Source organism: Brachycentrus maculatus, unplaced genomic scaffold (genome assembly GCF_059751285.1).
Source record: "Brachycentrus maculatus isolate JH-2025_06_01 unplaced genomic scaffold, ASM5975128v1 h1tg000370l, whole genome shotgun sequence".
In the NCBI taxonomy this organism is placed as follows: Eukaryota; Metazoa; Arthropoda; class Insecta; order Trichoptera; family Brachycentridae; genus Brachycentrus; species Brachycentrus maculatus.
The window spans coordinates 1,288,113-1,576,470 of NW_028281119.1; the positions used below are offsets into that span (position 1 = coordinate 1,288,113).

The 288,358-nt window shown below is 31.6% G+C and overlaps 4 protein-coding genes across 9 annotated transcripts; 1 reads left to right on the forward strand and 3 right to left on the reverse strand.

Annotated features, from left to right (window-relative positions):
• Positions 1-2,465: 2,465 nt before the first annotated feature.
• Positions 2,466-174,629, reverse strand: Prosap (SH3 and multiple ankyrin repeat domains prosap). Of its 6 annotated transcripts, none has more exons than XM_088270091.1 (20): positions 174,163-174,629; positions 145,095-145,150; positions 69,767-69,862; positions 47,196-47,393; positions 23,585-23,710; positions 19,417-19,597; positions 18,492-18,811; positions 17,725-17,986; positions 15,172-15,393; positions 14,289-14,465; positions 13,906-14,137; positions 13,162-13,366; positions 12,040-12,358; positions 10,063-10,303; positions 9,257-9,389; positions 8,427-8,607; positions 7,315-7,556; positions 6,240-6,398; positions 5,086-5,261; positions 2,466-4,761 (listed from the first exon to the last, which is right to left on the reverse strand). In XM_088270091.1, the coding sequence occupies exons 4-20, from the start codon at positions 47,358-47,360 to the stop codon at positions 3,801-3,803; spliced, it is 4,302 nt and encodes a 1,433-aa protein (XP_088126217.1). In that variant the 5' UTR covers positions 47,361-47,393; positions 69,767-69,862; positions 145,095-145,150; positions 174,163-174,629; the 3' UTR covers positions 2,466-3,800. The 6 variants fall into 6 exon arrangements, with proteins under 6 accessions (XP_088126217.1, XP_088126219.1, XP_088126215.1 ...); XM_088270093.1 differs by having other exon boundaries at positions 14,289-14,429; positions 174,163-174,593; XM_088270089.1 differs by having other exon boundaries at positions 14,289-14,486; positions 174,163-174,593.
• Positions 174,630-186,267: 11,638 nt separating this feature from the next.
• Positions 186,268-201,870, reverse strand: LOC148303379 (transmembrane protease serine 9-like). Its single transcript, XM_088269985.1, has 12 exons — positions 201,865-201,870; positions 199,588-199,624; positions 198,457-198,607; positions 196,732-196,889; positions 196,458-196,556; positions 195,888-196,033; positions 195,645-195,795; positions 189,688-189,838; positions 188,581-188,738; positions 188,388-188,495; positions 187,456-187,595; positions 186,268-186,441 (listed from the first exon to the last, which is right to left on the reverse strand). Exons 1-12 carry the CDS (start codon positions 201,868-201,870, stop codon positions 186,268-186,270), a joined length of 1,479 nt encoding a protein of 492 aa, XP_088126111.1.
• Positions 201,871-203,678: 1,808 nt separating this feature from the next.
• Positions 203,679-208,578, reverse strand: LOC148303380 (epithelial serine protease-like). The gene is made up of 7 exons (XM_088269997.1): positions 208,510-208,578; positions 207,892-207,922; positions 206,254-206,404; positions 205,635-205,792; positions 205,402-205,500; positions 204,356-204,507; positions 203,679-203,903 (listed from the first exon to the last, which is right to left on the reverse strand). Exons 1-7 carry the CDS (start codon positions 208,561-208,563, stop codon positions 203,730-203,732), a joined length of 819 nt encoding a protein of 272 aa, XP_088126123.1. The 5' UTR covers positions 208,564-208,578; the 3' UTR covers positions 203,679-203,729.
• Positions 208,579-221,121: 12,543 nt separating this feature from the next.
• LOC148303381 (uncharacterized) lies at positions 221,122-224,248 on the forward strand. Its single transcript, XM_088269986.1, has 2 exons — positions 221,122-222,735; positions 224,121-224,248. Exons 1-2 carry the CDS (start codon positions 221,211-221,213, stop codon positions 224,246-224,248), a joined length of 1,653 nt encoding a protein of 550 aa, XP_088126112.1. The 5' UTR covers positions 221,122-221,210.
• The last annotated feature ends 64,110 nt before the right edge of the window (positions 224,249-288,358 follow it).

The window sequence follows — 288,358 nt, forward strand, 5'->3', positions numbered from 1 at the left end:
GAATATTACTACTACCATCACGCCATTACCACAGGGGCAGGCAGAGAGGATGGAATGCCACACTCTTCTGTCCTGACTTACACTCCTCGCTTCCTTCAGATCCATACATCTAGTCATACATGCCTTTCGAATACGCAGACTATGACACTACTAGATTTTAGGTTCTGATTGATCTGATCTTGCCATGTCTTTTTCGGGCATCCTTGTTCTGTTTTCCCACTCACATATATTTTCTTAGTTATTATCCATTCCGTCCATCACCTTAAATAACTCTTCTTAACCTTTTCATAATTGAAACTAAATTCCCTTGTTCAGCCTTCATTCCTTTCTTATATCTTCATTTTTAATTCTGTCATACAACGATTTTCCACACATTCGTCTGAGGGGGCGTATTTCAACAGTGTTCACTCTGTTTTCATTCTTCCTTTACCAGTTCCATGTTTCGCTTCCATACATCAGTGTCCGTACCAGCACTCCGTTGTGAACCGCCAGTTTGGCTTCCATGGACATATTTTTATTTGCAATCACTCTGTTCAAAGCACCATTTGTTCTATTCTCTGCATTCACTCTTCTCTCAATCTTTATCCACTTTTCCATCCCTTGTGAACATGCTTCTTAGATATAGAAATTCTTGCACCTGTTCTATCTTTTAGTTATATCTTTCTCTCTTTCAAATACCATGACCTTTGATTTACTTTCATTCATTGCCAAATCATTTTTCATACATACATAATTTATTTTTAACATTATTAGTTGCAAGTCCTCCTCGCTGCTCGCTAGCAGTACGGTATCATCCGCATCAGCAAGCAACTAACAGACATATTTGTCATTTTCGTTCCGATTCTCACATTTTCAATCTCTTTCATACTATATACTGATAAACCTTCCCCTTGCCAAAAAAATCCGTACATTCCGGTGCTGTGTAGTCAATACACATGTAAAAATGAACAATTTAAAATCCGAAAAAAAATATTCATAGATAATTGCCAAAATTTATTATATTTGAATCAAAGTGACTCACGCTCACAAACGAGCTAGACAACCACCTCAGTTGGCTGCTTGAAAGCTACTACTGACGCAAGTCTCAACTCGGTTCATTACTAGAAACACAACCAAGAACTGAGATAGCATATCTCGCGTTCCGATATAATTATTACAATTTCTTTCATTCAATGCGTAAATGTACTATGGAGGAAAACCTAGAATCTGAACTTATTATTTATTACATTTATCAAGATATTAATGTTACACATCACCAGAAAGGAAGGGTTAAACAACCATGGTGACATTCAGTGTTGCCATATATACAGATTTATCTGTATTGATACAGATTTTAGGCTGCCGTTACAGATGACAGATTTTACTCTTAGGTAATACTTTCAGTTTTATACAGATTTTAGAATTGGACATAGTATATGATAAAACAGAAGAACGAAAATATGTATAGATTCGAGCATGATTAACATTTGATAATAAGTACTGAAACGTTGGAAGGATTATTACTATCAAAACAACTATGATGATTCATATTTTATTTATTGTTTCGTCATTAACTTTGTGGTAAGACATGTTACAATGATTAAAGAAAACACTTCGTTTTTTACCACTTGAGTTTTATTATAGACTACATGTTTCAGAAGTTAAACTTCCATCATTCAGGTCTGTATAATAACATACATATTATTATACAGACCTGAATGATGGAAGTTCTGAAACATGTAGTCTATAATAAAACTCAAGTGGTAAAAAACGAAGTGTTTTCTTTAATCATTATGATGATTCATGCTGCAAACTGAAAATAGAAAAGGATTTGATTTCTAAAATTAATAAAAATGTTTTAAAAATAAATTTTATATTTTGGGTTATTGATTCTATACAGATTTCTAGACTATTTGATTCAGATTTTTTGGTTTGGCATATGGCAACACTGGTGACATTACACCCTTTGATATTGCAAACCACAATGTAAAGCTCCCATTAACTCATACACTAGCTGTGCTGCCCTCGTAGAGGGAAATAACTGCTTGCATAAATTTAATGTTTACTCTGTATTCTTTCAGCACACTCCATAGTTTCATCCTATCAACCTTATCATACGCTTTTTGCAGATCCACAAGAGCACAGAACAGTTTCTGATTTTTAGCCAAAAACTTTTCCGTCAGCATTCGTAGTGCAAAAATTTGATCTGTGCTACCTCATCCACTCATAAAAGCACCTTGTACATCCCAAATCCGCTCTTTTGTCATCATTCTAACTCTTTCAATTATAATCTTACTATAGAGTTTACCGGCAGAACTTAACAGGCTTATTACTCTATAATTCCCACACTTACATTTGTGTTTATAAAAAATCATATTTTTAAATGTAAAATAAATTGTGGAAGACTTCAAATCACTCTCCCGTAAAGTAGGGATCCCACTTTACTTGTCGGATGTGTAAATAAAAGGTTAAAAAATAAATAGGAGTTTTTTTTAAATAGTGTATTTATTTTTACATAATATAAATAGCCTTGCAGTATACATACTTTAATAAATCAAACATATCTATTTGGCAGGAATATTTTTTGTCACTTAAATGTTTTATGGCATTTGTTAATTACAAATTATTAACTAACGAGAAATAAATGTTTAATATCTGAACTTAAAAAATATGGCTGAAACAATTACATATTTCAAAGGGAACAAATATTATTTGACAAATTATCAAATCTACATTTTATAAAATGTTATATATTCACAAAATCTTATATTTTAGTGACTCAAAACACTTACATTATAAATAATTTAACTAAACCAAGTCATTTAGGATTTGAAGGTTGTGCTATAGTCCCGAACATATTCAAAACTGCATTTGTATAATGGTCTACTTAAACATTCTTAGATATTGACCATTACATTCAAATAAAATAAAAATAAACAATAACAGATTAAGTGCTGTTTTTCGTTTTGTTTTTTATTTATTTTTAAAATAAAGATAGGGTAATATTTACAAAAATGTCGTTACTTCTATACAAAGTACAAAATATTTTTTAATCTAGTGTCATTTATAATATTTGTGGCCATTATTATTTTTTTTGTGTGAGTTTAAAGACAATTTTGTGTCCAATTTATTCAAATTTATAAAAAAGACACATGTAAATACGGCTGCAGAGATTATCCAATACTTAGCTTCAATGGGTTCTCAATCTTAACCTTGAGGTTACAAAATATTATATTTATACATATAACCAAAATTGCTTAAATGCCTACTAGGGTGAAAAAGGTTCAAATACCACAAAATACAAAGAAATTATTTGAATTTATTTTTTACTTACGTATGAATACGTATACAGATGTAATGTCATTAAATACACCTTTTCATTGAAAAACTATATCCTGAAAAGGGTTCATACAAGAAAAAGAGTTATTATTTGTCATTTTATATCTATATCATTCGAGAAAAGTATGTTTTCTTATCCCGGAATTTAGGCTAGACTTAATTTTTTAGTGAAGGAGAAATTTAATAAGGAATATTATTTATTAGTTTATTTACAAAAGAGATAAAAGTCTTATATCCTAAAGTCTAGATTGATGTAACCTTCACACTGCATCAATACAATATTGGATACAAAATGTTAATACAGTATTCTCAAAATCATTCATATTTAAATTATCTATAATAAAAGCGGTATCTTTGGTATATTCCCATCTTCTTGCTGGTGAATGAAAAAAATAATGTTACTAAATTTACGATATACTAAATAACGCGCAAATCGTTGGGGTTGGTAAATGTCCACGCAGAAATATAATGCGGGAATACATTCACTGGCTGTGTAGTCGGCTGCCTTGCTTAGGAAGGGCTCCCACGATGCGCACTCGGTCGCTGAACTGCGGCGGAGGGGCGAGCGGAGGCACCTCCTCCGCCGCGCCCAAGGGGGCCACCAGCACGGGCTCGCCGCCTTCCTCCGGCGGTGGGGGCAGCTGCGCTAGGGACACGGCGTTGCGCGTGAGCGCTCCCTTGCCCCCCTCCGCATCTTTCCTGCCCATGGGCGCCTTCGAGACGTTCACCCCCAGCCTCTCGGCCGCAGACTGCCCCACCTTGGTGTCTCTCTTGAGCATGTAACTGGCCGCTTGCTTCCTGGTGAGGGAATTGTGTCGCTGCAGAGTACCCGCGGGAGGGAGTGGGTTTGGAGTGAGCACTTTGATGGTTCCGCAAGGAGTACTGACTGTCGAGTAATTACCGGCGATATAGCCTCCACTTTTCATCGGGTAGTTTGGAGGTGAGGTTGTTATATTTTCAGAAGAACTATTAAGATGAGCAGGTTCTGTAGTAATAACATTATTAGAAGATTTGATTGTGACATTGCTGCTGAAGGAAACCTTTTCTTTAGTGTTCTTTTGTACCGGTTCACACTGTTTTGGTTCCTTTAAGCTTCTCTCTCTAAATACAAATTTGTCAGAATTTACTTTCATGCTGTGATCGTTATTTACATACTTTTTGCTTTCCGATGGCAATTTGACCATTTTTATTTTTTCTTGCTCCTCTTGAGGTCCAGTCGGCAATTCCTGGTCAGAACTGACTCCCGAAGAAGAGTTGTCGCCATCCTCGTTGTTTCCTTCAGGATCCCCATTTCCCGGGTGTCTCTCTTCTACACTTCCACTATCCTTCTTTAGTAAAAAGTCATCTGGATACGACTTGGAGCTCTTGAGTTTAGTTCTAATTTTTTGAATTTCGTCTACTGAAAATGAATGATGCATAGATCCAGATCCCGAACTGCTCCCACTGGAAAATCAATGAAACGAGTCAAAAAATATATATAATTGCACATTAGAAAATAAATTATGTATTGTATAAAAGAGTATGTATGTTCACCAAGAAGCAGATTTTGAATTATGGAAACATTTTTTGATATACACACATTTACAGTTTAAATATATACGCAATAATTTGTCCTCACAGAGATTTCCTATGCAGAGGAAATCTCTTATATCTCTTTTGTAAACATTTTTCGAAATAAAAACAGATGTTTTTTTAAAAAAAACCTCTTTTACAAATATTTTTTTCAAATATAATTTCATATTGTATAGTAAGCTATGAAAAACAAACCTCGCATTACTATTGGCGCTAGTTTCAGCAACAATATGGATCGCGTTGATATTAGTGACAGCTTCTTCATTCATATCAATATCTTTTGCTAAACGATGGGCGTCACGTTCATCTTCAGATTCACTCATACTGTAGTCAGGCTCCGGTATCGGCGGCGGTCCAGAACTAGTTGAATTCTAAAAATAGGAATATAAACATGATTTCTTATAACAGTTAAATGTATTTTTTTTAATATGCCTAACTTAGATGCATCTATGATTCTATTAAAATTTGAATCAACAATGAGTGGGTGGGTATTAGCAATATTTTGAGATTGCTAAATTTATATACACAAGTAGTTGATTTAAACCTTAGGGCATTGGTCGGCAAAGTGTGGCTCCGGAGCCGCATATGGCTCTTTGACCTTTTAAGTGCGGCTCCAGCACAAATACGCGTGGGAAGACTCTTCGACTCTATGTATTCATGCGGAAGCATGAACCTTATTAAAACAAAACTGAGAAATAATTTTATCAAAGAGAACCTGGAAACGTGCTTTAGCACGTTATTTTTAAATAACAACATACAAACCTGACCTGATTAAACTTTCAAAGGAGATGCAAGGACATTATTAGCAATAAGTAGTGTTCTTATGGATGACTTACTTTCAAAAGATTTTTTATCAATGAATAAAATCCCTATTGTTTGTGGAATCAACTTTTATTAAGTATTCCCCTAATTTAATAAAGGTTTAATATTATAATTAAGGTGTACTAGAATTGCAAACAGATTTGGCTATGAAGAAATATTAATCCTTGTAATGAGCATATTTGGCTCTTTGGCTGATACGTTTGCCGACCACTGCCCTAAGGGATTGACAGCAAGATGTTACAGTATATGTTGTAAGCTCAATAAATGATCAGACTTTCCTATTCCATTTCAAAAAACTTGTTAATCTATTTTGAGACATCTATAATATATCCTTGGTGTCACATTTTAAATTGAATTGCAGTAGGTAGCTGACCCTTTGTGTTGATGGTTTCTGTCATACAAATACTATCATAAATGGTCGGGGTATCCCACACTATGTTTTCTGGCGGTGGAGTATGCACTAAAGTTATAAAAATAATAATACTAACAGAGAATGAAATATAAAAATAAAAAAAATAAAAAATTACCTGGCGAGTAACAAACATCTTGTTGCTGATAGAAGAATTACTACGATGTGGTTTAAAAGGCTGAGCGTATTGGTTAGAAGGATCGTCCGCTGCCACCATCGGATTATTTGGCTGGAAAGTAGAGCCACTTCCTGCGCGTAAACTCTGGGATTTACGCACCTAAAAATAACATGAAAGTAAGATAATAATATTACTAATAAAAAATATTTTAGCTACTTAGTGCTAAGAAGGAGGGTGCTAAGTTGAAGGACATTACCGTTATATGAGTGATGATGCAAGGTTAATATGATAATGGAAAATGAATGGCAAGTTGGACAAGAATAATAGCAACAATTGTTATATAACTTAATACCACACATTTTTACTCATGTTTGTGCAAGTTGTACAAAGATAATATATTTTTTTAAATATCCTAATGTATTTTTAAAAAATGGTGCTGTACCTATCATACCTCATAAGTTTCTGTGAGATTTGTTAAGTGGGGACTGACTGGAGTCATTTCATCGTAACGTCACACGTTACGATGCGAGCATTCGTAGTCAGCACAGCGAGCCAAGCTCGTTCCGAGTACTACATCTGATGTTCGGATGCTCGCCGCAAATGTTACATTACGACGAAATGCTCCGGTCAGTCCACGCCTTTTAAGCATAAAGTCGCAAAGGATTACCCTTTTTTTCAAGTGTGACCTTCGTATAAAAAAAAAAATATTCGGCCCCCACTACATAGATATAATGCATCATTATATATATGTAGTGGAGGCAGACACTTCAAAGATATAATGATGCATTTCTTTACTTCCTATATTATTTGAAGTGTGTTTAAGAATGTCGATATAAATCAAAGTATCATACGTCAAAAGAAATCCTCGAGACAGCAGCCTTCACAAAAAAAAACTTTAATGTTTTTTTTTAAATCGTACGATAATGTGTTTTTTCGTAACATACAATGATTTATCTATCTTTCCTATTGCAATTATTTTTCTGCATAAAATATTGTGAAATTAAAATAATCGGCTTAGTCGAGGATAACTACATACGCATAAATTTTATAATTTTAATTTATAAATAAAACGTACCTGTGTTTTACTAGGTAGCGTTCTACTCCTGAATGCGACGGAGTTGACATCCTGCGGAGAGGCGTAGAGCTTGGCGCTGTCGGCGGGGCGAAAGGAGGACATGACGGGCTCGGGTTGGGAGGGCGCGGGCTCCCCGGGGCACCCGCCCCCTGCGCCCGCCTCGCCCACCTCCACCGCAACCAGCTGGCCCGTGGGGGGAGGGGGAGGCGGGTGGGAGGGGGGAGGCAGGCAGCTACGAGACGCTGTAATAAATACATTCAGTGAAGTGAGACAACTTCAAGGTTTCTTGACATTTCTCTTACGATGCTAAAAACTACCGCGTGCAACAGTGATATGTATTTTGTACACCATAGGAGGTTAGAGGTCAAAATAAAATATGGGACAAAAGCGAAATAAAGGAATGGGTAAATGATCAAGAATTAATTCTATGAAAATTGTAAAATAGTTTTTATTTTCATTTTTTTTGTGTGTGTATATTAGGTTAAAATACACAAAAATAATAAAAAAAACATATGTAAAAAGAACTCCACTTACAAGACACACAAGGTGGCTTGGTGGGTCTCTGCAATTTTTTTTATTTTAAATATGTTTATAATTGCTCTTTTAAATAAATGTATACAATTTATGTAAATAAAACTAAAAATAAAAAAAATTTAATGAGATTTTAAAACCGGAAAAATGTGAATATTCATAAATAGAAATAAGTTCATAAGTTGAAATTCAAATGTAACAATTTTGTAATTTTAGCTCCGGTAAGTATCTGAAAACAAGAAAAAAAATACATCGCAAATAGCCACAAAGCAAGACACGCACGGACACACTAGGAAACGTTAGTGTATTGGTCCCCGATTTTTTCAGAAATTATTTATTTCCGTCGCTGGAAATTAATAACTTTATATTATATGTACAATACTTTTATGTAATATGAAATTATATTACGGAAGAATACATAAATTCTGATCCCGTATCTATTTAATTTTGTATTGATATTTAAATTTTTAATATCGAGTTGCAGTAAATACATATCACCGGGAGGGAAAGGTTAATCCTTTCTTATTCTGGCTGGGCGGACAGCTAAATTATTTCATAATAAAGTTGTATGTAAAAGTTACCATGAGTTTGCGAATAGATGAGAGCATTCACATCTTCTTGCGAGCGGCTTCCTTTGTGTGGCGGGGCAAGAGGAACTGTGGGAGGTCGGCAGGCAAACAGGTCCGGTGTACTGTGGAAATCCCTTCTCAACTCTCCCATTCCCGGTACACGCGGTCCTGTGAATCTTACACGACTCCAACTCTGCAAATTCAAATTATCATATTTAAAGTTTACTAATGATTTACCAATAATAATGATAATAACTGTTTAACTTTACTTGGCTATCAAAAGTAAATGATGATAAATGATAAATGTAAAGGAGATATTATATACCACATGTATATATGAATATAACATCTTTCATAATTATATAAAGAGGTGTCTTTGCCTGTAATCTCTTAGTATGTAATAATTATCCCAGGATATGGTATTCAATGTTAAGGTGGAGACTGACTGGAGCATTTCGTCGTAACATAATGTCGTAACATTGCTCGCGGCGAGCATCAGCGAGCATCCGGAACTATGGATGGAGCGCTCGGCTCGCTGTATTGACTGCCTGAATGCTCGCATCGTAACATGTTACATTATGACGAAATGCTCCGGTCAGTCTTCACCCTTACAATAGTGACATTGTCAAAAATACTTGACTGGTTAGTAATATGAGAATAAAGTCATATCTACAAATAAGGAAAATGACCAAGGTCACGAGCTTGGAAAGTTAATGTGGCAGTACAAACGTTAATTGTAACTCATTTTTCATTTTTTATCATCAGGGGAAAAAGTAAGAAAAAGCAATGTATAAATAATCTTTCACAAATTTTGTGCCAATCTTTGGACGATTATAACTTACTTTTCCTTTGGATCTTTTCATTTCAGCTACACTAGCGTATACCCTGGCTGAAGGTATTTTGGTAGGAGAATGTTGAGGAGAGGTAAGACCATCTTGGAATGCTGACGTTGTCATCATGGTGTTGTTGCCATATCTTTAATTAAAAAGGAAATCATTAAAGCAAAATAGTATCATATATACACATATATATATATATATATATATATATATATATATATATATATATATATATATATATATATATATATATATATACATATCGAAGTCGTACAGGAGAAAGTGACCAACTAACAAAACGTAAAATGTTCAGAAGGGCCATTTGACCGATTTAACACTTTTGTTAACACTGCAGTTAGTCATTTTTAACAAGTCAATATATAATACTTTCAAGTTTAAAATCACTTTGGTATTTTTTCCAGATCAACATTAAGTTAGTAAGATGTCAAATAGTTAATAATCATGTTTAAGTAAAAAATGCACTTGGTCATTTTCTCCTGTATGAGGACGATATATATACTATTTTGATATGTTTTCGAGAACCAATATTGGTTCTCGAAAACACTGATAATTTTCAATGAAAATTGCATTAAAAGAAAAGTATTTAGTATCAATTCAGATGCCTTTCATTTTGTAGAACTTCGAAATATGTCAATAAAAAATTAATATACAATAACTAAATCAATACAGCTGTATTTAGACAGTCGCTCATTCGAAATAAAATAAACAATAAATCTGTAATTGATCTACCGATGCTTTTGCATTCACGAATGAACTGATTTGGTGGAATATAAAAAATATATTCTCACCCTTGTGAATTATGCCTCTGCTGTCTCTGGAACATTTCTTCTAGTTCAGTGGTAGTTATGCGGGAAGACTGAGGTCGTGCGCGGATGGAGGCAGTTCGAGGGGCACACGGAGTTCCTCCTCCACTACCCCCTCCATTACTACCTTCTCGCATGTTGGCGAGCTGCTGCTGAATGGATTCTGCGGATGACGACTTTGCCGTACCCAGCTGATCCGAACAGTCATCTTTTTCGCCACCATTTTCTAGAAAGCGCAAAACAAAATTCATATCCCAGTTTAACTTAAGTTTCATCATTTATCCACATGCTTTAAATGGAAAAAAAATGTAGATACATAATGTTAGTAATAATACTGAATTTTTTGTCTGGACAGGGATGATATGTAACATATCGACGTACCCAACGTAAAGTGCTCTAACTACATTTTTCTCTTTGAGATATTTGGTGTATGTTATCAACTGACTTATCTACAAATATAAATAACCAAAAAAATATATATTAAATAAATTTACGCCTAGTTTTCAGGCGTATAAGACGCTATCTACATCGAATTTTCGAAATGAACTGAACTCCTAAAATGCTAACTACTTAATTTTGACAAAGCATAAAGTTTTAAAACGATTGAATATATTATTTTATTGTGTTTTTGAACGTATAATACTAGTTTAAAATTTCAGATAACACCGTTAATTAATAAAGAAAATACATTGAAAAACTCTTCTAAGCTCTTTCCTGTAAAGTAACAGATTTGCAGATAGAGTACTCTACGTAGGGGCCGTCGATATAATATGTAATATTTAAATGATTCCGCAGAAACAGTATGAAAATGAAAAATGTATATAAATGGTGTACAAAGGCGTCGATTCTAATTGTGTATATAAATTTTACTTTACTTTTATAAGTAACAAATAAATACCCTTTACAGGGTTACATTAACTTGACAACATAGGTCAAGTCAGCTGGTTTCAAAAGCTATTAGAAATAAACGTCCAAAGTTAAAGTTAACGAAAGTATATACAGCAGGAACTCTTTAATCCAAACGCCCACTCATCCCTCCCACGCTTCTTAAAAACGGAAATGACGATGAAATAATAAGGCAAGTAACAAAAGAATGTGACAGCGAAAGTGAAGAAATGTTTGACGCTGAAGGAGTAGCAAATATTCCCAATTCTAGCGAGGTGTCTGCCTTAAATACATGCCTACATAGAATGAGCTGACCAAGTGGACATTCCTGTGCCAGAGAAGATGCTTTTATGTAAATAGCGAGACAAAGATTTTTACTCGTCATTAAATGAATCTTTACCAACTTTAATATTTCATTTCATAGAAAAGTTCAGTTTTTAATAAATGCATTTCAAATTTCACAATACATATTTGTTTTATTTGATAAAAAATACCCTACAGATTTTATAAAATAAAATTTGGTTTTAACCACTTTTTTACTGGTACATTTTTCTCCAACTGGTTTCGACAAGAACCTTGTCATCATCACAAGGTTCTTATCGAAACCTGTTGGAGAAAAAATGTACCGATAAAAAAGTTGTTAAAAACAAAGTTGTAACATTTTTTAAAGTTTATAAAATGTGCCACAATGTATCTGCGAAAAACATTCAAGAAACCCTACAGATTCTTTGTACTGTATTCCGAACGCTCCACTAGTCCGAACAGAGGGTAAATTTTTGGTGTTTGGATTATAGAGGTCCAGCTGTAGTTAGTGAGTTTGTAAAACCACCCCTAGAATGTATAACGGCAAGAACTACAGAACGTGAGACTGTAGAAGATTTTTTTTTAAATTTTTTTTTGTAATGGGGTCAAGGGATCTTGCATCCCTATGTCACTGCGACCATATTAAGTCTATTGTGACCTCCCTCTGTATCATTGCTCACTCTCAAGACCTACACGAGTCATGTAGCTCACAACCTGTCTTGGTGGTAAGAGCTTCACCTTCTCGGAGTACTACACCACTAGAAGAGTACTTACCCAATCCTGCGACCATAGACTTGGCTCTGGCCTTGCCGACGCTGAGTGTGGTGCGCGGATCCCGGCGTGGCGGCGCGGGCGCGGGGGAGCGCCCCCCTCCCTTGCGGGGCAGCGTGGCGTACTGGCGCGCCGCCTGCACCTGCGGCTGGGACAGCTGCACCACGCTGCGGCTGCTGGGCACGCCGCCCCCCGGCCCGGCACCGCCGCCCCCGTTCCACTGCGAGACCGAAATCACCGTCATGGACACCAGGGACCCTGACCCGCGGATCAGATCCACCACGTGCTCGTGCGAAGCGGAGGAGACATCTTCGCCGTTTATCTGGTAATTAATCATTTTTATTTTATAATTTATATTTGAGCAATAAGTTTGTGATTTTCCATTTCATAATTAAAATATAATTTCTTTTTAAAACCACTATAAATATTTAATTATAACTTAATGTCTACCGGTTTCGAAGCTAACCGCAACTTTATCAAGACTTATTAAAATATTTTTAATTTTGATTGAAATATCAACTAAAATCAGTAAGAAATCATAACTTTATATCCCAGGAAATTTTTGTTTTACTTTTTTTCTTGTTACTTTTTGAGTTATTTTTTCAAGTTTTTTTTTCAATTTATCACTTTTCTGATCTAGACACTCGTTAAATTATGTGCATAGTAGTTATATGTACCAAATTTATTGATAAAACAGTAATAGTTATAATTTTACGGGACAGTTTATTTTTATAACTCAGTTGAATTTGAACGCCTTTGATGCTTCAAAAGTATAAGTCACACGCGATCGTTATGAATTTTCGGACTGATTTATACCACAAAAATCAATGTGATTAGTGTGTGCTACCTTTTTCTGCATTTTAAGATTATTTCTATGTTTGTTCTCGTTTTATCAAGTGCAAAATATTAGCGCCTCATTGTTTGACAAACCGTGTCACCTTTCCTTTCGGCGATACATTCTATTAGTATATTTGTTTACATATTTTGAAAAAAAAACTGATATACGGATGGGTCAAGAGATGTTGATTCACATAGATACACATGTTAGAAATTACTTCATATTTAAAACATTATCTTCATCATATCGTAGTTGGGTGACTCTAAAAACATTAAGAGGAAAGTTACCGCCACTAGAAAATCTCCTTTCTTCAATCCCGCCATATCTGCAACTCCTCCTTGGTCCACATCGTCCAGGTACTGAAGAGCGGGACACCTCTCTGAAGGGGTGATCTCCATAAGCGGGGAAGAAGCTTTTGCACCACGCAGTACAAAACCGAACCCTCTGCTCGCTCTATGCAATACTACCGTTCTATATTCCATGTTATTAACACTGCAAATATCAAATTTATCAATGAATTTTTTTGCATTTTTGTAATTAAACATAAGTTGTCTTATTATTTCATGTAATTCTCTCAAAATTTTACGATTTTATAACAAATCCTATAAAATGTACAATATCATTATCAAATTCAGTATTCCAAAGTTAATCTAAATTTACGATTTTAGATGATATTGGAACTATGAGCTTTAGACAAATTGAAAACATTATTAAGTTTGAGTGAATGAGTTATTAATATTTGAGATCTGTCTTTTATCCAATTTTGCAAATCATTGGGTGAAATTCATGTTCATGGGCTTAGTATGATTTTTAATCTCATTTAAGCTGGCCAGACAGGTTAAGATGTATGTAAAATGAAAGGCTGTTGCAAGTAATAATTCTAAACATACTTTCAAGAATACGATTAACACTTTCGATAGAGAAAAGAAAAAAATCTGTGTTAGCAAAAAAGCATTCTTGTTTTCTCCAGTGGATTCCGAGCCCTAAACCAAATTAAATTAAACAAATTAATGAAAGATGTGTGGACTTACGTCTTCTTCAGTCTTGGTGCAGTGGCGCTATAAGTCTTGTTGTGGTCTCTACGTCCCGCCATGCGAGATATCGCTATTGTATTGGAATTGATGGCAGCTATCGGCATGTTGGATGGAGCTTGTCGAAGCCTAACCTCTTGAACACAGTGCGGAGGGAATATTCCACATTGGGAGTTCCTACCCGCTCCTCGAACCATCCCTTCTAAATGGCCACAGTCTGTTGTACCCGTAACTAAAATAAAAAACAAATGGGTCAATTCTGGTATCCCAAAACTCATTTAATATAAACAAAACTTCTTAGAAACTTGGAATAAAAAGTATCGATTGGGAATTGGACTTTTGCATTATATATAGCTATTTATAAAGAAGTGTGTGATACGTACCTTCTATAATATCACCTTGACTAATCCTGAGGTGCCCCGGCAGGCCTGAATCGTAGTTTTCCAAACAAACCACAGTAGCTCCGGGTAAGGCCAGCGAACTGGTAGTTGTGTCGGAGTTGGCAGTTCCCACACCACTAGAATCTGATATAATATCACTAGCATCACCGAGACTTTTGTCTGAAATTGAAAAACCCACAACTGCAATGTTATTAGAGGATGGGCAATCTTTAGGGAAGAGATTGAATATAAACCTACTAAATAGGATATATATATATATATATATATATATATATATATATATATATATATATATATATATATATATATATAAATTAGTATTTTTTTTAAATGTAAATAATTGAAACAGGGTTCTCTTTTTTCATTCATTGAAAGATTCGATAAAACATCTAATCTAATGACTATAAGCGCTAAATTGAATTTTAAAATATGACTATTTTTTTAGGATTAAAGGGAACACTACATAAACCTCTTCTGCCTATTAAAGAGAAGCTATCTAGGTTGGAAAGTAAAAATATTTTTTAAAAAAGCTGGAAAAGTAACAGCCAAAAAGATAAAGATTCATTAACGTAGCAGTCAATAACAATAGATATAAATATAAAATATCTAATAAAATGCACATAAACAGCATGCAGATTCAATTATGAATAAAAATGAGCGAAGACACATGGTGATGGTTGCGATTCATATTGTCCTCAAATATTGCGATTTAGCCAGTGTAATCTAAATAAAAATATATTGTACAAGACTTCTCCGGAAACAAGATTATACATATTAAAAATTACACAAATAACAACGACACAAAAAGGAAATCAAGAATATTAAAACTTGGTATGAACATGATAGATTATATTAGGTTAGGTACCTGTGACGATGCTGGCGTTGTCTTCGTGGTGACTAGCGTCGGACAGGCTAGAGCTGGCAGAGCTGAAGGGCCGGTCGGAGGGGCACGGGGAGGAGGAGGCGGCTCGCAGCATGTGCAGGGAGCCCCCGGAGGCGAGGGAGGAGCGGTCTCCCGGTAGCCCCCAGCCCCAGCTCGCCCCGGACCGCCGCTTTGGGTTGTACCGCGGTGGGCCTCGGAATGGCACTGCAAGGCGACGCCAAATGTGACTTTTGTCATGCACTGAATACTGCAATCATGTATATCTTCCCGATCCCTACCTACCAACTCTATTACTTAAAGGACGTCGCGTGGCATTAACTGGTGACCGGAAATCATACGAAGAGTTGGCTCGCTTCATCAGTTTATACAATAATAGATCCCAATCCAAAACAACAAATATCAGAGACTAATAAAGATATTTTTAGAAAAATTATAAATACCGTTATGCCTCACCTGAGCATTTGACATTTTGGATTTACTATTGCATACCTCTTATATAATAAACAACAACTTTAAGGAATTTTACACTTTTAACCCTTTCCGGTCCCCCAAAATTAAAAAAAAAAAATCTAGGTAGACAGTTACATTCCAATTGGAAAAAAAATATTTTGTCCTCTGCTCCACATACTGTTGTAATAGATACGAGTGACAAAAATGTAAGCTTGGAATTTAATTAAATAATACTAATGATGAAAAAAATGTCGAATAACATTCGACATGAGACCCAAGAGCAAAAAAATTATGTCGAATGAGATTCGACATTGGACCAGTAAGGGTTAAAGGAATTAATTTTATTTGACTAGTGACCGGATTTCATCATGACCGACATCATCAGTCTGAGATGATGTGAATAATGACGAAAGTAACTGGTCAAATAAAATAAAAATGGAAAAAGCTATACAGTCGTTATTTTATAAAATAAAACGCAGTTCCACCAAGAAATGTCAGTACAAAACTTAAAAAGAGCGAACCTCTTACTTACAGATAACAAGCATGTTTGCTATTTAGTAGTTAATTTTGTAATTCATATTGCCAATAAAATCTCGTGACATACTATAGCGAAGATTTGTCAAAACTTTAGAACAATTTTTAAAGATTGCTGCCATGCAATGTTACCGTAGAGACATAAATTTTGTTAAGTAAAGTAAATCAGATCCTTTTCAAATGTTTTGAAGAGTTCATTAAAGAAATTTTGATTAAGTACATTTCTTTAATTAGTATTCCATATTGAATTTAAGATTGCAGTTGGATATTTATTTTTACAAATCAGTATGTTCTAATATTGAAAAAAAAACATTTGTTTTGAACATACATATAATAAAAAAACTAATATATTTTTACAGTCAAGATAACAAATAGTCTTTTTATTAAATTGATATAATTAAATTTAATTCATTAGTCCATTTATAGTTTATGTCTGATTGGGGAATATTTTACACACTTAATAGAATAAGTTTCAATTATTGAATAAAAATAATTGGCAGTAATATTATTAAAATATAATTAAATAGGCAAGACGAGAATAAAAGCGGGATAACCTGTAAAAAATGGTATAAATATTATCTAAATATATTATGTAGTAAATTAATAAAATAATATGCATTATATAATAATAAATTTTTAATAATAATCTCATAGTAGACTCTAAAAATCAGAGTTCGGTTTTAATATTTAAAATATATTTATTTTTAATTTATGTTTTACTTGGTAAATCCCATTATTTAAAAAAAATCTTTTGTGACATGCGTTTCGATGCATTCCATTTAATTTTTAAACATAAACAAATACAGTGTTTGAAAATGATGCGGAATGCATCAAAACACGTATCATAATGGATTTCAAGAAATAGTGGTATTTACAAGTTAAACTTAAATTAAAGAAGGAATAAATAAATATTACCACAAAGTGACTGCCGAATCAAATAATGAAATAATATATGTATCTTTTAAGCTAGGCGAAATATTTGTAGTACCACAAGAAAGCCATTAATATAATGTTAATAAAAACCTGCAACATATAAATATTTTAAACATACATAGATATATATAAAATAATACAATATCATTTTCCTATATTCAAAAATAAATAAACTATTTATGTCGACCTAAAGGGTGTGTTTCCATGTTTTTTTTTTAAATTACTGAGTAGAATAAATCCTCGAGTAAAATATATTTTAAAACGTAGATATATTATAATACAACCATCACCATTATTCAGAATGATAACATTGGAAGCGATTTCATAGAAAAAAAAACACAAACTAAGCGAAGATGAATAAGAAATAATGGATGATCATAAATGCCATGCATAAACATAGTAAATAACTTCACAACACATTGGAGCACTTCTAAAACGATAAATTCAATCTTACGAACATCACTTAAATATAAGATATTTTATAAGAAATTTCATGTTCAAAACACTGGATAAAAAAAAACAATGTTATCTTCATGCATAATTTTACTAACATTATTTAGCATGCCCTAATAGCGGGAACATTCCAAATTAAGAAAGTATAAGGTAATTTGCACTCACCAACGTCATCAGGTTTGTAATTTTTGATAACTTCCGCTAATTCCATGTTACCGGCGATGACGGCCACTTGGTAAGCGGTTTGGTTGGCGAAGTTCAGGGCTTCGCGGTCGCAGCCTCTGAAGAGAAGTTGTCTGGCGCAAGAGTCCTGCCCGTTAACAGCGCACACGTGCAGAGGAGTGTTGCCCGATGCATTTCGGCCATTCATATCGGCTCCGTAAAACAGCAAATGATCTAAATGCTGAATTAAACCGTTCCGGCAGGCCTAGACAAAAATATGGCATTCACTTATAATGTAATAAAACTAATTAGATTTCTATCCATATAAGTAAAAATTCAAGCAGAATTAGATTTTAACAGTCCATAACATAATTTTGATTGAATTCGAAATTAGACTGGACTTGAAACAAAATAATGTAGAAAAATATTAAAGAATGGTTTTTATCTGATTGATATTAATATTTTTATTTTTTGAACACCTATCCTTTAATATTTTTTTAAATAATAACAAACATATAGTAATTTTTTTTTTAAATAAATAAAAAATTCCAAGTTTGTATGTATGCGAAATTCACCAATTCTGTGAATTTTTTCTGAGAGTACAGATTTAATATTCATAATTAAATAAGATAAACATCTCGGAAAGGTTTGATGTATGCAACCTATTCTAAGATTATTATAACCTGCACTACTGTATTTTGAAATTAATTAAATAAATTACCTTGGATACAGTTTTGTTTGGATAAACTAAGTTTAGAGGGCTCAATTACCTGATGTACTTCCTGCCACCCTTGTAAATCCTGGGCACCTAAGGTAGCGTGGTCGTGAAGAAGGCTCTCACATAAGAGGGGATCAGTCTTATTGGTTACTGACAGATAAAGGGGTGTAAGGCCTTTTCCATCCTTATAATTAGGGGATGCACCGAGCTCTAGGAGGGTCTTGACGGAGTCCAACGAGTTCTTCTCTACAGCCCGGTGCATGGCGGTACTTCCGTCTTTAGTTCGATAGTCGATTAAGGCTCCCCCATTCACTAGAGATATGAGAATCTTAGCGGGCTTCTTTTGTGCAGCTGCCATTGTGAGTGGGGTTTCTACAAACAGAACACAGAAACGTAAATGATAACACGCTCATTGTTAATCCTGGATTCCATCCGTCAGACACTCCCATCCGTCAGACTGGAAATTTGTATAAATATGCGCTATTATTATGGATCCCTATGTTCAATTACGTACAAAATATACTGAGTAAATGTTTCACCTCCATAGTGTAGTGGTCAGCGCATTTGGCTACCGTGTTAGGGATCCCTAGGAGATTTTTCACTGTAATATTTATTTAATATTACCCTGGACCGGTACTTGAGGCACAAGGATGATCACCTATCCTTCAAGTATATATATAACAATCAAGATAACATTGCTTATATACGATGCAGAGCCCTTTGCACCACTGGGTGCGGATATGGATTAAATATATTTTTTTGTGTATTTTATGATGACAAAGTGATTGTTCTGCGCTTCGGATTCGTGGATCTAGGAGTAGAATATGTTTGATAGGATAAAAATGAAATAAGTGAAGGAGCTCAAGGTGAAGGACATTATTGCTATAAAGGTAAGGAAATAGGGAAGGAAGGAAAAGGAGAATAACACTCATACAAGCTACTGCTAATATGACTGGTTTTTTATAAGATGAGTATACCTCCAGTATCCTGGCAATGGAAGTTGGGGTCCAGCCCCTTGGAGCACATCTTGGTAATCTTCTCCACTTGCCCATGGTTGACATAATCAATGAACCGTCTGAGGTTAGTTTTGGTATGCACCGCCTTCAGTTGCTTCTCATCTAACTTCAACATTTTGTACACTCTTCGTTTGTATTTTAACTGTAACAATAAACTTTCATTAGACAGGTGACTATTTGTTTATTTACTAAAGGAAATTGCTTCATTAAAATTTAATATGATTAGTTGTAGAGTAATTTGTATACTAAAAACATATTTTAAAAAAAATGCCTAGATTGTTTTTGGATCTGATGTTTAAAAATGTTTTAAGATATTGTGCACTATGGAACATAATATAAACTTAAAATATTATTTCCCTTATCTTTTAGAAAGAGAAATTATGGATTTAACCGCTAGAGTAAGAGACAAAAGGATACATTTTTCACTTACGCATTAAATGGTATTAAAAAATATATTCTCTTACAAGCTCTATAAAATGTAATACAATTGTTTCCTTTGATTTGTGTAATTATAAAATACAAAATTTTCAGGTAAAAAATTTTAAAAATATTAGATACCAATTCTTAGAGTCGGGTTGTGGTCCCGTGGTTAGTGTTGCGGACTCTTAAGTCAGAGTTTCTCGGTTCTAACTCTACCACAATTTGGTACCTATTTATAATAATGAGCCGTTTAGGCTCACAGAAATATAGGGTCCGCCATCTAAAGTTTTTTTTTTCAACTAGTGCTTATTTCGTGAATGGTAACACTTAGCTCATGTCTGATTTGACAGATAATTAGTTTTATCCTTCCGCTGAGCGAATATGGTTGTGTATACGCTTGAACAACGCTGGGAAATATTGCGACATTACTTTGAAAATCATGGTAATGTTGCAGAATGTGTGCGAAAATTGCGTACGGTTTTTGGAAGAAGAGAAGCACCGTCAGCTCCGTATGTTCGTTATCTTGTGAAAAAAGTGAAAGAAACTGGCATCCTCATCGATAAACCAAAGCGTGAAAAGCCAAAAACAGTGCGTACACCCGAGAATATCGATGTTGTGGCAGAAAGTGTGCGTGAAGCGCCATCAACATCAATTCACCGTCGTTCTCAACAATTGAACATTTCGGAGACATCATTGAGACGAATTTTGCATAAAGACCTTGGTATGACGCCATACAAAGTCCAATTGGTTCAGGAGTTGAAGCCAACTGACCATCCAATGCGTTTTCGCTTCGCTGAGTGGGCCTGCGATCGACTTACAGAAGATGCCGATTTTGCCAAAAAAATCATCTTTTCGGATGAAGCTCATTTTGATCTTGGCGGGTATGTAAACAAGCAAAATTGTCGTATTTGGGGCACAGAAAACCCGCACGCATACATTGAAAAGCCGGTACACCCAAAACGAGTCACTGTTTGGTGCGGATTTTGGTCCAGAGGCATAATTGGGCCATTTTTCTTTGAAAATGAGCAAGGAGTGGCCGTTACAGTCAATGGCGATCGTTATCGGGCCATGTTGAACGGATTTTTGTTCACAAAAATTGAAGAGGAGGATATTGGCAACATTTGGTTTCAACAGGACGGCGCTACGTGCCACACAGCCGAAGCTACACTCGATGTTTTGCGCCCTGTTTTCAAAAAAAAAAAGTTATTTGGCGGACCCTTTAGTATGAAATTGAAATATATGTGTAAATAATAAAAACACAAATATTTCTCTTAAAAAATAAATAAAAATACATACTTATATAGATCTACATACAGTATCTACTCAATGAATTAGGGCCACCCATTATTTTTTAGAATACTCTGAAATCTTTTGGATTATTATATTTATTTTACATAAATACTTTAAGTTTTCTATTGACATCTAATATCATGTATATTACCTTCAATAATATGTAAAATATACCTGGATTATTTAAGCCTTTACAAAATTTCAAACCCTTTTTCTGAGAAAGGTCCCTAATTAGCACAGGTAGACAGATAGTTGAATGTTCGAAAAATAGTCCTATCTCATTTATTAGTGAAGTTTCTTGAGTTCTGGTTGTTGTTTTGTTCAGAGAGGTTATATAATTATCGTGTCTTGTGAAAAAAACTTAATTTTTAATTTTAGTTCATAAAGTATAATTTTTTTTTGTAAACACAAGTGTTTTTTTTGAAAAGGACAAAATGGGAAAAAGTAAAGACATTTCTGAGGAAAAAAAGTCTAGTGTTATAATGCTACTAAAATTAGAAATACTATCTAATAGAGAAATTTCAAAAAAAGTAAACGTTTCTCGTCAAACAGTGGACAGAATATCAAAATCCATAAAAAATCAGTCACCCGCCACCAGCAATCGGCGAAAGAACTGTTGTAGGATTAGAAAAACAACACCGAGGACTGATCGAAAAATCGTTCAAAGTGCCTTAGAAAACCGTAGTGCATCAGCAAAAACATTAAAAATCAAATTGGAAGAAGAGGGTATAAATATATCGGTATCAACACTGAGGCGACGTCTTTACGAAGTAAATCTGAAATGCAGGCGCCCTGTAAAAGTACCAAAATTGACACCACGAATGAAAGCGGATCGATTAAAATGGTCCAGGCTACATCGAAATTACTCGGTAGATGATTGGAAAAAGGTATTTATTTAAATTGAATTTTCAACATATCATTTTAGTAAATAAACTTATATATTTGAATTAAACTTAAATTTTCATTATTTTTCAGGTCATCTTTAGTGATGAGTGCCGGTTAGAAGCCGTGACAGAGAGCCGTCGATTTGTCAGGAGAACACCAATGGAACGTTACAATGAGGCCTGTGTGGTAAAAGTTATCAAACACCCCCCTGCAACAATGATATGGTCATGTATTATTAACAATTTACCTGGGCCGTTGTTTTTCGTGGAAGGAACAATGAACCAAAATTCCTATAAGCAGGTCCTCGAACGAATTTTATTGCCCTTCTACCATACACTCGACCCAACAGAAGGTCCATACACCTTCATGCAGGATGGGGCACCTTGCCACCGGGCTAAATCAATAATAAAATTTTTGTCTAACAAAAATCTGCCTTTGCTCCCCTGGCCTGGAAATTCTCCGGACCTTAATCCTATAGAAAACGTATGGAGCATGTTATAAAATAAGGTATACTCATTTCCAAATCCGACAGTAGACTGTCTAAAAAAAATATTCAAAAAATTTGGTCAGAAGACGAAGAAACAAAAAACATGATAAAACAGTGCATTTTAAGTATGCCAAAAAGAATTGAGGCAGTTATTTCTGCCAAAGGTGGAAATACTAAATACTAACTATATAGTTAACTAAATATAGTTAACTAAATATAAATTATAATTATAAATATTTATATGAAAATATATGCATAATTTAAGCGTAATAAAGTGTTCATGTGTAAATAAAATTCAATGTTGTTTTATTCAAGGTTTTCTCTGAGTTATTCCTGTTTGAATTGAGAAATTGCGCGAAATTCTGCGTGGCCCTAATTCATTGAGTAGATACTGTATATAGCTGTTGTTACACTACCAACTAACAGGTATGGTAATTGTCAGTAGAAGTTGATATTTACCAATAAGCACACATACTGTTCATGCCGAAAATTCTATATCTTTTATAACAATTTGTTTATTAAAATTGTAGGCATAAATGTATTCGAGAAGAACAAAGAGACGCAGTTCATTAAGTTTTACGTTTCTACTATAAATGGAAATAGGGGGTTATGAAATTTAGAAAAATAGGTAAAGTGGATAATAATATTATTTTTTAACATCTCATCAAAGATGAAGAAGAATATGGAAGTCTGGGCATTTACGGGGCTGACGACCGTCATCGGCTGGTTTAAGTGATCACTTTACACACGTGTAACATGCACCAATTCTACCCATTATTGACAACGACACTACTCAAATTCTTGGAAGTTCTATATATATGAACCAATTTAGAAACCTTGTTCTTGAATCACTAGAACTTCACTAGAGACATCTATTGGTGGGATGTAAAGAAGCTTTTTATTAAGCAGAAACTCTTATATTAGTATGTGAGGTCCGAATCCTGGATTATAATCACACACATGAGAAACGCCAGAAAATACCATTTTCATTTGTATTTGAACACACTCAAAATGTTGGATAATAATATATTGTACGATTGTGTATACCTCTAAGTAGCCCACAGATCCATTCAAGGGATAATCTCCCAGTCTTCTCTCTTCATCCAGAAATTTCCCCGCTTTCCCATTGGCTGGTGGGCAGAACAATCCGTAGTTGAAACTTTCCTTCAGCTCCTATAAATTCAGAAATATTTTTACAAAAACACAGTTAATGTGTGCATTCACATTGAAATATTGCAAAATGCGTACTAATTCTAAGTTTAAAATAAGTTGCATACATAAATATACAAAAATTAAAGGACTTGAATACTGCTTTGAATATATTTTTTTAATAATTGGTTTGTGGTACAGTTTATTTATTTTTATGTCATATGCCAGCTTAGCAATAGTTCGAAAGGGATAAGGGAGATAAAAAATAATTTGATATTTAATGGTTTGTGTATAAAATATTTTAAAAATGTCTTACTATCCATAGTTGAAAAATAAAGAAAATGTTTTAAGGGGTTAGTTGTAATATGCTTTATGAAACGTTTATTAAAAAATAACATATGGTATCGTAAAAAGCAATAAATAAATACATTTTAATAAAATAAAATTATACAAAATGTAAATATATATTTATCTACACAAATTCACCAGTTAAAAGGATCCTGATTATGTGAAAAAATATGTATTGTCCACAATATTTTCACAATACTTTGAGTATGTCCAAATATTGGTTCACAAATCTGTGTTTATCCATTTAGGAATTATTTTTATTGACATCTCAACATAGATGAAGAAGAATATGGAAGTCTGAGTGATTTATAACCACACTACATTATTCATCAACGTTGAAATCTCAATGTTGATAGGTTCATAAAAAGGGTGAAAATGCTTAGCAATATATTATGATGGTAATTATTCGCTTTCCCAGGCATTAATGAATTTTATGCAATACATTAGACGTGTGATCGAATGTTTTTAATTTATTTTTCAAACATATTCATAATAAGTACGTAAGTGCTACATGCATAAAATACTATTATATGATTGTGTGTGGGAGTGCCTTTAGCAATAATAACAACATACGGAAATGGCAAAATCTGCAGGCAATTAAAATTATCGACATTATAAAAACGACAAGTCACGTCTTTCTAGCTCAACAGTAGTAATATTATACTTTGAAGAATATTTATAATATTTAGTTCAACAGTAGTAATACTATGAATAATAGTTATATAATCTAGTTCAACAGGAGTAAAACTATAGAAAGTTACTATGTAGTTACTATGTACTTCCGTTGAACTAGAGTTCATATTCTACACAGTATTACTCCTGTTGAACTAGAGTTAATATTCTATGTAGTATTACTCCTGTTGAACTACAGTTCATATTCTATGTAGTATTACTCCTGTTGAACTAGAGTCCAACAGGAGTGATACTACATAGAATAGTACAAATAAAGTACAAATAAAATACAAATAAAGCCATTTTATAGATAAGATTTATAAGCTCATTAATTGATTCCACAGTCACTTTGTGGTAAATCTATCCCTTTTAATTTAAGTTTTACTTAGTAAATACCACTATTTATTAAAATCTATTGCGACACGTGTTTCATTTTCAAACAAATGGTGCGGAATGCATCCAAGCACGTGTCACAACAGATTTTAAGAAATAATGGTATTTACCAAGTAAAACTTAAATTTAAAAAAAGATATAAGCTAATCAAATACTCCGGGACATTATGAAGTAAATATTAATGATTTTATTTTACTATCTTATTTTTATATTCTACTAAAAATATATTGTCAACAAATTGCACAAAAATGACATTATATTATAATATTTTAAAAAAGCTAAATAATACTCATTCATAATATATATGTTTACTGAATTTGATAAATTCGACAAGTGAATAATTAAAGATGCCCAGAGTTCGTAAAAATATGCCGAAAAAAAAAAAATACCAACGTGAGATTCAATGCAATATAGTGAATTGGAAATATATAATAATAAAATAATAAAACCCTTATCCGCACCCCAATGGTGCATAGGGCACTGCGTCATATAAACGCAGTGTTATCTTGATCGTTTACACATGAAGGAAAGGTGATCAGCCCTCCGCTTCAGGTACCAGTCCAGGGTAATATTGAATAAATATGACACTGAAAAAAATCACTTATATTTATTTAACCCCCCTTGGGAATCGAACTCGGGACCTCCAGAACGGTAGCCGAGCGTGCTGACCATTACACTACGGAGGCGGACAAAATATATAAAAAAATATATAAAAATATTTTAATTTTTTTTTTATATTTTCAGTAGTATCAAGTAAGTATTTGATTAATATTTTTCATCGGAAAATTATATTATTTATTTGATAACAATATGGACGATAAAACAAGCAAATTATTAAAAAAATATTAATAATAATAATAATAATAAAACCCTTATCCGCACCCCAATGGTGCATAGGGCACTGCGTCATATAAACGCAGTGTTATGTTGATCGTTTACACATGAAGGAAAGGTGATCAGCCCTGCGCTTCAGGTAACAGTCCTGGGTAATATTGAATAAATATTACAGTGAAAAAATCACTTAAAAAAATATTAGTTCAGATAATTTGCTTATATCACACAATTATAATTTTCAGGTTATAACATAGCTGTAATGCGATGCAATGACGCGTGTGATCAGTGAGCAGTATAATATTATGCAAAAACATTGTGTAAACCTACCGATTGTTATTATATAAATTTATTCGGGTCGTATCACCGATTAGTCCGATTTAATTCACGATAAATAAAATAATATAATTGATGAGGTAAAACAAGTACCCATGTACTAGAGATACAAATACAGTGAAACCTCTATCGTTTACAAAGGGACCTATTGAAATAAACTATGAATGCGGGATTAAGAAGTCAAAACACAACGAGATACGATCGAGTGAAGATACCATCCTCCCAATCTGCATAACCAATGCATTGGTAGGTTAACATTCTAAGAAGAATACAAGTTTTGTACATCGCTCACTCCTTTCAAGAACGTCATAAATCAAAAATCGTCAATTTTGAGCTGTGCATGTTTTCGGGATCCCCAGAAAATGTACTATATCCCAGCAAAAGCGGCATATTTTTAACTTCATGTTTACCCGCTGCAGGGCAGAAACTGTTGTTTTTGCATTTTGAAGAAAAGGTATTGTTTAATTATTTTTTTAAGTAAACTAGTTATTTTTCAAATGGAGAAAAAACCTCCAGGTTTAACCTAAAAAGATCTGTTGTACAGTAAAAAGTTCAATAAGTTGCTTGATATTTATTTTTGATAATTTGTATTATATTTTTAAACTTTAAAAACGTTATCCTGAAAAATCAAGTTTTTTGATTTATGACGTTCTTGAAAGGAGTGAGCGACATGTAAATACATAAATAAGTGTACACATGTTTACATAAATAAATGTATTCATTAAAAAATACAAAGCTTATCAGACTCAAAAAAATATTTAAGTTTATTGCATTGTAAATAATCTGCGATCGATATTTTTTTACTGTATTTCCGTAATTCAACAGTATATTTTCGGCTTTATAATATGTTTTTCGGCATCAGTTACTGAATGTGTGAAGGAAAAACTTTTCAATCTTTCAAAGAGTACTTCTGAAAATGAAGGTACAGGCAGCGGCTCCTCTTCATCAATATCGACATCTTCTGCTGTATCCGTCAACCTTGCGCCACACAAGCTTTCGATAGTTTCTATCCCACATGTTGAGATATTGTGGGCGAATGTAACAAAATTGAGAATATTGAGAAGAATTTAAAAAACAGACAAAATATGTTAAATAATAAATATAACAATAAAACCCTTATCCGCACCCCAATGGTGCGTAGGGCACTGCATCATATAAACGCAGTGTTATCTTGATCGTTTACACATGAAGGAAAGGTGATCAGCCCTCCGCTTCAAGTACCAGTCCAGGGTAATATTGAATAAATATTACAGTGAAAAAATCACTCATATTCATTCTTACCCCCCCTGGGAATCGAACCCGGGTCTTCCAGAACGGTAGCCGAGCGTGCTGGCCATTAGACTACGGAGGCGGACAAAATATATTAAATATGCAGCGTAATTCAACCGATGAATGCGGTAAAATGCAATAGAGAAAGATCGACGCGATCTATTTTTGCATAACCCTCCCTCATTGATTCCTCTCCTTTCCTTTTCCTACCTGCAATTTTTTTTACACCATACCCTTTTTTAAATCTTTGAATGTTTTTTAATAGTTATTATAAGATAAATGTGGAATTGTTTGATTGGCTTTATTTTTATTAATGTAACTATTTTTGGTATTGTAATGTAATGTTTATTATTGTTAATGTAACTATTGTTTATTATATACATTTTTTATATGTAAAGCTGTACAATTCCCGAAAAAATAAAATAAATAAATAAATAAAATAAAATAAAATGAATTCGGGTAAAAGAAATTAACGACTTATCCGGGAAAACTATTATTCGAGGAGCGATAGATAGAGATACAATTATTTTCAAATAAGGGATAACCAGAATAACACGGTCTCTACTCTCTGAGGATTAGCGTGATGAAATTGTTGATTAAAGAGTAAGCTCGGTGGATAAGGCACAAAATAATTTACGAAGGTAAAACGTCGTAGATCCTGTAAGCAATTTCACGAGTACGGAAGTACATAATATAGGTCAAAAGGGCCCAAGGTAATAACCGAACGACTCTTCTGCCGTTTGTAATAAACGTAAATAGAACAGTAAATTTGAATACATATAGTTGATAATGTAATAAACTGAAACACGCGTAATAGAGATGATGCGCCGTCAACTAGTCGGCCATTTACTAAGCCGGCTTTGTTTTGAAAGCCAATGAATTTATTAGTTTTCGTAGTAAATAAGTCATCATTTTGCTAGTTCCTGATACAAAATGATTTCTTTTCTTTACATAAATATTTATGCAAAGAAAATATGACTTTTTTACATCATTATCTATCGTTAATCGGAAAAAAATAAATCTTTTTTGGCGGTGGACAATTAAAAAAGGGTATATATTTATAAATATAAAATTAAGATATTGGTAAAACCATATCGCTATGATATATTTCGCCCGCATCCATAGGTGCAATAGTAAGCATATTTGGCTACCATGCTGGAGGTCCTAGGTTCAATTCCCAGGAGGGTCAATATACAATAAATAAATGTAAGTATTTTACATTCAAATGTTTATTTGATATTACCCTTTTACCCATTACTGTACCCGAAGCACAGGACTGATCACCTTGCCTTCATATAAAAAATAATCCGATCAACATTACATCAATTCGATGAAGTGCCCGATGCACCATAGGGCGCGGATAAGAATCAATAGAATATGAAACATAATCTATTTAAAAAAAAATTAAATAAGCTTTTTATGAAGTTATTTTATGTCAAAATCTAGTATATAAGAGCACTTTCTCATTTTAAAACATTCACGATTCTAAAGTAAGCTTTTCACGAGTTTCTATTGACAGAGCTTTCTGAATCCGAAGTATTAAATAACGTTGAGAGTAAAGATCAAGCAGTAATCTGGAGATGTTCCACCGCAAGTTCGATTTCATGTTACCTAAGGTTTCCTTTTTATTTATTAAGTCTACTTTCATGTTCCCGTAATATTCATATTCGACTTTGGATTTTGCACATATTTGTGTGGATGTACGTATAGTTTAATGAAAAATTTACTGAAAATTACTATTTTCTGTGATATAATAAATTGGTAATAATTATTATCACGAGAATAATTTCAAATATATTTTTGACAGCTCAACATAGATGAAGAATATGGAAGTCTGGGCATTTACGGGGCTTACAACTCTCACAGACTGGTTTCTGTGATCACTTTACACACGTGTAATATTCACCAATTCTACCACACTACTCAAATTATTGGAACTTATAATTATATTTATCAATTTCGAAACCAACTGTTTGAATCAACTAAAATTTCACTGGAGACATCTATGATGAGATGAGATAAGCCTTTTATTAAGCAGAAACTCTTTAATTTGTATGTGAGTTCCGAATCCTGTATTATATTCACACACTTGATAAACGCTAGAAAATACCTTTTTCATTTTAATGTTTAGCTAATGATTTGACCAGTTAATTTATTTACAACATTTTGAGTGTGTCCAAATACTTGTCCACAAATTTGGATTTTCTCAAACTATAGGAGTTATTTTTCATATTATTTTTTGAATAAGAGAATGTTACAGTGCGTAAAGTGATAATTTAAACTATTGTAGTCTATGACGGTCGTAAGCCCCGTAAATGTCCAGACTTCCATATTCTTCTTCATCTTTGTTGAGATGTCAAATTTAAAAAAATATTTATAATTTCATTTAATATGCTAAAATGTTTGCACATAAAAAAAGAAATGCCATTACAAATAATTATACGGAAATCTGTGTTATACATTATAATATTGTGACGATATGCAAATCTTGTTATGATTTTCATCTCATATCGGTCGTGCCATATAAAGGGTAATGATGTCACGCTAATTTCTCGTTGCATTTTCTAGCGAAAACTTTTTATACTTTGTGAATAGCAATCTTGTGAGAATATTTATAATGCAGTATGCAAACACGTGGAACTTCTGTGTTATTATCATCACATGCCTGGCTGGTAAAACAATGCTAGCATTTCTTCACGTTTTACGATAATATAGCGCATAATTTCGCCACTCGTCCACCTCTTTATTCGCACAACTTTTAGTTTTCTGCATCGGTACAACTTTTTGGAATGATACTCGACTCGTATTGTTCCACAAAATTACAAACATTAAAGAATGAAAAATATGCGAAATCATTATAAAAAAACTATAGCGTGAATATAATTTTTTCACCGTAGTATTCAAAATAATGCAAGTTTAGTAAACTTTAGTTCTATACTAATATAATTTATACGATTTATTTCATTTAAATGATAAATAATAATAGCACATATTCTTCTTCTTCCTTAAACCCTCATCCGCACCCAATGGTGCATAGGGCACTGCATCATATAAACGCAGTGTTATTTTGATCGTTAACACATGATATGTTATAAATATTTAAAAAAAAATGCAATTGATGTATTTTTTAAAAGGAAAATTTGATTCTACAGTCGCACAAATGGCCATTCGAACAACCTTCTAAAGTCCGTGGTGAACGAATAGCGAAGGCTCACCGTATTTATGCCTGGTACCTGTCATTCGGTCCAATGTGCATCTCGAGACATGACTGAATGTAGCATTCTGTAATAATGATTGTACGTATTGTAACGTTAACCTTGATATTACTAGCTTGTGACAATTCATTATTGCGCCTTAAAACGTGAGCTTTGCAAATTATGGAACGTGAAAACATAATGAAGGCGTTAATTACAAGAAGCTCAGAGCACTGATTATCCAGTCAAAGATTATTTATCTTATCTGCGTCTTGCTTAACTAAAGAGTAAATTGTACGTGCATAAAATAAATATAAACACATCTGCTTAAGGTGGGATATTCGATAGTCCGCATCAATTTTTTTCAACCCCAGGTAAGGTTTCTTTAAGAGGATATTCGCAAACACAGAATTCATTTCATCGGAGACCACCGGAGAGGTCACATGACTGTTCACGCCCGATCTTTTAAAATAATGTATATTGGATTTTTTATTATTAAATATATATGGATAAAATATTTTTACACATATTTTTTTAACTACTTACCTTTCAATAACTCTTTTCTTTTCAAAACCATATAATTATTTTAAAGAAAAACTTAATTTTTCAATGCAAGAACGATGTTTTAAGAAAATAATTATTTACTTAAAATATTACCTAGATTTAAAGAAAATTAAATTACGACTTAACAAATACCGGGCCTTAAACCCAGGTATTTAACATAATGATTTTATTTCATAAAACATAGTTTTTGTGTTGAAAAAACAAGTTTTTCTTAGAAATAAATATGTGATTTTGAAAAGAAGAGTTAATTAAAGGTAACCAATTGAAAAATATATAAAAATATATTTTCAGTATATGTATATTCTAAAAAATCAAACATCAATCAATATTCTAAAAATAAATTGTGCGCAGACAACACGTCTGGCTTCTCGCGCAGCCGGTCGCGTTCTGAATTTGTACGTTTGAGATCTCACACTTAAGAATGTGTGACACTTCCTAAAAGTTTCCCTTCGTAGGGGAATATCTTTATATATTTGAGGTTATTGACGTTTATAAGTAGGAATTTATAAACTAAAATATTATTTGTTATATTGATCAAAAACATGTTTTTATGTTATTATTTCTACCTAAATCTATAAATATATATTTATTTGAATCCCTAGTAGCGCCGAGAATGGATCGCTAGGTATAAAATAAAATCAAATGAAATGTGGGAAGGTACACGTAGAGATTTTTAATTAATCGCGAACTATTTGGAATATTTTTATTTCATGAAATTCCTTCGGCTATTCGATCAAAATTTTCATATTGAATTTCATTTTTTACGTTATGACGGCAAACAAGACGGTCCAAATTAAAACCTCGTAAACGTCATTTTCATTTTGTTTTTGTTTTTTATTTATTTATATTTCAATTTAGTAGGTTTCTTTCATAATACTAGCATTGATAAATATTTATTCAAATTTAAAACTAATTATTTAAAAAACCGAAATCAAACGTAGGTCACAACAATGATTGTTTAACCAAGAAAATAATTGTGATTGATTAGACTTTCAATTTTTAATAATTGCAGTTATATATCAGCAATAAGAATACGCGTTTTTCACTTTTTCTGAATTATATATTTCACGAAATTTACTTACTAGGTTTTGAAATTGGAGAATCCCAGAATCATCCCCAATTTAAAGTCAATCAAGCCGGATGGTGTGATGAAAAATTCGCACAGAGGACTAAATTCACTTTAAAATATTTAATATTTCGTTTGATATTACCTTTTCACATGAAACAAAAATTTGATTCAGAAAATCACATTTAAGTAGTTTACTTACGTAATAATTCCTAATTGATAGATATCTATAACATATACCTACCCATAATTCAAACACGTTTAAAAAAAAAAAAAAATATATATATATATATATATATAATATATATATATATATATATATATATATATATATATATATATATATATATATATATATATATATATATATATATATATATATATATATATATATATATATATATATATATATATATATATATATATATATATATATATATATATATAACTTGTTTTTGGTACTATCTTTGACTGTAACCGGTTTTTAGAAACACCTTGTCTTCTTCAGGGGTGGATGTTTACCATGTACGTAAGACAAGGTGTTTGTCGAAAGCTGTTGGAATAATAGTAACAAAAATGAAAGTGGTCAAATGCATACATTGTGTTTTATTTTTTTAATAAAATTTAAAGAATGTATTACAATCAGCAAAACACAAAAACAAACGTGTATTGTTTCATTTACGTATTACTTATATGCATTATTGATTTCTAAATATAGACGGGTATAAACATATGCAAAAATATATTTAAATTATTTACTTATTCTGGTTATAATCTTATCATATTAATTGTAATCAAAAGATAACGACGGTTTTCCCCTTTATTTATTGCAGTCAACGCCGTAATATGCAATAATAAAAATAAATTTGGGTTATTTATGTAGCGCCATTTACGTAAAATACTTCCTCGAGGGCGCTAAATATAGTATAGTATATAATGTGATACGTTTTCAAATATTTAGTAAAATATTATGATTTATTACATACCCATATAGGGGAGAACCACCATGAAGAGAACATTTTTTATCAAATTGCTGTAAATACAAAATTAATACACTGTTTCAAAAACAAAGTATGAAGATTTGTAGAGTATTCATTTCTTCTATAATTCCTAAAGTGAATTAATAATTCTCCTGTTAGATTCTAGGTGCGGGGTGTCGCTAGGTTTATTACTATCCTTGCAAATGAAACTGTTCTCTTCATAGGCCGTTCTCTTCATGGTGGTTCTCCCCTAAATATGCAAACGATAAAGTGAGCTTATACCTAAAAAAAAAACATGATATTTTCATTAGGAAGCGCAACTTTTATTTTAAGTTTTATAAAAAAAAAAAATATTTTTAACAACCAAAATTATTTGATACAATTGAACTTATGAAAAAGTGTCGAAACGATAGCTCTATTTGATGCGTTTCATTTAAAAATAGCATTGATTATACTCATTATTCGTCGTATTCTGAAATCTTGTTTAAAATTTAAGCTAGTAAGTCTAATGTTGCATGCTTTTTTATCAATTTATTTTAAAACTATTCAAAATTTTTTTCTTTGTCATGTCATCTAAGGGAGAGAATGCAGTATTTTTGTTTATAAAAGCACACATATGTACATATATGTGTACGAAGGGGATATAAACTGAGAGCCAAATAACTCATTGAGAGAAAATTGAACCCACGATAGGATATCCTGCTTCCAGTCGGTGCTGGTAATGGATTATAATAAAATAATTATGTGAATGATAAAACTGTTTAGGTCTGTGATAAATGTGTGTGTGGAATCTCTGAGGGTGATACATTCAGTACGCAAAGTGACGATGTTATCTATTTATTATAATTTAGTAAAAACAAAAAAGAAGAAAACGAGCTACTTTATCTACCTGTGTATTTTCGACTAATCAGAAATAAATATGCCTACAAAAGCTTTACACCTTAATTTTATTTTCCGAGTTACGATATAAGTACCGACGTGTAATATAAGAGTCTGAAGTTAGTTTAAGGTTGCCATTAAAAAAAAAGCTTTTTTTAACATTAAAAAAAAATAAAATCAAAGAATAAGATGGCATAAGGTTAAGCGTAAATATTTTAGATGATCCGTTGTATTGATCTATGCATTTTAAAATTAAGATCGCAGTGTACAGTAAAATTATTTTGCAACTGATCATATTTACTAGAGTTGTACTTCATCAAAATGAGAGTTGAAATAAATCTTAACGTAAGATTTATAATAAAAAATACGAATGAATAAGTTACAAACCATTCATTTGGAGATGCAATTAAACCAGATACTAATTTTCCAAAGCAGTATCTGCTAATTTACAATCAATATTTATCGCCATGATATAGTATATTCGGTATTATTGCTAAAAGATAATGAAAAAAGAAATTGTGACAATTGAATAGTCGAGATAACGTTTCGAAGACATCGAAAAGAATTAGTTATTGGAAAAAAGATATGAAATCTAGTATTAACTCCATCATTCATTATAACATTGATATGCTTGTAAGCGCCTTCACGTATTAATATATGTACACAAATGCGCATTGTAATAAATATCGATAATCCACAGTAATTGATATAACAATCTCTAATAACACATTCATATATATTCAATTTTATATCACGTATTGAAAATACTTTTTATTATATGGTTTTCGTTTTTTATACAGATAAATATATGATAAGTTACACGTGTTATAGTTAATAAATAAATCAATATAACGATTGAAATGGTTTATTTTTCATTGTGTCATAAACTGGTTTAAGTGATCACTTAACACACGTGTAACATTCACCAATTCTACCCATGATTGACAACCACACTACTCAAATTCTTGGAACTTCTATATACATGGTTCAATTTTGAAACATAGTTGAATCACTAGAATTTCACTAGAGACATATATTGGTGAGATGAAAGAAGCTTTTTATTGAACAGAAACTCTTTCATTTGTATGTAGGGTCCGAATTCAGGATTATAATCACATACACGAGAAACGCTAGAAATTTTCATTTTTATTATTTAAGCTTGTAATTTGACTAATAAATTTATTTACAACATTTTGAGTGTGTCCAAATACTTCTTAAAAAATCTGGATTATCTCCAATTACGGGAGTTTTTTTAATAAATAACTCCTATAATTGGAGATAATCCAGATATGTGAATAAGTATTTGGACACACTAAAAATGTTGTAAATAAAGTTTCCCAATCAACTCTAACTACCGATGCGAGAGGTCGCACGCGCATCAGGAATTTGTTTCCTTAAAAGGACGACGACTTTTATAATTTGATAGGAAATGCATATTTTAATGTACCTACAGTTATTCGAATGTCTCCAGTAATTTTCCCATACGGGGCTATTATGTTAAACACGTTCCTTGATTTTGGGAACTGCCATTCTTCGTACCAACTGGCCATTGATGGTGTCGGAGATATTGTGAAACGAGACAAGTTTCTCAATAACCATTACAAGCGGCTAGCTGTGAAAATATAACATACCTACTGGCGAGTATGAGGAGAACTTTACTCGTACTTGAAAAATTAAATTAAATACTACCTAATGGTATTTGTAAAAATGTGGAGATTCCGAAAGATGGCATTTTATAGAGTTATTTATTAATTTTTTTGACATCTCAAAATAGATGAAGATTACTATGGAAGTCTGGGCGTTTACAGGGCTTACGACCGCTGGTTTAAGTGATCACTTTTGTGATTTTGTTGTTCACAAAACAACCCCCACACGAACTTCATATAATTCCACATCCTCGTTAAACCCCGTCTTCAGCAGAACCAATTAATTTTCACGTAAAATTTATCAAAAAAAAAATTATGAGGCGAATGTAGTTGGAAAAAGAAGCAGAGGACGACCGAGGAAAACTTGGCGCAATCAGGTATGTCAAATACTTGAAAGCGGCCGGGTCAGGAGTCGTAATAATCGTCGGGTATGTATGAGGAGATGCATGAATGTAGAAGAGGCAAAGAATGTTTGCAAAGACAGAGTGGTGTGGCGTTCGATTCTCTCTGCCTAACCCTTCGGGGAAGCGGCGTGATGGTTAGTTAGTTTTTTTTTAAGTTTATCAGCAAAAGGGAAATGATCACACTTAGATGAAGAAGAATATGGAAGTCACACTGTAACATTTACCATTCTACCCATGATTGACAACCAAACTACTCAATTTTCAGAACCCCTAAACGTATTGATCAAACTCGTGACACAGTTCACGTGAGTTCACCACCGACATCTATGTTGGAAAAGGGAAAGCTTTTATTAAGAAAATATTTATTATCAAACAATACAAATATGATATCCTATTTTGACGATGTATGCGACCCCGAATGTCCTAGTCCAGTGGTAAGCAAACCGCGGCTCGCGAGCCGATGCGGTTCTCTGGCCCCTTGAGTGCGCCTTAGCCACAAATGTGCGCGAGCCACATCATGTTTTTTGGAAGATATGATGGTTTCTTAACGTTTTAAATTTCAAAGTTTTATTTTGTACCACTATTAATTTTTTTTATTATGACACGTGTTTCGATGCATTCCGCGTCATTTTCAAACAATACGGAATGCGTAGAAATATGTGTCACAATAGATTTTAAGAAATAGTGGTTTTTACAAAGTAAAACTTTTATTACAAATGGATAGATATTAGCACAAAGTGACTGCCGAATCAATTATTATGATTTTTTAACACTTGGAATAGTATGTATTCTGAATGGGCCATTATCAAAAATTGTAATAAAGTTGTGGTAGAGTGGGCTCGAACCTAGAAACTCTGATTAAAAGTCTGCAACACTAACTACGGGACAACAACCCGACATATTTTGCATACTAAATTTGACAAGGCTTACTTTAAGTTTGATATAAGACCACCGAGGAGAACGTATGGTGTTCATTTCCATACAACGTTTCTGTAGGAACATCTAGACACCTTTCCTTATGGATCGGTACACAAGATAGGTTATGCATTCAAATGTTCAATTAATTATTCAAGCTGGCAAAGGCTCTTTTATTGGAATGTTAATTTAGCGCCGAGCAATGGCCGACCTGCGTAGGAGATGAATGCGTAGATAAGATATGCTCACAGATTATCTGTACGCGGCGTGTATACTTCAGTGAATCTTAAAATTCAATAATAAAAAAACGGTAATTTATACATGGAAGACATCCAAGCCTTTTTGAGTTAAATAAAAAAAAATACTTTAACCTTTTTATCGCGTTTGAACTCGCTTAAAATCACATCTAGTACCTACCTTTAACCCATTGCAAATGTCGATTGTGAATCGTAGCAGTAAAAATATATAAATACAGTTTTGTCCAATATTTATGCAGGTACTTATGTGCATTAAAAAAATCGACAAACTGCTAAAAGTTGGTAAAAGTATCCAAATTTCAGTCAAATAAAAAAATAGCGTTGAAATATACCATGTGAATATTTAGCTATTAGTATAAATATATATCTGGATAAATTCAATTAATTCAATTAAATTCAATTAAAAAAAAACAATTAAATTTGTTATTTTTCATCGTGCATTACTTCAGAGATTTTTTATGCATTATGGCTAAGCATCATATAATACGACTTTTTATCAAGTCATGATACCATCATGACTTGATAAAAAGTTGTTTAATTTAAAATAATTAACACAGAAATAAACATTAAAAAAGGTTCAGTATTTTTAAGCAATCACATTCATTGCTAATTTAAAAATTGTCGGAATATTTTTTACTAAAAATGTTAACATGGCCGTAGAATTTATTTTTTACTATGGTGTGTTCCCAGAGCTTAATTCACTGTACAACTCGAATGTTTGAAATGCTTTTTCATATATTTCAGATAATCTTTATTGATTAAATCATTATTAATATTTTTTTCTCGTCATTTATTATTAATTGCTGCAAGTTTGGTAGTTACATTACCCCAATCTAAATGTGGTCCGTAGGGTAGTGAGTAATGGATCGACAAAGGGGATAATTTGCCTGCATAATCACGCATGGTTGTGATGTAAGTAGGTACTTCACGGACGGACATTATGTATGTATTGTACGATAATGTCTCCATAAGAATATTATTCCCAAAGGTAAATAAAAGGGAGAAATTTTATGTGCCGGAAATTCCACAAAGGTGAGCGAATACAATATCCTAAATATTATTCATGAAGATTATGAAAGCTTCGTGTGTTTGGTATGTGTATTAGATAATATTGTATTAAGGAAATGTGTTTTTAGAACTATGTAATCTAGGAAATACACTAAATTGCTCATTCATAATCCAATTCATTTATTAAATTGAACGATTGTATACTTCAATTACAGATTTGCGAAAGCATATTTATTTTATGGAAAACATTTAATTTATTTATAGATTTAGCGTTGAATTTTTAGAACTCCATTTTGATTTACATATAATGTCAAAATCAAACACTGATTTAAAGAGTCTACTAAATTGTATTTTATTGTTAAAAATACATAAAAATAAAATTTGTGAAAATTGTTTCGCCTTGTAATGGGACATTAGTTTGAAAATGCCATAACAAGGTGAAAAAATTATCACAAACTTTATTTCGATGTATTTTTAACAATAAAATACAATTTAATAGACTCAGTTCAATAGACACAATTTAAAATCAGTGTTTGATTTTAACATTTAATATATAAATATTTAATTGTTTATTTCATCAGGTAGGTAAATTGTTTGAAAAGCAAACGCCTCTCTGGCGTCTCAATTAGCACGGCTGTATCCATTCGACGTTACAGTAGGCGATATTACGCAAGTAACAACATTATACAGAGTTTGCGGTTCGAACCCCGCGGACATTGTCCTCCTTGAAAGTGACAAAATTAACAAGCATATTAAGTCTCAGAGGTGAGCCTCAACTGCGGAGAATTACAAACAGGAAGTTTTCAGTCATTCTACTCCTCTCATTTCCCTCTGAGCACAACTGCAATAAACTATGGAGCGAGCTAGGGGCTGAGCGATACTATGAACAGGCCTGCGGGTAGAAAATCCTCAGTGCACGGATGCTTGGCTCCGTCTTGGTTTCGTCTTTGAGAGGAATTATTGATGAGGTGCCGCGGTTTGAACGGAGCCTGCGCTTCGGGAACAACTTTCATGGAGGTGTGAATAATTGAAGAGATAGGACATTGTTCCGCTTGAAGCAAAGGAAAGCAATAAAGATGGATTGTTGGACGCGAGCCGAGGATGGAGTATGATTTGTGGAGGCAGTGTTTTACTTGTGTATTTATAGCGGCAATATCCAACTGTGTATTCAAACTATAATATACACACTTATATTGTTTCTTCTTAAAGCAATTCCTCCAAGGAATATCAAAGTTATTTTTTTTAAATAACCTTTAACATACTTAAATCACGATCAAAACATAATCAAATACACATTGCTTCTTCTTTATTAAAATATTGTAGTCAAAAATACCCTTATTAACATATTATTAACATATAAAAAATAGAAAAAAGATAAATTAAATAAAAAATGTCCAGTAAAAATACAATGTATGTTTACAGGTTGACATAATAAATAAATAATATGTATAATAAATAATAATAACAATAGATTTATATTATCCACTGACACTTCGTGATGGAATTGCATATTTAATTTATTATTAGATTAAAACCAATATTTTTAGCTTTTTTAGCGTGCTTTCAATACAAAAAAACCTTTATAAAAAATATTTTTAATATCATACAATACTTAAATTCACTCAAATTAAATTAATTTCTCATAAAATTATATCAAATCATGGTTATCAACTCTTGCCTTCTTTTATATATAACATAACAATTTGTATAGCCTCTCACCAGTCTGATGATGTCGGTAACGACGAAACCCGGTCGCTGGTCAAATAAAAAAGTGGAAAAGCTAAAAATATTGGTTTTAATCTAATAATAAATTAATAATAACAATATTTGAATTTAGCTTAAAAAATAAGAGATTACACGTTGATTTCGTCACAGCTAAATATTTTTCACCAATAATAATGATACGAGGGTAGGCAGAGAGGATAGAACGCCACACTCTTCTGTCCTGACATACACTCCTCGCTTCCTTCATATCCATACTATCTATCTAGCCGTACATGCCCTCTGATTACGCAGACTATTGACTCCACCAGATTTTAGGTTCTGATTGATCTGATCGTGCCAAGTAGACCTGCTATCTGGGAATTGGACGAATTTACCATGCAGCTCCTCTTGAACCACAACTTCTATAATAACTAAGAGACGACAGATATTATAAAGTATTTTTTACGAGTATTAATCAAGCAATTCCCATGACTTCACTTTATGGATAAATGAAAATAACAAACAAAAAAATACGACAGATTTTCAAAGCTTCTGAGTTGAAATAAATAAAGTTTCACAATCAACAAGCTTTCTAATAGATTTATATTATCCACTGACACTTCGTGATGGAATTGCATTTTTAATATATTATTAGATTAAAACCAATATTTTTAGCTTTTCCACTTTATTTTTATTTGACCAGCGACCGGGTTTCGTCGTTACCGACATCATCAGACTGGTCTGATGATGTCGGTAACCAGTCTGATGATGTCGGTAACGACGAAACCCGGTCGCTGGTCAAATAAAAATAAAGTGGAAAAGCTAAAAATATTGGTCTTAATCTAATAATATATTAACAAGCTTTCTGATATTTTATTTTTTAAACCGTTTTACAAGTGCACATATGAAATAACATGGCGTGTTTTAAATTAATCTACGTTAATGCATAATAAATGGCTGACGCATTCAAGGATATGGGGGTACACGGGCACAAAGCTAGCAACCGAGAATCAATATTACTGGTAAACACAAGAATGCGCCCTTTTAAAGCGGCAGCGTCAATAACTAGGGGTGCATTGTTTTATTGATCTAATCCGGAAACATTTCCGACTAACGAATATAATTGTGGCTGCCCCAACGCAAAACAAAGTATCTGACAATGAGAAGAAAACTCATTTTTTAATCTTTATTTTATTTCTGGGTTATGGTTAGGGCGGATAATTAAAAAAATATCAATATAAAAAAAACATATTTGGCATATTCTATAAAAAAAATGATAAAAAAGAGTTGTTTCCAGGGTAAAAAAATATTTGGAAACGTTTTTCCTAGTGCTATAATATATATTATTATTATTCATTATTGATAACAGATTATAAAATTCTTTAATTAAACGCTATTTCAATAAAATACTATATAATGCGATTAGAGAAGAATAATAATAATAAAACCTTTATCCGCACCCCAATGGTGCATAGGGCACTGTGTCATATAAACGCAGTGTTATCTTGATCGTTTACACATGAAGGAAGGGTGATCAGCCCTCCGCTTCAGGTACCAGTCCATGGTAATATTGAATAAATATTACAGTGAAAAAATCACTTATATTTATTTTACCCCCCTTGGTAATCGAACCCGGGACCTCCAGAACGGTAGCCGAGCGTGCTGACCATTACACTATGGAGGCGGACAAACGTTATTTCAATAAAATACTATATAATGCGATTAGAGAATGTGATTCTAAATAAAATGTTTTATATAATTATGGTATGTTTCCTTCGTAAATGATGCATTTTTAAATTAAAATGCATTACATTGTTTTGAAGCGAAAAAATATAAACCGTCAGAAATATAACATAATATTTCTTTCTCAACTTAATTTTCTATTATGTGAGATGATTGGCTGAGCTATGGGGCGGCAAATTATTTGCAGCCCTTACTTAGTTTCAGTTTAAAATCAAGTAAATATTGATATTGTTTCGACAATATGTAAAGCGACTAATCTTTTTTTTTTTTAAATTAGTCGCTGTAAAAAAGTGATTTTTAAAAAGAGTTTAACACGTTGATTGCCGACCTGAAAAGCTGGATTTCAGGAGACTACTATATTACTTTGTAAAGTGTGTCTTTATTTTAATATTATTTAAGTAGGTTTAACATGGTAACGCGTGATCGGCCATCGGCTGACGGGCCGGATCACGCGTATACGCGTGACCGGCAATCAACGTGTTAAGTATGTACGTACTAATACAAGTATATGAATGCATGTATATACAAACATTTCAGTTATCCTTGTTGGCAAACTGTAAAGTAAGGATTGAGGCACGCACTATTCCTAATCTCCACTTATCCACCACATTCCCAACTTACGTGTATACGGACAGTAATTTGGTATACGGGAAGCGGACAGCTTCTGAATGCAACACATTACTATATATTTAACATAATTGCATTATCTGATGTGGATAAACGCCGCAAACCGAGACAAGAAAACAGGAAGTGAAGTGCATAATTTGCCCAAAAGTATAACACGAAAATGATATTACCAACCCATAAATAATATGCTTACTCGTATACGAGCTAGATATAGAATAACCACAGGCCATGCAAGAATGTATTCAATATTATATTACACTTATTGTTGTATATCTTACGCAACATCAAAACGAATTCGAACGTAACAATGGTCACATTGAAAGTCCACATTCACATCTGTAAATTTTTAATACTCGCAATAAATTATTTTTTCAATCGAGAGTTCGTGTTTTTAATTATAACAAAATATGACTTTAATGATATGGTTATATTGGTGAAATAGTGTTTTATTTTTATTGCAAACATAAGAGAAATTTACAGATGTAATCAAAACAATTCGATCAATGTGAGTATGTACAATGATTATTCCAGTGATTTTAATGATTTATTTACTAATAGTTTCTTTTAAACAATAAAGCAATAATTTTAAAACAGTTGTCACAAAAATAAAAGGGAATAGACCCAAACATTAGATTTCTTGCGATGGATTTTAACCTAATGTCACGTTGCATAACATATGGGGGTGAAATACGCCATATAAGAATACACCAAAAAGAAAATTCTCGTATAAGTATTATGTAAATATTTGAGGCAAAAAATAGGATTAGAAATATAGATTGATATAAAATGCATAATTATTTCATAGACACCAAATTCCAGCTGGCGACTGAGTTTGTTGTATCGATGGGAGTCTAAAGGTTTCAGGATTACAATACTATATGTAGAAATGCAAGGTAATGGTTAGGGGTTGCAGGCTGCCATGCGATGCGATGCTTAGTGTGAATTTATACTAAAAACTGACTTGCTGGTAGTGCTGAGTTACATTTATTATTTTAAGTGGCATTTATTTAGCAGAATTCTATATATTTATTATTTATAAAGAAAAACAAAACTCTGAAATTATTTTTATTTCAGTAAAAAGCATTTAACATTATTGTGGGGGCACGTTTTAAACTAGAAAAAATGTTTTTAAATAACCTTACAAGACATCCGTTTTTGGAAAATCATAAAAACCTTTTAGTATTTTTTCTTCGAATACAACAGATTTCCCAATTTTATACTTCAAATCGTGTACATATATGTTTTTGAGAAGGCAAAAAATATTTTTAATTTAACATATTAGTTTTGATAATATTACGGGTATATGTTCAGATCATAGATAAAAAAAATACAAATTCGTTATCTACAATTCGTAGATAATTTAAAAATTATTTCTGAACTTTTATTTCTTACGGCTTTGGTATTTTGTAACCGGTTGTCGATCCGTATAATCAAGAACTTAATATCAATGTTTTTAATTTCATTTAAAAATTGGTATTTGTTTATTTTTCTGAATAAAACTAAGTTATATTTATCCACAATACGCAGTCACGCGTTTGTAACAAATACCCCACCATCAGCTCCGAATAAAAGGTAAAACGTCTTTGTAAAACGCGCCCGCGATACATTCAGCACTTAGCGGCGTGTCAGCTTTCAGAATGAGTTCCCACTTTCGTTATACATCGGACCTACCCGGTACCAAGTAGCCACCTACGCAGGGGGTGGCATGGGGTGGTTAGTAACAGGTGTTAAGGTGACCGTAGAGGTCGCAGTGTCGTCATGGGCACCGTACGGCGGCAGCGAAAAGCGGCGAATAGGCAACAAAAAAGCTTACATATAAAATAATAATAAGCAAAAAATACACAATATGTAAAATATAAAAAAAAACAGTGCGTAGAAATTGTGGAAACCGTCAAATGTATACTATTTTGCAGAAATAAAACAAATCATGTGGTGAATTTTGCATTATTACAAAGAAAAGGTGATTTCGACAGAGTTTTCTTATCAAATATTTTTAACCACAGTTTTTACTCACTAATTCACGAGGTAGTAAGCATTTTATGATATAAAAATGTTATAAAAATATTGGTAAGTAAATAGTTAGATATGAAATACAAATAATAATTTTACTAATATATTATGTATGGCTATATAATGCAGTGAATGTACATAGCATGGCGTCGAATTAATGTTGTGTTGTCTTGGTCTTTAATTATGTATATATAAATATATATTACTTTTTTTTTTAAACAAAGACTTAAACCCAGAATTTTTATGAGAAATAATGTTTTATAATAACAGATTATACTCCTAATTATGAGAACTCGATATTAATAAAACTCACTATTTTCTCTCATTCTCTCAATTTATACAAAAAAAACTTTTCCCCAGGAAATCATCACTTATGTTTCTCTTAGAATACTAGTACATATGCGGTGTTTTCTCTAGGGTGATGTGACAATGTACGGCAATCAATTTTGTCCAAGCTCTCTTAAAATGCGAACTGGATGGAAAGAATACTGGTCCAGAAAGTTAGCACGAAAAGAGAGAATTTTGAAGAAATAGCAATTAGAAGTGAGTAGATTATATAAACTGGGCTTGTAGACGGATATATTATAAAACTGTGTGGGTTAAAAGTTGAGCTTTGTAGTATTTACGTGCTATCGAAGTTTGAGAAAAGTTTTCCTCGCGCAAACAATTTCGGTAAGGGTTCCATTTCAAATTTGGTTCGAGTTCTCGAAATTTACTTTTATGTAAGTTTCGATTTGAGTCCCACAAGATAAGGTTTTTTTGTTGGTGTTCACAAGTCAAGGTATTATTATATTATACAATGAATAAGTTCAGTGTTACATAAAATTTCAAATTTATTAATAATTTAACAATAACCATTTTTATACATGTTACTTTTACACACATAAAAAATATAATTAAAATGTAACTTTGTTTTAAAATCATTATAAATATTTTATTATAATTTAATTATAATGTCTACCGGTTTCGAAGCTAACCGCTTCTTTATCAAGACTGATTAATACTAATAAAAAAAACTAAAAAAATATTCAACCAAGAAAACGCCGCGTTGATCAATCGCTAGAAGTTCGAACAATGACATAGTAACGTGCTGGTGATGAACGTTTTACTTTACGTTTTAAATTACTTAGTAAAACACGTTATAGAATTGCCATTAATTTAGTGTGTTCAAGTTAAATAAAATGTTAAAAAAGCCTTCAATAACTACACCTTTAAAATACAACGAATATAAATTAATTATTTGAAAAACTTTAATTATACTACAATACGAAAAAGACAATTAATTCGAAACGAGATGTTTATCTATTGCTAACATTTTCTGAAATTACGAATTACCTGCAAAGATTGAATGAAAGTTTTGAACGAATGTTTTAAAATAAATACGACTTCCTATTTTATGTTTTTCATTATTTGAACTCAGTTTTATTCTTCCTGATAATTTTTTCCAAGAAATGCGTTATATTCATTGAAGGAATCAGATAAATTACATAGATTATTCAGAAATAATAAAAATTAAAAAGTTAAATCGAAGGACACCTTAATTAACAGCGTGTACCTCTTTTTTAAAAATTGATTTGATATTATATCAACATATTTATGGATCTTTTATGCGTATTTTTAAGATAAGATCACATTATAATCTTAAGTTTTCAGAGACGCTTGGCGGCGTTAACTTTATATTTTATTGAAACTTTTATGAATACGGTTGGTTATTTTATGACTTGTAATGATAGCCGATGAACATTTCTATTATATAAAACTCAGTTAATTATTAACATATTCATAAAATTGACATTCAGGTAAGCTAAACATATTTTTTTATACAAAATATTATAGAGCTTATTTCATTTTATACTATACTATTTTTACTATCTTATACTTTTGACTATTTTATAATAATATAATAATATAATAAAACAGTATCATGCATATATACACACAAATGTATTTGGTAATCATAAAATATTCTCGTTTTTAGCTATAAATAAAATTATTTAATGAATTTCCAAACATAACTTCTTTTAACCTTGAAGATTATGTTATTTGCCTTGGGTGAACGGTATTCCATATATCATTAATCAAATAAAACAATAAACATTGAGTGTAAGTCCCTCTCCAAGCCACAATAGCTCAGTCTCTTTTTTGGAGAGGCACAATGAAATTAAAGTTATAAGTTTGCCAAATCACTCACTCCTTTGAAGAACGTCATAAATCAAAAATCGTCAATTTTCAGTGTGCATGTTTTCGGAATGCCCAGAAAATGTACTATATACCAGCAAAAGAGGCATATTTTTAACTTAATATTTACCCGCTACAGGGCAAAAAGTGTTGTTTTTGCATTTTGAAAAAAAGGTATTGTTTTATAATTTTTTTAAATTTACTAAATATTTTTCAAATGGAGAAAAAACCTTCAGGTTTTACCTAAAAAGATCTGTTGCACAGTAAAAAGTTCAAAAAGTGGCTTGATATTTATTTTGATACGTTGTATTATATTTTTAAACTTTAAAAACGTTCTCCTGAAAAATCAAGTTTTTCGATTTATGACGTTCTTGAAAGGAGTGAGCGATATGCATAAAATGTATGGAAATTGTATTAAAAATGTAACTTTAAAAATAATAAAAAAATTCGATGATTTCGGGAGACAGTAGTTGTCAAGTTGTTACCTTGGGCAAGGCAGCCAGGCACTGCTGCTTGACGTCCCACACGAGCAGGTCGCGCGGGAAGTGCAGGTTCTTGTGCAGGTTGAGCTCGGGCACGTGCACGCGCAGCGCCAGCCACCCTTCGGGCGGGCCCCCGCCGCCCCCGCCCCCGCCCCCGCCGCCCTCCATCGCGCTCGGAGAGCGATCACGAGCACCTCACATCTGGAAACATAATGAAAATCAATTTACAGCCCGAGTGTATTTATCTTGTTTGCTTTGAATAATAAAATAAATTTTGTTTTACAGCCCGGTAGGAAATCTCATTTCTAAAATCTGGCCCAGCTACTGAAAATGTTGGCCACCCATGATGAAAAGGAACAAATAAATTAAATAATATGAAGAAATAAGATTCATCAAATTAAATAATTTTTTTTACAAAAAAGTTTGAAAGGCTACATAAGCGTTTATTATGAAATTCAGTCTCGAAATCTCGAGCCGAAAATATTATTCATTCAGTTTGCAGTGAGCAAATTCATTAAGGAATTTTTTCTTTGCCGTTTTATTGGACTGGGGAAGCAATTTACAATTTGAATATTTTTAAAGATAAAAAATACATTTTTTCTCACAAAAATTTGAACAAAAAATATTACATTGAACGGTGTGAAGTTTTATAATCCAGCGCGGATTGATTAAATTTATTATACAATACTAAATTCAAATATTTGTAAACCGAGATATTTTAATCCCGGATTTAAGACTCAAAACACGATTCTTTGTTTCCTACCGGATTTATTGTTTTCGGAATACAATTTGACTTATAACACGATTCTTTGTTTCCTACCGGATTTATTGTTTTCGCAATACAATTTGACTTAAAACACGATTCTTTGTTTCCTACCGGATTTATTGTTTTCGGAATACAATTTGAGGATCTAAATTAATAAAAATGTAAATGTTCGTTTGTTCGAAATCTTAAATCTATTATCTTATTTGTTTCCTACCGGATTTATTGTTTTCGGAATACAATTTGAGAATCTAAATTAATAAAAATGTGAATGTTCGTTTGTTCGAAATCTTAAATCTATTATCTTATTTGTTTCCTACCGGATTTATTGTTTTCGGAATACAATTTGAGAATCTAAATTGATAAAAATGTAAATGTTCGTTTGTTCGAAATCTTAAATCTATTATCTTATTTGTTTCCTACCGGATTTATTGTTTTCGGAATACAATTTGAGAATCTAAATTAATAAAAATGTAAATGTTCGTTTGTTCGAAATCTTAAATCTATTATCTTATTTGTTTCCTACCGGATTTATTGTTTTCGGAATACAATTTGAGAATCTAAATTAATAAAAATGTAAATGTTCGTTTGTTCGAAATCTTAAATCTCCAAAAGTTATTCACCGATCGCTTTAAAATTTCGACACAAAGTTGCATAAAAAACGCGCGTATTTTATATGGTTTATCAGTAACAGGTAAACACACATTTATTTTAAAACAGTTTTAACGGCAATGGCAGCGCCAACTGTTGAACCTTACATCAAAATACGCAATATGTACCAAAAATTGTTCATCGCGGATAGCGTGCTTCTTAACAGCTGCTAAATTTAAACATATTAGAAATGTGTGCTTTCTCTTTTCTTTCTTTTCCACTCAACCAGACTGAGCCACAGCGATGTATGGCCGGGTACAGATAGTGAAAAATAAATACCGATTTCCACTATGCGATTCTAATTCTATAATCCATATTATTTACACCTATTAGATATTCAATTTCAATCACTGTTCTAATGGTCGCTTTGTTATATGTTATATTGGCATGCGTGATGATTTTGCTTCCACTTAAGGGTTTTCGGTCTCATAAAGTGTAGAAGTTATGTAATTTTCAATATGTTACCCTCGACTGGGGTTTGAAGCGATAGATACAGGTACAGAGAGCAAAATAATATCACGACCTTAATGTTTAAAAAAAATGTATTATCGCTTTTAGATTATCAATAGATGATAACAGCAAAATAGACAAATTGAAGATGAAACTGTTTTTACAAGAACGTATGTCACACTTATTAAGAATATTTTTGAAATTTGGAACATAAGGCAACAGAAAATGAATAATTTGTTTTTTGATTTTTCAATTTACCATAGATACCTTAGAATTTAAGATGTCAAACATTTTAATTCTAATTTCGAAAAAAAAAACACTTTAAATTAAAACGCATGGTACCTACTTAACAGATCTGTCAAATTTAGTCCATAGAAAAATTAATCCACATACATATCACTCACTCCTTTCAAGAATGTCATAAATCAAAAAACTTGATTTTTCAGGAGAACGTTTTTAAATTTAAAAAATATAATACAATGTATTAAAAATAAATATCAAACCACTTATTGAACTTTTATTGTGCAACAGATCTTTATAGGTAAAACCTGAAGGTTTTTTATCCATTTGAAAAATATTTAGTATATTTAAAAAAAATATTAAACAATACCTTTTCTTCAAAATGCAAAAACAACACTTTCTGCGCTGTAGCGGGTAAATATTAAGTTAAAAATATGCCTCTTTTGCTGGGATATAGTACATTTCCTGGGCATTCCGAAAACATGCACAACTGAAAATTGACGATTTTTTATTTATGACGTTCTTGAAAGGAGTGAGCTATATGTAGCATAGTTCGCAATATCGTATGGATGAATTTTCATTATTTCTCTTTGATTTTTTATTTCTCTTTATGCTATACTATTTAATCACAATACAATATTCCAATATAACTCTGTACGAATTTATTTTATTATTTTAGCCCAACACTAAAGAAATTTATAAACTCCCATGAGACCATAGATAATCCCAAGGAGCTCCAATAAGAATTTTTCTTTATTCCTTAAGCACGTACTGAATTACCCGAACTAAGTTAGAAAGTGACGGGCGAGATGTGGAAGGAATAATAAAACTTTTGTACAAAATGAAAGAAAAATTACCTCGCACAATTTTATGGACTAATTGTATTAAGCATTACGAGAGACTGGAGTTTCAACATACGATAGTTTTATTCTATTATAATATTTTATTTTAGACATTTAACTCAAATAATATGCTGTTCGGATTGAAGCATATTATGTATGTATTGTACACATGTAAAAATAAAGAAATAACGTATTACAGGGGCTTTTTTTTAATAAATAAGAAGATAAAATGACTATGAAGACATTTAAAAACGTTATTTGGAGAAAGGTTTCACAATTTATTTGAAGGTTTTGAACATTTTCATTTTAAATGTTCAGTTTTTTTGTTGTTGAAAATCTATTAAAAAATAAAACTACGTTAAATGTTAGCTGGGTTTAAAAAACATTAAGTTGCGGACTATTGATTACTGGGCCTTAAGAAATAGGATTTAAGTAAAAACACTTTAATTCTTACCGAATTATTAAAAAATAATAATGAAAGCTTTCTTAAAATTACACTCACACTCACAAGCACAAAAGAAAAACAATTTCTTATTGGAGATAATCCAGATTTGTGAACAAGTATTAGGATAAATTCAAAATTTTGTAAATAAATAAACAGGTCAAATCGTAAGCCAAAATAAATTGAAAATTACGTTTTCAAGGGTTTCCCACATATGTGAATATAATGTAGGATTCAGACCTTACAAACAAATGGAAAGAGTCTGCGCTTAATAAAAGCTTTCCTCATCCCGCCATAGATGGCTATTGTGAACTGGCGCATACTGTGTTACGAGTTTGATCAATATATCCAGAAGTTTTAAGAATTTGTGCAGTGTGGTTGTCAATAACGGGTAGAATTGGTAAAAGTTACACGTGTATCAAGTGATCACTTAACCAAGCCTAAGACAGCCGTAAGCCGTGTAAATGCCCAGACTTTCATATTCTCCTTCATCTATGTTGAGCTGTCAAAAAATAATTTGAAATCATTCTCATGATAATAATTATTACCAATTTATTATATCACTTTAGTAAGTAATTTCTTTAATGTTTTCTGCAGATACTTTGTGGTACATTTTATAAACTGTATAAAATAAAACAGCTTTGATTTTAACCACTTTTTTCTTGTTACTATTTTTCTCTAACCGGTTTCGACAAGAACCATGTCTGCATCAGGATTAAGTACAACCCTGACGATGACAAGGTTCTTGTCGAAACCGGTTGGAGAAAAAATGTTTCAATAAAAAAGTGGTTAAAAAGGATTTGTTTTGTTTTATAAATGTTTAAGTAATTGTTTTTGTGAAGCTTAAAAATATTATGCACTTTGGGATTAGCAGATTTAAAAGTTAAATCTCGTTTCTTGTCCCTCCTGTTTATCTACATTTGTAAGGATGGAATACATATTTCACTGGAAAAGCTTCTACTTGAGTTATCCCACTAACGAGAAACTGAGGATTTTGTTATTCACAAAACAACCCCCCTCACGAACTTCATATAATTCCACATCCTCGTTAAACCCCGTCTTCAGCAGAACCCATTCATTTTCAAGTAAAGTTTATCAGCAAAAGGGAAATGATCAAAAACGAATCGAGTTATTTGATACTTCTTGATGTTTTGATATCTCAACTTAGATAAAGAAGAATATGTAAGTCACACGTGTGTTATTCACCATTTTATCCATGATTGACAACCAAACTAGAAAAATTTTTGGAACTCCTATATATATTTATTTAAACTTTATAAAATTAAACAACTTAGTTTTAACCACTTTTTATTAGTACACTTTTTCTAACCGGTTTCGACAAGAACCTTGTCATCCATCATCAGGGTTTATGTACTAAAATTTAAAAACATTGAAATACTCATAATTAATTTATGTATTAATTTTAAATCAAACACAGATTTTTTGAGTCTACTAAGTTGTATTTTATTAACAAAAACACATAAAAAATTATATTGTGACAATTGTTTCGCCTTGTTAGGGCATTATCAAACGAATGACATTCATTGCATGAAGGCAAAGTGATCGGTCCAAAGGTTTTTGCATCAGTCTAAGAAGATATGAAATAAATTTGAGAATGAAAATTATCCATTTTTATTGTGACCCCCCTAGAAATCAAACCCGGTACCTCCAGCACGGTAGTTAAACACGCTTACCACTACACTACGGAGCCGGATACGTATAAATTAGGTACGCTAAAACGTTAAGGTAAACATGATTATGTCCATTTCTTATATAATATGTAAAAAAAATATCCTTGAACAACCTTGTTTAATTAGTAAAGCAGAGAAATTCTTAGGAAAGAAGATAAGAGAGTTTGAGTGACAAAAATGTTGTAATAAGATATTTGATTTGTCATATCTTATTTAGATATACGTCAAGAAAGGATTCGGAGACTAAATACAAACATAATTGTACAATGGTTTTCTGCCTTACACCCTTTTAAATGTGATTTCCTGAAAATTCAGGCACCAGTTTAAAAAAAAAAGCGTTGAAGTAGACCGTAACAAGTATTCCCAGAGGGTTGGTTTCAGCCTCCTAAAGTACTCAAGATTACTGGAGAATAAGGATTTTTCAGGTTTTAAGAATAAAAATGAAACAGGGATTTTTTTTCAAGAGGTAAAAAATGAGCAGAAGAAATGGATTTTACAGATAGAAAGACATGCAGCGATGTGTTTTATTTTAAAATATTAAACAAAATATTTTTTATTTATTGTTCCGGCATTCACTTTGTGGTAAGACGTGATGAAATAGCAAATGAAAACACTTGTTTTTTATATTATTTTTGACATCTCATCAAAGATGAAGAAGAATATGGAAGTCTGGGCATTAACCGGGCTGACGACCGTCATAGGCTGGTTTCAGTGATCACTTTACACACGCGTAACATTCACCAATTCCACCCATTATTGACAACTCAAGTGGTAAAAAGCATGTGTTTTCATTTAAAATAATTATTTGAAAATTTCAATATATAGATATTGAAATTTAAAAAAAAAGTTTTTATCGTTATCCTTATATATCTGTTGCGTATCATTCAACAATGTAGCTGTTTAACCAAAATGTACTTCAAAATGTACAAATGACATATCAGTTTCAAAAACCCAACTCTAGTATGTACTTACAAACCCGCAAATTTCAATATTTTAAAACATGGGTTGTTACAGCTGCCTCATTCATTCGTTCGTTGGTGGTTTACAAACAAGCTCTGTCAAAAGAATAAATTATGCAATACAATTTTAAATACATATCTCAGTTTTACCCGCCGCAGGGTTATTGTCTCCTGGTAAACCATTATATAGGGTCCGCCATCTAAAGTTTTTTTTTTCAACTAGTGCTTATTTCGTGAATGGTAACACTTAGCTCATGTCTGATTTGACAGATAATTAGTTTTATCCTTCCGCTGAGCGAATATGGTTGTGTATACGCTTGAACAACGCTGGGAAATATTGCGACATTACTTTGAAAATCATGGTAATGTTGCAGAATGTGTGCGAAAATTGCGTACGGTTTTTGGAAGAAGAGAAGCACCGTCAGCTCCGTATGTTCGTTATCTTGTGAAAAAAGTGAAAGAAACTGGCATCCTCATCGATAAACCAAAGCGTGAAAAGCCAAAAACAGTGCGTACACCCGAGAATATCGATGTTGTGGCAGAAAGTGTGCGTGAAGCGCCATCAACATCAATTCACCGTCGTTCTCAACAATTGAACATTTCGGAGACATCATTGAGACGAATTTTGCATAAAGACCTTGGTATGACGCCATACAAAGTCCAATTGGTTCAGGAGTTGAAGCCAACTGACCATCCAATGCGTTTTCGCTTCGCTGAGTGGGCCTGCGATCGACTTACAGAAGATGCCGATTTTGCCAAAAAAATCATCTTTTCGGATGAAGCTCATTTTGATCTTGGCGGGTATGTAAACAAGCAAAATTGTCGTATTTGGGGCACAGAAAACCCGCACGCATACATTGAAAAGCCGGTACACCCAAAACGAGTCACTGTTTGGTGCGGATTTTGGTCCAGAGGCATAATTGGGCCATTTTTCTTTGAAAATGAGCAAGGAGTGGCCGTTACAGTCAATGGCGATCGTTATCGGGCCATGTTGAACGGATTTTTGTTCACAAAAATTGAAGAGGAGGATATTGGCAACATTTGGTTTCAACAGGACGGCGCTACGTGCCACACAGCCGAAGCTACACTCGATGTTTTGCGCCCTGTTTTAAAAAAAAAAAAGTTATTTGGCGGACCCTTTATTAAAGGCGAGTGTTTTCTGATGTCAAATAAACCATCCATCCACTCACTTAACAAAAACAAATATTTGAAACGAGTGACGGAAAAGGATGTTATTCGCATATTTCAACGTCGCAGGATTCTTGGTTCATACGATGGTCAAATAAAGATGAACGTTCTCTGAAACACTAAGGTTTTGAGCAAATGTTTGTTTTGTATTGCGTCACCGAACCGAAACAAACCAAGCCTTCAATTTTTAAAAAGGAAGCGAATTATTTAAAGAGTAACCCGTGATAATTGTATTTCTTATTTATTTTCGCCTCTACAACACTGAAATAATTTAGTTGCGTCTTGTTAAGGTTGGCAGTTAGGTTGGCTATTAAACGCGAGGTTTATTGATAAAGCTATAAATATTAAAGGTACACAATACCTTTCTTCTCAGCGTGACGCCACAAGAAACTGAAATGTCTTAGAGTAATAATACAGTAGAATCTCGCCACTCGGCCGCCTCTCTATCCGTCCAACGTTTTCAAATAAAATTAAACTCGTAATATATATACGTAAATACGTTAATCTGGTATTCGGTCAAATCGCAAATTCCAACCCGCAACTTTTTGTAGAAAATTTTGCATTCTAACGTCGAACACTCGAGTAATCGACATGCGCATAGACTTTCGCTTCATCTTCTAACTCTTATCCCCACCCAATGGTGCATAGAGCACTGCATCGTATGGACGCTGTGTTATCTTGATCGTTACTTACATGAAGGCGTTAGTTAAACACGCTAACCATTACACCACGGAGAAGGACAATTATAGACTAGTTCAGTAAAAAAAATGGATTAAGAGTGCTTTAAAAAACTGGACCAAAATCCGTAATCCGGTCTAACATCATTACAGAAAATTCGGTATTCATTCAGTATGCAGTTTGTCTAAATATGAACTAAGTACGAATACCGAGGTTCATCCGTGTTATATGTTTTATAATTCTAGCAATAGAATAGCAGCGATGCCTAGTGTACCGTGCTAGGAGTCCAAGGACTAATTGGCCTGGAGATTTTGCGTTGAAATTGTCTGAAAGGAAGCCGTCCAATAAATAATCTCGCGGAATATACGAGGATGTTTTCTTATTTAAGATTTTGCGGCAAAGGAAGAAGTCGTTTATCAAAAGAAGTGACATTGCAGACGACAGTCCTGACAGTGGAGTACTTAACGACGTCCCCGCAGTTAAAGGATCTCTGATTTTATATTATCTGCTACAAACGCCGCGAGACAGTTCTACCATATAAATTTCCTAGCGCCGCGAAAACACGATTTCTTCCATACATGTTTGATGTCGCCATGTTGAATTTTAATCCGTCAGCGATAATCGATAAACGTAATCGAACTTAAGTGACGTCTTTTCCTTATAATTTCTGAGAAACATTACTTAAGTAACGTATTGACATTCCAAAGAGTGCAATGCTAATGGGTAATTTCGACACAATCATCAAATAAAGTCGGATTTACAGAACACGCAAAAAGTTTTTTTATACCACGTGATTAGGCGTCATAAGTATTAAACTTGTCTTCTATGAAATGTATTTTTTTAAATGGATGTAACTAATACTGAACTGTTCAAACACCAAAAAATATAAATTGGTTTTTATTTTGCAGAATTTCATAAAGTATTTTTATTTTGAAAAATATAATCAAAGATTTTAAAAAGTTAAAAGTAATTTTTCAATTGCTTTATAATAATATTGTCACACTATAAATTAGATGTTTTATTCTGGTTACGATATGCTTCTCCAAAAGAAGATAAGCTCTTGTGATTGGAGAGAGACTTACACTGAATATTAATTTATTGTACCTTAGTAAGGATATAATACGATATATTTTTTTTAAATCTTTCAATTCCTTATGTATAATGAGCTTTAATATATTCTTGATATAGTTAATTTAGTACCTAATAAATTTAAGCTGTTTCGCCCTATACAGCGCATTATCTCTACTAATAAAAAATCAGTAAAATCAGAAATTACCGTTTGATTGCAAATAATATTCAAAATAAACATGATAATAAAACATAAAATAATTCATTAAAAAAAATTACCCACTCCGAAAACCAAAATTACAACATTATGTTAGGAAATAAAAATAATAGTCATCGTGATGCATATCGGTTAATATATTTACCGAGTTCATTGGATTAAAAATATACAGAGAAAAATCAAACAAGTCTTTCAATGTAAAGTAACGTCATTTGCTGATACGACATCATACATTGGAAGTTTCGATTTGAACGGAAAAATATATTTAGATGATATTTCAAAAAAATTAGCCCGAATTTTCCCGAATAGAAAATTTACGATGCCGAACCATTTTTATACAGAAGTGGGTATATTTGTTAACTTATTTGCTATTTATTTCGGCAACAAAAACATACGCGACTTTTTTTGTTAACATTGCCTATACTAAGACCCAAGACGATAGAACTGTCCAAAAATAACAGAACCAATTTATAAACAGGCGGAATTTATGACTATATCCACAAATTTTCCCAGAGCCATCTGCGTTTTTTCGATCTTAGAAGCGTGTTGAGACTTCTGTGGTGGCGGTCGATCGAGCACGGGAAACTGACGTTATTCATAATAAGAAAAGTAGGGGTGCGTCGCAATGCGGAGTGGAAACCAAGGTCGTATTACAAATAACACTATTATTTATTTATTACACCGATTAGTTCATTCCAACGCTACACAAAGCGGTTCAATACATATAAAAAAAATTATAACAATAATGTTACAACACAGTACAAATCGTCTTGTGCTTAGCATAAAAAAGCACAGAAAATTTAAATGTGAAAACTTCGAAATTTAATTATACTTTAGCCGCCCAGTATTCGTTAAATCGCAACTTGATTTTCTCTAAACCTAGGTAACATTTTACATAGTTGAATTATTTTTATAAAACACCGTTTTTGTATTGCAAGAATAAGTTTTTCTACGAAATAAATATATGATTTTGAAAAGAAAAGAGTTATGGAAAGGTAAAGAGTTAAAAAAAGAGATATATTTTCTAAAAAACAAAAACAAAAAATCCAATACACATGCTTAAAAAAAGCCCTAAGCTCAGCCGATCGCATTCTGAGTTGAACGATTGAGATCTAGGGCTTAATGCTATAATATTTTGAACCTCTATCTATGAAATTTTTCTACCATTATTCATATTGTAGCTAAATAAAATATATTTAACTGCAATATGAAGCTGCATATTTTATTTTTCTTCTTAAACCTCTATCCACACCCAAATGGTGCATAGAGCACCGCATTGGATGGACTCAAAGTTAATTTGATCGTAAATCACACGAAGGCATTAAAATAGAAAGGTAAATATTGTTTCAACCTTGGTTATTGTTTTGATAGTATGTAGTAGTGTGATCATCCATTCCCTATTTTTTTTTTCAGCAATATAAGAGAAAAAATATTCGATACGAATAAAAAAATTGCGAATAAAATGCGATAGCTATGAACGTGGTGTTTGCTGTACATAGTTTTCCATGGAATGATAATTTTTGTTCGATGAATATTATACGTGTTTTAACAATTTAATAAATATACCGGTATGTTACAGATATTTCACTGCATAATAACTGCTGGCAGTGAAAATTAAAGCACTGTTTTTATTATTGTCAAAGGTGTCACGTTATGACCTTAGAGAGTCACGAAGTGTTTACAGTGCAGTACATTATGTGAGAAATCGTAGGTACGGTAATGCACCCCATTACCGTTTATTGGTTTTAGTTTTATATTATTCTTCAGCATAAATCCGAGTTTATGATGAATTGAAAAAAAAATCAAGTTTATCCCAGAGATTCTCCGAATACTTGTTCTGCAAGCTAATGAAAAAATATTTTAAGAAGCGGAGAAGAATATTTATGAAAAGAAAAGTATTCTCTTTCGCCAGAACAAACAGAAAAGTTATAATCTATCTAATCTAATATAACCATTAATAAAAAAGGTGGGTAAAATATATTTATATAAAAAAAACTGTTTAGTTTCCCTTTATTTTGATTATTCATAATTTCGATTGATTAAGCTATTTTCTGCTATCCCTGTTAACACGACTAATCGGCAATAAAAATCCGAGTACCGACTGCTCGCAAAATTGACCGATTATTCGATTTAGCTTATTCTTATTTAGACTATTCTTGACGCATCTCTCTAACTTACATAAAACGTATTGTTTTTTGTAATAAATACCTTTTTATTTAAATACTACTAAAAAGTAAAAATATATTTAAAAAAGGTTTAATTGTGGCGAATTCGTGTGCCTTTCGGTCGACCGACATGACAGTTCGCAAAAAAATTATATAATTACATATGTATTCGATATGGCAGGCGCTCATTTTGAAATATTTGATTATTTCAAATTGAGTGCATTATCTTTGTCACTATTTTACCTTTAGGTTAATTTAAGTTTCTGGTATATATTAAAATGATTTTACATAAGTTATATAGCGCTATTTTCGTAAAATTCTACTTCAAGGGCGCTCAGTGTTACAACCAATCTACAAAGTATCAAGTTATTAGTTTCGAGTTACTCGATTCATGTTACCTAGAAAAATGAATGCACATAGCCAATTGGATTAAAACTTGAAACCATTTGTTCGCTCAAAAGACGTCGGTAATACGATCTGTTACCTTACCCGGTTGTGTTATTTCGCTGTGGGCACGCACATTACCGCCAATATTGCACAGGACAATTATTTTCATTGCGGCACAGATGCTGTCGCCGCAGTCAATGTCACGGGCAAGAGTCGTGATCTGCGGATATCACTTACAAGCACAGTCGAGGGAACAATTAAACTCTGCTCCACTAAGTGTGAACGGCTGTAACAGTACAGTAGTGGGAATTACAGTTCTCATATATTGTGAATCCGAACACGAGTGCTTGTAGGAATAAAGCATATTGTCGTATTGATCATTTTTTTGAGGAAGAGTGAATAGCGCTGTGTTGATAGTTCAAGTAGTTTCGGCTTACTTACAAGTATAAAGCAAATAATACAGGTTTATTTTTATACAACTCAAATAAAACCCAGTCGCTATTTAACATAAAAATTCAATTATCTTGGTGTAGGCATTGTGGCCTGTTTTTAAGAGGGATTAGCCTCCTGCGATGTTGATTCCCAGTTGTCAATCCATCTCTTTGATGGTCTGCCCGGGAGTCATCTACCTTGGGGTTGGCCGTGCAATGCAATGTGGGGGAGTCTGTATGGTTCCATTCTTCTTATATGCGTATTTCATTGTCTTCTTCGTTGCCTTCCCCACCTAATGACATCTACGATCTCGCATATTTCTCTTATCCTGTAGACTCTTGCCAGATATGCTCCTTAGAGTCTTCATTTGTGACACTCTTAGCGCGTTTTTTTGTTACTGCGGTGTCCGCTCTGCATTCGATCCCATATACAGTATCATGTTGAGTCGCACACAAGTTTTATTAATATATTTTAATTTTGCCACGGTTTTTCCACATAGAATTTTTCAGGTATTCTGAGATGAGTACACCTTTTGTAATTAATTAATTAAATTTTGGAGAAGATGAACAAAAATACTATCACATTTATTTTTTAAAGCAACACGGTCGAAGTCTTAAAAATTGGTATTTAACTAATAACAAATTTGGTGCCTACATTTAACTAGCACGATTTCAAATATACTTGGCGACTAGCCCTCACATCTGCCTGACTGCTGTAAAACTATCATCAGAGTATTGGCGGTTTACTGTGATTTTGTAAAAAAATGAACTTTGCAACGAATAGAGAGAATATTAACCGGTTCCTCGCCCCCTGTATCCTACCCTTATATACTTAAAAATCATTATTTTTTCCTAATAAGTGACGTCCCGCAGGACTCATTAAAATCACTTTTAATTCCTTAAATTTTACGAAATTATTATAAATAATTTGTGACAGTACTTACCTAATTGAGATAACTGTTCTAACATATTGTCTATGGTCTGCCTGCTCAAAATATTCTATTATATCTTCCTATTTTATTTTTTATCAATATTATATATTTTGTTCGCCTCCGTAGTGTAATGGTCAGCATGCTCGCCTACCGTTCTGGAGGTCCCGGGTTCGATTCCCAGGGGATTCAATAAATATAAGTGATTTTTTCATTCTAATATTTATTCAATATTACACTGGACTGGTACCTGAAGTGGAAGGCTGATCACCTTTTCTTCATGTGTAATCGATCGAGATAACACTGCGTTTATATGAAGCAGTGCCCTATGCACCATTGGGGTGAGGTAAGGGATTTATTATTATTATTATATGGAAACAATGGTACTAATCTCGTGGTCATTTTTTGTCGTCAGGTTAAAAATTAATCCTTAAGATTGTTAAAACAATTGGTGAATATTTATACAAACAATTATTTTGTTATAAGGGATGAACATTACATATCATTTATCATTAAAAAGATTTTAATTGGTTTTATATTTATTTCATTCGTATTTAATATTAATGTTTTGCATTTTTATTAAATACCGACAGGGTTGATTACATAATGCATATTAGATTTCTAACTGCTGAGGTAGGTTAGTGATTTCAAGTGCTACATAAAATCTGATAATATTTACACGAATAAGCTTTTAATATAACTTGTAAATTCAACTTATAAAATAATAAATAAAAAAACTACTTAACACGAGTGTTTCTGTCATCAATATTATGATATACTTTATAATGTATAAGATCAATTAATCAACACATTTGATAAAATACACGTGTTATGTCTTTGATATTTTAAATAAAAAATGTGCTTATCAAAACAATAAAATATTAGAATACCGCTAATCTAAAAGCTGTGTATTTGTTTAATCAAAAACAAAAGGAATTATCGATGTTTTATTGGAGATAATAAATTGTAGATTAGGAAATTAAAAATGAGATATTTTCATTTGATCATACTTAATATAAAATGTAAATCCCCGCTGATGATAACAGTATGGTAGTAAGAAATAATATTGCTAATTACCAGCATGTTTAATTTTATCATTAATTGATTCGGCAGTCACTTTGTGGTAAAACCTATCCAGTTTTAATTAAAATTTTACTTAGTAAATACCGCTATTTCTTAAAATCAAATAAATTTAATAAAATCAAATAATTTTTATCAAATAATAAAAAATGGTGTTCTGTATTTATCTTTGCATTTTACGGCTTAATGAGAAGGTACGTAGTACGCAGGTACCTTATTTTGTAGGGTAGATAGGTAGGTACTGACACCAGTATTATTATTTATACACTTATGTTGCTAATTTTTATTGCAACATTTGGGACCCAAATTTTCATTAAAACCTATCAAAGCAATCTCTGAAAAAGACAAGGTATTTGTCGTAACCGGTTGGAAATTTAGTAAAAAAATGGTTAAAAACAAATTTAGCGTTTTATTTATTCTTTTAAAATTTACTGTACGTTTTTATTTTACAATCTGTTAGTTATTTTACTTAAAAAGTTTATAATTATAAAATAATAGACTTTAAAAGTTTAAAAGACATTTATATTGCAGTTTACTTGTTGTTTTATTTGGATTAAAACATCTTAATTTATTTTTTATACACAAATTTATAAGGGTCAAATTATAACGAGTAATACAAATTTCATTCCGCTAGCAAAAAATAAGATAAACAAAGTAGGTACTGATAACTGATTTACAAAAATATAAAATTATAGGAAATAGATTATAATGATTAGAAAAATATCATCATACGATAAATTTAATTTTCACTATGACTCACTTGAACACAATAAAATAATTTATTAAATCAATTAAACATTGATTTAAAAAGGGTTTTTTAACAAACAAGGTGTATCTTTGCAATTATAATCAAATCTCAATAATGTTAATACACGCACGACGATTAAAAATAATTATTATATGTACAAATAAATATATATAATAATAAATATTTCATCGATTGATTTATTTGAGTGTTAAATTAAGTCATATTTAAAAATAATAAAAAAAACTTTATCCCTCATTGACCTCATCCTAATTTGAAGAGGCCATCGCTAACTTGTCAGTCTATACGTGTAAGTGAAAAGGAACAGTGCGTTCGCATTTGTACATAATATTTCAACAAAGGATTTAAATCCAATATCTATGTTCATTATTTTAACATAAAGATAAATTATGTTTATCAATATGAAATTATAATAGGTAGGTACATACAAACAGTAGTGATAAAAAGGTAAGCAAACTTACACATTATTTGATCCATGTGCGTATAAGTAATGTTTTAAAAAATACAATTGTATTTCAAACCAACATAACGAAAAATATCGATTCTGATAAATTACAATGGCACAACACTAATTCCACATCAACAATTAAATAATTTTAAAAACCACTTCACACGTTTGAAAATATTCCGTCGCTATGAATATTCAAATTCGGAATTAAAAATATTACGCGGCTTTTGACAGCACGTTCGGAATTCCACGCGGCCAGCGCTAAATGACAAATTGACGATGTGCGGGGGGAAGTGGGAGTGGGTGAATCCGCGCAGGTGCGATCGGGCGGGAACCGCTTCCAACACTGAAGGGCCTGTGCTCGCACCAAACTACAATCATAGATAAGCGGCGTCCGTAGTCGACGCAAATTAGATAAACAAAACGTAACATTTAATCAACGTGTGATTCCAACACTGGGTTGACTTACCGTCACTCTTATAACGATTATAACATTTTTATTATACGCCTATATACTGAATAATTTACTTAAAGGGCTTCATAGATCACTAGATAACGCATTATCACGCGCGACAGTTGAAGCCCATTTGATGGAGTTGTAAACATCAAGTGTTTATCACTTGAACAGTGGCTTTGTTTATAATACAAATAATGAAACGGTGATAAAAATAAGTACAAGCTTAACGTACAAAGCATAGGTACATATCTGGATAATTATAATGAGATGATACAAAGCTTAAAAGTATGTGTGTAATAATTGCATGATGATAAGTACATATTTATCAACATTTGTGCAAGATGATAATGCTTGATTAAAATGTCGGATAAAACGAAATTAATAAAATGTACATAACAAAAATATTTAAATGTTCGTGTGCTAGGAAGATGAGAAATAAGTAATGGCCACAAATGAATATGATTAAATTAGTATACACTATATTTAAAAATATACATTTACTACTGTGTACTATGTTTAATGATTATTTGTTACACATTGGTTATTTTAACTAACATAAAATATTACATATTTCTATTTCATAGAAGTGACTTTTATTTGATAGATCTTTGAAGAGTCTAATGTTTTATATCAATTTTTATATTTGATTTTAATGTTTTATATTTTAAAAATGGAAAATTAAATATTGTAGGGTATTGCAACCTCGATTTTTTCCCCGTAAACGTATCCTACCTATCTACGACAACTGTCGTGGTGTAGTTAGGTAGACGCACGATTGTATTACGTCGTGGGTTCGAATCCCGCCAATTTCAACATAAATTGAAGATAGATTTATTTACACTTAGCCTGGGTGTTTATGGTGTATTTTTCACATCGACCTTTCCTAACTTTACTATCCTACCCACAGACAAGCTTCTAAAAGCTTTGAAGGGTTATTCCTCCAAATAAATTGTAAAACCTGACCAGTATATCGCTCACTCCTTTCAAGAACGTCATAAATCAAACTGATAAATCACTTGATTTTTCAGAAGAACGTTTTTAAAGTTAAAAAATATAATACAATTTATTAAAAATAAATATCAAGCCATTTATTAAACTTTATACTGTGCAACAGATCTTTTTAGGTAAAACCTGAAGGTTTTTTCTCCATTTAATTTTTTTAGTAAGTATATTTAAAAAAATAGTTAAACAATACCTTTTCTTCAAAATGCAAAAACAACACTTTCTGCCGTGTACCGGGTAAATATTAAGTTAAAAATATGCCTCTTTTGCTGAGATATAGTACATTTTCAGGGCATTCCGAAAACATAAGAACTGAAAATTGTCGATTTTTGATTTACGACGTTCTTGAAAGGAGTGCGCTATATGTTAAAACCACATTAATTCAGAAAATACGCGTTTTAATGAAAACCAAAGGTATGTAATTCTCGTGATACAAAAAAATCCACGCGTGACCGGAAGTTTTTATCCATAAAAAATTACCCAGATGCCTACATCTACTTTCACGTATTTTTGTTGTTGTCGAAAATAATGTGCTTGGCCTTTTCGTGATTAGTCGAAACTAATGCGAAAAGCACCGCACTATGCCACGACTTTTTTTCCGATCTTTCACTATTAGCTTATCACCCATTACACTACCTACCGCAGAGTAACGAAAATGTACGTGAATATAATTGAATAAATGCCGAATTTTGTACCATATGGCATTAATACAAAAATCAAACATAAAGGTGATAATTTACTAACATATATCGTTCGAACCAAAATTTTACAAACGTTTTCCTGTGGCCTCTAAAAAATCATTTTAAATCCAGTTGGTGAATTATAACGTCAAAATGTTATTTGGAAAAACTTTATTATATGGTCAACATGTTATAAGGAAAACATGGTGTATGGAAAAACCTCATTGTATGCATTCAAATTCAGGACATTTTTTTTCTTCTTATTTTTATATTATTTATTGATTCGGCATTAACTTTGTGGAATGAAAGCTTGATTATTTAAAAAAAAAGTTCAGTTTTTTCCATTAGACACGGCTAGTTTAAAAAACTACAGATGTTTTCATCTACGGGTGAATAGTAAAACTAACGGGCAAAAAAATTATTCAGGCAATTATAACTATTCACCTGTAGAAGAAAATATCCGTAGTTTTCGAAACTAGTCGTGTGTAATGAAATAAAACTTATTCAGTGATATTACACAACTGTTTAATTTTTTTAAGCGATAAGTATTCTTTCTGTTCATAAAGTTATTTGTATTCTTTATATCTGCTATTGACATGCGTCATGCATTTATTAATCATTACGTTATTGTTGAAATATTAATGTATCCATTACATTAGGAATTCAAATACGAGTATATTTAACTAAAATATCAAGCTTATCCTCCCTTCGCTTCCCTCAAACCATTTATTATGAACCCAGATTCGGGACTCGGTACTCATATTTAAAAAAATCCTGGCTTATAAGCAACAAAGTTGGAGTTTAAATAACTAAAAATTAATGGTTTTCTATTAAGTTACCATTATATTTCTAGTAACATTAGTACGAAAGGTGTGACTACCAGATATTAAGTGTTGCTTCAGGGTATAATCAAGGAGTAATGATTTCAATACAGTTATGATATACTAATTTCGATTAAATAGATACATTAGTTCTTGTGCACTCTGCAACACCCATCTGACGTAAGGAAGGAGGCGAATACATAACAGGTATGATGTAAACGAGAAATTACAAATTATAGTCGAGGTAAAAACAATGACAGACGAGACCTTGTGGAGCAATCATTTTGCATGATGTGGCAATTAATGATAACCGTGTTTATAATTATGTCAAATTACTCATTAACTGGAGTAGAATCAACGGCACTATTATATTTTACATTTTGTATTTATGCTAAGCCTCTTACTAACTTCACAATTTTTTTGGGTACCGTAGAACGAGGCTACTTGAACTTTGATGTATTACTTGAATCCAGTACAAAAAAATAAATAAATCTGTATTTGGTCTACAATAATGAACGTATCGATATGATTCATTGTTTCCCTGACAAGTGACACTTATTGTCACGATACTTCGATGGATACCACGATCTAAACATTTTTTTTTGTACTGGGCTTAAGTAACACATCAAAGTTCAAGTAACCCCGTTCTACGGTGCCAATTTGAAAGCTATAGTCCCGCAGAAACATGGAGAAAATTTCGATTTGTTTTTGTATGTGAACTAAACTAAATAGAATAATTATCAATTTCATGAACTTATTATAGTTGAAAGTATTACTGTAAACTTGGGTTTTAAATAAAGCGATTAAAAAAATCTTTCTATTTTTTTTATCATATTAACCAAACGAAACACACGTTTTACCACTTTTTTTCTTGTTTTTTTTTTTTAATTTTATTATACCCTCCTTTAAGTCTTGTATATTTAATACAATTATTCTGTTTTTACTGTGCTACTTTGAGGGTGTACGAAGTATACCTCTTTATTAGTATTTTGTATAACAATTTATTTGTATTTTTACTATATTATTGTCACGATCAAGTATGCCAAATACTTGAAAGTGGTCAGGTTAGGAGTCGAAACAATTGTCGGGTATGTATCAGGAGATGCATGAACGTGGAAGAGGCGAAGAATGTTTGCAAGGACAGAGTGGTGTGGCGTTCTATTCTCTCTGCCTACCCCTGCGGGGAAGCGGCGTGATAGTGAGTTAGTTTAATGTCATATTTGCTACTTAATGTACTGTATATTTTCTATATACGTATTATTATTCTATGCATATTGCATCAACCTTAATTTTTAACCTATATTTTTCCTACATATTTTTTGTTATTTATTATGTTTGTATAAACCTTACATAATACTATCTTTAATTTTTAAAACATAATATTTTTTCGAAATTTTCTATTTAATTTCACAGGTAAAATATGTATTTAAAGATAGTAAAAAATCAAATTAAATTTAATAAAAAATATTTGCCAATATAATATAATGAACAACCACTGCGAAAATTACAACAAATAAATTCAATATAAATTTTAAAAGTACGGGGCAATTAGACTTGTTCATACTAATAAAGGAATAAAAAGCGTGTAAAAAAACTGCAAGTAGAAAATGAACGATATCACAGTAAAACATTAACCACTAGAAGTCCGAGTAGATGACCAATATTGACCAGAAGGGCCAGCCTATGTATACCTGCGATTATGTATTAATTACATTACCAATATGAAAAGGTTAGATTTTAGCGCGAGATAATAATATATTCTAATGGCCATACAAGACATTAAAGTGTTTAAAAAATCCACGCCTCTGTGTGATCTTTAAATTAAAATAATATTACCACAGTAACCATTAACTCTGAGCAGATGATGGCGATGTCGACACAACGCAACATGAAAGATGATTATCTGGTAAAGAAGTATTAATTATTGCGTGACGGAATGATATAATGTCGGACATAGGAATTAACAGAAGGGAACACAAATAGAACTAAGATTATATGTTTAGAAATTATTATTATAGTAGCAGTAAGCAGTTTTTAGGTGACCCGGTGTATTGTCGAGTGTTACTAGGAACATACGATAAGGGAGATAAAAACACCAGTTCAGAATTCGAAGAGTTGTACAGAGATTCGGTAGGAAGCGAAAAGGTGAAGGTAGGTAACGAATGAAATCTTTTTTTAAACTTTATTTATTAAATGTTAAAATCAAACACTGATTTTAAGAGTCTACTAAATTGTATTTTATTGTTTATAACAGGTAAACATAAAATTTGTGATAACTGTTTCACCGTGTTATGGCATTTTCAAACTAATGTCTTTTTAACAATAAAATACAATTTAGTAGACTAAAAATCAATGTTTGATTTTAACATTTAACATATAAATTAAAATGGATTTAAACAAATAAAACGCCAAATATATAAATAAATGAATCCAATCTTGATGAGCTTGACTAGGTGTAATGACCGACGGGAAAGTTTTGAATAGAATTTTAAATGAAAGCTTGTAAAAGTAATAACAGTTTTACACACATGTTCAAACCCTTATCCGCACCCCAATGGTGCATAAGGCACTGCATCACATAAACGCAGTGTTATATTGATCGTTAACACATGAAGTATTGGTGATCAGCCCTCCGCCTCAGGTACTAGTCGAGGATAATATTGAATAAATATTAGAGTGAAAAAATCACTTATATTTTTTACACACATTACAAGTCATATTCCAATGCCACATATACCCGTATATATTAATACGAGATTTCTTAATTATTAATAAATAACACAATGTCCACCTATTCCTAGACCTAATTTCTGACGTAGGTACTGAAAAGTAAAATTGAGTACCTACATATTTTCATCGTAAAGAGAACATAATGATTCGTGAGATATTTCGCCAACAGTTATATTGTATATCCGATACTTTTTTCTTGGGTTTGTGTATCATATCGTGGGTATACTGGCAAAAAACGTTAACTCTAAAATCCCTATTTTTTATACTCTCAGTTATTTAAAGATTATAGCCTGAATAAAATACCCGCATTGAAACCTACAGTTGAATTTACTTTTAAAACCACATACATATATATTTTCAAACTACTTAGTGTAATTTGCCAGTTTTGCATTTTTGGACTAGTGTTTGAAGTAGAATCTACTTGGTCCAAAAATGCAAAAATAGTCCCTTACTGTGTTTTAAGTTTGGACAGCTGTACACCTACAATATATAAAATGGAATGTTGTTTTAAGAATATCAAAACGTGAAGTCGCATGATAAACGGTACGTTTCCATATAAAAAGGGATTTGCTTTTAGCAAACGGGGTTATGTTAAGTTATAAGTGGTGTAAAGTTATAAAAGGGTTCTTGATAACAAAATGTGGGGCCTGTCCTTTAAATGACCGAGTTCGTGAGATCAATTCTTGGATGGAACTTCTGATGCGGTTTCAGGTCAAAGAGCCTGAGACGAGGTGTTGCTAAACGAAGAGAGTGCCGTGACCTTTTCGCAATAACACCATACATACTAAATATCTTATAAATAAATAAATTACATATGTGGTCAATGCTATATATCTTGTTTTCATATATAAATCATAAAATGTTAGAATAAAATCGGTGATTTAAAAAATCTGACTAACTCTAGATTACTAAACTATCCTACGAATGGCGTTGTTACTTAACATTCCTAAAAAATACGACAGAGAAATAAAACGAGAACAAATAAGATAATCAAAAACATTTATTATTTTGGCATCAAAAGTAACATTCTTTGAGTTTAAGAGGTTACGTAATAATGAAAAAAAAAGGGAAATACATTAGGAAAGTACAGTGAAGCTGGGGGCGCGGGAACGACGCGAACATTGTTTTTTCCTGGAATCGTCATTTTGCCGACGTATTTTTTATGATAGTTTAGTATTCCAGGGTTAAACAAGAAAAATACCATTTAATTGGTACGAAAAAAAAGTCAAACAAATATCTTCAAAGTGTATAATTTAAGATGGCGAATAACGCAAGGGGTAAGTTAGAGTTACGATATTCTGGATTTGGATTATTAATGATTCTCTCCTAAGAGGAATAAAGTAAAAGTAAGTAGAAAAAAGTAGAATTATATCAGCCAACCGATTAAATCTGAAATAGCGGTATTTACTTAGTAAAACTTAGATTAAAAATGGAAAGATTTTGCCACATAGTGACTGCCGAATTAATTTATGAAACTATTATATCTTACCTATGACATTTTTGTATTTAGGGCAGCTCCCAAGTTGCGAGCCCAGAGGGCTCCCTGATGGTTTAATGGAGTTCAACTGAAAGCCGGTCCAACTGCCTGCAACAAAAAATAAATAATAAAATTATTACAAATCACATATTTTTTTAAATCAATAGTGACACGTATTTCGATGCATCCACATAATTTTCAAACACCTAAGTGTGTGAGGCTATGTCTAAAGTTTAGAATTGTGTCCCTAGGATGCTGAAGGATGAAGAGGGGTAGGAGTTGTTATTTTTATTTTTTTTAAATTATTTTTTTGTCTAAGAAGTAACATAAAACGTGATTTTTTCGTCCAAAACTAGTTTTTAGATCTTTTTACGACACGACGCCTGACTTTATTTTTAGTTGCTCCAGATAGCTTCTACTTGGTCTTCCTTCTGCTCTTTTCCCATTGTTGTATGTAGTTCCTCTATTATTGTTTTAGTGAAGTCGTAATGCAGCAGGATGTGCTATCATATTACCTATTTTGTTTTGTATTATTTGAAATGTTCTTTATCTTCTCTTTTTATAACCTCTTTGTTTATGACTCTTTCCTCAATCATTCTCTATCCTTAGTCACCACTTGGGTTTCGTTATCGTATAATGTAAACTTTTATCGCTATTCGACAAATCCGTTTACTTAGATTTTAATGGCATAACCCGCAAAGCCTCTATTTTTAAAGCCTCTTCTGGAAGGTAAATTTGAAAAACACATCACACATACTCAGACCGAATGAAAATAAAATATCATTAATTGATTCGGCAGTCACTTTGTAGTAAAATCTATCCATGTTTAGTTTGAGTTTTACTTGGTAAATACCACTATTTTTAAAAATCTATTGTGATACGTGTTTCGATGCATTGGGCGTCATTTTTAAATACCGTATACGATGTTTGAAAATGCTAATGAAAATGATTTTAAGAAATAGCGGTATTTACCAAGTTAAACATGAATTTAAAAAAAATGTTTGTAACCAGCAGGTGGGATGTTATTGTTTTTGATGTTATTACTGTTTATTCCCTATCGATCGATATATGGTTATAATTGCATACATTTTGTTTTTTTTTTTAGATACATTTTTTGATTATTGTGTCAAGGTGGAGTAAATAAAGAATTTTGACGTTATTGCCTCATACACTTCCTTCCTGCTGAACAAATATAAAACACATTTTTGTATTGCATATTATTATTAAATTATGTATTAAGTGTATCGACGCATACTTCGAATGTTTATTTCAAGTGCAATTAGCATAATCAATATTTATTATTTTCGGGGTCAAATACTTCAAAATATATAATGCTTTTATTTATTCCGCAAAAAATGTTTTTTAAATAGGAAACCAACTGTCAAAATCGCTTAGCTTTTTGATTTTCTTTTTCATAATACAACCTTGTATTTTTTGGGGCTAAAGTGATTCCGCAAGATCAAATACAATATGTTTTGAAGAATTAATTACTACTTAATAATCATTGATTAATTGATATCATAGGATACTTATGGAAGTAACTTACAAACCAACCAATACGCCGATTCCCCATATGGGTAGGCCGAGAGAACGCCACACCACTTTTTTGCAAACATTCTTCGCCTGTTCAACATTCATACATCTCCTCATATTGTATATACCCGTCGATTATTTCGACTCTTATCACCTGTCCACTTTCTTGTACATGAAGTACTTGATCCTGTCAAGTTTTCATCGATATTCCTCTGCTTATATTTCCAACATCAATTGGTGTTAATATCTATCCATTTTTAATTTATGTTCTATTGTAAATGCCACTATTTCTTAAAATTCATTGTGACACGTGTTTCGATGCATTCCGCATCATTTTCAAGCACTGTTTAAGGTGTTTGTAATCATTCATATTGGCATATCTACGTGGGGATATACCGTGGGTATAATGGCAAAAAATGTTAACTCTAAAATCCCTGTTTGAATAATCCCTGCTATTTAAAGCTTTTAGCCCGAATAAAATACCCGATATTAAACTTAAAGTTCAAATTATTTTTAAAACCACATAAATATGACATTACAAACTACTTAGTGGATTTCGCCAGCTTATAAAACGTTGAAAACTTTATTAAGTCAAAATTTCATATTTTCGTGTTATCGTTTTTTTGTTAGTACACCCATGATATATTCGTAACTAGTAGTGTATGCGCGCTTGTGCAAGTTAGGTTTTATCACACAATAAAGTGACGATTGCAGTAATTGTGTCGTGTCACGAAGCTCGGTTCTCAGTTGGTGGAATCCACCCACACACATGGAAGTGGAAGCAGCCATTAAGTCCCGCCAATTTATCCCATGGCCCTACCGGAAGCTCCGCCGTGATGGGGGTCCTAAATTGAAATGACTTTTTTCATTAACTGCCCCCGTTACCCAATACCGACTCCGATGGAGCGACGTGAACAGCTCCATTCAAACCATTGGTGAACTGGTGAACTGGTGCATCGACCCAGGGCAGGGGTCGGCAACTTCATGGACCAAAAGAGCCAAACGGGTTGGAAATTTTTGGGGAGCCAATTTGTAACAAGCAAAAATTAAATTGATCGTAAATTGAAAAATAATTCGATGTCATATGGGTTTGAAAATATTATTTTTACACCCCTTGGGACCGATCGCACGGGAATCTGGCATCACTGAACCCAATTTTTACACTATGAAAACGAAAATGGTTATGGTCCGCTATGAATAAGCATACTAGTATATACATTTTTATCAAATTAATATAATCATGTGTGTTTATTAACTTTCCGAGTATGAGAATGGTTGTCTATTGTATAAATAGGTATGATTGCTATCAATCGAGCCTTTTATTGGCATATTGAACATGAAAATGGTTTTGAAACTAGTGTGGTCTTTCAAAAGTTGTTTTCTTTGCAATGTTTACATTTAACAAGAGAAAAGTTTTATGAGGAGTCATACTTATGTGCTTAAACGACACCATCCCTCCTCCCCAACCGATCTGAAAATGAATATGCAAAGAATGATTTTAAAAAATCACAAAAGTCATTTTGAATTTGACAAAGAAAGAGCCACACAAATTGCTTAAAGAGCATCTCGCGGGCCACACGTTGCCGACACCTGACATAGGGTAGAGATCAGATCTAAAAGATAATATTGTAATAAAACCGTCCAGAATGCGAGCATTATTTATATTTATGGGATTGAACCCATTTATCAATTCCACAATGTCTCGCGATAATTAACCACGATCGCAGGAAAATAGTACTAATTATTCCGGCTAACGGTTCATACAATAGCTATTGGAATTACTTTTTTATACTTATTAATAATGGCAATAACAGTTGAATCGAAGTACTAATATCCATTGTAATTTTTCTCAAACTGTGAAAAAACACACCTGTATTCATGTTGATTTTGAAGGGAATTGAACTCGAAACGTTGTGAATGCTAGCTACACATGTTTATCACAAGTAACCTAATTATATGGGCCAAGTTTACCTAAGAAGTTACAAAAATAATATAATAGGACATAAATAAATACCAAATAATAACGCTATTTTTATCATTTCAATTAAATATATAAATAAAACACTTATATAGTATGTTTCGAGAATCACAGATGTTGTCATCAACACTTGGTGAGAAAATACAAACTTTAAGCTTGTTTTTTCACGTGTTGATGAGAACATCTATGTATAGTTCTCGAAACTAGTCATTTTTATATAAGTAAGCCCAAAAAAATGTCTGCTACAAGTGTTTGATTTTTATATTCAAATTACATCATGTTATTCCACAAATTATATGTGAAATCAATATATAGTATATTTTAATTCAATTGATAAAATTTCAGTCCAATTGCATATTTTCGGTAATAATATTTAAAGAGATTTTTTTGTTTGTTTGTGAAATTACGAGAACGGTAACTATTTTGAACTCTTAGGAAAATTGAAAAATTACAATACATAATTATTATTCTTATTTGATGGTTTAGATCCCTTAAGATTGTTCTACCTAATAATTATACATAGGCAGGGGCGTGCCTTACATATAAGCAGAAAAGCAGTGCCTATCTTAACTTACCCGCGTGACGTATAAAAACGCAACCAATACCTACCCTGCCTTACTAAGTAGTACCAACTTACCTTACTACCTACATCGACTGGCTACCCTAGTAAGTAGTACCTAGCTTACCTTACTACCTAGCAATGAGCAAATGCTGAGAAGTGCCTGATTGGCCCACACTAGATTATCGATCCTGTTCCCAACACAGATTCAAATAAAAACATATTTGTTTAGCTAGAAGAAACAAAAATCCACTAAATGATCTATAAACCTCGTACATAATAAGCAAGGTAAATAATAATTCAATTCAGCAATTCTCATCTAAAACAAAAACCTTACTGCCTATCTCTACTGCCTACCCTATTACCCTATTCTCTGTGCACGTCGTGTACATAGATACCTACTTTCGTAGAACTAAATTGGAATAAAACACTTGTTTTTATACCACTTGAGTTTTATTAAAGACTACTAGTTTCAGAAGCTAAACTTCCATCATTCAGGTCTGAATAAAAACTGTAGTAGTAAAAACCTAGTAGTCTTTAATAAAACTCAAGTGGTATAAAAACAAGTGTATTATTTAATCATTGTAACATGTCTTACCACAAAGTTAATGCCGAAACAACTAATAAAATAAATTGGAATCTTATTATTGTAGAACATTGAATGTCTGTGATACACAAAAAGTGTAATTAACTACGTAGAGAGTATCAGAAGCCCAAGCGCCATGGCAATAATCTCCTCAGTACGATTTCCTTCGGAGGAGCAGTAATCAGGCGTTTCCGTCGATTGGCGGGCATTTTCATTAGGAATAACTGTTCTCTATACATTGTACAACGTGCACGCTACCAAATAATGGCTACCGACCTGACCTATAATTACACGCCTCACTCTTAGCTGACCATCATTGGATTCATTCTTTTCCAGATAATCCAATCTGAAGTCGTGGTCGACCTTTGTTGTACCGTTTCAAAGTCGTTAACAATGAGAGGCAGCTGGTACACGGTGTAAGCAAAACCCTTTATTTGTTATCAAGTTCAATACTAATACAACAGAAAATCTTACCGATTATATCTGGTAGGACAAAGATTTGATAATCAAAATGTATTTTTTCAAACGTGGTTGTAAGATAAGCTGGTATTACTTAGTAAGGCAGGGTAGGTACAGGTTGCGTTTTTATATGTCACGCGGGTAAGTCAAGATGATAGGCACTGATTTTCTGCCTACATGAAAGGCACGCCCCTGCCTATGTATTATAATTGGGTGGAACAATCTTAAGGGACCTAAAACCATCAAATAAGAATAATAATTATGTATTGTGATTTTTAAATTTTCCTAAGAGTTCAAAATAGTTACCGTTCTCGTAATGTCACAAATTGAATGCCAAAATAGAATACAGTAAATAAAATAAAATACTACAATATTGATTATGAAATAGGTACCATAAGTGCTACTAGAACGACATTCTATTTTTTATTTTATTTGGCAGTCACCCAGTGAAAGGATGTTTCTGCAACCATGTATCATTATTATATAATTTCACAATTAATCATAATGAGGTTCACGTACGCGAATCAGCATCCTTAACAGTTTTGACTCTCAAACCTGTTTAATATCCCTTAATAACAATTACAATTTTATTATATCTGTTAAATCATATATGTGAGTTAAGAAAGGGAAACAGAACTCATAATGATAAAAATCCATACTTATATTAAAACGTTAAACTATAAATCATTCAGATTAAAGAATTAAGCCGGTATTACTTGAAGCGCCCTTGAGGTAGTATTTTACGAAAATGGCGCTATTTAAGTTATCCAAATTTATTATTATCATTATTAAATACAAATGTACGTGAACAATACTTAGAATTAATATGAATTTTCTGACAATGTTTTTCCTAAATATTGTTTGTGACAATGATGGTGTTCAACTTTTCGGAAACTAATTTGAAGTCAATTTACGCAACTTAATGATGCTATTGTTGTTATAATTTTGTATCGCAATTATTTTTTTTGTTAGTGTAGATATATGGTATTTACCTACATTTTAAATATCTCAAGAGAGACTAAGCATATGTCAGCACACTCGGTTACCAGGGGGATCAATAAACATAAGTGATTTTTTCACTCTAATATTTATTCAATATTACCCTGGACTGGTATCTGAAGCGGAGGGCTGATCACCTTTCCTTCGTGTGTTAACGATCACGATAACACTGCGTTTATATGATGCAGTGCCCTATGCACCATTGGGGTGCGGATAAGGGTTAAAGAGAGAGAAGTATGAAAAAAACCACTCAACTTGTGTGCATTCATTTTCAATTGTTTTTTTTTCTTAAAATTTTAGAATTAAGATTAAATATTGGTAATATGCTTTGTGATATAAATACATTTTTTGAACATTTAAGCCCAGAAGGTAAAATTGCTTGATTTAAGCAAGATAAAGCAACCAACTTTGAGTATGCTACCAATTTCCTTGCCTCTAACTTGGATCCCTAAAAACGCAAATTCTTCGCATACCCACTTACTCAACGCATTAATTACTGAACTAGAACATCAGCGAAAACTTTGGGTGCTAATTTATTATGAAAGTTTTCGGCGTAGACAAGTTTAGAAGCTTTATCAAAATAATGAAGGGGAGAAGTCGAGGTAATAAGCGGAGGTACTTCAAGGCTCCGAACTTACAATTAGTATTATGTAACAAACGGCAAGAAATTATGCGGAAGGTTAGTCAATTTTCCTTTAGTTTGTTTTTCTTTAATACGACGTATTTAAGTTCATTACACATTTCATATTGAATATATAGTATTAAACACATTTCTTCTTCTTCTTCACAAAACTTTATCCGAACCTGATGGTGCATAGGGCACTGCATCGTAGTTTTGTCTTGATCATTAAATGCATGAAGGCACGGTGATTAGCTCTGCGCTTTTTGTACCAGTCCAGAGTGATATTGAATAAACATTAGAGTGAAAATCACCCATATTTATTTTGACCCCCCGAACCTGGGACCTCCAGCACGGTTAGCCAAATGCGCTGATCACTGCACTAGTAAGTGGGCAAAGTATTTAGGATAAACACAATACATGCCCAAAAAGGTAAACGAAATTTTTTTATAGTATATATATTTTTTTAATTATTTTTTTTTAATCAAAGATACATTGTATGGCAAAAATAATCAACATAGTTACAATCGACATAGTAATCAACATAGTTACATATTTTATCATAATAATCAACATAGTTACATATTTTTACTATTATTATTATTTTTTTACGTGCTACCTCACTAAGAGAGCAGATTGCTCGTGTTTAGAGAGGGAGTTCGCTTACAGGGTTTGTACATATAAATAAGAAATAATAAATGGTAATCAAACGGGAGTTTGCCTTATATGTTTTTGTAAATCATTTTTGAAAGATTTTAGATTGATTATATTTTTATTCTTGCAGGTAGTTTATTAAAATGTTTTATTCCTATAAAAGAATAGTGGTTTTGAGCTGCACTAGTATTATATTTTGGGGTCTTTAAGTTATTTTGTGATCTTGTATTTCTAAAATTATGTGTCAATAATGTTTCCCTTTCTTTAAATATTCGTAAAATTGATGCTCTTTTAAAAATCGATTCTATTGTAGGTGCACTAAATTATTGGAAAATCAAATTTGATAGATAGATCCTAGGCTTTTTTAAGATAATTTTTACAATACATTTTTGTATTATTAATAGAGGATTTATAGTAGTTTTATAGGATCTTTCTTTAAACCCCGGTTTCCCCAAGTGCATTTTAATAGCATTTATTAATTCGTATTTGAGTTTATTTATACATTTAAGTATGTTTTGACTATCAAGCTATTATAAAGTTGTTACGTTAAAAGGGTACAAAATAGGCCTCGCTAACTTGACGATTTTTTAAAAGACCATCATATTTCGTGGAAAATTGTCGGATCGTGTGATCTTTGTAAACACAAACAATTAATTAAAAATAAGACGAGCAATTTAAGCATTGTAACAAACTAACGAAGGGACCCGGCAATTAAAAAGTTAAACAATTATTATTCTCAATGTTCTCATTGTTTCTCCGCTCGAGTTTGCTTCACGATGAAATGAGGTGATTTAAAATGAAGAGTCAGCTACAAAGATGTTTCTTCCATCTCAATGCTAATTAACATCGTGATGAGGCTATTTTCTTCCAGGGTATTGTAGAGTAAATATTAAACATTAATATACAAAACCAATTTTAAAAGAAAGAAAATGAGATTTTTTTAAGCTTTTTCGTTTTATTTTTTTCTGTTCACGATCCTCGCCATGTTTTATATATCGTAGCATTAATTATTCTTATCTTCAAAGCTTATGCATATAATAATATACAAGCATTATTTATTTATTATTATTAGGTTTATGTAGTGAAGTTATCCCCACTCTGAAAAAGCAATAAAAAAGAAAAAAGATATTCCATTTGCCATCTTTTTTTTCTTTCAAAATAATTTTTGTATAAATGTCAGACCGTCTCAATTTCATTTTAACGACCTGATGGTGAAATGATTATTCCGAAACCGATAGTCACGAATTAGTATTTTTCCAAGTGGTATTACACAAAGGGAACGATGAATGATAAGAAAAGTTTTATATCACCATACCACTAAGTTAACTATGATTTTAATTTTATTATTATTATTATTATATTATATAATATTTATTTTTAATTTTTATTATTTATTATTCCCTTAACCGCACCCCAATGGTGCATAGGGCACTGCATCATTTTATATAAACGCAGTGTTATCTTGATCGTTACACGTGAAGGAAAGGTGGTCAACCCCCCGCTTCAGGTACCAGTCCAGGGTAATATTGAATAAATATTAGAGTGAAAAAATCACTTGTATTTATTTGACCCCCCCTGGGAATCGAACCCGGGACCTCCAGTACGATAGCCGAGCGTGCTGACCATACACTACGAAGGCGGTCAATTTTACCGCATTTAACGGTGGCAGACAAATATACAAATAAATAAATAAAAAGTATCTAAAAATGTACGTTTTGATAGCCTTCGAGTTTCCGCTTGACCAGATATGTATATGAATACTTAAAGAAAAATTTTTAAACGGACCAATTTAGAATTGATATCTAATTGGCATAATTCATAGCCGGTCCATTCAGCGGCCAGAATCATGACGGAAATCAATAACTCGCGGTGACTCGTAACAGTTATTGGCGTGGATCAACCATAATTACACCAGTCAATGGTTAATCTCCCGCCACTATTTTTCCGACAGCCGTCTCGTTCCCTCTCGCCGCCTTGTAAATCGGAGAGAAGAAGAAGAAAAAATGGATCGGATCGAGCGGGTACTTATCAAACCGAGTTTGTTGCCAGCGTTACCACACAATTAAAACCCCGGGGAACCCAATTGGCGGGTAATTTAAACCAGTGTTCCGCAAAGTGTGTGCCGCGACACACTGGTGTACCGTGGTGATTAGTTGGTGTGTCGCGGAAAAAAGTCTACTTTTGTATAGATATTCAATTTCAATTCGAACCCTTATCCGTACCCCAATGGTGCATAGGGCACTGCATTATACATACCCAGTGTTATCTTGATCGTTAACACACGAAGGAAAGGTGATCAGCCCTCCGCTTTAGGTACCAGTCCAGGGTAATATTGAATAAATATGAGAGTGAAAATATCACTTATATTTATTTGACCCCCCCTGGGAATCGAACCCGGGACCTCCAGAACGATAGCCGAGTGTGCTGACCATTACACTACGGAGGCGGACAAAATAAATCAGATAACACACCTAAAAATAGCTGAAATTTATGCAAACGGGGTGCTTTGTTGCACGAAGAGCTTGGGAATTGAAATTTTTGACTCTGACTACTATTAAATAAAAAAAGAGAACGCCTGAAGACGATTAATAGAGGTGAGAGCAGCCTTATCAACAATTGCTGCGAATTTTTATCACCTGTGCTCAGTTAAGTAGGCTCACAATTCGCATTAAGGTGAGACTGACCGGAGCATTTCGTCGCAACGTAATACGTTACGATGCGAGCATTCAGACAGTCAGTACACCGAGCCGAACGCACCATCCATAGTTTCGGATGCTCGGCGATGCTCGCCGCGGGCAATGTTACGTCGTTATGTTACGACGAAGCTCCGGTCAGTCTCCACTTTCGAACATCATATCGTAGTCGTACAGGAGAAAGTGACCAACTACCAAAACGTAAAATGTTCAGGAGGGCCATTTAAGTCACTATTGCTTGGCAAGAAAATAAACACCAATGCAGTTAGTCATTTTTAACTAGTCAATATATTATACTTCCAAGTTTAAAATCCTTTGGGATTTTTAAAGGCCAATATTAAGCTAGTAAGATATCAAATAGTCAATGATCACGTTTCTGTAAAACAATGCACTTGGTCACTTTCTCCTGTATGACGACGATATGTTTTCAGATTGTATTAATTTTAAAAATAAATCAATTTAAAAAAAACTAATTTTTTTCTTTGGTGTAGGTACCTCAAAAATTTCTTTATTTGTCAGGTGTACCTTGAACAGAAAAAGTTTGCGGAACACTGATTTAAACCATGAACGAGAATTTCAAAACATTCCATAAACGGAGGAGTATAATAAGACAAAGCTATAAAACTGAACTGGACATGAATGAGACAAAAGTACGGATAATCGTATCTCATATCGGTAGGTACTTGCATTGCTTTGCTTGCAACTCGCCGCGGCGTAATATCGCCCGGAGTAAATATTATGTAAAGACACACGGGTAATCCGACAACCTGAAATATGTGAATTATACATCATAATATAATGGCCTTACCAACTTGGCAGAAATGCTATAAGCCGTTTGAAGCATTTCCACGACACCCGGGGGATATTTACCTAAAACCCGAAGTTTACCGAGTCCAGAAGATCTTAGTTGCGGTGGATGGCTATGAAATCCGAGTTTCATGAAAATCTATCTATCTCGTTTTCAACATGAAAAGCGAGCGATTTTTCACTATCGCAGACAAGATGTACAAGATTACGAAAAAATTAAAATGATTCCAAAATTCGCAATTTTTTTACATGTTTGGTATTCAGCGACAACATGTCACACCATATATCGTATATCGGTAGTGTAATGGCAAAGGGGTATATCAATCAAATTTTTCATTTTCTAAGTTTGTTCTACAAAATGTCCAAAACAGTGTATTCCATAATCTGACAAAAGGATATAGCTGTAGTTGCAATACTAATTTAGTTTTATGAAGATATGTACATATAAAAATACATAAAACAAATGAGTTATTTGATTTCATAAGTTTGTTTTTGCTCTCCTGTAAAATTTGGTCTGAGACAGATATACCCCTTTGCCTTTACACTACCGATATATGGACTTCTCTTCAAAATTAATATTACCCGTAGAATAAATAATTAAATTCTTACTTTTTTTAACAAAAATGTTATTATATAACCCACTCGCTGATGTTTTTGTTTACACAAAATGTCAAGTAAGTATGAGAATAGTGTTGTGGTAGTGACGTGTAGTATTGTCTGCATGCTGTTGTAGTGATTGTCCTGACGAAGAGACGGGTACGTCTCGAAACCGATAGACAAAAATCTCGATGAGATATGTACTAACATTATTAAAGTTTTTGTAAAAAAAATGTAAAAATAACTAAATATAAAAAACATTAATGAAATTATTAAATTGATTGATCAATCTGCAAAGCAATCTCAACTTAAAATATATAAATTAAAATGTATAAAAGTCAATTCGATGTCTATAAAAGAATAATGTTTAGTACTATCATTACCAGTCTACCTGATGTCCTTGTAGTTTATATATTATTTTATAATTCTTTGTAATATTTTCTTACACCCTGTATGCAAAGTAGTGCAAATCGAAACGGTATTCCTATTATTATTTTAACAGGTAACGCATTAGTTAAATATAAAGGCTTCCAGTACGCCTATCATCATTTTTAAATTACAGCTTTTTATTCATTTTTTATTAATGAAGACGTTAACATTTTGATATTAGCATTGACGATGACCATCTGTTCAGTGCATAAAATTATTCAATTAAAAAGTATTTATTAATTATGATACAAGAAAAGTTAACGAATTGGTAGTTAGAAGAAAGACCGGGTAAGTTAGGTAGACGCTCGACTGCGAAACTGGAGTCTCTGGTTAGAATCTCGCCAGTTGCAAAAGGAATCAAATAAATGTATTATTATTATCAAATTGTTCACAGTGCTAGCCTATATTTTTACATACTTACCTTCCCAATCTCTTATTTCATGGGACACCTTCAGATAACTTAATAGTTAGTGAAATTTTCAGTACAAATATATATTTGTATCGTTTTACTGAGTTTTCCATCATTAATCCAACATCAACAATCATTCTCAGGTTGTGGTCCCGTGGTTAGTGTCGCGGACTCTTGAGTCAAAGTTTCTCGGCTCGAACCCACTCTACCATAATTTGATACCATTTTCTAATAATGAGCTGCTTAGGCTCACAGAAATAGTATGAAAGTGAAGAATTTTTGTAAATTATAAAAACAAATATTTCTCTTTTAAAAAATTGATAAAAAACACCAATAATCTTAACGAATAATCGAAAATCAAGTGGACGGTTATCACAAAATCCACAGTAAATTATAATAAATGGTATTCCCAAACGAAAAATTCGCAAGGGGCACTTTTTCTTCATTGCACATTTTATTAGCGCGGATTATTCATAATGAGTTACATATTTGTATAATACCAGAACGCTTTTATTCATGTACTCGTACGTATTCCTTTATGTTGGTGTGCAAATATTTGTATGTACGTTTCTTATGGACAATTTTTCGTGTGTACCTTTTGTATGAACGCTTTTTCACCTAACCGAAATTTTATTGTATTTACGTACATTTGATAAATCAAGAAAAAAAAATTGTAGATAAAAAAATCTCTTGCCTTGTATGAAAATTATTTTCCATTTTTATTATGACCATGTTTAGTACTACAATATAATATTACAAAAAGGAAAACAGTATGAAAAACATACTTAATTAAATCATGTCATAAAAGTATGTACCTGATTAAAATATTTCTTATTACCGTAATAGTCTTTGGGGATAACGTAGATATAGTATACATGATTATCTAAAACATTTATATAATCCGTGTCCATGAATTATAGAATTTAATGGGATTAACTAAGATTACAACAACAAACATGTTGATAACAAAAGGATATTTTTTATCAAACAATAGTGACGATTTTTTGGACTTAGAACCATAAAGAGGCGTTGAGATCGAAGTACGGTAGTGGAAAGGGTCGCTTGATACATTTAAGGACACTTTGAACGAATGTTTGACCACCTTTTTTTGGAAACCAGGGAATCGAGTCCCTAAAAATGACGTCGAATTAGATAGGTTGACAAGATTCGGAAGTTTGTCGAAGATCAAGAAGATTGAAGATGAAAATAGGAAGGTCAGTATCAAATAGTGGACCAATATGAGAAATTATAACATATTATTAAAATTGACGTTTGTCTTAATCTTTGTTTATCAGAAGTATTCTAGACGTAGATTTTTGTTGTTGATGTAGCTTTGTATTTTGTGTTTTTCATACATTTGATTTTCATCTGAATAATCGGCGATGTGTATATATGTGGCGATATGTATGACGCCTTTGTCCGCCTCCGTAGTGTAATGGTCAGCACGCCCGGCTACCGTTCTGGAGGTCCCGGGTTCGATTCCCAGGGGGTGTCAAATAAATATAAGTGATTTTTTCACTCTAATATTTAATCAATATTACCCTAGACTGGTACCTGAAGCGGAGGGCTGATCACCTTTCCTTCGCGTTAACGATCAAGATAACACTGTGTTTATATAATGCAGTGCCCTATGCACCATTGAGGTGCGGATAAGGGTTTGAATTAAATGTATAACGAGTTGCATGAATGTAGAAGAACCGAATAATGTTTGCAAAGACCGATTATTATCTTTAATCAATTATCAGATCTTTTATCTCTGCCTACCCCTGCAAACAAGCGGTGTGGTGGTTAGTTAGTTTGGTTTTCTTGTTACACGAGTGGACAAGTGACGAGTTTGACATCAGCAGGCATAGGTAAATGTATAAAGAGATGCATGTACACGGAAGAGGCAAAGGATGTATGCAAATACAGGAGTATGGCGTTGTATCCTCTCTGCTCACCTTTGTAAGGAGCGGCGTGATGATTAGTTAGTTGATTTCGTGTATTTTTTTGCTGTTTTGTATATGGAAAGAATCGTATAAGGAAATTAAATATTTTTGCTTTGAAATTCTATTAAAAATATTGTTTTATTATTATATTTTTTATTTCTTAAAGTTAGCTTATATTACATTTAATACAAACTAATATAAACACTTAATAACATCATAACATATTTACATCTTCTCACAATAAACATTATTTTTAAATTCTTTCAGACTCCTTTCATTCTTCAAATATTCAGGCTCTTATACATAAAATTTTGAGATTATTTAAAAAATTGTCTTATTGCATCTATTAATATCGCTCACTCCTTTCAAGAACGTCATAAATCTAAAATCGTAAATTTTCAGTTGTGCATGTTTTCGGAATGCCCAGAAAATGTACTATATCCCAGCAAAAGAGGCATATTTTTAACTTAATATTAACCCGCTACAGGGCAGAAAGAGTTGTTTTTTGCATTTTGAAGAAAAGGTATTTTTAATCATTTTTTTAAATATACTAAATATTTTTCAAATAGAGAAAAAACCTTCAGGTTTTACATAAAAAGATCTGTTGCGTAGTAAAAAGTTGAAAAAGTGGCTTGATATTTATTTCTAATACATTGTATTATATTTTTAAACTTTAAAAACGATTTCCTGAAAAATCAAGTTTTTTGATTTATGACGTTCTTGAAAGGAGTGAGTGATATGTTAATCACAAAAATATTAACAACACCAACGTGTTAAAATAATAATATAATGCTTAAAAATAATTATTCGCAAATTGGTAGAAACCTCAAATTGAAATTCAAAAAGATTTCATTTGAAATTTAATGGTTTGCGAAAAATTTTTAAAAATCAATGCATAAAAATAATTGATTGTATATTGCAGTTAGTTGAAGGGTAGCGTCTTGTGATTGTCTAAGACAAAAGTTGTTCCCGAGTTCATCTCCCGATGGCGCCAACTAATTGCTTGGGAGCGGCGTGCGCCTGCGCACAGACACGCGACTAGAATACTAACTACGTAACTAGGAAGTGGTATTCCGAAGGATTTTGTGCTATTTGATTTATAACCGAATACAAATTACTCGTGAACACCAATATCTGAAGCAACGAGATAATTTATATGGAAATAAAAACATAATCATATGTGCATGTACAATTTATACTTACCTACATAACATGTAGTCATAAATCAAAAAACTTGATTTTTCAGGAGAACGTTTTTAAAGTTTAAAAATATAATACAATGTATTAAAAATATATATCAAGCTACTTATTGAACTTTTTACTGTGCAACAGATCTTTTCAGGTAAAACCTGAAGGTTTTTTCTTCATTTAAAAAATATTTAGTATATTTAAAAAAATAATTAAACAATACCTTTTCTTCAAAATGCAAAAACAACACTTTCTGCCCTGTAGCGGGTAAATATTAAGTTAAAAATATGCATGCCTCTTTTGCTGAGATATAGTACATTTTCTGGGCATTCCAGAAAACATGCACAACTGAAAATTGACGATTTTTGATTTATGACGTTCTTGAAAGGAGTGAGCGATGTGTGTAATGTACACGAACGTACAGTGTGTGACCAAATACCTTCAATAATAAATCTGGATTACCTCCAATAGGGAGTTATTTTTTTACATCTCAACATAGATGAAGAAGAATATGGAAGTCCGTCATAGGCTGTAAAGTGAGAAGTGGGTCGTAAGCCCCGTAAATGCCCAGACTTCAGTATTCTTCTCCATCTATATTGAGATGTCAAAAATAATGTAAAACTCACAATTATTTCCAATTTATCCTGTTCGGCTGGGTTAAGTGATCACTTTACACACGTGTAATATTCACCAATTCTACCCACGATTGATACACTACTACACTACTTGAATTCTTGAGTTTTGATATGTGTTTTACACTCAATAAGTTTATCATATTTAGTTTTAGAATAAAATTATATTTAATTTTGAAATTATAATGTTTTTGCTCTCTTCTGTGGCTTTTTTATTGTGAATATTTTTTGTAACTCAGGTTACAGGTGATCTTTTTTAATTTGAAATGGAAATTTTACTCTTATAGCTAGAAATTATAATTATATGATTATTTCCTTGGTTTTTTCGTTAAAACCTCGGAACAACAATTTTAGGATTATTTCCATAGTTTTTTCGTCACATTGAATGTTTTAAAAAATACTTTTAAAACAATCAATACGTATTTAATAGTCGTGCAAAGAAAAAAATCCTTTGTGGTTCTAGCAAAATGCAAAGCCTCAGATTTTTTTTATTCAAACCCTTATCCCCACCAGAAGGTGCATAGGGCACTGCATCATATAAACGCAGTGTTATCTTTATCATTATTAACTCATGAAGGAAAGGAGGTCAGGTATCAGTAAAGTGACCATTCGTCCCGTTTTCAACGGGACCGTCCCGTTTTTAGATAGCCTGTCTCGTTGTCCCCAAGTAAAGTTTCGGGACGTCGAAATGTCCCGTTTTCAAAAAAGAGCAACACGCGGTAACAATAAAAAAAAATGGAAAAAATCGACGATAATTTGTAAAATAGCCGTTTCATATAAGTTTGCTGAATAAATCCTAACTTGATTTCGGTGTTTATCTGCTGGTGAGTCATGTGCAAAGCTAACTAATTTATATAAAGACCGCCGGCTCTTTATATAAACAATAAAACATTATTTATTCTCTTATTTTCTTTATCAACATTCCTTTTTTTTTATTAATACAAAAAAAAATTATGAAAAAATACGTGTTTTCTTGAATATAAATGCTATTACGTAAAAAATGGCACATGTCCCGTTTTGAGGACAATAATAAATGGTCAGTTTAGGTATCAGCCCCTGGTAATATTGAATAAATATTATAGTGAAAAAATCACTTATATTTATTTGACCCACCATTGGAATCGAACCCGGGACCTCCAGTGCGGTAGCCGAGCTTGCTGACCATTACACTACGGAGTCGGACATGTTACCTCAGATTTTAGTCGTAGGTAACAAGCAATGTTAATCAACCATTAAAAAATCACTGCACTACAGATGCCGAATCATTTAAATACCTTTATACATTGAATGCTTCTTATTTGCATTAATTTTCAATGTGAGGTAGATCAACCGGACTATCGAGCTAACGGAATCGGTTCCAAGGTAATAATTAATGTTTCAACAAACCCATCGATTAGCATAATAGTGTTGACGAAAATAGTAAGAAACAAGTTTGTTACTTTCCGTAGGTATTTCTTATTATGGAAATTTTCTTTAACTCTAGTTTCATACCGAAAGCTAACGGTGACTCCTTTTGTATCGACTACGCGTTCGTTGCGAAAGAACCACACTATCAAGTTGGTGACGTTAAATGAGATTTCTGAGAAAAATTAAACACGCATGCAGGTATTTCAATTTGACTAATTTCGTCTACGGTAATAGATAATATTGTAATTAATCTATTACAGCGCCAAGATAAGAAATAAATTATTGCGATTGATAAAAAATACTGTTATTCATCTTGATTCGTAAAGTGTCTAACTCCACTTGGGATTACTTTAAACGTGAGAGTAAAAACATTAGACAATATCACCATAAAACGTAATATACTGATTCCAAAAATTAAATTTTCATATTTTATATGTATGTAAGAAAACAAAAATGCTTTTGTATTATAAGTATGTTGTTTTAGAATCATACATTTGGGTTTGATTCTTAAATTATAATGTTTTTGCTCTCTTCTATGGTTATTTTATTTTAAATAATATTTTGCCACCCATTTATTGTCAGTTATATTTTTAATTTATATAAAACACATGTAAATGGATATATAACAAGCGTTGCTGTGGTTCAGTCTGGTTAAGTTGAAAACAAAGAAAATAGATAGCAATCATTTATAACATGCTTAATTTTATAATATTTGTGGGCATGTAATATTTAAGCAGTGTCAAGAAACACGCTACCCGCCATTAGCAACGTTTAGTAATATGTGTGTTCCCGTTACATTTCACAGATGGCGCTACCGTCGCGGTCAAACATGCTGTTGTTATCCGTCGCGAGTAAAACACCTGTCGCAAGATTAAGAAGATTTAAGATTTTGAATAAACAAAAATTTACATTTATATATTTAGATATATAAAAATACACGAGGAATAAAATATAACGTTGAGTAAAATTTTCAACGCAATCCGTGAACTTAAGTAGATTTAAAATGTTGAACATACGAATATTTTTATTTTTATTCATATGGTTAAAAATAGAGTTGTAAATTTTAAAATGATTATCTTTAAGAAATATTACTGTTACTTTATATCGTGCAATTATAATATTTATCGTTTTTTCGTTGTTGTACGTACATCGCTCACTCCTTAAAACAACGTCATATATCAATGACGTTGTTCAATGAAATCACTTGATTTTTCAGGAGATCGGTTTTTTATAATAAAATGTATTAAAAATAAATATCAAGCCGCTTATTGAATTTTTTACTGTGCAATAGATCTTTTAAGGTAAAACCTTTATGTTTTTTCTCCATTTGAAAAATATTTAGTAAGTATATTTAAAAATAAAATGAAACAATACCTTTTCTTCAAAATGCAAAAACAACACTTTCTATAGTACATTTTCTGGGCATTCCGAAAACATGCACAACTGAAAATTGACGATTTTTGATATATGACGTTGTTGAAAGGAGTAAGCGATATGTAGTGTGTTGTTTTTAAATCAGATTTTTCTTCGTAAATGGTGCCGTGTATGTTTAAATATGGCTTGGTTTGTTGCAACGTTTAATGACAATATGATACATAATTAATAATTTAACGACAATAAAACATTATTCGATGCAGAACGATTAGCGAATAAATCGGTATTTCGAATATTACACGGTAATGATTCGATCAACGTGGCAATTTTATATTAACTACAAAATTGTGTATTTAAAAGTGCCCGTTACAATAATAAGGCATTTTGAACATTTATTACTTTTACTGTGTCATCGAGTTTTAATTCTAATATTAAATTCTTACCATTCTTTATTTTTCCTTGAGTGTTTTTCGCAGACACTTTGTGGCAAATTTTATAAACTTTATAAATTGAATATTCATATTTCAATGTTTTAGAATTAGTACATGTTTAACCCTGATGATGACCTGGTTCTCGTCGAAACCGGTTGGAAAAATATGTTCCAATAAAAAAGTGGTTAAAAACAAAGTTGTTTTAATTTATAAAAAATATTTGTTTTATGATACACAAAATCGTAATAATAAATTTCCAATTTTGTATCCTCATTGAGTTTTCCCGTGCCGAGGATACATTTTACAACCCTTGAATCATGAATCGTGTAGTCATGGATCCCATGGCCGAATGACACGATCTATTTCGTATTAACTGGCCTCCAATATCCAATTATCAATAGTTTTTCTATAAAGAAGTGTTCAATGATTTCATAAACAAAAGTAGCCCTTATGGAGTTATATTTCGAAATACTCATAGTTCCTTCGACGAAATGCGGTATATGTTTGGTTTCGTTTCATATGTTTCAACGTTTTTGATATTATAGTTCTATGAATGATTTCATGTGTTGTGTTTTGATGATTATATGATATGTGTGAGTAATTTAACTCACTGTTTCGTTTATAAATTATATATATTTCGATGAATCTATCACCAGACACCTGTATTAGTATATTCGTACTTCACATGATATTTTGTATCCGTGATGAAATATTTTTTTAGCTATGATTCAAATTCATCTAAAACTTTTTACGAAATGAAATTTAATAAAAGTATACCATATTTTAGTACCTACTAATATTGTATTATTGAACCATAAATCATGCGGGTTCTGAGTGATATTATCTAAATTATACATTATAGCAATAAACGCCATGTATTTATTATGTTTGTAGCACCATAAGTATTGGATCTAGAATGTGGATTCCTTTCTTAACTGCGTGGTTATGTTTCATACCGCCATAGTTAATGAGCTTACATAACAGAATACACACTTCTAGTTGTTATTCGCGTCCCTCGTAACTGTATGTGATGCCATCTATACAAACAGTCTGTTTCCTTATCTTTAACGCCATACGTTTTCCTTACTATTCTCTCGATAATAATAGGCTCCCATTTAATTACAGCGTCATTAAATTCACTAACCGATTTAGTTAGCCGCTAAAATTAGATTTAGTGGGAGAGACTCGAATCAATTTCGATTTATTAATTACGTTTTGATTATACATAACGTTTTTTTAAAGTTAATCTATCAGGTATGATTAATTAAATTAGAGACACTATATTTAAAATAACGGAAACATTTTAGTGTTTGAGAGATAATGAAAAATTAAATCAATAGTCTTATAGGTACGGGATTATAGGATATATACCATACATGATCCGCCTCTGCGGTGTAGTCGTTAATAGAATTAACACTCTTCCTATCAATCATCGTTCACTTTGTGCAATACTACTTTGAAAAAAGTGGTATAACACAAAGTGAACGGTGAATGATAAGGATAGTGTTATATTACCATACCATAATGTTAACAATGCTTTTAATTTACTTTTTTTTATTAGAGTTGGTTATCGTGCTGGAGATCGCGGTTTTTGATTTCCAGAGGGCGTAAAATAAATATAAATGTTGTTTTCACTCAGAAATTATTTAAATTAACCTTGATCGGTACCCGACGCGCAGGACTGACAAAAAATCCAAGTTTTTTACTTCCGTATTGCTTGCGATCTCTTCAGAATATTCTTTTTCCTGCCGACGAGCCTCTTATTATTATGAAATTCACTCCTATTTTTAAAAAGAGAAAATATTTGATACATTGAATAAAACATCCTCCTCCTAATTACTAAGTTATATTGAGAAGTACGTTTCGATATAAAACATATAGCAAATACTGGCAATACAAGATAACAGAAACGTCGACTGTCGGAATTTTGTTTTTTGTCGGCGTTTGGGTGAAAATGAGTGATTCTTTTGCACAGGGCCCTCTGACAAGTGAACGTACTGTTCACGTTTACTTGAATTTTATTAGAAATAAGGTTGCTTAATAAGATAAATCTGTTAAATTAATAACAAGGATGATTACGAAAGGCTAAATGAGACCATAATAATACTATTTCACAATGAAGCTAACAACTTGGCGTGTTGCGAGGTTGGAGAACAGAACATGTATCTGTTAATATTCAAAACATTTTAGGGGCGAATCCAAATAAATTATATTCTTCACACGAATTCGACTTTTACTTTGATATCAAAGATCAAGGATTCAAAGAATGTAAATATTAGTTACATATAATAGATGGATACTAGCGAATTTCGGTTTGCGATAAGATATGGTCTTGTAGTACAAAATTGAGAAGTCAATTACTTACAAATGGTGGTATTTATCAAGTAAAATTTAAATTAAAAACATATTACTTGTATGTTTCATAGTGAACAAAAGAAACTAAAATTAAACATACAACTCATATTATTTATTGACTTGGCGTTTAATTTGTAGAACTCCATTTTAATTTATGTATTAATTTTAAATCAAACACAGATTTTTTTGAGTCTACTATGTTGTATTTTATTAACAAAAAACACATAAAAAATTATATTGTGACAATTGTTTCGCCTTGTTAGGGCATTATCAAACGAATGTCAACATTCGTTTGATAATGCCCTAACAAGGCGAAACAATTGTCACAATATAATTTTTTATGTGTTTTTTGTTAATAAAATACAACATAGTAGACTCAAAAAAATCTGTGTTTGATTTAAAATTAATACATAAATACAACTCATAGGTTGGTTGGTGTGTTAATTAATATGAATTAAGAGACGATACCTTGTATCTAACAGAAATTCACTGATATCCTTCTATTACATGTAACTTATTAAAAAACGTAAATATAATTAAATTTTGTGCATGTTATATTTGTATATTAAAGGGAAGGTCTTGTAAGTTTTAAAAATTATATTATCATAAGATACGACTTAATGGTTTTTATAGAAAATTTGAGAGGAACTCTAAGCAAAAAAAACTGTTATTCAAATATGAATAAATAATTTTATTAAATGAAATACTAAATAGGATTAACGCAAACAATTAAAATATTTTCAGTATCTACAGTATATGTTACTTAAGATACGAAATATATCGCGTTATCAGCCATGTCATCCATGATTGACTGACTCGTGAAAAAAAAAATACTAACCAAGTATTGTATCCTCGGTACGGGAAAACCTAGTAAGTACACTTTGATGTATATGCTGTAATAAAAAAAAATAATAAAAAAACGAAATTCATAACATCTCCATGAAACGTTTTTTCTATGCAAATAATACAAAATATATTTATAAAAATCAATAAAGAAATCTACTGCGGAAAAAAATAATTATTTTCATAAAATATTTACATAAATTCCAATCAAGTTAGAAATTCTAAAACATATTTTCTCCTATTACCACGGTAGTGTAAAAAAATCAAGGAAACCATTAAAATTTATTCTCTGTAATCTTTGATCTGATATTTTATTCACAAATTATTTCACCAATATCATGTTAACCAACGCCTAAAGCCAAAAAATTTACATTAAATATACATAATTTGAAATCGTTCAGTCATATTTGTTTTTATAAGTGGTCGACATGTTACTGAAATGTTTTAAGTAAAACATATGTACGTAAGAGCGTAATTCGTTAAACTAATAAGTAAGCAATTTGATATGAAAATATTGTATTTTTTGAAAAGTTGATTGTATTACTTTGACTCAAAGCGTTTGAGCTTTCTGCTTACTTTGGGTTTTCTGAAGGAAAGTTAAAGGAAACGTAAAGAAGGATACTAATTGCCTCGTCCTACCAGGGAGCACTATTTTATCCGATGCGTAGTCATCAGTCGTTTCTTAGAAGGATTATTAGAATACGAAGGTTTTTTGCTAGCGCTAGTTTAAGACCCAATATAAATCGTAACTTAATCATTGAATATTTTGCTTAATATATCGTTTTTACATTAAAAAAAATAAATTTTGAAATGAATATATGGTTTTGAATTGAAAAGAGTTATTTAAAGGTAGGGAGTCTTTTTTTTCAATATATATTCTAAAAAACAAACAAAAATGTCATAAATATTAAAAAAAAAAAATTGAGCGTGTACTAACGTCGGGCTCTCAATAAATCATTTATTTTTAAAACCATATATTTTTATTACATTTATATATATATATATATATATATATATATATATGTATATATATATATATATATATATCTATATATATCTATATATATATATATATATATATATATATATTATATATATATATATATATATATATATATATATATATATATATATATATATATATATATATATATATATATATATATATATATATATATATATATATATATATATATATATATATATATATATATATATATATATATATATATATATATATATATATATATATATATATATATATATATATATATATATATATATATATATATATATATATATATATATATATATATATATATATATATATATATATATATATATATATATATATATATATATATATATATATATATATATATATATATATATATATATATAAAGTAAAATTACTTTTTCAATACAAAAATGGTGTTTTAATAAAGCAAATCAAATACGTCAAATGTTACTTGGGTTAAAAGAAAATTAAGTTGCGATTTTTCGTATGTTGGGCCTTAACGAGTAGTGGCTCATCTTCGTTTTTTATTTTTTATCTTTTATAAATATTCTGGTTTAAATAACACATGGGATGAGATAACACGTAAATATAGAGTATCTCGCATGGCATAGTAATGTTAAGAAGCAGCAGCCGGCCCCGGGCTAGTCATGCTAGATTCTGGTTTTTCACATTCTCTCCTTAGCGGCGGATTGCATAATAGGGTCAGTCCGGCCCGGTTGTAATATTTACCTTTAACACAGTGCTATTTCGGAGCCGATCGACTGCCGGGCTGATATTGAGATATCGACTGTTATTCGTTATTCGGGTCTCCGAATTAAAGAGGGGAGTCTACGCTTGAGACTCGACACAATAGAATATTCAATTATATTTGTAAACAAAATTATTAACATGGTAACAGTACTACATTTTAAAAAATCCAACCCATTTTGATAAGCATTAGCGTCATCACATAGACACTCGAGTGAGCACGAAATTTGTGTCGGAAGTTCGATTCCCTTCGATTGCAAAAGAATTCAACGAAAAAAACGATTTCCTTTTTTTTATATGTAATTATATTTGTATGTTATTTATTGTTGCGGCATTCGGATGTTTCTTATCACTTGAGTATTATATTTTAACGACTAGTTTTGGAAGCTACAGATGCTTCTATCTACGTGTTTAAATATAAACTCTTTTATATATTTTAAGTTTATATTCTAACCCGTATATGGAAGCATCTGTAGCTTCTGCAAAAAAAGAAGTGTTTTATTTATAATTTATAATATTTTTCTTCTACATTTCCGAAAAGAGATCTCATTCATTAGAACAGTATATGTACTAAATTAATTTTAAAGCAATTATTTAAATATTTATTGTGATTTTTTAAAAAATATACTTTATTTTAGTACAATTTATTCATGGTTGAGCGAATGGAAAACCACTGAATGTTTTCAATTAACACTGCGCGTTCGATCGACTCTCCCCTTAATAACGACTTCACCGGAAGCTGTATCTTCTCATTTTTCACGTTATGTGAATAATTATTTATTTATTTGTTTAACTGTTAATCTCTGTGGCCATTGATCTCCGCTGGATTCTGATATAACGTATTTTAACAATTTTGAGTAAAAACAAAATTTTCGAGTGTTTGTAAGAAATTGCAGTCTAAATAAGTTTCAAAGCTTTTCTCTAGAATAAACTAACGAGAAATTTAAAATCTAAACAAGTTACCAGAACGTTATTACGTTTAAAGTCATATTTGCATGATACATTCAAAAGTATGTTTTAAGTAAATAAAAATACGAACAATTAACAATGTAAAGGTGTAATTTTCAATGTAAAGGTAAAATTTTAATTATGATTTAGTTGTTTATTCATAGCTATATTTATCTCGTGTTTAAATTGATGTTAAAAAGGATTATTTTCAACTAATATGACACGTGACTTGTAGCTGTGTTATTTTAATTTTTTACTTTTCTTTTAAAAAAATGCCATATTTTTGTTAATTATGTTTAATAATCAGCACGCTCGGCTACCGTTCTGGAGGACCCGGGTTCGATTCCCAGGGGGGGTAAAATAAATATGAGTGATTTTTTCACTGTAATATTTATTCAATATTACCCTGGACTGGTACCTGAAGCGGAGGGCTGATCACCTTTCCTTCATGTGTAAACGATCAAGATAACACTGCGTTTATATGTCGCAGTGCCCTATGCACCATTGGGGTGCGGATAAGGGTTTACAATGTTTAATATGTGATCTTAAAGTATGTTATTTTAAGAAAAAAAATATTTATAAATTATCCAAAAGAATGACATAAAAACAAGGTAAAACAAAAATAATACGACTAAAAAAGTAATGTTCCTCCCACAATCATAGAACGAGAAAGTAATTAGTACAAATAATTATTATAATGCTACTACCATATTTATCGCAAGAGGTAAAATAGTAACAACGCACTTTTTTCAAGGCTTGCTCGACGTTTAATATCAAACAGTCCTTGGTCCTTTTTAGAAAAAGAATCAAATACAAAATATGATGTCATTGTCCAGCCAAACGGACGTAGGAAAATAAGATTAAAATTAATTATATAATATATCAAATTTATGTCCATCGCGGAATATATTTTTTTAAACGTGTATCAGCTCAAAAGAATACCGTTTATCACGCTACAGGGTTCTTTGAGATATTGAATTACAAATTTGGAATTATTGCAGGAGACAAGATCGTTAATTTTCCAGAATAAAAGCGAGAAAAATGACACCGAGGCGTTCATTATGAAGGATTTTTGCCATTGAAATGTCATGTTTCACCCTTGAAGAAATTATCAACGAATTTTCATGAATAAAATCGTATATTAAGAAAAATTATACAACTAGATCTTTTCCTTCATATTTTGGTGTTTTTAACTTTATAAATTACTTAAATTGTGTAAAATATTGTGTAAATTTGCCGAATAATTCTGTGCTGTTTTAATCAATACGTTTGTTTAGTATTATATTTATTAAATTATTTTAAATTAAGCAGGTATTTCCAAGTTTCGATGTATTTATATTTTTAGAGTACTCATCAACAAACTATTGCACTTGAATTTTGTAAAATATGCGTACCTACCTACCCATAATAAAACATCAAATGATGACTCAATGATTCAGTAAAAAAATGTATCAATAAAGTAATTTTCCGCTACAAGCTTTCGAACTACAAAAAATATTAAACCTACTTATTTGGTGAGAAATAGATCTTTCAACGAGAACCTAAATTTATGGCGATAATAAAATCGAACACAATTAAAGTTTAATATTTGCATTTTGATTGCCAACTATTACTAACCCGTGGACGGAAACCCTTGAAAACATGATACATTTATCAGTGTTAAATCATAGCGATACCGGTATAAAATCTAATATTTTATAAATAATCCGAGTATTAACTGTTACTTGATATTTAAAAAAAATAAACACTTGTATAATACCACTTATTGAGGTTTTATATCATGACTAGTTTCGAAAACTACAGACGTTTTCGTTAACAGGTAATTACAAAAACTAAGGAGCCAAAAAAATATTCAGGTATATGTAGGGGTGGGGTAATAACTAGATGGGTGGGGGTTTAAAAGGTGGGACCTTGTTTAATGGAAACATAGACAATAACTGTGACATATTTGAACATGTCGCTCACAAACTTAATGCCAAATCAATAAATAATACGTTCCTTGATTTTACTTAAGACGTATAAATATATTTGAAGAAACATTCATTTGTAACTGTACAAGTTGGTTGGAAACGTACTTAACATACATTGTGCACATGTAATAAGAAAAAACAACTTAAAAGAAAAATAAAAAAAGCATTTAAATTACTCTATTGGAATTTCGATGGCGGAATATATTTTATAATTTCCCAGAAGAAATCTATGCTAAAACAAATTTTAGTAAAAGTTAATTCGAATGGCCCTCGGAGAATCAACATAAAAAAGATACATGAAAAAATAAAATAAATAAAAAGCTCGGGGGAAATTACGCCTTTAAAAAACACCCTAGATTATTTTCAATTTGTCTTATCGTATAACACACATGTAACGCATGTAATGGATCGTTGTTTTGCAACAAACAAATTTGTAATTTGTATTTTTGGACGGGGAGCAATCAGATAACGTTTTTAATATAAACATATGTAGTAATTTATTTTTGAGTGTTTAACCTATCGGTTTCGGCAAAAGTTCGCCATCGCGGATACTTAAAGACTTAAGGGGATATTCGCAAGTACAAAATTCATTCCACTGGAGACTACCGGAGAACTCACACGTCTGTCCACGCCCATTTTTTTTTAATACATAGAGTAAATATTTTACAATTTTTTTAACTGCTTACCTTTCAATAACTCTTTAGTTTTTCAAAACCGTAAAATTATTTCAAAGATAAACTAATTATTTCAATTCAAACACGGTGTTTTAAGAAAAAAATTAATGGCGTAAAATGTTACCTGGATTAAGAGAAAATTAAGTTGCAACTTAACGAATACTGCGCCTTAAGTTTCAAAGATATAAAGAAAAAGTTAAATATCACGATGAGGGAGTTAGGTGTCCGAAACTGGTCCGATAAATACTAAAAAATATTTAAAAACGCAATTAAATTTTATTTTATAAAGGATTGTTATTATATTTTCCTTTTTACATAAAAGAGTGGAGTGTAAAATTGGACTATTTACAACATTTTGAGTGTGTCCAAATACTAGTTCACATAATCTGGATTATCTCCAATTACAGGAGTTTTTTTCATTTTATTTTTTGATATCTCATCAAAGATGAAGAAGAATATGGAAGTCTGGGCATTTAAGGGGCTGACGACCCCGTAAATGCCCAAGTTTTTTTATTTATTTAAAAAAATAATAATAAATAAATAAATGGACTATTTCGCTTAGTGTAATCCTCTGTGTAATGTTCATAGGTAGTTGAAAGTTTTTCTAATTCAATTTCAAATACGACCACTTCAAGTTGTGTGCATTGTATTGGAGTCCTTTGGCGTCTAGCCTTAGAGAGGTCTCGTGTCTAGGCGATAGATGAACGTCAGTGATAGGCACGACGAGTCGCTGGCCGTGAGCGGTGCCCAGTGCCGCCTCTGATCTGCCTCCAGATTGGTCACTCCGAGCGGCCGGCGGCGGTGTCGGCTGGTGACATAACGCCTGCAGGCAACTTGCAAGCAACTTGCAGGCCAACTCGAGTGAAAGCAGAATTATCCAAACAAATATGGGCAAGTCCTCTTAAAATATGTTCCTTCCTTCATCAAAAATATACCATAATTCCTCATTCCATTTTTCATAGAACCCAGTTAGGGATCCAAAATGAAGTGTTCGAAAACCCGTGGGGGGTTTAATAAATATAAGTAACTTTTCACTTTAATACTTATTTAATATCACCCTGGACTGGTACCTGAAGCACAGGGCTGAACACATTTCCTTCATATATTTAACTATCAAGACACCATTCTTTATATACGGTGCAGTGCCCCATGCGCCATTGGGTGCGGATAAGGGTAACATAGAAAAAGAACATACCATATTGTAATTAACGGTTATTTAATTTACTATTATATTCATGTAGTTGACCGGGAAAACCGTTTGTGCTGGATTTTTTTTGTCCATTCCAGTAAATCGTGAGCTTATTCTAATTCCATAATTCTGCCATAAGCTTCTGCGTATAATAATATCGGTACGTGTAATATTGATGTGATATACACATTACTTATTCTAGAGCGAGCAACGGTTTTGCATGGTAACTATGAAGCCATAGTGAACCAACTCGTTCACTGATAATAATATATCTCACATGCATAAGAGTACCATATATGTAGGTGCTACATGCACTGTGTCACCGCAATGCATAACACCCACGAATTACCGTATGTTCACATAGGTATAATATAATATTTTCTAACGTTTCAAAAAATCTATACGGTATTTATATTACATGATTATTTTTACGGATAAAGTCGGAACTGTAAAAAAAAGCTAAATACAGTTAAATCTCGATACAAAGGACCTCTATTTAACGAACTTCGGATTAACAGACAAAAAATTCTGTCTAATATTTAAAAAAAAAAGTCCTGTTAATATTTTACATGCTTAAATTCAAGTGTCGCCGCACGTAAACAATTTTTAGAGGCCATGATAATCACAAATATAATTTTGTTTGCGTTCTGTATTGTTTATTTATATCTTATCAAATTTTCCAAAAAACAAGTTTTTTTAAATTTATTTTACACTTATTTTTATATAACGGACAATCGGTTTTAACGGACACCCCCTCCACCCAATTATATCGTCCGTTATGTCGAGGTTTTATTGTATATAACAATGCCTTAAAGTGCACTTTTCTTCATTATGTTTTTTTTTATTTTTTTATCTTACTACATATATAATTAAATACTTTTACAAGATACTTTCGAGAAATTTCTTATAAATTAAGACACGTGCATATATTTTATTAGAAAGTTGCAAAAATAGTGCAAAACTAATATAGGAATCACAATTACACTTCATTAAATTAATGCGCTACAATATTCGCTAATGGAGGAAATTTCAATAAGCTTCAAGCGATTCAAAACTAGGCAGTTAGAATAAGAATAAGAAAGTAAATACGGGAACACAGAAGTAACGAGAAAAGCGTTTCATTGGATTGAAACAGTTTTTTTGATTGCTTAAAACGATTTATATAATTATAAAACTAGTCAAAGGAATAGAATACGATTGCAAATTGAGAAAACAATATGTTGACAAAATTATTTAATGCACAGAGGGGTAAAAATGTACGATGAGATGCCAAATTCCAAATGAAATGTATTAATTATTTGAGAGTTTTGTAAACACAAAGAAAATGTAAATACAAATTGCAAATTACAAATTGAGTAATAGTTAAAATTTAAAATATATGATACCACAATGTGACCGTTAAAGCAATTAATTTCATAAAATGAAAAGTCAAATACTAAGTTGTTTATACGTAAAATGATACATTTCATTACTTTAAAGGCTCATTTGGAAGACATATCCCAAATTAAATAGATTAATAGTATTTTAATTTCTAAGGTCAATAAATTTGAAGAATAATTATAAATTGCACAAACAGTGCTTATCTTTCAAACCTTCGTGATAGTGAACAGCTGACCTTTTAGATTTACAGTAACCTGAATACGAGAAAAAGTTTTATTTCAAATCGCATAACTTTTAAATACCAAGGTGATTATTGTCTTTGTTTATGTTACTTTTATCTCAAATGTAGAAACGAATACACACACTAGTTATCATAGCATAATGACTAGAATCATAAACTGAAATCTCAAATCTAAAATGTGTAAGTTATTGGTACATAACTTACACATTTTACTTAATTTTTCAATTCAAAAACGGTATTTTACCGTTTTAGTATTGGAAAATTAAAGTTTTTCAAAGAAATAAATACATTATTTTTTAAAAGAAGAGGTTTTAAAAAATGTTAACAATATCTTTTCAAAATAAATTCTAAAAAAAATCAAATTGCAATACATATATTCTAAAAATATAATTGTGCGCAGAAACACCTCTGGCCCCTAGCGCGGCCGGTCGCTTTCTGGATTTGTCGTTTGAGATTTCAGCCTTAATGGGCAAAGCATGTTTTAGTCATATTTTTTATATCGTGTTTAATCATTTAATCAATCGTTATAAGGTAAACACTGGAAAAGGATGAAAGCTTCACACACAATGAGCAAAAAACAACTTTCTTTAAGGTAAATGTTCAGAATTTGTCGTTTGAGATCTCAGCCCTAATGGGCAGAGGATGTTTCGGTCATATTTATTATATCGTTTTTAATCATTTAATCAATCGTCATCAGGTAAACACTGGGAAACGATGTAATCCTCACACATGACATGCAAAGATCAACTTTCTTCAGCCCTAATGGGCAGAGGATGTTTCAGTCATGTTTATTATATCGTTTTTAATCATTTAATCAATCGTAATCAGGTAAATAGTGGGAAAGGATGTAATCGTCACATATAACATGCAAAAATCAACTTTCTTTAAGGTAAATGTTCTGAATTTGTCGTTTGAGATCTCAGCCCTAATGGGCAGAGAATGTTTCAGTCATGTTTATTATATCGATTTTAATCATTTAATCAATCGTCATCAGGTAAAATACTGGGAAAGGATGTAATCTTCACACATAACATGCAAAAATCAACTTTCTTTAAGGTAAATGTTTTGAATTTGTCGTTTGAGATCTCAGCCCCAATGGGCAGAGGATGTTTCAGTCATGTTTATTACATCTTTTTTAATCATTTTATCAATCGTCATCAGGTAAACACTGGGAAACGATGTAATCCTCACACATAACATGCAAAAATCAACTTTCTTTAAGGTAAATGTTCTGAATTTGTCGTTTGAGATCTCAGCCCCAATGGGCAGAGGATGTTTTAGTCATGTTTATTATTTCGTTTTTAATCATTTAATCAATCGTCATCAGATTAACACTGTGAAGGGATGTAATCTTCACACACAATGAATAAAAAGCAACTTTCTTTGGTAAATATTTTTAAAAATCATTTACCGGATATGGCTAGGTTATCAATTTCGACCTCCATGGGTATCGCTAATTTATGTAACATTCAAGTGTAGTGAGCAAGTTGTAATTTTTCTGTTAAGGTCAACAAATTCAAATTAAGTATGTACATACGTAGGAAATATTCACATATATCACGTTTAAGGATTAATAGCTTTATTTATGTTCCTTATTAATCAATATTTTGTACACCTGTGGAGGAAGAATGAAGAATGCATGGTCATTTTGTGCAGGACGAACCAATGATTAATCTTTCCGTAGATTTCTAGAAAGAACGCATGCCTATATATCGACGGTCCCTTCGTAAAGTACCTACTCTATCAGCAAATCTGTTACTTTACAGGAGATAGCTTAGAAGATTTTTTCAACTTATTTTTTATTATTAATTAACCTCTTGATCTGAAATTCTAAACTAGTATTATACATTCAACAACACGATAAATAATGTATTTAATCGTTTTAAAACTTTATGCTTTGTCATAATTAAGTAGTTAGCGTTTTAGGAGTTCAGTTCACTTCGAAAATTCGATGTAGATAGCGCCTGAAAACTAGGCGTAATTTATTTTACATATATTTTTGTTTATTTATATTTGTAGATAACGGTCTGTTGATAACGTATACAAATATCTCAAAATTGACAAAAATGTAGTTAGAGCACTTTTCGTAGGGCACGTCGGTAAAATAAATACAAACAGTACAAGTTTTAAGATGAAAACCAAGAATTAACCCTGAAAACCAAATAAGGACTTTTTTATATGTATTTTGTACCATGTATTCGCCTCCTCCGCGTCCGTCTCCGTGGTGTTATGGTAATCGTGTTTAGCTACCGTACTGGAAGTCCTGATTTCGATTCCCAGAGGGGGGGGGGGAATACAAATATTAGCGTTTTTTTCATATTACCCTGGATTGTCCTTGAAGCGCATGAGTGATCACATTGCCTTCGTGTAAGTAACGATCAAGATAACACTGCGTCAATACGACGCAGTACCCTATGCACCATTAGGTGCGAATAAGGGTTAGAAGAAGAAGAACATATATTTCAGAGGGAAATTTATTTTTAAGTGGTCAAGTCCGCCAATGTACAATTGGACTAAATATAACATAATGGTAATGAAATTTTTTATTGTATCTTCTTATCACTATTACCTGTATCTCTGAACAACACATGATTTATTAATCTCTAAAAAAACTTAGCATCATGTTAGAAATTTAAAACTCTATAAAGTTATAATTAAAATGTAACTTTGTTTTAAAATCACTATAAATATTTTATTATAACTTAATTATAATGTCTACCGGTTTCGAAGCTAACCGCTTCTTTATCAAGACTGATTAATACTAAAACTCTATCTACTAAACAATATTCAAAATATTTTGACGGTTAGGGATAGAAGCTTAGGTAGATCTCAAGTGACATTTTAATTAAGTTATAATAAAATATTTATAGTGATTTTAAAACATGTTACATTTTAATTATCAAATGGAAAATCACAAAGTTAGTGCTTCAAATATCAATTATACTCTATATATTTGATGAAATTTTATTGAGATGGGCATATGGAAGTCTGACGAGTTACGACATGTCATTATATACGCATAGCTCGTGACAAATGTAAGACGAAATTAATACCTGTCATAAATAAGAGGGCACTGAATAACTCAAAAAAATTTACAACATTTTGAGTGTGTCCAAATACTTGTTCACAAAATCTGGATTATCTCCAATTACAGGAGTTATTTTCATATTATTTTTTGACATCTCATCAAAGATGAAGAAGAATATGGAATAATGAAGAAGAATATGGATTCTTTACATCTCACCAATAGATGTCTCTAGTGAAGTTCTAGTGATTCATGAACAAGGTTTCTAAACTGGTTCATATATATAGAACTTCCAAGAATTTGAGTAGTGTGGTTGTCAATAATATGTAGAATTGGTGAATGTTACACGTGTGTAAAGTGATCACTTAAACCAGCCTATGACGGTCGTAAGCCCCGTAAATGCCCAGACTTCCATATTCTTCTTCATCTTTGATGAGATGTCAAAAAATAAAATGATGAAATTTTATTGAGATGGGCATATGGAAGTCTGACGAGTTACGACTTGTCATTATATACTCATAGCTCGTGACAAATGTTGAAAGACGAAATTAATACCTGTCATAAATAAGAGGGCACTGAATAACTAGAAAAAACTTTATTTGGAACAGTATTAGGAGTATGTATTGCTAAATTGATGATAACAACATTCCTGGCACAATATTTAAGTATTCTTTCCACATACTTAAGTACGTAATAGGTGATATTAATGGCACTGCATAAATCACTACATTGCGAAGTCGGCACCATTGTTTCTTTTCTGTTATTCTCATGGTATGAGAATGATTGATACCCCTGTCACGCGATAAATTACACAAAATTCAATCGGGATCGCATTATCGATGTTACACTATGCGTCATCAATTACCTGACCCTGCATTTTATGGATATTTTAAAAATTGCTTTTCGAATAATTCGGAAACTGTGAACAGAAATGGTTGCTTTATCTATTTTTAACCATCTACTCTTAAGGGTGAGATCTCAAAAGTACAAATTGAGAACACGACCGGGTGCGCGCGAAGCCAGACGTGTTGTCTGCGCACATTTTTTTTATTAAGAATATTAATGTTTTTTTCTTAAATAAAGGTACTTATATTGAAAAAAAAATACTTTCCTAACTCATTACCTTGCAATAATTCTTTAATTTTAAAAACCATATATTTATTTCGAAGAAAACCTTATATTTTCCATACAAAAACGGTGTTTCAAGCAAAAAAAATACGTGGTTTAAGTTTTACGTTTTAGTTTTACGTGGTTTCCTCCCAGCAATGAGCAAATGCTGAGAAGTTCCTGATTGGCCCACACTAAATTATCCCTCCTGTTCCCAACACAGATTCGAATAAAAACATATTTGAAGAAACAAAAATCCACTAAATGATCTATAATCCTTGTACATAATAAGCAAGGTAAATAATAAATGCAATTCCCATCTTAAAAAAACAAAAATTTTATTAGGTTTTTTGTGTTACTTGTGTTTAAAGAAAATTCAGTTCCGGGCTATCGAATATTTTGCCTTAATAATGTGCTGTTTTTTTTTTTCTTTTCTGAATTTTTCTATTTCCTTCTTACTCTAAATATTGTTAGAGTGAATGTAATGCCCTATACAATATCAGACGAAGATAGGGAACGACACGTTTGCATTCAGTTCTAGAAATAAGAAAAAAAAGTAGCGATAACGGTTCAATTTATAATTGTAATCGAGTGAATGAATACACTTCCACGATGACAAAGCTTTTTCTTCGTGAAAGATGTGTAGGTATTTTTTTTTAAAAAGTACCTATCCAGTGTACTTTTTTATGATTAACTTCAAGCAACGAACGAAAAAATGTTATAAATGTTACATGATTCTATTTAGAAGCCTTTTGTGTAAATAAAAAATAAAAACAAATTGCCATAATTAACGAAGTTTTACTGTATTATTTTTACAGTATTTTGTGATTGATTTTAGACAATTATTTACACTCCAGTTTTGAAGCAAGCAAAGCCTACTCATACACGTACGAAATTATTTCTAAGAAAATTCGCTTGTAATAATGATATTTTATATAGCGCTATTTTCAGTTAATCGTTAAAATACTCAACAGTAAATAGGAATGTTTTTTTTTTATAAATTACATTCATTTTAATAGGCTATATCTTTTGAGAGTGTTTAAGTTTTGAATAAAGAAACTTTAAAATAATAAAAAGTAATTATTCATTTCGAATAAAATATTATGTGAAATTTCTAAAACTACAAGTAAGGCAAAGAAACTAACTAACTAACTAACCATCACGCCGCTTCCCCGCAGGGGTAGGCAGAGAGAATCGAACGCCACACCACTCTGTCTTTGCAAACATTCTTTGCCTCTTCTACATTCATGCATCTCCTCATACATACCCGACGATTATTACGATTCCTGACCCGGCCGCTTTCAAGTATTTAACATACCTGATTGTGCCAAGTTTTCCTCGGTCATCCTCTGCTTCTTTTTCCAACTACATTCGCCTCATAAATTTGTTTAACCGTTCTTTCTTCACTCATGCGCTCCACATGTCCAAACCATCTCAACACACCTTTCTTAATTTTATCGATAATGCTTATCCCAGCCTTACATTCTTTCCTTATTTCATCATTCGAACATCTATCAACCATCGTTTTGCCACACATTCTTCTGAGGGATCGCATTTCGACTGCATTCAGCCTGCTTTCATCCTTCTTTTGCCAACTCCATGCTTCGCTTCCATACATAAGGGTTGGAACCAGAACTCCATTATGTCATTATGCCACATTAAGGCAAAGAATATTAAATTTATTTGATCGTGAAGAGAATTTCGCTTTATTAATTTTGCCTTTCATGTTCTTCTCACTTACTACCTAAAATCAAATAATAAAGAGACTGAAGGATACTTTACTTTTTTTAGTAAAAAATGTGGTAATATCAATATAATACATAGTACTAATATAAAATACAATAAGTTCATAATCTATAATACATAGAATCAATTTCAGCATTCCATATTTTATAAGGAATCCTTGTATTTTATATAGTTTATAAGAACTTGATATCCTACTTGGTATTTCGAAGAAATTTTGCTTCTTATTTTTATCAAAATCCACGTCAGACATCACGGATGTTCAAAAACTTCACGACCAAATCCGTGCGTGTATGTCGGTCTATTTCGTTATTTTTATAAACGATTCCGGCTAAAAAGCATTTACTGTTACGGAGCGGAAAAGAATCCAATCTTAGGTCAGTATTCACTACACTACATAATAATTATTATAAGCTCACGTTTGTTCATTATGTCAGAATCCCCGTTGGGAAGCGCAGCTTTAAGCCGCTTGACTGGGTACCATTATGAAGTCGGTATGTTATTATTATTTAGTTATGTAACGGACAGATCGATCCATAAATTATTTGTACAAATAACTTTCGAATTCGCGGACGTAAATTGTTCCTGTGTCAGTCGGCATCGTAAAAAAAATGATTAATATGACCATTGTCTAGAGCTGGTGACTGAGAACTACACATATAAGAATAAGCAATATCTGTAAATTCGCGTAGGTTACGGAAGGTTCTAGCTCGAAACAAGGTAAGAGTTATATTTTCTCATTGTAAAACTTTAAACGATGTAGGGTCCGATTCATAATTCAATCTCTAAACGATAAAGGGTCGTTTCGAATATTGAAAGCATTAACTTTGTGGATCATATTGATATATTATTTTGAGAAATAAAAAGACTTTGTTTTTTGATCCACTAACATTTTTATTAACAACCAACTAGTTTCAGCAACAACCTGTTGCCTTCGTCAGGGTTTAATTTATGACTCATAAATTAAGCCCTGAAGTGGGCAACAGGTTGTTGCCGAAACTAGTTGGTTGTTAATAAAAATGTGAGTGTATACAAAAACAGAGTCTTTTTATTTCTCAAAATAATAGATAAAGGGTCGAATTCATATTTCAATCCAAAGGAGCAGTGAAATTATCACTCATATTTTTTAGATTTTTTATTACTATCAATTCCTTATATTTATTGGATCTTTCATAGGTTTATTTTCAGTTTTGCAGATTTTTTAAAATTTCTTTAGTTTTTCAAGATTTTTCCAAGATCAAAAAAATATAGTCGTGAGAAAGGTGGAAGGGTATTTTTGTTTTTTTTTTAGAATTTCATTATGATATATTGTTTTGAAGGCGACCCCCTCACCGTCTAAGGGTTAACGCCGGCAATTATACTTAATTATAAAAGCGGAACGAATACGAACTTTATAGCTCCAAAATTTGAGAAATAAAATTATGAACAAAATATTGGCTGATCAAATAGCACTAGATCATCAATAGTGACACTGAACAAACGAAATAAGGCAATTTGAATGAAAAGCTCCCTTGAAAATCTAAAAAGTGCAGATTATAAATTATTACCAAAATTTTATTATTATCTGCTCTTCCAAATCAAGTAACGCAGAGCCAAAGATGGTAGGATAGATAAAACTGAAGAAAAAACCGTCATCAAGCGTTGTTTGACATTTCGAGCCAAGAAACGCTAATCAAAATAAATCAATTTTACAGCATCCAAAGATGTTTCGTTTGATTTGTGGATAGCATTATAAATAATAATATGTGGGATGTACGGTATGCAAATTCCTAAGATTATGTTATAAGAAATAATTGAGAAGATTTACGAGTTCTTAAATGCGGTATGACCATGTAGATCTAAAAGGTGACTAACTATGACCAAATCGAGCGAAATTCATCAATATAAAAATATGTGCAAGTCCATCCTATATATGATTTAAAATTTAGTGAGTCTAGTGGCAATTTACATACAACCTGCACGTATGTTGTAATAAATAAGGCAAGAATTGGAAAATTATAAATGAGAAAAAAATACAATTGTCCGCCTCCGTATTGTAAGCACGCTCGGCTACCGTTCTGGAGGTCCCGGGTTCGATTCCCAGGGGGGTAAAATAAATATATGTGGTTGTCTCACCCAAATAATTATTGACTGGTACCAGAAGCGGAGGGCTGATCACCTTTCCTTCGTTTAAATGATGCAGTGCCCTATGCACCATTGGGGTGCGGTTAAGGGTTAGAAGAAGATGAAGAACCTAGGTTGGCTTGGGAGCCCATGATTCCTTAATTATTCAAGAATGTGAGGATATTCTTCCTTTAAAATAAATTAAGAATTTAACACAAATCATTAATTCACATAAATATTTGAGAGCATAAAATATTAGTATGTGAACAGTAAAATAATTCTAATGTGATATTAGCGAAATGGCGCGCAACAGCATTTTTGGCGCCAAATAAAATAGGCTTCGGGCGAGGTATTGCAACATTCCAATCCACAGCACACTTATTCCACTCCCATACCTACTGAAATATAACTCTTAAACGCGCGCCAAAAGGGGCGTATCGTCGATAGGAAATCAATGCACACTGACTCAAATGACCAGCTCATTTCTACTAAGCTATTGAAATTATCCGATCGCCAGATAACGATTTGACGCGTGGAATGTTCCGATGACGGGCAGTCTTTTGAGTTATTGGCCCAAGGCAGGGAAGGTAAATTATTGTTACCAATGTTGGGTTCACAAAAATCCTATAGAGGCTTCATAGATCTGTGGCGTGATATTGTTTATCTGTATATTTAGTAATATCGAAACCATATTTGTACTGTTCGATTGGAGTCGAGTCAAGGTAACAAATGGCCATATAAAAAATGTGTATAATTTTTAAACAATAGATTTTGGTAGTATGTCCGTACTTTGACTGTTAATACCAAAGTTCACCTGTGTATTTTCAACAACAACTGAGTTGATATCACTTCCTTAAATTTTACGCCAGTAAATATCTACCATATAAAGAATTTGAAAATGTACGCGTCGAGATAACTCTGTTGAATCTTATGCACAAAAATTACTCGCGGATAAAAGCGAAATATAATAATAATAATAATAAATCCCTTACCGCACCCCAATGGTGCATAGGGCACTGCTTCATATAAACGCAGTGTTATCTCGATCGATTGCACATGAAGGAAAGGTGATCAGCCCTCCACTTAAGGTACCAGTCCAGTGTTATATTGAATAAATATTAGAGTGAAAAAATCACTTATATTTATTAAACCCCCCTGGGAATCGAACCCGGGACCTCCAGAACGGTAGGCGAGCATGCTGACCATTACACTACGGAGGCGGACAAGCGAAATAGATTAGTATTTACAAAATTAATGATTGAATTGAATGATGAACTCAACAATACGTTCAAAAGTTAAAATTCATAATATTAGTAGCATAAAACACAAGCTTGTACGAGTAGTATCACTGTTATTCTCATTTTCCTACATACTTTTTTCTAGCAATTCAATTTTTCTGCGAATTTGGAATATATTTTCATCGTGTTTAAAAAAAAAGGAACATAAGCCGTTGGTCATGATCGTATCGTATCTAATTGGCCGAATAAATTTGCTAGTAAGCATAGTAAAATTTGGGACATATTTTTTTAAAGTAACATCGGTCGTCGGCCATGATCCCTATATGATTGGCTGCATAGCTTAAGGAATAGTATTTGTAACATTTCATGATATTTAAAAAAGGAACATTGATCGTCGGTCGTGATTCGTATGTCGTTAGTCTAACAAACTTGTGATTAAACATGAATTGGAACATATTTAAATCGTGTTAAAAAAATCAACATCTCTTTACTAATTAATTAATTAAACCATATCCGCTCCCTAGGTGGAGCACATGGAGTCCACAAACTGTTTCCAGGCTTTTCTGTCGGCTGCCAGCTCCCTTGCATCCTCCCAAGTCAGATCCGCGTCCGCGAAGTTCTGACGAGAACTGTCAACGAATTGTCAGCAGTGGTCGTCCTGGGCGGCGCGAACCTGATGCCTTTACTAATTGGCCGAATAAAATTACAAGTAACCATAGTTAAATTTGGAACCTATTTAAAAAATGTTAAAAAAAAGGAACATCGGTCGTTGGTCGTAATTCGTATCTGACTGGCCGAATAAGCATGTAAGCTGAATTTGGAAAATTATATTTAACGTTTCATGGTATTTAAAAAAGAACATTTGTCGTTGGTCGTGATCCGTATGTAATTGGTAACAAACTTGCAAGTAAACATAGTTGAATTCGTAACAGTATTTTTGACATTTCATAATACATATTTTAAAAAAAAGAACATGGGTCATCGGTCGTCATTCGTATGTAGTTGGTCGAACAAACTTGTGAGTAAACATAGTTGAATTTGGAATAGTCTTTTTGACATTTCATAATACATATTTTAAAAAAAAGGAACATGGGTCATCGGTCGTCATTCGTATGTAGTTGGTCGAACAAACTTGTAAGTAAACATAGTTGAATTTGGAATAGTCTTTTTGACATTTCATAATACATATTAAAAAAAAAGGAACATGGGTCATCGGTCGTCATTCGTATGTAGTTGGTCGAACAAACTTGTAAGTAAACATAGTTGAATTTGGAATAGTCTTTTTGACATTTCATAATACATATTAAAAAAAAGGAACATCGGTCATCGGTCGTGATCCATAATGCAGTTGGCCGAACAAACTTGTGACTAAACATGTTGAATTTGGAACAGTATTTTTGACATTTCATGATATTTAAAAAAAAGAAAAGGAACCTCGAGTGTAAGGCCCCTGTCGCTGACTCTACTACGGAATAACGGTAAAACTGCTTGAGAAAGATACCTTCCATACCCCCATTTCTTTCATAGCTGGAGAGGAACGAAGAGCGGAGTATCTCGACCAATCGAACGCCAATTATCGGTTTATGTAAGATATCACGGCAATAAAAACAGTCCTGACATAGTCCAAAAAGAATAATAGTGGTCATTTGGGCTTTGGGCGCACTTTAGCGATAATATCTCTTGGGCACTATAAGTAACAGCTTGTATTTTCATATGTTAATGAGAACATCTGTAGTTCTCGAAACTAGTCGTGTTTACATTGATAAACTCAAAAGTGGTCTTCTACAAGTGTTTTATTTTTACATTTAAATTCATCAAGTTATTCCACAAAGTTAATGTCAAATCAATGAATAAGACAAGTGACGAAACATTCTTTATTACAAAGATATTGTAAAATGTGTACTAAGCCGAGAAAATCTCAGTTAAGACACATCAAGAGCGTTTAACTATTTATTTTTTATATACGAATTGATCAAATTTCAAAGAAAACTAAAAAGAGGCATTTGAGGTATTTATAGATTGAGGTATTTATAGTATTTGTAAATAAATTATCAAATTTTTTTAATGTGTTTGCAACAATCAAATACAATATAGCAGACTCTAAAAATCAGTGTTTGATTTTAACATTTAATTTGTAAATTATAAAGGTATTTGAGGTATTTGCGATTCGAATATCAGTTACTGTTAATTCGGAAGTATGTAGGTACCTACTATCTTTATAAAATAACGACCTGTCGATATGTCAAAATCTCATTAGGTTGAGAAAGAAAATCAGCTTTTTCATTTCAGTTGATTAATCTGTCCATGTTCAATTCTCGTATCATTAAAATTACTAATTAATAAATTAAGTGCCCTGACACGCGGGCCGACTGGTGCCACAACCCGCGAGTCGTTATATCATGAACGGTGAATTCTTGTTAAATGGCAAAGGAAAATAATTAACCTACTGACTCGAGATACGGTTCCTGTAAATATGATTAGGGTCACTGTACATTTAGTAGGAGCTGTGAAACATGTAGTTTCCGCGTAGATTGTCATAAAAACGTTACAAGGCACAAAAACACAGAAAAAATAGCCGATTTTGTATCAATTGTGATCTTTCAATCACGAAACTAAATAAAATACAACATTTTGAATCAATACTCAAAATGTTGTAAATAAATTGACTGCTAAAATTATAAGCTAAAATAATACAATGAAAAAGGATAATTTCTAGCGTTTCTCATGTATGTGATTAAAATCCCGGATTCGGACCTCACATACAAATAAAAGAGTTTTTACTTAATAAAAAAGCTTCTTCATCTCACCAATATATGTCTGTAGTGGAAATATAGTGATTCAAGCACTACGTTTTTAAATTTCAACACTATATATAGATGTTACAAGAATTGTAGTAGTGTGATTGTCAATCATGGGAAGAATTGGTGAATGTTACACGTGTGTGAAGTGATCACAACCAGCCTATGACGGTCGTTAGTCCCGTAAATGCCCAGACTTCAACATTCTTTATCATCTATGTTCTGATGTCAAAAAAAATGTAAAGAACTCATAATTGGAGATAATCCAGATTTGTGAACAAGTATATGGAAAGACTGAAAATGTTTTATATTAATTATTCGATTAATTCAAGTGACATTTACTTACCAAAATGTCGCATTATCTATACTGATAAATCAAAACACGATTTATAATTCCACTCACTAGTGATTCGATGTCAGACACAGCTGGTTAAATATGCCCTTACAAGGCAAAACAGTTGTCATAAAAGTAAAAATCAACAGTATGCAAGAATAACAAATCATGTCTCTGTTTTCTCAACAACGAAACATCAAATGTATCATTTCATCATTTTATGTCAATTTTATTATTGTTATCTGCCTGCCAACTACCCTCTTAATTATTATTATTAGTTTTGCAGGAAATCTCACTAACATGCACCAAATATAACATAATCCTATGGATAAAAATATTACCAATGGTATGTTCCAATTTTTCACAAAATCGTACTTGGTATCGTTTTTATAAGTTGTTGAAATATCTTATCTTCTACGCAGTGTTAAGTGCGGAAAATAATGGTATAATGTTGAAAGTATTGTTGTAATGAATATTGATAAAGGAAATTATACCCTGTACCATAGTTCTTGGAAAGGGGGAGAAATTGATCTTAATTATTTGTCATTTCTTTATTACATCATTTTTACTCATATATGTATTTATGTAAATGTTTGAACCTATATATATATATATATATATATATATATATATATATATATATATATATATATATATATATATATGTATATATATATATATGTATATATATATATATATATATATATATATATATATATATATATATATATATATATATATATATATATATATATATATATATATATATATATATATATATGTAGCTTGTTGCACTGGTCTTTTCATCAGATCAGACTAAAGTGTCTGGTTCAATGGTCTTATTAACCTCCTTGTGGAAATGAAATGTCAAACAGTGAAATTGATTTGGTAAGTTATGTAATATTTTTTATGATATATGTAATGTTCGTCCGAGATTTCCGTGTGATTGATGGTATAAAAACGCATTCCTTAATATGTGTGATGATCAAAGAACAAGATGGAGAAATATACAGTATATCGGATGAGTTCTAGACACTCTCGTGTGCGTGTGCGAGAAGAAGATTTATTACCTGTTTGGTCTAACAGGTTATCGTTATTTGGTTATCAGAGTAAAGTTGTTATCATAATAAGGCAACAAAAATAAGATTATCGAACTTTAAAAGTTTTACAGTTGAAGTCCGCTGTATTCAACTTCTAAAATCATTTACAGAAATGTGTATGAATAAATTCAGAAATAGATTTTATTAATGAAAGTACGGTGTGCTATGTTTATTATTGATCATCTTAAGATGTTGGCTAGACAACGGATTTTTGTCTTAAAGAAATTATGGAAAATTTGGAATGATCAAAATTTAAAAGAAAACGTTATGGTTATGGTATTTAGAACATTGTTTTAATAAGTGCATTGTGGAAGCACTGATATAACCTACATTGGATCTTCCGACTATTATTTGTGGCAATATTTACAAAACTTTCTTAGTGCTGTAAATTTACAAGTTAATCTGCGAACCCCAAAATTACTTATTATGTAAGGAATACTAAATGTAAGGAAACTACTAAAATGTCAACCCTTTCTTCTCGCCTACGAGTTGTTTGATGAATTTGCAATTTTAAATGAGTAAAGGGTAGAAAGATCAATAGTGCTGGTCACAGGGAGCTCGAAACCGCTTAAAACCACGAAAATACACGAAAACCTGGGTAAATATTATTTTTCTGTGTATGGCGTACGAAATCGCACGATGTTTAAGGAACAATAATATTTTTAATTTTATAATTTTACTTGATATGGTATACCACTATCTTAAAATCCATTGTGACACGTGTTTTGACGCATTCCGCATCATTTTCAAACACCGTATGTTAAATTAAAAAGGATAAATATGACCATAAAGTGACTGCTGAATCAATTCATGAAACAATAATACTATATGGATGCTACTCTTTTGATGATAAGTATTGTAAGATTTTCCTATTGAAATGATTATATTTACGGCATATTGTGGACCGAATATTATAAATTATTGTATCTATGTACATGTATGTACAGTGAAACCTCTATCTATCGTTCCTCGAATAATCGTTTTCCCGGATGTGTAGTTTATTTTTTCTATCCCGACTTAATTTCATACTAAACTAAACCGCATCGATCGTTTCTCTATCACCGTTTACCGGATTTATCGTTCGGATTAAGCTGCATATTTGATACATTTTGTCTGTGTTTTTTTACATTATTTCCAATTTTCTTACATTCAACGGCAACGCATGGGATAGAAACTATCGAAAGCTTGTGTAACCGATAGCAGGAGAGGTCGATATTGATGAAAAGGAGCCGCTGCCTGTACCTGCATTTCCAAAAGGGTGCACACTCTTTGAAAGAAAACTTTCTACAACGCACATTCAACAACCGATGCTGAAAAAAATACTATTTGCAAAGCCGAAAATATACTATTGACTTACGAAAATAAAACAGTTAAAAAAAGAGGAAGTATTTTTTTAAATTCTATTCAGGTTTGTATTTTTTTTAATACATACATTTGCATCTGAAACATGTATTCTTCTTAGAATTTTAGCCTACGAATGGTTATGCAGATTGGGAGGACGGTATCTTTACTCGGTCGTATCTATTTGCGTATTGACCTCTTAATCCCGCATTCATGGTTTATTTTAATAGGTCCCTTTTGAAACGATAGATAGAGGTTTCACTGTATTATATTTTAAGTCTGTTTGTATGTGGATAAAATATTAAATAACTTTATACACTGATTCCGGAGGTCAGAAAGTACAACGACGCGGATAGGACTAAATTATGATCGATACACACGTTGTTACAAAGTTCGTCGACACGTTCCAATATTTTCGATGTTACAAATTATGCGTTAGTGTATATAATTATTAAATTATTTATTATTAAATACTTGAAATAGTCGGCTGGAACATTAAAACACAATTCGTAAAAGCGGAATGGAATTTGCATAATGCCAGACACGATGACGGAGTCCTAAGGTCATGAACCCTCACTATGATGTCATTTCTCCGTGATCATCTATTGGGAGATAGCCCCACAGTGCAATAATCACAGATAATAGTACCTAGAACAGGGATGGCGAACCTATGGCACGCGAGACGATTTTGCATGGCGGTGGATGAAAAAAAAGTCATTACACAAAAAAAAAATTTTTTTTTAGAAATAGTATAAAACAAATTAAAATATATTTAAAAAGCCTTTTTGTATTTTCTTCGTTTTTTAATAGTTTCGCTAACGACGGAAATAAAGGATATGACGACATATGTGCATAAATAAATAGATATACTTATATACATTCTATCATAAGGTACCCGATATAAAAGATTTGGCATCTAGCATCCAACAACAAAAATCTCACTAATATTTTTATTATTAAATATATTTTATATTAATTTATTTTATTTTGCCATTAATAAGTAAAAAATAATTTTCCTAAGTATTAATCCTTTGTTTATATTAAAAGTATGAAGTTACACAAACATTTGATGCATTATATGTATTTCCATGGCATATGGCACGCGACATATTTAATGACTTTTTTTCTCTATTAATGTATTCATTAGTGTATTTTTATATTAGATATTGTTTATATGTATTATGTTAAAGGCATTAGCCGTTCAATAAAAAAATATTATTATATTGAAAAAAAAAATCTTTGGCACTCAGGCTCAAAAAGGTTCGTCATCCCTGATCTAGAGACTCTCCTCAGACGTGCATAATATGCAGTCGATCGAAAGTCATAGAACAGCGTGGAATTATCTCGAAATAACAGGACAACATGAGGTCGCACCGCGGACTAATGGCATGCGATTATTCTATTGACGAGACTTCGGACTCTTCTATTCAATACTAAATAATCTAACGGAATAATAAATCCGTCGGAGTTCTGCGGTTTGAGCTGGAGTCCATCTCAGGATCAGTGATGCGAGTAACCGAATTATTCGTCATTGTCTACCTATGTACAGGTCGGCCATTTGGGTGCCATGCAAGAGCTACTATGTTAGATTCCTGATAGAATCTAGGTAAATATTATACAATAATAAGTAGAAGTAGTATATTATAGATGTTTCAACAGAAACGACACAAGTTATGAGAAAATTTGGTTAAAACAGGTTACGAGAAAAACGAAACGAATTATGAGAAGTGGTATTTAAGTGATCACTTTACACACATAATTGCTGTCAACATGGTAGTCAATCATGGGTAGAATTGGTGAAAAGTGATCACTTAACCAGCCTACGACAGGTCATAAGCCCTGTTAATATCCAGATTTTCACATTCGTCTTCATCAATGTTGCGATGTCAAAAAATGTAAAAAAAATATATATTTCATGGTAACAAAATTTCAGCGGTTGGATCCAGGATTTGTGTGTAAAAAGATTTGAAAACACAAAAAATATTGTAAATTAGTATTAAGATATAATACTATGACTTACACACTACTGAAAGCAAGGAAAAAAGTCATGAAAAGTTGGGATGATATGAATAACTAAAAAAGTTTTGTTTCTTATGTTTAATTCACCAAAGGATCAGTTATTCAGTCATTATTTTCATAACCGGTTACCAATGATCGAATATAATCGAATATCAGTTCACTCTCTAGGAGAAGATTCTCAGAACTATAAGAAAGCAAGGCACAAGCTATATTTTCTATCTTCCGTCAACTTTCCGTGGCATTTTCTCGTTATGTTTATTTATTTAATGGAGAAGTGCATTGTCTTCTGTATCTGGAACATATCCTGATAGAACAAATTCACTGTCTTTTAAATGGACGTGCATTATGTGGAGAGATATAAATAAGCCTATGCATCTGCGGAGATAACCTGTTACAACGGAAGGCTACCTGATTACCGCGGATTGGCAAAACCACCTTAGCTGTCATCATCAAGTTGTGTCCGGATTAAGACCAACAACATTTGTTCTAAAAATATGAACGTACGATCTTAGCCATCAAAGTCAAAGGAAAGTAAGGATGAGGCACAAAACACCTCTAAAGGGTCTATTTATAGGTTTTTCAATTAAAAATGTATGGAAGTGAAACATGGAGTTGGCAAAAGAAGGATGAAAGTAGTCTGAATGCAGTCAAAATGCGATCTCTCAGAAGAATGTGCGACAAAACGATGTATGATAGATGTTCGAATAGTGAAATAAAGAAGGAATGCAAAGCTGAGATAAGCATTATCGATAAAATTAAGAAAGGTGTGTTGAGATGGTTTGGACATGTAGAACGAATGAGTGAGGAAGGAACGGTAAAACAAATTTATGAGGCGAATGTATTTGTAAAAAGGAGCAGAGGAAGACCGAGAAAAACATGGCAAGATCAGGTGTGACAAATACTTGAAAGTGGTCAGGTTAGGAATCGTAACAATCGGCGGGTATGTATGAGGAGATGCATGAACGTGTAAGAGGCGATGGATGTTTAAAAAGAGTGGTGTATCGCTTTATTTTCTCTGCCTACCCCTGCGGAGAAGCGGCGTGATGGTCAGTTAGTTAGTAAGTTATAAATATTTTCTATACGTCCAAATGTTGAATATATCTTATGGATTGTTTTAAGGATTTTTTTTTTAATATCAATTTTGAACCAGAGGTAGAATTCTTCTTCTTCTTCTTTTTAATGGCTTCTGGTAGAATGGTCAATGTTTCATTTGGTATAAAGTGATTACTTGAACCAGACATCTATATTCTGTTCACAAAAAAAATTACGCCCCTGTTCGGGTATCTATGAAAAAAAGGTGTCATAATTAAAAATATGATTGATAATAATTATTAGCATGCTGAATTATTATTTTTCAAATACATTGTTAAAATATCATATTTGAATGAAAACTTTTTAACAGGTCTAAAAAGACATAAATTAGACATACATATGATTTGTTTATGTTAATATTTATAAAAAAATTGGTAACGTTTATATACAATAAAAATAAGTTATTAAATTATTTTGTTTTATAAAGTAATGTTTATAAAACAAAATATTTTAATTTGAAAATATTTGTTATTCTCGGACTATTTAATTACATATTTAATGTTGTAAACAGGAATAAAATGTGATATGGAGGGCTCGAACCTAGATACTCTGAACCAGAGTACACGGGACCACAACCCTAACTACGGGACCAAAATAAAGTATTAAGTTAAATTGGTTTGAACTACGACTAGAAAACGAAATCCCAAGACATTAACCAGGTTACGTGTGTTGTCCAAATTAATATCTATTAAATAATCAGGTTAAACGCCTATAAAATAGATGGATTGGATTGAATTGCGCAACTGAGACGATATTCATACTGCATTTATTTCATTTTTGAGAATTTTTATGTTTCCTGTTTAGTCAATATAATGATGCGAAAAACACCATACGTAATAGACCAAAATGATAAAATTGCGTCAACAAGTCATTAAGTAAAAATGAAATCTTCTAAAACGTCGATAATTATCCGAAGTTAAGATAAAATCAGTAATACTAAATTCGTTTTCCACACGATACAATTTTGTATTTGTTCACAATTTGCTGCCTTTGTATTCTGGGTACAAGACATTCAACTTTTCGCCTATTCGAGCACTTCCATTGTGTAACACGAGCAGGTACGTCTTCAACCTGTTCGAAAAAATGTTGGTACTCGTTTTATTCATTTCGTATATTAATTTATTCTAGCTAACATTTGGTTTATTTTCGTCGAGATTAATAAAGGTTGAATGGTGTCTACGGTAATTGAAATTTTACAACATAAAGAATTTATGTGTTATGACGTACAATAAAACGATTTCGCTATGAGCAAGCAAATTAAAACCAAGATTTGCGTATGTAGAAAAGTAAAAAAAAAAGTGTAAAACGATTTTATTTTTTATGTTTTTTATATGATTACATATCGCACACTCCTTCCAAGAAAGTCATAAATAAAAAATCGTCCATTTTTAGTTGTGCATGTTTTCGGAATGCCTAGAAAATGTACTATATATATCCCAGCAAAAGAGGCATATTTTCAACTTAATATTTACCCGCTACAGGGCAAAAAGTGTTGTTTTTGCATTTTGAAGAAAAGGTTTTGTTTAATTATTTTTCTAGACATACTAAATATTTTTCAAATGGAGAAAAAACCTTCAGGTTTCACCTAAAAAGATCTGTTGCATAGTAAAAAGTTCAATAAGTGGCTTGATATTTATTTTTAATTCATTGTATTATATCTTTAATCTTTAAAAACGTTCTCCTAAATCTTTAAAAACGTTCTCCTAAAAACTCTAGTTTTTTGATTTATGACGTTCTTGAAAGGAGTGAGCGATATGTTTAAAAAAAATTTTTTTCTAGACATTTCTTTTTACAATCTTAAAATTAATAACGCAGTTCTCATCAACAAAGAGACTAAGCTCTTGTGCTTGGAGAGGGACTTATACTTATTATTTATTTTTTATGTTTTTTCGTAATTTTTTTAATTTTTTTTAAATTATTTTTTCTTTTACGTTTAATTCCTGGCTAGCTCAACACCAGTGCTGTATACAGAGTTTTTATTCAGGGCAAGTAGTTGAAGGAGTAAGATCAGGTCATTTAGATAATCTCCATTAAAAAAAAAACACAAATATGTATAATCAAAAAGGTCATAGCGAGATTTTGCTATCATTACACATTAACTCGTTCCTTTATGAAAATTCCTTTGTTCATGTTGTATTTTCGTTTGTTAGTTTTGGTTTTTATTTCATTTACAAAAAGAAATTTTATTTAATCAAACGCCAGAAACATGATTTGGCATGAAAATCAGAAAGATAGCTTATTACGATTTTTTTGCATAACACAATAATATATATATATATATATATATATATATATATATATATATATATATATATATATATATATATATATATATATATATATATATATATATATATATATATATATATATATATATATATATATATATATATATATATATATATATATATATATATATATATATATATATATATATATATATATATATATATATATATATATATATATATATATATATATATATATATATATATATATATATATATATATATATATATATATATATATATATATATATATATATATATATATATATATATATATATATATATATATATATATATATATATATATATATATATATATATATATATATATATATATATATATATATATATATATATATATATATATATATATATATATATATATATATATATATATATATATATATATATATATATATATATATATATATATATATATATATATATATATATATATATATATATATATATATATATATATATATATATATATATATATATATATATATATATATATATATATATATATATATATATATATATATATATATATATATATATATATATATATATATATATATATATATATATATATATATATATATATATATATATATATATATATATATATATATATTTGTTCAAAATATACTATTATATTAACGCAAAAAAGACCCCGCAAAGGAAAGGCCTGAGTAAGGCCATATTCTATTTTATATTTTAATAAAGGATACTGAAAGAAATCGATGGTACATCATACAATAAATAATACCGTCGAAAATTACTTTTTGAAATGAAGAAAGTTTTTGAATAATCGCATTTCGTGAACTATTAAATGTAAAGAGTAAATCAATTGACGGCGTCCATTTTACAGTAACGTAGTTAAAACGTCTACTTCTATTTGAAATCGATGTCATGAGATACGAACTGCGAAGATGAACAAACGATATGTTGAAATCAAAAACATTTTAGTATTTAATTGATATAAATAATTTATGATTATTTATTCGTAGGCAGTGATTAAAAATACATTACCACGTGTTTTTTATGAAATAAAAATTGTTAATTAAAATAAATGAGGTTAATTTAATTAGCAGTCCACTTACGTCATGTAAAGTTTCTTCAACAACCAGTTAGTATTGTAAATTGAACATAATGCATACTTTGCTATATGTCGTCTGGTCTTATTAATGCACATTAATCAGAATGTCCGCCTCCGTAGTGCAATGGTCAGCACGCTCGGCTACCGTTCCGTAGGTCCCGGGTTCGATTCCCAAGGGGGGTAAAATAAATATAAGTGATTTTTTCACAGTTATATTTAATCAATATTACCCTGGACTGGTACCTGGAGCGGAGGGCTGATCACCTTTCCTTCATGCGTAAACGATCAAGATAACACTGCGTTTATATGACGCAGTGCCCTATGCACCATTGGGGTGCGGATAAGGGTTTTATTATTATTATTATTAATCAGAATAATTACTCTTATTTTTTAATCTGTATAAATAAAATTTTGAAACAATAAAATCAAGATTTTTAGTGTCTAAATACTTGTTCATAGAATCTGGATTATGTCCACGTAGGAGTTATTTTTGACATCTCAATAAAGATGATGAAGAATATTGAAGTCTTAGAATTTACAGAGCTTACAGTCTGTCAAAGGCTGGAGTGATCACATTACACACGCAACATTCTTTATGAATAATTATACCAAATATGGCACAAATATCTAAATACTGTATACAGCTTTTTCAAAAAAACATTTCGAGTGTGTCCAAATACTTGTTTACTAATCTGGTTTTCTCGATTTGGGAGTTATTTATCATTTTTTGATATCTCAACATAGATGAAGAATACTATGGAAGTCTGGGCATTTACAGCTAACTAGTCATATGTTGGTTGGGTTCAGATCTCGCATACTCGTACAAACAAAAGGGTCTCTACTGAATAACAGCTTTCTAAATCGAATTATAGATGGCTGTTGTGAACTCAATCACGGAACGTCATGAGATGGACCATATATCTATGACTTCCAAAATTTTAGTATGTAGGTATTGTGGTTGTAAATGATGGATAGAATGGTGAATATTACACCTGTGCAAAGTTATCACTTCCATATTCTTCTTCATCTATGTTGAGATATCTTCTTCTCCTTATTGTAGGCCTTGCGGCCTGTTTTAAAGAGGGGTTAGCCTCCTGCGATGTCGATTCCCAGCTATCGATCCATATTGAGATGTCAAAAATGTAAAAAAAGTCAAGAATAAATTAGCCCCAGATGAAGAACTCGTATGGACATACAATACTTGGCTCGGTGTCCAGGCTATTGAAATAAAATTAGCCGTCTGACACTTCAACAAGCGTCGCCATCGAATACAGTGTCGTGTTTTATGTCGGGAAGAGGAAGAGAAGTCGTGATGGGAACTGTTGTGCGGCGGAAGGATGGAACTTTATGTGGACAATCTTCCCAAGGGTTATATAATAACCCATACATCTCGAGAAAGCTCAAACAAACGGTATCTGATGAATGTACCACGCGGGGAGGTTCAAGCCATAAAGTTCACAGGACTGATAAAGTATTGTATATTTATGTGTTAACAATATTGCTAAGAAATACGTGGTGTGAACGAACGAAAATAAGTTATTAACTTATATTATTGATATTTACTTTGTCGTTAGTCGTTTTTCCTTTTTTTACACATTTTTATGTTAGTCTATAACCACTCACCAAGATTTAAGGCTGGTTATTTGATAGCCCGCAATTTAATTTTCTTTAAATAATAATAATAATATAATAATTTGGATAATTTGGCGCCATTTTAGTAAAATACTACCTCAAGGGCGCTTATAAAGACATGGATATTAATAATAATAATAGGATGATGATGATAATGATATACAAAAAATAAATGGATTAAAACGTCGTCAATCGGTCTCGGGCCGTCGTTATAAAATTATATTAAACCCAGTTAACATTTTACTTTTTTATTTCTATATCTCAAAACACCGTTATTATATTGCAAATATACGTTTTTATTCGTAATAAATACCTACATGGTTATGAAAAAAAAGTTGATAAAAGGTAAGAAGTAATTTTTTTTTAGTATATACTTAAGTATTTAAAAAAATGTGCGCAGATAACTCGTCTAGCTTCTCTCGTAGCCGATCGCGTTCTAAATTTGTACATTTGAGATCTCACCATCAAGGGATTTTATTACTTCTAAGTGTATGTTAGACCCCCGCCTTTTGTGCATGTTATTTGAAAATCTTTAGTGCATGATTGTCCTCTAGTCGACCAAAAATGCATGTGAATAATAACAATAATTTTGTGTAGTTGTAATAAATAGTGCTATGATAGTGACGTGTAGTATTGTTTGCGTATCGATGTAGTAGTTGTCCTGACGAAGAGACGGGTGCGTCGCGAAACCGGTAGATTAACATTACTAATATTTTTGTAAAAAAAAGTATTTACTTGCATTTTGTATTTTGTGCATTATGGTAAATGAATATTCAATTTGAGATTGTGGGTAATGTAACCGGGTTGACGTCCCAAAATATTTTGATTGACTCTTAACGATTATGAAAGAAAATGTGCTGTTATTTCAAATGCACATAACGAGTAGCCTAAAATCACTCACTCACATACTCGTACCATAATATATGCGAGTAGAAAGATCAAATGAACGTGTAACGCTATTTACTGGTAATCTGCATGTAAGTACCATTACAGTTATTCTCATGATCCCGACTCGTAACTTAAATTTATCATAATTTGTGACATGTCGTCGCTCTCCTGACTAGCTGTCGTATCTGCATTTAATAAATTTCACTGTAAGCTTTTTTTGGGGTTTTTGTGATTATCAACATTTACGTGATCCAAAATATAAGTAAAATATGCACTTAAGAGCGGTAATTTTTTTACAAGGTTCATTATGACTATTTATGTCAATATAGTAAAACTGGGTATGTATGAGGAGATGCATGAACGAGGAATAGTCGAAGAATGTTTGCAAGTACAGAGTGGTGTGGCGCTCTATTCTCTCTGCCTACCCCTGCGGGGAAGCGGCGTGATGGTTAGTTAGTTAGTTTTTTAGTAAAACTGCAAATTATTCATTTTTTTAAACGTTTAATATTTTTTTAAATACTTCTTTTGGATTAAGCGGTGAAAATTAGGGTATGATAGTAATCATATGCATGCTTGGAAAAACTAAATAAAATTGTTTTTAACTGAAATTCCTCGAAAAAGTCAGTTAACACAGTTAGTCAGGAGAGCGACGAAGTGGATGATTACTTCTCGACGTTTAACATGTGTAAATCTTACAAATATGATACATGAAGAGACGAAAATTTTTTAATTGCACATTAAAAATTTTTTTCAAAGCAACTGCAATTCTTATCATGTTTCTGTATAAAATATACGTGCAATTAAAAATCATTAGGAAAAATATGAAAATTGTAATGAGTTTCATTACAATTGTGATGAAATATACTTTCAATACATTTTAAAAGAAAATTAATGTTAAAATATATTATGGTCGATAATTGTTTTGACTTCAATCATTAAAAGTGAATTAACTTGTATTTTGAATTCAATTGGGCTTGAGAAAAGAAAGTATTACCTATATTATTTACGATAATTTTTTTTTTTAAAATCTCGTAAATCTTTATTTCAATTCCCAGAGAATAAAACATTAATTCGTTTATCATTCCGAGAAATTTGTTAATTGGTAAAATACATATATGTAAATCTCTCTCGTGGGAAATAAATATGTAAGCTTAATAATCAAATATAAATTAATTGTATCCTCAATAACTAAAATGAAAATGTGAGAAAGATAGTAATAATAAAGCATACATTTTAATTGCGATATACGCGTTACATAATGTTTTAATTTGAATCGAAATAATTTTGCTTTCGAGTATTTGACATACCTGATTGTGCCAAGTTTCGTAGGGGGTGAGGAGTCGTAATAATCGTCGGGTATGTATGACGAAATGCATGAATGTAGAAGAGGCGAAGAATATTTACGAAGACAGAGTGGTGTGACATGCGATTCTCTCTGCCTACCCCTGCGGCGAAGCGGCGTGATGGTTAGTTTGTTAGTCAGTAAGTTATAATTTTGTTTTTTTTTCATAATATTTTCGGTATCCATCTAGTGTCATCCTTTGTGTGCTCAAAATCATTCAATATTATGGTTAATATGATATAAACGCCAAATTTATCGAATCGTTTTATGAGAACCTCATAAAATGTAAAACAATTCCATGTATCTTGCCATAAAACTATTGTAGGTATGGATAGATATGCCAAGTATTATGAATATGCTACTGATGTCCCTCTTTATTTAAATATTTAAACAAGTGCTTTCACGCAAATATCATGTATATTCATGTGAAAGCTGTTTCGCAAAGGCGATACAGCTGTTACAATAATTAATTTTGAAACAATTAGCTGTTAAATAATTATATAATTACATTATATGCTACAATGATTAAAGAAAATACTTCGTTTTTTACCACTTGAGTTTTATTATAGACTACATGTTTCAGAAGTTAAACTTCCATCATTCAGGTCTGTATAATAACATTATACAGACCTGAATGATGGAAGTTTAACTTCTGAAACATGTAGTCTATAATAAAACTCAAGTGGTAAAAAACGAAGCGTTTTCTTTAATCATTGTAACATGTCTTACCACAAAGTTAATGCTGAAACAATAAATAAAACATTATATGCTCATGTTTCTCACTTTTACTGTGATTTATTCTCTTTACTATGTATTTTACTATTTTTCCGTTTTTCTTTACTGTTTTGCAAATCTTATAATCTTGATTTTATATGTATATAAACCTTACATGTTCTTATCATTTATACTATGTCATATATTAATTTTAACAATCTTTATTTGATTTCTAAAAATTGGCAAACTGTAACGTGTACTGATCATGTAAACGATACTCTTATAAAAAATATAAAAATCCTCATTTAGTTTTATATTTATCTGTATAAAATTAAACAACTTTCTTTTGAGCACTTTTTTATTATTAGTACATTTTAACCAACCGGTTTCGACAAGAACCTTGTCATCATCAGGATTTATTAAATTCTAAAACATTAAAATACTCATAGTTAATTGCATCCCCTTACCAAAAACATCCACATTTCTAGTTTAATTTTATAAAGTTTATAAAATGTGCTACAAAGTATATAGCGAAAAACATTCAAGAAATAATATTCATCTGCGTAAATTTATTCCTGCATAGGAATAAATGTATTATTATATATTATACGCACTATTTTAAAAAGAATTACTTAGGAGACAAGACTTACAATACTTTTGCAGCGCAGAAAAAAGTCCCCTTTGTCGCGTCTACAAGCAATCAAATCAATTGAGATTCAATTATTTTCCGAACGGCAACATCCACAGTCCACATGACAATCGTCACGGACACGGGGACTCGTAATCGATTTGCTATTCACCTTCCGTCGATTCGACTTCTTTCTTTTGTGAGATCGTGATGGTCAACAAAGGAGAGTTTGTTCTCGGAATACACGAACCAGGGATTGAAAACCAGCGGTCACGTACCTATATTATTATTTTGATAAACTTAATTATTAGAGACATCTATTGGTGAGATGAAAATAAGCTTTTTATTGAGCAGAAACTCTTTTATTAGAATGTGAGGTCCGAATCCTGGATTATAATCACACACATGAGAAACAAAAATGAAAATGATATTTTCTGGAGTTTCTCATGTGTGTGATTATAATCCAGGATTCGGACTTCACATACTAATAAAAGAGTTTCTGCTCAATAAAAAGCTTCTTTTCATCTCATCAATAGATGTCTCTAGTGAAGTTCTAGTGATTCAAGAACAATGTTTCAAAATTGGTTCATATATATATAGAACTTTATTATTTGTCAAATACTTATCTGTAAAGAGTCGAAGAGTGGTAAAGACAGAACATCAATATTAACACTGTAACAATTCATGTACGTATCGACTGTATTACATTTTGTCGTTAAAAAGATATTTTTACATAATAAATTTTAATATTACCATTCCATTAAAACACTAACTGAGAAGTCAATACAAATGTTTTGATAACATTCATGTATTATTATGTTTTTATTATTTTCTATTATTTTTTTGTTTGTAAATAAAAATAATACTTGAAACTGGCAGAAACATCTTTTCACTGGGTGACTGCCAAATAAATATTTTTAAAAAAAAATTAAAAACTTTTCAAATGTTTTTGCAGCTTTCAGCATTTTCACGTACACGAAAATATTGCAGAAAAAAATGTACGTGGTTTGGATGTGTTCGAGTTTGAACTAGAAGGAAAAAAAACATTTAAGATGTTTGGATGTGTTTATTCATTTTTTTTGCTGAAACCATCCAACCAACGAAATACTGTGACTTAATTGACAAAATAATCAAAATTTTGAATATGACACACAGTAAACAACGCTTTTTTATAATAATATTTAACAAACCTAACTTATACCATTTAACATAGTGATGTTCTTTATTTTATTCAAAATTCATATGCAATTATCTTAGCTTGCCAATTTGTGGGTTGGGTTATTTCTGCAAAACATGGTCCAATTTGGTCCAACCATGGTCCAACATGGTTCAATCGAAAATGTAATTGTAATTGCATTTAAAAAAAATAGCAGTTACGTCATATTTTGTAGTTTTGTCACCACTGCACTGCTCGATATTATTCCGTGATTTTTCAATTTAGAAGTCGTGTGGTACCTCCCCGGTCCATTCGCGGCCCAGTGGCGAGTCGTGAGGCACGGAGACTTGGCATCGAGTCCCCGACAGATATTCGCTTGCAAGGTGCGCCCTTAACCACAAACTCGGTCGGTACCTTAACTAAGGACATGAATAATACAAAGAAAATCATATCATCCATAAGTATCAACAATTAACAATGAGTGCAAGTCCCTCTGCAAACATAAGATCTTACTCTCTTTTTTGTAGAAACTAGAATAAAGATATGTTGAAAGTAGGAATATCTATAAAATGAATCAAATTGTAATATTTTTTCTAACTACATTTTATTAACAACATTTTGAGTGTGTCCACAAAATCTGGAGTATCTCCAATTACAGGAGTTATTTTCATATAATTTTTTGACATCTCATCAAAGATGAATTTGAGTAGTGTGGTTGTCAATAATGGGTAGAATTGACAACCACACTACTCAAATTCATCTTTGATGAGATGTCAAAAAATTATACATTTTATTAAATGCATAGAAATAATAAATAAAAAGTTCTGAGAAAAATATCTAAAGGCTAAAAAGCTGTGGCATAAACGATAAAAAATACGATTATTGAGAAATTTCAATGAATTTTGAAGACGAAGAAAACGGTTTCTTATCCATGGATAATATATTTCAACATTTATTATGCGAAAGAATTCCTCTAAAATTTATGTAAAAAAAAGGACGATCATTATATTCAGTACAAAAACCTAAATAAATATATTTCAGCATTAAACACGATTCATAAATAAAATGAATTTAATAATTAACTCTATAGAATTGTCACATACAGGTATACTACCCATTTATAATATCAAACGATAATATATTTAATTATGAAATCTATAGATGAGGTAAAAAACCAATTCAAAATAATGATTTTAGCTATGACTTTAAAAAATGGCAATATTTGTTCATATACATTGCCATAGATACACGTAAATTGCATAAACTTTTCAAATTTTCAAGGGGTTTCTTAATAGGTAGGTACGTAACATAATCCGTATGGGATCTTGTATAGATCTAAATAAAGGGGTGTCTACTAAATAAAACCATATCTCGAACCAACCATAATTGGTTCCAATGAACAGTGAACACATAAAGCGTCATGAGATTTATGATATGTATAGGAGTTCCAATAATTTGGGTAGTGTGGTCGTCAATCATGGGTTGAATGGTGAATGTTACACGTGTCTAAGTGATCACTTCACCAGCCTATGACAGATAATAAGCCTCGTAAATACCCAGACATCCATTTTCTTTTTCATATTTGTTGAGATGAGTTTATTAGTTAACAAGAGATTTGTTGGTTTATAACACGATATGTAATTTATTTTTTATGACTGGTACGAGCTTCTATTTGTTTCCTGAAATTCCCCCCCACCCCACCCCTGCTCTTAAATACCAAAGATTATGCTCTTGTATTTTTGTATGATATTAAAGTATAACACATAAATCATTCGGAGATTTAATGTCTTAGGCTAATATCAGATAGAGTAATCTATTACGGGTTTAATTCTCACCTTTCACTATGTATATATATTTTTTATAAATAAAATCAAACACGACTGCCTTGAAAGGACTCCCACGTACGGATTTATAACATGGAAACTAGACTTGGTCTCGAATACTATTAATGTTTCGCGTTATTGTCCAACATATTATACGAAGATAAAAAATGTATTACGACTTTTTTTATGAATAATATCCGCGTTGGTACTCATCGACGGGATTAATAGATACAATCCATTATTATAAGATCACCTCAGAAATAATTCATGGCATTATAGAGTTCAAAAAAAATTATTTTGCAATGGATGCATTGGTAATGTTACATAAACAAAATTATTAAGAAAACGATTTTTTTTTGTGTAACGTTAAATAAATGTATAAACTTCAAGAATCTCAAATATTTCAATAACCCTCCTACAGATATAAAAAAAGAAGATATAAAATTCTAAAAAATTAATTAAATGCCTTTAAAACATGTTAATCGAAAAAAAAACACAGATAAAATAAATAATATAAATGAAAAAGTATTATATTATTCATTAGTATAAACAATAAACAACGAGTGTAAGTCCCTCTTCAAGAACAAGAGCTTAGTCTTTTTACTGGAGAACAACAGCGTCACTAGTATTGAGATATGTTTAAAGTACAAATGTATAGCAAATGAATTAAATTATAATATTTTTTGTAATTTTAATATATATCATAAAAAATGCATATTAAAAATTGTCACGACTAAATAATTTACGTAACTATTATGAGACAAAATGAAGCATAATGCATCTTAGGAACAGATTGCACGCGTTTTATAAATATTTAATATAAAAACATTAACCACATGTCTCGGTTACATCATTGGGATGATGGGATCGTGAGATTGATGTCCGATTACTTAGTACAAAAACTAGTAGTCGTTTTACATCATACACGATTTTTATTTTGTTATTTTGCGGTCTATTATAAGCAGGGTTAAATCGTTCGAGTTACATATCATACATGTGTATGAGTTGTGACTTATTAAGTAATTAATAAACACCAAAATGGTAAAGAATTTTGATCTATTTTTCGATCATTAGAGAAAATTATTTCTTTAAACAAAAGTAAAAGTTTTGCATGAACTATTTGAAGATACGCATGATTGTCATAGAAGGAATTATGTATTACCATTTTTTTAAGTGTAAGTAATTTTATTAATAATTTTTGGGCATTCGATAATTTAATTAGTACAATTGCCCGTACGTTGGGTCATACATATTGTGCAGTACTTCATTATTTTCTATCAATTGCGGATATAGGGAATTACTTCGACTAAGAAAAAAATTAGTTTTAAAATAAATTTTCAACATAACAGAACAAAAGAAAAAACAACAAACAAATCAGTAAACAAAATCCGTTATGTAGCGCATATTCGATTTCTTATTATACGTTATGGATGTCAATTTTAACGTACTGAAAGTATTTAACGTACTACGTAACTGAAGTTGTATTGCATTCAATTCGTTATGGAGATATAACAGTTTAAAGGATTGTATAATATGTATAAAGGTTGCCGACAAACCAGAGAAAGCTTTCCCATATTTCAAATTTAAGGTATCTATAAATATGAGCATTAAACGACATGCTTCGGGTTTTTCAATCCGAATGAGTGTGTGTAATCGAGGCTTGATTATCTAATATGCATATTTTATTTACGTGATTTACGTTTTTAGGCCCTTAAATATGTACCTAGGTATGTGTTAAATTCAAGTGGGTTAAACGTTTCTACAAATGATTGCAGCAATATTAATATAGAGAGAAAATTAACGTTTTTTATACCCTTTCACGACTTGAAGTTGTGGAGTAGTTAATTTTTTTATTTTTAATTTACATTTTTGATTTTAAGTAACGAGTGTTAAGTCTAATTTTTATCTGTGTCGAAAATTACAGAACATTATATCACATTGCGTTTATAACCATAATATCATTTTGATATTCATGCGTGTTTTAAAGTGTAAAATACAAATCCATGAAAAGATGTTTAAAATTGTTTTTAATGTAGTTAAAAACCTGGTTGTATGGAGTTCTATTCTCTCTGCCAACCTCTGCGGGGAATCAGCGTGATGGTAAATAGTTATTGAAAATAATGTTATACTTAGTTACAATTATAAAATTTAAGGCAATAATTGTCATTTGCATTCATGGTCTCTTTTTTCTTGTAAGAAATAATACATTTAACCAATCAGACAAGTTGTTTGTATTGTGAAAATAAATTAAAGTATTGATTCAAGAAAAATAATATGGATTTCTTAACACACTTATATATATATTTTTTATTCTTATTTATTGCTTATTTGATTAGACCCGTGTTAAAAGCACGCCAAGACATATGACCCCTATAGATAATACGGGAAAGTGGGTGAACAATTTAGACCGATCGTATCATAAACAATATCGTGCACTTTTATACTAAACAAAGTGAGAGTACGTTACAGATTTATCATAATTTACGTACTCTTATGCATATATAGCTTGCATGGCTATCTCGGTTGCTTAGTGCAATAGTATGATAGATTGTGCGGGTAGACATACTATTTATTGCATATAGAGAATAGAGGTGATAAATCGGACATTGGAAACTTTCTTCTTCCCCCTTTTACTCATATGCAATGATGCTTAGGGCACTTCCCTTGATTGATGCAGTGATTTTTTTAACGTATTTTTTTTACTTAATCCAATAAAATATTAACGCTTTTATATGATTCGGATTTTATTAAATTTATCCGAAAATTAAGCTTTTCACAAATTGACTTAAGAGAGATAAAACGTAATAAAACGATTTTTCACAATACATATAAATAATCCGCCTTGTTATAGTGTCGGATTGTGGTCCCGTGGTTAGTGTCGCGGATTCAGAGTCACAGTTTCTCGGTTCAAACCCACTCTACCACAATTTGATACCTATTTCTAATAATAAGCCGCTTAGGCTCACAGAAATAGTATGAATTTGGAATATTTATGTAAATAATTCAAACACAAATATTTCACTTTAAAAAATATATACATAAACATATATATTGAAATTTCATTCATGATATAAAAAAGATCTAAATTGATTTCATACGTTAAAGCTAAGTGGTAGGTAATAACCCTTGAGTTAATTTTAGGATAGATGTAAACATGATAACCAATATTGATAGACGATAAGTGAAGTAGATAAAATAATCATTTGATCACTTAAACGCATAGTTTATTCAACGAGGTTCCGTGAACATGTAATACAACGAAGGATCTGTATAATTTGGTAGTAAATTTTACGTATTCAAAAGCATAAATAATTACGAGAACTTATTTATTGTAAATGCATTTTTGGAATATTCCGGGAATGAAAACATTTTGTGAAAATATGTATGGTTTCAATGCTGTCAGGATATAGTGTCAGAACGCTGTCAGAAGTTTTTTTTTGATTTCTCGACAATTATTTCAAACAACCTCAATTTTCAATGACCTACGCAGTATTTTACTATTTGGCATTTTCAAGTGATGACTGAAAAGAAAGAATATATTGGACATTTAAAAAAATTAAAGCTTATGATAATTTCATGAAATTATGTAGAGTATTTTACGTTAGTCAGAATACCCTATTACAACAGCAGAAATAAGTCATTAAGGGTCAATTACACAAAATGACATTCAATTAATCTATGGCAAAGAACAATAATTCATTCTAATGTGTTTCTACAAAGAGCCATTGATCATTGTTCAATTTCTTTATTCTTGCAGTAATGGGTATTAAGATCTATTATAGCTTCGGTAAAGATTCGTCGAAACGATTTTTAATTACTTTTTTTCAGTAGAGTCGTGATTGCATTCAGAAATACTGACTTCACCTTTCACCACAAATTGTGAAAAGATACTCCTTCACTTTCATTCGTTTGTAATATTATTTATGTTTATGATGTAATAAAATGTCGCTGGCGAATGTTATTAGCCTTTGTCAAAAATGAAGTGAGTATATCTATTGGAACATATAGGGGCTATTGCTAATGTTAGTTTAGATAGCCAACCGGTGAATGTTGACCTTTGATATGAGACAGTCTAACAACGCATGTGATATAATATTTAATTTAAATTTGGGTGGGTGAATAATGTGATGGGTATAGTAAAATTCAGATGTAATGGTTGTCCTGACGAATAGTCGATTACGCAGTCTTGAAATCGGCAGAATGACAACTCAGTTTCAACCTCATGACAAGGGTTTTATAAACTTACGAGTAATTAACATTTTGGTGAAACTTCTGGCCACAAAACAAGTGTTTTTTACATTTGTACAAATTAATGACGAGACGGAATCCGGTCGCTATCTTGTATCCGGCCCTATTTTTAATATCCGGTATTCAGCCGGATATTATCCGACAATCCAATTAAACGGCAGACCTATGGAATTCTAAGAATGAAGAGTAAATAAACGCTCTAAGTAAAAAATATTAATTGAATACATGAATGCTCAAAAAATTTAAGTTTTAAAAGCTCCACAGACAGGTACCAAAAGTGCTCGAATAACCCAAAAGGGTTTCCGTTTTGTTGTAAAATAAAAGGCTAGTTTAGTAAAATTTATGGCATTTTGTGTAGTTTATAAATTCAATCGAGTGTATATGGATACTTGAGCCTATTATTTCATATTGGTAAATAGTTGGAAAACTATATTTTTCTGTCGCACGCGTTAAAGTCGGCAAGACGTAACATTTAATGTACGCGTTGGCGGCGTTTAGACGCATGTAGAATGTTAATGTGGGAATTTCATTGGATTATTGTGCGTATTAAGAATCAGAAATTTAAGTCCAATTAAAAAGCGCGCAATTTACCGGCAATTAGCGAACAAGTCAGACATGAAACTAGTTCGAAGTTAATATCTCTGTTAACTACTGACATACATTATTTATTGCGCGTTGAGAAAACAGTGTACATTCACATGTGTGGAGGTACATGCAAGAGAGTTAGAGAAGAGCTGCCTTAACTTATCGGGTATTTATTATTGGGTTTATTTTACAAAAGTGTTAAAATCAGGCAACAAATCCATCCTTGTAATGTAACTGGTCATATCTGCAGTATCGTGAGCTAGTGTTTGACGTTTTTTTTCAAAAAGCAATATTCTTTTCAAAAAACAATATTGGTAAAAATCGAACAAAAGTATATTAACAGGATTTATTTGGAGTAATACCTAAAGTCAACTGTCATATTGACGTTGAATGACGGAAAGCTTTCATAGAGTTATCGAATATCTACTTATTGTCGTTTAAAACGTTGTCAAAAAAATAGTACGTGTCATTTATTTTATATTTTAATATGTCTTTAAATAATAGTTTCTCATCAACAAAACATAAGTAAACATAGAAGCATTTAAAAAAAAACGAATCATACCTATGAAAAGCTCATGTAGCATTTCAAATTAAGATAAATATGATATAACGGCGTAATTTTTAAAATATTTCGTATTTTCAATACGATGACGTATTTTTAAAAAAAAAAAACGAGATAAGTAGGCTTATATAGTAGCAACAAAAAAATCAACGTAAATTTGACATACCCGCTAGCATACAGTTCTCTATTTAATGCGTACCTTATAAGGAAACACCATTTTGAATTTGAAAAACCAACAAGAATTTAAAAAATCACAGACATTGATATAAAGATTATCGAGAGAGAAATAAATAATATTTTTTTATCATTTATTTTATTTTATAAGTTTCCACTCGTTTGCGAGTGATGTTGGCTCTTACGATCAAAATACATTGTGATGAAAATAATAATAATGATAAAGATATAAGAGGAGATAGAGAGGAGAAAAAAACTATAACAATAATAAACTGAAATTAAGGAAAATAGAAAATAAAGTACTCGATCTCCATTAAATAAATCATATTAAAATGTGGACAGCAAAACATATCGCTCACTCCATTCAACAACGTCATAAATCAAAAAACTTGATTTTTCAGGAGATCGTTTTTAAAGATTAATAATATAATGAAATATATTAAAAATAAATATCAAGCCACTTATTGAACTTTTTACTGTGCAACAGATCTTTTTAGGTAAAACCTGAAAGTTTTTTCTTCATTTGAAAAATATTAAGTATATTTTAAAAAAAAATAAACAATGCCTTTTGTTCAAAATGCAAAAAACAACACTTTCTGCCCTGTAGCGGGTAAATATTAAATTTTAAATATGCCGCTTTTGCAGAGATATAGTACATTTTCTGGGCATTCCGAAAACATGCACAACTGAAAATTGTGGATTTTTGAAATGTGACGTTCTTGAAAGGAGTGGGCGATATATAAAAAAAATACTTGATTACTTTTAGACTCCGCACGGTTTTATTTTATCAGACGTGCGATATGTAACAAAACAGTGCAGCAAGAGCCGTGCCTATAGACCTGTCAAAGAAACTGCGGACTTTCTTTCGCAAGCAACGAACAAAACAGCCATAAATGGAAAAGTCAGGCTTGAAAGAAAAATCACGAGGGCAATGAAAAGAAGCCATCTTGTGTGTGTATTAATAATTGCGCGCGCAGACTTGCTCGTATGTAATTTGTTATACGAGTATTTGACGTGACATGACACATTTTTTTTAAAAACAGCTTTAAAAACGACTACGGTTATCTGTTGCCATTATTATGAAATGATGTACGTAATATAGTGAATAATAAGGAATGCAATGGTCGATTTTTGATCTGATGTAACGATAAATTACGATTTATCGATACTATTGAATATATGTGAACCGTAGAAAACAAGAAAAATAATCGAACAGAACCGTCACTATGGACCATTTTACACAAGCGTTAAAATAACAATTACCTAATATTCTGAATTTTATTAATATTTAAAGCATTTACTTACTGCGGGTTAGTCGTTATTACTTTTTTTTACAAAAATATTAGTTATATTTGTTTATAACCACTCACCGAGATTTTTATGTCTAACAGTTTCGAGACGTACCCGTTTCTTCGTCAGGACAATCACTACAACAGCATACAAATAATACTACGCGTCTCTACCATAGCACTATTGTGTAGTTGAAGTGTGTGAATAGTTCTATAGTGGTGACTGTAGTACTGCTCTCATGCTGTTGTAGTGATTGTCCTGACGAAGAGACGGGTAGACATAAAAATCTCGGCGAATGGTTATAACTAACATTTTTGTAAAAAAAATATATAAAAGTAGGTACCATCATCTACTAAAATAAACAACACTCACATACTTCTTAAAATATTCCAATAGTAACAACATAGGGAAAATCCCCTTGCGTAAGTACTTACCATATTCACCACAGATTCTAGACACAATTCCATATTCAAAATGTGTCTGTAACAATTGATTGATGTCTAAGTATTATACGTTTCGGTCTAATTTGGCCATTAACTTAATCTATTGTGCTACTTTTTTCTGCCTGGAAGTGAGAGCCACATTTTTTTCTTACATTAGCAGATTCGTTCATTGCATTGTGAATCATATATTGCCTCTTTTTATGTGGGTACCACGTTTTTAATTACGCTACGTACATCAATGTGTTTTTTGGGTTATTACGCTTGCCTTAGGACATGTTTTGATGACGTATCAGTTCGAATTGTAACATCCATTATCTAATATAATTGAAATTAGGTGAAAAATAATGTCCGCTCGTGCTCAAGGTCCCGATTTCGATTCCCAGGGAAGTTAAAATAAATAAAAGACACTTTTCACTTTGTTTACAGATTTGGCGTTTAATTTGTTGATCTCCATTTTAATTTATGTAATAAATGTTAAAATCAAACACTGTTTTTTTCGAGTCTACTAAATTGTATTTTATTGTTAAAAACACATCAAAATTATATTTGTGACAATTGTTTCGCCTTGTTATGGCATTTTCAAACTATCTTCACATTAGTTTGAAAATTAAGATCTTCACATTAGTTTGAAAATGCCACAACAAGGCGAAACATTTGTCAGAAATATAATGTTTATGTGTAACAATAAAATACAATTTAGTAGACTCAAAAAATCAGTGTTTGATTTTAACATGTAATGTATAAACTTTTCACTTTATATATATTCAATATTATTTTGATATCTGAAGCATGGCGATCAAGCGATAAATTAACATTGCGTCAATCTACTGTAGTGTCCTACGCACCATAAGATTGTTAGAAACAAAATAAAAAACTATGTAAGTGTGTTTTTTCTATAAATTACATGAGGCAAGATGTAACAAAACAATATATAGCTGTAATGTAATCAAAAACATCACTCGTAGGTAAAAAAAAATACTAACGATATATGAAGCCATCAGCGAAAAGTGACCTAACCCTCAATTTTTCATATCATGGCTTACCTTTTTCAAATTATTTAAAACGTGTTTCAATTAAATGCAAAAGGACACAATCCTACCTTTGATATCTTAGCTGGTACAGTTATCCCCTTGTAGTTATTATTTACGTTAATTTTAGCACTTTTTAATAATTTGTAACAGGTATGTCAGAATATACATATATGGTTAGGCTACTTTTGCGCTGACGACTTCATATAATACATAAGCAAATAAAATAAAACTATCAACAACTATCAAAATCATACACCTAAGTAACTTCACTGTTAACTTAGAATCAATGAAATGTATAAACTCATGAGATAACGAGTTTTTTTGCCGAGAATTTTCACTCATGAATTACATAATATTATAGTAACTTTAAACGTAAAGAGTAAATCCACTCACTAGTAGGCATAGGCTATGAAACTTAAAAAGTTGAAGCCTGAGTAGGGTCATGATAAGCGGTGTTTCATAAGCCGTAGCTAGATTTCAGAGTCACTTGGACGTTAGGTAATTCAAAAACAAACAAAAAACAACTACAACAACAATATCAACAACTAAAAAGTTTCAAATGTTGTGATCTAATTATAATTTGTTTAGCGGTCAAACTCCTCAATATGGCGTGATGTGGTTCAAGTAAAAACATATTCTTAAATAATCTCCATCTTCCTGCAATTCATATGAGGTGTTTATCTCATTATGTGAAATTGCTTCTCATCGTGTGTGTACTCGGTAACGTGTTACAAATACCATACCGACGTTACAGAAACGCGTTAACTTGGTTTCAATATTCCGAGATATTCACGCAAGTTTTGAGGACAAGATGGCGTTAAGTAGATGCAGATTATATGTGATAATTTCCTGTCATAGATATTGTACTGGCATTATGCTGCTGATCGACTGACATTGAAATTATATAGCACTTAAATCACCATCGACAGAACAGACGGGTACAAACATTCAGCGGATATACACATTTATAATTTTCTCCAATACTAAATCAAAAATCAACAACATAATATTAAGATTAAAAACGAGTGTTCTATAGGTACGTGTATTCTATAATTTTAATTTATATATATATATATATATATATATATATATATATATATATATATATATATATATATATATATATATATATATATATATATATATATATATATATATATATATATAAATATAAATATAAATATAAATATATATATATATATATATATATATATATATATATATATATATATATATATATATATATATACATATATAATAATAATAATAATAATAATAATAATAATAATAATAAAACCCTTATCCGCACCCCAATGGTGCATAGGGCACTGTGTCTTATAAACGCAGTGTTATCATGATCGTTTTTTACACATGAAGGAAAGGTGATCAGCCTTCATGAAGGAAAGGTGATCAGATTGAATAAATATTACAGTGAAAAAATTACTTATATTTATTTTTACCCCCCTTGGGAATCGAACCCGGGACCTCCAGAACGGTAGCCGAGCGTGCTGACCATTACACTACGGAGGCGGACAGATATATGTATATATGTATATATGTATATATATATATATATATATATATATATATATATATATATATATATATATATACATATATATATATATAAAATATATTAATAAATTTAACTTTAAAGGTTACTAAATCTGAGTGACGTTGAGTCCCGGGTAACATTGAACAAAATAGTTTTAAAATTGAGACACCTCAACATAGATGAAGAAGAATATGGAAATCTGGGTATTTACAGGGTTAACATTCGTGTAACATTCACCACACTTCCCATGATTGACAAAAACACTACTTAAAATTTTGGAAAACTACTCATATTATATATTTAAGAATTTCACACTGGAAAATGTTGTTGTAGAATTTAAACAAGACGCAACTAAAACACAAACACGTGTTAGTATTTGATTATAACTTTCATAAGAAAAACAAATTCCAAAAAAAGTTTTAAAAGTTATCCAGGTTCTGTAGATACAATAACATATATTTTTTAAGTTATCACTATACTGATGTATAACTTGATACAAATATGAAATCCATATTAGTTAACGAATTTGCCAACGTTTATAAAGGGTATCATAGTTATTTTTTGACTTTGAGTTTATTTTGTAAAACTTTATATTTATACTTTTAAATTAAACATTTAAATTAAGCACTGAATTCAACCTACTGAAACGCTTATTTTATTTTTAAAACATAAAAAAATATTGTGACAATTGTTTCGCCTTCTTAGGGCATTTTAAACTAATGTCATTAACTTAAAAATGCCCTAACAAGGCGAAACAATTGTCACAGAATTAACGTTTTTAAAATGAATTAAACTTTTTAGTAGACGCAAATTAGTGTTTGATTTAAATATTAGAAATACAAATGTTAATGTATCATGGTTTATATTAATAAAAATGCAATTTTATAGAGCGCATTAAAAAATATGTTTTCATTATCTTTATGTAAATGTAAATATCTCTTATGTCGTTGTTAAATAATAATAAAGTACATTACGTAAACAGAATAGGTACGCAATTCTCAGCAGTATTATCTCGCAGGAGCACAAATTATTTCCCTTTATCCTTCTGAATGTTACAGTGGTAATTTTAGTTATCTTCTAACGATTAAATAGCACGCTATCACATAGCACACGCACCTTGTAGGCAGTAAATACTCGTACAATGTAAGGATTACTGAATGTGTATAGGTAATAAAGGATTTTGTTCACGTAGCAGGAATTCCTGGGCACCTCTGTCCGGAGTGTCTGGGACCTTATCTAACTCCTATCGTGCAACTGAGACCAGAATGACATTACGGGAATTAACATATTATTTCGTCCTTTCGAATAAAAACAATGACGTTTACCGTGGGATGACTATCCTTATATCTTAAGTGCAATATCATTTTCAAACAAGCCCCTTGTATAGTATACATATGTTCAAGTTTTATATGAAATCGTTCTCAACCCTGAAGGACGCAGACCCCCAGGCAGATCTCCAAAAAGGTTGAAGATAGCTGGGAGTCAACATCCCAAGAGCGACAGGCGGAGGCACAAACAGATCCTTAGGATCTACAAAAATAAGAAGAAGAAGTTCTCTCAGATGTGCGGCAAAACGTTTTATGATAGATATTTGAATGGTGATATAATGAAAGAGCGTAAGACTGAGATAAGCATTTTTTTAATCTGCAGGTTGGTGTGGCGTTTTATTCTCTCTGCCTACCCCTGCGGGGGAAGCGGCGTGATGCTTAGTTAATATATACATACATATTACAACGTTAAGCACTGCATACCTCACGTGTGAAATAAAAAAATAATAACAAAATCTGGCTATTTATTTGAGTTTATTGGCTCCACAGAAAGTGAGAATGTTTATCAGGCTGGACGTGTCGTCGAACAGTGGTAATCTTAGTAGTATTTGTGTTTCTGGATTATGCGCAGGATGTTCTAGTGAGTTGGGCCGATTAATTTAAAACATCCGATAAATTACTTCCCTCATAAAACGCCGTGTACAGAGCAATCCACTCGCGTTATGAATGGCCCTAAAGAGAGGCGGCGCAAACCATGAAATAGGCGCGTTTCGCGACGACAATTACGAAACATTACTTCATTTAGCGCTTTCAAACTGTGGTGTACAAGCAGGCGATTCAAAAATGATAACAAACGGTTATTACAGCGAATAAAGCTACAGGTTTTTACATCAAATTGGTTTTCTACAAACCAAATTGGATGTCTTACAAAACAAATTGGATGTTTAACAAATCAAATTGGTTATTTTACAGAACACATGGGACATTTTATTGTATTTTATATAAAAAAATATGTTCATATTAGTATACGAGTAAACCGTCAGTGGTTTGTCAAACCTCCAATATCAAGTATCGGGATGTGGTCCCGTGGTAAGTGTCGCGGACTCTTAAGACAGAGTTTCTCGGTTCGAACCCACTCTACCACAATTTGATACCTATTTCTAATAATGAGCCGCTTAGGCTCACAGAAATACTATGAATTTGAAATATTTGTGTAAATAATAAAAACAGAAATATTTCTCTTTCTATTAAAAAAAGTTAGAAACCTGTATATTATCGAAAGAGCGTATTTAAAAAAAATGATTACTCATTTCTAGTCAGTCAGTAGCTTTTTATTCTTTAACCCATATTTTTGTCATCGAAATTCAATCGCATTCATTAGTTCGCATCCCTAATCGAAAAAAAAAACACATTCTTAAGAGATATACGGATGTAGATTTTACTTCAGAAAATAAATTCGTAAAAACGTTGTTATTTTGCAAAATTTATTAGTTTTTCCAAAACATACACGAAGAAGTAAAATAAAGCAAAAATTTAAGCGAGGTATAAAAGTAAATTAAGCTTTGGATATTTTTACTGCCGCAAGAATGAATATTTGTATAAAAACCTATTTTTGACATAACTATACATGGTACGTATGGTAATTGCCGCAGGTATGGGGGTTAGGTTGCTAAAAAGCTAAGAGGTTCATCCCTTTATTGTTAATTCAAGGTTGTATTATTTACCCTTCTATGTATTCTGAACCTAATAAATGAAATAATTTTAAGCAGTATCTACCTGATAAATTCCTACATTTAGACCCTGATTATTACTATAGGTTTGTATTGTTATTGAAATACCCAGAAAAGGGTAAATTAACCAATAATGCGTTTAAACTGAGAAGGTATATCTTATAAACGTTTTTTAGCAAGCTAAGGGCTGGTTGACGGTAATATCGTAGATCAAATGTTTTTTAGTTTGGATAAGGTTGGAGTACAATCGACTCATTTAACGCTAAATCACTTAATAAAAAGATATTAAATTAATTTTAAAGCAGCATTATATTATAATACTATAATTTTTGTGTATTTACAAAAAATAAAATATAAAATATATCATTTATGTATGTAGGTACATTAATGTTCTTCCTCAAATTCAAACAAGAATGTGCCTTAGACAATGCTTCGGTTGACGCAGATCTTTCTCGATCGTAAATAGTACGATGATAAAATAATCAAGTACACCTACAATCGGTATTTCATTCAATGCATTTAAAAAGGCAAAATGGTGACATAATATTCAGCTTTATATATCAACCCTTTGGAAATATCGTTATAATATATACCAAGTTAGATAAATAACGTTTTTTTTAGTAAATCTGTTTATACTAAATATACACATGATCGGAAGAAATCGTACACTTTGGAGCATTCCAAAGTTATTCCAAAGATCCCCACAAAGTTCATGATGTATTTTATTCTTTTAAATAATGTCCGCCTCCGTAGTGTAATGGTCAGCACGCTCGGCTACCGTTCTGGAGGTCCCGGGTTCGATTCCCAAGGGGGGTAAAATAAATATAAGTGATTTTTCACTGTCATATTTATTCAATATTACCCTGGACTGGTACCTAAAGCGGAGGGCTGATCATCTTTCCTTCATGTGTAAACGATCAAGATAACACTGCGTTTATATGACGCAGTGCCCTATGCACCATTGGGGTGCGGATAAGGGTTTTATTATTTATTTATTATTAAATAATGCATATATTTATTTTGAGCGGATTTAATAAAATAAATCGATTTTTAGCTACTTAATATCAACGATATTTTACGGGAAAGAATCAATATTTGTGGAGAAAACACGCTTTAAACGCCTGTTCTTCAATTATCTGGTAATGTTTTGAAGGTTAAGATATGGAAATACCAGTATATTCCTGATATAGGAATAAAAATACTAATGCATCTGATTTACCGGACATACACAATTAGTGAGAAAATGTAGGTACATAAAAATAATGCATTCCACCCGATTAGAATGACCTTCTTTCTAAGAAATGGTCACGATTCGTAAGGAGGCTATATTACGAAGTACATTGTATTGGTGTATTTCTACTGCTTATTCTACCTATTATGTAGAAAGTCTGATTCACTGTATTACCGCCGAGATCCTGGTCAGATTAAAGACTAGAAGTTACTCATTTCATAATTCAAGTCGTGGAGATTTTCGAACCGTATTATTAGTTAATAAATGTATATTTTTACGATTTCTTATCGTAGATAAAGCATATTACAAAATAACTTCCAGCATGTTCCCAATTCATCATTATCCTTATACACTGATTTGAGTACAAAAAAACATTTTGATATGACGTAATTAACGTCATACAATAACACAACAAATCATAAAATAATACATCGAACTTAACTTATTCTAGTGTAATACAATAACATATTTATACATATACATGGTTAATTTAATAAAGTCAGAAGTAAATTTTAGTTGCATGTATTTTATTTGTTTTACAGCCAATATATATTTTTTGGGTATTCCCAAACTAATGTTACTTTGATATTGACTCTAATTGTGTTTGAATAATTTACTGACAAATTAATTTAATGAGAAAATCATCAAATAATAATCTATATACATGAAACTGTAAATATTCGTTTGCTCAAAATTTTAAATGTCCTTAATTTATTCGCTGATTTTTAACATGGTGTTGCATTCGAATACACCTGCCATAGGTAAAAACATATTATTACCTCAATTGCAGCGGAATTTGTTGAACGTAATAGCAACACACGCAATGTTAAACATTACTTATGGCGGACACCCTGATTTTTGACAATGCCGTCACTCGGCATTTTCAATGAATTGTACATATTTTATTATTTTTTTTAAAAATATTTTCTTAACTGCACAAGCATTGTAAAATTAAACAAATGTTTCTTTTTTATTTTTATTTTTCATTTAATCAGACTGATACACGGTAAAGTGTGGTCGGGTATAGGCTAGTAATAAATAAAATATTTTTTTTACAGAAATAACTTCTAAAGCTTTTTTTATGTATACAAATAAATACTTACACGATAATCTTATGTCGTCATGTGTAGAGCACAAGTAGGATATTCCGAACAGATTTCTGAAAAAAAAAATAAAGAATTAAAAAAGATCTTTTCCTTTTGTATTGAACTAATAATCCATTGAAATCAATTTCCGTGAAACACTTGAGCGAACAATATTGAAAAGAAAGAGGATTCCCACTTTATGCTTTGTTTAATCGCATTCAGATCCAGAGAGAACGGTGCGCGGTGGTATCAACCTAATTCGATGGCTTATTGTTTGAGCAGTTTTTGTTTGCATTGTGGTGCATGTGTTCAATGTTGTACGTGGCCTAATGATTATGACACACTTCACATAAAACAAGGAAAGTGTACCACGAACCAATCATAAAGCTCTTCATACGAGTCATCTTCGGGCCATCACGTGCGACTACGTCAGGGGTCGGCAACGTGTGACTCGAGAGCCAAATGTGGCTCTTACAGCAATTTTGTGGCTTTTTCTTTGTCAAATTCAAAATGACATTTTTGACAGATATTTTGATTTTTTTAAAATTATTCTGTTGATATTCATTTTTGGTTCGGTTGAGTAAGGAGGGATGGTGTTTTTTAAGCACATATCGCTCATTTGGTGAAACAATGACGTAATTACACTTAAACAAAAAAAAACGAGTAAAATATTTCAAAATGTGCGGAAAGACTGTTTACGTCGAGAGTAACATCGACAGAATTGATTTTGTGGTGAAATATTGCAAGATGGCGCGAGTATTATTGTAGAATTGAGTAAAATGGCGCCATTTCTGTTGCTACAACGTCTGAAAGGCATTTTCTGTAATATTTCTTAAAGTGTAATTACGCCATTGTTGCACCAAATGAGCGATATGAGCCCGCATAAAACCTTATTCTATTATTTTTTACTATCTCAACGTAGATGAAGAAGAATATGGAAGTCTGGGCCTTTACGGGGCTTGCGACCGTCATAGGCTAGTTTAAGTGATATGAAATATTTAAGCCTATGACCGTTGTAAGCCCCGTAAATGCCCAGACATCCATATTTTTTATCATCTATGTTGAGATGTAAAAAAATAATATGATAAATTACTCCTATAATTGGAGATAATAAAGATTGATGAAAAAGTATTTAGACAAACTCAAAATGTTGTTAAACCATATTCTTGTTAAAAATGTAAACATTGAAAATAATGTAAAACCATACTAGTTTTAAACCACTTTCATGTTCAATATGCCAATAAAAAGGCAAACATGCCTATTTATACTAAAGACAATCGTTTTAATGCATCTTTTAAACATTAAATTATATCAATAAAATTACTGTAAATAAAAAAATGGGCTCCCAAAAAATTTTCAAACCGTTTTGCTACTCACGTTTGGCTCTTTTGGTACCAAAGGTTGCCGATCCCTAGACTAGGTACGAGGTATCGCGTGCCGAAGCACATTAGCAATTTTGCATAACCTTGGGAATGTCGGCTGAAACGTATATATCCTTTTAGACCATATCTCAATCTTCTATTTGTAACTCCTCGAAAATTTCATTGAATTTTTATACGCCTCCTACGGGCATGTTCAAACGAAGGCGAAACCATCAATTGTCATATGAGTAAACAAATGTTTCAAATAATATGTTTATGATTTACAGTGGTACCAACCAATGAAAAACAATTGCTTCAGCCTTTTGTAATTTTTTTACGTAGGTACTTAAGATATCCGATTATTTTAATTATTATATATGAAATAAATATGTATTTAAATAGGATTGAGCGAAACCCTAGTAAATCAATCTAAATATACTCGTAAACGTTAGTTTGTTAAAAATCTCGAATCTTCTAGAGTTCTTCAATGGTTATTTTTAATTTTTATTTAAATACGTGCTTGTTATTTTATACCTGCGACAGGTGTCTTAACTGTAATGGCAGCGCCATCTGTTGAACGTAACAGCAACACGCAATACTAAACATTACTAATGACAAATATCATGTTTCTTAATAGCTGCTAAAATGTTGCATATCAACATTGAATTGCGAAATTAAACTCTTTCTTGTTTTTACATTTAAGATTGAGCTAATGCAACGGGTCGCAGCTATTTATTATAAAATAAATACAAATTAGTAATAAAAAAAGTTAAAAAATCATTTTAGAAAAACATGAGGAAATAAAATAGGTTGTTTCTTAGCGACTTTTTGGCACATTCGCCAATTGAATTCTAATGAACACATTTCGATTGTTGACCTTTACGAAATGCTCGAAATAGGCAAACTAACTTTAAGGCAAATACGTATGTACGTAAAAAAAAACAGTTGTTCGCGGTCGTTATCTTTAACTTTATGGTTAAGCACGAACATTATCATTACGTTAAATTTGTTTTCGTAAGATAAAACATTTATTTAAAGCTGGTTTGCAAAGGTTAAACGTTTTGTAATAGTAAAGTACTACCTATAATAATATGTGTAATAGATTTTCTTTGCTGGGAGAAATCAATTGTGATAGGTGGGCAATATTTTCTTCGTACGAGTCCATGTACTCTTTGTTTTAAGTATTGTCATTGATACGTTTAGTGAGATGTTTACTTTTTTTGTGGAAATTAAAAATAAGCAAATACGTTTCTTTATTTAGTAATTTTGTTATAATATTGAAATCATTAAAACCATAAAAGGTAAAATAGAAGATCGACGAGGTGTACGCAAAATACAGATTTCCTGGCTCCGAAATATACGAGATCGGACTGGGATCAGAACAGCTGAAGCCTTGTTTAGAACTGCCCAAAATAGGGACAATTACCCTCAAGTGATAGTCGACGTTAGGGGGACCTGATATGGCAAAAGAAGAAGAACAAGTTAAAATATTCCAATAATAATTTTGGATAATTTATATATCACCATTTTCGTAAAACTTCAAGTAAAAATCAATTTTAATTAAAGTTTTATACAAATATTCAAACACCGTAAAAGGTGTTTGAAAATGATGCGAAATGCATCGAAACACGTGTCACAATAGATTTTAAGAAATTGTAGTACTTACTAAGTAAAACTTAACCGTTTAACTGCTCAGCCTTTTTTCACATATTATGCCAAAATTGCGGAAGAATTTAAGAGAAAAAATAATTTTTCAATTACGTGTACACATAATTGTGTACATTTTCATAAAATTTTATTTTCGCCGCGATATACTTTTTAAAGGTTTATTTATGCTTATTGTTCACGAATTAAAATGATTTGTGCGCGTGTACCGCGACACATCTAACACAGGTCGATATCTAAAATCAAACTGAGCAATAGTCGATATTTCGACAGTACTCAGTTTTCGCGCAGTAATAAAGCATCGATATATCGACGGTGCGCAGTAAAAGGGTTAAATAAAAAATGGGTAAATTGTACCCCAAACTTACTGCCGAATCAATCAATGAAATTAGTTAAATTAAATTTAACTTATGAAAGAATAATAGCATCATGAAATCCACAAAATATATAATTGAATTTAACAAAATGCTTGCGAAGATATGATATATAGTGACTTCTTAACCAACGGAAATTCAATGAAATATGTCTCAATCAGAATGAAATAGGACAAGTTATTGGAGGTTCAATATAAATTATGTCTCGAGATTACTATGTGTAATAATGGGAGCAGGTAAGTGCAGCAATTTAGCAGTAAATCTGCAGCCGACCTAGTAATCATAACTTTACCACGCCACGGTTCTTCGAGTAATGAAGTCTAGACTACATACTACATATAAACATCTCACCATAGATGTCTCTAGTAAAATTCTGGTAAATTCATGCACTATATTACGAATTTTAACAATATTTTCGAAGTTCCAATCTTATGACCGTCATGGGCTGTTTTAATTGATCACTTTACACACGTGTAACATTCACCATGATTGACAACCAATGTTCCTTCCAAATTTGTGTATTTTTTATAAGAATTTGTTTATTAAAATTGTATTCATAAATGTATGCGAGAAGAACAAAGAGACTAACTAAGAGAGTAACTCCTTTAAAATCGTATATAAAGGGTGGAGGACCAATATTTGTGTGCTCAGATAAGATTGAAATTCAAACGTATATACGTCGCTCTCGCTCTATGTTTATTGGTGTGGCTTTGTTATTTTCGCCCTTATAACTTTGTAATTTTCGATAAATAAATAATTGTTTCCATTTGCGTGTTTCTGTCTTCCTCATCATCAGTGTTCCAGTAGCATTAGTCGTAACAAACACACTAATAAAATTTTTGGAAATCATACATATGTTTTATATGACTGGTCATAAGCCCTGTAAATATTCAGACTTCCATATTCCACATCATTTAAGTTGAGATGTCAAAATACATATAATAATTTATCGGTTTATGGTTTGAATATCTCGGAATATGACTATTGACACTCTTTCTCCCTTGTCTAATTTTATTGCCTATATCATAGATGGCAGAACAAAACATATGCATAGTGATTGAGATCACTGAGTTTGGAGTCAGGTTTAGAAAGTGAATGCATATAAGATGAATCACAAGAGCCGATCCGAATGACATATCACTGCATAGATTGTGAAGCATTCACCGGACACAACACTCGAGGGGCAAAGAACTCACAGAAGAAATTGTAATTTGAATCTGAAATGCACTTGGATCACAGATCGTGAACTTGTACTTGTGTAATCTACTACGCAGCTACAATGCATTAAATCACCGTGATTCATTTGACATGAATACGAGCTTTCATATGTAAATTTATTTTTTCGAAACCCATGGACTGTAGAACAACGATACATACATGATATAAGTTTTGGACGAAGGCGTCAAAAACGAAATATTTTTGAGTGAATAATGATAATATATATTAATATGTATTAAATCCTATTTTTATAGTGTGAACGAATTTTTGTTCACTGATAGTGGTTTCACTCCTGAATTGTGAACCAGGCAATCGCTGGACACCTAGAAGACGATGAAAAAATTCATGTATGCTAGAGAAAGATAACATTATTCGAAGGCTTAGCCTAGGCGACGTTGTTCATGATAGAAGGACCTTCAACCTGAGGATGAGGAGAGCTGACTCCAATGGTCTACAAAGACGATATGTTGAGATGGAGCCAGAAAAAAGATGCCGGTTTTGATCCACTAAAGTGTTATTCATCAAGAGTTTTATTGATATCTTAACAACGAAGAAGTATATTGATATTTGGATATGTAATAACGCATAATTATGAGTATTTACTGGGGTAGTGACCTGCTATTTCCTGGTTTAAGTGATCGCTTCGTGCACTATGTTACATTCGCCATCAACAACCGCATCACTAAAATTTCTGAAAACTGTATTGACAGTCGCTTGAGGGTTTGTGTTTTTGTAATATCTACGTAAAAATTGTATTATTACGTAGATAGTACACAAATTGGTATTATGATTGAAACAAGAAGAGATATCTGGACCTGAGTATGATAATGTTAGGAGAATGGTTTTCATATTATTTTTTGACATCTCATCAAAGATGAAGAAGAATATGGAAGTCTGGGCATTTACGGGGCCGACGACCGTCATAGGCTGGTTTAAGTGATCACTTTACACACGTGTAACATTCACCAATTCTACCCATTATTGACAACCACACTACTCAAATTCTTGGAAGTTCTATATATATGAACCAATTTAGAAACCTTGTTCTTGAATCACTAGAACTTCACTAGAGACATCTATTGGTGAGATGTAAAGAAGCTTTTTACAAAGCAGAAACTCTTATGTGAGGTCCAAATCTTGAATGGTTTTTTATCTCTGGGTGATGCGTCAGTATGAAAGACTGCAAAACATAAATTATACGTAAATAATAAAGCGCCCTTGAGGTGATTTCTCACGAAAACAGCTCTTTACAAATTGGTCTTATTTATTTTATTATTATTATTGTTGTATCACGAGTAAGAATGCCCCTTTCCTTATGTTTGTTTCCACGTGTTAAATTTGATTTTTGATTCACACGATTCTGTACTTATTCTATTGCCCTTGACTTCCATTTAGTTCCACATCAGATTCTTATATCCTTCTAACGCTTCTTTCTTCTCCGATTCGTCACAAGTCAACGTAGTGATTTATCTTAATTGTTATCACAATACTAACGCCAACCTTGCTCTTCTTGAGTACCCAGTATATCGTACATCATCAACTCTTTGATCACACGAGCTTGGTTATTGAATGGCGGCTTCTTTTAACTGATTATTTGTAATACGAGAAGAGGAAATCAATTATTGTTCTGGCGTGATGAATCAACTTGGTGTTGAGAAACGCAAAGGTAAATCAAAACCACGTTTTGGACGAATCTACTTTTCAGAATGAATATCGCTCACTCCTTTCAAGAACGTCATAAATCAAAAATCGTCAATTTTGAGTTATGCATGTTTTCGTAATGCCCAGAAAATGTACTATATCCCAGCAAAAGAGGCATATTTTTAACTTGATATTTACCCGCTACAGGGCAGAAAGTGTTATCTTTGCATTTTGAAGAAAAGGTATTGTTTAATTATTTTTTTAAATATACTAAATATTTTTCAAATGGAGAAAAAATATTCAGGTTTTACCTAAAAAGATCTGGTGCACAGTAAAAAGTTCAATAAGTGGCTTGATATTTATTTTAAATACATTGTATTTTATGTTTGAACTTTAAAAACGTTCTCCTGAAAAATCAAGTTTTTTGATTTATGACGTTCTTGAAAGGAGTGAGCGATATATCAAACGTGTAAGATTGATTTTGGGGGTCATTTAACAGGGCGAGTAGATAATTAATTATGTATGGAATATCATCACCTGAACACTTGCTTGTATCGTATTGCTCGTACATATCCAGAAAAAGTTATATGGTGTAAAGTCGTTCATTATTTTAAACCTTAAATAATCACTGAAAAATATGGTAAATAATTCTTATGAGACGAATAATGAAATATTTTTCTTTATAAATGTTTAAAAAAATGTATAAATGTTTTTAACAAAAAAAGAAATCAATTTTCCAAATGTGTTATTATATATTACATTAAATAGTAAACGGCAGCAAGGCAATGATACATTTTTTTTGTAAATAAATATTTGTGTGTTGTATAATTACGATATTTGCAAATATTTCAGGTAATTAGGGTTGTGGTCCCGCGATTCCAACACTAAGTCAGAGTTTCTGGGATCGAGCCCACTCTACCACAACTTGATTTATATTTTAAATAATGTTCCCTTTAGACTTAAAAAAAACAGTATGAAATCGAAATGTTTGTGTATATGATAAAACATAAATATTTGTTCCTTTTTTAAAAAAACTATCTATCTTAAGGGGCTTGTGATTGAAAATAATAGTCAAATTGTGGTAGAGTGGAGATTTAACCAAGAATCTACGACACTAACTACGGGACACTATAACCGAACTTTACTGTATTTATAGGGTTTGTAAAGCACTACTTAGATATAAAATTTAGGTTTTATATTGTCATTTATTGGTGGAACTGCATTTTATACGATAAAATAACTAAGTATATAGTTTATTCCACCAAAAGCGGAAAAAACATTTTGTTGTTGTTTTATTACATATTACTTAGATAAGTTAGATATTTTATTTTAATTTTTCATTCAAACCCTTATCTAGACCCCAATGGTGCATAGGGCACTGCATCATACAAACGCAGTGTTATCTTGATCGTCAACACACGAAGGAAAGGTGATCAGCCCTCCGCTTCAGGTACCAGTTCAGGGTAATATGGAATAAATATTAGAGTGAAAAATCACGTATATTTATTTGACCCCCTGGGAATAGAACCCGGGACCTCCAGAACGGTAGCCGAGCGTGCTGACCATAACACTACGGAGGCGGACAAAATTAGATAAAAAAGATGTTAGATAATTAGTACAGAAAAATTACTATATACTTGAGTAGTTGTATTTTTTTATATATTACTTAGAGTCTTGACCTAGGAAGAATAGAGACAAATCGTACACCAAATCCAAGAGGTCTCAGGAGATAACGACGCTTAGTATTGAGGAAGCGCAGAACGAGAAAAAAACTATTGTAATACTTCCCATTTTCTAATTTTTTTATACAGTAATTAGATAATTTTTTGACATCTCATCAAAGATGAAGAAGAATATGGAAGACTGGGCATATACGGAGCTGACGACCGTCATAGGCTGGTTTAAGTGATCACTTTACACACATCATTCATAATTCTACCCATAATTCTTCATCTTTGATGAGATGTCAAAAATTAATATGAAAATAAATCCTGTAATTGGCGATAATCCATATTTTTTGAACAAGTATTTGAAAACACTCAAAATGTTGTATATAATTATATCAAATGCATTTGCATACGTTTTACAGCTAAATACCGATAAGTTCTTTTCAATGATAGAAGTCAAATACAAGGAAATTAGCGGCTGAAGATTGAATCGGAACATTTTTAATGAAACCAATTACAATTCAATTGTGACTATTTCCCACAGCTTTGACCGAGATATGAATGGAAAAGTACCTTCATAAGAACTAAGTATTACTATGTACAGTTCAAATCATAAACCCCGGGCTGTAGGGAACCGCAGAGTAACCACACATAACAAATCAAGTTTTATTAAGCTAGACAATAAAAGGCTAGCAAAAAATAATAAAATAATTGAAATAAACGAACACACCTGTAAAACATTCGTTAATTGCGAGCAAAGTATCTATTTAGTAAACATAATTCTTACACTACCATATGTAATGTCTAAAATTACTCGTAAACGAGTGAGGCTTAATAAAAACAAAAATAAATGTTAAATGTAACCTCTAAAAATTTAAATCATATTAAAATATGATTAGATGTCAAACAAACTTTTTTTTTTTAATAATGCATTTCACTGTCTAATTCGATGAGAAAAATAAATAAAAGTACTTATATGAGAGTATTATTCTTTATTGATTTGGAATTAATTTTGAAGAATAACGTATGATTTAAAAATAAAAATAAAACACTTGCATAAAACCACTTTTTAAAATTTTTTAAAAATAAATACATTTTGATTTCATAGTATAAACACGACCAGTTTCCAGAACTCATCGACAGTTGAAAATACAAACCCAGTTTGTGAACAAAAATTTGGACACATTCAAAATTGTGAACGTTTTTTTTAATACTCTCCTTTTCATTCATCGTTCACTTTTTGTACTACCACTTCAAAGGACGATTACACAAAGTGAAAAATAAATGATATGGATAAATTATATTACCATACCATAATGTTTTCAATGCTCTTAATATAAATAAAACGTTTTTCATTGTTTTTGTGTGTTTTCTACATTTTAATTCATAAATAAATGGAAAAAGTTGATGACAAGTGTGTAATACGTATATATTTTTTAGTATGCATAATGGTGGATCTCACGAAGAAAATAAATTTAGTTGCAACACCTATAGTGGTGATCAGTCTACATCAGCGGTCGGGGAACCGGGGTAAATTACCCCAAATGGGGTAAAAATGAATTCTTTGGGGTGGTAAAGATTTTTTTCTAATTTGCTATTTCATAAACGGGTAAGTATTTTTACAAATTTAAACAATTCAGAAATCGATTACATTAAAAAGTCCCAATTTCGAAGTAATTGTATCAAACATGAAGCAACACCACTTCTCCAAAAACTGAAAAGGAAACCTGAAACTTGAGTTTCGTTTGATCCAATTTCAGAATTTTATTTTGTTTGTCTACATGTCTGTTTGTCTACTTCGGGACGCGGATCTGACTTGGGAGGATGCAAGGGAGCTGGCAGCCGACAGAAAAGCCTGGAGACAGTTTGTGGACTCCATATGCTCCACCTAGGGAGCGGATATGGTTATTATTATTACATACTTCTTTTTCGTGTAAATTGATTCAATAAATGAGTTTTACTTTAAATATACATTGAATGTTTTCTTTTAAAAATGGGGGGAGGGGGTAATATCAACTTACGCAAAAATATTTTGGGGTAATATTAAAAAAGTTCCCCGACCGCTGATATACACGTTGTAATAATGTTCCCAGATTTAATTCTTAGTTGGAGTCAAGTCAAAGTTGAGAAAGTTTTTTTTTAACCTTCATATATTTTTTGGAAAATCACCTGAAGCATAAGATTGATTACATTGCCTTCGTGTATTCAAACATAATATTATCTGATATTTAAAAAAATACACCCATTAATCTTGCGGAGTGGCCTATGTATCAAAATTACGGATAAGAGCACGAATTGGAAGGTTGTTATTATATAATAACGTCATACATTGATATTATTAATAATTCAAGTGAAAAGCGGTGAACGATAGAAGAAATAAAATTCTAAGAAAAAAAACTGTAGGCGGTACGATGAAAAGCTAAAGAAATGATACGCCAGAAAATATATTTATCCATTAGTGTTTTGCTGCAAGTCGTGATTAAACACCGATTTTTTATGACTAGACTATTAAAATACGAAATATTAATTTCTCAGGTTACACGGGTTAAAGTACACCTCAAGGGGATTGTAATATCGAGTTTTACAATACGTGTTTCATGTCTCATGACTCTAGACGGTGTATAGTTTAAGAGGGATGTCTTTGAACACGCGACACCATTCTAAGTATAAAAACGTTGCGAACTTCATTAAATCACAGTAAAAAAACAAACGATTTATGAGAAAATTGTTTATATTTACTTTAAAATACATATTTTTAAATCATCCCAATGGACAATGTTTTTCAAAAGTGTGTTTATATGTGTATGGTTACAAAAATCATTTAATTAACGTTTTAATAAGCCATTCTTCTTTTTCAAACCCGATCTGCACCTAGACGGTAAATAGGGCACAATATTGGTCTCTTTAGGCAAATCAATATGAGTCTTGCGTTCCGGAGTAAAATCTGAATAACAATCAAATAATAATATTAACCACACACGTATTTGTTTTACGATTTACAAAAATAAAACTTTTTAATTCAATTCAAATAAGTTTTTTTTCTGATTTTACTGGTTTTAAATTATTTAAAAACTGAGTGAGTTTTGATTTGGTGGAACTGCATTTTATATAAAAAACAATAAATATAAAGCTTTTTCCATTTTTATTTTATTTGACAGGGGACCGGGTTTGTCGTTACCGATATCATCAGACTGGTCTGTTGTTTTATAAAATAAAATAAAATGGAAAAAGCTATATATTTTTAATTGTTTTTATTTCATTATAATATTAGAATCGTTCATAAGATAACTCTTTATAGCTACCATAAATAATGACCATAAGTTATAGAGCATCTCTCGATATAATAAATAGTCGCGAAATATGCAATATATGTTATACTCCGACACAGCCATGAGAAAAACGCAAAACCAGAAGATTTAATGGGTAGACTGCCTCCTTAATAATGCAAGGATTAAGGATTTTAATGTGTGGGAAGGAGTGCATTTTCATTATTATTGCTCTATAAATAATTATATATTATTATTATATACATAAACTTCAAGAGAGCAGGCTATAAAACATTTAAGCACCTAAAAGACGGCAATGCGTTATTACTTATTACATTAGATATAATGCCATTATGGATGATAGTTGTAAAATTGTCATAAGATGAGATTATGAAGTATGAAGAAGATGCGTAAGTATTATACTAACGTAAGTCCAATGTTAAAATAATATTACCCCAAGGAATCTTATACCCATATTGAGTAGACCATAACGCGTTATAAAACAGCGACAGATCCTTAGACAAGTCAATTTACTCAGCAAATGGTTCCTGTCTCAGTAGCCAAGCCTGTCTCAGTAGCCAAGCCAATGTGAGACGAAAGTTACAAAATATTTACATTTCACATGAACCTCGTTTTCAGCAAAGCTAGAAGGTTACAGGACCAGTTAAAGTTTCGCTTCAAAACCTGGAGCAATAGAGCAAAAATTGTCTTTTCTTAATCTTTCATTGATAGTTTTGACGTCGGAGAATCGAAGCGGATAAAACAAGACGAAATCGGGATACGATATAAACGCCGAATGCCCAAAATTGATGTGTCCTACTAACTGACTACTCTATATCAGTAAACTAGAGACAAAACACTATTAATTCACATTGTGCAACATATTTGACATATTCAATGAGATCAAGCTAAAATAACATAAAATAAAAGGATGTTTTCTAGCGTTTCTCAAGTATGTGAATATAATCCAGGATTTAAGTCGCAAAAAGAATAATCATCAGGATAAAGAAGAGCTAGATACTAAGATATCTTCAAAGACTAAGGCGCAAAAGAAAAAATATAAACCATCACCCACAGTTTTGAGATAAAACAGTTAAAATAAGCACAATATTTTTTATATTGATAATCTTCTCTATAGAGGCGCGTTAGTAGGTATTATAGGGCACTGAAAGACATGGATTAAGTTCTGTAGGTACTTCAAAAATATTAACATAAAACTAAATACATGTAATATATTTAACCGATAAAAATTATAAAGCGGTTGAGAATAATATAAGAGTTAAATGAAACCCAAGCAAAATCAACAACCCAAACAGAATTAGGTGTTTTTTAACAATAAAGACAATGTCTATCATTAAAGGTCAAACCTTTGGAATGTCATTTGGTTGTGAAAAGTACAAAAACAAAAGAAGTGATAACGATTTGAATACACACAAAACATGAGAAGTCAAACAACTCGTATTTGGGATTTTTTTAAAGTGGAAAAAAAGCTACCATCATTTTGAGAACTTGGATGTCGTAAAGGATTATCCTGATGTCGTAAAGGGTTAATCAGATTTTTTGTAAACGGACTATTTCTTTAAAGTGAACAAATTTAATCTCTAATGTGCAAAGGCAAATAGTCGCAAGTTAAAAACAGTAGTTTTGAGATAAACGAGTTTGAAAATGATGCATTTTGCCAAAACATGTATCAAATACAATTTTGCGGCTATTTGTACAATTAATATCTCAGTAAAGGAAAGAGATAGAGCAAAATCTGTGATTGTATATGATAGAGGCCAGTTATAAGAATGCTTTGATCCGTGTTAAGCCAAACAGCCACAACATGAGTTACGGCTAGTTGCCTTTACACATTAGATCTTTTAAAAATCTTGATTTCGACGAAAGAACGGTTTTCTTTAAATATAAGTAAGTACATAGTTTACTTTTAAAGAAAATCGACGTGTATTGATTTCTTCGTTCTCTTTAAGAACAAGTCGGTGTAAATACAAATTACTGTAAAGTCGGTACATCCAGATACAATGATATGACTGGCTTAACACACAAGTGCAATATCCCTGGATACTATGATTAGCAAAATTAGTCCCGAGGTGATATTTAAATGGCAAGGTCAGACCGATATACGAATACGATTCGGAATGCATCGTATAAAATACAACGGCACGCAAGGAGCATGTGTTTATTGCCAAGTAAAGTAAGCAACACTGTGCTAGAATTACTATTCGATATTAAAAAAAATAATGATGGTTGTTGCTCTGTTCATTTACAGTTAAAGTTACATTATACATATAGTATAATACGTATATGGTAATATGTAGTATACACCCATGGTTTTCGGAAGTTGAACGAAGGTTTTTTTATACAAATATTTTGACAGAATTATTTGATGTTAATTTTTTTTAATATAAAAATTATACTATGTTAAATAGTATTAAATAATAACAATAAATTTGGATAATTTGTATAGCGCCATTTTCGTAAAATACTACCTCAAGTGCGCTTCACTGAGAATGAATTGGGGGACAGAAGATAGTGGAAATGATTTAGCAGACATGCATTTTCAGTTTTTTTTTCTAAATATCATCATTCGCAAAAAAATTAGCTACTGGTGGCAGAGAATTTCATGCCATCGTACATAAAGGCACGCTCGCCAAATTTAGTGCGCTGGTTGCAACCTGGTAAGATAACTTTGTCCATTGCAGTTGTTGTGGCCGATCGAAGCTTGAATCGTCTATCAACCAATTCGTTTGGAATACACAGCTCTTTTAGATACTAAATATTTATAATCGAAAATGCCTTTAGTGGAGTACTATATTATATAAGTATATATTTTTTAAATATCAAATGTTAAAATTAAACACTGATTTTTTCAGTCTACTCAGTTGTATATTATGGTTCAAAAACGCATAAAAAATAAATTTTGTGACAATTGTTTCGCCTAGTTATGGCATTTTCAAATGAATGAAATTCATTTGAAAATGCCATAAATAGGCGAAAGAATTGTCTCTACAAATTAAAAGCCAAATCTATAAAAACATATTTTTGTCTTTTTTTTTTCTTAATTTGTAACACAATGCTTTTATAAAAAAGTTCATAGGCAATCACGTTAACCAGTACGTTACGCAGGCGGACCTTATCTAGTTTTCTCTAATACCCATAGTCCTATACGAGGCCACAAGAAAGGGATACAGCATACAACTCTCTAACACACTTAGAAAGGAAGCAGTGAGACGTAAAGCGAATACTGGCAATATACAAATATTGCTACAGATCGCACGAGAGATACAATTTTAGGTCTTATTTTAAATTGAACACAATTGTTGTGTAATAAAAGCTAAATAACAAAAATCTATGCATGAATCTATTTTCCAAGAGATAATGGTTCTTGATATCGAACTAAAAAATGGCAAAGAATTAAGACATCGTTTTTAATGTTGGTTTAGTTAATTCAATGTTAGGCGAGGTCAAGCAACGTGGGCAGAAAATATGAGATACTAATATCTTGTTCGTAAATATTTTTTATTCATTTTTATCAAAATATTTTAAAATGAAAATAATTCGTATTTAACCTCAATTAATAACACAAATAAATAGAAAATAAACAAATAAATAATTGAATTACTAACTTACCTCGCTGGTTGTGATTTTTTTTTAAATTATTATGTTTTTAAGGAATAACCCGCAAAGCCTCTTCTTTTAGAGGTTTGTCTGCAGGTAGAATAGTAAGGATGCGGAAGGTAAATGTGAAAAATACAAAAATGTTTCTTGATTTTATTTTGCAATAGGTAGGAATCGAACCGGCGACGCCAGTTTCGCAGCCGAGCGTGTACCCAACTACGCCACGGCGCCTATCGTGGCAATTAAAGGTATCCAAAATATAAAAAAGGTCTTTGTCCAGAAAATACAGGTATCTACCGTCATTCAAATCTATATTTTCTTGTTTAACTGCTAATTTGGGTAGCCAGCAATCAGTCGCCCACTATTAGATAGCCGGCTTCACTGACTAACGGCGATTAGTCGAAATATTTACATTTTCCATACATATTTGCAACTTTTTTCCATTTTGTTGCTATACGACACATAAAGAGGCCATATCCACATAAATAATGTAAAGATGTACTTGTAATATTGAATTATATCATATGTATAAACTTGGCTGTTTACTCAGACGTTCCTTCGGAAGTATGTGTGGCAAATCGTTGAACGATAGAATTAAAAAATTAAGATATTAGAAAGAAATGTGACGTTGAGCTAGGGATAGTTGAAAAGAATAAGAAAAGTTATTTAAGGTAGTATGGACATGTGGAGCGAGAGAATGACTAAAAAAGTATATTTGGCAAATGTGAACGGGAGAACAGAACGAAGACGGCCAAAAAAAGACTTGGCACGACCAGATTAATCAGAACCTAATATCTGGTAGTGTCTACGTAATCGGAAGGCATTTACAACTAGATGTATGGACGTGAAGGAAGCTAGGAGTGTATGTCAAGACAGAAGAGTGTGGCATTCCATCCTCTCTGCCTACCTTTGCAGAGAAATGGCGTGATAGTAGTAGCAAAAGTAGCAGTATATACTTCTTACAATTCTACATGTGTAAATAAGGTAACGTTTGTACTTTTAAATAATTAAATTCAGAAAGGCTTCCCAAGCGACTAAAGAACCGAATTTTCTTAATAAGATGTTTGTAAGAGGGTTCATTTGCTCGGACCGACTTGATGAGATTTAGCATAAAGTGTAAGGGGTGTAGAATGTAGAATGTTGGTACGACTATGCAAACAGGGTGGTTTGATGTTTATGAGGGTAGCTGTTCAAGGGGAGGAATTACTTTCCTCCCCTATTAATAATAAACGAAGTTACGTATAAAGCGGACATGCTCGTTGCTTAGGGTAATGGTAATACGTTTAAAGTTTATATCGAGTTTGAGGCAATTATATTTTTAAAACACTTTTCAAACATAATTCAAAAGTTATTTTTTTTACATTTTAACATAGATGAAAAAGAATATGGAAATCTGGGCATTTACAGGGCTTATGACCGTCATAAGCTTGGTTAATTATCACTTTACACACGTATAACATTCACGAATTCTACACAAGATTCAAAACCACACTACGCATTTCAATTTTAAAATTCCTAAATATATTTTTTTTGTCCGCCTGCGTAGTGTAATGGTTAGTACGTTCGGCTGCCGTACTGGAAGTCCCGGGTTCGATTCTCAGGGGGGTCAAAATAAGTACGGGTGATTTTCACACTCATTTATTTGATTTCAGCTTGGACTAGTACAAGAAGCGCAGGGCTAATGACTGATCGCCTAGTCTTCATAAAATTAACGATCAAGATAACACTGCGTCGCTACGATGCAGTGCCTTGTGCGGCATTTGATACGGATAAGGGTAAAAATATATAGATTAATCTAGATATACAGATATTTATATCATGTCAAAAATAATGTAAAAAATTACTCCTAATTAAAGATAGTCCAGATTTGTGAAAAAGTATTTGGACACACTCATTATGTTAATAATTTAAAGCCTTATGTTGAGAGAATGAGTTAAATAGAAAGTTAATTATATGATAATGAATTTAAATGTAATTGATCAAATATGATTTTTTAGAGTTGTTATCCTTTAAAACTGAGCAATCGATATCTAAAAACGCGACAAATTGTTGACCTTGCCTATTGCTGTCACCATTACCATCACTTTATAAGTAAAGCGTTGAAAATCACCAATTAAAAAAACATTATTACTGCCTGAACAATAATGTATGGAGTTCTTAATTTATTGATTGTAATAACATTATATTCAATAACTTAGTCGATTATCGATTACTGTTCAACGTTGAAGGTCAATGTTGCATAGATTAAGATGATTTTATTAGGTGTTCGATTAATTAATTAATCGATTATATTTTGCATCATATCACAATGTATCGTAATTTACATATTTTAATTTGTAACACACACACACTTACTTTTCTTACAAAACAAATTTTGAAAAAATACTAACAATTATGATTAAATATGTAATACATAAGTACAAATGATTATACATACAATGACAGACATATTGCAGAAAGATCTTATATAACAAAGAAATATTTATTATAAATAATACGCAGCAAGTCATTGTAAAAATAAGTAAATATTTTTTTTAAATACATAATATATAACGTTCAACATAGTTATATTATATATTGATGGAAAAAAATACAAAATCAATTGAAAAACAATAGGTTAAGGAAAAAGAAAATGAATAAAATGTTTAAAAAACATAAAAAAATGTTTTTATAATAACAGAAAAAATATGTTTTTTACCTCTGGACGTATTATAAAAATTAATATTTTATATTCCTATTATGAGTACAACCTATTAGTAATTCAATTTACTTTCATATTTATTTTTCTCTTTTTTGGCAACGCAAAACAGCAGATACACTTATACGTAAAATAGGAAGGAGAATTTCAATCTGTAAAAAAAATGTGTGCAATAATTTCTATTCATTATGAAATAAAGCAGGACCTTTTTAATCCGAACCCCCGCTAATCCGAACGACCACTCATGCCTTAAAAATACCCTATACATAGATTCTCTGAACTGTAATCCGAACGCTCCACTAGTCCGAACAGAGGGTAAATTTTAGGCGTTCGGATGAAGAGGTCCTGATGTACTTGTATAGAAACAAGGTTAATTTAACCTCTAACACTCAACTTCAAACGCATTATATCTCTATTTTATTTTATTTAGTTTACCTAATAAATAAAATTAGTTTTTTTGTTTACAATAAAGGATAATATAAAAATATTTAATTGTGTATTGGCAGACAGTAATAAGCCATTGTTTATTGGTGCTTAGTTAGCAGCAATCATTCAATTCATTTTTTCAATTATAAAAACAAAAACAAAACTACGTAATGCATGTTATAAGGTAATCGTGCCGAGTGATTATTTTTTATGGTTATAGATTTTTATGTTCATACTTATTTTTAAGTTTTATGCTCGTTTTTATTTCCATGCGTTAAAAATAGCCTTGAAAACCGCTTTTGGATATAATAGCATTTATATATTGCATATATAAATCCTCTAAAGTATTGACTTTTTTTATATTTTGAAAACACAAAACAAAATATAGAATTTTAAATTGTAGAAAATATATTTTTATTTTTTTTTATGAATTGTATTCATGAATTTTATTAATCGTTTTTAAAGGGATCCTGTCATACACAATTAATATTTATAAACTGTACATATATTATACGCGTATACATTAAATTATATTTGTGTTTGCCACTTTACGATTGTTTCTTTTCCACTTCAACATGAGCTTAAGGGGATATTCGCAAATACAGAACTCATTTCACCGGAGACCACAGGAGAGGTTATATGTCTGTTCACGCCCGATTTTTAAAAAATAATGTATATTGGATATTTTTTAGTTTTTTAGTATTAGTATGTAGAAAAACATTTTAAATATATTTTTTTCAACTCCTTACCTTTCAATAACTCTTTTACAATTATTTCGAAGAAAAAATATTTTTTCGATACAAAAATGGGGTTTTATAAAAAAAAAACAATCACGTAAAATGTTACCTGGATTTAGAGAAAATTAAGTTGCGACGAATACTGTGCCTCGTGTATCAATATTATTGGTGTATTTTTCATCAATTTCAAAAACACTTTAAAAGGCACTTTGTTGTTTCCATCGAATTAAAATGCCCCTTTAAAACATAAATATTGAGTAATGCTTGATACCGAAAATATACTTATAGTAAGTAGGTATACATTATTATAACGCATACGTATAAATGTACCAATATATTATAATAAGATGCAGTAATATAGGCTTCGGCAGGTAGTAAATATAGCCCAATATTTATGTGGAACTAATTTCTAGAATTATGGCTTAATTGCTAAAGAAACAATACTCTCGTACACCAGCTCACGATTTGTAATAGGCCTTGGCTTTGAGATTACAAGCTTCAATTTGCTCATAATTCTTAGTCAATTGTAATAGAAGGAACGCGACCGGACGCAAAAAGATCACAGCAGGTCTATAAGGCAAAATTTGATCACACAAATAATAAGACTCTTTTGCTAGTTTCCAATCAGCAGGCCATTCATATTGACAAAGTCCGGTCGTGCCAATTATTTCGACAATCTTTAATTTTATCGGAACATAAACCGCACGGATCTATGACCTTATTAAATGCACGTTCATATTAAAATAATAGTGTCATTCCGAGAATTGAGGTATAGTTCGTGGCGAAAAAAGGATGTCCTGTCGAATTAAAACCCCCGAGTGGACAGTGTTTTATTATGCCCATAAGCTAAAATGTATATATCGTTATATCATTTAATTGTATTTGTTTATCATTTACTAGCATTATAATTTGTGATGTGGACGAAGGAAATAATTGTCTTGCCTTTTCTTGTTTGACTTGCATGTGAAAAGTCGATAAGGAAATTATCAGTCTTATTTAGTATACATAATATGATAGATCAAATTTGTAAAGTCAGTTCCACAGATATTAACCACAGAGTGACCATATTTTCAGTCTGTAATTTTTCTGTTCATTTACATTTTTATAAATACATATTATGGTATTTCCGTATATTATTTGGAAGAGCATTGAATACTTTGGGTTCTAGGTTTTAATACATGTGAGATCATTCACCGAAAGTGGCTCTCATTCAATGCTCCCCTAAGTTTTTATGCGGGTTAATATATTTTCAGTTTTATTTCTAGAATAATCATTTAACCCTCGAGAAAATTGGAAAAGGTACATGACATCCGCTATATAGAAAAGATCTTCCGGTAGTCCTAGGTAATTTGAGATGCCTTTTTTGGGAATAGAACAGAATATTACTTTTTTCATTAATGGATTCAGCAGTAACTTTGTGGTAAAAACTATCCATTTTTAATTAAAGATTTACTTTGTTAATACTACTCTATCTTAAAATCTATTGTGACACGTGTTTCGATGCATTCCGCATTATTTTCAAACACCGTATGTGAAGCTAATTCTAAATTTTAGACTTGTGTTATTGGGGAATATGACTTTTTTTAATTAATTGATTCGACAGTCACTTTGTGGGTATCCATTCATTTTATATTTTAATTTCAATTGGTATATACCACTATTTCTTAAAATCTATTGTGACGTGTTTTATTGAATTCCTTATCATCATACGGTCTTTGATAATGATGGGGAATGCATCGAAATACGAGTCACAATGTATTTTGGAATAGTGATAATTACCAAGTGAAATTTAAATTTGAATATTACTTAAGTAAGTATGTACATACAAATAATATAATATGTGCTATGAATGTGATGGAAATTAATTTCAACCGTAGACTGCAAGTCCGTAAGCAGTTTATTTTTTAAGGAGTGGAATATGCAGTGTGATTAATTAACCATACCGCTAAATACTAAGCTTGCGTTAGCAGAGCAGGTAGGAGTAAGAATAATAGATCTTTTTTACCCGTTTACATGTTACTTTGTCTTCTTAGAATAGGATACGCTTTACGGTTAATTTTAATCTCTAGTGACGATTGTTATCCGAGTATCATAAACAATATCGTGTCGCTTATTCATAATTCTATTCACGTGCCTACAACCGAAACATTTACTCCTAACGGGTTCGTTCCTAAATACTCGCAAGATGTAGTCATACGAGTACAAGCGTGTGGGCAACGAGCGACAAGACCGGCATGTGATTTTTTGCCAATATGACGATTCGAAAAGAATTTCGTACCCCGATCACGTTTCCTCCGAGGAGCTCACGACAAAGCCAGCCGTGCGCGCGGAAGACGATACTCCCGCAAAGAAGCCGGAGACGCGTTAGTGGAATTCTTCTATTGCGGCATGCGAACCTGGTGCGGCCGATACTTACCCACTAATTATACCGTCCCCTGTCTCCGCATTCTGGCGTCGTGACCAGCTGAGCAGGGCTCGCAAAGATAATCTTGATGTTTACACAGTAACTGTATTATAATTTCATATTATTTGGCGTGGCTTCTACGAGCTCCATATCCCGCTAGCTCTTCCGACTCGAGTTTTGTTCCTCTAGTTCTAGGAAGCGCGGTACCTCACCTCGGGTATTGTCACATTATTGCGCTTGTTACTCTTGATTACATCTGCGAGAACCTATTCGACTACAGTTATTCCTTTTAAGACCTAAGCTGTAAATAAAAACGCGTTTTCTGCGTACAAACGTGACAAAACAAAACACCTAACTACGCCCAACTACGTTAAAAAAGGTAAATAAAGTTTATTTTTACTTCTTTACAGCACCTAACGAGTTTGAAGGTAAAAAAAGTGCTACTCGTAGCTCGCTACACATAACAAAGCGTTAGCGTATTCTTCGCCTGTTGGGTGACAAATGATAGCGTGACTGAATTCCGAGCAAATTGACTTTACAAAAAAGGCAAAAAGTCAGCTCCCGACAAATGTTATTCTGGTTTTATTACTAATTTTGGTGAATGTTAAAACAAGTATTTTTTGTATCCTAAGGTATGATTTTTGTGACAAGAAATTATGATTTGCTTTCTTTCGGACACAACAGAACAGATAGATTTTTACAATATATTAATTTCCTTTATGTCAAAAATTAGAAATAGTAAATAAGTGAAGATGAAATTAAAAAATACATATTATAATAAATAGTTATCGGTATTCCGTTTAAAGAAATGTATGTGAATGTACATACATGTAGCTGGTTTTGATTCAGACATTCGTCGCTCTCCTAAGTCTTCTGACATTTTTCAAAATTTCATAACTAAAATATAACTATGTATTTAAATTTTTAAGCGTATCACTTGGTCTCATATCTGAGCACTTTTACCGTTTGACAGTTAGATAAATAAATCTTTAAAAATTAGACTGCTTGAGAAGAGCTTAGTTTACGTTTCAGATGAAATCAAAGGTATGTAATGACTGAACTTTAAAATTTTACACTTACTTATAGCTTAAAATCTAAACTTTAAAAATTTGTGGCAGTACACAACGGAGTCCTGGTTCCAACTCTAAGTATGGAAGTGAAACATGGAGTTAGCAAAAGAAGGATGAAAGTAGAATAAATGCGGTTGAAATGCGATCTCTCAGAAGAATGTGAGACAAAACGATGTATGATAGATGTTCGAATAGTGAAATAAGGAAGGAATGCAAAGCTGAGATAAGCATTATCGATAAAATGAAGAAAGGTGTGTTGAGATGGTTTGGACATGTAGAACGAATGAGTGGGGAAAGAACGGTGAAACAAATTTATGAGGCGAATGTAATTGGGAAAAGGAGCAGAGGAAGACCGAGAAAAACATGGCACGATAAGGTATGCCAAATACATGAAAGTGGTCAGGTTAGGAGTCGTAATAATCGGCGGGTATGTATGAGGAGATGCATGAACGTGGAAGAGGCGAAGAATGTTTGCAAAGACAGAGTGGTGTGGCGCTCTATTCTCTCTGCCTACCCCTACGGAGAAGCGGCGTGATGGTTAGTTAGTTAGTTAGTTAGTTAGATAGTTAATCGGGAGAGCGACTATTAGTCAAAATTTAAAAATGAAGATATGTTGCTAGCAGTGAAAAAAAAAGTTATTTACCAAATAAATGGGTCTCACTAGAAAGGGGAGACTACTAAAATAACAATAATAGTAAGCCATTAAGGGCTACGTATCGATTTCACTACAGGACAGTACAGGAAGCCGTACTAACAGGTGCCGAACGACTTCAGTACTCAACTAAGAGTACTTCCGGTAGATGTGCGAGAAGCCTAAAACGGTATTATAACCGAATTGACTAAGTTACTATTATTTATTGTAAGTCAAATTGCGTAAAACCCAGGCGGTCGGATAATCAAGATCACGATAACATCATCTGCTGAGCCATAACATAAATCAGATCAATGTTCAATGAAGCAATTTGAACTGTATTTGACGTATTGTGTGCATATTAATTAGGTTCACGGACAACTGGGGTGGAAAAGACAGATTCTTATTGCATATTGTATTTACTGTAAAAAAATATTCGCGTTTAATACGAGTAAGTAAGGAATTTAAGCCTCTTTAATATTTTTTGTTCGTTTTTAAGAATTTTTAAATACGTACCATGTATAAAGCATCCCTTTTACTCTCTTATCATATCATTTTACAAGTCATACTTCAATCTACAATAAATGAATATTAAAAAAAATGTTTTCGGATTATGTACCATATATATTGAAAGCTGTCCCACCGCATGCCCAGATCTGATACAGAAGCATCTAGGCTTCCTGACAGATCTGCTCTTGCTAAGCAATTTTTTTTTTGAACTAAGTAAAGGATTATGTACCATAGATATAAAAAGGATACATTAATTATATTTTTATTATTACATTTAAAATTCGTAATTTAACAATTGTTATTTTAAATTCAATTCCCGCCAATTGCAAAGTAAATTGGAGAAAAAATTATTTTTAATTGGTCTGGGTGTTTGTGATGTATTTTTCACATTTACTTTCCCTATCCTCACTACCCTACCTGCAGACAAGCATCTAAAATAGATAGTTATTATTATTATTTTTAATTGATAAGTGTAAATAATTTCTTCAGGAAACTCTTACACATTAGCAGTGTCAAATAAACGCAACCTAGTCTCTTTTTTCTAACTAGTGTTTCTTCTCTATTTCATTTCCAATACAGCGGTAATGACCTTCACCAATACTTATATAATATTAAATGCAGATATATATATATATATATATATATATATATATATATATATATATATATATATATATATATATATATATATATATATATATATATATATATATATATATATATATATATATATATATATATATATATATATATATATATATATATATATATATATATATATATATATATATATATATATATATATATATATATATATATATATATATATATATATATATATATATATATATGGGTCTGAATGAGTATAAACATAATATGGAGTTCCACTAGGTAAATGTCGTCCAAGTTATAGAATAACGTGATATTATATTTATCATATTACGTAGTTAATTATTTACGATGCTGGCATTACATGCTGCTTTTTAATTAAAGCTATACAAACAATGCAGTGAAATAGTGTATGTCATAGGTTAATGTATATTTCATATCCCTGCCTTATTAATTTTATTCAATTAAACAATACTGCGCTAATTAAACATTATTTAATTTAATAGCAATGCTCAGACATTAATAAAAACAGCATTTAAACCGAAATTCAAAACATTTTATGGGAGTCGTGATTGATTTAACACTCTCGCTAATGGCAATAGTGAACAAAGTAGACCCGTTCGATACAAACTCATTATGTCCCGATGTATTTCTGTGAGCGATAAAAAGCTGTGCAAGTTTTTAGACACTCGACGATGTGTGTATACAAGCTTATACTAGAGTATCACCTTCACATACCGAAGGCTAAATATTTTTTGTTGGTTACGCCATGCTATGTATAATGGTGACGATGAAGGCAGGCCATAGTTCCAATCTTCCAATGCAAGAGGCAAGAACGAACTACAAGAGTATAAAACATAATTGGTTTATTGTAATTTGTTTTTCTCTTAAAGAAAAATTATAAAGTAAGAGTTATAATTGATAAAGAAATAAATAAATTTCCATAATTGATCTTAAATTTGCAATCGGTTGTGGTCCCGTGGTTAGTGTCGAGGACTCTTGAGTAAGAGTTTCTCTGTTCAAACCTTCTCTACCACAATTTGATACCTATTTCTAATAATGAGCCGCTAGGCTCACAGAAATAGTATTAAATGGAAGTACGTATATATTTTTAAATACACAATATTATTTCCGATTACTGACTTTTTAAACGAATAACCCGCAAAGCCTTTATTTTAAGAGGCTTATATGCAGGTAGGATAGTGAGGATAGGCAAGGTAAATGCGAAAATTTGTGGGGCTGTGGTCCCGTGGTTAGTGTCGCGGACTCTTAAGTAAGAGTTTCTCGGTTCGTACCCACTCTACCACAATTTGATACCTATTTCTAATAATGACCGGCTTAGGCTCGCAGAAATAGTATGAAATAGAAATATTTGTGTAAATTATAAGAACAGAAATATTTTCTTTTTAAAAATTAAAAAAAAAATACACAAATACCGAGACCTTTTAATTACCTATTGAAAATGTGTATTTTTTTGTTGTTGAATTTATTCTGCAATTGGCCGGACACGAACCCAGTCGCGCGTCCCAGTTTCGCAGTCGAGCGTCTACCCAACTACGCCACGCTTTTGTCCACGGCACTTGTTTAGGATAATTATTTTTTTACAAATATGAATGTAATTAATTAATTAAATATTTACATATTTTATTCTTGTCTCACGTTTATAGGTCCTTCGTTGTTGCCTAGCAGTTATAATAATAGTACGCAGATAAATATAATACTATGTATTAAAATACAAGTGTCCTTCGTATTTCTAAAATGACTTCATAATTGTATCACTACTCAAATAACACACATTTAAATGTGACGAAATTTCCTAGAAATGAACGCACTCATTCGTGAACAATGTTTGACGGTAAATCGATACATTCTCCAACAGCCAAATAATACCAACCGCAGACCAGTGATCTATGTGTGGTATGCAGTTATATCCTTACTTATCGGAATTCATGGTAAACATATTACATATTTTATTCGCAATTAAGGCGAGTTGACGCAGCTAAAAGAAATTCAAATTTGGCAATACGATGCAGCTTTATCTTTTCCGCATCGATCTGTACAGATCACAAGCTTTTGGAATGAAATGCATATCGCTCACTCTTTTCAAGAACGTCATAAATCAAAAAACTTTATGCTTCAGAAGAACGTTTTTAAAGTTTAAAAATATAATACAATATATTATAAATAAATTACTAGCCACTTATTGAACTTTTTACTGTGCAACAGATTTTTTAGGTAAAACCTGAAGGTTTTTTCTCCATTTGAAAAATAACTAGTATATTTAAAAAAAATAATTAAACAATACCTTTTCTTCAAAATGCACAAACAACACTTTCTGCCCTGTAGCGGGTAAATATTAAGTTTAAAATATGCCGCTTTTGCTGGGATATGGTACATTTTCTAGGCATTCCGAAAAAATGCCCAACTGAAAATTGACGATTTTTGATTTATGACGTTCTAGAAAGGAGTGAGCGATATGTTGAATTTATTTACTGTTTTCAATTTGCATATTACTAAAGTGTTGTGGTTGTGACTTGCGTAGTCAAATCATTCTCTGATACTTAGAAATCTCTTCCATATGTCAAATCAATAAAAAGAGTTCTAAATATGTATAAATTGTGATTTAAATAAATGTATACAAATAAAAATTTTGAAAAAATGTATACATTAAGAATATATTCGCTAACACATAATTCATTCCATCGGAGAGGTCACATGTCTGTTCACTCCCGATTTTTTTAATAGAATGTATATTGGATATTTTTGTTTTATAGAATATAAGTATATGTATAGCTATTATTTTATCTACCTTTTTTTACTACCTACCTTTCAATAACTCTTTTTTTAAAAACCATATGATTATTTCGAAGAAATACTTATTTTTCAATGCAAAAACGGTGTTTTTAGAAAAAAAACCATTACGTAAAATGTTACCTGGATTTAGAGAAAATTAAATTGCAACTTAATGGATGCTGGGCCTTAAAGTTTTTGATGAAAATGAAGACTGAATGAAATGACTTGACCATCAGCGCACAGAGCACAACATGCAACAGTTAATGAAAGATAACCATTCTCAAGCATTTTGCCAGAAAACAGTCGGCTAATTTGTTCGAATGAACTGACGGTGAATCTTCCCTATCAAAAGTTTCTATCAAAGGCGGTGTTGTCAAATAAACATTTGGTTATTTGCCGCTCATAAAAGGAATCCAAAGATGAGGAAATCACCGTGAACGGAATTGAAAATCACCGAAAAGAACTCAAAATTGATTACGACATCCACGAGATGAGATAGACAGTTGACGAAGAATGACGCCAAATAATTAAATCGTTCAATTTCAAAATTGCGCAATTATCTCATTCAAACCCCGGCGAAAGTAAATTTGTGGAAGAAAATACTCGAATTATTAAATCAGTCACGGGACAAAAAATGGCGGTCTCTTCAGATGCTCTAATTAACTGGGAAATTTGCGTCATGCCAAAACCAGTAGCAGAACAACGTCATACAACCAACAGTTTGCTAAAGGATTCTGAAGTAGGTTCAAGAAAACAGCAAACTGTGTCAGAACTCCAATAGGTAGGTACCGGTACACGTTTACACCGTTCTGAGCATCTGGGATCATAATGTCCAATACGTAATTTACAGTTAGTTATACAGCCTGTCTAATAACTGACTACTCTTTAATTCAACGCAGTCGATGAAATTTAAAGAAATACACATTTATCACGTAGGTATCGTTTGAAATTTCTTAATCTCTTTGAAACGTTACAGTGTGAAAATCTTGTACGGCTAATTAAACTTACGCCCACTATTGATAGGACGTCGAGGTCTAAACAGAATGGCCTTGGTCGACGCATATTGGATAATGTTTGTCTCATAGCTGGACCAAAAACCCGCAGGAGTAGATGTATAATAATATAATTGGGATATTTAACTGAAGTTTAACAAATCTTTAATATAAAATGTAGGTTTTAGGAAATAATAGCAGATAAAAACTTTAAAATTAGCTAGAGCTTGTATTGGATTCCGAATTTTTGGTAATGCCCAAACACCATGTGCAGTCTGTAGCTGTCACAGGTGTCGCTATCAGCGTACTTAGTGGTGGAAGACGGTGGGAATCACTCGACAAGGTATTCCAAACTCTCGGCACGCTTGTGGAATATCGGTCGATACACAAATAAACCAGTTCCGATACGATATTAATTATTTTCGAATTATTTGCTTCGGTCACGGATGCTAATCGAAAAATGCAACACCTCTCCGGAGGTTCTTGGCTCTTGACACCGCCATAAATAAATATACATAAAACATATTTTTATGTCTCTGTCGTTACATAAAGATAATTGAAAACAAGTTTGTGTCTATTGGAATCCTTGGTAACTGGTTTCACTCGGCTCCTGGCTTGTTGAAGTCCTGCGATGGTCGATTATTTATTATGGTTACCGACTTCATTAACGAGATCTCTATAAAATTATTTCAATACATCAGCATTGGCAACATCCTTTAAACGGAATAATTAAGCCAGGATCTTAGCCCATAGATCATCGACCGCTATAGATATTACATAATACCTATAATTGAATCACAAACACTACGAATAAGAGGGTACATACTTTGGTCAGATTGTGACCTGATTTTTTAATAAAACACAGCATATTTTATTAGCAAGCAAATATAATATCTTCTACATGTGTCACATAAATTCAGTATCTAGGGAAAATTTTATTTAGATCGCAGAACACCTGTATTGTATGAAATCAAACAATCGTGATAGATTGCAAAACGTATTTTTTGCAATATTTGAAACGGTAAACCTGTTTCTAGGAAAGTAACTAAAATCAATAAAATACATTTTGGTAGATCGCTTCGATCGATCGGCTCCGTATCCAATATCTCAAATACCTTTTATCTTAAATCATCTAATTTTGTCCTCTAATATATGAACTTTCACATTATGCACTATGTTTAGCTGATTATAATAATATTATAGTAACTCACTAAACATGTTTTCCATAAATATGAAAAAGCGAGACACGCCTCCATCTGTATGTGGGTATGCCTAAAATTGGAAATACCTAATATTCTAGGTATTTCTTGCGTTATCAAACAACTACCGTTTTCTTAACCTATATTATAGGTATCAAATGTATATTAGTATCATTAAATCAAATAAAAAATACGAATTTAACTTACCACAAGACCGCTAAACCAAAACACTCTAAATCCACTCGAGTGTTTCAAAAGTGCCGCACAAATTTGTCGCAAACACAAAAAACACTAAAAATATTGTCAGGAAAAGTACCAGGCTATCATAAACTGCAGGGGATGCACCAACTCGCAATCACGTCACGAACAGTCGAGATAAGTGCGGCACCACTTAACTACCCACTTATAGAATACCCTCACAGACCCGAAGCAAAAATGCGACACCTCCGGCCGAGCGAATATCCAAAATGGCACAATGGGACAAAAGCGCACCTAAACAAAAATTTCCTTATCAAGCGGTAATGTTCTGGGATTTTTTGAGCCAAGACTCGCGATTTGTTTACGATAAAATCTAAAACGGTAAATATGTAGCGCGGATGAACTACACCAGCAACGCGCGCGACGTTTGAAAAACGACTGTCGGCCGGTTTGAATATCGAACGGTGCCGACTGGCAACAGAGAAGGACCGGTGTAGGCGGAGAGCGAGATAGACGAGACGCCCCCGGGGGCGGCGGCAAGGCAGACAGAGATGGAGCGATAGCTTCTCCTGGCAAGTAATTCAGGGCGGTAAACATAAAACCAACACACGAGTAACAAGAATAACAACATCAATACTAAATTATTAAATTTTTGAGCTAATGAAAATATTTTTTTATACGTGTGTCTTTATACTGAATATGGTGAGTCCGCTGGAGCCGTTGCTAAGGGATAGGAGATGGGGCGACGACAGGGCGAATTTCGCAAATTTGGTTGATTTTCGCAATAATAATTGGAAGATGAGACGGCAGCTTCTATTTCGAATTTCGGATTACAGCTGTAGGTGCGTTGCAGGTAGGCACTTGTTTGCCCAACAATAAAACACCTGATCAACTTATTCTAAATATGGTAAGGCTACCTTTTGTTCAGACGGCTTGTTTTTAAGCCGAATCAACAATAAAAGAAATTGACACGCAACCGTTTTTATTCGAATTCGGGAACTGGTAAATGTAATTGTATAATGTTATAATCTTTTATTTTTGGGGTTACATTTGAAATTACATGCAGTACAGATGTGATTATGATTATAGTAACCAAGGGACTCGTACAGGTGCCCTAGCCACTGTCGCTATTTTCAAATATATTCCGCTCCTAGAACCTTCTTCTTCTTCTTCTTCATCTTGTTGTAGGCCTTGTGGCCTGTTTTTAAGAGGGATATTTTTCTAGAACCGAGAAACTTAATTTTTGAACTGATTCCCTTGCCTCCTTGCATACAAATAAAAGGGTCTCTGCTAAATAAAAGCTTTCTCAATCCAACATAGATGGCTGTTGTGAACTCATATGTACTGTGTCATACCTCTCGGTATATCCTGGAGATGTTAATCATGGGTAGAATGGTGAATGTTGCACGTGTGTAAAGTGATCACTTAATCACCCTATGACAGGTCATAAGCCCTGTAAATACCTAGACTTCCATATTCTTCTTCATATATATGTTGATATGTATACTACTACTACTATTACAATAACGACGTTTCTCCGCAGGGGTAGGCAGAGAGAATGGAAGACAACAGTTCTCCGCTCACATTCGCCAATATACTTTCTTTGTCATTCTGTTGTTATCCATTCGCTCCACATGTCCATACCACCTTAAAGAAATCTCTTAATATTTGCAATTACGTCTAGTTCAGCCTTACATTCCTTTCAAAATGTTCGCTTTTAATCCTGTAAAAAATGTAAAAATAACTTTATATTTATTTTGATTCTCCTAGAAATCTAAACCGGAGTTTTAGGTAGCTAATCGAGCTAACCATTACGTCACACAATCATATTTTCGTAGAATAAAGAAAAATAATATGTGTCTACAGCGGAACCTCTCATAACGAGCATAATTCGTTTCGGAATCTAACTCATTAAGCGAAACACTGGTTATGCAAACATTTTTTGTTTTGACTGGCGCAGAAGTCCCGGCTCACAAATTACTGTCGTAAAAAAAGGACTCGACATTTTTCTGTAACTCGTTATGCGAAATGTTGCTCGTTAAGGAAGCAACTTTTGATTTGTTTTGCTCGTTATTGAATTACTCGTTATGAGAGGTGGTCGTTATAAGAGGTTCCACTCTATCATTGTTTTGTTTTTAGTCTTGTTAAGAGGACTGCCGAGGCTCCTATTACGGAACAACGAACAATTTCGTAACGTAATGATTGATAATGGAGTACATTTCAGTTGTGATTCACGCCAGGCATTTATCTGGCGTGAATAAATTCATTCCTCCCATTGTCATTTGTGCCGCGATTAGAACAGTAGACACTGTATTTTACGAGGTTCTCCTGACACCATTTATTTTGCAATCGAAGAAAGTTCACTACCGGAATGCTCGTTCACACACTCGCAATATGAACTAGTTGCATAATGGTCTTACCTGACAAGAGGAAGTAGAGTCCAGGCATAAGCGTACAGTCTTCATATAGTCTTGTCTGGTATTCCTCCTTAGGACTTTGGGTTTGGGGGTGGGTATAGATCTCGGAAGGTGGTTTTCTAATGGGGCTGGGGTCCCCTAGTAGGCAGGGGGGGTTTGGGAATCGAACCCGGGACCTCAAGCACGGTAACCGACCATTACATTACGGAGACGGGCAATGTAAGATGTTAAATGTTAGCACCCTCAAAGTTAAGTCCAATTAGATTTATTAATACTATTGACTCGTCTGTCAGACAGGAGTGCTAATTCGGAAGTCATAACTGATAACTTACCTCATTTGCAAAGCTATGAGAGGTGTCGCTGTATGGTACAGAGCAGTGGTTGCCATTAATGTCAATTGCATATCGCTCACTCCTTTCAAGAACGTCATAATTAAAATAAAAAATTTGATTTTTCAGGAGAACGTTTAAAGTTTAAAAATATACAATGTATTAAAAATAAATATCAAACCACTTATTGAACTTTTTAATGTGCAACAGATCTTTTTAGGTAAAATCTGAAGGTTTTTTCTCCATTTGAAAAATATTTAGTATGCTTAAAAAAAAAAATTAAACAATACCTTTTCTTCAAAATGCAAAAACAACACTTTCTGCCCTGTAGCGGGTAAATATTAAGTCAAAAATATGCCTCTTTTTCTGGGATATACATAGTACATTTTCTGGACATTCCGAATGCATGCACAACTGAAAATTGACGATTTTTGATTTATGACGTTCTTGAAAGGAGTGAGCGAGTGAGCGAGTGAGCCTACGAACTAATATATCTTCCACTAGGAATAACCGGATAGTGTGCTGTGATATTGTATTTTTTAAAATACGTTTTCATAAATTTATATTTTCAAAGTTACAAACGTTGTTACAATTTAAAAAGTATTTGGTTTAAATACTATGACGTGAAGACAATCTTGACAGAGGTGGGTAGTAAAAAGAAGGAAGGCATATAATTAGATTCTTGACGAAGGCCTGCGCAGGTGATCTTCTGCATCTTTTTGGTGTTGTACCACAAGTCCTAAGATGCGCAAATAATATTCATTCCGTAAATTACAATCAAGAAATCCACCTAACACAAGACTAACTTTCTTCTTACTTCCTTTCCTGATATACTTTACATTACTCGTGCAATCATGAAATTATTCAAATGCACTTATTTATTTTTCTAACTAACTAACAATCAAGCCGCTTCACTGCAGGGGTAGGCAGAGAGAATAGCACGCTACACCACTCTGTCTTTGCAAACATTCTTCGCCTCTTCCACGTTCATGCACCTCCTCATATTTTATTTTTCTTTTTACTGTTATTTTATAATTCACGATAAATATATTTTAAAACCAACCAGCCCACTTATTGGATATACTGATCTAAATATGGTATAACTGCGATCATTTATGAAGTGTGTACTGTTTAAGGTTGGTAGTTATAATTGAAATAATCAATTAAGATAATTTATATAGCGCCATTTTCGTAAAATACTACCTTAAGGCGGGATAATAAATTTTCCAGCAACTTAATTTTCTTTGAACCCAGGTAATATTGAACGTGATCGGATTTTTTTCTAAATAAAAAAACAACGATTTTGCATTGAAAAAATTAGTTTTTCTTCGAAATAAATACAAATATGGTTATTGGAAAGTAATGAATTTAAAAAATTATAAAAAATATTTTTTCAATACACATATACTTATTCTAAAAAAAATGTGCGCGGACAACACGTGTGGCTTCTTGAATTGTATATTTGAGAGTACACCCTTAAAAGGGCGTCTAGTATGTTGCTTTATAGCAAAAAGCACGCCAATATATCAATTTGTTGAAGATCTCAAGTAAATGAAAAAAAAATACGTCTTATTTATCTTCCGAAAATAAACATTATAATGCATTTTATTAATTTAAAAAACCATAGAGTTGTTGTATATTCATTTAAATAAATAATTGAAAAAATAATTAACGAGATACTGATTTATGAGCCTCTATGAAAAAAGTACGTTAAATGGACGAAACGAGGACGTCTGTCGTTATAAATTCTTCCTGATCAGAACATAATACTAGTTTTGTTATTCCAAGGTGAGTTCTGCGGACAAATAATTACATGGTGTGTATGAACTCTTGAACAGTCATTAAAATAGTATTAAGTACGTTTATTTACAATAAATATCAATGTACTATATAACTTTTGGAATAATGTATTCACTCGTTCCCACCATTATCATACATGGTTAAAAGAAATTAGTGCATAATCAACAATACATTATTTTCTTCTAATGTAATTATTTGTTCATTTAGTATTTCGCAAAAGTACTATGTATGGTTGAATTGTCAATATGTTTCTCACCAGTAGATCCCGTTCCATGCAATACATTTAACATGTATAGTTTATATTTTATTTTGTTGAAATACCTAGGAAACAGGTTAAATTCATTTTTTAATCGCTTCGGCAGTCACTCTGTGGTAATTATCTATCCATTTTTTTTAAATATTTTTTTTAAACCCTTATCCGCACCCCAATGGTGTATAGGGGACTGCACCATATAAACGCAGTGTTATCTTGGTCGTTAACACGTGAAGGAAAAGTGATCAGTCGTCCGCTTCAGGTACCATTATAGGGTGATATTAAATAAATATTGAAGTGAAAAAATTACTGATATTTATTTGACCCCCCCTGGTAACTCATCGAACCTGGGACCTCCAGGACGGTAGCCGAGCATGCTGACCATTACACTACGGAGGCAGACACGCATTTCAATGCATTCGGTAACATTTTCAAACACCGTATATGAAGCTAAGTCTAAATTTTAGGTTTGTGTATTTGACAAACTTAAAATTTAGTGAAAGCGCCACCATCTGCCCAAAATTTCAAATCTATCAAAATTACAGTCAACATACGAAAGGAATTTAACATCAGTACATTTGTCTTTAAAAAATTGATGCAATATAATTGTTCAAAAATGGGCAGAATGATGTAACACCCGTGTATTATGTGATCACAGTTGGAACACGTATGATATAAATATATTTCAATTATAATAAAAACATACAAATTACTTTTAAAATTGATTAATAAATGATCAATGCTTTTATAATTTTACCATGGGGATGTTGATTTTTAAATCATTCAGTAATACAAATATACTTTTTTTTTAATTTTTAAATTAATTGATACATTAGTTACGAATATGATGTACTTATTACTAGTTGCGTTTTTATTCGAATACTTGCTTTAATTAAATGTACTTTTACAATGCGACTTATTATTTCTCTGGAGAAATAATCTTTTCCCTCGAGAAGCTTTATAAAACCATTTGGAATGTAATAGTCCTTGATATGCCTTATGTAATCCCTTATACGATCCTGCAGCTTGATAAAATCATGATCCATAAAAACACAGTTCCTTTACCTCTTAAGGCTGTTTGCAGCAGTATTGCTGCCATCTTGGGAGTTGTCCTTTTTTTAAAAATGGGTAATGGCCATTATTATTCTATACCTTGACAGTATCGCACCTTCAAGAAGATGTGTGGTGCTTGTGTTATTTCAATAATAATAATGTTCAATTGAAGACAATATGCTTTCCCCTGAAGTATGCATACTGAAGTTAAAAAGTATTTTGCTTCACAATTAATTTGTTTATACGCCATGTTATATATAGAAAAATACTTAGTTAAAATCGTATTATAAATCTAAACAACGGTTAACATTAATTGAACTGAAGCTAATGAAAGCTTTACTGAAAACAAAAGGATATTTGTTTAAAAAATATAAGGGTTAAAACACATAAATAGTCCTTCTTTTTAAATATTAAATTTACATATAAAATATGCATAGACACATATTTAACGAACTAATGCCAGTTTGTAAGCTCTATAAATGCCCAGACTTCCAAATTTATCTTTATCGATATGTCGAAAATATATTATATATAAAAAAAAAAGTTGAGAAAAAAACAGATTTGTGATCAAGTATTTGGACACACTCAAAATACTGTGAATATCCATAGACTTTGAAATTGACAATAAATACTAACTAACTTATCACCACGCCGCTTCCCCGCAGGGGTAGGTAGAGAGAATAGAACGCCATACCACCCTGTCTTTACAAACATTCTTCGCTTCTTCCACATTCATGCATCTCGTCATACATACATACACAAAAAATAAAAAATAAAAAAATACCTCTGAAATTCATATGTGAAATATTAATGTATTTTTTATCCTGTTTAAAGCCAAAATACAAATATAAAATAATAAAAACGAAAACGAAAACGAAAAGAAGCCATTCGCGTGTAGGCGGGTAAGAAAATATCAAAGACCTGTCTGAAACAGTTCGGGATTGGGAGACCGTCGTCATAGTGATTGCCAACGTTACGTGAACTTACTCGTGTAAATATGTATTATATATTGGATAAAATGAAAATCAATTTATATATGTACAGTAATAGTACACTAAACTTTCTTTTTACACGTATTTATAAATGCGATTTCGAAATAACACGATGCAAAATAAAAGTCATAAAAGAACTCTAAAAAAAAACAACGATTAGTAACCGAATATTCGTTTAAATCCAGTAAATGTCTATGAATAACTGGTTAAAATATCAGTTGAAAAAAAAGACGTTTTCAAGCGTATGTAAAATAATTCCAGGTTAATCTTACATCAATTTCATAAAGATCTGATAATTAAAAAAAACTTATCAACCATATAAGGTTTGAGAACTAGCATGTGAAAGAAGGTGTCAGTTGAAGTATAAATTCAAATATTTGAGTAGTGCAATTGTCATTCATGGGTAGAATGCTAATTATTACGCGTTTATATTGTGGTCACTTAAATCAATCTATGACAGTTCAGTCCTGTAAATACCCAGACTTCCATAGTCTTATTCATCTTCGTTGAGATATAATTTTTTTAAATTATCGATTACATAGTATCATTGTATAGGTCTCAAATTTTTAATCATTATCTCATCTCCAGCCATTTTAATACGTTTCCTTGATTCTGGTTCGTAGGGGTCTACCCATGCACTTAATTATATTTATGTTAAATTAGCTACTCATTCTAGTGTTTTCCCATTCCAGATGGCTAAGCAAATAATGATATTTTTAAAAAATAAAAAATTTTATAAAGCTCTTTTGTAATTTGTTTTCGTTGATAAAATATTCTTTATAAAAATTCATATGAAGCAGTAAGTTTTCATTCTAAAATTTTCACACTTTTTACATTTGTGGGGGGTGGTACTTGAAATACCTTACACGCTTTGCGCAGTTGCTGTTTATATTTTGATGTAATACTCACCTGGTAATGTGCTATTTTCATATTCCTGTTATTGATCAGCGGGATAAATGTGATGGGTTTTATTTGGCATTGAACTTATAAAGGACACCCACACAAATCCTTTGACAAAGTGTACGTGGATGTGTCCTATTGATTTTGTCACAACGGAAAGATATGTAGGTACCTACCCAATATAACCATGATGTTTTGTATCATAAGATGAATATTAAGCATCATTGCCTAATTTAAATCAATGTCAAGATGAATCCGTATTTTACTTATATTATCTGTAAAATCTTTGTGGTAAAATCCTTTGTGGTAAATCACTTTGTGGTAAAATCCATCAATTAATTTAAGTTTTACTTTGCACATAAATATCACTATTTCTTCAAACCTATTGTTTCGATGCATTCCGCATCATTTTCAAACACCGTATACGATCACTTAAACCAACCTATGACAGTCGTTAGCCCCGTAAATGCCTAGACTTTCTTCTTAATCCATGTTGAGATGTCAAAAAAACAATTTAAAAATAACTGCTAATTGGAGATAATTTAAGTAAGTTTTACTTTGTAATGAAAAGTTATAATAAAATATTGAGATTTATTAGAGGCTTTATCTTACCTTCATCCATTCAAAATTGTGATTTTTCTTGCAAAGTATCATTACGCTGTACCCTTCATACTCAAAATCAACGTAAACGGTACAGTTATCAATTTGTTTATTTTTATTCTCCTTACTGATGGTCATCATTTTTTTTCATATGGAAGAAAATGGTCTTAGCATCCCAAGGCTTATGACCTAACATTTAGCTGGCTGAAGAGATTACTTATGTAATCTAAAAGAGAGATGTTTCCTTTGAAGTTAAATGAAAATATAAAATTGTATAGCTTTATAAGGACGCTCAGTCCATTTAATTTTCATGGTAGTGTTATGTATGTATTAATTGTGAAAAAAAACACGTAAAAATTAGTATTGTGACAATTGTTTATCCTAGTTATGGCATTTTCAAACGAAAGTTATAATGCCAAACAAAAGTAACAATTTTGTTTTTATGTGTTTTTGACCCTAAAAATCAATGTATAATTTTAATATTTAAAATATGAATCAAAATAAGTATATAAAATTTATAAAGTGAAGTAAACATTTTATATTTAAGTTTTACTTAGTTCATACATATATTTCTTAAAATCTACTGTGACACGTATTTCGATGCATTTCGCATCATTTCAAACACCGTATACAGTTTACAACATTGTGAGTGTGTTCAAATACCTATTCACAAATATGAATTATCTCCAATTAGGAGTTATTTTTAAATTGTTTTTTTGACATCTCAACATAGATTAAGAAGAAAGTCTAGGCATTTACGGGGCTTACGACTGTCATAGGCTGGTTTAAGTGATCGTATACGGTGTTTGAAAATGATGCGGAGTGCATCGAAAGACGTATCACAATAGATTTTAAGAAATAGTGGTATTTATGTGCTAAGTAAAACTTAAATTAAAAATTGATGGATTTTACCACAAAGTGCCGAATCTAAACGTGATATTTTATTTTCAATTGGTCTGGGTATGTGTGATGTATTTTCCACATTTACCTTTCTTAATTTTGCTTTCCTACGTGCAGACAAGGCTTTAAAAATAGAGGCTTTGCGGGTTATTCCATTTTTTAAATTTATATTATAAGTAAACGGATTTGTTGAATAGCAATAGAAGTCTGCATTAATGAAATTTATGAATTTAAAAATTGAAGTTTTGAATTAAAAAATGAATGATTCTAAATGAAATCAATGAATGAAATCGAAATAAACACTGTTTGCATTAAATCATCGTCATTAACCTGTTATAGCGGTTCGAAAAACGCATTTGTTAAGCATGTAATTTATTGTTAAGTGCACGAAGTTTTGTAAGAGAGCATCTCGGACTTTTGTGAGTGGACCTGTACGGCTGTCTAAACAAAGTAAACGCAGTAAGGGACATTTTTTTAAAATCGTTTTTTTACATTTTTGGACTAAGTAGACGTACCCCCATAACCTGCTGAGGCAAAATTCTTAATATAGCTAAATCCTAAGATAACGATTCTAAAAAACGTAGTAGTACACTTTGGTAATCAAAAGTCTACTAAAATACAATTTAAATACCAAGTTAGTCACAACGCCAAAATTAAAACTTAATAAGTGTCTGTCCCTTAGTGTGTTTTATTGTCAATGTAATAAAATTGTAAAATTTCCCTATTTCAACCTAACAAAACAAACAAAACTACAGTAATCACTGCGTAGCTTTTAATTGTAAAGATGAAAGAATATGTTTATATTAAATAAATATACTGTATCTTTTGAGCTAACATTCATTAATTTTTTGACATCTCATGAAAGATGAAGAAGAATATGGAAGTCTTGGCATTTACGGGGCTGACGACCGTCATAGGCTGGTTTAAGTGATCACTTTACACACGTGTAACATTCACCAATTCTACCCATTATTGACAACTACACAAACTCAAATTCATGGAAGTTCTGTATATATATGAAACAATTTTGAAACATTGTTCTTGAATCACTAGAACTTCACTAGAGCCACCTATTGGTGAGATAAAAAATATTTTATGAGATGTCAAAAAATAATATGAAAATAACTCCTGTAATTGGAGATAATCCAGATTTTGTGAACAAGTATTTGGACACACTCAAAATGTTATAAATTAACTTTCATTAAGCTCACTCTAATAGTTTTCTTAGGGTGATGAACACGTTTTTTGGCTTTCTTGTACAATTTGTCTCATGTCCCTTACTGTGTTTTGATTTTGGACAGCCGAGCCGTGTAGGTTGTAGGTGTTTGATCGTGTCCAGCGTGGCGGCGTTTCAGATCTCCAAGGTGATTTCTGTTCACGAGGAAGTAAGTTCTCCGGTACTGTTAGATCCGTATCTCCCAATACCCGAGAGCTACAATCTACAATATTATAATCGTGTTGATTAATGCAAATGTTAATCGCTCATGTAGTTGCGTGTTCATTTTTGTAAACACATGCAACAAATTGAACCTCACGAGGCAGCGACAAATGAAATCTCTTTCCGAACTAGGAAGTTGTAAATTCTTCGTGTTTATTTAGGTTTATTTTTTTAAAGATCAATTGTTTGTTGAATACATGCGTAGGTATACAAATATTATATAAATATGCATTTATAAATTCATATTCATAATTAATTATTTTTTGCAGAGACCCACCAAGCCACCTTATGTCTCTTATATGTCGGAGGAGATCATTTTACATATTTTTTTATTATTATTTGTGCATCTACTACTATTACTACTAACCCTTATCCCCACCCAATGGTGCATAGGGCACTGCAACTTATTGACGCAGTGTTATCTTGATCGTTACTTACATGAAGGCAGGGTGATCACTTCTGGGCTTCAGGGACCAGTCCAGGGTAAAAGTAAATAAATATGAGAGTGTTAATTCCCCCCTGGGAATCGAACCTAGGACCTCCAGCACGGTAGCTATACACGCTAACGCATTTAACACACACGAAAAATACACACGTGTTTTTACATAAAAAAAAAAACATTTTAAAATTTTACACTCATGATCATTTATCCATTCTTTTAATTTGCCTTTGGTCCATGTTAGTGTTTACCGTCTTACCTTCACCGACAACAAAATGGAAGGAACTATGAGCACGTATTTATTCTAAAAGACTTGTTGACTCGACTTGAAATCGGAATCAGAAACTTACATAATATTTGCCCTTTAAAAAATAGATAACAGAGAATGTAATTAAAACTATTACCAACAATTCACATATTTATTATTTAATTTTTGTATTAATTTGATTATATAATATGTACAAACATTTAAATATCAGAGGATGAGAGTTACGACCAAATGATAATCTTTAAATTCAGATTAAACCTGAATTGTCGAATTTTTTTTACTATTTTTAAGGATATATTTTAAATTAAGGAATATTCCTATTTATTGTAACTGCAGACAGTTGGTAGCATTCCATATTGAATTGTTGGGTAATATATCCAAAATAAACAAGGTTTGTTGGATTGAATTCTACATTTATTTGTGTATATGTTAATACGTGACGCGTTTCGTCTTCTTGATAATGTTCTAAGAAGACGATACGCGTCACGTATTAACATATACAAAAATAAATATAGAATTTAATCAACCCTCTATCTGTTTGATAATGTCCTAGGAAGAAGAATCGCGTCACGTATTAACATATACATAAATAAATGTAGAATTCAATCCAACAAACCTTGTTTTATTTTGTATATATTACCCAACAAGGAATATTCTTCCAGCTTTGAAACATTTGACAGTGGTCTGAACGGATTCCGTTTTAAAAAAAAGTGTTTGAGATGTGGTTATTCGATTGTATTTTCAATGCTTTCATTGATCCAGTCGAGGAAGAACTGGGGTCTGACGTACCCTGACGCACGTCCAGAGTCACATCCCCTGGAGCTGACGAAACTGACGACACCGATAAGAGTAGGAATTCCATCTTCTCCGTAGTGGATGAGAGAGCCACCACTATCACCCTGAGAAAAATAGATCACCAAAATATTGTAATAGCAAATAAAAACCTATCAGCGAAAGCTAAACTGGCAGTACATAACGGAGTCCTGGTTCCGACTCTTATGTATGGAAGTGAAACATGGAGTTGGCAAAAGAAGGATGAAAGTAGACTGGATGCAGTTGAAATGCGATCTCTCAGAAGAATGCGCGAAAAAACGATGTATGAGAGATGTTCGAATAGTGAATTAAGGAAGGAATGCAAAGCTGAGACAAGCATTTTCGATAAAATTAAGAGAGGTGTGTTGAGATGGTTTGGACATGTAGAACGAATGAGTAAGGAAAAAACGGTAAAACAAATTTATGAGGCGAATGTAATTGGAAAAAGGAGCAGAGGAAGACCGAGAAAAACTTGGCACTATCGGGTATGCTAAATACTTGAAAGCGGTCAGGTTAGGAGTCGAAACAATTGGCGGGTGTGTATGATGAGATGCATGAACGTGGAATGTTTGCAAAGATAGAGTGGTGTGGCGCTCTATTCTCTCTGCCTACCCCTGCGGTGAAGCGGCGTGATGGTTAGTTACTTAGTTTAAAATATTGTAATTAAAGTTTTGCCAGAATGTAAAACACGAGGCATGAAAAATTGATTCATCGAACTCATCCATCCGCAATCGTTTGATAGACAGTCTAAATATAAAAATGTACATATTATTTTACTGTAAAAAGGGTTAATTTTTGATGTTCAAAATGTTTCCGCTACCTAGTAAAAAATTCTGGGTTCGTCTCGAGTTAAATCTTTAAGTTAAGTATTCTTTCTGTCTTCGATATTCTCTTACCTTTTGTAACTCACTAACTCAACAATATCTCCATCTTCCGATGTCGTTGTCAATTGTATTGATGGTCCTTCACTGGTCGTCTTCAATGGTCAAAGCTCGAGGCTTAAACTTCTTGGAGACTATTTTAATTTTTTTTAAATGTTGCGAGTGTGATGGCTCTTATATGTAAGTACTTAAATTTACTGAATACTCAGTTTTACTTACGTTGCATGTGCTTTGAGTGGTATTTTGAATGCCAACAGCGCAAATGGTAGATTCGATAATAGTACTTGGATTGTAATCAGTAACACATCGTGAGTTCTCAATTATTGTCAAATTGACAAAGTTTAGTGTTTCTGATACTGGTCCAGCTGAAAAGAAAAGGAATGATATACATAAATTACATCATTCTTATTTCAGGGGTGGGTTTTACTGTTGGAAACTTATGACAATTATTACACCTAGGAAAATATTGATAAACTACACTCAACAGTGAACGGAATATCTTTTTTTCTAAAAAAACGACGTGACAAGAAGCTAAAAAGAAACAGTTTTAGAAACAAAAAATAAATTTAATGAAGATTGAATAATTTGGGGTAAATTACGGAGTTGACTTCAAAAAGGTGTATTTGAATATGGGTCAATATCAACCTATCAATAAGTTTTAGATCGACGTATATCGAGAGAGTTTCAAAGCTTACTAACTAACTTAGGAACCGTAATAATATTATTTCTCCCTTTTTGGAGGATTTTCTCCCTATCTTCCTTTAACTCCATGTCTGATATTTCATTCTTTGCAATTCTTTATCGTAAATTTCATTATAATTACTTAATTTAAAGTACAATTACTTATTTTTTAAATAGTTTTATCTCTCACCTTTATGTACAAGCACTAGCTGCCCACTTATCTAAATCGGGTGCATAAGGTACAAAACTTGACCACTATCGATCGTCTGTTATTGGTTGGTTGGAAGATATTTATTTATAGCAATAAATCTGCCAATGCATATAAATTCTGTATAAAAAGTTTGAAAACTAAAAGAAGTAAAGAAGAGTAGCAATATCTATGTTTTGTACTGAAGTTTTGATGTACCAGGATATGTTAAATCTTGGATGAGTTTTCCCTGTCTTATTTATAATTACCCTTGAAGTTTCAATGCTCTTACTGTTAGTTGTACGACCCCAACCAATAGCTGTGGCGACTTCACCAGCGAATGTCACGTTAAGAGCATCTTTCCCAGGAAGACGGATAGGTCTGATATTTTCTGCAAATTAAATAAGTGTGTCATAAACAACCAAAAAATTAAAATAATAATTAGAAATCGACGAAAAATTATTTCCATAATATACCTGACGATTGCACCGTTCTTCCTAAGTTTATTAACCCAAGGTCATTGTTAAGAGTGGATGGGTTGTATTGAGGGTGTACAAAGAAGTCCCGGGATTCCAAAAGTAAACCAGGAGTTGTGATGTTGACTCCACCAAGGCGTACTATAACCAACGTTTTCCTGGTAATATACACAATTATTATATTTATGTTTCGTACTGATATTTCTTGGTGGAACTGCAATTTACGAAATAAAATAACAACTATATAGTTTTTTCCACATTTATTTTATTTAATTGTTGGGTTATATTTCCAAAATAAAACAAGGTTTTTGTTGGATTGAATTCTACATTTATTTATGTATATCTTAATACGTGACGCGTTTCGCCTTCTTAGGACATTATCAAACACTCGAGTGTTTGATAATGTCCTAAGAAGGCGAAACGCGTCACGTATTAAGATATACATAAATAAATGTAGAATTCAATCCAACAAAAACCTTGTTTTATTTTGGATATATTACCCAACAATTCAATATGGAATTCTACCAACTGTCTGCAGTTACAATAAATAATTTATTTTATTTGACCGGTGACCAGGTTTCATCATCATACTGGACCCAGTCTGAATAAACTAAATACTTAGTTGTTATTTTACCTCGCTTAGCGAGTAAGATGCTCGTTATAAGACGTTTCACTGTGTATGTAAATATATATATTTATATATATATATATATATATATATATATATATATATATATATATATATATATATATATATATATATATAAATATATATCGATATATATAAATATATATGTATATATATATATATATTGTGTAAACGTATATATATATATATATAATATATATATATATATATATATATATATATATATATATATATATATATATATATATATATATATATATATATATATATATATATATATATATATATATATATATATATATATATATATATATATATATATATATATATATATATATATATATCGCGTTGTTCGCTCGCCCGTTTTGTATCTTAACGATAACTGGCAATCGAACTTTACTTTATTGTGAATTCGCATAAACTCAGCAAATCTCATATGTATTTGAATGTAATCTTACTGTACGAGGCAATGAGCAGCCGTGAGTATCCACTGAGGATGGATGAGGGATCCTCCGCAGGCGTTGGCTCCTCCAGTTGGAGTGATCAGGCGGAGATGTACTTGGTGAGGAAACTGATTATCAGCTGCTGGCCAGCCATCAATTATGCGATCTGTCAATCGGAAGATAAATGTAGATGTCACAACATTTTTAGTGTGTCCAAATACTCGTTAAAAAATCTGGGTTTTCTCCACTTATTATCATTAGTTATTATATTTTCATTAGTTATTTATTATTATTACTTATTTTTACATTTTGACATCTCAAAAGATTTGTTCACAAATATGGGTGGGAGTAATTTTTACATTTCGACATCTCAAAGGAGGTTGGTCAATATATCTAGAAGTACCGAAAATGTGAGTTAATACCCAGACTTCGATATTCTTCTCCATATCTGTTGAGATGTCGAAATGTATAAACGTAGATACATACTTATTTCTCAACGAGTTCCACGTCCTTGGATCTCAAATCAGCAATGAAGGAACTTGTGAAGGAGAGATTAGACGTCGTATTGCCATCGCCAAAAGTGCCATGTCTAAGCTAGACAAAATTTGGAAAGACTGGGGTGTGAGTAACAACACCAAGATGAAGCTTGTCAGGAGCTTGGTCCACTCCATTTTTCTCTATGCTGCTGAAACACGGACCATAAAAGCAGCAAAAGGAGAAAAATTGATGCCTTCGAAATGTGGTGTTGGAGGCGCAAGCTCCGAATTCCATGGACAGCTAGACGCACCAATGAGTCCATTCGCCAGGAACTACGCTTGGATAGCTTGACTCTGGCCAATGTCTGTACCTATCAGATTCTCTAGTTCTTTGGACACATTGCGCGTGGCAACGAGGATAGCCTGGAACGACTAGTTGTGAACGGTAGCCTGGAAAGAGAGGGAGAGGAAGATCCCACACGATGGATCGATCAAATTAAGGCAGCAGCAGGCGCCTCAGTGGCTGGAGCGCTACGTGCAGCACAGTCAAGGGATAACTGGAGAAGAGTCATTGCTTCTGCAAGGGTCACAACCCTCAGCAATGAGGAATAAGACGGAGAAGAAGAAGAATTTATTTCTCACAGGATTAATCAATTATCTGAATGACAAATGGTTTTTATCATATTTTATGTGCTACATTTCAGCAAAAGAAGAGAATTTAACTTATTGTGTTGTTAATTTACAAGAAATAAGTGTGTCTAAATACTTGTTCACAAATATGGATTATCTTCGATTATAGGATTATTCGATTATTATTTATTGACATCTCAACATAGATGAAGAAGAATATGGAAATCTAGGCATTTACGGGGCTTACGACCGTCATATGCTGGTTTTAATTAATATTGTCGTAGTCAGAGCTGTGACGTTTAATTAAATTGACTTTGATATTTTTATCAAACAATATTTTTTTTTAATATTATATCATACTTACTTTTACTTCCATCCAATATGTCTTCTGGAAAACTGAAGTCCAAATTAGCCTAAAACACATATTTTAATAAATAAAGAGAAAAATAATTTTTTTAAACATGGACGTATTATCGACGATAATAAAAATTAGTTTTTAGAAAAATAAGTAAAGTATGTATTAGTTTTTCGTAAAGATAAAAAATGATTAAGGGTAAAACTTCTTTCCTACATATTTTAAACCTGGAACTACATTCCTAGAAAAAAACACACATTCCTTTATCTTACTATATTATATATACATCTTATGATAAAGGAATGTGTGTGTTTAAAAAAAAACATATTATAATTATTACATATTGTTCACAAAACGAATATTGTAATTTTAGTCTCAGTTATTAAATAATCATACATCTATAAAACATATTATTTTGAATAAAAATTTCCACAATGAAATAATTAAATATGATTACTATGCTAAACAAAAAAAAGCAATATGTGTAAAATGAGTAACATTATGAATTTAAAAATAAGTCTTACCTTAACTAAACCGATTGCAAACAATAAAAAACCAAGATACTTGACTACAGTCATGTTGAAAGATGACTGATAAAATATTTCATAAATCTTTTACTGTGAATCGTAATATGTAATTTTGAAATTTAAACACACGAGTTTACTATGATAAGATATCCATTCTTAATCTTAATTAATGAAATACATACGTAATGTGGTATTTCCCCAAAATAATTTCAAGTGGGTTTATTATTTTGCTGATGAAAAAATAAATTGAAATCTAAATTATAAAAAACAAACTTCAAATTGACATTATCACTAGCTCGTATTATTTTCTCAAGTATGTACACGATTGTGTTTCAAGTCGAACAAATATAATACTTGCCTACTACATTCGCGATATATTAAAATTATTTATTTTTAAATTTTACATTTCGAGAAAGGCTTCGTGTAAATAAATCTAGAGTTATGTAATATATCCATTGATTTAAGATTTTCTTCTTTAATCGTTGTGACGATTGTTTTGCTTCTTTCATGGTCAGTCTCCACCCGCCTCTATCCTCCGCTCGTCTCTTCAAGTCGGCGTACTCGCTACGCATGTCGGAGATAATTTGGTCCATGTAGGTTAAGCGGGTTAGTCCTCTGTAGTTTGTGCCTTCGCGCATGCCTTCCAGCAGCGGACCTGGGCGTCTTAAATTATGGCCTATCCAGTTCGCTGCTTTATTCAGCAAGCATCTAGACTCCCCAGCCCTGCTTAAAACCTCTTTGTTCCCTAAATGTTCTGACTAATGAATCCCCAACATGCGCCTGTAGCACCACATCCCAAACGCCTCCAACCCTCCCCCCCGTTCTACCTGCCCGATAGTCCACGTTTCGCTTCCACATAGCAGAACCAAGTGCTTTTTTTTTCAAAAACGTGATAATTGGCTATTTGATATCTTACTAGCTTAATATTGACCTTAAAAAAATCCCAAAGGATTTTAAACTTGAAAGTATAATATTTAAATTGACTTCTTAAAAACGATTAACTACATTGATGCTTATTTTCTTGCCCAGCAAAAGTGACTTAAATGGCCCTCCTGAACATTTTACTTTTTGTTAGTTGGTCACTTTCTCGTGTACGATTAATAATAATAATAATAAAACCCTTATCCGCACCCCAATGGTGCATAGGGCACTGCGTCATATAAATGCAGTGTTATCTTGATCGTTTACACATGAAGGAAAGGTGATCAGCCCTCCGCTTCAGGTACCAGTCCAGGGTAATATTCAATAAATATGACGGTGAAAAAATCACTGATATTTATTTTGCTCCCCTTGGGAATCGAACCTGGGACCTCCAGAACGATAGCCGAGCGTGCTGACCATTACACTACGGAGGCGGACACGACGGCGTGTACGACTACGATATATTAATCTGTCCCCATGATATCGCTCACTCCTTTCAAGAACGTCATAAATCAAAATACTTGATTTTTCAGGAGAACGTTTTTAAAGTTTAAAAATATAATACAATGTATTAAAAATATATATCAAGCCACTTACTGAACTTTTTACTGTGCAACAGATCTTTTTAGGTAAAATCTGAAGTTTTTTTCTCCATTTGAAAAATATTTAGTTTATTGAAAAAATTAATTAAACAATACATTTTCTTCAAAATGAAAAAACAATACTTTCTGCTCTGTAGCGGTTAAATATTAAGTTAAAAATATGCCGCTTTTGCTGAGATATAGTAAATTTTCTGGGCATTCTGAAAACGTGCACAGCTGAAAATTGACGATTTTTGATTTATGACGTTCTTGAAAGGAGTGAGCGATATAAGATTAGTGTTGTAAAAAAATACGAAAAGGTTTTTAAATAATTTTATAAAACTGTTTTATTGGGCGCTTTAAGAAGTTTTTACTGTTTTGTGAATCGCTCTTGGTTGTAACGTTTTATGAAACGGTTGCAAACGTCATCTTTCGCAATTCACTTATTTTTCGGGTATAACAACTCAATCTCATTAAATATAGGTAGAATAAATGAGTTGACCCGTTTGAACACTTCAGTTCAGGCCAGTCCCGTTCGGAGTACATATTTGTTTATGACGACTTGTTGATTCAACTTGAAACACAAATCAGAAGCTTGTATAAAATTTGCTTATTGGTCGTCGCTTTAAAAAATAACAGAAAATTTTATTTCAAAGCATTGATGATAAAAACTATTACCAACGATTTACTAACTAACTAACTAACTAACCATCACGCCGCTTCCCCGCAGGGGTAGGCAGAGAGAATAGAGCGCCACACCACTCTGTCCTTGCAAACATTCTTCGCCTCTTCCACGATCATGCATCTCCTCATACATACCCGCCGATTGTTACGACTCCTAACCTGACCACTTTCAAGTATTTGGTATACCTGATCGTGCCATGTTTTTCTCGGTCTTCCTCTGCTTCTTTTCCCGCGACCATTCGCCTCATAAATTTGTTTTACCGTTCTTTCCTCACTCATTCGTTCTACATGTCCAAACCATCTCAACACACCTTTCTTAATTTTATCGATAATGCTTATCTCAGCTTTGCATTCCTTCCTTATTTCACTATTCGTACATCTATCATACATCGTTTTGTCGCACATTCTTCTGAGAGATCGCATTTCGACTGCATTCAGTCTACTTTCATCCTTCTTTTGCCAACTCCATGTTTCACTTCCATACATTAGAGTTGGAACCAGGACTCCGTTGTGCACTGCCAGTTTAGCTTCCGCTGATAGGTTTTTATTTGCTATGACTGATTTCAGTGCACCATTCACTTTGTTCCCAGCATTCACTGTCCTTTCTATGTCTTTATCAATCTTTCCATCCCTAGAAAACATACTACCCAAATACACGAAATCATCTACCTGTTCCAAAATCTCTCCGTTTACCAATATTTCACATTCAGGTCTGCATTCTTCTCTTTCAAAAACCATAATCTTGGATTTGCTAACATTCATCAATAAATCGCTTTCCTTGCACACATTATACACTTTTGTCACCAACGCCTGCAGGTCTTCTCTGCCATCGGTTTACACTTTTTATAATAAATATTACACTTTTTACCAACGATTTACACTTTTTATAATAATTATTTTGAACGAATTTGATAATGTAATACAAACATCTTCCATATAATCCTAAAATTAAAATTAAACCTCAATCATTGAATGATTTGAAAATAATATTATTGATACCAAGAATTTCGGATAATCGTTTATATTAGTATTTTTTTCTTGTAGTGCTAATTATGACATTTTATCACACTGAAAGGATTTTAAGTACTAGGATTTATAATTAACAGTGTTTTATTATGTATTATATATGTATCATACACTGGATTAATCATCTTACGAATGATATATCAATACATTTTATGTGTCTCATCTTGATACGAAGCATCTATCATTTTTATATGAAAGAAGATGAAAGTCTGAGCATCTCAGGCCTACGACCGACCTGGCGTTAAATTGGCTTAAGTGATCACTTTATCTACTTGTTCCTTCAACATTGTTCAACTTTAAATAATGAGCATTCCCCTCATTATTGAACATCCATATTGTGTTATTTTTAATATAAGAGTTTCTGCTTAATAAAAAGCTTCTTTACATCTCACTAATAGATGTCTCTAGTGAAGTTCTAGTGATTCATGAACAAGGTTTCTAAATTGGTTCATATATATAGAACATCCAAGAATTTGAGTAGTGTGGTTGTCAATAATGGGTAGAATTGGTGAATGTTACACGTGTGTAAAGTGATCACTTAAACCAGCCTATGACGGTTGTAAGCCCCGTAGATGCCCAGACTTCCATATTCTTCTTCATCTTTGATGAGATGTCAAAAAGTAATATAATATTCAATTAAAATATTTGTATTTGTATTGTATTAAGAAAACAAATAATGTTCTTTAAATTTTATTTTCATCACACATAAAATAAATTTGTTGTGTACAATAAGCAATAAGTGTGAGTCCTTATTGGCTTCGATTTTGGATGCTATCATTGATCCAGTCAAGGAAGAACTGCGGTCTGACGTATCCCGAAGGACGATCGGCATCACACCCTTCGTCGCTGACGAAACTGACTACTCCGATAAGGGTTGGCACCCCGGCATTATCATAATGGATCAGGGGTCCACCACTGTCACCCTGTTGAAAGCAAAAATTTCATTTTTAAATACCACAGATACAGAAGACCTTCAGAGTAATATCAAAATTATATATGTGATGTAAAGACTTACATTGCACGTGCTTTGGGCAGTGCTTTGGATACCTACTGCGCATATAGTCGACTCAATAATTACTTCTTCACCGTAATCCAAAATGCATACTGAATTTTCAATGATGGTCAAATTGACGAATCTCAAGACCTCTGATACGTTACCCTCTGAAAATAATCAAACATCAAACATTGGTTTTTTGAGAGATAAATAAAAAATATATAAAAATAAATAAAAACAAAGCTATTTGATAAGTTTTGTTTATATTACTTTTTTATTTTATTTTTATTTAAAGTAATATTTTCCCTTAAACATCTAGTTTTTCACACCAACAAATATTATACAAAATATGTAGAATAGATCAAGCGGAGAGAGCTTTAGGAAATATTTTATTTTACTGATATTCTGTATGTACAACGGGTGTAACTATGCGTATAGGATATTTTTGGTGCAGTAAATCACTATCCACGAACACATTAATGAAAAAATAACATCACATGGATGCAGAAACAACTGAGAAGATTTTTCTGAAAAATTGATCATGGACAATCTCGAAGTACTTTTATTAAACTTAGTAAACCTAGAACTTACTATCTGTGGTCAATCCGTATCCGCTGACTGTCGCAATTTCTCCAGCAAATGTCACATTTAAAGCATCATTTCCAGGAAGACGAATTGGTCTTATGGTTGCTAAAAATGTATATTACAATGTAAGTTTCTTAAGAATAATATATATTTGAAACATTTTAATAAATCAATAAGCGTAATTAAAGTAAAATCAAATAAAAATAATCAAGTTATTTTATTGTGATTTGACAGAAAGAAACGGAATATTTGTTACGATAAAATATATTCAAAAGATCACCTGAAGGTTCCACTCTTCTCTCAAGGTTAACCAATCCTAGATCATTGTTTACAGTGAGAGGATTGTATTCAGGGTGGATGAAAAAGTTCCTTGATTCCAAAATTAATCCTGGCATAGTTACATTAAGTGCACCAAGACGAACCATCACAACAGATTTACTAGAGAACAAAACGAACACAATTCTTTATGTGAAATATGGACAAGAATGAGATTTTTTCCCTTGATTTACATGAATTTCTGAGGTATTTAAAATGCTTGTAGAAATCTTGCTTACTTTTTTTATTAAAATTGTCAAAAAAGGTGGAAAATGTGGTAAAATACTAATATTTTTTAATTTTTTAATGTTGTTATATGGATGCCATGATATGAATTTTCATTTAATTTCTGTGAATAAGTGTAAGTATAAGTGATCTTATATCGAGACGAAGAATAGGAGTATTTTTTTATAAGACATAAAACATTTTATTTATATTATTATTTTTGTTACTAAGCCTCCACAAATTATTATATGGAAATAAAAAAATTGACTCAAAAAAACAAGTCCCCGTATTTGCAAAGGAGGAGTCAAACCACTGTTTATAATAAGTTGTATGTATCACAATAAACGAACGGACGTAAAAGCTTAAAAACACAAACCGGGTTTTCTTTAGCACGAACCGATTACTATCAATTTTCGTACGCAGTAAGCGTTTATTAGAGGGATGAACAAAACAAAAATATTACAAAAAAAGAGATAGATGTCCGTCAGGTACCTGTATGCAAAAGATAGCATGATTAGTACGTCGTATACCTGAAAGAATTAGGCAAACGCTGGCGCTTGTTTCTTGCTACAATATAATTACACCTCCCTGATGTTTGCGGTACAGGAGACGCTAATCTAGTGAGTCTCGTGATAGTTAGAAAGGATGGAGAGGGTCTGGAAATGGAAAAGATCAGAAGAAGACTCTAGACAAGGAAGGATTGAAAGAAATAACAAACCTGAGGTTGCCGGTAGGTCGCGATCCTTAGTGATGAGGTAAAAAAGAAAAAGAAATTTCCCATGACAATACAGAAATTGAGTTCCTTGTTCAGGAGTAATGTTTTTTGCAATCATGAAGAATTCATATGTTATGATTGAACATTCTAGAGGTGGCAAAGACTTACTTAGTGAGGCTGTGAGCTGCCGTGAGCACCCATTGGGGGTGGATGAGAGGGGGATCTCTCACGTGTTTCGATGGGTTCTGCATATTTTTTTCGACAGTCATAAGTTGTTTTAAAATGATGCAGAAAGCAATGAAACATATCTCTCACTCCTTTCAAGAACGTCATAAATCAAAAATCGTCAATTTTCAGTTGTGCATGTTTTCGGAATGCACAGAAAATTTACTATATCCCAGGGCAGAAAGTGATGTTTTTGCATTTTTAAGAAAATGTATTGTTTAATTATTTTTTTTAAATATACTAAATATTTTTCCAATGAAAAAAAAACATTCAGGTTTTACCTAAAAAGATGTGTTGCACAGTAAAAAGTTCAGTAAGTTGCTTGATATTTATTTTTAATACATTGTATCATATTTTCAAACTTAAAAAACGATCTCCTGAAAAATCAAGTATTTTGATTTAGTGAGCGACATGTCATAAAAGGATTTAAGAAATATTGGTATATACAAAACAAAATTAAAATAAAAAATAAAATAAAGTGTTGGAATAAGTACGGATAGGACTTTGAGGTGAATATATACTTACTTTGTGAGGCAATGAGCTGCCGTGAGCACCCATTGGGGGTGGATGAGAGATCCCCCGCAGGCATTGAGGCCTCCAGTAGTAGTCACCATGCGAAGGTGGACCTGATGAGGGAACCGGTTTGGTTCTGCTGGCCATCCCTCGATAATACGACCTGATGTGACAAATACAAATGATACTCATTTCTTCAAAGAATTTGTTTATTCATTGGGTACGAGTATGTCGGATGAATGAAAGTGATTTCTTCTTGTAGATGAGTTGTTAAGCTGATGAAATGATTGATTCACTAATCAATCACTCTCCTTATCATTCGTCGGTCACTTTGTGTAATATAACTGAAATAATTTAAAAAAAACGCTAATTCGTGACTACCGGTTTCGGAATAATCATTCCATTATCAGGTCATTAAAATGAAATAATATACAAAATAAAAATTCATTAATCAACTGTCTTATCGATTTACCACTCTACGGATTGTAGTAGGAGGTCACTGGCATTTGTCCGATGAGTAGTCCGGTGCATGAATTTAAAATAATTGTTTTTTTTTACTTGTGTTTAAACAGAAATTTCTATTTTTTTTACGATTTCTTACATTCGCTCTTTCTTTGGAATGTCTTAAATTTTTAGTTTTTGTCTTTTGGGAACATGCTTTTCTTACCTATTTTTTGTTTCTGTTTTTCTTGTTATTCCACCTTTTTTCTGGTTTGAATATGGTAACTTTATACTATTGTGTATATTGCATACCCATACAAAGGCCATGCCCATGTGTTATTTTTTTAATAATTATACATATAATAGAACAAAGATTGTATACTTTTTTCACTTTTATTTTATTTGACCAGCCATCAGGGTTCGTCGTTAACGATATCATCAGACTTTCTTATAATTTCAACATAAATAACAATAGCTTAAATAGATATTTATTCTGATAAAAATAACTCTAACTCTTAATTTGCTTAGAACACGCATAGCTTTTAAAACCTCTCACTAAGTTAGTACTAATATACGGCTAAATAGTGGTTTAATTTTATGTTTGAAATTCATAGGAGTTACTTAGCTTAATTTGGAAGGAGCATATATGAGTTTTACGTAATTATAGTGAAATTTGACATAAATAATGGTAGTAACACTTACTGCTCTCTTTCCTAGCATCTTCAGGAAATCGGCTTCCCTAGAAACAAGAACATCAAGAACAAGAACAAATTAATACTTAACTGAAACTAGAGTATTACTATTTTTGTTCGGTGTCCAAGTCTACACACATATGTAGAATCCAGTCCTTATCTAACATGTGACTTATTATATTATTATCAATTTTAACAAAATTGTAACATATGTTTTTAGTTAATATATTTCTGTTTTAATACTATAAGCTTTTCGAATCAAGATAATAATAATAAAAAATAATTTTTATATTGTGCACCTGGTAATCAGTGGCGTGCACAGAAAATTAATTAAGATAGGCAGTAAAGGTAGGTAGTAAAATAAGCTGGTAGAATAAGTTTTTTATTCTTTTTTTTTTCCTACTACTTACTAGGGTAGGTAGAAGAGGTGGATAGTAAGGTAAGCCAGGTACTACTTAGTAAGGTAGGGTTAGTCACAGGGGTAAGTTAAGATAGGCACTGCTTTTCTGCCTATATGGAATGCGCACCCTTGGCTGGTAATGAATATGAAGTGTTAAACACAATGTGTATCAAATATCTAAACAACGCTGCTCTACCTTCTTTTTTTCTCCCACATAATGTATATTCGAAAACACTAAAGTAAATGTGTAAGAATCCCTTACCCTTGTATTTATGAGCAGGGCACCAAAAAAGTATTATCTTTAATTATGTAATAAATTGGACAAAATGTTTAAGGTATTTGTTTTTTATTAATAATTATTTAATCGAAAAAATAACTCCATAGGAGTTTTTACGCAAACATCAAACTTTCAGTCAGCAAATCAAAGTTAGTCACCCCACCTAAATAAAGTCAGCCAACTAACTAACTTATTGTTGCATGTGTCTTTTATTAATATAAGCTATGTACTTGTCAATTTCTCATCGTCCTCAGGTGTACTTATTTATGTAGTTAGTTTTTCTATTACAATGTATCATTTGGGATTTCTTGATATATGTAAATGAACGTCTCGTGACGGATTCTGCTCATTTAGGCGTTCATCAAAAAATATAATTATGTATTGTAAAAAGTAATAAGTCAATAAAAAATCAAAAAAAGTTTGATGGTTAATTCATTCACTGTCAAGAGTAAAAAAAAAATGTTTTCTGTGTTTGAATGTGTAAAATTATATACATACACGTATTCAATAAATAGAGAGAAAAACATTTAAAACCTGAATAAGATTGTCGAAAAAAACAGATTAAAAAAAAAACAAATAGTGGAGCAAGAAAACACAAACAAACATCGTCAAAATATCAAAATAATTGATTCCAAGAAATAGGCATTTTATATAAGTTCCAACGGAGAATAAGGATCAAAGACTAACAATGTAACAGGCTTCAAGCACAACAAGGTTTCTGTGATGTAAAAATGAAAATATATTTTTAACTCACTTTACAAGATTCATATATTTTTGGTTTGGAAGATATACTTTAAGGAAATAAATACAAAGTCTTAGTTAATATAATAAATATAATGTCATTTGAAAAATAACATTTATGTTGAGTACATACAATATGAAACAATACATGAATGTAAATATACGTATTTATGAATACATATATACATATTTATAAAATTATGATTTACCTTTGATAGCCCGATTACTAACACAAAGCAAAAAAAATATTGTACTACTAGAGACATGTTGCTTCATACTGATATGATAATATATTTAAAATTTCAGTGTCCACCTGCTATTTGGTATCTATATAATATATAGTAGGTTGTTATAGATTTATAATAATGAGATAAGATAATCCATATCCAAGTTTTTTAAAATGTACTTACTACTGTGTATTGTGTAACATTTCATTGCATTATACGAGTATATGTGAGTATACACTTAATATAAAACAAAATAACATATAAAAAAGGCGGAAAAAAATAATATTTCATAATTTTTATTTATTTAACATTTTAGTTTTAATTTTTTATTTTAAATACATGATTTGTGATAAACAAAAATAATGCCATTTAAATTTAATCTTCGTGTGGGTATGCAACTTAATTTTTTAACTCCTTACCTTTCGATAACTTTTCTTTTGAAAACCATATAACTATTTCAAAGGAAAACTTATTTTTTTAATGCAAAAATGGTATTTTAAGAAAAAAATCTATTACGTAAATTGTTACCTGTATTTAGGGAAAATTAAATTGACTTACTTGACAAATACTGGGTTTTAAGTAGAAAAAAATCGCAAAAAACAGAAAAAAACAATAATAAAAATCAGAGGTTGGTGATCAAACCTGCATTTTTCAATCCATCTCTTAGTTGAAAATATATGGTAAATTAGATTTTAGTCACCGGATATTAATAACAATGTAGCTTGATAGCATGTTATCTTGACCATTATATATGTAAGATAGCTTACAGTTCGTTTGTTTTGATGACTTAATACCCTGACCACTTAATTTGATAAATAAAGATTGATGATTCTCAGATTAAATATCTTGGTTGAATAAATCCGAATAAAAGTACGCAAACAATTCAGGGTAATCGATACGATACAGCGACCATCCTCTCAGTTCTGGATCAATTCGTCTCCCGAGAGTGTTTAGGCATTGCCAAAATTTTGTATACTCCCAATACTTAAAGCATAATTGTGGAGGTCCTCAACAAAACGTTACATTTCCATTATAAATGATTTTAAGTAACCAGGAATTCTCACTTGTAAAATTAATACGTTTTGGTGCGATTTAATGATTTCATATTGGTTTAACACAGGATTGGTCACGTTTTGTGGCAACTTTAATTAAGATTTCGATAGAATACATTAAACATAACAGATTTGCATTCAAAGGATTTTTTGTGCAATATTAGCATTGTAACTTTTTGGTGAGGACCTCCACAATTACGAAATATCTGTTTACAACAAACAAGTGGGTTTATAATACCACAATTTTTCCAATACTCCACTCAGTAAAACGATTTCACAGTGGTTTTGGATAAATTTAATTTAAAAATATGTTGAACTGTTTCATCAATGAATAATGACATTGTAACAAAAGATTTTTAATTTTAAAACTCGCTGATATGTACATAACTATAAACATACCTTACATACAATAACTTAGAATTAATATTTTGGTTTTCATACACTTTACATAATATTTTTTTTTATTGTGTACTAGCTGCACTTAGACACGAGTTGTGTCAGCAACAGTCAAGAAGCATGCTGTACGCCAGATCAGTGTTTATTATTGCATGATCAAATTGCTATTCATAAAAAAAACATTCTTTGACCAAGGAATAACTCTAAAATAAAAACGGGCAATTCTTGAATGTTTTTCGCAGATACTTTGTGGCACATTTTATGAACTTTATAAAATTAAGCAACTTCGTTTAACCACTTTTTAATTATTAGTACACTTTAACCTACCGGTTTCGACAAGAACCTTGTCATCATCAGGGTTTATTAAATTCTAAAACATTAAAATACTCATAATTAATTACATTCCCTTACCAAAAACTAAACCCTAAATGTTACTGTGCATTGCGTAGCAACTCCAAATAACAACTAATGGAATCACCCAAAAACAGTATGAAGCCGCGCACGCATACGTAAAGTGGAGCACACACACAAAAAAAACCTACTGTGCGGAATTTTTCTTTCTAGGAACAGAAATTGGAAAAATATGAAAAAGGGCGTATTTGATTTAAACGTTGTGTTAACATTTCAAAGCAATCAATGAATAACTTAAGAAGATTAAAGGTTTTGAATTAACATCCATTGTCATTATTATTTTCGTTAATAATTCTACAAACCAATTCAATTTCTTCGACTTTTTTTATGTATTGCGCGTGAACATATTGTTTTTATCCAAAATCAAACACTTATTTAGGAAGGATGGAAAAAGAAATATATGTTATAGATCATGAACACCACGAACAATTGAAAATAAATATTTTTGGAATTTATTTCGTCATTGAACCCACTGTTTCGCAGTCAAGCGTCGACCCAACTATAAAGCCATTTGCATGAAAATCCTAAGGATTGATATAAAATCATGTGCAGTAATTAGTTTTTTACTACGCACAATGAAATAAAATAATACAAGTATTGTCTTTATGAAAATATGTTTATTGCTTTTTCAATTTAACAGACAACAAATTATTGGCTTCTATTTTCGATGCTATCATTGATCCAGTCGAGGAAGAATTGTGGCCTGACGTACCCTGACGCACGATCCGCATCACATCCCAAGTCACTCACGAAACTGACGACACCAATCAGGATTGGAAGTGAATCCATATCGTACTGGACCAACCCACCACCGCTGTCACCCTGGTAAAAAATCATTTAAAGTTTTAAAAAAATATTTAAAAAAATTGATTTTGAATCACAACATTTTGAGTGTGTCACTTGCTCACAAATCTGGATTATCTCCAATTATAGGAAATATTTTTTGACATCTCAATATAGACGAAGAAGAATATGGAAGTCTATGTAGAGATGTCATAAAATAATATGAAAAATAACTCCTGTAATTGAAGACACTCAATGAAAATTTTTTTTGGGACACACTCAAAATGTTGTAAATAAATTAACTTGTCATAAACTATAATTATAAGCTAAAATAACAAAATAAAAATGACGTTTTCTAGCGTTTCTCATATATATGTGATTTTAATCCAGGATTCGGAACTTACATACAAATGAAAAAGTTTCTGCTGAATAAAAGGCTTCTTTCATCTCACCAATGTTGAGAGTCCATTTCATAACAATAAAAAACTTACATTGCATGTGCTTTGAGCAGTATTCAGTATGCCAACAGCACAAATGGTCGAGTCGATAATAGATTCGTTGAATCCTTCGTAGTCCAAAACGCATTGTGAATTTTCAATAATCCTCAAATAAACATATTTCAAAACTTCTGATACGCTACCGTCTGAAAATATGGAAAAACATTTCAATTTAAGCAATGTAGTTTTGTGTCGTATTGTAAAATATTGCTTTGTTCGCATAAACAAAATAATTGCAATTTTCTTTTTAATATTTTGTTCAAAATGAAGGGAGAAAAATAATCGAACTCGCATGGTGTAATGCAAAAAGTGTTTGTGTGATTAAAACAGGAGAAAGATTAAATAAAACAATAATCATTATGTAACTTTGTTGATTTTAAAACAAAGTTACATTTTAATTATAAGATGGAAAATCACAAAGTTAGTGCTTCAAATATAAGTTATAAATAAAACAAATTATAATGTAGTTTTTTACGGAATCTTATTTCATAACATGCTCCAAGAAATAAAAATTCAAGTCAATTAATTGATTTATCTGTCACTTTAATATCCATCTTTGATAAAATCTATCCAATTTTTACTGAAATTTTAATTGGTAAATATCACTGTTTCTTAAAATCTATTGTGTCACGTGTTTCGATGAATTTAGTATCATTTTCAAACATTACGGTGTTTGATAATGATGCTAAATATATTGAAAAACGTGTCACAATAGTTTCTTTTAGAAATAACTTATTAAATAAATAAAATTAAGATTAAAAAATACACTATATTTGATGAAATATAATATGAATAGTGCATTTAATAATCCATTTTACTCGACATTATAAGAGTTTGAATTTACAAGGTTAGATATTGTGCGACTAGGATTTTTTACTCTCGTTTTTATTTAGAATATAAAGCAGTTATTCTATAAAAAAAAACTAAAATAAAATATGCTCAATGTTATCAATAACGTATTATTAATTTAGATATTTATTGGTTTATATTTTGTTTATGTATATTAATTGAACAGTATTTAAAATAGCAGTTAATCTTACTATTGGCTGTTAATCCATATCCGCTGACTGTAGCAACTTCTCCAGCTAAAGTCACATTTATAGCTTCTTTGCCAGGGAGGCGAATTGGTCTTATGCTATCTTAAAGACAAAAACGAAAACAAAATTATTAGATTAATGAGTATAATAATATCTAATAAGTAAGTACCCAGATAGATAAGAACCGGAAAGAGCAGATTAAAATTTGATAGTAGTGTTGTATATGATTTTTTTACCTGATGGTTCCACTCTTCTTTCCAGGTTAACCAATCCTAGATCATTATTGAGATTAATAGGATTGTAATCAGGATGGATGAAGAAGTTTCTGGATTCCAGAATTAATCCTGGCATAGTTACGTTGAGAGCACCAAGACGAACCATGACAACAGTTTTACTAGACAACAAAAATTTTATCCATTGATTCGGCAGTCACTTTGCAGCAATATCCATCCATTTTAAATTTGAATTTCATTTATAAATACCACTGTTTCTAAAAATCAATTTTGACACGTGTGTCGATGGGTTCTGCATATTTTTTTCGACATTCGTACGGTGTTTTAAAATGATGCAGAAAGTAATGAAAAACATCGGCTGTCCAAACTCAAAACACAGTAAGGGACATTTTTTTGTAGTACGTTTTTTGCATTTTTGGACTAAGTAGATTCTACTTAGTCCAAAAATGCAAAAAAAACGTACTAAACAAAAATGTCACTTAATGTGTTTTAAGTTTGAACAGCTGACATGTCATAATAGAATTTAAGAAATAGTGGTATATACTAAACAAAAATAAAATTAAAAATAAAATAAAATGTTGGAATAAATACGGATAGGACTTTGAGGTGAATATAGACTTACTTTGTGAGGCAGTGAGCTGCCGTGAGCACCCATTGGGGGTGGATGAGGGATCCACCGCAGGCATTAAGTCCTCCGGCAGGAGTCACCATGCGAAGGTGGACCTGATGAGGAAACTGGTTTGGTAATGCTGGCCATCCCTCGATAATGCGTCCTGATCAAAAAGATGTCGTCTTATCATAGTTTTTTTTAATTTATTTACATTAATGCCTCGCATAATGAATGCTGCACACAACGATTTTTTTAATATTTTTCCATTACGTGACGAACACAACGAACGTCGCTTCACACAACGGATTAAATGGAAAGAGATTCAAGAGTTTACCAACACTATCCAAACTTAACTTACGCCAACAAGATCACGAATCAAAATCATCAAATCTCTACAATGACACCGTTGCATGTTATTTTTGACAAGTGTTGAAGAAGAGAAAAAGTTGGGAGAAAAAGACAACCTTGAATGGATTTTTAAGTAGCCAGCAGCCAATGAGCAAAGGATGGTACTAGAGGACTTGATCCTGTAAGCCTCGGACGGCCTCCTTAAGATTATTCAGAATTAAAAATAAATAAAAAGAATATTTTCTGGTATAGTATTATATTTTAAAGAACGATTTATTAAACATGTATTGTTATGGGAAAACGCAGTTCACATAACGAACTTTTCCCATAACGAACTTGTTCCTGGAACGAATTAAATACGTTATGCGAGGCATCACTATACTCAATTGGCAGACGTGTGGGGTGCGTTACGAAATGGAATTGGCATTACTGTCGACAGTAGTACCACTGTCGTGTCACTACCATAACGTGTCAAGTTAAGCTGATTAAGCTCATTTAGCGTTTAGACATAGATTGTTTATTGTATGAAAACCGATGTTAGATTTCAAGCGTTATTGTTATATTACACGAAACCTCCCCAAACAGAAATCTAACAGTAACAATACAGTTCATAAATTGATAAATTTGTGGTTATATCTTCACATTTTTAATTTAAATTGCACTTGGTGTTTGCAAGTTATGCGGAATGCATCGAAACAGGTGTCACAACAGTTTTTTAATAGTGTTACATATTTACCAAGTGAAAATAAATATTATAAAGACTATTATAACACTTGTCATAACATTCACATGGATACTAACTTCTTTATTGCTGTAAAATTGAGAATTATGCACCAAAAAATACTAAAAAGTAATTAAGGATTGGATTTTTTATATTTAAACTGTAGGATACTAAATTACGGCAGCTTGTTGACCCGATTGCTGCAAGTCGCTAGTGCATATATTTCCGCTCTAAGGGAGGATTATGCCGTTAGTCAATATTCCTGACGTTTCGACTGAAATTGAGATTTTTCAAAAAGATTTTCATGTAGCTTTAGGAAAAAAAAACTATTATAGCATTTAAGTATGTTGTAAGTTATGTATCTTAAATTTTTTTTTTAAAAAACTAATCGTCCTAAAGTTCAGTTAATAATAAATTATATTCATAAAATAAAAATATAAACATACTTAAATTTCAGATTTTCAAATGCATTTACGGATGATATGTTTGGAAATCTAATATTTTGCTTTATTGAACTAGTTAATGAGTTATAAACATACCTAAAAAATTATGTCACATATATTTTTAAAAAATTGACTTACCTGTCCTTGCATCTTCAGGGAATTTAATACCCTAAAAAATAAAAAAAATAATATTTTTTAACATGCATAATTTATGTTTCAAACCAAATCAGTTTATTTTATTTCAAAATAAAAACTTTGTATTGAGATCGGTGTTCGGTCTACATAAGATAAATATTAAGATTTTTAAACGTAATATTTGTGTTTTTATTATAAAACAGAAATATTTCAATTCGAACTGCTTTCGTAGGCCTAAACGGATCGTTTTTAAAAATATAAATAAAGTTGTGTAAGAGTGGGTTCGAACCTAGAAATTCTGACTCAGATTTGTCGACATTAGCCATGGGACCGCAACCTGACTCAATAAATAAGGGTTATTAATAATAGTTAATTGATTAAAAATATATATTGCATTACATGTGATAAAAATTATTCAAAAAGTACATACTATCTTATCATAAAGCAGTAAAATATGATTTTACTCGGAAAAAATATTGATAAGTACATAAAAAATCTTGATTTAATAATGTATCCAAGTTTTTCTTTATGATCCTGAATATTTATGTGAATCGAATGAATATTACAATTAAAATCATTGTAGTATTAAAAACAATTACAATAAATTTAATTTTATATTACCTGAACACATGCCAACGCGGCTATTACAACACAGAGGGACTTTACAGTCTTCATCCTACATAAATAAAATGTAATACGTACACAATATCTCTCGCTGGGCCATTTATACAATGCGATAAGTTATCATTACTCTAGATTAAATGTACAAAAGTAATCAAGATTAATTTGATTTTGAATCATACAAAGAAAAAACAAAGTAAATATAAAAATATGTCAAAAGTGAAAAAATGCTTTGATGTATATTTTTTTAAATAAACGACTATACATCGCGTCCAACTGAAAATATTTTATAAAATTATCTTTAAAAAAACAACTAGATCTAAGAAATTTATGATCAAGAGGGAGGTTTTTAATGTAATACAATTGAATTAATTCATGAGATATAATCGCAGGTGAACACTAAAATCTTAAATATATTATATAAATACTAAGCAACATATCTTTGGTAGTACAATTTTTTTATGCTTTGTGTTAGCAAACGGACTATCAAAGGTAAATAATATTGAATTAATTTGAAGTCCGTCAATACAATATTGTGTCGAATTAACAAGTTAATAAATTTTACCTACTGTATATGTATACATACTGTTCTCTTCCGACGACCAGTATTGAAAGTCATTAGAAACAAAGTCCAGAAGTAAAGAAAAAGCTATCTACACTACATTGTTAAAACGTTATCTTTTTACTACCATTCCAACCCTGACGGAGTTATACCACCCACTGAGTGTATGGGAATATATGGGAAAACCATCCATAGTCCAGGATTCTTGATACTTCCATAACAGGAATCCTCGGGTTCAAAGATATTTGAAAACCCGCCAAGAAATTAAATTTATGTTATTTTTGTGTTATTTCCTTTCAACGATTTGGCATCTATTTTAGGGGTCATATTCAGGCTGCAACTCTTCTTCCTGGCTCTATCTCAACTTATCGTCTTTTTTAAGGTCAGCGCTCCTTGACCGCAAGTTGTAGGACCTTGGACGACCTTGAACGAACTTGTTTACTCTGCTTCACTTTGCTTGCCCTTGGAATCCCACAAGCTGGCCCTGCCATTATCAGTCTCTTAATCACCGAGAGAAGAATCACCCTCGATGCCAGACAGGGTAGTATATCTCAGCGTTTGTTTTTCCATGAAGCTTTGGTTTATTTGACTTTATATTTTTTATCAATCGACGATCGTCTTCTTCTCTTCTTCATGAGCCCTTTGTCCTCCACTGCTGGACATACACGTCTTCCCCCTTTTCCATTTTTTCAGGTCGGTTGCTACTTGCATCCAGTTTCTGACTACGTCGTCGGGCCATCTCTTTTGGGGTCTTCCGACACCTCTTTTGTTCTTACAGGTCTCCGTCGTAAAAAAAATTGGAGTCCATCTTGTGGGGTCCTGTCTTGCAATATGTCCTGCCCATTGCCCTTTGAGTTTTGAGTATGTAAATATATTGAGGCTGCAACTATATCAGTTCTATTCCATATCGTCACCTCTGCATTAGGGTATATTTCTTGCTTCTAAATACAGAATATGCATTTCCCGGGACGATGCACTAACGCTCGTAGTACAATGCACGGTTAATTAAAATAGAACCCCGTGTGTAACAAAAGTGGAAGTTTATTTATTGCATAGTCTAGGACTGGACTATCCCGCGTTGTTATCTCGGAATGTAATTAAATTGGGACAGCCAACGTTTCCATTGGCAGCTCGCCTATAGGAAACTTCGGAATGGCGACACTGGAATGTAATCGTAATATATTATTTCTTAGCCAGTTTATTGTTTCAATAAGCGCTGAGATGCAGATAATTAGATATTAGTGCTTTGCCTCTATCTTGTACAGGGTTGAATTATCCATGCGTCAAAATTTGCAATCATTGATTCCAAAAAAAAAAAAAGTTAAACTTATAATACCCTAATAGCATAGTTGTAAAATACGTAAACTACAGATTAAAACAGAAATGTCACGTACGCGACATGTCGCATAATTTAAAAAAAAATATAACTGCATTCAAGCAGAAAGATCGAAAGATTACAACAAAATGCTATTCCGGCTAGTAAAAATAGAAAAAATATCAAAGCTTTTTTTTATAATTGTCCATGAGAATATCCTTAAGTTTGTAACGGATTAGTGAAATATCTCAAAGTAAACAGAGACGTTTATTTCAATGTTTAAAATTATATATACTTATGTAAAAGATTTTGTTTGGAATATACAATTTTGTAAAATAAAATACACTTGAATACGAGAAAATTATATATCTGTGAAGTGTTAGAATTGCGAATATATTCAAGCAATTTTTCCTTCATGTTAGTAAATTGAAGTAAAAATTATATTTAAGACAGATTATTATATTTAAGAAATGCGATCTCTCAGAAGAATGTGCGACAAAACGATGTATGATAGATGTACGAATAGTGTAATAAGGAAGGAATGCAAAGCTGAGATAAGCATTATCGATAAAATTAAGAAAGGTGTGTTGAGATGGTTTGGACATGTAGAACGAATGAGTGAGGAAAGAACGGTAAAACAAATTTATGAGGTGAATGTTAGCGGGAAAAGAAGCAGAGGAAGACCGAGAAAAACATGGCACGATCAGGTATGCCAAATACTTGAAAGTGGTCAGGTTAGGAGTCGTAACAATCGGCGGGTATGTATGAGGAGATGCATGAACGTGGAAGAGGCGAAGAATGTTTGCAAGGACAGAGTGGTGTGGCACTCTATTCTCTCTGCCTACCCCTGCGGAGAAGCGGCGTGATGGTTAGTTTTTAATTATATTTAATGATTTTCTTCGTAAAACTGCGATATTACCGGTTTTGACTATAATATAAACATCATATAATTTATGATAATATTACACATAATATAAAAAAATTAGTAAAAAAATGCTTATCAACAGTACGTGTCTGTATTTTTGGATAGTCAAAATGCTTGCCGCTATTGTTATCAGTTGTACATTCTGTTAACGCGGATACGTGATTAAGTGTGAGCGAGAGTTTATTTGCTGCGCCTGCGCAGAGCTGTTGCAGCGTTTTTCCTTTCCCTCAATCCATTTTTCTTTCTCCGAACGAGTTAATCTCGTCCTTCCGGATTTTACGTTTTAAGCCAGTAAATATTTCGAAATATCGCGCCTACACCGTATCGCCAGGTGATGTATGGCGCTACAGTTAACCCTTGCAGCAGTAGAACGTAGAAGCATACTCGTACATGTAGAGGTCCTCAACAAAAGTTACATTTCCAGTATTGCACAAAAAAATCATTTAAATGCAAATCTGTTCTGTTTACTGAATTCTATAGAAATCGTTATTAAAGTTGCGACAAAATGTAACCAATCCTGTGTTAAACCAATATGATATTTTATTTATTGTTTCGGCATTTACTATGTGGAAAGACATGTCAAAATGATTAGGGAAACACTTGTTTTTATCCCATTTGAGTATATTTATTTATGACTACTAGTTTCAGAAGCTAAACTTCCATCTTCAGGTCTAAATAATAACTGACCTTATTATTATTCAGACCTGAAGATGGAAATTTAGCTTCCGAAACTATGTAGTCATAAATAAATAAACTCATGTGGTATAAAAACAGGTGAATCATTTTGAACCAATATGAAATCATTAAACGAACCAAAACGTAACTATTTTACAAGCTAGAATTTCTGATTACTTAAAATCATTTAAAATGGAAATGTAACGTTTTGGTAAGGACCTCCACACATATCCTTGTTATTAAGCATTCAGAATTTTCTCTCGATAAGACTTTTTCAGCCTTTGGGTAACAACTTATGATCATTTTTTTTTGTAGGAATGAAAAGAATACCTTTTAAGTCTCAGTGGCGTGCATAGAGTTTTTAATCAGGTTAGGACCTAACCTAACCTAACCGTTAGGTAGTAGGGTTGGGTAAGGATGAGGCATAGTAGGCACTGGTCGTGTTTCGGTGGCGAATAAATTTAATTTAAATAAAAACATAGATTTGTTTTGGTCAGTATTACTTATTGTTCTAATTCAATGGTCACTAGCATACGACCATAAAATCCCGCATTTATTATAACAATAAAATTTTATGAATTAATTTTAAATCAAACACAGATTTTTTGAGTCTACTAAGTTGTATTTTATTAAAAAAAACACATAAAAAATTATATTGTGACAATTGTTTTTTATGTGTTTTTGTTAGTAAAATACAACTTAGTAGACTCAAAAAATCTGTGTTTGATTAAAAATTGATACATAAATTAAAATGGAGTTCTACAAATTAAACGCCAAATCAATAAATAAATATTTTTATAAAATAAAATAAGGATATACCGTATACTCACATATTCTAATTGTTGTATTGTCAGTTTTCCAATTGGAATGACAATTATATTCCGGTCCCCAGGTTTAAAAAAAACAATCTTTTTCTCAAAAAAGCTCACGAACACTGCTCTAATTTATTTATTGAGGACATTTCTAAACTACATTCTCTTCAAACTATCAAATGAGTTATTCCCAAAATTAATCGGTATTCGATATGGTAGCTGCTCATAAGTATAATAATAATAATAATAAAACCCTTATCCGCACCCCAATGGTGCATAGGGCACTGCGTCATATAAACGCAGTGTTATCTTGATCGTTTACACATGAAGGAAAGGTGATCAGCCCTCCGCTTCAGGTACCAGTCCAGGGTAATATTGAATAAATATGACAGTGAAAAAATCACTTATATTTATTTTACCCCCCTTGGGAATCGAACCCGGGACCTCCAGAACGGTAGCCGAACGTGCTGACCATTACACTACGGATACAATAAGTATAAAGATGTTTATCTTTTAATAAGTCGAGAAATGAAAAAAAATATGTATACTACCAAATATTCATTTCATACTCATTACGTTGTTGAGTTACGAGCAAATTTCGTGATAAATGGCTTCATATATCTAAGTCTGCTTACAATAAATACATAATTAATTACACTCTTATTTTATTTCGCGACCAAAGGGGTTAATCGTGTTAGCCTACACCACGTTCTGCATTCGGTGCATGTTTCAATAAATCCGCTTACTAAGGTATTTAATTATCTTGTGACATAATAATGGAATATGCGAATACTTGCATACTGCATACTGCATACTCTGTACTCCAAACTGCTGCACATGTGAGGTATCCGACTGCAGCTTACTTTACGCGTTCATTTAAAGTACGCGACATATTAAACAGGTTTCTAGCTGAGAATTAAACTGATTTACTCTAGAGCTTAGTTCTTAGTACTTATGAAGAAAACAAGGTACCGTATTCTTCTTCTTCTATATCTCTTCAGTACCCGATGGTGGTAGGGTACTGCATAATTTTTTTTAGATACATAAAAAATAAAAATAACCTCCTTTGCCCTTATTTTAAAAAGCTTGTCTACATGTAAAAGAGAGTGAAGGTAATTGTAAAAAATACATTAAAAATGCCCAGACCATATAATTTATTTTAATTTTATTTTACAATTGGTAGGAATCGAACCCTCGACCCCAGTTTCGCAGTCGGAAGTTTACTCGACTATGCCACGGGGCCTGTCAGAAATAGTTAGAAGAAGTAACATTGAATGATTAAGGCCTATAAGTTAAATCGCAACATAATTTTCTCGTAATCAAGGTACCATTTTAGGTAATTGTTTTTTTTCTTATAGCACTGTTTTTGCATTGAAGAAATAAGTTTTCCTTAGAAATAATTATATGGTTTTGAAAAGAAAAGAAATATTGAAATGTAAGGAGTCAAAAAATACATAAAAATATTTTTTCTACATGTATTCTAAAAAAAAAACAAAAATGCATAAACCATTTTTTTAATCGGGCTGGAACAGACATTTGACCTCTCTGGGGTTCGCCGGATGAATGAAGCAACTAGACGAATACTGGGCATTAGTTATTTCAATGATTGAAAATCCACATCGCCAATTTTTTGTTGTTCTTGTATACATGGCGTATTCATGTTTCAGTTGGAACAACTATGTATATTTCAAGAACTTAGTGCAATATACATATACACATAGGTAAGGCCAAGATGTTAACTTGATCATTAATCTCACGAAGACGAGGCTTCTTTTTTTACCCCTGTTCACCCAAACGGTGAAAACAGCACCTCATTTCACCGTATTTGACATGCAAGTCCTCCCAAGTATATAATGCCCATTTTGTCATGTCAAAATGTATCAAATTGATATACTTGGGATTAAAATATGGTCTCAGTATTATAAGAATTTCACTGCGCATAAAATTAACATAATTGTAAAAAGGTGTGCATACATATGAGGATGGAAACTTGAATAGTATGCATTTGATTTTCCCTGTTGGCGAATTAGTTGAAAGCTTTTCGTTAGCGGAGTAATAGTTTTATTTTCGAGATGTAATGGATTCCGCCCGTTTCCAATGAATGTAGTTTTGATGTTGCAATTTATTTTTGAGGGAAAGATAAATGAACCAATTTTATATCAAAGCAGGGTCATTTATTGCATCCATTTAACATTGGACGGCTATTGAACTAATACAATATTCACGCAAATTACCTTTGTTACTCCAGAATATTACAATGTTTGTAAAATTTAATTTGATTTTTTATTTTATACTCCTATCCACATCCATAAAGCGCCATGTTGGGTCGACATTTTGTCTAATTGGTCGTCAATGCAATTTGTTCCGTCCTGCGCTCCTGATAATTGTGGAATATATTTGATGGGATATGATGACGTAAGCTAAGGAGCTCAGGATGAAGCTGATTATTGCTATATGGGAAAGGACATGGAGGAAGCATCGTAGATTTGAAAAGAAGAACAGAAGCAATAGCAATGACCCCCGGGGTTTCTTACCCTTACTCGACTTGTTTTTACACTGCTAATTTGTACGAGCTCTGAGGAGATAAATCACATAATATATAATTATAACTATTCACTTATTGTGCATAAAATAGTCATCACAAAATAAAATATCGTCCAATTCAAAGTATTATCTAGTAACGTACTTAGTAAAAATACCGGCATACAAAAAAGTACTATGTATCTTGATTTTTGTTTTATTTTTGATACTTATATTTTTTATATTCATAATTATATCTAATATAACAAGAATGTTTAGAAATGATATTTGTTTAACCTGCAAAAATGTAAGTTCCTTATGAGCAATATGTTATGTATAAATGCTTCTTTAGAAAAGCGATGGCTTATGACCTGTCATTGGGTGATCTAAAAGGCATCATATTACACTCCGTGATAAAACGTATTTTTATAATGATAAAACATCTTCATCCTGCGGTTAGCGTGCTTTCTTGGTGCGATACTTACTCTGTCACGACTTGATTCTTATTTTCAAATACAAGCCGCTTCGACATGAAAAAGTATCGTAGTCAAGTACATATATCGCTCACTCCTTTCAAGAACGTCATAAATAAAAAATCGTCAATTTTCAGTTGTGCGTGTTTTAGGAAAATGTTTTCAGAAAATGTGCTATATCCCAGCAAAAGAGGCATATGTTTCACTTAATATTTACCCGCTACAGGGCAGAAAGTGTTGTTTTTGCATTTTGAACAAAAGGTATTGTTTACTTCTTTTTTTTTTACATATACTAAATATTTTTCAAATGGAGAAAAAAACCTTCAGGTTTTACCTTAAAAGATCTGTTACAAAGTAAAAAGTTGAATAAGTGGCTTGATATTTATTTTAAATACATTGTATTATATTTTTAAACTTTAAAAACGTTCTCCTGAAAAATAAAGTTTTTTGATTTACGACGTTCTTGAAAGGAGTGAGCGATATGTAAATAGATTATTTTTTAAGATGTAAAAATAATTAAGCATTTAAATTATTATGAAATTTTAACACTTAATATTAATAATTTTAAACTTAATAATCTTAAATATAAATTAACTCCTCTTACCTTTTCATAAACTGTAAAATTTTGATAAAATTTTTACATGTCAGTGCCTCGTATTGCATTCAAAATATTATGATGGAGATTTCTAATACATATCTTTGTTATTTCTGACTACACGCCAAGAAATGAGAAGGTACTAGATACACTATTTTGGCCTTAGTTTTGAAGAATTTGATATCTTTTCACCTAAAGCTTCTTCCTTATTTGGCGCTACCCCAAGAGTTGATGTAACGTATCTCACGACAAAAAACCATAACTCAACCTAACAGCACTGAACTTAAAGCTCGGAATAAGTTTTTTTTATTTAAGTTTTATTTTTTCATACATCAATTAGCTTGTTGTAGTCTACCATTTTCATTAGATTTAAAATTGCCACAGGAAAGCAATGAATTTATAAGACATTTCTTTTAAAACTATTTATTGTAGTTGTTTTTTAAATACCCAGACTTCCATATTTATTTATGTTGAGATATTAACAACATTTTGAGTGTGTCCAAATACTTGTACTACTTGGAACTCACACACTAATAAAGAGTTTCTGCTCAATAAAAAGCTTCTTTTCATCTCACCAATAGATGTCTCTAGTGAAGTTCTTGAGATTCAAGAACAATGTTTCAAAATTGGTTCATATATATAGAACTTCCTTGAATTTGAGTAGTGTGTAGCGAGTGTTTTTGCCTAGAATTTTCACTCATGAATTACATGAAATTATAGTAACTTTAAACATAAAGAGTAAATCCACTCACGAGTAGGCATAGGCTATGAAAAAGTTGAAGCCTGAGAAGGGTCATATAGCTAGATTTCAGAGACACTTGGACGTTAGGTAATTAAAAAAAAATGAGTAGTGTGGTTGTCAATAATGGGTAGAATTCATGAATGTTACACGTGCGTAAAGGGACCACTTAAACCAGCCTATGACGGTCGTCAGCTCCTTAAATGCCCAGATTTCTATATCCTTCTTCTTCATCTTTGATGAGATGTCAAAAAATAATATGAAAATAACTCCTGTAATTGGAGATAATCCTGATTTTGTGAACAAGTATTTGGACACACTCAAAATATTCTAGATTTACTTGTTATATATGCTATATACTCAAAGCTTTTTCAGTTTACATATCCCACATAGTATATTTTTCTTATTAATACATGTACGTATTAATTATGATTTTGAGTTAGTTTAAAATGGATAATTATATGAAAATACTGAAATTTTCATACATAAATAAAGGGCAAAATTAAATGATCTGCTTTAACCTTCCTTATATATGACGCAGAAATTTTTGATAAAAATAGAAAAATCTGAAGACATTGGTAACAACGGTATATATGGCAGAGGCGCGCATTCTATACAGGCTATAATTTGAGATATTAATATAAAAAAGTAGACAAAATTTAAATTGATGAATTTATGCGAACTCAATATATTGAGAATAAAATAACTGGTAAAAATAAAAGTTCAATATATTAAGAAAAATACGTTTTTCTTGCAGGATCAATGTACAAACGGCAACTTCTTAGGAAATTATCTCTTGTGCCAACTCGATAAATAATAAATTTGTCCATAAACTTCAGCGAGAAAAACAACGCGAGTGCGTCGCTGTCGTAAATATTGAGGCAAAAACTGAAATCAATTTTTGAAATCATTTCAAAAAGCTTTTATCCCCTGACGTTTTGTCATCTGACCCTCTTCGGGTTGTCAATTAGCGACTATTTACACTTACACCTCACGTATTTTTGTCCGTAAATAACAAATTTTCCTCCTACTCCGTATACTTAGTATTAGGACAGATTTATTGATTGGGTTACGTTTACTTTGTAGAACTGCTTATTAAATTAGATAATAATCAAGTATGAACAAAATCAAACACACTATACATGTACCGTGAAAAATTGGTCCGTGAAATAGTTTGGATCTCATTTTAATTTAAGTTTTACTTAGTAAGTACCACTATTTCTTAAAATCGGATAAGATATTGTGACACGTGTTTCGATGCATTCCTCATCATCAACACCGTATGTGATGTTAAAGTGTAAGTTTAAATTTTTGACTTGTGTTTTTGGGAAGTTGAAGGTTGAAGAGGGGGTAGGAGCTGTTTCATGTTTTTATTTTTATAAATATTTTTAAAATTTTTAACAATTTCTTATCAGTGGGAACATAGACAATAGGGAGGAGGCTTTAGTCATTGTCATATCGTTAACTTTAAAAAATGTTTGGATCTCCTTAGACCTTCGACGTTTATTTTCATACAGATGTAGACATATGTAGAGACTATACACATTTTTACTCATTTTGACGATAGTTTTATCTTTAATACACAATTTCTAAATTATTATTTATTGAACTTGTCGATTTCATTGTTACTTATTTTAAATATTTTTTTTAACCCTTCGAAATATTTTATTCTTACTCTCAACAAATTTCGACATCAATACTGTTGTCAAGTTTTCGATTCCGTAAGTATTATAGAAAAAAATACTTGTCTAAAATACCAGGGTTCGAATTCTGACGAGGTTTACCTGAAAATTACTATATTCAACAGTAAAATTAGATTTTTACTGTCATCTCATACTTGAATCTTAAGCTTGATCAATACAGCAGTGCATCAAACTAATGTCTTTGTCATTTATACAATTCACCCCTGAAAATAGAAGGAATACATTTGTGGTTTATTGAAAATAAAATTGAATAGTTAAAAGCACTTCTAGTCACCTTTATTTCTCAAGCAAGAAAGCCTTAAATATTTCTACTTCTTTTTATGTGTCGCGAAAACTTGTTTTCTTGGGAAAATGCCAGATGTAATGATCCATAATCTCAGGTCAAAAGTGATCCTTACGAGAAAGGCTTGAACCCACGAGATGAACTAATTCATCAAAAACGTCGTATAATATTTCATGCCCTAAGATTTATTTCTAAACCAGATCTTAACCCGAACCTCAGCGATCTACTATACAACTATACAACGGCCCTTTCTGCAGTTGACCTCAATAAAGGTACTCCATTCTTATTGTATGGCAGAGAAATAGATTTATGTAACTAAACTGCAACAATATATACCTCAATCATTGCATAAATCTAATTCAACATTCGCGAAGTTTTAACCGTACTTTCTTAAAAAATATATTGGGTTTACCATAAATATAAATATGTATATATTTTTTATTTAAATAAAGCTTTTTAATTCAGCTTCGCATAATTTTTTTTATATTTTGTTCTCAAGCTTCTTGAAATTTTTATTATTATCAATATTTCACGTCTCATCTAGAATATTTTAATGAATTATGCGAGTTTCAGACTATTTACATATTCAATTAAAGAAAGATTCACCATTCTACCAATGATTGACAACCACACAATATTTTTTTGGAACTCCTACATAAATCAATAATCCCATGGCGCTGTACATATGAGTTCACAAGAGCCAAATATGTTGGATTAAGAAAGCTTTTATTTAGCAGAGACCCTTTTAGGAAGTTTGCAACCTGTAAATATTCAGACTTCCAAATTTCTTCGTCTTTGTTGACATGTAAAAAAAATTAAAAAAAACACTTCCTTGTGGAGAAAACTCAGATTTGTGAACAAGTATTTGAGACACTCAAAATGCTGTCTTTTATTTATACTTAAAAAAAATCCATTCATCAAAATAGGTTTATTAATAACCCAGACAACCCCTATGTTTTAATAATGATAAACAAAAGAGAATTAATTTTTTTTATTATGATAGTGAGTAAACCACCCTTAGGGAAATTTTAACTAGTGTGAAATATTTTACCGCGTTATAAAACTTTAGGTTCTTTTTCCCCGAAGAATTTTATTTACTCAGACTTCACCCCCACACCTCATCTCTTAGATTACGGGTCTCCTTGCGCCACCTCCCCTTCCTAAAAAGAACAAAGACCCTTGGTTCTTATTAGACATGGCACAATATCCCATCGCTTACTTTGACAGACTTCAGAGTATCACGTTCCAAGGTTTAAAGTTTACTTGTAGTATGTTTATTATTGAAACCTCGAGACAGCTTTATTTTGTATTTTGGCAGATAAATCGTAGTTATACAGGAGAAACTGACCAAGTGCTTTTTTTTACAGAAACGTGATTATTGACTGATTGATATCTTACTAACTGAATAATGCCCTGAAAAAATCCTAAAGTGATTTTTAACTAGGATGTATAATATATTGACTTGTTGAAAATGACTAACTGTATGGATGTTTATTTTCTTGCCAAGCAAAAGTGACACAAATGGCCCTCCTGAACATTTGACGTTTTGTTATTTGGTCACTTTCTCCTGACTTCGAAACCTTTTTTTCTTTTTTAAACCTGATGCTTTAATGATTGACTGATTACGCCTTCGCTAATGCTTTTATTTTTGAACATATCCGATAACATCGGACACTTAGGTAGTATTCACGAAGAGGGAGAATCGCCCCCCGGAATCTAGGGAGGGTTTGAGAAGGTCCGAGGGGAGGTCTTGACTCCAACATAGAATAATGTACCTAATAAATACAGCCAAAAATTAAATATGGGATGAAACTTTTGTTGTTTGAAAGTTTCTAAATATATTAAGTATTCAAAACTCAATTTCAAAGTAAAACCTTTGATGAAATTCATTTTATGTTTTCGAATGAGAATAATAACAACCGAAATGAGAATAATATGAATTCATCTCTCCTTATTGATTTTTTTTATATAACTATTTAGATTACCTATACATTGCATATTTCCCCCTCTTGATCCCCACCTTGTCGCGGTGAGGGGGCTTGCGTGCCTCAGTGATTCACCAGGCTATGGCGGTAGTCTAACTACCAGAAGGGTCTCCCATGCCAAGCAGGTTGGTGAAGAGAGGCCAGACAAAGCGGGAAACAAGGTTGAGCCGACCTGTTGAGGGGTCCTCGGACCTCAGGCCTCGGGAGCGCTGGGCCAATCACTCTGCCTCCCTAAACCCTTTGATTACGATAAGTCCACGAAATGCCTCGGACACCGGCTTCTCTGGCACTCCCCGACCCGGCTGTGGTATTAGGACTGCGCTCACTAAACGGCTCCTATCCAACAATTCATCTTTCCGCATTGGAACGTACAATGTGCGGACAATGCAGGTCCACGGAAAAGATATTCACGCGACTCGTATCATGGATGACTACAAGTTAGATATCCTAGGACTGAGCGAGTCGCGATGGAAAGGATCTGGAAAGAGGTTGTTGGATAGTCACATGTGTCTGCACTCCGGCCAAGAACGATATCACCGTCAAGGGGTGGCAATTCTCCTTTCAGAAAGAGCAGCAAAGTGCTTGCTTAGTTGGGAACCAATTTCTGAAAGGCTTATACGCGTCACCCTCCAAACGGCCGATAGTTCTGTCACTGTCCTACAGTGCTACGCGCCTACCGAAATTGCAGATGCCCAAACAAAAGATGCCTTCTACGACTCTCTCCATGCGGTCATCGCCTCTCTCCCAAGAAGAACCCGCGTGGTAGTATTGGGAGATTTTAACGCGAGAGTCGGAACAGACCCATCACTTGCCCCAACGGTGATGGGAAGGCACGGCTATGGGCAAGCCAATGGCAATGGAGAAAGACTGGTCGAGTTCGCTAGTATTAACGACCTTGTCATTGGCGGTACGCTATTTCCCCATAGGTCCATCCATAAGTACACCTGGACCTCCCCTGACGGACGAACAAGAGCGCAGATAGATCACATCCTCTATGGACGTGCTAACCGGCGAGAGCTCCTCGATGTCAGGTCCTACAGAGGGGCCGACATTCATAGTGATCACGAGTTACTCGTCGGAAGAATCTGTCTGCAGCTCAAACGTCTGCCGAGATGTCCTCGGCGGAAGAGAATCAACTTAGACAAGTTGAAGAGTGCCGAAATAAGATTGAGATTCGAGGAAACGGTCGGACAACGTGTCCAGCAAGACACCGATCCTCAGCCCATTAATGTTGACTCGATTGAGGCACAGTGGGCCAGTCTCAAATCGGCTCTCAACTCTTCCGCCAATGAGGTTCTTGGCCCCAGGATAGGAGAAAGACCCCATTGGATGTCAGATGAGACCTGGGGAAAGATGGCTGAGCGCGCTCACTTAAAAGCACTGAGGGACAGTGAAAGTGACCCCTACCAACTGGACACCCTCAGAGATGACTACAGGCGCCAAGATCGTATAGTCAAACGATCATGCAGACTCGATAAGCGCCGTCATCTCGATTCTCTTATTGTAACGGCGGAACATGCTGCCCAAGGAAATGACACGCGGAAATTATTCCAAATAACAAGGAAGATCTGCGGAAAGAATTCGGTAACCCCTGGAGCTGTAAAAAACACAAATGGAGTTACCGAATCTGACGCGGATCGTATAAAGGAAATATATTCAACAGTATGAAGGCTGTCTGGAGATCGGATTTATACTCGGTGAAAACCAAATGCCGCCTATACAATGCCTGCATTGCTCCTGTTCTCTTATACGGCTGTGAAACATGGCACCTTACAAGGGCCCAAAGCAGCCGTGTAATAAGCTTTGAGAACAGGTGTTTGCGGAGAATCTTAGGCGTGCGGTGGTTTGACTTTGTGAGGAATGAAGAGATAAGGTGTAGGACGCAGCAAATCTTGGTCACAACTGTCGTCAAAAAAGGCGATTCAGTGGCTTGGCCACGTACTCCGCATGCCTCCTGAGAGCCTTAATCAAGCTTGCCTCTTTTACAAGGCATCAGGTTCGCGCCGCCCAGGACGACCATTGCTGACAATTCGTCGGCAGTTCTCGTCAGAACTTCGCGACGCGGATCTGACTTGGGAGGATGCAGGGAGCTGGCAGCCGACAGAAAAGCCTGGAGACAGTTTGTGGACTCCATATGCTCCACCTAGGAGCGGAATATGGTTATTATTTATTATTATACATTGCATATTAATCGACCAGTGTAAATATGCCTAGAAATTTTTAAAATTGATATTGGAAAAAAAATACGAACACCTAACGACCTCCATGGGAATCAAACCCAGGACCTCCAGCATGTTAGTAACTAATATTTATGGAGGCGGACATATGCCGAACATGGTGAGTATACATATATTAAGTATGTTAAATACAGTGAAACTTAACACAAATGTATTCGTATATATATATATATATATATATATTATATATATATATATATATATATATATATATATATATATATATATATACATATATATATATATATATATATATATATATATATATATATATATATATATATATATTATATATATATATATATATATATATATATATATATATATATATATATATATATATATATATATATATATATATATATATATATATATATATATATATATATATATAGATATATATATATATATATATATATATATATATATATATATATATATATATATATATATATATATATATATATATATATATATATATATATGTATATATATATTAATTGACTATTACCCTGGACTGGTATCTGAAGCGTAGGGTGATCAAGATGGCACTGCGTTTATATGATGCAGTGCCTTATACACCAACGGGTGCGGAAAAGGGTTTGAAAAATGAATATATATGTAATTAGACAGATTATAGGTATTCTTTTCTGACAGAATACCGCAAACATACATATATACGAAGATAGGTATAAAAGAAACACAAGTAAAATAAAAATTAGCATCGCAACATCCAGTCAAGTAACAAGATTTGTGGATTGTTGATCCAATGCCTGTTATGATATAGCCTGTAGCTTGAGACCTGAAGATTCTTCTAAGGCACCCATATCTTTTTGTAAAATGATACCCAAATCAGACGCCAACAAAAGGCCTCAGTACCTCGCTGTGATCATGATAGAGCAAATAATGCGATAGTAGTACGTATGGCCACTAGTGGTCATTCAACTTGTATTAAGATTGGTTTGAAATAAATTGTGGAATAATTTTTATTTTTACATGATCATTTGAACCTTATTTTATTTATTGTTTCTGCATTAACTTTGTGGTAGGACATGTTACAATGATTAAAGAAAACACTTTTTCTTATTTATAGAACAATTTTATATTTTATATTTTTAGTTATTATACAGACCTGAATGATGGAAGTTTAACTTCTGAAACATGTAGTCTATAATAAAACTCCAGTGGTAAAAAACAAGTGTTTTCTTTAATCATTGTATCATTTGAACCGTTTTTTCCCTTTTATTATTGTAACAAAGCTTAACGAATGAAATATACTCACAGTTATTTTATAATAAAAAGTATAATAGAAAACTTAAATTTCATTAATAAATAAAGGACAAACAAAATAAGAATTTTCATTAGACTTATTATTATTATTATTATTTTGCGTAGCCACCCAGGGGTCTTTTAAATAAATTTGTTTAAAATATTTTCGACTAATATTTGCATTAATATTCGCAGCAAATATTTGGGTTTACAAAAACAAACAGAAAAGGCTGATTAACACAGAAATAGGCATATGTTATGGTTTACATACTAAAACAACAACTTATTATACTTATAACCCTTATCCGCACCTAATGGTGCATAGGGCACTGCATCAAATTGACGCAGTGTTATCTTGATCATTACTTACATGAAGGCAAGGTGATCACTCTTGCGCTTCAGGAACCAGTCCAGGGTAATATTAAATAAATATTAGAGTGTTAAATCACTAACATTTATTTTCACCCCCCCCTGGGAATCGAACCCGGGACCTCTAGCACGGTAGCTAAACACACTGACCATTACACCACGGAGGCGGACAAAACAAAACTGTATGGTTTATTCCACATATGTATATTGAATTTGACCGGTGACCGGTTTTCATCATTGCCGACATCATCAGATTGGTGTTATGTTTATGTTACTCTTTTCATTTTATTAATTGTCACTGACAACATGATTATTACATACAAATGTAACAAATAAATAAATAAATTCATGATTTTAAGCATATTTTGTACTTTTAGGTGGATTGAAAGTATTTTTATTTTAAATTATTTTCCTTGTTTAAATTCCTTTTTTAAATAATGGTATAGTAAGCCCCCTATAACGCTGAGATAGGTACCGCGTTATCAGAGGGAGCTTTTATATGGGGTTAATGTTTTTTTTGTTGGCACGCTGAAGCGTAAAAGACTGAAATAAGACGAGACATTTAAAATATAGTTTATATATTTTTTTAAATATTCATCCCCTTTAAAGTTCTCTCCGACAACGCCGTACCTTTCTCAACGTTATAAGGGGATTTACTGTACTCGTATTAGCTCCACTCTCCTTATATACTTTATGTAGGTACGAGTAGGGATATATTAATTTACCTTATATTTTTACAGAGAATAAAAATAGAAGCGTCATTATTTTCAGAAAGGATATATATAATACGCAGATGCCTTATTATGTTATTCATGTTATTGTCGACTGAAATAGGAAATCAGTTTTCTTGTGTGAAATTGGAAATGATAAAATTTGGTATTCCTGGAACGTCTTTAATGCCAGAGTTCATGGCATTTCATTTTATTTTCACGTAAAATTTACATGCGCGAACGTATGTATTTATTACTTTTTGCGTATATGTATTACTTTTTTGTTATTTCATATTTTTATTTTTATCGTTTACATGAAACGATGTACTTTTTTATGGACACAGAAACATTGAGAAGGGTAAGAAAAAAATTAAAAAGGTACTCAGTTTAAAATTATATATATGTACATTTCTAAAAATTAAAAATTCAAATGGCGCATGAAACAACAAAAAATATGTTGTAGTAATTTTATATACATAAAATAAGTACCGACGCATTTTTTTATAGTATATAGTATAGGTAGTAAGGTAACCTGGTACTACTTACTAGGGTAGGCAGTAGATGTAAGTATTATGGTAAGCTAGGTACTACTTAGTAATCTAGGGTAGGTACTGGTTGCGTTTTTATATGTCACGCGGGTAAGTTAGGATAGGTACTGCTTTTCTGCCGATATGGAATGCATACCCCTGATGTAAATGTATATTTGATCCAAGGAAAACAGAAAGTGAAAACAGCGTTTGTATCTATGGCGTTTGATTACAGACTCCTTCCTTGTAATAAAGCTGGTGTTCTTAACAATTCTCAAAACAAGTTTCCAGCATTTATTATCTTAGCTGAGAAGCATATGGTCAGGTGATAAAAGTTCTCTCACATAAGTTTTTTTCGTTGTTATGGTTCCTCATTCAGATTCAAGGATCTAAAAATAAAATCTTCCATGGAGACGTGAAAACGGTCCCTGCGCAATATAGGAAGAGACTCATATACATTCGAGTATACATATATGACTTGAAATCAGTAGCGTGCATTCTATATAGGCCGAAAAGCATTGCCTATCCTACTAACAAATAAATACAATAAAAACAATAAAAAATGAATTAAAAAATAACTCCATCGACAAGACACACAAGGTGACTTGGTCGGTCTCTGCAAAAAAAAAGTTCTAAATATGTATAAATTGTGATTTAAGTAAATGTATTTAAATAATAAAAAAAAACCTTCCCGCGGGACATACGTATATAAAACTAACCCCACTAACAGGAATACTATCACTTGAAAGTCAAATGTAAAAATTGTAAATAAAAAATAACTAAACACTGGCTATACCACCTAAGATGGGTGAAAAGCCATTAAAAAGAAGAAGAAGTAGAAGACATACGTATAAAAACGCAACCAGTACCTACCCTACCTTACTAAGTAGTACCAAGCTTACCTTACTACCTAATTCTACTGCCTACCCTAGTTAGTGGTACCTAGTTACCTTACTACCTACCTCTATTGCTTACCCTAATTAATTTTGTGTTCCTTCACTACTATTGAGACAGATAAAACTTTACACAAGTGCATCAAGTGATCACTTAAGCTAGCCAATGACAAGTCATAAGGCCCAGACATTGGGTTTTTTTCTTATAAAAAATAAACTTCACCCTTTAAGACATCTGCAACGTTTTTTTACATTGCTACATACTCGTACATATGTATGGTGTTTGATATAATAGTATGTTCTTTGTATTATCTCGACTGAATTATGTTTTTTTAGCGCGATCTTCGTGTGTGTTAAATTACTCAAAATTGTATAAAGGTCATTAGTCCTGTGCCGGACACGTTTTTAGTTTTATTATCATCTGTCATTACGACTCGACTTATGTCATTTGTAATGGGCCTGTCATTGACATTGACATCTTCTGTCGGGCCGCTGTGCTTTTTATTTCACTACCTCGACGTATGATGTAATAATGTCTGTCACCTTTTTTTTAACCGGTGATTTAGTTTTTTATTGTATATTTAAAAATACATTAGCATTTATAGAACATTATACTCGGTAGAACAAAGATGACGGTCCTTTTATGGAACATTTTGCCAAGTAGAATAAAGAAAATGGTAGTTTTATATCATAAACATTGAACCTGGTAAAACAAAGATGATGGTCCTTTTAAAGAACATTTTGACGAGTAGAATAAAGAAAATGGTAGTATTATATCATAAACATTGTACCTGGTAAAACAAAGATGATGGTCCTTTTAAAGAACATTTTGACAAGTATAATAAATAGCTCAACACTGGCTATAATACCCAAGATGGGTGAAAATCCATTAAAAAGAAGAAGAAGACAATCAGAATAAAGATGATGCGTTTTATGTCATAAGCATTTTACCTGGTAAAACAAAGATGATGGTGCTATTAAAGAACATTTTGCCACGTAGAATAAAGATGATAGTCGGTTTATATAACAAACATTGAACCATGTGCAACAAAGATGATAGTATTTTTGTATAACCATACCAGGAAGAACAAAGATGTTGAACTTTTTGTAGAACATTATATCACGTAGAACAAATATGGTTGTCCTAATAGCCTTTTTGTCCGCCTCCGTGGTGTAATGATAAGCGTGTTTAGCTAACGCGCTGGAGGTCCCGGGTTCGATTTCCAAGGTGGGGTGAAAAAAATACATATTAGTGATTTTAATTCCAATATTTATTTAATATTACCCTGTTCTGATTCCTAGAGCGCAGGACTGATCACCTAGCCTTCATGTAAGTAACCATCAAGATAACACTGCCTCAATACAATGCAGTGACCTATGCACCATTGGGTGTGGATAAAGGTTAGAAAGAAAAGAATTTTAGCCTTTGGTTGCCAAAGGTTTGAATAAAGGAAAAAAGTGAACGAAAAAATACATGAACATTTGTGTAAAATTATTACAAAAATAGGTTGTTTAATAAATTTTTTTTAAAATCTATCAATAGTTATGATAGTAAATATATGTAAAAGTTAAAGAACAGTTTTTTTCGGAAATAATCGCTCATGCTCATCATATGTACTTCGTTTTAAAGTACACCCATTACTTAAAGAACATATAAGGTAATAATAACATATTCTTTGTCCTCAAAATGTCTAAATATTTTTCTGATAGATCGAACATCGGGAAATATTTTTCTGTATTTAAAATAGTGTGGTGACTCGGGTAGGTCCCTTAGCTAAGCAATCTTGTGATGAATACAAAGTACGAGATATTCACGCATCCTCATATAATACCCTCATCTCAATAGGTATTAGGATTGTAAAACTCAAATCAAGCCTTTTCACTTTCGAGCGTCGTTATCCGTATTTTGAAGTCTGTCGATTTTGACAGAATAATGTATGTATACTAGACAGTAATTATTAAAACGCTTACAATATTCCCATACTCAAATATAAACACATTTTTAATAAAAGGTTTATTTCCATCGACCCTAGGGGTAAGGCAACGCATAACATACAACCAGCTACGAGGAAGGAAACATATGCTGGATTTGATTACACATAACGCGATTTAATAACACACCGTTCATTTTTGATTTATAATATTTACTTTAATTTGTGACAACAACTGTTGATTGCGGAGTGTTATTATGTTCAAAGTCGTGATATAAGTAAGAAATTTTGAATGCGTAAGATATATAGTGTTTATCGATATTTTCGTAACAGCAAGATATGTTTTTTTTTTGGTTAAATAGTTATTATTTATGTGGAATCAAAGCTACATTAAAAGGTATGTGTTATTTTTTTTTATCATATTTATAATTGAAACGTAACATTTGTATAACATAACATATGTACATACTCGAACGTACCTACACAATGGAGTAAGGAATAATTATTTTATTTATTTATTTCTTTCTTAAGTTAGCTTTTCATTTAATATACAAAAAAATATTGACACTTCATTTTTTTTTTACATTATCTTATAATAAACATAACATCGTGTCGGGTTGTGGTCCCATGGTTAGTGTCGCATAGTCAGAGTTTCTCGGTTCGAACCCATTCAACCACAATTTGATACCTAATAATGTCTAATAATGAGTCGCTTAGGCTCACAGAAATAGTATGAAATTGAAGAAAAACAAAAATATTTCTAATTCTTTCCTTATATTTAGTTACATGCTTATGAAAATTTAAATTATAAGAGACGTAATCACGTGACCTCTACAAAGTGTTCAGAATTAATCTTGGATTTTAATATTTTTGGTTTCACCATAAAATAAATATTTTGTCTTCTATTTGGAACATTTTTTTCTTCTTCTAAGCCTTGTTTGCACCCAATGATTCATAAAGCACTGCATTGTATAGAAGCAGTGTTATCTTAAGAGTTAAATTCACGATGAAAACGTAATCAATCATGTGCTTCAGGTACCAGTGCAGGGTAATATTAAATAAAGTTAATATTGCAAAATTACTAATAGATATAAAAAAACTCTCCTGCGAATCAAACCCGGGCCTAGGGCATTGAGCCTAGTAGGTTATTCACTACATGTGGAAGCAGATGAATAGTGGATGAGTATTTTTTTATCATGATATTTTGTTCCGGGTTTGATTTCTAGTCTTCCAATTAATACTATTTATCAAAACTGTTTTTTCTTCTTTATAATATTGAATCTTTCCTCTATTATATTGAACATATGTACATATGTATATCTAGTAAAATAATTGCAAAGACTAAGAATTTCTAGATGAAATGACCATGTAGTTCGCATATCATTGAAATGATGATATTCATATTCAGAAAATCGATGTGACGGGGATAATAATATTACTATTCCACCAGTAGAACAGGAAGTATGGGATAGCCAGGAGGTCGGCAACGTGTAGCTCGCGAGCCATATGTGGCTCTTTAAGGAATTTGTGTGACAAATTAAATAAGAATATTAACATAAATTTAGATTTTTATTATTTTATTTTATTATTCTGTTCATATTCATTTTTTATTTTGGTCGGGTAAGGAAAGATGGTGCTGTTTAAGCACATATGACTCCTCATAAAACCTTTCTCTTCTTAAACTCTTTCTCCCCTCATAAACGTTGAAATCAGAAAAAAACAGACTAGTTTCAAACCACTTTCATGTTCAATATGCCAATAAAAGGCTCATTTGATATCAAACATACCTAATTTTACTGTAGACAACCATTCTCATACTCGGAAAGTTAGTTAGTATATAATACATACATGATTACAAAAATCTGACCGTGAGCATTCTTGTTCTCACAGTGTTAATTCTGGGGCCAGTGATGCCTGATTCTCGTGTAATTGATCTTAAGGATGTAAAAATAATATTTTCAAACCCATATGACATCGAATTATTTTTTGATATTCGATCAATTAAATTATTGTAAATGAAATATTGGCTCCCCAAGAAATTCCAAACCGTTTTGCTACTCGCGCTTGGCTCTTTTGGTCCTAGAGGTTTCCGACCCCTGGGATAGCCAATACAGTTGCGCGGCAATATCGTGTGGATTGTTTCTGTATGGATATCAATAATAATTATATCGCCGATCGGCCCATTCCGAGAGAACGGTCCCATATCTGAGTAGGCACTGTGTATGCGAATCGGCCATTGCGCAATCCAGTTGCGCAATCTGGAAAAGAGGTTGGGCACCAATAAAGTGGACTTTTTGTAAAGCAAAACGAATGAAACATGTCGTGTCGTGATTTCATTGTTTAAGGTCCGCCTAAAAAAAGAAAGCATTGTTCAAGTATGTGAATATTTCGCACTTAAATGTGAAATCGGTGGCGGAATGGTACTGAGTTGTAACGTTTCTGTTCCACAATTATTGATATTTTGTATTATGCAAATATTATTAAAAAAACTGCGTTTGATAACCCATTGAGACAAGCTATGCGTAAACGTAAACCTGATAAATTCAGGTAAATATGATTTTTTTCTTTTAAATATTATATCAAATAACACAAATTCCAATATTGTGATTCGTTTATTAGAATATTAGATATGAAAAGGAATACTTTCTTCTTCTTCCTGGCTACATCCCAGCTTATTGTCCTTGTAGACTGCTGGGGCCAGCTCTCCTCGTCCTCAGGTTATAGGTTCTTCTGTCCTGGACAACGTCACCTAGGCCATGCCATGAAAATGAATACATGGGTATAAAAAATTACAACAAATGTATTTTCATCTTTATTGATATTAAAAAAATAAAACAAAACAGATTGGTGAAAAAGTATTTGGACACACTCAAAATGTTATGAACAAAATGTGTTTTAAATAAAATATAAAAAAAAACTGAATAAAAGAGAGTGAAATGATTAGTAGTCTAAAATCACCATAATAAAAATTTACATGAGAGAAAAGACATAAATAATGTTTTAACACGGTAATGTGAATGATAATGATAATTTTATATGATTCACAAATTAATTATGAGTTAAATATAACCAAAATTATTAAATCGTTAAATTTCACCAAAATTATCATTTAACTCTAAGTACTCTACATTCTTCTTATAACGCTACTTAATAAGTACATTTAAAATGGTAATATAAATCTACAAAGTCTAATATTACGTACAGTTAGAAAAAGTATTTTTAATAAAGTCCTCAATTATTTTTATTACCATCGACGCCTCGAATTATTTTATTTATTTATTTAAACTTCATGTATATTTAAAAAAATAAGTACATTGGCGTGCTTATGGCTAAAAAGCAATATCTTCCAACTAATCAATAACAGACTAGTAATATTGGTCAAAACGTTTGATACCATATATAGTTGTATGCAATCAGAGGGTAGATAGTGCTTGAACATTAAAAAAAACATAAATTACAAATTGATTATAATGAGGAAGGCAAAGGAAGAAGGGAGTTTAGAATTTGTTAGCAAATGCATAATAATAATTATGCTTTTGCTAACCAAAGGTTGAATATTTAAATAAAAATATTAATATTATTGTTTTGTTAAAATCGTGCTTAAATTTCCATCAAACAAAAAAAACAAAAATCAAAAATCAAAAATGACAAACAAAATAGTTAAAATCTTGAAAATCCGTTTAAGACAAGGTTTAAAGTGAAAAATTGCGTGAAATAATATAGGTTACCGAACTCAAATTGTTTCATCTTGACAATATAAGGAAATCAGAACAATGAAAATCCGAATATCCTTAATTCCCGTCACTTTTTAGCTCGACTTTATGCCTCACGTTTCAGTAATTATAAAATTTTAATTCCCGTGTTCCATTTAAATTCGTTACAATCAACGCCATAAATATAACGTGACATAAGTATATATATACATACTTTCGACCTTTTTGTGTCAGAAAGAATTAAAATTAAATACTTAAATACATGCAATTGATGGTAAAGAAATGTGGACAACATTGAAACACTTTGGATATTCCAAGACGTTTCATCTAAAAGAATTGAAACAGCGGCTAGTTTAAATACTACTAAAAATGCGAAAACCTACAGATCGGAGACCATTACTGATATTTTCGTTTTAAAGGGAAATAAGGAAAGAAAAGGAACTATACCCTTTTATAACTAGGTCTTTGAGCACATGCTGGTTTATCATAAAAATACGGGTAATCAATATTAGGTAGCCTACCGTCATATTGTAACAGTAAGAAGAAAAAAAATATACTCCCGGATTTAATTAAATCTTTTGAATCTTAGATACAAAGTCCTCGATTTTCTGATTTTACTAACTAAAACTCTTCTTTTTCTGACCCTTATCCGCAATAAATACTTCATGGGAACTTCGCCAGATCGTTAATTACATGAAGACAAGGAAGTCAGTCCTGCGCTTCAGGTATCAATCTTAGCCGAACGTCTCTGTTGCTGGACCACGGAGCTATATTTCGGCAATAAAAGGGAGTATTTTTTACTCTCTTTCTGACCTTCAGAAGCAAACGTCGTTACTCTATTCTTGGATTTTATTTGTTTACACATTTTATGAAAAAACATGAATAAAAGAGAAGCATATTGGTATTATATACAGACTTTATTTTTTGTTACTTAGTTTATTTTATGCCTACTCCCACCCACACATTACTCCCTTAGGGGAGATTTTCTGGTATAAAAATTCCCCTTCTAGAGGAAGAAAAATACAAATATTTTAAAAATAATATATAAGCGTATATATCTCTATTGTGAAGGATTGTCTGCTGGTAGGAAAAATAGCATTAGGAGGAAAAGTATGAAACATTGATTAAAGTTTTTTACTCCATTTTTTAGTATTACTTAAATTAAAACATATTACTTACATAAGAGTTACAAATATAATATTCCCAACGAGAAATTTCGATTACTCATTTTAGGATTAAGGTTTACAAAGTACCTTCAAAAATATTAAAATTTTAAAACAAAGTAAATTAGATACGTATTTTTTAACAAAAGCAGAATGGAATAGAGTAACAATATTTTTTAAACACACAGTCAGAACAATAGTAAATAAAAAATCAAGACTGAAACACAAAAAAGAAAGTAAAAAAAAAATTATACATAACTATCATAAAGCAAAATGTAAAATTTTAGAAAATGTACGGTATAGTAATATTTCGTTATTCATTTTGCAATTGCCAGATTTCGAATCTACGATGTCAGTTTCACAGTAAATTATGTGTTTACTTAAGTGCTCCGCGACACCTGTGAATACTATAAATAAATTAAATTCCATGATTTTTATCTAAGACGAAACATATTCGTATTGCTTTTTAAAATATCGGTATTTGAACTATCAATTTTATCATAACTTAATGGGCACTTAGGACGCAGAGAACTCGATCATATTATGAACCAGGCAATTGCCATGGATCTTCCTCGAAAGACATCTAGAGGAAGACCAAAGAAACACAGACTTTAAATGTTGAGAGTAAAATATTATACTCTCAACATTTAAAGTGTGTGTTTCTTTGCAACTTGTTTTCTCTGCACCTTGGGTTGATAGGTCAACTCCTTTTTTTTTCAGGATTTTCATCTATATTTAAAACTGTCCGACCGCATTTCCAAATCTGACGCAGAAGCATCTAGACTAACTGACTGACCTTATCTTCCAAAGCATTTTTTAAACTATCATTTCTAACGTCTTAGCATTTTGGAATAAATTGTCGATCCTTATTAATAATTATAATAATTATAATATATTTGGATAATTTATGTAGCGATATTTTCGTAAAATTCTACCTCAGGGTATATTGTTAGTAATTCAATGATATTAAAAGGAAATTTAATGAATATTGTTTTTTTTACTGATTTGAAGTGAAGTCAATGCTATCTACACTCCCTAGATTAAAAGTTAACTTCCTTATGTTATCGATATTCATGTACAAACTAATATGGAAAACAATAAAAAAAAATACTTGTATTTTTATTTTTTTTTTTAAAAGAGTTTTTTTATTATTTACAAAAATACTTCAATTTCATACTATTTTTGTGAGCCTAATCGGCTCATTACTAGAATTAGGCATCAAATTGTGGTAGAGTGGGTTCGAACCGAGAAACTCTGACTCAAGAGTCCGCGACACTAACCATGGGACTAACCCGACACTTCCACCTTCGTAGTGTAGGTCAGCTCATTTGGCTACTATGTTGGAGGTCCCGGGTTCGATTCCCAGGGGGGTGAAAACAAATATGGGTGATTTTCACTCTCATATTTATTTTATATCACCCAGGACTGGTACAAGAAGCGAAAGACTGATCACCTTGCCTTCATGCAATTAACCCTTCGCTGCATCGTGTATCAAATTTGTTACAAAGCCAAAAGTTAAAACTATATCAATATCTCATAACGATAACCATTGCATGTTGCTGCAAATTTGATACATAAGTATTTTCTCGATTTTTTCTTGTTAAATGTTTTTTTTTCCTCAGTTATGATAGATTTTTTTTTTAATTTAAAATTAAAAAGTCATGAAATGAAGGGTTAACGATTAAGACAACACTGCGTTGCTACGTTCCAGTGCCCTATTCACCGTTGGGTGCAGATAAGAGTTAAAAGAAAAAAAGAAAATTTGTTTAGACCCTCTGGGAATCGACCAGGGTACCACAAAACTGAAGAGGTGGGTATTTCAAGTAAAAGTGATAGTGCAAACAAATCATTCCACCGTAAACAAATAAATCAAATCTAAATCTCCTCACGGGTAAAACTGTTTTGTCCAATAACTATCCAATATGTCAAGCGACATGCTTGAAGGTAATTTAGATTCAAGATTCATGAGACGGTCAGGGCAAGAGGTCTTTACTCAATGCCCGTTCCTCGACAAAGGATGTTCCATCCTTACAAAGGTGCGGTTTCCACCCGTTTTGCCATTGTAAACCGAGTTGCAATCTTGGTAATAAATTTGGAAAACCTCATTTCGATAAAAGTAGGATCTTTTTCGTTTTTGTTTTTCTTTTTGTATTCGTAGTATTCCGCCAAAATTTCGAACACGGAGCGATGGACATGACTGCTTTATGAAGAGGAATTGGAGGAATAATAGTAAGTAGGAGGAAGAGAATAACATCAATTACTTGGCACTTGGGGTTGCATATGCGTACTCACTAGCTTATGTAAGGAAATATAATAAATAAAAGTCGCTCTGGGTTATATTATACCTTTTAAGGTATGCTATAGCATATTATAGGTACGTATGTATAACTTAAAATTTAAATACTTTTTTTCTTTATTAGTACTTCATAATACAATATGTAAATTCGACTTGTGTTCTTAGTATCGCGGAGTCCAATTTGTCTAGATTTGTTTCCTCTTTTTCTTGCATATGTTAACAATAGCCGAGAAAGCACTATTTAGTGCACATTTTGCTAAAGCTCTTGAATACCTTCACATACGAGGCTGTAACGTCGTTGGGTCTACATATGTCAAATGATTTTGTATTTGTTTTTTTTTAGTAAAAAGAAAATACTCACAAAATAGTTGCAATAGGTACGTTTATATTTATGATAGGAATGTACATAATAAAGAGTTGATAAAAATAAAATACTTACATTTTAATTTTTATTTCCCTTTTGCTATGACTTTGCCTCATTTATATTTACTTTATTTTAAAATCTGAAATCTAATTATGCTTCAATCGTACTTTTAACTAAATTTTAAAAGGTATTAAATAACACAATAATTTAACCCTTCAATTAAATTATTGTGTTATTTAATACCTTTGTATGTAACACTCTTTAAAAATAAGTCATTCCAGAAAAATGAAGCCATAAAAATTAGTTTTTAAAATATATATATTATATCTGCCAAAAAGTCATTCCCGACATAATTTTTGCACAAATCATTATGAAAACAGGATTTATGTATGGGCATTTTTCATTGTATAGTACATTTTTTAAAATTTGCGTAATTTTTTTACGATTTCATTGAAGCATACATAAACTTTTTTTTACTTTTTTTCGTAAAAATGTTAGTTTATAACCACTCATTTATAAAAAAATATTGGTGAACGGTTATACTTACATTACTAACATTTTTGTAAAAAAAGAGTTAGAATAACCAACCATAAAGTAAATGCTACAAACATTAAAATATGAATAAAACTATATTACTAATTAAAACTTCATAACTATTAGAATTTTTAGTAATATAACCTAATTGTTGGTAATGTTGGTGATATTCTTAACTGTTTTTGACGTTCAGGTTTGGTCATTATTCTGAAGTCATTTGGTATGGGTGAAGATGGACCTGGTGTTTGAAGAATCTGAAAACAGGTTTGTAAAGAGCATCACATCAGTTTCGGGCCATGGTTTCCAGACTTTAAATGGCCCTAATGATGGCTGACCTAGTACAATATAGCACCCAAAAAAGAAGTACATAGAAGGTTGAATTTTTGGAGCTAAATTTGTGGATGTTTTATGCATCATAGAGTCAATTACGTACCAATAAAGTATACAAACTATATTACGTAATGTATCATAAATTCTATTGCGATTCCTCAGACGAATGTGTGGCAAAACGATGTTTATTGGATATTAGAATGATGAAATAAGGAAAGAATGCAAGACTGAGATAAGCATTATCGATAAAATTAAGAAATGTGTGTTGAGACGGTTTGGACATGTGGAACGTATGAGTGAGGAAATAACGGTTAAGCAAATATATGAGGCAAATGTAGTTGGAAAAAGAAGAAGAGGAACACCGAGAAAAACTTGACACAATCAGGTATGTCAAATACTTGAAAGCGGCCGGGTCAGGAGTCGTAATAATCGTCGGGTATGTATGAGGAGATGCATGAATGTAGAAGAGGCAAAGAATGTTTGCAAAGACAGAGTGGCGTGGCGTTCGATTCTCTCTGCCTGCCGCTGAGGAGAAGCGGTGTGATGGTTAGTTAGTCTGTTATTTTTTTTTACGATATTACGCTATCGAGGAATGTTAAATTGGCCCGGGTACGCTGAGAAATCGCTCACTCCTTTCAAGAACGTCAGAAATCAAAAAACTTGATTTTTCAGGAGATCGTTTTTATATATTAAAATGTATTAAAAATAAATATCAAGTCACTTATTGAACTTTTTACTGTACAACAGATTTTTTAAGGTAAAAACCTGAATGTGTTTTCTCCATTTGAAAAATATTTAGTGTTTTTAAAAAAAATAACAATACCTTTTCTTCAAAATGCAAAAACAACACTTTCTGCCCTGTAGCGGGTAAATACTAAGTTAAAAATATGCCGCTTTTGCTGTTAAATAGTACATTTTCAGGGCATTTCGAAAACATGTACTACTGAAAATTGACGATTTTTTATTTTTGACGTTCTTGAAAGAAGTGAGCGAAATGTCGCACAGTCTGCTCAGACAGGGGGACGAGATAGCGCTTAAGTTAAGGGCGGTCCTCAATACACCTTGACATGTTTTGTGCTAACTTGTGTCTCGCGCGCGAAGCCAACAAAGTTCACAATGCAACCGGACAATTTATGGCTTCGGCCACAGCGGGAGTTGGCGCAGATTTACAATAACTTTTCCTCACCAAACACTCGCAGCGAGAAGAGTTATACCCGCGGAGTGCGCATGCGCGCAACACATTGCCGGGCATATTTGCATACAGAGATGGCGGGAAAATTCACAACACGATGTCTGTCCGGACAGTCATGTCTATTTAAATAAGGACTTTTAACGATATGTTTATATTTTTAATGCAAATATGGAGTCGAAGTGCAGTTCTAGTAGATTCATGGTAATAAATTGAGTCATAGTTTAAATGTAAAAAGAAAACTCTTGTATTAGACCTCATTTGAGTTCATTACTACAAGACTAATTTCGAAAACTATAAAAATTCTTATCGACAGGTATAAATTCAAAGTGGTTCTATTTTTTTAATAATAATATTTGTCGTTCTCGAAACTAGTACTCTCTTATTAGATTTAAGTTTTGTACTGACATTTATTGGTGGAACTGCATTTTATAGAATAAAATAACAATTATGTAATTTTTTTCACATGAATTTTATTTGACCAGCAACCGGGTTTCGTTGTAACCGACATCATCAGACTGGTGTGAGGCTAGACAAAATTCTACGTTATATACACAACAAAGCAGGAGTTGAAAACCATGATTTTATACTATTTTTCTGACGAATTATATGAAATCTTGTTGTGTATACAACGTAGAATTTTGCCTTGCCTCACACCAGTATGATGATGTTGGTTACGACGAAACCCAGTTCCTGGTCAAACAAAATGCATGCGGAAAAAATTAAGTTGTTATTTTATTCTATAGTATTCTCTTGTTAATATTAATAAACTCAAAAGTGGTATTTTACAAGTTTTTTTCTTTTTATATTTATGGTAAATTATCATGTTATTCCACAAAGTTATGTATTACCAAATCAATAACTAATATGATTGATAATTCAAATACCACTAGTTTTTAAATTTAGTCGAACACCGTTTGTAAAAAATGTTTTTTTTTTTAACACAATCGACCGTACATCGTATTACAGAGAAATCTATAAATGAACCTTAGTTAAGAAATTTAGTTTTAATTATTTTTTATTTGTTATTATATATGTATTACAGGGTTCTGTAAAGCCGGTATTGGGTATATGATCTTACGTAACAAATATAACAATTACATATGTAATGTAAGATTACATACAGAAGTTCGTACAAAAGAGGGATATATGTATATATTTAAACACGTTATATTATTTACAACATTTTGAGTGTGTCCGAATACTTGTGAACAAGTATTTGGACACACTCAAAATGTTGTAAATAAATTATCTGGTCAAATTATAAGCTTAAATAATAAAAATGAAAATGGTATTTTCTGGCGTTTCTCATGTGTGTGATTATAATCCAGGATTCGGACCTCACATACTAATATAAGAGTTTCTGCTTAATAAAAAGCTTCTTTACATCTCACCAATAGATGTCTCTAGTGAAGTTCTAGTGATTCAAGAACAAGGTTTCTAAATTGGTTCATGTATATAGAACTTCCAAGAATTTGAGTAGTGTAGTTGTCAATAATGGGTAGAATTGGTGAATGTTAGACGTGTGTAAAGTGATCACTTAAACCAGCCTATGACGGTCGTTAGCCCCGTAAATGCCCAGACTTCCAAGTTCTTCTTCATCTTTGATGAGATGTCAAAAAATAATACGTTTTATTATGGTTAGGTGCTAAAAAATACTATTATTCTGAAACAAAGCAATTTTTACAGTCAACGCGTGACCTCAAATTCCGTCAATATCACATAAAAACGTATACCCTTTCTCTCTTAACACTCTGATTTAATTTTTTTCCTATGTAAAATTTAAAAAAAAGTTAAGTCGATAATATTCTTTTTAATATAAAAGAGAGGCAAAATAGAGTTCTCAATCGCACTTATATGCGATCCGTATGTGCTAGTGAGAAATTCATCAAATCATCACTCTTGTACACATTTACTTAATGCTCAAATTCGTAGCAATGAAATAAAAAAATAAACAACAAAAACAATCGAAAACATTGTACATCGTAAGTGTTAGCAATTGTCAAGAAACACGATAACTGCCATGAGCAATGTCTAGTTTTGCGTGTGTTATTGTAACGTTCAATAGATGAACCATTGCGGTGAAAAAAAACGGCTGTTGAAAAAAAACATATACCTAAATATGTACCTTTATTATATTTCTATATATGTATATATATATATATATATATATATATATATATATATATATATATATATATATATATATATATATATATATATATAAATATAAATATATATATACATATATATATATATATATATATATATATATATATATATATATATATATATATATATATATATATATATATATATATATATATATATATATATATATATATATATATATATATATATATATATATATATATATCTTTAGGATATTTAATATTTCTAATTAACAGACGTTAATATTTTTATTTTCGCAGGTTTTGATTCAAAATAAACAATCGCTAGCCGATATAACATAAAACAAAGGCATTTCAAGCATTTGGCCGCAGGTTTTTTGTTACTTCGAATATGTTATAGACAATATAATTATTTGGTTTGTTTTGATAGATAAATTTCAGATAGTATGTATATTTTTATCTTAATCTCCGGATTAAGCGACCTTGGATATCGCGAATTGTATTGACTTTTAAGACGTAGAAATATAATTTTAACAGCTTTTACAGCAACAGTAACTGTCAAATAGATAAAGCTCCCCTGCGGGCACAGTTCATCAAAACTAATCGTTAAAAGGTAAACCGTGTTTACGTGTGGTCATAAATGCCTCAGATTTTCATGGTCGTTCGGTACATAATGCTTTGCTACGTCCAAACGAATGTGAGGAATCTTTTTTTGTACTGTACTCTCACATTTTGTGATATAACGCCATTAAAATGGTTTGCCCTATCGTTTGAAGATAATAATTTATGTATGAATATACCAAACATACACACATGCACATATTATACATAGGGAATACTCCAATAAATAATACTTGGATATTAATTTTTGACATCTCATCAAAGATGAAGAAGAATATGGAAGTCTGGGCATTTACGGGGCTGACGACCGTCATAGGCTGTAACATTCACTAATTCTACTCATTATTGACAACCACACTACTCAAATTCTTGGAAGTTCCATATATATATGAACCAATTTTGAAACAGTTTTTAGTGAAGTTCTAGTGATTCAAGCACAATGTTTCAAAATTGGTTCAAATATATATAGAGCTTTCAAGAATTTCAATAGTGTGGTTGTCAATAATGGGTAGAATTGGTGAATGTTAGACGTGTGTAAAGTGATCATTTAAACCAGCCTATGACGGTCGTCAGCCCCGTAAATGCCCAGACTTCCATATTCTTCTTCATCTTTGATGAGATGTCAAAAATTAATATGTAATTGGAGATAATCCATATTTTGTGAACAAGTATTTGGACACACTCAAAATGTTGGATAGTTTGACTCTGGCCAATATCTGTACACGACGGATTCTTCAGTTCTTTGGACACGTTTCGTGGCAATGAGGATAGCCCGGAAAGACTGCTTGTGATCGGTAGCCTGGAGGGGAAGAGAGAGGGAGGAAGATCCTCGCACGATGGACCGATCAAGTTAAGACAGCAGCAGGAAACTCGGTGGAGGAGAGCCACGTGCTGCGCAGTCAAGAGATAATTGCTTCGACAAGGGTCACAATCCTCAGTAATGAGGTCATGAAGTCATAGTGTCCGCCTCCATAGTGTAGTGGTTAGCGCGTTTAGCTTCTTAATAATAGGGGGTTGAATTAATTCTCGCCGTTTTTTGTAGTAGTTTGAATTGAAAATATTTTTTTTTTTAAAGTAAGAATTTATTCAAAGTATTGCCCTTCTTTCTCGACTACTTTGGCCCATCTTTCAGGAAGAAGTCGTATTCCCCTATAAAAGAAAACCTTGTCTTTTGAGGCAATCCAATTTTCAACCCATAACTCGACTTCTCGATAACTTTTGAAAATTTCTCCTGATAATCCATGCTGCATGGACCGAAACAGATGATAATCGGATGGTGTGACGTCAGAGGAGTAGGGCGGGTGTGACAGAACCTCCCAGCCGAAGGAGTTTATCTGTTCTTTTACCACTTTGGCAACATACGGGCGCGCGTTGTCGTGCAGAATGAGAATCGACTCGTGCCTGGCTGCGTACTCTGGACGTTTTTCTTCAATTGCTGTTTTCAGTTTGATCATTTGCTGCTTGTTAACCTCTGCTGTGACTGTTTGGCCTGCTTTGAGAAGCTCGAAAAAAATTACTCCCTGCTGATCCCACCAAATGCAAAGCATCGTTTTTGAGCCATGAATATTGCGTTTTGCAATGCTGGCTTCAGCAGGGAGTGGCTGACCTGGCTGGCAGATGACTTTTGATCCACTTTTCATCGCTGGTGATGACGCGATGCAAAAAACCTTTTGTGAATCACACATGCAAAGTCGCCTTTCCATATTTCTCTCCTTCAGAGTATACGGGACCCAGTTTCCCTACCGATGAACAAGGCCCATAGTCTTAATTTTGAGGCGGTTTGAGGCGGTTGAAAGTGCCACGTGGGTGTTCGAGGCAGCGGGGGACAGGAAAACAAAAAAACGAAAGGAATCTATTTAAATCACAGAGAAATATTAAATTTTTATAAACGGCAAGAACTAATTCAACCCCCTAATATTTTAATTCCCGCTGAGTGGGGGGGGGGGTTTAAATAGATATTACTGATTTTTAACTCTGATTAGAATTTAATATTATACTACCTTGGAGGTATCTGACGTGCATAATTGATCACCTTGTCATCATGTAAGTAAAAATCATGGTAACACTGCGTCTATACGATGCAGTGCCCTATGCACCATTGAGTGCGAGCACAAATATTTCTCTTTTGTTTAAAAAAAACTCGGACACTGGTTTTTTAATTGTATATCCGTATGAACAACACGTTGTACGTAAGATTAACAATCTATATAAAATTGACGTGTTCGTGTTAGTACAAAGTTTGTTGTTTTATTTTATTTTCTTTATTTTAAATTATTTTGCATTACATGACATAAATTCAAATACAAAAAAAATATGAATAAAATACAAATATAAATACAAAAAAAGATCCCACAAAGGCATGGCCTGTGTGTGGGTATACAATATAATTTAGGTCATAGTAAAGAGTATAAGGGTATAGGTATTATAAGTAGAACTAGAGTAATAGTGTTAATATAAAATACAAAATATACTTGACTATCAGAAAACAAAAATTATTTTTATTTTATTTTTTTCAATAAAATTTAAACATAAAAACAAAAAAAAGTAAAAAGTTTGAAAGATTGTACTACAAGAAAAAGGAGCTTAAATCTGTCTCTTCAATAAACAATCTAAGCAAAATTTTAAATCTACACAAACTTAGGTAATTAACATCTAACAAGTAGTCTTTGTGGAACAAGTTGAACAGTTTAGGAGCTATGAAAAATGAGTGTCTTTGCGCAAGTCTGGATTTACAAAAAGGGATTTCTAATAAATTATTCATTCATCTCTTATTAGTTCCGGTCAACTCAAATGGGGACACCTGTATTGCTCAGTATTTCCCATAAAAAATAAAGTAAATTTTCATTTTGAAAATGAACACGTGAAAGAGAATTTTAGAAATATTATTTGTTTGAAATAAACAGGAAAAACACCCCAAAAATAAGTTACCAGTGAGAAGGTCGTAAGAAGGGTTTCTAAATTAAGTTACCGATAAAGGGTCTTTATAATGTAACCTTGTTTGAAAGGCGAAAGGTCTTATCATTGAAATTCAATAGCGGCTGGTAGATCGAATCAAGTCATAGTCAAACATTAGTTCACTAAATTTTCAGAAATAAACTTGAATAATTCATTTATACGCTTTACTGTAATTGTAAACTTGGGTTTCTCATTTTTTACGTGCGCCTTGTAGAGAATGTAAAATTCAAAGAACAAAGAAAACTGAATTCTCTCGGTTATTTAATTATCTGACTTATCATATATATAAAGAAGCAACCGAAATAAAATATATTGAGATACGAAATGGTGAAATGTTCTTGATCAAACTAATTTAAAGTGTAGAGGTGAACGCCATTGGCTACAGTGCTGGAGGTCCCGGGTTTGATTCCCAAGGGGGTCGAAATAAATTGAAAAGTTTTCGACTGTAATATCTTTTTTGAATATCACCCTTGACTGATGTAGTACTCTATGCGCCATAAGGTGAAGAGAAAGGTTGGAAGAATTATTGATATATATTAAAAATATTATTTTTAAATCCACATACCTCCAAAGTTATAAAAATAAAACACATTGTGTAGATAGGACAAAATATTTTTTACTGTAATATAAGGGTATACTCTCAAATATATAATTCTATTGTACGCGAGCGGCTGCGCTAGAAGCCACACGTGTTGTCGGGCACAAGTTTAAAAAATGTATTTATTGGAAATAGTTTTTTTTAAGAATATTATTGAAAAAATGTGTATAATTTTTTTAACTCCTACCTTTCAATAACTATTTTCTTTTCAAAACCATATATTTATTTAGAAGAAAAACTTATGTTTTCAATGCAAAAACGGTGTTTTAAGCGAAAACATCAATAACGTTCAATGTTACCTGGGTTTAATGAAAATGAAGTTGCGGACTATCGATTATCTCGCCTTAAATAATCGTCCGGGAAACGAACGTGCGACCCAATGTATATTAGCCAAATATGCGAACGACTATATCATCTATAGCTATAATATGTATAACATCTCATATATAGAATTTTAACAGTGTGGTTATACAGTCGTATAGGAGAGTAACAAATTATAATTAAAGGTACTCTAGTCGGGGACATTACGGGCTGCGGAAGTACCGTGACTTTTGTTAAAACGTTTTCTCTCGGGCTCATATATCACTTCAATTGTTCCAACGGGATTCAAACCGGCCACATTGTTCGTTTCAAATGTCCTTAACGAGACGGTAATTCCAGGCATATCGATGCCATAAAGTGGAAACTTAGCAACTCCATCCGTGGTAGAAAATGACAACTAGAGGCACACCTAAAGCTTTGGCTTCGTATCATCATTGCCTAAACTCGAGTCCCTCCTGTTTCTTTATTTGATAATCCATTTAGTAACGCATACTATTAAGCATCATATGGTCTGTGTATTGCCGTTGAAAATTGGAAATACTTGAATTAGAAATACTTGAGATAGTGATACGATAACGTATTTTTCTTTTAGCTATTATTATTTTCCTTAAGGTCTAATATACGATAAATCGCAACATAATTTTCTCTAAACCGAGGTAAATTTAACAAATTGAAGTTTCGCTTAAAACGTCGTTATTTTTATTGAAAAAATAAGTTTTTGTTCGAAATAAATACATGGTTTTAAAAAAAGAAAAGAGTTAATGAAAGATAAGGAGTTTAAAATAATAAAAACATTTTTTCAATATACATTATAAAAAAAAACAAATTTATACTCTTTAAAAAAAATTAGGGAGAAATCGCAAATATTTTTTTGATATTCTATTAATCATAAAGGTCTACTACTGAGTAGTAAGTACATGTGAGGGATGTAAAAAATTCCAAAGTTCTATTACACATTGTTACATAAAGTTCCTTTATTTAATTTTTTTCACCTGTTATACCTAGTAAAAATACAAGAAGTTTAATCAGTGAATAAAATAATAAAATAACTCTTTAGTTTAAACAGTTGTTCATACATATATACATAATGTGGAATGCAGATACTAGCATGAGATACCTGATTATACTACATGTGTATTTAGGGAAACTAAACATAAAGTCAGCAGAAAAAAAATATGAAATCGAATTTAAATCGATGTAAGACAGAGGTAAGTATAAAGAAATCAAAACGATAAAGCTGACAAATATATAATTGGGAAGATTTAGTAAGGGTTTCGGAGATGGTCTGGCTAAAACGACAAATGTACAATGATAATATGATTAATGGAGTAACGGTTTACGGTAATTGCGAATGGAAGGCGAGAACCGCCAACAAAGCCGTATCTGAGCAAATAAATCAAATTACTGGATTTGCACTAGTCAAGAGTTTAAGGACGTACTCAAAGAACATGCGAAACTATGTAAAAGTATTGATGTGGAAAATTTAAGGTTTCTACAACAAAATTTAAAAGATTTTTGATAGGGAATATCTAAACAATGCTTATGTCGAACACTTATTGCTCCCTGTATGACTCAAACCTGATTAGACTATAATATGACTTCACTACCTATGTAGAAGAGCAGTAGAGAGATGGTCGAAGTAGAAGAAGAATGCTTTTGGATGTTTACATTATACCTTTGGAAAGTAAGATATCTCGGGCAAGTTAAGGATACGAATGATATCACCAAGTCAAGCCAAGTCATCACGATTAAAAATTTGAAGGATAAGTGTAGAAAGAAGAAGAAGATTGCCATAAAATTCATGCTAAACCATCATGCTGCTTCTCCGCAGGGGTGAGTAGAGAAAAAAGAACGCCACATCACTCCATTTTTAAAACATTTTTCGCCTTTTCTACACTCATCTTCTTATCCATACATACTTGCAACTATTCCGACTCCTAACCTGGCTACGTTAGTTAATTTGATTTTTTATGCCATATTTTCCCCGGCCTTCCTATGCCCTCATTATTGACTACACTATTTACATTTACCTCATTTATGATATTCGTTTTACCGTTCTTTTCTCACTCATTCGTACCTCATATCCAAACCATCTCAACACAACTTCCACAATTTTATCGATATTCTTTACAGCCTTGCAAATAATCTTAATTTGAACATCTGTCATACATCGTTTTACCATACATTCGTCTGAATGATTGCATTGTGACCGCGTTTGATGTACTTTCATCCTTCTTTTGCCAACACCACACACACTTCACTTCGAAAGAAAGAAAATTTTCAGACGTATTAATTATGATTGTATTAATAAAAGTGAAACCGAACTACGAATACATCAATTTAACATACTCAAGATCTAGATTAACCAGTGCTATTTTTTCTCAATTAGTAGAATATTGTTCAAATCTGGTTTTATTACTTGTTGTACTTGTTAATTTATTCTAGATGCTACCTGTGATACAAACGCCTCTGGCCACCAATTAAAGTATGTTCCTCTATAACTCATTTGCTGACAAGCAAATCAGTTTTTTTTCGTATTGACATTTCAGCCAGGTCAATTAGCATATCGAGTCATATTTTGCATAAAATAGCCAATACCTGTTGGCTGAGATTCCGTGGGAAAATAAGCGTAATAAATATTGAAAATAAAAATACCAGTCCCGAAAGGAGTTTATGGCTAATGTGGCTGAAGCCTTCGTGTAATTACAAGGGCAAAACTCACATATTTAATCGTAGGGCGGGCCTGTATACAGCGAGTGGGCGTTTTCGCGAAGATGCGGACTGCAAAATACTTTACGTTTTATTAATATTTCTATTAAGCTGTAATATCTAGGGTGGGGTTTGTTAATATTTCAAATAAAAATCTTAAATACAGTCAAGTTAGGTGGAGAAAATGTTCGGAATAGAGCTTTAGGGGAAGCATTAGTAATTGTATTATAAATAAATAAAACTCGTTATGTAATAAACATGTCACCGGTTTCATTTCTACGTAAAATCTATAGAAAGAATGCCGAGGAATTTATGAATGCTGTAGGGAGATTTATTTATATTTTTTAAAGCTATAAATAATTCTATAATCTGTCGTTTTAAAAATCTTTAATTTTTTATGGTACATTTTCTTCTAATAAAAATCTAAATTATGTCTTACTTAGTACGGCAATTACCCTAGGTAGTTAGAAAATGCAATGAAAATTGATTTTGTAAAAAAAATACATAAACTTAAACACAAAGAAAAACAAAACAAAATCAAAAATGTACCCATAGCGAGATGAAAAAATAATATGCACATGTAACATTTTTTTCGTGCATATTATTTTTATAAAGTAATGTGTCTCATTTGGTTTTTCGTGTTGAGTGCAAATTTTACAACTTTTGTTTAAAAAGTAAGTAATCGGTTTTTCATGAGTCTTGTAGGTACGCATCGATGATATGGCAGCGCACCCACCCCTATCATTCACTCAGCAATAGCATTTATAAAAATAGTTCTAGCATTTAATAAATTGATGGATTTTTTTATTACTATTTATAAGTTATATTTTCATTTTGATCCTTTTCAAAGACATTGAATATCATGCACAATACATAAATAAAATTAAAGCATTTAGAAATACAGCAAAAAAGATAAATAAATTATCTCGAAACTTTACTTACTACTCTCCCTCTCCCGTGAATTTATTCTTAGTGTTTTTCCCAGCGGTTGAATTATCTGGGTCAAGCTGGAATTGAAATGGTCCTTGGAGAAAACCGACGTACTCTTAAAATGGACATGGCGTTCATTTTACACACAAAGACATGGGATATATGGTATGGCAAAGAATCCCGAGCGCATAGAGCGCTTGAGCACTACACGGAATTTTACTGTCCGGCAGTCTGGTTAGCATGATAAAACGAACGATTGGCTTGTGTTTTTGTCCGTCTTTCTCCAAATCGTTAACTCGATCACGCTAAACTATCGTAGTCGCTTTAATTAGAAAAAAACAGGACTGCCCCGATCTTAAAATTCGGTGTAGTGCACAAGCGCCCATAGCTCCTGGTACCGCGCTACCAGTAGGGGCATAAATCCGGGAACGTAAAAACAGTGTAAACTTCTTTGGATTCCTGGACAAAAGAATCTCTAGAACCGTAGAACATTTCCACCACCATTATTTATCTCTTTACCTACACACGTGAGATAACTCACCGTCGAAGAGATTAGGAAATGAAATATAGAGACTGCTTGCTCTCTTGTTAATTTCCCGAATAGTGTGGTCTTGCTCTAGCAGATTGAAAAATGGTACCTAGTATGGTAGTAGGTACCATAATAGATATTATATTATGACTAAATACATACTTTTTAATAGATTTATATTATCCACTCACACTTCGTGATGGAATTGCATTTTTAATATGTTATTAGATTAAAACCAATATTTGTAGGTTTTTCCACTTTATGAAATAAAGTGGAAAAGCTAAAAATATTGGTTTTAATCTAATAACATATTATAAATGCATACTATTATCTGAGGAGGCATTTGTGTATGTTATTATATGATGTACAAAAATTAAATATATAACTGTATATTTTAAAATGAATATTTTAGCAATATTTTAATAACATCAAAAGGTTTTCAGTTATTTTTAATTGAACTGAAAATTTTAATTTGATTGAAATACATATTTTTAGGTTATTTATCCCATATTTTGATTACTCAAATGTGTTTTATTTTTGTGTAGTTTTTATTCTAAATTTACAATTTTTATTACATCTTTTCCGCATTTGAAATCAATTTATTTACTATATACAAACTTTGATACAACCGAAAATCGAATTTTCGACCACCTACATGCTGTTTTATATACAAAATAATACAATAATACAAATAATCCAATAATACAATCACAACTAATAATTTTTCTCGTAAATATTAATTATCTGGTAGTTTAAGAGTTTATTTTCAACTAAAGTACGTATTATATGTTGCAATATTTTAAATAGAATTTTAATTGTCAAAGTTACCTACGTAGGTTATTTTGTAGGGCAAAGTAAGTGAAGTAAATAAGGAACCCACATTTAAAACGTATAAAAAAAGAATTGTCACATTTTTGTAAATATAAAATAGTGCGCGTTCTTTGTATGAAATTGCAAATAAACCGTATTGTTACCTATTCAGATTCTCACAGATTTTTTTACATAATGCAGTCAGTATAATATTTTAAGTTTTGTGATGCGGGTTGTAAGTTTGTGGTTTTGTCATTTTATAAAAACAGTATTAAAAAAGTGAAATTTTAATTAAGTGATTATTAAGTCTTTATTACAGTCAATATGATTAACCTCACTTATTTTAAAATAGGAGCTTTTTTTCGCATTTCTTTTAAAATGCGGTATTTGTGTATGTAGGTTCCAACTTATGTTCTCCCTCGTTTCCAAAGTGAGTGTTCAGAGTTCTTCTTACATTGTCGTCGCGGGACTAGCTTTTGTATTTGTTTTTTGTTTCTTGTTCTTTGGAATTATTGTTCGTCGCATACAGCACGATACACATACCATTCTGCCGTGTCTTGGAACAAAAATGCAGTCACCCAGAAAAAATACAGCCTCTTCGGCACACAAATCTGTGAGAGTGAACATAGTGAAACGAGAGTGCTCGGAGGAAGATGGAGGCAAGGCAGGTGAGAAAGCATGTGTTATTCTAATAAAGATAAGTGCTTTGTTTGAAGGGGGATAAATGGTTTGAAATATATTTTACTAATATTCATATAAAATACCATGCGAAACCGACCAAGCTTTACTATGGCTAAATGTGGTTAAATGAAAAATAAAGAAAATAGAAAAATAACACGCGCATATTTTAATGCACTTTTAATTTAATATAATAACAACTTTTTATCTTCAAAATTATTCACAATCTAAAATCATAAAATACAACATTGCATTATTAACGAATTTATATTACGGATCGTACTTACTAGTTTATATATATATATATATATATATATATATATATATATATATATATATATATATATATATATATATATATATATATATATATATATATATATATATATATATATATATATATATATATATATATATATATATATATATATATATATATATATATATATATATATATATATATATATATATATATATATATATATATATATATATATATATATATATGGTTTGCTGGTGATATAACAAAAAAATTGAGTGATTAGTTTTTGCATTTTAATATGATGTGTCTTACACTTAATCAAGGAAAATATAAAACAGGTTAGATGCATTTTTAAATATTTTTATATTTATTTGATTGTAAAATATGTAAATTTCGCGATTATTATATTGTGATAAAATTCTCAAAATATTGTTCTATCGCAATCGCGACCTAACCTAACACCATATCGAGTTTCCTTCATAATGTCCAAGCCGAAAAAATAATCATTTCATTCGTGTAAAGCATTTGTGTTTCGTCAGTATAGCGAATTAGAAATTGCTACGTTGTTTCCTAATTTTTCTCGAACCGCCAGTTCCTAGAGTAGTTTTTTTTTGCATCTATCTCGTTCGTTTTGCTCTGTTTTCACGAGAGAAAATAAGACACGAATAGCATTCGAAATGAGCTAGTACGTGAGGGTATTATCAAACACGCATATTTAATTTTTTTTTATTAATTTGTGGTCTGTGACGCATTTTATTATTGTTGCAACTTGTCCTTCTGTCTTGTAGCTGCTTTATCTAACGTTTACTCTATGGAAGAAATAATTAATTTATATTATTGACAGCCATGTCATAATATTTAAACCGGTTTTTATTGACTACATAGTGCTATTCTGCATACTGACGCACACAAACAGTAAAAACATTTGCATTGTGATTTTTAATTACCACAGATAGAAGGATTTAATAAAAGTAATAATATTAGTATTGCAGTGTAATTTTATTTTTTTAATATGATGATACTTATTATTTTTTGACATCTCATCAAAGATGAAGAAGAATATGGAAGTCTGGGCATTTACGGGGCTGACGACCGTCATCGGCTGGTTTAAGTGATCACTTTACACACGTGTAACATTCACCAATTCTACCCATTATTGACAACCACACTACTCAAATTCTTAGAAGTTCTTTATATATGAATTCTTGGAAGTTCTTTATGATGATACTTAATTATTGTTTAAACCATTTGTGCAAAATATAAATACATCGATGGATTATTGCTAAGAAGCAATATCTTTTAACCAACCAAAAACAGATTACTGATGCTGTTTAAAAATACGTTTGTAATTAGAAGGCAGACAGTGTTTGTAAATAAATATCAACAAAAAACAAGATTAAACAATTACGATACGATTTAACAAATCACGGAAGGCCAGGGGAGTAGGAAAAGGTAAGGAGTTGAGGAAGAAAAGGTAAAGGAAACCAAGACAGAATAATATAACGGACAGAACGCAGAGGACGACCGAGGAAAACTTGGCACAATCAGGTATGTGAAATACTTGAAAGCGGCCGGGTCAGGAGTCGTAATAATCGTCGGGTATGTATGAGGAGATGCATGAATGTAGAAGAGGCAAAGAATGTTTGCAAAGACAGAGTGGTGTGGCGTTCGATTCTCTCTGCCTACCCCTGCGGGGAAGCGGCGTGATGGTTAGTTAGTTAGTTAGTAAAAGTTCCAATGAAAGATAGTAATGTTTCAGGCATTTCTTAAAAGTCGTCAGAGATGGTCCATTTTGTACATGTATTGAATGAGTAAAACAACTAGTACAGTTCAAAGATCATTCATTATTTTAACCTAAGTTGATTTTAAAAACATCAAAATCCTAGTACAAGTACCTTAACTTGAGATGAAGATCTATTATTTTTGTGTGAAAGAATTTGGGAATTTTAGCATCCCAGCGCCTACGATCCGGCATTTGACTGGATTAAGTGATCACTTTATAAAATTGTCTAACTTTCACCATTATTGAACATCTCTTACCCAAAAAGCCCTGGGATGCTAAGACTTTCATCTTCTTTTAAAAAAACGATAGAGCGTCATTTCAAGTTCTGACACGTATAATGATGATCATATGTAGGGTGAATAATTCAGCGTCTGATAATAAGTAAAAAAAAATAATTCAATTGTAATTTCATTTTAAAATCACTTTGAATATTTTATTATAACTTTATTATAATGTCTACCAGTTTCGAAGCCAACCGCTTCTTTATCAAGACTGATTAATACAGTATTGATAAAGAAGCGGTAAGCTTCGAAATCGGTAGACATTATAATTAAGTTATAATAAAATTTGGCAGCAAATATGTCCGCCTCCGTAGTGTAATGGTTAGCGCGCTCGGCTACTGTTCTGGAGGTCCCGGGTTCGATTCCCAAGGGGGGTAAAATAAAGTGATTTTTTTCACTGTAATATTTATTCAATATTACCATGGACTGGTACCTGAAGCGGAGGGCTGATCACCTTTCCTTCATGTGTAAACGATCAAGATAACACTGCGTTTATATGACACAGTGCCCTATGCACCATTGGGGTGCGGATAAGGGTTTTATTATTATTAGTATTATTATAATAAAATATTTGTAGTGATTTTTAAACAAATTTACATTTTAATTTTAAAATGGAAAATCACAAATTTAGTGCTTTAAATATAAATTATAAGTAAAAAAATATTGATTTAATTCATATTTTTTGGATAGTCGCACAAATACTTTAATTCTGTTAATTTCAATTCTATTACACTTAAAACGGTAGCTTTAGGTGATAATTTATCATATTATTACAATAATCTTCCCTATAAATTGTTAAATAATACTGAATACAAGAAAGAAAAAAAACATACTGTACTTTGAAGGGGTATTACTTTTACAATATTAATCATACTTGTTATTTTTTAATCATTTTTATAAAAAATACAATTATTAATAAAAACACAAAAAATTTTCTCTTCTCTTAAAAAAAAATCGTTTAACAAGCTCAAAACATCTCAACACACCTTTCTTAATTTTATCGAAAATATTTATCTCAGCCTTACATTATTTCCTTATTTCTCCATTTGAACGTCTATCATACATCGTTTTTTCACACATTTGTCTTAGAGATTACATTTCGACAGCTTTTCGTCTACTTTAAACCTCCTTTTGCCAACTCTATACTTCACTTTCATGCATTAAGAACATACCATACATATTTGAAACAAAGGCAAAATAAAGGAACGGGTAAATGATCAAGGGTTAATTTTATGAAAATTGTAAAATGTATATATATTCTTAATTTTTCTTTCTTTTTTGTGTGTGAATTAGGTTAAAATGGTTTAAAACAAAAAAAAATGTATTCAAAAAGAACTCTACAAATAAGACACACAAGATGGCTTGGTGGGTCTCTGCAAAATATTTTTTTAATATGTTAAAATTATGATTTAAATAAAAATGATGGGGACAATTAATCATACTTTTTTTTCTTTAAATAGGCCTAACCATATTTCCTTTCATAGGATTGCCAAGAATAGAGAGAAAGGGTGAATAAAATTCTGATATTTCTCTTGTATCGTGAAAAGCTCTTTTGATGTGAACTTTCAGAAGCCCGCCGCCCGGTGAAAGGATTGCTTTGTTGGTATGGCATAGCCTGAAAGGGACACGCGATGATATATGTCTATATTTTGTATGGAAAGAAAAATGTTTTCAGCTGAATAAAGGTTGAAACGTCGACTTTATGATGAGTTTTTCCTCTCAACTAGCTTTTGAGGCTTGGTTACTTTTAAAAATGTATGAAACCTTTGCGAGGGTTGGATTATGAGTTACCCTGACTAATTTTGATTTCGCGGTATAAATTTTGTGAAAATATGTTTCAAAGAGAAAATGGATTACCGACTGTAATAGGTTTTCATTTACAATAATTGAAATAAATGAAATCATAAATGAAAATTTAAGTGTTAATTTTTATATAATTTTGAATAATTATATAAAAATTATATTTATAATATGATGAATCATAATTTTATTGATAATTAAATACGTATTAAGAAAAGAACGCTTAAGGAAGAATTGCGAATACAAATATACATGAAGGTACCGCGAGATTCAACAGATATTCGTTTTACTAAAATCATACTTATTATACACATTCTCTAAGAATAATGTGTGGCAAAACGATGTATGATAGCTGTTTGAAATAAGGAAAGAATGCAAGGCTGAGATAAGCATTATCAATAAAATTAACAGAAATGTGTATTGATATGTTTTACGTATGTGAATCGAATGAAAAATAATAAATGATGCGGAACGCATCAAAACACGTGTCACAATAGATTTTAAGAAAAAGTTATATTTACCAAGTAAAACTTAAATTAATAAATAAAAATGGATGCATTTACCACAAAGCGACTGTCGCATCAATTAATGAAATAATAGAAATTTAACATAAAAATTCTCAAAAAAAAAAACTATAACTTCATCTTACCCTCATCCGCACCTAATGGTGCATAGGGCCTCATCGTCTTGATCGTCAAGACATGAAGGCAAGGTGATCACTCCTGCGCTTCAGGAACCAGTCTAGAGTAATATTAATAAATATTTAAGTGTAAAATCACCAACATTTATTTTCGCGCCCCCCTGGGAATCGAACCCGGGACCTCTAGCATGTCAACCTCTGTAGTAAAACGAAGACTTGAAAAATCTTTTTTTGACAATCAAATTGAAAATTTCAGCACATTTTTTTAAGTATGTGCTTGACCGCTGTCGATGTTTTGTAGGTATATTTAATACAGATATTATGTATAACGTTCAATGGGCGTTGTGTTGTCTCTCGCGCCGTGTAACTCCACTCTCAGTTTCAAGCCCGAACCCACACAGCATCACAGATCGCAGAGCCTCCGCTTTCGGTTTTCTTCCCAGACTTGTTCCGAGAACCGATCGTAAATTTGTACGTCACGATCGAGGAACGAAACCATTAGCAGCCAGGTGGAGTGAAAAATAATTTTAAAAAAGAACGCCAGTGGAACAAAGTAACACATACAAGCAAATTTGGCAAACTTTGCTGTAACCCCTAAGTAACCTTAAGTGGATCTTAGTTATGCAGAATGAATCCATCCATATTTAACAAAAAATAAAAAATTCAATATCCGTACAAATTGATGGTGTCACTTGTTTCAAACCCTCATCCGCACCCGGTGGTGCATAGGGCACCGCATCATATAAACGCAGTGCTATCTTGATCGTTAACATATGAAAGAAAGGTGATCACAGCTTCATGTACGAGGGCAATATTGAAAAAATATTATGTTGAAAAAAATCATTTGTTTAAGAATGTATTTTTATAATCTGGTCTATTAATATTTTCTTGTCTATATAATAATAGTCTAGTGTGTATGAGGAGGTGGACGAATGTGGAAGAGACGAAGAATGTTTTCAAAAACAGAGTGGTGCGGCGTTTTATTCCCTCTGCCTACCCCTGCGGGGAAGCGGCATGATGGTTAGTTAGTTAGAAAACGTATCAGTCATGTATTGCCACGATACATTATTCTTGCTTAAATAAAGGAACTTTAAAAATAAAATATAAAAGCAACAAATATTTAATTACGTTAATTTAAAATTTTCCATTCTTAAATTCCTTGTCAATGATAGGATAACACACAACTTTTGAAGGGGAATATTTATTTTTAAAAATTGTATACTTAAAATCAAATATGAAAAATGTTTGGTTTTAACGGTTTTAAAAAAGGTTTTAGAATATGTGACGTTTATGTCCCAAAATATTGATATATTCTTATCGCTTTAATGTACCTGTCAATTTTAAATATTGAAAAAAAGCGAGATAGTAATTGAAATTTAGTTTTAAAATAAAGTTTTAAATAAAAATATATTCATTTTTAGTCGATCTTGAGCTTGTTTTGCAAGACTCCACTCAACGATTCATTGTTTCAACATACAATTTTCATCAATTTATTTAACAAATTTTAAATTAATATTTTTAAGAGATCGTGCCAAGTCATAAGAAGGTCAAAGAGGACTGACTCTCTGACCATCAATAATTTGCATACTACACCTTCCAACACTCGTTCCTCGGACGTAAAGGCTTTTGACTTTGACGCCTTCCTGACGCTCCGCCTTCGGTCATAGACTTAAAACACACTGTCTTTTTTTTGTGGCCAAAGGACTAAGCAAGTAATATGACCTCTTTATGGCCTACTGAAGGATAAATTTTATAATTTTTATTAAAAAATATATACATATATATCAGCAAAAATATTTTGTATATTAAAAGCATTGTAAACTTTGTGGTAATACGGCTGTCCAAACTCAAAACACAGTAAGGGACATTTGTTTTTGTAGTACGTTTTTTTTGTTGCATTTTTGGACTAAGTAGATTCTACTGCTGACATACTTAAATGATGTATTTCATTATAATTTAAAATATTCTTGCTTCAATTACGCAGTTATATTCAAAATTATGTGGTTTAAAGATAAAAGGAAGAAAAAAAAGGGTTGAAAAAAACATATTTCTTGGTTTTATTTTTTTGTAGGTTTTTTCCTGTTAAGAGTGACTTACCCAAGAAAAAACCATTTTTTTTTAAAAAATCACACGACGTTTCCATTTACCCGTTTTTTAGGCGAATTATTTTAATTTTAACATAGCAGAATACATTTCCACTTAACGAATATAATGCTTTACGAACTATTATTAACCTAATACACTTAATATGTCAAATCTCTGCATTTTTAATGAATGATAAACGCTTCAATAAAGTATGAGACCTTATCTTTAATGATAAATAAGCTAACCAAACTCGAAATTTAAAAAAATAGTAATTGAGGAACTGATATATTATTACAGATATTATGTCCTCAAGTACAAATCTTTCTGTTAAGGATTTCCTATTACAATTTTAAGAAGTTCCTTTAAGATTTGATGTGTGAAACCAACTGGAGTGGTATTTTAATTCAAACAAAAAGAGCCCTAACTCTCAAGTGATTATGTTTATTTTACATGTCCTTAAATGACTCGAAGGATCAACTGGACGGACGTCGAAACATAAAACCTTCGCGGATTGAACTCTGTTTTTTGTACGGTTATTCACCCGTAACTTCCACGCGCCACTTTAATATCAAATCCATATGTTTTATTCTTTTCTTTTGTTTGTTTATTATGCCTATAAATTTTAAGAAAGCTTCAATATGAAGCTCTTGTCTAATAAAGAAAATATTTCATCAAAAATATGTTAAATATGTCAACAAAATCATACTAAAATAATACCTACTATACGGTGTAAGTTGATAGCTTTTTTAGTGCTAACGGTAGTATGTACATGCACCAATGGGATGTCTGTATTAAAAATTCCCTAACCGCATTCTGATAATGGACATTGTCTCTATGGATTATAATCATAAAAATTATTGATGTTTTGCCCATACAGAAAATGATTTAATGGAAAAGAAATATGAAATGTACAGGGCAATAATACTATAATAAATAATTCATGATCATCATCACCAGTCTGATGATGTCGGTAACGACGAAACCCGGTCGCTGGTCAAATAAAAATAAAGTGGAAAAGCTAAAAATATTGGTTTTAATCTAATAATATATTAAAAATGCAATTCCATCACGAAGTGTCAGTGGATAATATAAATCTATTAATAATTCATGACACTGCAAAAATCTAAATTTCTCGTATTTTACGTCATATTATACATATTTAAGATTTTTCAATTGAAAAATTTCATGGCCTGGCAGCAGTAGGAACATAAGTTTGTTTGACCTCTAAAAATACTCGTAATTTCCATCTTCGAATGCAAAAGGTAATTTGCATGGAGACTTCCTCTGGTGCCTTGTCTGTTCAGCAAAACAAATTATTTATATTGATGTTTAAAATTAATTTAAAAAAAATATATATTAAGAAATCAAAGAAGTCACTTTTTGTAATAAAATGTATCCCTTTTTAATTTAAGTTTTACTGGGTAAATACCACTATTTATTAAATTACTAAAATCTTTTAATACTCTTAAATATCAATAAATGTAGTTTAAAATATACAGTTGGTCTCTCTTTATTGTACAACTATGTATATATTACACATATAGCTCACTCCTTTCAAGAACGTCATAAATCAAAAATCGTCAATTTTCAGTTGTGCATGTTTTCAGAATGCCCAGAAAATGTACTATATCCCGACATAAAAGGCATATTTTTAACTTAATATTTACCCGCTACAGGGCAGAAAGTTTTGTTTTAGAATTTTGAAGAAAAGGTATTGTTCAATTATTTTTTTAAATATACTAAATATTTTTCAAATGGAGAAAAAACCTTCAGGTTTTACCTAAAAAGATCTGTTGCACAGTAAAAAGTTCAATAAGTGGCTTGATATTCATTTTTAATACATTGTATTATATTTTTAAACTTTAAAACGTTCTCCTGAAAAATCAAGTTTTTTGATTTATGACGTTCTTGAAAGGAGTGAGCGATATGTATTTCCTTTTTTATAAAAAAAGTTCATTAAATTTGCTTAAATATTTCGATGAACGAATGAGATTAATTCATATTTATTATTAATATAACTTATCTTGTGTTTGAGTTCTTATATGAAATAGTGTTTGAGTTCTTATATGAAACTAAATAGATAGAGTTAAGCAGAGTTTCGTGAGCAGCCAAAAACAGGCGCCAAACTGACCGTTTCGAAAATTCGTGATTCGACCCACAAGGAACAACGAATTGTGTTGAAATTCCTAAGAATGGGTCAAAATGTGTTAACAGTATCTCATAAGAGAAAACGCAAAACTTATACCGTCGTTATTTTTATAAACCTAACCTATGTAAATATAAGTAGGTGCACGTGGGTATTTTAAAATTGATTCGTTAGGATATTGTAAAAATAATTTTACGTTCGTACATAAGTGTAACTCCGAAAAGTAACATGCATTTTGTACCTTGAATTAATTTTTGGAGTTATTTGTTAATAGATTTATTGTTTATAGGTTTTTAATGGGAATGCATACAAGAATGAAACAGATAGTAATGAAATCAATAGATTAATGTTGCATATCTAAATGGGATTGGCTGAGATAATGTATCAGTAAGTAATGCCAATTCTTCATCTTCTTCTAATCCTTCTCCCCACCCAATGGTGCATAGAGCACTGCACGGTATTGACGAAGTGTTATCTTGATCGTTACTTATATGAAGGCAATGTGATCACTCCTGCGCTTCAAGGAGCAGTACAGGGTAATATTAAATAAATAGTAGAGTTTAAAATCACTAATATTTATTTTCACCCCAACCTAAGAATTTAACCCGGGACCTCCAGCACGGTAGCTAAACACGCTGACTATTTCACCACGGAGGCGGACAATTAGTCCGGTATAAAAATGCGACTAGCTGGAAAGCAATATTAATCTGTCAAAATTCTCTGTGCGACATTTTCCCTCTCGATACATCATAAGTTATGGTGATCTACAAAGCCATAAGTCTAGAAGTGCTGGGCTATGCGTTTATTTTATTCAGAAAATTATGAGTATTGAAATGAATTATTATTTATTAAAAAATGCTAACGTCTGCCGCCGTCGTTAAGCATTTGAACCCTGAAGCATCACACGGGGTGATAATCATTTTTTGCGCTGAAAAAAACTCGTACTGTTTTGTTGAAAAACTCTGATTTTTTTCGTGCGAATCGTCCCTACTTGTCACTCGAGGTAATGTATAAAATAAAAATCTGTATATTTAAGTATTTGCCACCTGTTTAAGATATTATTTGGTTCTGAAAACCATTACGATGCATCATTTTCCAAGTAGTGCACTAAGTGCGTGATTTTTAGTAAATTAAACTGCAGTGAAACTTTGAAATAATGAGGAGAAACGTATGATGGGAGATTAATTTTTTTTTTCAATACTTCACCCAAACTGGTTTTCCTTGTAAATTTATTATCTTTAAAAAATCTCGTGATGCTTGTTCGTGATTGAAGTATGATGGATGATTTCAAATGACACGGAATGATTTGTATCCTAAACAACCGACAGTTTAACTCTCAGAATCCTATGTATTATACAATCTGCAATCTGCATAGTCTATAGTTGTTGTAAATTTCCGCGAATCCCAATAAATTATTGAGAATCCATCTAAAATGCAAATATAAACCTGTTTTTTGTTCCTCGAAGAAACAAGGAAAAATTTTAAGACGATTTATTATTTGTTTTATGTACAAGTTCAGTGAAATGTTATTATTTTTTTCAACATCTGCTGAACAATGACGATTGTTTAATCAATTAAGGTGATGAGGAATTTCACGTACAAAGTATTTAAAACGTATCATTATCGACTAGAGGTATGACTGATGAGTTACTGTTACATTTTCGGTTGCTCGATCGGAATAGTATTCTTTACTTTTTCTCGGCTTATATTTCTTTTCGGCTGAGTTTTTTGAGATCTCAAATTGTCAAATATATTAGAAGTGAGAAATATGCAATACACAAACAAATTTGTGCACTGATTGGCGTGATCAGGTTTGAATGATCGAATCCAAAAACCGAATTAAGTAACGACTTTTTTCAAAGGAGTCGTTACACGATTTGGTTTTTAAAAATAATCACTCAAATCTATAATTGACTCAGTTAACATTATATTTTCCTGATGATTAGTAAAAAGTTATTAATTTATTTCGTCAAAATATGAGGTTTAAAATACGTATCTTTTGACATCTCAACAATATGGATGAAGAAGAATATGGAAGTCTGAACATTTACAGAGCTTACGACCGTCATAGGTTTGGTTAACTGATCACTTTACACACGTGCAACATTCACCAATTCTACCCACGAATGAAAACCACACTACTCAATTTTTGGAACTTCAAGATATATTGATTAAACTCGTAACACAGTATGTGCGAGTTTACAACAGATATCTATGTTGGAATAAGGAAAGCTTTTCTTTGTATTTGTATTTGGACGCAATCAAAATGTTGTATTTAAAATACGTAGCTAAAAGCAGTTCAATTGTATGCTTATAATATGCACCAGAGATATATTTCTTTTTTTATATATACTGGGCTTGGAATAATCAGCACAAAAACATTATAATGTTACATCCCATGTTTCGGAATACCATAAAGCACACTACAATATCTCATTCGAAACCACCCGGATACCACGTAGAATTGTAGACCCCAGCAAGCTCGTGTACCACATCCGCCCATTGTAAGCTTACCATGAAATAATACAAATAATGTGCATACGCATTTACACTTACCGACAAAATATCGTAACGGTGTCGCAATCACAAAAATATAAAAATTATCGTGAAAAATTTTGGGGGCTACGTTTTTTATAACTTTTATACATACTTGTTTTACTTGGAATTTTGAAGATTTTATTTATGTAGGTTAGTAGGTTCTAGAAAAAATATTTTTAGTTTCAATAAATACTCTAGGTTTCTTTAATGTTTGGATCAAATAGTATTAGAATAATATATTAAGTTAAAAGTTATGTATTGCAAAATATTATTAGAATAATATTTTGCAATGCATAACTTTTAAAAGAAGAGCTTTCATTTATGTGTGAACAAGTTGTAATAATATAAAATAAAAAAACTTTTTTTTTTAAATTCTTTTGAAAAGAAAATATCAATTCTGATTTACGTGGGTTGGAATGGGATATTTTTAAAAGATTATAAACATACTAGATTTAAATTTAAAATAATTATTTAATGTTATTATGCTGTGTGCGAGGTTTGGACAGAACTATGAGCCTATATCATTACGCAGTTACTACAAGTAACTCTCATCTCATAGTTGTATGTATGATACACTGTAAGTTCTAACTTATTACATACTTGGGTACCTACGAAATATATGTATACAGTTACCTTTCTACATGTCTGTTGCAACTGATACTACATTATAATGCAGTGTACTGTACAATAGATCATCCATGTTAAAAAATTCTTAACGATTTTTAAATAACTCATCGATTCATGGCTAGAAACATGGGCGCGGTAATTCGTCGAAAATTCGTCGAAATAAAAAAAATATGGTTTTGTGATTACTGAAATACAATATCAGTTTTAATCGAGATAATATACTGTAAATCATATTTTTGTAATCATTTCCCTTCATTATATTAATGTACAAAAATAAATAACATAATACGATATTTTTTCTGCTATTATTCACGGCAGTACAAATTTGTGCTGTGGAATAATGTTATGTTCGTAAAACTTATTTATTTAAACATTAAATATTATTAAAACGTTTTTGATATCTTATATGTATTTAACACAAAATAAACATTTTATATATTAAAAAAAGATAATGTATTAAAAATGATCGACAAAAATGACGATTGTAAGTCAAATATCACAAACGTGCAACTTTTGTATTTGATTCGACATAATTTCGTTTAAATATTGTATTAAGAAAGTACACTATTTAAAATATTATTTATTTCTACGTACCTACTTTAGTATGACTTAACGTAACTTTTTTGTTGTTGATAAATTAGTGAAACGATAAAAAAATCGACGAATTTGGAAAACCCTAAATTGATATTTCATAAATGCATAAATATCTCGGAAGAATGCGGTGATAATGGGATTGGAGACTACATCATGATGATAAATGCCTCAGTTTTGTAGAATTAATGCGTAGGTACGAATACTCGCATACGCACAATCAGTATCTTACATAACATGGAGTCATCGTAAATATACCAGCATTTCCCGTGAGAAATCTCGGGAAAACTTTATAAAGAAAGAAATGTAGCAATTCATATTAAAATACTTTAAAATATACTATTATAATGCATTTGAAAATAAATTTCTTTTCATCGGAATTGAAAATCAATAATACTTTTAGCCACAATTAAAAATGCTTTAAATTAAAAATAATTAAAAGTCATAAAAAATATAAACTAAATATAAAAGTAGTATTCATAAGTGGATAATGGAAGTAGATAGATCTGAAAAAGATTGCATCATTCAGCCATGTCGTATACGATTGCATTAACAATTTTCTTACATTATAATTTTACAAATAAATTTTGCAATTTTGTGTCCTCGGCGCGGGAAAACTCAGTAAAGGCACATATTTGTATTTTTTTTGTTGCAATTACGTATATGATGAACTAAATAAATAATGAAGTAAATTGACCAAAAAATATGTTTTTAATTTGATCTTATCGCTTGTGTTTTTGTTCATTAAATCTGTCCAGTTTCTTGACTTTAGGGGTGAAATATATTAAGGGATTCGTATGAAGTGAAAGAAAATATTAAAATAGTAGAAATTACAAGGGCACTTGTACATATACCAACACGCGTACAAGCTAATTAGTGTTATCACTTCTAGTGTATAATTTTAACCCTCAATTGTAAACGTAATTATTTGCGTTTTTTTTCTGAGCAGAGGCATAGTGAGTTATGGTAAAAAAATATCATGAAAGGAATTTTTGTTTGGCAAAATTAATATAAATTTATCAATACATATAATCTTTGTGTCAACGTAATGTGAAAAGAGAATTGGAATATAAATATTGATGGTTGTTTTTAAGAATAAGGTTAGAGTTGAGGAATAAAGGAACGAGTGAGTAGGTAATGATAGGGTATTTTAACCCTATCACACCTATATTTTTGTACCAAATGTACATGTTTGGTACAAAATGGTTTATAACATCTCTGAGAATTATTGAAGGAATTTTAGAGTTTTGTTTTGACATCTCAACATAGATGAAGTAGAATATGGAAGTTTAAGCATTTACAGGGATTATAACATGTCATAGGCTTGTTAAGTGATCACTTTAAACACGTGCAACATTCCCAGATTCCCTTAAAATTCATATTCCCAGATTCACAGTGAACCTAAATGTGTGAACAAGTATTTGAACTGACTCAAAATATTGTGAATATTTTAAGGTGGAGACTGACCGGAGCATTTCGTCGTAACGTAACACGTTACGATGCGAGCATTCAGGCAGTCAGTACACCGAGCCGAGCGCTCCATCCATAGTTTCAGATGCTCGGTGATGCTCGCCCCGAGCGATGTTACGACGTTATGTTACGGCGAAATGCTCCGGTCAGTCTCCACCTTTAGAGTTTCTACTGGTGTTTTTCCAAAAAGAATATCACTTTACCAAAAAAATAGCAAAATTACCCCATAATAATACCAGTTTTCTTTATCTACTTTAAAAATATTTTTTCGTCCATTTAAAATGGAGTAAACTTTCGCGTTTCTCAGTTTATAGTGTAAGTTTAAATATTATAAACCTCTACACATCCACACAGGAGAAATATCCTCTTAGCCACTCGAATGTAGTGTGTATTATTTCTCTGCTTCTCCTCTTGATCCCTCACCTCTTTCCTGAACTTACTCTTACGTTAGTTGAATAGTTAATTAAATGAAGGTTAGGTTATTAATTCTGCGCTGCAGATTCTTGAAATAATTTTTATAGAATTGATGCACAAGTAAAAAGATTGAGGGTGAATAATATTTCTGCTATGTAGGAAAGGAAATGAACGAGGAACACAGTAGACAGAAAAATAATAGTAAAATAACTGGTTAGGGCACTCAGGGTCGCATTCTATACTGGTAAATTGGACAATTTACAAGTAAGGTAAACATTACATTGCTGTTATTATGGAATATATTACAATCGTTTTTATTCTGGTGCCCCTATGCCAAAAATTTTCGTCTGGGAATGAGATATCAATATGTCCCTCCAGAAAGAGGTGCAGGAATAAAACTATATTGCCTACTTCCTAGGTATCCCTTCCGCCTCTTAGAATCTGTAGTATCCCTTAGAATATCTCTTTAGCATCTTCTGGGAGTGGTGCTGTCACCCGTTGTGAATCGATTTTAATACATTTTGATCTATTTAAACCTATTTGGATCTGTTTGAATCTATTTGACTCTATTTGAATCTATTTTAATATATTTTAATACATTTTCGTCTATTTTAATATATTTGAATCAAATCTAATCTATTTGAGGTCCGTACCTACTAGTTTGTATCAAATCTCATCGTTAAAGGGTTACCTGGAGAACGTGCGTAGATAAACGTAAGAAGATAATAGTATTCGGATGTCCAAAATGATGTATTGATCTAGAATAAACTCGTTTGAATTGATGGCTGTTAGTTCAAGTCAGATTTACGTATGTACCTACACCAGTATTTGACTCATGCCGATTTTTATTGTATGAACGATTCATGTTTATACGCTTTTGTTTTTTTTTCCGTCTTATTTCATGGTCAAACGGCCATTTTTTTGTTTTATCTTTGTGTAAAAAAAATGTTAGTAAAATTTAAAAGTCGTTTTATTGACGAAATTTCTTATTCTTCTTAGTGTAAGGCTTGTGGCCTGTTTTTAAGAGGGATTATACTCCTGAGATGTCGATTCCCAGCTGTCAATCCACCTCTTTGGTGGTCTGCCTCGAGTCGTCTACCTTGGAGTTGGTAAGAATAGCAAAACAAAATAGGAAAATCTCGAGCAGATGATGATGTTTAAGAATTTTTATTAATTTTTGATCAAGTTAACAAAAGAAAAGTAAAAGAAAAATTAAATATTTTATTTATTGTTTCGGCATTAACTTTGTGGTAAGACATGTTACAATAATTAAAGAAATCACTTTGTTTTTTACCACTTGAGTTTTTATTAAAGACTACATGTTTCAGAAGTTAAACTTCCATCATTCAGGTCTGTATAATAACTATAATGTATAATTATTATACAGACCTGAATGATGGAAGTTTAACTTCTGAAATATGTAGTCTTTAATAAAAACTCAAGTGGTAAAAAACAAAGTGTTTTCTTTAATTATTGAAAAATTAAATAGTAAAGAAATTAATTGATTTACACTAAATAAATAAATGCATACATTTTAACAAGCTTGTAAAATATATTCAGGAAATACCTTGTATCTTAAATTGATGTTTCATTGAAATGTGAAATATTATGGCATTAAATATGATGGTAGAAGACTTGTATCCCCGACTGCACATTGTACGCCAACAACCTTAGTATAACGTTCCTAGTTGTTTCGTGTTTGAAAAACCAGTTTTTGTGATTCAAAAATCAAATTGTCTGGATTGCAGCTATGGAATTCTGTACCCGTGCATTTGTCAATGGTGCATTTAAATCATTCAAAAAGTCGATACACTGCGCTCCGTATTGCGCAATCCATACATTTTATAAGTACAGTAAAACTTCGATATAACGGACCTCTATTTAACGGACTTTAAATATAACGGGCAAAAAATCAGGTAAATTGTATTTTTTTTATTAAAAACGTCCTGTTAATATTTAACATGCTTAAATTAAAGTGACGCCGCATGTCAACAATTTTAGCAGACATGATAATCATGTCATACGTCTAGCTCAAGAATTTGCGACATAATCCCATCCTGCTCGTAGACTGCACCTAGCCGTAGCAACAACAACACTGCCAAATATGAAGTTATCAGACGATCCAATAATATTTATTGACTATTCGTCAGATAACGATGTTTAACTATATTATATGCATTTCCGTAATTTAAGAGATTTAATTATGAAAAAAAACAGCAAATTTGATTCCTTTTTCAAATTAGGATTACCAAAAGCAAGTGCGAAGCAAACAGCAACGTCACGACGAGTCGAGTGTCCGAAAACAATAAACATAATTTTGTTCCAGTTTTGTTTGTTAATTTATATCTAGATACAGTGTCCATGTTTACAAAAATAAGTTTTTTGTTTTATTATAAACCTAATTTGATAAAAACGAACTTACGGCTTTAACGGACACTTCCTCACCTTCATTAGTCCGTTATATCGAGGCATTACTGTGCTCGTAAAACCGAAACAGGTTTAATCCCAGTCATTCTCACATTGTTACTCACGTCGTATATATGAATTTAAATTGATACTGTTAAAAATATTCAATAACTCAATTTGAATTGAATGGAAAATAATATTTTAATGTACACTATTTTCAATACAGAAAAAAACAAATGTCCTCAATTGCCTTTCAACCAATAACAGTTATAGCATATTCATTATCTCCTATCTTTAATGCACACTTAGCAGAACATTTAATGGATTTTTTTCGTATGAAAATATTTTGATTATTTAAAAAAAAAAATGTACAAATTGAACACCATGAGGGTTTCGTACCATAATTAATATCTCAGTTTACATATTAAAATAACTTCTTCATTTTAGAAAGGATATCTTTACAGATTAAAAAAAAACAACTGGTCAAAATCAAACTTATTTATGTTGTTAATTATTAAAACAATTTCAGGCATTTCCTAATTTGTAAAAAAATTCTCCCACATATGATTAAATAAATCAAAGTTTCAGAACTAATTACCCATAATTATATAAATATTCATAAACACACACATTTATAAATATATATATATATATATATATATATATATATATATATATATATATATATATATATATATATATATATATATATATATATATATATATATATATATATATATATATATATATATATATATATATATATATATATATATATATATATATATATATATATATATATATATATATATATATATATATATAAATATATATATATATATATATACACCCCTGGACAAAAAAATTTACGAGTCCTCAAAAAAACTAAAATTGACACATAATGAATTATTCTTAATATTTAATTAGGTTTTTTTTTATTGTTTAACATATGTGATGACTACTCGTTACTTCAAGGTTAAAATGAAAGATCTTACTCATGAATTGTACTTAGAAATTGCCATTATATACCAGGTATCAGATTATCCGAACCTTAGAGACCCATAACGGTTCATTTATGGTCGAGTGTTTGTGATGGAGTAATAAAAGACATGTAATTTTTTAATTCGTATTTCAGAAGAAGGTTCTAATCGCTTTATTTTAAATTAAGGTATTTTACATTTAAACATATTTATAACATTTAAAAATATTTAATACTTAGTGAATTCACCTTTATTTTTTATAACATGTAAAATTCTATTATTTAACGAAGCGTAAAGCGAATCTTAAATTTCTGATGTTATTTCTTCTTCCTAAACTTGAATCAAGTTTTTTTAAATTCCTCAATGTTTTTTTATTTTTTTTTCCCAACTTTTTTTTTCATAATCGCCCATAAATTTTCTATCGGGTTCAAATCAGGACTATTCCCGGGCCACGTCAACGATTTTAAGCCAATTTTATCCTTTTATTCAATGATCTGTAAGAAAAACAATAAATTATTTATCAAGTGGTCTACAAAGTGCATTAAAAAATAAATATTTGTACTCACAGTGCGAGCTCTATGGCACGGCGCCAAATCGTCCTGAAAAATCGGGTCCGCGGTGTACTGCGTAATGTCCTCGATTGTTGGAATAAGATGGTTTTTCAACACTTTTTTGTACTGGATGGCATTCGTCGTACCCTGTATAAAATTTAGAGGTCCCAAACCGTACACTGTCATGCACCCCCAAATCATGACGTAGGGTGAATGTTTAACGGTTCGAGTGACGCACGACGGATGGTATCTTTCCCCAAGTTTTCGTCGAACTATCTTTCTGCCGTCTGGACCAAAAAGGTTGAATTTTGATTCATCGGAGAAAATAACATTTTGCCAATCCTCCAAGGTCCAATTCTGGTGCTCCTTCGCCCAATCCAGTCTAGCCTTCTGCATTTTGTTCGTCAGTAATGGTTTCTTTGCGGGACTTCGTGCTTGGAAACCATGCTCCAACAGCCGCCTGGACACTGTTTTTACTAAAAATGTTGATGAGCTGGTAGACTGCACCTCTGCGTGTATTTTAAGTGCCGTTAAAAATCGATCGCGCATAACAATTTTTTTTATTAAGCGATCATCTCGGGCAGATGTCGCGCGCCCCCATCCGCTTCCTTTTTTCCGTTCTATGGATCCAGTTTCTTGGAATTTTTTAAATAAAAACCTCACTGCACCTTCTGAATACCCAACTCGACGAGATATTTTACAATTAGATATGTTTTGTTGCGACAGTGTGATTATTTTGGATTTTATCGCAATCGACATTTGCTTTGCACTTTCCATGATTGTTGTGTTATGTTCCCTCAAACGCGGGTAAAACAAAATTGTTGAGACATTTTAAAATGTAAATATTGTAGAAAGGTGACACAAAGTGTCTTTAATTTATTGAACAAAAGAAAGAGGTATCGATAAAGGATTTCTTAGAAAAAGAGTTCAGTAAAGTCAAGGCGTGCGGTAGCAAGTAAACTCGTAATTTTTTTTGTCCTGCGGTGTATATATTTGTATATTTATAAATATATATTTATTTATATATATATATATATATATACACACACACACACATAATCACTATAATTTTGCTTGTTTTATTATTGGGAATATAGTAATATTGCACAAGACTCGAAGTGATCACTTAAACCAGTCAGTCCTATAACTACCGAGACATTCATATTCCCAACTCAATAATGTTTTCGCATCCTTAACATTTTCAGATGCCGGAAATATTTACACGTCAGTCGATGTAATCCACAAAAGATGAACCATTTACATTGAATTCCGAAGGGTAAGTACCTCAGTACGTACTAAATTATTCGATCTTTACTTTGATCCTTTAACCTGTTGATTTTTCATCTTGAAAGTCAAAGTCATAATTTATTTAACGGGTATCTGAAAAGTATTTTTCTCTGTCTATTTATAAAGTTTATTTTATAGTACGAACATATTCTTGTATAAGTCTTAGTATTGAAGCTAATGGAGCTTTACAATTCATATATCTTTTCCAAAATTTTTTAAATGTTTTATTGACGACATAATATTATTATATTTAAATTTTCCTGTATGTTCTATACGAGGAGTATTGTAAGTTGATTGATAAATGACTGCAAAAGAATACCATTATTATTTTTGTATAATCTTCATGCTTACGATAACATTGTACCATATAATATGTATTTCTTACAATATATTAACAATGTATCCATATTTAAATACAACATTTACATAACGTGATTTATTTGCTAAAGCCGTTGATGGTTATTGCTCGCTTATACGATAAAGCATAAATAAAAAAATTACTTCCACTGAAAATGGCTACATTTATTAAAAGACTACATTTATGACAGTACTTCAAGGATTTTGTTACTCATTGACATTGAATTTTTGTTTACATTAAAACAAGTGTACAATGTTATCAAAAACACACAAAGAACCGAAGTATGTATTTCATTTGATTTTTTTTTGTTTATTTAAAATTTATTGTGTATTGTATAAAAATTGTAAACTATCGATGAACAATTAACTTTACTTACAACATTTTGAATGTGTCCAAATACTTTTTCACAAATCTGGATTATCTCCAATTATGAGTTATTTTCTGACATGTTAACATAGATGAAGATGAATATGGAAGTCTGTGCATTTACAACCGTCATTGGCTGGTTTAAGTTATCAATTTACACACGTGTTACATTCACCCATTCTACATATGATTGACAACCACATTACTCAAATTCTTAGAACTTCAAGATATATTAATTAAACTCGAAACATAATGTTTGACTTCGCTAGAATTTCATTAGAGACATCTATGTCAAAAAAATAATGATACTCCAGATATGTGAATTTGATAATGATACTCCAGATAATAATAATAAAAATAGTAAAAATAATAATAATAATAATAAATAATGATACTCCAGATATACCGTAGATATACCGTAGAACGGGGCTACTTGAACTTTGATTTGTTACTTGAGCCCAGTAAAAAAAAATTAAATCTGTATTTGGTCTACAATAATGAACATATCGACATGATTCATTGTTTCCCTGTCAGGCTACACTTACTGTCACTATACTTCGATCGATACCACGATCTAAATATTTTTTTTGTACCGGGCTCAAGTAACACATCAAAGTTCAAGTAGCCCCGTTCTACGCTATATCCTTGTATTCTATCCAGAACGTAATGTGTAAAGCGAGATCCAGCAAAAGATTTTTAGCTCAACTAACGTCTAAGGTGACCCGTAGACCCGGATTCTCTTAAACGACTGACAGTCGACTCTAACCTTTTTTATGACTTAAAGCAATTTTTTATATTTTAATAAGAACACTAATATCTTCTGTAGGTTTTTTTATGAAACTTACCACAATTTTAATAAGATAATATTTTCTCACCGTTTTGTCAAAAAAAACATTACTCTCTAACGATAAAAATTATTATTCAATATACATACCTATTATTTTGTTCACTACTGCTAGATTAGTCCCACTTAGGAGTTTAAAGATTTTATTGAAATATATTTCTATGGAGATGGATAGAATATTGATATATTGGGCATTTATCATATTGTCATTGTCTAGTTCAAGTGATCACATTATACTCTAATTAATTAATAGATTTGGCGTTTAATTTATAGAACTCCATTTTGATTTATGTATTAAATATTAAAATCAAACACTGATTTTTTGAGTTTATTAAATTGTATTTTATTGTTAGAAACACATAAAATTATATTTGTGACAATTGTTTCGCCTTGTAATGGCATTTTCAAACGAATGTGAAGATTAATGGATTGATGGTCCTTATATAGCTTTTCAATTATAGGTACTTAAATATTAGTTTTAACTTGTGCAGTAATAATTTACGGGAGAAAACAGTAGTTAATGGGGCATGTAGGTAGATATGTAAACTTATATTTATTTTCGAGGAATGGAAGAGTCCATGGCATAGTGTGACAATTATTTTTTTTACAGCTTTAGACAAACGTTGGTAATATTATAATAGGTTAGTGCTATTAAACTCCAATACCTGACTTGAGTATTAAATTAATATTTTTGATATCTCATCAAAGATGAAGAAGAATATGGAAGTCTGGGCATTTACGGGGCTGACGACTGTCATAGGCTGGTTTAGGTGATCACTTTACACAAGTGTAATATTCAACAATTCTACCCATTATTGACAACCACACTACTCAAATTCATGGAGTATATAGAACTAGTTATATAGGACTTCCAAGAATTTGAGTAGTGTGGTTGTCAATAATGGGTAGAATGGAGAATGTTACGTGTATAAAGTGATCACTAAAACCAGCCTATGACGGTCGTCAGCCCCGTAAATGCCCAAACTTCCATATTCTTCTTCATCTTTGATGAGATGTCAAAAATAATATGAAAATAACTAATTGGAGATAATCCAGATTTTGTGAACAAGTATTTGGACACACTCAAAATGTTGTGAGTATTAAGTGTTCAAAGAGTAATGGGACATGTAGGTACGCATACTTATTTTCATTTTCGAGGAAAGGAAGAATCTATTTACATATATAAGCATTGTGAGACAATAATTTGATAATTCGCAGTGACCACCTAAACCAACCAATGGCTCGCTCCCTTAAATACCTTGCCTACCATATTCTAATCTCAATAAACTCTTCATCTCTTATGGGGATAGATCCAATATTACAATATATGTACCAGCAATTGATCTAATTTAAAAATTTTAAAGCACACCTTGCAGACATTTGTCATTGAAGATAATATGCGTTTCAACATTGTACGAATACGTCCATTGCAATTTCCATCTATAATTGGTCGCAATACGTGATCTAGAATTTTAATCAGTTTTTTTTTCATGCATTATTTATCTTACGCGGGCAACAAACGCGGAACCATTTAAGAAACGACTCCCACACACAAACCAAAATGCAAATCTCATTCATGATATGGTTGACGTTCTACGTCACTATTCATTTCAATTTCAATGGTTTCCAATTATTATTTAGTTTGAAAATGATTATTTGTAAAAGCAAAGCAAACATGATGACTATCAAAATGCAATATAATAATATGTAACCTATAGACATTCTCCGAATGGCAATATCGGGCTTAAGTTTTGAAGTGACATTTCTTGGTTCTTATACATTTTGTATTTTAAAACTACGATATTTTTTATTTGTTTGGGAATTATATAGCTTGTAAATAAAAAAATTAAAGTAAAATAATTCCACATTTATGTTATGAATACTGTTGAATATTATATAATATAATTTATACCTTTTATGTATTAATTTTAAATCAAACACAGATTTTTTGAGTCTACTTAGTTGTATTTTATTAACAAAAACACATAAAAAAGACATTACTTTGAAAATGCCATAACTAGGCGAAAAAATTGTCACAATATTATTTTCTTGTGTGTTTTTTGTTAATAAAATACAACTTAATCTACTCAAAAAATGTGTGTTTGATTTAAAATTAATACATAAATTAAATGGAGTTCTACAAATTAAACGCCAAATAAATAAATAAATAATTTATACATTTTCCACGTTTACTTTATTTGACCAGTGACCGGGTTTCGTTGTTACTGACATTATCAAACTGGTATAAAGCTAGACAAAATTATTTTTAATGAAATTTATTTAGAATCCTGCTATAAACTTTATTTTAAATGAAATCCATTTGCACTATTTAAATTCATTCAATTTAAAATCGTTTTATCAGAAAAAACTATTAAACCATGATTCTTGACCCCTGCCTTTATTGTATATAAATAATAATAAAAAATATAGCCTCCCCACCGGTCTAATGATGTCGATTTCGACGAAACCCAGTCAACCGTCGAATAAAATAAATGTGTGAAAAGCTACAGAGTTGTTGTTTTATTATATTATATATTTTGTAAAAACAAATAATGTTATATACCTACACGTAAATTATTTTTAAAATAAATGTTAATTTTTTCAAATCGAAGCTTTTGGGAGAGTATTTTTACCATATCAATAATTCAATATTTATGTAAATAAAAAAATGAGATAAAAGACAATTTAAAAATGATACGTTCGTATGCGTTTTATTTTATTACATACACATATTTATGTGCTTAATATAAATATATGTATGTAATAACCAAATTTAATTGGAAATGACAAATCTTCACCTACGTAAAATGCTTGAATTATGATATGTATAATTCAACGACATTAAACATAGAGATACGACTAATTTTTATCAAAAAAACTAGGATTTGCTAATTTTAATATTGAATAAATCAACAATACGTATATTTAAAACATAATATAATGTTTCTGTGAAACTTCTGGCAGCACTTTTGATTTATGGAACAACTAGTTCCAGCACCTTCTGCTGTCACATTCTAATAACGTGCTAACTGCTAACGGGGCGATAGTGACGCAACATCTGGGTTATGTGCCAAATTTCGTATTGAAAATGTGAGTAAAAACTGGTACCGCCGGCGTGGTAAGTTACCGGGGCTTCAGAATAAATCGTCTCGTAAAGAAATTAAAAGTGGTATGTCCGTCTTGTCGTTAAGTATCCTCAAGGACATAGCAGTAGCCTTAAAGAGACCGGGACTTGAACCCACGCCTCTTCTGATTGTCTGTTTTAATTTAATGGAAGTAATTGGTTTTTGGTTGAGAGCGAACCGCGATATTAGTAGGTTTGACCCCTACCCGGACCCATACATTACGGTTCATACTAGGCTGCCAGTGATTGAATTTACCGGTAGTGCATTTTACTTAAAAAATTATGGGATATAAAATAGGCTTGCTTCGAAATTATGTTTCTTAAAGCCCAGTATTCGTCAAATCGCAACTTAATTTTCTCAAAATCCAGGTAACATTTAACTTAATAGTTTTTTTTTCATAAAACACCGTTTTTGCATTGAAAAAAATAAGTTTTTCATCGAAATAATCATATGGTTTTGAAAAAAAAGAGCAATTAAAGGTGAGGAGATAAAAAAATCTATATGTACTGTAAAAAACAAAAAAAAAAATATTTTAGCGATAAGCCCGCCAATGTACTTATTTATTTTCTGTAAATGAAGTTTAAATAAATAAAAGAATGCATCGAAACACGGGTCACAACATGCTTTAAGCAAAAGGGCCATTTACCAAGTAAAATTTAAATTAAAACTGACAAAAAATATTCTAAAAGTGTATTTTTATCCGCCCATACGGCTGTCCAAACTCAAAATACAGTAAGGGACATTTTTCGTAGTACATTTTTTTTGCATTTTGCACTAAGTAGATTTTACTTAATAGCCAAAAAAAGCAACAAAAAAAACGTACTACAAAAAATGTCCCTTACTGTGTTTTAAGTTTGGGCAGCCGTATATTATCGCATGGTGATTGTTTAATGTACAATCTTGTTACTTACCTTTTATGCATATTATTTATGATTTGTATAAAACAGTTGTTTGGTGTTAGATCCACCTACGCTACTAACGCGTAAAATAAATCTAAGCTAGCAGATAACAAAACCCCATGTCTTGAACACTGCATCATTCAACATATTTGAACATTACATAAGTTTAAAACATGTTTCCTATCTTATTATGAGAAATTTGTAGTTTGAATACACATAATTGATATTATACTAAAATTTCGACAAGATGGCCAAACTTGGTATTTATGATTATTGCTCCCTCTCATGTATAACATGAGATAATTGTTTCTTTCTTTAAATTTATTTCATCCAAACTTTTGAAATATTATACAATATGGAATTCATGTATTTGATTGGGTTTTAATGTAAATTAAAACATGACTAGCCATACGCCTTGACGTTAGGATAATAGCCTGTCATCAAAATTCAGGGACAATATTAAAGACGTTTTTTGGGTTCCGAAAACATATGAAAACTTGAATAAAAATGAGGCAACTAATGTCGATATGATACTGTTTGTTTCCGTTTTTACACCATATTATTCTTATCCTATTCCGCACTCAATGGTGCAATAGGTTACTGAATCAAATTTATACAATTTTAAGTTAATCGTCAACTATATGAAGGCGAGGTGATCAGTCATACGCTTAAGGTACCAGTCAGGGGTGATTTTTAAATAAATATCAGAGTTAAAAAACACTTATATTTACCCATTTGACCCATCTGGGAATTGAACCCGGTACCCACATTAAGGTAGCCAAACGTATTCATCTCTACACTATGAAGGTGGACAAATTGGGTGGCAATATTAATGTAAAAGTTTATCCATAAATTTAATCAATTAGAATGTTTGAAAACAATTACTTTATATATTATTTTTGATGGGTAGGTACTTTTAAAGAAGTTAGGGTAGTTCCATGTTTTTACTTGATTTGAAAAGTACTTACGTTATTCATTAACATCGTTATGAAATATTAAAAATTATATGCAGAGATTTTGGAGTGAATTCTGTGAAGGGATAAATGTGAATTAGACATATGAGGCACCGTGTAAAATAGTGGTAACCATGGATATGTATGATGAATATTCTGAAATATGCAAACCAACATTTCTGCGCATTAATTATTTAAATTAAATGTTAAATTTCTCTCTGGCGCTATAAATCTATTGTGCGACATGTAAGCGCTGATTTCAGAATTCACCCTGATAAGTAAAAACAAAGAGCTAGAAAAACATCACCAGTTAACAAACTGTTACATCGATTCAACCGAACGTGTATTTTATGTGATTAGTATTAAGGACCAACATACGATAAGTCACAACATAATTTTCTTTCAACCCATGTAACATTTGACGTAATTGAATTTTTTCAAATTATTGTTTTTAATTGAAAAATTAAGTGTTTCTTCGAAATAAATATATTTAAAACACTTATTCAAAACACCTATTTTTCAATTAAAACTGGTATTTTAAGCAAAGATTCAATTATGTTTTGAATATTGAAAGCATTAACTTTGTGGATCATATTGATATATTATTTTGAGAAATGAAAAGACTTTGTTTTTTGATCCACTCACATTTTTATTACCAACCAACTAGTTTCGGCAACAACCTGTTGCCCTCTTCAGGGTTTAATTTATGACTAAACATATATATATATATATATATATATATATATATATATATATATATATATATATATATATATATATATATATATATATATATATATATATATATATATATATATATATATATATATATATATATATATATATATATATATATATATATATATATATATATATATATATATATATATAATAATAATAATAATAAAACCCTTATCCGCACCCCAATGGTGCATAGGGCACTGCGTCATATAAACGCAGTGTTATCTTGATCGTTTACACATGAAGGAAAGGTGATCAGCCCTCCGCTTCAGGTACCAGTCCAGGGTAATATTAAATAAATATTACAGTGAAAAAATCACTTATATTTATTTTACCCCCCTTGGGAATCGAACCCGGGACCTCCAGAACGGTAGCCGAGCGTGCTGAATATATATAAAAATAAACAGTGTACAAGTTATTAGGTTTCGATAAGGATATGGGTGGGGGTAATGGTGTATTAAGGAGGGGTAGGAGCAAGGAAGGGGAAAACTTTGTTTAGGTTAGGTTTGATTTTATGGGAAAAATATTAATAATGGGACTTTTACTTAAGTTTATCTGATTGTTAATTATATTTAATTTCTGTTTAACAGCTTTTTTTTATTTCTAAAACTTCCAACTTATTAATTTGACTAGTTCTATTCTTAAAATGGAAAATTTCTATCCAATCTTCAAAATTGAAAATTCAATTTCGTCAAATGTTACCTGGGTTGAAAGTAAATTAAGTTGTGACTTATAGTATGTTGGTGCCATAATACTGTTTATATGAAATACACGATTGGTTAATTCCTGAGAATCTTCCGTTTTGAAAAGAATAGAGTTATTGAAAGGTAAGGAATTTAAAAAAAGATTTTCTCAACATATTTTCTAACATAAGACAAATTCCAATACATGTTCATGTACAATACATGTTAGTGCAGCCGTTCGCATTCTGAATTTGATCGTCTAAAATCTCGGCCTTAAGCAGTGTCTCGCATAAAAATGACAGCCCTCTCCCGATGAGCGGATAATCTCTGACAGATATAAATTCCTAAATAAAACTCAAGCGAAATGAACCGCAGAAGCTGCTTATTTTCGTAATATAAATAGAGTCGGTATACCTTCCATTTATACAAAAAGTGTCCTCCGTTAGAATCTCGTAGGGATTATACAAAAAAGGTTGATTAATATGAACTGACATTGTGCTATTCATCTATTCATGGTCAGCCATAAGGTAGCTTTACATATCTACAAAGAGAACTAAAATAAATTAATAAAATTTAAATATATAAGCGTTTTTTTACATCAGTTGAACCAAGGACCTATTGTTTTTATACGAAAGAAGATCGACTTCTTAGTATTTAAGTTTTATTCAATTACAACCTTAATATCTGCAGACACCTATTCTATTAATGATATTGATGATAATATCTAATGATAATAATGATCTATTTATACGCAATATTTTGCATGGGATTCGAAAGTGATCACAGTCAGTGGCTCGACATATTTGCAATGAGTTCAAAGCACCTCGTTTCCAGTCGGCGGAGCGGAGAAATGGTAATACGATACGACTGAACCCATTCAGCGGGAAGATAAGGAGTCCACCTTTATGGCCGACAAATCAGAAAATATCGGCGATGGGCTAGCTTTATTATCATTTTATTATGCTGAACCTGACCGGTTACTTATTCAGCGCCGCATGCCTTCTGATACAATACGTTTATCCCTTGCCCAAGAAGCTCTTGAAACTCCACGAGTTCTCGGAAATAACGTACCATATACATATATGAACTTATTTCCTTATAACCCCTTTGACCATCATTGAATTCATACAAATAAAAAATATTTATTATATTAAATGTTGATATAAAAACTGATTTTTTGATTTCTTGAATGTTTTTTGCAGATACTTTGTGGCACATTTTATAACTAACTACTAACGAACTAACCATCACGCCGCTTCCCCGCAGGGGTAGGCAGAGAGAATAGAGCGCCACAACACTCTGTCCTTGCAAACATTCTTCGCCTCTTCCACGTTCATGCATCTCCTCATACATACCCGCCGATTGTTATGACTCCTAACCTGACCACTTTCAAGTATTTGGCATACCTGATCGTGCCATGTTTTTCTCGGTCTTCCTCTGCTTCTTTTCCCACTAACATTCGCTTCATAAATTTGTTTTACCGTTCTTTCCTCACTCATTCGTTCTACATGTCCAAACCATCTCAACACACCTTTCTTAATTTTATCGATAATGCTTATCTCATCTTTGCATTCCTTCCTTATTTCACTATTTGTACATCTATCATACATCGTTTTGTCGCACATTTTATAAACTTTATAAAATTAAACAACTTAGTTTTCACCACTTTCTTATTAAAAGTACACTTTAACCTACCGGACAAGAACCTTGTCATTGTCAGGGTTTATTAAATTCTAAAACATTAAAATACTCATAATTAATTACATTCCCGTAAATTTTTTTGAGTTTGCTGAGTTGTATTTTATTGGTGTTCTGCAAATTAAACGCCAAATCTATGAATAAAAAAAATATTCATTATTTCAACACAGCTTTTTGTTAATATCTAGAAAGCTTAAGAAGGATATGGAATTTGATTAATTGATGAATTTAATTAATTGTTCACATGGTAGTAATATCTGTCCAATTTTTAATTTAAGTTTTACTTGCTTAATACCACTATTTATTAAAATCTAATGTGATACTTGTATTTTGTTCATCATCATACAGTGTTTGAAAATGATGAGTAACACGTATCACAATAGATTTATAGAAATAGTGGTATTTACCAAGTAAAGCTTAAATTAAAAGAAAAACAAAATGGTATTTTGGGTATTTATCTGATGTAAATTAAAAATCATATTTCGAGGTAACAATCGGTCGATGTAAAAGAAAGTAACATAAATTATTACAATTTGGAAATGTATTCATATTTTTTTTACTAGTATGTTGTGTGAAATACTGTCATCATTCTGGTATCAAGACAATTCCTGGATTGTAGATATCTTCATTGCCAAATTTAGTAGAAATTGATTACTTAAAATGAAAATTCATTGTAAGTTATAAAATACGACTATTGATAAATTTAATACGAGTCAAATTATTCAGATACTTTGTAGAAAGTAAAAAGGTGCGTTGTCCTTTGCAGTATGGAATAAATTCGTAATATCTTTGTCTCTAAAATACGTTTAAGGTTTTAAGGGGATAATACTCTCTTCGCATAAATCCGAAAGTACAGAACTTAACTTTCAAGAATATGTTGAACATCTTTGGCCATATGGCCATTTCTGTGTATTTAGCTTTGGCACGTGATGCCATTTGAAAAATAAATAAAAGTCAGTTGAATAGTTTCTGTACATTTAAATATGTAAAATATATTTTTTTAAGTATAAAAGATTTAAATATAGTTTACAAAATACACTTTTTGATATCTTTTGTTGGGTTTGGCCATGGGTTCAAAAAATTATCGCTATAACATATTTACCAAACAAAAATTTAAAAATTTCTTAAAATGTTTTCAATATTTTTCAGGTCATAGCAGGAAAAAATGAGATTACCATCAAACAAATTTATTCATTTAACTTATTTGAGAACGGGAAAAACTATAAAAGGAATAGAAACATTAAAATAACTTAAAATGTGGGAAAACTAAATTATACATAGGGTTTCAATATATTCAGAGTTTTTTAGAAAATTACAAATAAAGCATTACCATTTAAATAAATAATAAATAAACCAGACGAAACATTGTTTAAACAGTATTATGCAAAATGATTAGCCAATTTTACGTTTTCGTATTAAAAAAAAACCTTTTTTAAAGGTTTTTTATTTTTTCAATAAAAAAAAACAGTTAAGTATATTCAAAACATTCTTTTCTTAACAGTATTATGCAAAATGATTAGCCAATTTTATGTTTTAAATAAAAAAAACGTATTTTAAACTTCTTTTATTTTTTCCTTTAATGATTGTTTTGCAAGCTTATAGATTTTATAAATTTACAAATTATGATTTTTAATCACAGTAATAACGAAAATTGGATTCCTAATGCGAAAAATGTGTGTAGGAAAAAGTACATTCATCATTCCGCAACCTTAAAAGTAATAATAGCAGAGAATATGCAGATAATGGCCAGCTTTATGACCGTGCATAATTCAAAACACACATCCACAGTTCCATTTCGAAATAAATACTTTCATAACTTATAAATTGTGAATTATCTAATACTTAATACGTAATTATCTGCGAATGGCGAAACATCGCACGAGCCACGCTTAACTTTGTTTTATCGTAAAGTGAAAAACAAAACAGGTGCGATAAAAAAGAATGGGCTGTGAATTTTATTAATACCGGCAATGTTTTATTTTTTTTTACGTGAAGATAATTTTTATTTCTTTCCAGATCGTTAAAATGTTACACATTTGACAGACTGAAAAAAACAGGGGTTAAAGTGATATTTTACTGTTTTATTTTAAACAAAAAAAAGTATTGGTACAAAGCTACTTGAAACATTCAAGAATAAAATAATAATCCATATTTTCAATAAAAAAAAAACTTATTTTTGACTTTTTAGTTTTTTGACGCCTTAATTTTATCCTCCATTTATTTCTCCATACTTTTGTGGAAAGTCTTAAAAAAATTGTATTAAATTTGTAAATGATTACCAAAATTTAACATTTTTCTCTGCATCTGTAAGGTTGGTACATTGAGCTTAAAATACACAATTTGCTGATGTTAAATCATAAGTTCAGGATTACTAGCAATAGGAATGAGTAGTTAGAAAATTATTCCATTTCATATATAAATAATACAAATGGAATAACTTATTAGAATTAATAACCCGTCAGAATATCGTGTTTCACTCATTGCGCTTTGGTTAAAAATTTCTATAGGCTAAACATAAAATAAAGACATTAATAAAAAATATTTAATATTTCCATATGCCTATGAGGTAAGTATTGAAAATATGAAGCTTTTTGTACTCAAATATTCAAATATCATTTAAATATTCATCACAATACCATATTTTACTTTTGATTAATTAAATAAATATAGGTTGTAATTACGTAAGCGCAAACATTGTTTCGTCTTATTGATTTTGAAAATTTAAATAAAAAAATATCCGTGGAAAGGGTGCCGGAACGGCGTTCCACCGCGTTACATGGGAAAAAGCCCTGCGTAAAACCATTAAATAAATGTCAGGTCGTAAGCACTGAAAACACTTCTCATCTCAGTTAATTTTTTCATCTTAACATCTTATTGTTATGTTATGACGAAACATATATAAAGCTTTTATAAGTTTCTTTAAATTTAAACGTTCATGGGCAGATTTTTGTAATGCACCTCACATTATAGATGAACCAAGAGTACATATTACATTTTGCTTATATTACACAACGATAGTAGTAAACTTTTTGCGATATCTTCTCGGAACTAACTAATTTGTTTTATAAGATGTATATGATTTCGTACCATTGTCTGTCAATAACATCCCACTTATTAAATGCTCTTAATAAAAGTGATGAACGAATGAAACTTCGTATTCACAGCCGTAAGGGGTCAGTTATTATTGCAGCTAAGAGCATAAAATATATTATTGAATTACAATTTTATAACACCTTTCTTAATTTAATTTATCGATAATGCTTATCTCAGCCTTATCGATAAAATTAAGAAAGGTGTGTTGAGATGGTTTGGACATGTGGAGCGTATGAGTGAAGAAAGAACGGTTAAACAAATTTATGGGGCAAATGTAGTCGGAAAAAGAAGCAGAGGACGACCGAGGAAAACTTGGCACAATCAGGTATGTCAAATACTTAAAAGCGGCCGGGTCAGGGGTCGTAATAATCGTCGGGTATGTATGAGGAGATGCATGAATGTAGAAGAGGCAAAGAATGTTTGCAAAGACCGAGTGGTTTGGCGTTCGATTCTCTCTGCCTACCCCTGCGGGAAAGCGGCGTGATGGTTAGTTAGTTAGTTAGTTGGTCAATTTTATAAAACGTTTTTGAAATTCTATTAATGAGTTGTGATTAATGGGTTGAAAGATATTTATTCTTAGTGATCGGTTAAAATCGGTTCTTCGATGATAACGATTTAATCAATACTTACTTTTATATTTCGTTTTCGGAATATGTTTAAATTTTTTATATTTATTATCTTATATTTATCAATAAAAATAAAATACCATTATTGATTCGTCAGTCACCTCGCAGTAATATCTATCCATTTTTAACTTAAGTTTTACTTGGTATATGACAGTATTTTTTATAATCCATTAAGACACATGTTTTGATGCATTACGCATATTAAATGCATCATTCAATTGCAAATCTTCGCTTATCTTCACATACGGTGTTTGAAAATGATCAAAATGCATCGAAACACGTCACATAAAGTTTTAAGAATTAATGGTATTTACCTAGTGAAGCATAAATTATTGATTAAAACTATTTAAAAAATTAAATATTTAGCCGGCCTTTTTAAGTAATTTGTGTAATTTTTTATTTTATTTTAATCATTATTTGCATCCTAAAGTGAATGTTAAGTAATGATCAATGCATTGATCTAATAAAAATATTTTTTTTTTAGTTGATCGATGTATTAATAATATTTTAATTCACTATCATTATTAACCGTCGATTCTCTATTATCTTCATTTTCTAACAAAAAATATTCATCTGAAAAATAATTTTAGTAAACATTATTGTAAATAAAAATATTTGTGATAATATCAATAAAGTACTTACATATTTTTAACTGCCAGTACAAGTGAGAATATTATAGAGAAATGTCCGTAGGGTTATTTTACAAGGGTTGGCATTTCCTGTCAGCTAATCTTTAACTCTTGCTTACACCTGTCAGCTGCCAGCCCTGAGCGATAACAATATTTCAATTTCCAAGATTTTCAATATCTCAAAAATAAACACGAGTTTTTTTGTTGATGTGTTAACATCTTACGTTCCTCCCCTAAGTTTCATGTGAAATTAATATCAGAAGAAAATTCTTGTAACTATTCGAGTTATGTTCTCGTTACTATGGTGATTACGTATGTATATACGTATATTAAAAAATTATTTACCTAACGTCCAAGTTACTCTGAAATCTAACTACGGCTTATGCAACACCGCTTATCTTGACCTTACTCAGGCTTCAACTTTTTAAAGATTCATAGCCTATGCCTACTCGTGAGTGGGCGATTTACTCTCGATTTTCTCGATTTACTCTTTATGTTTTAAGTTACTATAATTTCATGTAATTCATAAGTGAAAATTCTAGGCAAAACACTCGCTATCTCGCTAGGGGTATGAGTTTATATATTTCATTGATTCTATGTTTTCAGTGAAGTTACTTAGGTGTATGATTTTAATTCTTGATTTTACTCAGGTAGTGAATTTATGTACTGTACGGTGTAAGGACTACCTATCTTAAAATGAACAAATATAAGTGATCACTTTACACACGGGTAATATTCACCAATTCTACCCATAATTGACAACCACACTATTGTCGTAAGCCCCGTAAATGCCCAGACTTCCATATTTTTCTTCATCTATGCTGGGATGTAAAAAATAATATGAATATATTTATATGTGAACTCGTCCATAAATACGTATTCGCACAATATCCGCAGTACGTGCATATTTTGAAGAAGTGTTTAACCTTAGTACAACCTCGTTTGTTCAACACACTGCGGTGGTCAATGATCTCATTTAAATTTGATATTTTATTTTACAATTTAAATTTAAGAATTAAATTTTCATGTAAGAGGTGTTTGAGTATGTTGGCCTTTCCTTTTATGGAGCAGTCGAACGATTTTCAACCTGAACTAATAATACATTAATAAAAAAATGTTTAATTCACCGGATTACTGTCCATACGTATGTTAATTCAAGTTGTCTCGCTTAAAGATGCGTACCTATTTACATATTTCGGAAATAATATTGAACGTTCACAAAATTTATTAATAAAAATATTTTAACGGTATTTTTAGTTTGTCTAAATCTTATATAATTTAACGCTCTCCTTATCATTCATCGTTCACTTTGTGTAATACCACTTTAAAGTGAACGTGAATGATAAGGAGAGTGCTATATTACCATACCACAAAGTTAACAATGTTTTTAACACACAAAATATATTTTATTATTTATTGATTCGGCATTAACATTGTGGAATGATATGCTGATTATTATTAAAAATATATACACTCGTCTTGTTATTTAATATATAATACCACTTATTGAGTCTTATTCCATTACATACGACTAAAAAATGTTTTTGTAATCACCTTTTATACATAAAACACTTGTTTTTTACCACTTCTCTACCCTCCGCATCTCGATCAGCCCTCCGCTTCAGGTACCAGTCCAGGGTAATATTGAATAAATATTACCCTGTTGTTTTCAAAACTAGTCGTGTGTAATGAAATAAAACTCATGAAGTGGTAGTACGCAGGTATTTCATTTTTTAAATTATGTCCAAATTATCGGACATAAATATTCTATTTAACATCCGAGAGTTCATTATCACGATAATCAATATAAAAAATATATAATACAACATAAAATGGAATATGGCAGCTGTCTAGCTCACAAATCGCTCACTCCTCCAACAACGTCATATATCAAAAATCGTCAATTTTCATTCGTGCATGTTTTCGGAATGCCCAGAAAATGTACTATATCCCAGCAAAAGTGGCATATTTTTAACTTAATATTTACCCGCTACAGGGCAGATAGTGTTGTTTTTGCATTTTGAAGAAAAAGTTTAATTATTTTATTAACAGTCAGGTTTTACCTAAAAACATCCTGTTGCACAGTAAAAAGTTCAATAAGTGGCTTGATATGTATTTTTAATACATTTCATTATATTTTTAAACTTTAAAAACGATCACCTGAAAAATCAAGTTTTTTTTACATATGACGTCGTTGAAAGGAGTGAGTGAAATGTCAAATATGATTGACGTACGACGTCATTTGTAAAAAATATAACATCTTCCGATAGGGTGATTAATTTTGCGCCACTGTATATGCAGGGTTTTAATTTTTTTTATTAGCGTGGTTGTCAATCATGGGTAGAATGTTCGTAACCCTTATCCGCACCCAATGGTGCATAGGGCACTGCATCGAATTGATGCAGTGTTATCTTGATCATTACTTACATGAAGGCAAGGTGATCACTCTTGCGCTTCAGGAACCAGTCCAGGTCAATGTTAGTAGGTCATAATCCCTGTAAGTACCCAGACTTCCATATTCATCTTCATCTGTGTCGAGATGTCAAAATATAATACATTGATACAATCATTATTATGTGTGTGCGTAATCTGGTTGTGCAAGCTACAACAATGTTGCATGCTGCCTTCTTAACAATTATTTGCATAATGTAATATGTTAATTGAACTATTATGCGTAATTCATACATAATCGCAACTAGATCTATAATTCACCCATAAAAAACACTTTAATTTGACATAATGCTTTTTTCAGTAAGTATTTATAATAATTATACGTACAGGTTGTAGGCACGTTAGAATACCACTTGTTAGATTTGAATGAAATACCAATTTGACAATAACCTACACACTATTTGGGCAGAGAATAATATTTGTAACGTCTTTGCAAACATAAACAAACATTATGTTTTCGTCATATTATACAAGTATTATATTATTTATTGATTCGGCATTAACTTGGTTCTAACTCTAATGTATGGAAGTGAAACATGGAGTTGGCAAAAGAAGGATGAAAGTAGACTGAAAGCAGTCGAAATGCGATCTCTCAGAAGAATGTGCGACAAAACGATGTATGATAGATGTGCGAATAGTGAAATAAGGAAGGAATGCAAAGCTGAGATAAGCATTATCGATAAAATTAAGAAAGGTGTGTTGAGATGGTTTGGACATGTGGAACGAATGAGTGAGGAAAGAACGGTAAAACAAATTTATGAGGCGAATGTTAGTGGGAAAAGAAGCAGAGGAAGACCGAAAAAAACATGGCACGATCAGGTATGCCAAATACTTGAAAGTGGTCAGGTTAGGAGTCGTAACAATCGGCGGGTATGTATGAGGAGATGCATGAACGTGGAAGAGGCGAAGAATGTTTGCAAGGACAGAGTGGTGTGGCGCTCTATTCTCTCTGCCTACCCCTGCGGGGAAGCGGCGTGATGGTTAGTTAGTTAGTTAGATTCGGCATTAACTTTGTGGAATAACATGTTGATTTTTTTTAATAAATTAAACACTTGAATATACAACTTAATGAGTTTATTTTATATGTTTTAATTTTTACCAGAAGATGAAAATATCTGTAAGTTTTC

Coding starts and splice junctions, on each gene's coding strand:
- Prosap (XM_088270089.1), bottom strand. CDS start 47,360: ATGGAGGGCGGCGGGGGCGGGGGCGGGGGCGGCGGGGGCCCGCCCGAA. Junction 19,598..23,584: donor GATCTGTGGGCTACTTAGAG/GTATACACAATC, acceptor TTATTGTTACAG/TTAAAATACAAACGAAGAGT. Junction 12,359..13,161: donor AAGGAGATTTTCTAGTGGCG/GTAACTTTCCTC, acceptor ATTAATTACCAG/ATAAACGGCGAAGATGTCTC.
- LOC148303379 (XM_088269985.1), bottom strand. Junction 198,608..199,587: donor AGATGCTAGGAAAGAGAGCA/GTAAGTGTTACT, acceptor TTGTCACATCAG/GTCGTATTATCGAGGGATGG. Junction 189,839..195,644: donor CCTTGACTGGATCAATGATA/GCATCCAAAATC, acceptor TCCGATTGACAG/ATCGCATAATTGATGGCTGG.
- LOC148303380 (XM_088269997.1), bottom strand. CDS start 208,563: ATGAAGACTGTAAAGTCCCTCTGTGTTGTAATAGCCGCGTTGGCATGT. Junction 207,923..208,509: donor CCGCGTTGGCATGTGTTCAG/GTAATATAAAAT, acceptor TTTATTTTTTAG/GGTATTAAATTCCCTGAAGA. Junction 204,508..205,401: donor ATATGGATTAACAGCCAATA/GTAAGATTAACT, acceptor CCATATTTTCAG/ACGGTAGCGTATCAGAAGTT.
- LOC148303381 (XM_088269986.1), top strand. CDS start 221,211: ATGCCAAGCAGGTTGGTGAAGAGAGGCCAGACAAAGCGGGAAACAAGG. Junction 222,736..224,120: donor TACCGAATCTGACGCGGATC/GTATAAAGGAAA, acceptor GTTATGATATAG/CCTGTAGCTTGAGACCTGAA.